The sequence below is a fragment of the Vidua macroura genome, chromosome 1 (genome assembly GCF_024509145.1).
Source record: "Vidua macroura isolate BioBank_ID:100142 chromosome 1, ASM2450914v1, whole genome shotgun sequence".
In the NCBI taxonomy this organism is placed as follows: domain Eukaryota; kingdom Metazoa; phylum Chordata; class Aves; order Passeriformes; family Viduidae; genus Vidua; species Vidua macroura.
The window spans coordinates 18,400,821-18,689,178 of NC_071571.1; the positions used below are offsets into that span (position 1 = coordinate 18,400,821).

Here is a 288,358-nt window from a genome sequence, read left to right on the forward strand (position 1 = left end):
AGGCATTATCCTTAGGAAGAAAAGGGGTGGTCCCTTAATAAGGTCTTTCCCCTAGACGTCTGCTATTCATTTGAGACACCGAAATCGCAGGCTCTTTAGCTATTCAGAATATGATCGCGTGAATCCTACTGGGCTTATGAAGCATGTTGGTCTTTCAGTGCTGTTAAAAACGCTAATAATACCTGCTTCACGCCTTGGGCCTTGGGTGCTACTGTCAATTAGTGTCAGAACAGAGATTTATTTAAACAAATTATTTCTGTATATGCTTCTTTGCCTTACACTTTGTGAAGTAGAGCGTCATGACCAAGTGGACCTGTTTCAGTAACACCTGTCTGCATGTGCGGGCAAATTTGGGGCACAGAAAGAAAATGCTATCCTTGCCTTCATAGCTCTCTATATCCTTCAGTTAAAGGAGCTGCCCTGCAGAGCCTACATACAGGATTAAAAACTGTTCTCTGATCCTCTAGCAATTTAAATGTCATGGCTGAGTCACAGGAAAAAATAATAATACTTCCCAGCAGGAGTAATTTTAGACAATGATGATAAATCCATGTGAAATCTTTTACTTTCCCCTCTACCTTTGTGTAAGAGTTTGCAATAGTGAGATTTAAATCGCCATCACCAGTCTCCCAACTCACCTGCCTGTGATGTCTCACATGTAGTTGCAGGCTCATAGAGAGGCCAAGCATTGCTGAATTTGATTATGTTTGTTTTATATTTTAAATCTTTCTCAGAAGGCGAGAGAGAACTGACTTGTATTTTAACTGATTTTTTTTATATTGAGGGGGCCTAATGGGACTTTAATTGAAGTGCTGGAGAAGGGGGAAGTACTCTTCATTACTCACTCATGACTTTGAAGAAGAAAACTAAATATTTCATTATTATGGAGGCACTTATAGCATTTTAATAGTATTTTCAGCATTTTCTTCCCAAATTTTAGTATGTATGTTTGGAGTACAGAACAATTTTAATGGAAACTAATTTAAACTAATCTCATAGTGTAGAATTTCTTAAAAATCCCTTTTGGAAATGTTCCATGCAGTATTAGGCCTTCTGTTCCAACAGTTTAAGGAGCAGAATAAAAATGAGTTTCAAATTTCTCACATTGTTAAAACCAATTGGAATAATTTAACTATGCTAACTTAAATTAAGAGATCTCTTAAATATGTATTTTAGATAATCATAATCCCATTAACATTAGTGCATTTTTTTCTCCTATTATTCTTTCCAAATTCACATTCCTCTTGACTAAAAGAAGCCATTATTTATCTGAAGAATTCTGAGGTACTTCTTTCAAAATAGCCATTATCTTATGTTGCTTATGGATCTTATGATAAGATCTTATCTTATCTTTACTCTGTGCTCTCAGAAGCAATGGTGCCACAAGCCACCTGCAATTTGTGATCAGTGTTAGGACAGGTTTCCCTGGTCTCAGTAGAATGGAATAAGTGACCTGGTTTTATCAGGTTTTTTGAAGGCTTTTTTTAACAATTTCAGCAAAAGCAGCCAGAGGAGGGTTTTGAAAGGAGTAATTTTTCGTAACAAATTCCAAATGCAGAAAAATAAGATCAAAATAACAAATGCTTCTCTTCAAGGTTCATCATCCCACTAGATCAACTTAACTAAGGAGGCTTAGAAGCTAATGAGGCAAGAGGAAGTAGATATGAAAAATACAGAACAAGTCAGAAGGAAAGGAGAATTTGGAAGTATTTGTTAAGGGGAATGAAATATCACTAATCTCACATTTTAAAAAGTCTTCCACCTGGTTTAAAAATAATGCTACCTTACTGAACTCTTTATTTGCCCCGGGTTTCTGAGGACACTTTGCATCTTTAAACTTTGTTCTACAACCTTATGAGTAGGTACTGTTTTGAATGCAAAGGCGGTATTTTTGTGCAATAAAGCTTGAGACTTGAAAGGAAGGATAATGTAAATAGAGCAACAAATTTACACTGTGGATACTGGCATGCAAAACAGAACAGATTAACAAAGTAAGGATGTGGGAAGAAACTTATCTATACCACATTCAGTTGCTCCAGCCAAACAAAGCAGCTGATAAATTACCTAGCCCATAACTTTACATTGTCATTCTCTAAAAAAGGACCTTTTTTCTGGCTTTGTGATTAAGTGGGAGGAACCTTTTTTAAGATTATAAGAATGAACAGTTAAGTGCACCTTTTTGTGAAGGCTAAGTTAAAAGGGTCTATATAAGACACTATTGGCTAAATTATAATTTCCTGACAAATGGGTTTAAGACTCTTTTCAGAAAGCAGAGCCGGAGGCAGAATTGTGATCCTAAAACCCCAGTGGGCATACATATGGGATATGGAAACATGAGTTTAAATATCAATCTAATTAATATTTAAATAGTTTATACAAAAGGGAACAGTTTCAATAGTAGAGAATACCTATGACTACTCTATGAGTTGGAAAATTGATAATGGTTATGTTGGTTCAACTCCTTACTCAGAACTGAGCAGAGTGTATTTTAAAGCCACATCCCGGTATTCCCATGGAGTATCCAAGGAAGCACTCTACTGTACAGTTATTCTGTAAATGGTAGCTAGCTCCTCTTAGGTGAATTCACGTGCAGATAAGATTGGCATTTGGGATTTTTTTTTCCCTTAAATTGCAAACCCTATTTTTAAAATTTTAGTTCATGGATATTTTTCAGATGAGTAAATCTCTCTTTTCTTAAAAATATTCCCAGAGTGAGTTATTAACCAGGCCTAGTTTCGAGAGAGATGAAACAGATGGGGTGTGCCGAGGAGTGTGCAAGTGCCAGAGCAAAGTGATTTAATGCTGATAATTCGTATTGTTCGGCCATTAAGTTTACATCTAATTTCTCATCTAGCGTCCCAGGTGAAACATTTCACATTAATTTAAGCAAGGAAAGAACGAAAGGTCCGGGGACAACACTTTAAAAATCGGGTTGATACTAACAACAGGGTGGAGCGATTTTAGGGTAAAATAGGTTATAGGAATCAAACACGCCCTTAAGGAGCTCACGAAGACAGAAAATCGAAAGACGATTTAGCGCGAGGGCCTCGCGGCCACCGCTGGCCCCGCAGACACCGGGGTTCCACGGCAGCCGCGAGGGACCGGACCCCTGCCGTGACCCCACAGCCCCGGGAGCGTCCCCGGGAGCGTCCCCGGCGTTCCCACCGCTCCCGGCGGGAAGGGCGCGGGACGGGGGAAGGGCGGGGCGGGGCGTCCGCGCGCACGCAGCTCGCGCCAGGAGCCGCTCGCGCCCTTCCCCCTTCGGCCTCTCCATTGCGCGAGCGCCGGCGGTTGCCGGGGTGCTTGACGTCACGAGCCGCGGAGGCGGTGATTGGCCGGGCGGGGAGCGCCCCCCCCACCCCTCCCCCGCCGTGGGACCGCCGCTACCGGGGCCGGGCCGGGCCTCGCGCGTCCCCTCAGTGCGGAGCGGCCGCCGCGGCGAGCGCGGCCTCCGCGGAGCGCCCCCCGGGCACGTCCCCGCTCCGCCAGCGCTCCGGTGCTGCCGCCGCCGCAGGCCGGGGTCATGGCCCGCCTGAGGCCGGCGCCGCGCCCTCGGCTGCTGCCGCTCCTGGCGCTGCTGGCGCTGCTTGCGCCCCGCGCCCGCGCCTGGGACAGCGGCGACCTGGAGCTCTTCGACCTGGTGGAGGAGGTGCCGCGGAACTTCTACGACTTCCTGGGGGTGCAGCAGGTGAGCGAGGGACCGAGCCCGCCCGCCGCCGCCCCGTGCCCTAGCCCGTTCCCATGGGCCCCGCGGGTCACTGCTGCCCCTGACCCCCAGCACAGCTGCCCGGCTCCCCTCGCCGGCCCCTCGCCCGCTCGCCTGGTGCTGTCACCCTCCTCCTGCCTTGGCCCCCCGCGCCCCGGCTCCCTGTCCCTTTCCAGCCTCTCCCCTCCCACTGCGGGGGCTCTGCTCTGCTTCAGGTACTGCTCTGTTGCTTCTCCTTCCTGCCCCACCATAAATCAGCCCTTCTTCTCTCACACCTTTGTGTGTTCCTACTGCCTGTTGCTTTTCTGAACATATCTCATTTTCTCCAAATGCATCTACAGCCAGACAAAAGTAGCTTCTGGGGTTTTCACACTTCCCATTCATATCGTCGGTATGGCAGTTTCTCACCTTTCCCTCGTTCTGCATAGCTGCTATGTCCTTATCTTAAGATTGTGCATCACCATGTGTTGCAGCTCATATTTTCTCTCACTCATGCCATGTGGTAGACTGTGACCCTTTGCTGTGTTAATGGCTTGTAGATGGTTATATTTGTTTACTTTCCATGTATCATGGTTATTGTGTGTGGTTTTCACCTCTCTCTGATAAGTAACACCTAACATTATCTTAAAGAATTTATTATGCACCTTCAGTTAATTTTTCATGCCAGTGAGGTCAAGACAGGAACTCCTGTTAAGAACACTTTTATCCCATGGTTCGAGTGTACATCTTGGATGTGGTTGCTGGTTTCACTGCCACTTGGCATCTTCAACTTGTATCACTTGTCTGGGCTCCCATGTGATGCCCTTTTTTTTCTCTAGATGCTCCACTATATGTGTGACCCTACTTAGCGTCTCTACATACATCTAAGCCACTTTTTTTACTTTCTTCCAATCAGTGTTCTTCTCCTCAGTCATGAAATACACAATTCTTTATATGCTGCTCCTTCACCCAGAATCCCCAAAAGACATTTTGCTCTTTCTCTGTCTCCTAGTGCATTCTGTACCCCTAGTACCTTCTCTTTCCAGTGCTATATTCTGGGGATTGATCCTATATAAATCCCTGCCAACCTTGAAATTTATTCTGATGTCATTCTTGTAGATTTTGAGGGTAATGACTGTATTTTCAGTGCATTTCACTAAGGCCGTGTCTAAAAAGAGAGGGAAGATGTCTGCAATATATGTGTCCAGTTTTGGAAGCTACTGACTGTGGTTGTTCTGACTCTGTTTCATCTCTTTATTTCCTTCAGTCCTTCTTAAGCATCCAGTGTTAAATACTATTGTATTCCATCATCTATACAACACAGCAAGGACTGCTATTCATGTTTCATTTTCAAGACCCTAAAAATCTAGGTGTTAATTCTCAAAGACAATTTTAGTGTTAGATAATGTAGGAATGTAAAACTTTGTTTCTGTTAGTGATGTTCAGGTCTGGTATGCAACTCTTTGTTAACATCTTCCACAGTCCTTTCTTCTAGGGCCAAATCTCTACCTTGCCCTGTATGTTTAGCAGAGTGTTACTTTTAACAAGCAAATATTCTTCTAGTTCACATTTCTACTCCTAGTCATAATGGCAAACTTGTATCACTTGCAGTGTAGAAGCAAGGAAAAGGTTGGTGGAAGTGCAACACAAATGAGATAGAGGTGGTGGTTTTTTTTGTTGGTTTTTTTTTTTTTTTTTTTTTTTTTTTGTTTTTGTTTTTTTGGTTTTTTTTAAAGTGTACTTTTGTTTAAAGTGGTCACTCATCTTGTCATTATAGCCGAGACTGGAAGTGTACATAGTGCTGATACTTGACACATGCAGCAGAATAGACCTGTGAGTGGAATAATGGAGTATGCAGTGTTGGGAGTTGAGCTTTGATAGGAATTCGTAAGTTTGGAAAATGCTGTGTGGATTTACAGGTTCTTTCACACTGTATCTTTTGTTCCTGCTGCTTGCTTCTCCAGCTCTGACCTATATCTGAAACTTCCAACAAGATCCTCATGTCATCCTGAAGGGATGTTGTCTTGCACTGCCTTGCTAGGCAGCCGCTGCTGTTCAAGGTACCTTATGAGAAGGGGAATTGTGACAGGATCAAGGGAAGTGCACAAATCTCAGGTGTGCTGTATCCTACCCAGGATGTCTCAACACAAAGCTGTCTTTTACCATAATGTCTCAATGTGATGTTTGCACATTTCTTCAGGTCTTCTGCTATTTTTTAATACTATGGTTTAATGGACCTTATTAGTTTTGTATGTCATTATTGTTTCAGTTGGGATGCTTTTTACTATAATACTGTAATTTCACTTTTTGTAGTTCTGATACTAGAGATTTTCTTCCCTGAGTTCAAGTGGTTTTCTTGTTAACAAGAGGTTGACTATGTGTGTGACAACAGACTTTATGGCCACACCTTTGAACTGTTTAATGATCTTCCATTCATCAAGGCTTCTTTTCCTTTCTCCCACCCATTCCTATTTCACTGCCTTGTGTCATGTCCTGATAATCACTTCTTCCGTCATGTGCTTCTGGGGAAGGGAATACTTCTCCATTATGCAGGATGTAACTTCTACATCTGAGATATGGATGCTCAACTGTATTAACAGTAGTGTGTCAGGGCTGCCAGATTTCTTCTAAACATGTCATGTTGTGTTTTGAAAAAAATGTGGGGAATTACTCCAATGCTTCCTTAAGGCATTAAAGCAGCTTAGGTTTTGATGAGAGAATTATGGCACTGATTGTTGAACTCGTACACGATGTCAGAAGCTGATGTTGACCTCAACTGACAAGATGCAGAAGGCATTGTGGGAAATGCTGTAGCTCTCAAACATGCTTTGGTGAAGCCTCTGCTGTGTGGATTTTTTCACTCAAATTGGAGAGAAATTATTAGGGTTTTGTTTTGTTACTGCTCTATGCTTGCAGGAATATGGGTTTTGTGTTTTGTCATTTTGAGGGCCTTGTGGAAGTCTCCTGGCATTGTCAGGTAACTTATCCAGCTCTGGTAAGGTGTTAAGTTTGAGCTGCTGTAGTGTTTTCTGATATCAGTGGTAAAGATAGAGGGTGATCTAAGCGAAGTGATTGTTGTGGTTCTGAATGTGGAATGACAAAGTAAGAGTAAGATTGTGACTGTCTTGGCTGGTAAATAATTGACCTTTGTTCCTGATTTCAAAGAGGGATGGCTGAGCAATCTACAAATGCTCATGGAATGGTTGAGGTTGGAAGGTCCCTTCTTGTCCAACCCCCAAGTGTTAGGGTGAGCACCTAGATTAAGAAGTAACTAATTTTTATACAAGGACACAATCTATCTATTTGCTTTTTTATCAGATCTAATAGTACTATGGCATGAGGAAGGCTTTCATTGTTGTGTTGTTGCTATTGCTGTTCTGACCAATGTGGGAATTGCTCTACCTTCTTTTTCTTTGGTGGTTCTTAAATTGATTATGTAATTAACTTAAATGACTCATTTAAAACATTTCTGGTTTCAAGAAGTTTCACCTAGCCAGAATGGGGGTGTAACCTTTGGCTTGAGACAAGGTTGCATTTCCTTATTCCCCAAGTGGTAACTGAAGAAAATATATCATAACCTCTTGACAAATCTGATGTAATAGTAATTTCATTAATCACTTCAATATGGCCAGTTTCAAACCAACAAAGGAATCAGGACCAAATATATTAATCTAAAAATTCAGATGAAGCAGCAGAATTAAACCAGAGGCTATGCAGACTCAGTAATATGATGACCAGTTACCTGAGAGTGAGAGCATAGAAATGCAATGTTAACATTTTGGATAAATTCCAGGAAGATCTGAGGAGCTACAAGCTTGTATGGTGGAAAAATGAATGGGTCAAGTTAGTGTTATCATCTCTTACAGATTTTAATAGTTGATACCTTCATGAATATGATATGCTTTGGATAAATGAACGTTGCATCACTTGAACCTGTGTCTCTCCTTCCCAAAATATGCTTTTGATTATAATTTGTTAATATGGCTTCAAGGGAATTACTTGTTCTTCCACTTTTTTTGGCTTGCAGCTAGGAAGGCACTACAAGCCTCTGAATGTCTTTTGAAATTTTGTCATACGTTTCTTGGATATAAAGGATCTGATAAAAAAAATTTTAGGTAATGTTGTTTGTGAAGATATATTAGAATGAATGAGCTTTATTGCTGGAATTGAGCTGTGTGGAGCCATGTGTTGTGTGTCAGGACCAAGGAAGGTCTGCATAATGCTTTGGCTTCCACTGGTAATTACATGAGGGAAGGGATTGGTGTTTCAGCCTAGCGGTTCTGCTAGGTCTGTTCATTGTAGGGAAACGAACACAGAAAGGTTCTCTGAGCACTCTTTGAGGTAGTGGAGGAGGCCCTGGGAGCTCAGGTTCTTGAGGGAGAGTTAACAAGTAGGACTTGCTGCCCAGCATGGTAGATAAATATATAACCTGAAAATTGTTGAGAGGGATATTTTCTTCAGTTGCTTTGTTAGCAACTCCAAAAAAGTGCATGACATGAAAACCAAGGAGTTGGATTTCTATGGCTGTGGGAAACCACAACCTCTCCAGATGAGCTGGTTATGTTAGGCTTATAGGCTTCTTTCAAGAATGCTGGAACAGATGAGCTGTTGTATACTGTGTCAAGTAGCAGGATTTGACAGGGTTATGTCTGTAGAGTGCAATGTTTGGTGCTACACAATTGATGTTCATACTGTTTGCATTTCAGGGATTTTTTTTTTTCCTTCTTGTTGAACTAATTCCAGGCTGTCTGCACGGACTCAATGCCTGTTTGTGTTGAAACACGCTGTTTGTGCTCTTGGTTTCACATCTTGTGGTTCAGTTCTCTCCGAAAGGAATCCTGTTCATCCACTCCAGGACTGCTTCATGATATGCAGTCAGTAGGTACAAAAGAGAAGTTTGATATACATTTGCACTCCTGGGCTGCACTAAAAGCATGAGGTAGCTGCACCTTTAAGACTATAGTTTCTAGTAAATTGCTGACACTGAATTGTGCCTCTTGGCGTTGCTCTGTAAGAAAAGGAACGAACACCACAACAAACTGTGTGGCTTTTATGGTATTATCAAGTCTGGAGGTGGAAGAAAACTCTCAGTAAAATGTTTCTATGTGGTCTGTTTTATGCAAATGCATTGACTGATGGCATGCAATGCATACATCACCCCAGTTCAGAAGCTGTGAATTTGTATCTTTTATAAGTAAAGTTCTTGGACATAGATTTAGTAACCTATTTTTCAGAAATAATGGCAATCTCGGAAGTTGTCAGTGTTGTTTTGTCTGGCCCTGCTGTAGTTCTGTTTTTGACTGGATTATTGTCCAGAAAAAAATCTACATTGAACTATCTTTCCTATAGAACTTCTGGGGAACTTTGAGTACATAGATTGGTCCCTTCAAGTGGGAAGAAACAGCCCTCCCCCATGTGTATCTGTCCAAGGAATACTGTTAAGCTCTCATCAAGGACAGCCTACCTGTATCCATGCACCACCCTGTCTTTCCTGACAGGCAAGTTGTGCATAACTAGAGCAAGGAAGGAGGGAAATAAGGAGGGGTAGCCCAGAAACTCAGCAGCCTGTTTGTTCTTCCCAGTGACAAGCTGGATTGCTCTCCATAGACATATTTTGGTTACTCTTCTACCACTTCAGACTGTTCTTCTCCCTGCTGCTTTTTAAGGTTAATGTATGTGGGTGCAGTGTTGATAAAATCATGAAGTGTGCATCATCTGCAAACATTTTAGCAAAAATCTAGTAGTTCAGTCTTCCAAGCTTTGGAAGTATTTGATCAAGTAAGACAAAACTTCACTTGCATGTGATTATAACATCACTTCTTCAGATGATTGTGTCAAAACTATGAGCTGTAAGCTATTCTTGCTTTGTTTTGTAAGATTACTTTATCTTGCATGACAAATAAAATATTTACTGTGACCTTCAGAAATGTTGTGCTGTGAAATGACATGGAGCCATGTAGCACCTTAGTGTCTTACTCATTTCTGACAAAGAAAAGTTGTTCAGCTAGTGATTAAACATCATATCTAATGTCTCAACCTGTTTTGAGATTGCTTTCTACTTCTTGTTCAAAGTGTGTGTTAAGGAGATCTAAATTGGAAGGCATTAGATTTTAATACACTGTCAATTGCAACATGAATTCTCAGTTCGAAATATGCAATGTTTCCATTTTCTTGCTCCAAGCTTTCAAAAATAATTAACTTCCATAATGTACAACTGGGTGATAGTAGTAGCAGACCTTTATTAGAACACTGAGGGATTTTAGTAATTCCTGAAGTTGTATTCTTTTAAGCCCATGAATATGCTGTCAGCATTGAGGCAGTAATCGTCCATTGCACTGGTCCAAACAAAAATATCATCAGAAAACCCAGTTTTGTTTCTAGCAGCTTTAGCTGTAATGTCAGTTCATTCTATAAAAGTAATTATGTGTTTTTTTCTTAGTGTGTTACTGGGACACAGTTTTGCATCCCTTTATGGTTAAAAACTTCCATTCTGAATATGTTACTTATAAATTATACATGGAACTGAGATTTTCAGCAGTTCAGGAAACTCTGCTTGTCCCAAAAGATGTAAATTATTAAGGTTGTGTGAAGTCATTGATATTATTCACTTGGATCCTATAGAACAAAGTTGTTTTGATTTTGAGTAGTTTAATGGCTTGTAAGAGACACCATAGAGAAGTGCTAATGATAACTGCAGCATTTGTAACTGGGGATGGTGCAGGGTACAGGTTTCTGTGTGTTTTGGGATTTTTTTTAAATTGCTGAATTTACAGGTAAATTGCTGATAGATAATGTATTCTATTCTGTAAGTGCCCTGCCCTTATCTTTTTGTTCAGTGTTGTTGCATATAAAAATGATTGAGACATCTAGACATGTAAAGCTTGTATTTTCCATAAAAATGGGTTTTCTGCATTGTTGCCTATTAAATTTGTGCTTGGATGTTGTCCAAGATTTTTTTTTCTTTCATTGTTGTCTCCTTTTTTCAAGATACAAAGTGCTTTGGAATCTACCAATTTAAGTAGTTTTAAAGACACTTACTCTTAACTTTCCCTGACAATTCATTCATGTAGTACTTTCCTGATTTCTTTCAGGTTATCTTTTTCTTTTTTCTTGCTGTTTAGAAGAACATACAGCAATAGGAAATTATTATGTTTGGGAACCCAAGGGAGCTGACAGTATTCAAAGTACAGTAAAAAGGATAAAATAAGCAGTCTTGAATTGGTTTGGTTTTGGTTTTTTTTCCTGTCTGCAGCAGCAATAATGTTTCAGCTCTTTCTCTCTATACTTCTTGTTTCACTAATCCTTTAAGGATGTATCCATAAGGATGTAGCCATAATAATAATTTTATCTTCAAATTGCAGAAATAAAAAATGTTTTGGTTTTTTTTTTTTTTTTCCCAAGTAGTTCTGTGTTTGATCTGTAATTCATTGAAGGGATTGACCCATTTCTTAGTGTAGAAGGGTGGGTGACCTGTGCTGGTGGCCTTTGGTGCTTACAAAAGGCTCTACATTTTATGGTTGTTCAAAATTAATCTCCTTTGCTGAAGTTCTAGGTATATGCCCATGTTGGTATCTGAAGCAGCTACGTAATTGTTCTAACATGGAATTTTGTAAACAGCTTCCCAGTGGGCCTTTTACTACTTGACTGCTGTGGATTGTAGTCATCATATTTGTCTGTAAAGCTATGTAAAAAAAAAAAAAAATCTTAGAGGCAGCCCTAATTTCATTCTGTTGAATGATAAAGCTTTTATGCTCCATCTACAGTCATTTTACAGTTAAGATTAACATGGTTTTCTAATCAGATCTACAGAAAACTGTAGCTTCAAGGGATATATTTAGAGGTATCTGTGGTGCTATTTTAACTTAAAGTATGTGGTGAAATTTAAAAAATAAAATGAGAATTCAGCATATAAGATGATCCTTAATTGGTTTGGTGCTTCTTGTGCTCTCAGCAGAGCCGGTAACAAAGAGTCTGTGGTGCTATTGTGCAGCTGAGCCAGTAAGAATGAGAGTATAAGTGATAACAGAGGGTTTTATTTTGTCTCTAAGAATGGGTCTGATAAACATTAATTTCCTCCTTTTATTCATTTTAATATCTGAAATGTTTTGGTTTTCCACAGAATCCTAGTGGGCTAACAAAATTCATGCAGCATATGAAAATCTGCAGTTTTGCTTTCGATTTGTTTCTTAGTCTTTGTGCTTTTGCTTAGCTAGCTGCTGTGCAGGTTAGAAGTTGGCTTCTCTTTTGGGTTTTTTCCCTTGCAGTGTAAAATTGTTGGGTTTCCCTAAATTATGAGGAGATTTGGGGTTTCTGGGTTTCTTTTGTTTATTGTTTGTATGTCAGTCTTGTTTGGATGTTACTAACTCTGTATACAAGTGATTTGTAAACAGTCTCAGGAATGTGGTAATGTGTTGTACACGTGGTATATGTTACAGTTATGCAAACAGTAACAGTTTAAAGCAGGATTGTGTATTCCTGGGCCTCTCATCTGAGGTTTTGCTTAAGTGCAGATTTCCTAAATGACCTGGTTGCAGGCCTTGCAAACTATTCTTACTGATGTCAAATGAGCAGTGGGGTGAGAAGTGAAGAAAGTTCATATGCAGTTTCTGATAGATCTGAAATTCTTCCTTATCACTGTTAATCTGGAAAATTTGTGGAAGAAACCAGACGATGCATAGGAGCTGTTGAAATAAAGTCACTTGGCAATCCTTGTATGACTGAAGAGAGAGGGAAGAACTAAAGGGGTCTTGCCACATGGGCTGTAATTATGAAATGCTGCTGTCTCCAATACTGTAAAGTACTTTCACTTGTTGAAGGAAGCGTTCAGTGCTGATGAGGATATGCGAAAAGTGTGAAATAGCCTTATTGTGCTGATTTGGGTTAAATAGCTTCTCCTTTAAGGGACAATGATTGCTTTTGCCTACTCCTAAAACTATTGCAAATGATTTTTTAGTGTGATTGATCAGTGCTTTATTACATTTTATTTATTTATTTAGCCAAAATCGGTTTTATCAAATTGATCAGTTTTAATTCAGTTTTATCAAACTGATTTAGGCTAGCTTTTATATTCTATAATCACCATTTCGAACTCAGTGATTTCTCTAGTGTTTTTCTGTGGGATATAAGTGCTGTGATGGGAGAGTAAGAGTTTGTATGCCATTTAACTTTGTGACGGTCTAAGTCATTAATTGATTTACTGGATGTTGTGTCTAACAGCGGCTGCTAAAATCTTGTACTACAAAAAAGTATGTAAAATTTAATCCTACATGGAAGCCTCTTCCCATTTCCTATTAAGATTTATTAAAAAATCGATTCAAATCATACATTTCTTTCAATTGATTAAAAACTTGAAATAGATGTGTTTTCCAGTCTGAGTCTACCTATCTATTGAATAAAAAGTATTTCTTCTGTCATGTTGCAACTTGTGTGGTTTGTAGTTTCTGTTCTACTTCAGAATTTTCTATTTCTACTTTAGTAGCTGTTCCACACTCCAAGCTAAGCCAGCAGCATTCAGAACAAAGCAAAAAAGTCAAATGTTGGCTTCTGTCTGTTGAGAACGGAGTTTTCATAGTTGAAATACAGATTGAGGGGATCAGCCAGTCAGTTGTTTTTTGCAGCTTACGATAGTGAAAGAACAAACTTCTTCTGTACATAAATTGTGTGCTGTGTTTGAAAATTAAATGTAGCTGACTTACATTTATTCTCACTCGCATAGTACAGAGTTCCCATGCTGGAGTGCACCATTACTTCATGTAGTAAATATTTTTGGTCTTTGTGTTTTCTGGCCAAGTAATATTAGATGCTTAATTGGAAAGCAGTTGCGTGAGTTTTTAGTTTTATTTTAAAGGAAATAAAAATGAAACTAGTTGTCTGCTGGAGAGATAGACTTAACCTATTACTGACTTAAGAATTTCATCAATCATGATGAGTTTGACCTTTGATACACTTACACTTACTTCTCTTACCTACAAACAGATGTGATCTGTAGACACCTTAATTTTCTGGAGGAGATGCAGATCTTTCTTTTGTGACCTTAGATTAAAGGACAATAGCTGTTGTATCAATTAAAAAATAATGTGATTTTTAATGCACTTGAGAGTACTAAACACATTTGCCTTATCTGGCAGTAGTCTGGAATTGTCTTGAGCAATGCATCCTGATGGTCTGTGAGAGCCTGTTTTCATTCCATAGTCTTCTTGGTCTCCATTTAGGGCATCCCTCCATGTCATCCATGAGCTCCTTGGATACCTTGAAGGAATGCTGAATGCTGTCAATGGGTTGTCTGGTTTCTGCTCTTGTTTCTTATTATTTATGCACTTCTGTATTATCCTTGCACTTCTTTCTTTAATAAAAGCAATAAAACCAGTGGCAATAGATGGTGTCACTGGGGAGCACAGTGAACATAACAGTATTTTGCAGTCCATTTGCCCCCCCATACCTTTCAGCTGCCACAGTTTTTGATTAACAATGTTCAGAGATGCATTCCTGGTGGTACCTTTCAGTCTGGTGCTGTATAGTGGATTTGTAGAACTGTCAGCAATGTTTTGGATCACTTAGTGATTTATACTTGCCAGCTGCAAGCTCTGCTCTTTGTAGGAAAGGTGTAGTTTAAGGCAACAGTCTTACCTACACTAAATCTCATCTCTCACTTTTTTGCTAGATCACTTGGTTTGGTATTCCCTTGCTGTGTCTGGTACCTACCCAAAACATTTAGCATCACTGCATGCTTGGCTCTTCAGGTTGTCTTTGAAAATGCTGAATGAAGCCAGTCCCAGCACCAATCCCCCAGCAGGAGACCTTTCAGCTGCCTTTTCTCTGCCCTGAAGACTGGCCACTAGACCTTGCTTTTTGTATCCTGTTCATTAATTTTCTTTTTGTAAGACTTTTTCCTCCCATCTTGTGTTAAGTTAGTCACTTTAATAGCCTTTGGTATGGAACCTTGTCAAAAGCTTTTTCAGAATTGTTGGGTCCCTGGTGGCATTTTCTTTGCAGCACTGGCTTATCTTCCTCACCTGCAGGTGTGCAGTTTTTTATATATATTTATTTCAGCAGTCTTAGGTGATAGCTCAGGTCCTGACTTATTAGCATCTAGTTTGTCTGTTTGGGGTAATATGTCTAATAATATTTCAAGTTGAATTCGCTTCTCTTGACCTGCAAAGAAAGCAATTGTTGTGGGAATCTCTTGAACATCTCCAACAGGGAAGATTCATTAAGTGAATTATGAAATTACTTATCTGTAGCTTTGTTCCTAAATGAAACTTTTCATAGTTTTGTCATCAAGCAGTCTCTAACATCTTGGTTTTGAATACATCTGAAGAAATAAAAGGGTTTTGAAAATAAAATAAATTGACACTCTAGTTTTCTTGGACAAATACAAAAGTCCTCAGTAACATGCTGGAAAGAAGTAGGCAACACATTTTCTTAGCTATGCATTCCATGAATTCTGATGGAACTAGCACAAAAATCCACCATGTTGCTGTTGTGGTTATTTATTGTTAGAAGGAAGAATAGCTACTGTTACGCTGTTTTTCCTGTTTGATTAACTGCTATGCATGAATGATTGAGCACATTTTCATAGGAACCCAGGCTTTTAACTGAGATCTCCATAGGGAGTTCAGGAACATATCATCTACTTCTGGTCACTTTGCTTTGGTTATTGGTCTCAACTCTGTTACATCAGTCATGGGCAGTAGTTCTCTTTTCAGGCAGCAAGATACAGGGTTTGGGCTTGTATTACTACTGGAGTTAAGACTTAAGCAGAGTTGGTTTGTGTCCTGTCATCCCTCCCCCTCCCTCCTTTTTGACTCACAGTTCCTTTATAGCATAGTAAATCTGTGGATTTATTAATTCTGCATCAAAATTCTTACTGTGATGTACTTAAGTATATAGTTTTGGAAACAATAAGATTATTTTAATCCAGTTATTGTAATTCTGATGGTACCAATTACTTTCTATGTCTTTGCTTATTCCTACTGGTTTAGGCAAGATTTTGGTATTGCATAAAGCACAGTGAAAATTTCAATTTTGTGTTTTCAATCGGGTGTTGGCATTGTGAGGAAAAACATGACAGGGTTTTATGAAATACCCTCACTTCTAGAAGTTTTTAAAAGGTAGACACTTGCTGAAATAACTTTTGCAGCAGGAAACTTGTTTGAAATAGAGGAGCTTTAATGGAACATACCAAAGCTAAAAGTTGTATCTGATAAAGGGTATTGAATTTCAAGTTTTCAGTACAGTTCTTTATTGTATAATCAATTTTCTTATTCTTCTAAGTAGAGTTGATCTGTTTATTGTTCAGGAACATAATAAAGTCATAGTTCTAGGTCCTATTTAAAGGAGTTAAGCCCTGTCTTTAGTCCTATGCTTTGCTTCCATGCTGTGCATGTACCTTGACTATCATCAAGAGATGAGAATTTAGGGTAGACCGTGCTGTTTGCTAGCATCCGCATGACTGATGTGGTACATTGAGAAGTCAAGTTTGAGAACAGAAAGAAACAGTATCTAGAAAAAATGTGGGGTAATGAAAGATGAAATCAGACTGTTTTCTGGGAACAATAGTTTTGTAGGTACAATGCACTGGGTGCAGAGTTTAGATGGAGAGCTTTGTAGCAGAGGTGTTGGTGGTAAATACTTTGTGTTTTGAGTTCCATTTGGGATTGTCTTTTTAAGGCTGCAGTTTGCTTAGTGTGACAGCAAATTGCAATATATAGTTAGCTTTATCTTGATTTTTAGGTAAAACTGTAATATTTAATTCTCTCAGTCTCTGAAGATGTATGTTTGAGTGGATTGTATTTACATCCAAAATGTTTAGGTAATACTATCTTCTCCAATAAAAAGGGATAGAGTTGGAGAGAAATGCATTTGAATTGAAAATCATGCCCTAAAAATAAAGTACTTTAATCTTGGTATTATATGTCCTATTTTAAATCATACTGTTTTAAAGTTTTCAGTACAAAACTTCTGTTAGTATTAATTTCATAATATCTGAAGTCTAAAAAGTAAATTGGGACATCTGTTTAAAAAGTGCTCTTTCATAGGTTGCCATTTTGTATTGCGGAAGGTTGACTTCCCTTGTAAATGTATTTGTGAAAATAAACACTGCTTAACATTGAATATGGATATCCACATTTTCTTTCTAAGAAACATTCTTTCATTTGTCTTCTGTGTGTTTGACTTCCTCAAAGTTCCGATTTTTAACACAAATTTTTTTTTTTTTTGGAAAAGAAAATATGATTGGTATTTAGACAACTGTTAGCAGGGGCATATCTCCTTAAACTTCTGACCGAAAGGAAGCAGAAGGCTGTAAAACGTGAGTGTCTTCACTTCTGGAATATGTAAGATGCATTCCTGCAGCTTCTGCGGTCTTTTCTAACAGATTAACTCAAAGACACTGTCATTGAATTAATGGTATCCCATTATTATCAGGGTATTGGTTATCCTGTCTGCTGTCATGAGATATAAGAGCCTTACATGACAGCTGGTTAGACGTGATTGGATTGATACTATGGCCAGGAAAGACAGTACTGGACCAGGTTGCTTTCTGAAATTGATTTCTCAGTCAAGACAGAATTGTATCTTGATCAAGTATTCAATATTTTGCAATTCAGCTAAGACAAATATACAAACTATTCCCCATTCCAGTTGCATGTGTAGAACTTGCAGTTGTCATACAACCAAACACCTTCCCCGCCCCCAACTTACGCCAGGGTTGCTTGTGTAGTCTGAGTGTTTGGCTGCAAGCTTGAAAGGGGTACATATATTGTAATCATTGCCATGCTTCACCTGAGTATGAGATTCACAGCATAGTTTAGTAAGATTATTTTTTAACTGTTCTTAAGGGGCAGCTTGCTCAACCAGAGGTTCCTCTTCGACTCTCCTCTGGCAAAGGGTGGATGGCAAAAAAGACTCACATATAAAAAAAAACTATCAGTGTTCCCTCTGACACTCCCCCCTCCCCCTCAATCTGTTAGTGGATTTAGGCATGAAGGTAAGAATGCCAAAAAAGATGGAATCTTGTATGAGTTGGCAAAGCTGAAAAATAACAAACTGTCATGATAAAAATCTATTTTTTGTCCAGTTAAATAGTGAAACCAGTTTTGCCAGCTAAAGATGAACTGGTATGAATCCTGAAGTGGTGGTAAAAGAAAAATTTAGACTCCATGAAGGACATTGATCTCTCAGATATTCTAAAAACATGGAAAAATCAGTGAAATTAACAGATCTTTCCCCCTCCTTCCCTGCTTAACTGTTGGGTTTTTTTCTTTTTGGTGGTGTTTGTTTGTTTTTTGGTGTGACTGAATTAATACAAAAGGCATTAGCTAGTGTGCTAGGCTATGGTAAATGTAATGCGGATAATTTTTCAGTCTAGAAAATGCTGTTCTGACTCTGAGCCCAAGGCTTGTGCTCTGGGATTTTGGTAGTAACAGATTCATATATTGGTAGTAGGCACCTTGAAAACAGGATTCGTTTTCACAAGGATTCTGTCTTGCAGTGACTTAGTTAAGGAAAAACATCATCACAAGAGGTGAAATAATACTCTAGATGAGCTATGCTAGTGTAAAATCTATCAGTTAACCTGATGCACAGTGCAGGGTAGCACTTTGCTGAGGCCCAACACTATGGCAAGAGGAAGGAGAGCAGAAGAATAGTGAGCCAGCATGTGCTTGGAATAGCAAGTTACTCCAGGGAAGTTTCTTATGGTCAGTCTTGCTGACTGCCTAGCAGGCTTGAGGTTTTCTGTATTACATTTTTAAGTTAAGTATCTAATTGGTGATTTTAGCAAGAATTGTTGCATGTGCTCTGGTATAACTGCTGTAAAATTGTGTTTCTTTTCAAGCAACCAAGCATCAGGAAAAGTGCTGCAGTTTCTAATATAGCCCAAGGAAGGGAGCTAATCTTCAGGAGATTCATTGCTGATCTTTTGATGACATTTTTAAGTTGCATCTTGCTTATTATGCTGTCCTTTGTTTTCTGTTTAAGTTGGACCTTGGTGGTTTTATTTGGATAAAGTATGAGCACCTATCCCATGTTCTGACAAAGCCTGGTTCAGGTGATATTTTGGGTGAATTGATCTTAAATTTCTAGGCCACAGCCTTTCTTCTAGAGTCCCAGTGATAGTCCCATCTTGACAGAGAAGAGCAAAGGCAGGTTTTATTCTGGTTATTGCTAGGATAACACCTGTGGCCCCAAAAAGGAAGATGATGCTTCCTTGTAGACTTCCTGTGTGTTTTGTTTTAGTTGAGCTTTGTTATATTCTTTACCCAGAAAAGATGCAAACAAAACTTAAAAATTACCTACACTGATAATTTTTTGTTTCTTGAATCTCTTCATTTCTCTCTGGACTTCATAACAGATCTGCCTACAAGGACTTCATTTTCTAGATTAATGTTTGGCAACAGGTTTACAGGTTTTGCTGCCATTAGCTTGCTGGACTTCCTGGTGGTGGTATTGTTGTTTTGATTTTTTTCCTTTTTTTTGCATAATTTTTCCCGCAAATGAAATCCCTTTCTTCAAACTGTTAATCCTAGAATAATGATGAAGTATGAGACAGTTAAGTAAATGGTTTCTTGTTCTTTGGTATGCCTACAGCTGGTTTTCATCCAGCCAGTACTGAGTGTTCCTTTAATGAGGGCAGTGTCCAAGGTCTCTTGTGGCCGCAGCTGAGAACTGCTGCACTGGTTGTGATGCTCGAGTGGTGGTACAGCTTTGTAAGTACATCCTAGTACAATGCAGTTCTAGAGCTAGAAATTGTTTTCTATTCTTTGACGGCATTTTCCATGGCTTCTGTGCTAGTTGTTTTTTGGTTTTCTTTCTGCTCTAATTTTTAGAGGCTGCAAGAATGAACAGTCTGATACTCCTCTCTGTTCTGTTTGGGTTATACTGTACTTTGCCTTCTGAGTTTGTTTCCCTTTTATATTTGTCCTCTCATTAATTAAGAACTAGAGTTATCAATCAGGGATACATTACAGGGATATCTGTAACTTTTGAAACGCCCTTTCTCTGGTTACTTTTCTTATCAATGTATTTGATTCTTCTGAGATATCTGCAATCAGTTCAGACTACACATAATCATGTTTGGGAGGAAAATCTAAGGGTTTTTAAATTTCTTGTTCATGTCCAATGTCTTCTGTTTGTCACTCCTAATCTTTAAGGTCATCTTTCCTCTTTATTGCGTGGTTGGTTGGTTTGTTTTTAAATGTATTCCTGCTGCCATCAGATTTTACTGTGGCTTTCACTGCTCATCATAAATTCAGTCTGCCCCTTCAGCTTGGGAGCTGAAGTGGTTGCATGGACCCTGGTTAACATGTATTTCAATTACTTCAGGAACACACTCTTTGTCTAATCCCTATGCTTTCTGTAACTAAAATGACTGTCTAAAATTGGTTTTGGCTTTTCAGTTGGACCTGGAGATGAATTGCCAAGCAACAGGCACTTAGTGTTGCTTTGATATTAAAGCTACATGTGGCTTTAGGCTGCATGTTACAGTTGCCCCATAAATTCCCTTTTTTTAATCCTGCCTTTTTTTAATCATCACATAGTTTGGCGTTGTTGGTGGTACTTTTTTATTTATTTGTTTTTTGTTTTTGCCAGTTCACTGATTTTTCGTTCAATTTTTAGTCTTTTCTCATGCATGTAATTCCTGAAGATCCGTTTTTACTTCTGCCTGCCAGTATCAGTTCTATTTTTTCTTTCCCAACATTGTAGAAGAAATAATTGTCCTAAGTTTCCCAATATATACTTTTATTGTTTGTGGCTTTTAAAAGTTATTCTCAAATAAATACTTGATGTGTTCTAAATTTCAATATGTAGGTGTTGTATCAATTATTATTTTGAAGGAGGATTTTTTACAATTGTGTTTAAAAATTTCTGGTCTAGAAATGAAATGTCTTTGGATGAGCAGGCTGGGTTCCAGGGACAAGCAGACACAGAAGTCAGATCTTTCAGATTGACCTCATCCAGCTGAAAAGTTTGACTGCCTGGAGGTCGCTTTTTAAATGGCAAAGTTTTAGCAGACTGCCTTGTGTGAGCCTCCTTTTCAGCAGAGCTCACTCTGCTCAGTTAGAAGTAGGTAAGTGGCCACCAGTGCTTACACAGATCAGGTTGAATCTGTGGACTGCTGGACAGAGGATTTGATAGAGGTACATCAATAGTTCTTTCTTTACCAATGTAGTAATGATAAGGCATAGAATATCTCTGCTATCAAAACTGTTGTTTTTGGGTTTTTTTCACTATTCCTTTTTCTGTTTTTAAATTTCTGTAACAAAAGTTAAATTCTTAAGCTCCATTGCATGTGCTGGTTGCTATTCTGTCTAACAGGACAACACCAAGAAGTCTTTGTACTTTATCTTCTGCTGTGGGCAAAACACCCAATTGGAATAACTGCTGAAAAGAAAATGTAGTGAAATAAGATTGTGTGCATGCAGGAGCACATAGAAGTTCTTAGTGCAGTGACACTGGGTGTGTGCTAGGAGGTTTATTGCAGTGGTATTCCTTGCTATTCCAACAAGGTCATGGTGGAGACCTTGTGGGCTTTCTGTAACTCAAAGCACTCTATGTAGGAGTGATGGGCAACCATGGGAATAGTTGTACCATAAGTCACTGAGGGGTTGAAATTGAAATAATCAAGATCTTGCAGCCTGGCTCCATTCTGCTGTTACTTTGTTAGTTCTTTTTCCTATTTATTTGATCTAGACAAACCCTCCCAGTTTTTTGGTGTGTTGTGTGCTTGTTTCCCAGTAGGTCACTTGTGACTGCAGAGCATGAAGGCTTCTCCTGACATAACAAATGTCCACAGTTGATTACAGCTGTGGAGCACAAAGAGACTGACATAGCTGCATACTTGCTGCATTAGACACTGCTGGAGAGATGAGCTGCTGTTTCGCTCTTTCTTTTGAGATACTGCCAATAGGCAACACAAAGTCTGAGGAGATGTTTATGCTGCTCCTTCTAATTATGTTATGAAATTCTTCCTAATTGCCAAATTAAATATTATTAGTGTTAAGCATTAAGTATATTATTCCTTTTAAATAAATTATTTTATTGTGATGCTTTTCTCTTTCTAAATCTAGTGTTGGGGAATATGGATGTAGATTTTTATTCTGTGCAGTTTGAAGTAAAAATAAAGCTTACAAAAAGTGATTTGAAACCATTGTTGAATTTATTGTGTGAGGCACTATAGTGCTCTGGAGTAGATATATCGGAACTTCAATGAGAAGAACCATAAAGATTGTCAGTATTTAGTAATTATAGTTATCTCTCTACCATACTGATCATTTAACCCGATGATTGAGATTTTACATTTTTAAGTTCAGTTTGGGTTTCTTACCACTTGATGGCAGTGAAGGAGCTAGTGTTGCCGGGCAAGGGTTCAGGGCAAGAACCATTATGAATAACAAAAGAGGAGGTACAAAGGAAGCCTCTGACATTTAATATTGTTCACATTTCTAGGTGATATTACATATACCACAAATGACAGTTCATGGAGAAAAGCCTCTAGATGGAGCTTCAGTACTTTCAATGGGGAGAGACTTTTATACTCAAGTGGTTTCCTCCTATTTATAATAATTGTTTCTAACAACAACTTTTCCATTTAGACCTGGAATGATACCAGACATTATCAATAAGTAATGTCAGTGCTTCTGCTGTTATAAGCATACTACTTGAAGAACATGCAATTCTGGCATTTTTGTCATACCTTCTGTTCAAATCCTACAACTTCTCAAGATTCTTAGGAATTCTCAGGTATTGTTAGAAATGTGTGTTGTACATTAAGGATCAACGTAATTTTTCAAGATTTTTAAAAAAGGAGATAGTTGGATTTCACTGGTGGCCAAAAAGAGAAACTTGAAAAATGCTGTTCACTGGAAACTATCCTGCAATATTTACTGCTGTGCGTGGTCTAGTCCCATTGAAGAAATGTTTGTTGTAACATTAAATATTACAATGCATGGATGTGTGTTTGAGGTGCTTTATTAGTGAAGGTTCTTTTGCACTTCCTACACCCATGTACACCTCTTGCCAAGCTGGTATGGGGAAATGAACCATATAATGGCCCTGCTGTAGTAATTGGCTCCACATGGGTGGACTCCAGTGCACAGACAAAACCTTATTTGAAGTAATTGGTGCTTTGTGTAGGTACAAGGGTCTGTACATGCAGATTTATTTTGGATCCTGGGTCAAACCTTGGCATTAGTAAAGGTTTCAATTTCTTGCAGTGTCTTTGACGTGTAAGTGATTTTGAATGAGTATCAAAAACATCCATGCAGATGCAACTTGATTGAACTTTTTTGTTGAAATACACATAGCTAATATTTTGCAGTTATATTTTTGATTGGATGATAAGTAAAGAACTCGGTTTGTTAAGTTTTCCATGTGTGCAGCCTGTTATTAATTTAAGAGAATGTCAAAAAGCAAACTCTAAATTTGCATAATTATTGAATGTTTAAATCCTTATCAGCAGTAGTTCTATACTTCTATAATATGTAAACTATGTAAACTCACAGTTCAAAATAAGTTAAAATTGCCAGAGCTATCAAATATTTATTTTGGTTTCAGATGCCATTCTTGTTTTTAAAAAGCATTAAAGAATGTTATTCTTTGTAATTAGTATTATTCCTCTTATTAGTGCTAGCAATTTGAATTGGTGGACTGCTCTGCTGGTTAAATGTAATGGCAGCCAGAGCAAACTTACTGGGGAAAATTCCAGTTTATTTTATCAAATAAGTATCAAATACAAATTCTGTCAAGTGGTAGAAAGAAAAGGTTAGAAGATGGAGTCAAAGATAGTGCAGTGTTGTTTAGAATGATGGTTTTAGTCAGGGGAGACTTGTTTGCTGGAAATGCCCTTGTGAGACTGTAGCATTTAATCTATGCCATTAGTCCGTTGTGTGGCATAAAGTGGTATTGGAATGGGATTCTTGTCAATGCTGTTTTCAGTAAGATTTGTTAGAAAATGATGTAATTTTACTTCATTACATGGTATGGCTGTGTTTTTTTAATGTCATTGGAAAATCTTAGCTACTGTGGTGCAATACAATTTTATGATAAGGTGGTGAAAGCTTTTCTAGCTGCTACTGTCCAATTTAGAAGAATTTGAAATTTGAAAGATGCAAGAAAATTATGGCAGCATTTGAAACATGAAATCTGTTTTAAGAAGTTAATGTTAATCTTACTGTGTTTTGCTTGCCAGGATGAATAGCATAAATGCCAAAAATCAGATATGGGAAGAATACATCTATTTGTGCAAAATAAATTTTATTTTTCTAGGTGATTGTTAAGAATTTTAGCAAATGTAACTTAGAAAAAAAAACTTGTTGGGTTGGTTTGGGTTTTTTTTTTTTTTTTTGTTCTAGAGATAAACTTATCTAGCTGATGGGCAACTTATTCAGGGTGCATGTTATATGATTACATACACTTGTTAAATATTGTGTGGAAGAAATCACATTTTATAAAAGGGGGAAAAAAGGCTGTGAGTATAATGCAACTCTCATGCTTCCTAGAGGGTAACTAGTCTGTGCTAAATAGTTTCTATATTAATCAGTGCAGTAGTAGCAATTCCCCAGAAGCAATGTGTTACTTTTATTTCTCCTTATCTGGTAAAGAGTTGCCAATAATAGTAAAGGTCTCAATTTCTAGGTTTTATCTCTGTGGAAGTCAGCAAATTCATATTGATCTTTTAAAAATCCTCTGGCCTTTTTCTTTCACTGTGCTAACACTTGGGATAAATTTTGCCCTGAAACTGTCTCTTAGTTATATCTTTATATTAACTTTATCATTAAAACTTTGAGGTTTGTTGATGACATTTTTATTTATCCTTGACTGCTAAATCCCAAATGGTCACTTCCTGAGTGGGCAGAACGAACAAGTCAGTTCTTGGAAAAGGCAAAAAATGGAACAAATTACCAACCAATATCTGGAGTTAATAGCCTTGAATATTCCTGTGTTTACTCTGATGTGTATTTTGAACAATGAATTAATTCCCTTTATGTAGGCTATACTTCACTTTGTAATTTATAAATAAAAATGCCTTACCAGAACTGACGACTATTGTGAAGTTCATTTTCACATTTACTTGCTTTTTAGTAGTGATAGAGGAGATTCACTATTCAAAGCTACTGAATTACTGAAAATAATCAGAAGTTTCCCTTCAATGAGTAGACCTTCTAAACAATTCTAATTTATATTAACAATTATAGAATTCAATAACAATTCTTTGTTATAATTGTAGAATAATAGAAAAAAGCTGATAAAACTGGTTATAGAAAACTATGTAATGATTAGCATTTCTTATAAATATGAAGAATTTAAAATTGCTCATATAATTAACTCTTTATGTTTTATTTTGCCATAAGAGAGCCTTTCAGAATTTGAACTTCTGTTACAACTTATTTATGTGGTGAACAGCAAGTTTTTTGTTTGTGTGCCCTTATTCAATACTCACCTATATTTCAGACCCAGCTAAAGCTTTCTGTAGACTCATTTCATAAAGCAGAATTTTTCAGTTTATAGATATGAGTCTGACTGGAGATCTGTAAATATTATTGAATTAAAGTTTAGCATGCTTGTCAGTTTGAGAGCATAATTCTATCAGTATTTAGGCAGCAGTAGCATTTGAGTCCCATGTAAGTATATGCATGAATCCTAGTATTCCTGAAAACTCATGTAGTTGGAAATTTCAGTATGTAAAATAATGTTGATTTAATTGCATGCAAGCTTGCATTGCCTCATGTGGGAATAGTATGGTTCTATATTTTAAGTTATTTTTTAATATAGTGCAGGGAAACTACATAAAATATAAAATACATGAAATATTGTTTCAAAAATATTACTACAATACTTAGAGTCCTGGGGCTGTTTTAAGGAAAATCTTGGATTAGTCATGTTTATTCAGCTTAATGGAATTTGTCTTCCAGGGTATATAAAGCTTTTCAACTCTTAGTCAAATGTCTTACATTTAATGTGATAGAGATAGAAGCGATATAAAGTATTGCATGTATGTTTTGTATTGATAAATGCTAACAATGCCATTCACATAAGAAAAATGGTTCTGGATTATTTATTACTTCTGAAAATGTGCCTCACAAATTATATTTCAGTAAGATGCCAAATAATTTGGTTAAAAATTGTTGCAGTTATTTGTGATCTAAAAGTAGACATCTCCTTCTTTTTTTTTGAGTAACCTCTCGCATAGGGAACTTCTGTTGAATTATTAAGGAAGAACTTTGTTGTACCATAAGAGAATTAGTAATTAAAACACTTTACCACTTTCTCATGTGGCTGCCATTATTTTTAGAATCTCATTACTTTCATTATACTTGAGAGATTTTGGAAGGTGCTGGGACTTGCGCTGCTTTGTCATAGGTGATAAAAATACATAAGCCTTGCAGAAAGTGCATGGTAAATACTTCTGGATCTTTTGAGACAAAAAGTACATTTTCCTGTAAGAGAATCATCAGTTGCACGGACATTGTGTTTCAGACCTGTCTGTCTACACCCAGGCTCATCTGCTTTAAATACATGCAGTTTCCTTTCCTTTCCTAATTGATGCACTTGCTTTACTGATTTCTCCAAACCCTTTTACAATGATATTCTGTGTCTGTGAAGGCACCAGTGCTACTGCCCATCTCACAGAAATGTTACACTTTTAAGGAAAAATCCATTTTATGTTCTATTTGTGTTAAGATCTGTAATTTGAAATACGCAAGTTGTTAACTAGCCAGATTGTTCCACAGTTTAGTGGATCCTGTTAGAATCAAACAGGGGTTTATTTAAAGGGAGGGGGAAAACACTGCTTGTGAGTTAGTATTATAGAGCAGGTCTGCATTGGGTATGCAAATTTTTATTCCTTTCCGAATCTGCTTGTTTCTCTGTCTTTTTGTACAGCAGCCATGTACCTTAATATCACTTTTAAAAGACTAGGAACAAATTTCTGGGGCTGCATACTCTAAAATTAGGGAATGTCAGTTTTCAGAATGTTTCAAATCTTAATTTGGTTTCTTTGTGCTTGTTCATTGTGATGATTTTTAATTCACTACATTATATTCTACAGGGTCTTTACTTATTCAGGCTCAGGGAGAGATCTGGCCCCAGTGCAGCTTCAGGCTTATGTATTGAAAGAGACTGTTGTCTGTAAAAACTGTTTAACCTGTAGATGTTGAGGGTATGTAGAGAGTGGGGGAGAAGATTGCGGGGGGGAAATGGTTTCATGGGTAAGCTAGTCAGACGAAAAGTGCCCTTGAGGATTGAATTCTGTTCCTCTCTGTGCCACAGAATTCCTGTGTGATGCTCGGCAAGTCGTTTAAAGGAAACTTTTCCCAAGTGGTGACTAATTGATTTGAGTGCTCTGCAATTCTGGTTGCATAATTTGAGGTACTAGGGCCTTATATGCAGAAATGCTGAGGGTTTGCAGCTGCAGCCGAAGTCGATTAAAGTCTGTGCCCTGAATGTATGAAATGCTGTTTGATACCGAGCACTTGGAAAAATCATATCTGAGATAAAATTAGCACCTGAGATACTGATGATTTTACCTTAATCTGTGCCTCATTTTATGATATATTAAAAAAGGTAAGTAATGTCCGCTTGTCTCTTAAGAGACTACAATGGTGAATAATACTGATGAGCTCTGATGCCATCAAGATGGGCTTCAAAACAAATAGCCACAGCTTCCAAACATGTTTGAACAGCATGCAGCTATGAGCTGAGGCCACACATGAATAAATGCGTGGAGAAAAATCCTGAATAGCTGCTCGCTGGGTAAGCAATCATCTTCTGCGTGTGGCATAAAGACAGAGTGGCAGGAGTAACGACAGATTGTAGTTCCTTTTCAGGGAATCACTGAGTTCTTCCCAAATCCCCTTTACTTGTTCGGAATATTCATTATTGTTTGTAGCATGTATTATTTTTATCATATTTCTGTTATCTACTAATTCTTAAATGGTAAGTTTACACTTTAGATGGAATGAAATTCAAATTAACCTCTTATCTTTTGGCAGTCTCATAATTTTTTTAACCATACCTTCTCTTGCTACTTATAAAGTTTCACCCTTACTCTTGATTCAAAGAACACAACCAGAATTTGACCAAATATTGTTATCCTTTAGGTCTGTTTGCTCTTTGTTGACATTGCCACAGGGTATTCAGCTTCCACTGCTGGCATCTGCTTAAAGTTGGCTCAGGGTTTGTGTGGTACTGATTGAAAGAGGGGAGCTAGATGAGGAAACAGATTAATTTTAATCCTTTCTTCCTGCTTCCTGGTTTCTTCACTTTGAAGTAAATATTTCTGTTATGTAATCCAGTGGTACTTAGTGGGACAGATTTTTTTCAGAATTAGTTTTGCAGTATTTCTGCCACTACTGTATTGTGTTTGGGTTTTCTTCCTTCCAAAAAAGACAAGTTATGAGAAGAAGAAATTGCATCTGATGGGAAAAAACTCTCCATGGATTAGATTCCATGGCTGGGATTATGACACAGAGGGAAATGCAGTTTTGGTGTATTATTGTTACTTGCAGGATTGTCAGTAACAGAATGCTTATTTCCATGTAGTAGCTGTGTACTTGCAGTCCTTTCCTCTCCCCCTGTGTGAAAAGTTACCTACTAATTATATTTTTGCTTGTACGATGATTTTTCTTTTAGTCTTGACTTCCTAACTTGAAAACTTGGATGAGAACCCATGTTAGGATTTATCCTTACTTCATTTGAATCTTATACATTTGAAATATTCTACATTTCCCAGTGTTTCTACTTGAGGCAGCAGAACCACAGTTTTATCTCCCAAGTTTTGCTGTTATCTTTGATGCTGATAATCCTGTAATCCCACGTTGAGAGGCAAGTAATGAATTGGTAGTAGCCACTATCTTCTGCAGTCAGTTGGCTGAAACAGATTCTGGTAGTTAATGGGATGTAACCTGTGCCAAGTTTTTACTGCTGCTCACTCAACTGCTGATTCTTCTTTTCCACAGGCATAGAAAAAGGCATACTTTCCCTCTTTATTTTGTGGTGGTTTTTTTGTTTGGGTGTTGTGTTTTTTTTTTTGTTTTTTTTTTTTTTTTTTTTTTTTTTTTCTTTTTTTCCTTTTGCAGTGTTTGTCTTGCTACCAGCTCTGCTCACCCAACTTTGTAGGTCCTGCAGTTGGCTATTGCTCCCTTTTCTGCTCTGAAATTCTTCCAGTCTTAGGAGGTATCTTTGAAATACAGGTATCAGTAGAAAATTCCTCTTATCTGTTACTTCTGCATATGATGGTAGGGAAATGAAAATGGAAATGGAGGAACCAAGAGATTTCTTTAGTAGTTCAGTTTCAACTCTGCTTTTGTAAACTGAGGGCAGGTCTCTGAGTGGACGACACGTGATGGAGGGCAAATACAATCCATACAGCTGCTACCTGTGAATATCAGTGGCTGAAAAACTGACCTTACATTAGCTCCTTTACTTGCTTTTCTCTCACGAGCAGGAAACATTTCTCAGTTTCAGTCATGACTTCAGGGCGAGTATTTAGTAAGGGCTGTTACTGTGCCTTTCTCAGTGCTCTGAGGGTGTCGATGAACTATCTAGCTAACTGGCACAAAAGGCTTGTTTTTTGCTGAATTATTTCTGTGCATAAGGAGAGAAACAGGGATGTACATGTGATTGATGCCCATTGCCTTTTGTAGTGGTGAGGCTGTTGGGTATTGCACTCAGCTGACTGAAGAACGCTTGGAGTAGGTCAGAAGTGTTTCCTTCGCTCATCTTCTCTACTTCTCTTCCTTGTGTAGACCTGTGCTCTGTCTCTTGTCTTGTCTGTGTTTCAGTGTCTGGTTCAGCTCTTGCAGGCCAAAAGAGGAGGCAGTTTATGGATCATCATTAATTACCCCCCTCCTTCCCTGATGCAAAAGATGCCTCCAAAATACTGGAAGAGAAGAGCAATAACTGCTTGTAGGGAGTGGCTTTATGAAAAGCAGGGAAGGGATCTTTCTGCCCCTTGCTTAGACCTGTGTGGTTCAGTTAAAACATTTTGATTTGAAAAACACAGAGGGCAATTCAGGGAACAGCATGCCACTGTGTGTAACAGTATCTGCCCACAGCTGCCATAAATCTTGAGAGGTAATTATCTTCCTTAAGGATTATTTGGCTCATTCTCACTAGAAATAATGTCAGATAAGCATTTTTAGAGACCATAATACCAGTTTTTTTTTTTTTTACAAAATTGCTACTGAATGGGAAAGGCTGTCTTCAAGCCAGTCCCATTGTAAGTCGTTGCATTTATGTAGCTTTTCACATATGTCCGCAAATTTTAAATTTTAATATTATTTAGGCTTCAGTTGCTTATAAATTAATTTTCTTTGTGAGATTTAATTGATGGTTTCTAATGCTAAACTTGATTTCTTTATCTGTGTACCTTTGGACATCAGCTGCCTAATTTATGACTCATACAGATTCTGGCAGATTTTGCCAATAGCCTTGTGTCCCCTTCCTCCAACCTGGCCCTTGATCAGATTTGCAATATTTTATGCCATCAAACTGTGAGCTGAAGTGGTCAGACAATGCTCATGATTTCAGCTCATTTTGTTAGGAGTGTGCAAACATTTAGCAACGTGGTGGGCTATACTTACAGTATAGCCTGTTATAGTATCTGTTATGCTTATTGGAGTTTAACTGAGATGCTTTTTGAGTTTTAGGATGGGATGTGTCTTACATGCAAAAATTTTGCTGATGCTGGCATCTGAACTAAAGACAGTGATGGAGGGCATTCCTACATTCTTTCAAGGAGGTTATGTACTAACTCAGCAATGAATTACTATATAGGTAGTGGCATGTTACAACCTCCCTGAGGTCTTCTGAGTCCCGAGGTAGTAATAGCTCATTAAAATGGTAGTTAATGAGTATAAAGGGATCATTATACGACTCTCCTACATGATGGGTAGGGCTAAATCCTAACTAGCTCAGTAGAAAGTATTCTGAATAAAGAAGGAAACAATTTGACAAATGCTGCTGGTAGTTCTTTATAAACCTAGCTATTTAAAGCAATATTTTTGAGAAAAATACTCATAGAAATAAATATTGAATAAATTAATACCTTTTAAAAATGTATTTTAGGGCTTTCAGAAGTATTAGTATCCTGTATAATCTCAAAGTTACCTTAACATAGTGTAGTGAAGCATCTTTGATTAAAAATATGTAACGTTTGCCACTTCTGGTCAGTTGGGTTTGAAGTTAAAAAATTATTTTACCTTGTAACTGCTTACATTTGATGGTTTTTTAAGATCACAGAATATTCTGAGTTGGAAGGGACCCTCAAGAATCAAGTCCAACTCTTAAATGAATGGACCGTAGCTCAGGATTTGTAGACATTTTCTGTTTTATATGCCAAAAATAAATAGTGAAACAATTTTGCCTTGTGGTAGGAGAGTGGCATTCCCTTAATATGGTTTTATTCATTATAAATATAGCCACCTCACACATGAGGTGGTACTTTCTACTTTTCTCATTTAACATTGGTTATTTTCTGGAAAAAGGTGCTAAGAATTTATTCAAACTGAACAATGTGGATTTTGCAGCAGTGAGATGAAAAAACTGCTTGATCTCAGTAAATGCTTCATATCTTCTTTCAGGCTCTAGGAGGATAAAAAAAAACGATGAAAGACTGTGGACTCAGGTACACCAGGATCTCACAGCTCAAGTTCAGTGGACAGAGCTATAAAATAACATTGCTTCTACAAAACGAGCCCTTCAGTAATATTATAGGAAAAGTAGAGTGGAAGCAAATATGAACTGTATTAAGTGAAAAATATATAAATATGTTGTAAACATACATAATATATATAAGATTTGGAGTGAGGTTCTCCTGCTTTCTGTCTTAAATGAAGAAATTATGCCTACTCTGCATGGATATGGTTTACTACAGCAGCTCTACCCTATCCTAATTTATGTGGCTTTGTTGCAGCATTTAAGGATGTATTTATAATAAACCAGATACAGAACATTTTTAAAGAAACAGTTAAATTTTTAAAAAAAGTTTTACTTGTAGAAATTTCTGCTTGTTTTCTTGTTCAGCTTAGTCCTTATTTTCATCTGACATTGTCAAAGAACTTTGCTTATCATATCTGTTCTCTATTACCATCTTTCAAGGTTAAAGCTGGTAATGGATGGGAAAGTATTCTAAACTCAAATTATATGGATGCCTTACTTGTGATCATCTGCTATGGGATGACTTTCTTAGTTTGGAGCAGCTGCTGTGTAACAGGACAAATAAGCCTAATGCCTAGTGGTGCAAGTCATGGAGTGGGGTCCCATGGGCTTTCATAGCAAAAAAGGTTTCCTGCCACCCCTTTTTATTTGCCACTCCTTTCGAAGCCCTTTTAGGTTCTGTGAAAATTTCATGGACTGTTCCGGCATGAACATCTGTCATCTTCAGTCTGACAAGAATATTGTCTTTCAGCTAGGACCTTTTAAACTGCATAAACAGATGCAGTAAATCCAGTTGGAATATTTTCAGAGTAATTATTAAATTGATCATCAAAAGGGTATTTAAATTCTAAAATATAAGACTGTTAGTGACCTACTGTATCCTGCTGTGACAGAGCTGGTTAAATTGAAGTCCCGCCTGATAAATGTATGCAAGACTTGCTTGTAAAGGAGATTTCAGCAGTCTGTTCAGTGATATGCTAGTGTTGCTTTTGGGATGTTTTCCTGGTACCCGACTTGAATCTTCCTGTGCTGCCAGCTGACTGATAGTGCTTAGCCCCGGGTAGATCAGACAAAGCAATAATGAAAGTTTTCCTTTAAAGCTACCTTTTGCATATTTAAATATGTTATTTCCTTGTGTCAGCTGCCTTTTCTGTAAGCTTAAGTCACTCTTGTCTTTTTGGTTTCTCTGAACAAGTCACTGTTCTATTATTTTAGACCACTTATTAGTAAGATTTCTTTGTTTATCATCTGAACATGTTCCTGGCTGTCTTTAATTGTATTGTTTGAACTGGATGCAGCAATCTGCTGAGGTCTTACAATTGCTGCGTGGCATTGTTGCCATACTGCTGCTGTCATAGTGCTGTGCGGCACAGAAAGGCAGCATCATGCCTCTGACTCGCACTCAGCTTGTGATTTACTGATCATTTCTGCATAGCTGCTTTTTTCTATCCTATGTTTTTGTAGTTGATGAATTCTTTCCTGATGTAGACCATTAGTCTTTCATTTAGGAAATAATGTCATTTTTTTTACAGCAATTCTTCTTTTTGTCCAGATCTTTTAAAACTCTAGTTCTCTTTGACTGCATTGTGTAGGTTTTTCAGGTTGGAGTTAAATTCCCGATTAATCATGATTCTGTAATTCACCTGCCAGTTAAAATACTGAGTATGGGCTTGGGACACAGGCTTCATAAAATCCTGTTTGATGCACTTTTTAATTTTTGACTGTTAGAGCCTTTAAATATTTAAGGTAGGATTTATTTTTATTTTCTTTCCATTTGGTTTTGTGCTTGCAAGAAGAAGCTTTATGATACCCATGTTTTTGTCATTTCTTTAAAATAAGGTTGTACATTAAAAGCATTACTAAAGTCAGCATACAAAAATGGTTGCACTGTTCTTTCCAAACTTGTTTAACTGTGTTCTTAAAATGTTTCATGAAGTTGAGCAACAATTACAAGTATAAATTAGAGCATTGTATAAACATTAAGGACTGCTGGGGCCGTAAGGTTGTTTACACCTGTTTTTAAACTATTATGTGTATATATGTGAAAATATATATGATGGATGTGTCTGGGTGTATGGCCATATAAATTGGTGTCCTTCACTGCTGATACGCTGAAGAAGTGGCTAATAAATAGTTAATGTTTATTCTAGAAATGAATGCCTGTGGGGATTATTCACCTTGTAAATGTTGTTGATGCATAAGATAATGGGTAGATTTTCGAAAACTTCTGTGTTGAAGGTAATTGTGCTCTATTCGCTTCTTGTGTGGCTTTATGTTATCAGTCATACCTCCTATATCCTGTCCCTCAAATGCTCTTTCTTCATTTTTGGCCATCAGAAGGAGGGTAATAAACACCTTACAAAAATATGAAAAGTTTTAGGAATTGAAGTTGTAGCCATAGAAGTGACAGTAACTGTTTAGGTGAGACAGGAAGGAATTCAGTAATTAGAAGCTCAAACAATTTCAGGGATTTTTTTTTGTTTGTTTGTTTGGTTTTTTTTTTTGGGGGGGGGGGTTTGTTTGTTTGGGGTTTTTTTAGGTATTTAGTTTTCATTAAGATAAGTCTGTAGTTGTTAGACACCTCCCTCCAAAAAATTACCCTTGAACTGAAATCAGGGAAGCGTTTTTTGAAAAGATGTCTAGGTGTGTCAGAGTGTATGGGTCAGTTCTGGTGGAAGGGTGTAATGAGAACAGGAATAGCTAAAGGAGGAAGAGGTAAAGGTGTGGTATGGATGTAGCCTTGCTGATTTTCTAATTTTCTTTAATTCCTTACCCTAAGAAAAGAAGCTGGCAACATTCTGAAGCAGAAATGTAGCAAGAAGACTATATAAACAAATAGCAAATAGTCAAATAGCAGCATATTTTTGGCATTACATCATGGGAAGGGTTGGAACTTGTCAGATTCAACACCCTAAAATCTTTGCTCATGCTCCACAGTGGTGAATGTGGACTGCATGCAGCTGTCCTTGGGTATAGTGTCACCTCTTGTCAATCAAGGGGCTGTGCTATCTGAGAGCAAAAGCATTGAGCATGAAATGCACTGCAGGAGACACCACATTTTGCTTTCCTTGCCAACCTGGGCTGCAAAAGCAGTAGTCTTTCTTTGTAGCAACTTAGTTCCTCTGAAAATGGAACATTTTGCAGGATCAGCAATTTTGTAGGTAATGTTTTTATGTGAGAGCTGTAGGCTGGAAATATCAGATATAAAAGGCAGATTTTTAAGAGAAGAAACTAGAAACAACTTTCTTTAGCTTATAAGGTATATGCACACACATATATAAAAATATATACAACTATCTAACTATAACAACTATATGCATAAATATATATAATTTATAATATATTTTGTATTATAAATTATATTTTAATATTTATAATTATTTATACATATTTTATATGTAAATAGAAGTATGTACAACTATATTATACAAATATGTAACACATGTAACTATGTATATAAACAATAAATAAAATATATCATATAGAGTAAAAATAAATATGTAATAGTGTTCCTGGAAGAGCATATGAAATAAGTAAATATCTACTAATTCCTTCCTTTTGAACTATCAGAATAGAAAACTAAATGCAAATAAAATATAGCGGTAAGAGGAATTTTTAATTAGTCAATATTGGCTTGAGTTGTCCTCAGTTGTTGTTTGGTAGCCTCTATTCAGTGTGAATTTGAAGAGGAATTCTAAAGCTGTTGAGAGTTGATGAGTGTTCTCTGCATCTCAGAGACAAAGTCTGTCTTAAAATATACACTTAGAGTTGTACATGACACTGTTCTCCTGGACTATCTATTTTTTCCTAAGTAATCAGTTTCTGAAGAAATGCAGAAGGTAAAGTAGTGGAAAGGAAGAAAAAAATTATATATAAATACTGTTGTTCATTAGAAAACCTAAGCCCATATAATTGTGCATGTATGCTGAGGAGAACACTTTTTTTGGTTTCTCAAGCATGAGGCAGCAGAATTTTCATTCATTTGGCATGCTAGGCTGAAAACAGAGTCTTCTTTCATTTGACACACTCCCCTGGAAACAAACATGTCAGTGAAGGGATTGTGCCAGTTATCAGAAGCTTACAGGAATACATTGTGCTGGTTTGTATTCATTTTCATTTCATGAATTGCTTTAAAATGTAGCAGCATAAAAAAGCATTAAAACACCTTTTTAGCATTATTTTTAGTTCCTATGTATTTTCCTGCTGTGCTGTCATTCAGTTTAAATCAATGGAATGTTGTGAGACACATGGCTGCATTTGCAGCAGAGCAGATCTCTTCTCCTGCCTGTGTATGCCCTGAGTATTCATCTGTAGACAAGCAGCAAATTTGAGTTTAACTCATTTTACGTCCTTGGAAAAGATGAGTGTCTTAGAAAGAAGTTCAGTAAAAATAAAAGGTAATTGAACAAAGGTTATGCAGCGAGAAATTTAAGCCAAAACTCAGCTGGTATCTATTAACTATGAAAGTTCACAGATAATGCTTGGTCTTCTGGGAGACACTTGTTTTCCTTTCTTAGAGTGATATTCTTCAGGATTGCCAGCAGGTCCTTCCCACCTCTGGAATTTTCTACAAGATTCTATTTCCCTCATAAATGTTTTTCCACATGCAGACTTGGCAAATTCAGGTGTACTTCTTGGAACTAATCTGGTCACGGGAGCTTAAATTAGGACCAGGTTGCTGTGAGTATGTGTGAAGGAAATCTGGGAGTGGTATTGAGGGTCTATGTCAGCCTGTGCTAAGCCAAAGGCGGGGTAAAGAATAAGGAAAAAGGGTCTTAGCTATATGGTTTCCATCCTAAGAGTTACCTAGAGAGGGGTTGTGGAGTCACAGCTGTCACTCTTCTGTCTCCATATGATAATGAGACACTAAGGAGGCAATCACCCTGAGTTCCTTGATGCTGCTTAAGGAATGAGGACAGTGGATATTTAATCGTTGACCTACAGTCACATTTGTTTGTGCTCTGACACTTAGGGATATTAGTTTTCTGTGGACTTCACTGGAGACAAACAAATAGATAGTATCAGTGTTGACACAACGTTTAATAGACGCTGGTAGCTTCTGTCCAATTATCTGTGCCTGCTTGTTTGTGAGTTTTGTGGGACAGGCTGTAGATCCTGCAGTTTGAAATCATAGTAGAAAAACAGGTGATTGTAAATTTACAAAGCTTACTTTGTTTCCTACCATTCTGCTTCAGTTTTTATGGCTGATGCTCACTAAAAGGAAAGTAGTGACTTTTACCCTCTCTTCTGCACAGAAGTACTGAATAAAATATTTTTATCAAAGAAACCCAATACATTTGGGTTTCTAGAATAAAAGATAGAAAATTAGAAAATCCAAGCACATAAGTTTCATAGGTTTGGTTTATAGTTTGGGAAGGCTAACAAAAGGCCTCATGAAAGCTTGCCTGCACTGATGTTACTAAACAAGTTCAGACTTGAAACACAGTCAGCTGGCGCTCTATACAGTTGTCACTTTTTGCCATATAGCTTCAGTAACATGGGTGTGGAAAATTCTACACAGTCATTCAGCAGCACTGCAGTGAAGTAGATACACTGATGTCATTTTCCTTTCACCCATTAACTAGTGATTGGACAAACTGCAAGTGAATAGAAACGTGATTCCTATCTGCATAGTTGGTTCCGGGACCATGTGCCTCCCCATTGCTAATAAAGATATTGCCACCTATTTGAAGACATTGGCAGACATATTTAAAACCCAAGATGAATTGAGCACATTTACTGCCTTAGAAGCTGTTGCTAAATTGTGAGTAACTAAGTCTTGTTTTATAACTGCATTGCACTCAAGGGAACAATTTAGGTTTTGAATTGTGTATGTTGGTAAGTGAAAACTATGTAGACATTGATTATTTTTTCCCCTTGACCTAATCATTGTTTGCCTATGGCAATATCTGATATGTTATGTGTTCACCAAGAATTGTCTTGGGAACACAATGAGGCTTTTTTTTAGCTTCATTAGTAATCATAGTTACATTAGGAATGGAAGGCAATGGAGTAATATGCTTGTACTGTGTACTACACCAGTTGTTTGATTTATTGTAGAGGTGGACATGAACTCTCTGGGACTCTGAATTTGTATAGGCAGAGGAGGAGACCAGACTTAAAACTTCGTGCATTTTGAGCAGGAGTTTAATTTTAAAAGAATGAAATGCAAATGTGCATTTGTATATTTTATTTATTTTTTGCTGTGAAAAATTCCTTTCTGCGTTCCTACTTACATGTTTGTAGTATGAGAAAACTTTCCTTGGTAATACTAGAGAATATAGAAATGATGCTGAGCAAAATGAAATTTAGTAATGTGTTTTTCATTGTCAGAATTCAACCAGCTGCCAAAAGTATATCATAAATAGAGAGAAGAATGTTTCTTCTTCTATCCCAATCTTTGAATCTGACATGTATTGCCCTTTAGACAAAAATCTGAAAGTCCAGCAGAGAACCCTAAGAAATGTGTTTAACTTCTGACATTCTATTGATTCCTGCAAATGTTAATTTTGTTTCTATGCTAAAATACTTGCTTGAAATATAAAGGATTATAAAAAAAAAAATGTACAAGATTTAAGTTCTGCCTAGAGGTCATGTAACTAGGCACATGGACACTGTGTTTGATGAAGTGCTGGGCATTAGAAAAGGAATACTTGCATATTTCTATGCATGAGAAGCCAGACTATGGCCTACCTAAGTTTTGTGTTTCTGAGAACCAATTCTAGCACAAAACAAAGAGATATTCAACCTTGGAAGTATGATGGGACAGTATTGCTTTTGAAGGAAATTTATCAGGAAATAAGGTGATACTCTTGATGTTTGTATCCACCCGAGAGTGACGGTGTGACAGGTTATTTGCAACAATTGATGGCAAAACTTGCAAACCTGAAGCATTGTTGGAGAAATCATGAATCAGCAGCACTTGCTGTCTGTAACATTACCAGCTCCTTTTGCTACTGAGATGCCTATACAGGTTTTACTTTCCCCTCCTTAGATGTAATTGAGATTGAGATTTCTCTAGTAAACAAAGCAATCTAACATGTTGTTCCTTTAAAACAAGCAAAACGTTAGTGTTGTCATGGCTTTCTCTAGTCTATAGACTTACACTGTAATATGTAAAATAATGTCTTAGTCTACAGAAAGCACCAGCTCTTAACTCTGTGTTTAAAGGTCTTGGCTTTTATGGAAGTGTTACTGAAGGTGGCCAGCAGAGTCAGGTCTCTTAGAGTAGCTGACATCAATGTGGGAGGTGTTTCTTTATTGGTTGGAAAGAATCATTCTTTATAGCTTATATAGAATCATATACTGGTAGGAAGTTCTGTAGAGATGAGAGTCTTCTCAAAAACCAACGACTTGTTCAGTGCAGGTCCTAGAGGATATGGAACACTGCCTGAAGATGCCTAACAGTGCCTATAGGTAGCATTAATTGGCAAAATGTTTGGAATGTACAACAGTCCTCTGTTGTGTTTGAGGGTGTTGTGGAGAATGGGTTAGCAGGCAGACTTACTGCTTTAGAAATTAACTTGTGCCAATTGTAATTAAATAATTGACAATAATATCCCATTATTTAGTTATTTGTTGATATTATAATACACTCTTCAACATTTTAAAGACTTAATTACAATAAGCTGATATGTTGATAAAGATCACATCCATTGTTTAGATAAAACCATGGCCAGTAAACTATTTCCTGTTTTTTATTTGCTATAGTAGTGTTTAAATAATTGTATTTTGTTTGAAGACAAGCAAACCATGTTGTTTATGAAGTAGCTGGGTTGGTAGATGAGGGGAAACAAAACAATCTCTACATTATTTCTGGTAACTAAGATGAACAATCTGGTTTTGTAATAACATTTTTATTTCAACTTCTCAAGGTTAAACAACATAAATGTTTAAGCAACTTTATCATTTCAGAGTTGTCTTGGGATCTTTTCCTTTGCTTAAGCATGGAACAGATAAACTACCTTTTTGTCTTGATCTCTTACACAAATAATCCTGCTGCTCCCAAATAAAACTAAAGTTTCAATTCTTCAGATACAACTGGAAACACTGTAACTTCTTTTTTGCTTGTTTTTTGTTTGAAGTAATTGGAAGAATATTGCCTAACAGCTTTTACTATGTTTTATTAGGTTTTTAACTGATAAAACACAATCATGACTTGTTAATCATGAGTGCTCCAAAAATAATACCCAGTACATGTGTCGTAGAGAAGGAATAAGTTCTAGTTTATCCAAAATACAAATCTAGAGGTACTCATTTGTCAAGGTTATCATAGTCTCAGTCCCTAATTTTTAAAAGATATTTTTACATCTCATTTTCATGTGTATTTTATATAATTCTATTAAGTCAATGTCTCAAGGATTTAATGTTTCTTTGAGCTTAGAATAGATATTTAGTCACTGTCTCTTCCTTCCCCTTAGCTGAGAGTTAAAAATAAACCTATGAAACAATGGCAATATGAACCAACTCATTGGCAGTAATCAAGCTGGAAGCAAGCTGCTGTTTGAGCAGAGGAATTCTGCTTCGGTGTGCACATGCCTTAGAAGTAGCTGTTGAAAATGGAAAAATTTAAAAATGGATGTGTGGTATTTTCAGGAGAAATCTTCTTTCAGTAGTAGAAACATTTTCTTTGACAGAGAAGAGACCACGGAAACTTCCGTCGTTTATTATGGGAAAGTACGAACTTCCTTAAAAGATAGTTTCCATGCTGTATTTTCACAAATTCTGCACTTTCCCCTGCTTTTCTCCTTCCCCTGGTTCAGTCTTTTTCTATTATTCACTCTGGGCTCAAACTTGTACACAGCATTTTAATAGCTTTATGTTATAAAACTAAACATTTTAAAATTAAAGTAATGATATATAATAAAAAGCCTAGCAGACTAATTACAGTATTGCATTAATTATTATCTTATTTCACTCTGTTCTATAGGTAATTCAGTTCTGGGTTTTTAATTTCTGTTTACACTGTAATTTCGAGAGAGAAAATATACTTAGGAATAGTATATATAAAATCAAGAAATAAAAATTGTTGAATAAGTAGTTGATTTCTAAAGTGTTGCCTTGGGCATGTTAGCAGTAAAATGCAAGTATTTTTGTTTAAATGTTGTGCTTTGTGTATCTTCTGGTGAGGATAACACCTATATGACATAGAATGCAACTCTTGATATCTTCATTTCTGGATATCTTTACAGCATGTACTAAATAGCAGGCATTATTCAGAAATTTGCATTTGTGCAGCTTAGTTGGTCCATAATTTTGTGTTTAGTTTCATTTTTTCTCCCAAAATGTGTGCAATTCTTATAATGGTTAAGGTATAGATTGATGTCAGTGCTACAGTAGTGCTCCAAGGCTGCAATTTGAAGCTACTTTAGAAAAATACAATTCTTTAGACATGGTGAAGCTGAAGTTGAATGGAAGTCCTATTAGGAGTGAATTGCATGTAAATATTAATAAGGGAAGAGTTCCTAGCAAGTCCTGAGTTTGGGAAATTGAGCATGATAATTTGCTGAAATTATGTCTGTCTTGAAGATATGCAGATGCAATAATTTTCAGTTTTCAGTTGAACTTTTAAATGGTGCAGAAGGTGCCTGGGCTAGGTTTTAAGCAAGAAAGTGTTTGCAAGTATTGGCAAATGTCGTCGTAATAGATGTTATGGTAATGAAAGGAGTTAAGATGAAGGATGAATTGGGCTGAATGGCTGTTAAGTCATTTAGGCTGGGCTGGTTGCAGGTTTGGTTGTTAGATGTCTCCAATTACATTGCCTTAGTTCCTACACTTGGTTGGCTGTCCACAGATCTTCAGAAAGTTCAGGGAATTGGTTTCTCACAATTTGCTTTGTTTTTCTCTTTTTCAGGATGCTTCGTCTGCAGACATTCGGAAAGCATATCGAAAGCTTTCTCTAATTTTACACCCAGACAAGAATAAAGATGAAAATGCAGAAATGCAGTTTAGGCAAGTAAGTACAATGTGTGGCAATAAAACTTTTAGGGGAAAACAGAATCTTTATCTCGATGTTGTTTTAGTAAGAATAGTGGTACACCTTTGAAATTAGTAAGTTAAACATTGAATTACATTTTTGTATCTACATTGATGTAGCTAGACTAAAACCAAGTACACATTTTTGGAATTAACTTGTTTGATAACTTGTATTTTTTATTTACCTCTATATTAAAAATAATTTGAACGTAATAATTATACTCTTAGGAGGTAAATATGTTTTGCACTTCCAAAAGCAGTGGGGAAAATTTCTGATCAGTTCTCAACACAAGTTCTAGACAGGTATAATTTAATGAAAATAATTCATTTTAGTTGTTGAATATTTATAGAGTGAAATAACATGACGTTGTAATTAGCTCTACCTTTAAAAATGTACCTCAGGCTAAATTCAGCTTACTTAATTTTGGTAAGATCTTCAGGGTGAAATAAGGGATACCTACCTGAGACAAGACTCAGTTTGACAGATGTGAGGATGGGAAGAAAGTCTTGTATAAGAGTCGCTTGTTTGTGTCTTATTACATTTGTATATGAATATATTACTGTTTCTTTTGCATGTTGAGTTTGCTACTTAGTAGTGTGGGGAAAAATGAAAACTAGCTAAGTTCATATGTTGGCAAATGTAAATATCATACTACTGTTCAAAATTTATAAATTCAGTCATGAAGTAAAATCTTTGTGTTTTCTTTTTTGGTGTTTTGTTTTGTTTGTTTTAGTTGGTGGCCATCTATGAGGTTTTAAAGGATGAAGAAAGGAGGCAGAGGTGAGTAAAATTGCACAGGTTTTTAAATAAAGCATTCATACTAGTGCTATATTCAAGCCCTATTTGACTTAGTTGTAACACTTCAGATTATTTTTTTTGCATAATTTCAGTTAGTAAAATCTATGTAATTGTTTAATTAAAGATTATATATGGCTTAAAGGGCAAATTGGTATTTTTGCATGACATATTGTTTTTTCTCCTTTAAAATTAGTACTTGAAAGAACTTTGAAAGCTAGCTGTTATTTCAAGCAATTTTTAAAAAAACTTAACCACTATATCAGCTTTTTTGCTGAGATGTCAATTTTCAAAAACTGTGATTAAAAAATATTGGCCACTTTTTCAAATGCCAGTAATACCTCCCTGTATTAGTAAAAGGCTTGTTGTATGATGCTTAGGGATTATTTCCATTGTATGTTGTCTTCAGCATTGTTTTCTGTTGCTTAGTTCATAGGGGTTTTCTTCTTTCAGATGTGTTATCTCTAATCGTGGAATCTTTAAAATATTTTTTTTAATAAATGCTAGTTGTCTTTGCTACTTTAGGAGCAGTTCCAGCAGTACCTGAAGGGTAGCATACAGAACTGGAAACCTGGGGCTAATTTGCTTTCTGGAAGATTATTTTGAACTTTTTTTTCTGTTTTTAAACAAATGGGAATTTCAACCAATGATTATCAGAAAAACTAAGACACTGAAAGACTTTTGCTTTTGGGTTGGTGTTTTAGTAGATCATCTTTCAGCTTACAAGTCTTTAAATGGGCTTTTATGAGACATTTCTTGAAAGGATTTTGGCTTTGTAGATGTCTTGGCAGGAGTCCAGGGTTTATAGTACAGATTATCTACTTTATTGATAATCCCTTTTTCAAGTGTCATGAAAATGTACTTCATAGAAGCACTTTTGGAAATTTGTGAGGTTTTTTATTTCATCCTTCTAAAGAGAATTTAATTGTGAAGTTACACTTAACAAAAGTTAAAAAAAAAGTTAGCTAAATTATTTCAGGCCACTTAAAGTGAGTTATCTCCCAGATGTTCCCAACTTTTTGTTAATAGCATTGTTTGCATACACTTCAGATTGTTGCTTCTCTGGAACTTAGTTCCATCATGGAACTTGTAGGAATTTCCTTGCACCTGTAATAGAAGCTTTTTGCATGAAACTGTGATGCAGTAGCTTACAAAAACTGTGGTTTAAGCCTTGCATACATTTCAAATGTGACTAACTTACTCAAATACTGTTGATTAGTGCATCGGTGATTAAATGAGAAGTTAAAGCAGCAGTAGATTGTTCTTAGATTGATTTACTTGCCACTAACTTCTTTTGTACATAGATAATGTCATCTTTTTCTTGCACAATGTGGACGTATGGTTGATACTGATTTTATAGTTGAATTAATAGAAATGTAGTGGATTAAACAGTCTTTACTTTCAGAGAATTTTCTGGAAATAATATGCAGAGTTTAGAAATAACCTGTAGAGCAGAGCTATATGGTCTCATTGCTTTGAAAATCCCTGTATTGATCAGGTTTATTGCACAGTGTAATGATAATCTCTCAGCTGAGCTCGTAAATGGAGGGTGGCCTGTAAGGTGTTGTTGCAGCACGTTTCTAATACAAGTCTTCAGTAAGTGTGATAGGAGATGCTCTCCCTGTTATATTGGTTCTGTTGTAAGGTAACTCGAGCCTTGCAACTGTACAGCAAAGGAAAGGGTGGGAGTTGTTACTTTTTGGAATCTTTCTACTTTAAATGTTGATATTTGGCTTTGAATTGTATGATGAGATGGACAAAGGAATAGGCTCAAAGCTGACTCCATGCCCTGCACTGGGGAGAAACCACTGCAGCCTTACGCTGGCAGTGGAGTGGGAATCCCTTCACAACACCTGAATGGTTTGGGGCAGGGGTTTATACCACTGAGAGTAGAGCAAGCTGCAGCCTTCTACTTCTGTGCAGTGAAGTCAGCTGTAGCTGGCTCTTACTGTTCCTCTCAAAAGTGATGTGATCATTCTTGGTGTGTGTACAGAGAGTGGAGCCAGCAAAGGCAGGAATAAGGTCCTGCACTATACGAGAGAGTGATGAACTCATTTTGAAACAATAAAACCCCTTCTCCGTGAATGTCATTCTTGGTGAATGTCAGAGCTGTTGTTCATTTGTGTGAGTATAGAAACAGCGTTTTAAAAAGGCAGATCTGTTGGCCAGCTACACGTAATTATTTTTCTGAATCCTTTGCATTTTCTTATTTATCAGTGAATTTTTACTTTATCTGATGGCAGAAGCCTTTTAAAAAATATTACAGTTACTCTACTGACAGTGATACAACTGAGCTTTAAAACATGGTTTTCTTTTTTGAAAAAGTTATATAGTTACTCATGAAGTATACCAGTATCATTAGTAGTACTACATATGGTAATACTACCATGTTAGGACTTCTCTCCTACACACTCTTGAGTGAAACATGATCAAAGCATTCAAATATTCTGACAATAAACATACATGCAGCATCATTAAATGTAGCACTGTTTAACATTAAATATACGTGCAGCAGAACACAATATTTTCTGTTCTGTAGACATAGTCCAGTGTGGAATTCTACAGAAAATTTTATCTTTAGGGTATGTAGAGATGGGTGTGTTTCCTGCTGTACACTTCACCTTTAGGGCATTTGTTGGTAAATAAATTTGATGGTGATAAATTTTATTAGCCTTGATTATCTTTATGAAAAATAATTTTATGCACTTCTGTTAATTGTAATTAGATGTAAAAGAAATCTTAATTTCATTGTTTGTTACCTTTTTAAGGAGCTTTTTTTATCTACCAGGCCTATCCTCTGTAACAATGTTGGCTTGATTACAGGAAACAAAACATTTGCAAAGGAATCAAAATACACTTGTGTAGAGTAAGAAGGGTGTCTATCTTAGTACTCATTAATAAATAAATGTCTGTATTCATAGGTATAAATTGTTCTGGTTGATATTGTGCCGGATGTCTTTGACAGCTTGAGGAAAATAGGCCTCCCAAAGTAAAAACCACCAGTGCAATCTTTCCATAGTTCAGAATAGTCCTCATTAATTCAAGGTTATAGTATATAAACTGTATCAGATCTCTGAAATTATTTGAAATATGAAATGCAGTGGTTCTCTTAAAGGGAAAAATAAATTATAATTATATTGAGATTGATGATACTGTATTTAGTTACTACAGTTAATTTTTTATTTGCAATGTAATTGATTCACAAAGAACTCTAAAAACTATTTTATGAAATAAAATAGAAAAAAAGAAATGTTCATAACCTTGCAATTTGTTACTTTTAGTATAGGACTACCAAGTCCTTTTTAGATTGCTGAGTTCTAAAATAAATACGCAGTGTAGTTTTAAATGAGGAATGGTTCTGGCTTTCTATTTCTGTACTGGTGCTTTGGGGTTTTTGTAGCTTGTTGACTACTATATTTCAAAGACAACTAGTAGGCATACACATATGTGAAAAATTTGCTGTATTCTGTGTGCATGTGTTTGTGAAAGAAACCCTGCAGATGTATGTTTTCTTTTCGGCTTGTTTTTTTTCCTGCATAGAGTTAACAATTAATATAGGTTGCCAAAAAAAATGCTTTGTAATTAAATTCCAAATGTAGCTCTTGATGCACACGGATTAACTGTCTTTCATAGTTAATATAAGTGTCTATACAGGAATTCTTTAATGAGAAACTTGCTTTTAATTAAATTACATTCTAAATTTGAAAATTAAAATTTAAAAATTATGGGAGCTTCTGAGTTTCAGTAGGATCATTTTCCAGTTGAAAACCTAAAAATCACTGATATCTTTATTTTTCAAATACAGAGCTTAATTACTATTGAAACCAGTGATTTATCTTTTAACAGTATATATTCTAAAAAGTGGGTTATAATAGAAGCTATCTTCCCTTAAAATGGCCAGTCGTGTGAGCCATAATGCTCATTGATAGTAAAATCAATAGAGCATTGATTCTGAGACTTAATCCGTGGAGACTGTTGTTCAGAACAGCGGACACAGCCTGGTAAATACCGAGTGCTGCTTAAAGCACTTAATGCAAGAGGCTCTGCTGTCTTAATTTATTTTTTCTCAACAGATAATTGATAATAGAACATGGTTGCCAAATGTTAGTTTGAAATCTTGGTTTACATATTACTATATGGTTACCATCAGCATATATGGACTTTATTTAATCAGTAGCCACTTTTTCAGTGCACCAATTAACAACCCTCAGTATACAAGAAGGCAACTGCTTAATAAATGTATATTAAATTAGATTGTACATGTATTTCTCTGAAGATTTCAGACGAAGAACATGTTATGTAAAACCTTGTTATCAACCTAATTTGTTTTAAAATGCTTCTGTTTCTAAAATATTCTCTTCTATTATCACTAGAATCTTGTAAAGGTCTTAGTATTTTTAAAGACTAAAAATTCTATTTATTTCTTAAACAAAAGTTAAGTAGAAATTTTAATTTTAAAATAACATCATAAGAAACTTTTCTGAACAGAGTTTGTATTAAGGTATAAGTAGTTAATTTGTTCTGACTTACTGGGAAAGGAAAAAAGTTAGTAGTTCAAATTTTACAGTAATAGATGTTAACCTTAGTATTCTCATAGTTGTAATGGGAGATAGAATTTTGTAATATGAATTTTACTTCTGGTATCATTCAGAACACAGCAGAATCCTGAGGTGTTAAATCTTTTATGCAGACGTAATGGTGCCAACTTAAACAAATGTTTTATCAGAAGTTAGCTTTTCAGATATGCACTATATTAAGGTATATTTTAAAATTGAAAACCACTGCTTCTTTTTCTGCTTAAAATGAATTTGCTTGTGGAAATATTTTTTTTAGTGCATCTCCAAGGTATCAATTTAATAACTATCAGAGTAGCTAGTGCAGTTGTTGCATTTAAATTGATTTACATGTCAAGACTGGCAGTTTAGCAGCTGCGCTATTATTCCTGGATTGGTCAATTTACTTGAGAAAAACCTACTACTGAGTTCTACTGACCTGCATGACAATATAGGCCCTATTTCTATTCCTGTAATTAGGCCTGCGACTAACTCAGAATATTTTTAATTAAAATATTTTGGTCAATGTGTTGCACCAAATTAGGCCTTTCAGTGCAGATTTAATTCTGGAAATGGTGTGATTAGAATATGTAATGAGTTGTGTTCAATTTAAGATTAACAGGTTGTGCATCTTGAACATACAGATTTTTGAGTTTACTGTAGAGATTTTTGTTTGAAACTTTACTCTGAAAAGTTAATTTTATAAAATCTGGTTTGCATGTCTGTGGTTTGTTTATTTTTAAATTGTTCAAATATTGTAAATAAAAGACATTTCAAGATACTTCAAGACATTTGTGTGAAGGAAAAGGATTTGTCATAAAATAGTTTCTGTACAGTTGGCAGGATTAGTAATTAAACAGTTTTAAAATAGATTGTTTTTGAAGACAGTGTTTCAAATAGAAAATCAAAAACTGGTGAACTTCATTTTCAAACATCCATATCAAGCCTCTAATTTAAGCTCTTATCTTACAAAGAAATTATGATCATTCTGACATGCTTTACCTAATGGATTTTGTGGTACTAAAGGACAAAAACAAAAAGCAGAGATACCTCTCCCCTCCCCCCAGCACTTCTGTATTTAATTTGTAAAAGAAAAAAGGGTTTCTAGTGTTTGAGACATTTGTTCTTGGCTACCTATTTAGTTGTTTAGTGGGTTGTTACTTACTTCGATCATGGAGACCTGCCCACTGATTACGGAGCCCATAGAACACATTTCTGGAAGTCTCTTACTTCAAAAGTGAATGAACTTGGAAGGGGAGGGGGGCAAGTGTTGCAGGAACATTTGAATTTTTTTTTCCCTGCCCCAGTGTTTGGAGCCTGTTTGTTTCCACATGCAAGCCTATCTGCTGACAAAACAAGGCATTACTCTCTAAAAAAAAAATTACTAAATGATCTTTTGTGTGTGTATTATTCAAGCACTCTGTGGATTATCTTTTGTTTTATAATTGGATGGTTTGGCTTATTTCATTTTTAGCTCTCCATGAAAGCCTGTTATGTTTGCTACTGTAGGTATGATGATATTCTGATCAATGGACTACCAGATTGGCGACAGCCTGTGTTCTACTACAGGCGGGTGAGAAAAATGAGCAATGCTGAGCTGGCATTACTCTTGTTCATTATACTCACAGTGGGTCATTATGCTGTGGTTTGGTCAATCTACCTGGAAAAACAGCTGGTAAGTATTGGTAATAAATCAAACTTGCTTCAAATATTAGTACTGAATTTCCTGTAGAAGTTTGTGTATTAAAGATACCTCTACCACTTCCCCTGCTTTGAATTAGGATTTTTCGTACTTTTAAAATATTCTATTTTAAATGATGATAGTTACAGAATGAGATATTCAGCATCTCCAAAATAGTAATCTAAAAACAACTTAATTTTTCTAGAATTGGTAATAAATTGCAAGAGCTGGTCCTGGGTTTTTATCTGGAAGGAAGAAGAGAAAAAGTCTGTCATTTGTTGATGAAGAATCATATGCTACTGTAGTCATATTTAAGGTTTAAAAATGAACAGTTTTATTTGTTTAAAAGTCATACTTGATTTGCCTTTGTTGTAAGCTAAATGCTTTTTTGTTTTGGGTTTTTCTTAACAGGATGGGAATTGGTAAGCAGTATAAATCACATTATTTTTTGATAATTTTATTTTTTGTCATATAAAAGTCTGTTGCACTTAGTAGACTGAGAAAAAAAACTAAGCATAACTTGAAAAATATTCATACATTAGCATCTATTTACTTTTTTATTTTTCACTGCATTATTGAAGTTGATGAATGAGAAAGGAGGCAAGTTGAATGCTTTCACCTCTTAGAAAACTTTGATTGCTATGGAGATACACATGAGTGACAGAACTGGACTTCATGTGTGTTTAAAGACTGGATACCATGGCAACAGTTATTGTTAAGATAGATCATTTTACTTAATCATGTAGGACCCCAGATACATTTGCATAAATGCTACTCTAGTGTTTACCCTTCACAGAAGAGTCCCAGTAACATTTGTGGTTTACATGCTAATGATAACCTGTAACCGTAGTTCTTTCTACATCAAGGATGAACTGCTTAGCAGAAAAAAGAGGGAAAAGAAGAAAAAAACAGGCAGCAAGAGTACAGATGAAGCCAAACTTGCTGCTCTAGACAAAAATGAAAGGTGGGAAAGAACTCTCTTATTTTCTGCATTTTAAAACATTCTGTCAGCTACTGATTTGGTTCTCTCATTTTCTTTTTGCATCTTTGAAATACTCTGTGAGAAAAACAACTGTATTTGTAATAACAGCCATTGCTGATATAAAGTGTGCTAGTGTAGATGTGTTTTCAGGTTTGGATTTGTAAATAAACACGTGGTGTTTATTCAGCAGATCAATAATCATTGAAAGATTAAGGCTGAATTAAAGGCTTCTGTCTTATAAAAGGGTGGTGTTTTTTCAAGTTGATTTTAGGAGGTTTTAGAACTTTTTCCATCTTTAAGGGTTTTTGCCTTTGATTACAGTTAGCAAACTTCAATTTATTTGAGCTTCAGTTTATTCCTTTTCCAAGCAGGGAATTCTTATGGGTTTTAATGCTTGTCTGATTAAATGCTTTTTATCTGATTAACTTAAAAATGAATGTATTGGTAAAGGCTTGTAACACGTTGTTTGTCAAGGAACACATAGGGAAATAGTGACTTTCAGGACACTCCAAAAGATACGACTATTTCTTTTATTGATTCATAGAAAGAAATAAAGGGTTTAAATAGTTCACACAGCAGGGGCATGAACTGGATCAATGAGGGATGGAGATCAGAGACCATTCTGCCTGTCGTCTTTCTTGATGACATCACTGAGTAATGCTCCAGTGAACTGCAAATGACATTAATTTTTATGTATTGTTTTGTTTATGCTACAGTCTTCATATCTGGTTGTCAGCACTTGTGAACACTTGGTTGAAGCTTGAGTGGTTTTTTGGTTTGGTTTTTTATTTAAACTAAAGTGATTATGTGGCTTATGAATTTATTTTCTTGAAGAAAAGGCCTTTTAGAAGATCAAAATACAGAAATTATTAGAAGTTAGCTGTTAGATATTTCGAATTAAATGTTTAAAATGTATATTTATTATTATGTAGTCAGACATTTTTATAGGAGCTGACGAGTGCTAATCATCTTAAAGGATAATGGTAAAGTTCTGGCTTTGAGATTGTGTGGCAATAATGAAAAACCAATTTTATTTGACTGCAGGGTACTGGACAAACCACAATGGCATGACTTACTTCCATGCAAGCTGGGAATATGGTTCTGTCTCACAGTGAAAGCTTTACCTCAGTTATTCCAGGTAACAGTAATGATGTTAAATTGTGTTACTTAATTTTTCTTGATGGTGTTATTATGCATAATCAGATGTGTAGCACTTGTTCTTAATATTTTGGCTCAAACACATAGCATATATATATATACATACATACACACATATATATATATATATATATAAAGAAAATACTCTTTGGAGGCAAATTTGATATCAAAAGTTCATGGAAATATGAATGTATTTTAAATGCATATTAATCTTAACGAGCTAGGGAAGCAGTTTCTGTTAGGCAAAACTACAAGAATAAATGATGGGAGAGGGGTGGGGGAGATGGATATATATATCCGTCTAATTAGGAATACCAGTGTTTTTTAAGTGATGTTAACAAAAGTACTTTAATCTCAAATCAGCAAATGTTGTACTTTCATAGCAAATTTTAATATGCCATTTAAATTTGGGGGTAACAGTGAAATTACTTTTTATGATGCAGTTTCTTTCTTTAATTCACTGGATAATGATACTAATTGATACCTGAAATTGCTGAAGTAAAATAACAAAGGTATGGTTGTAATTTATAAACATCAGTGTGGCAGGCGTGCTCATAGTTATTGTGTTTTAATCTGATACTATCAACTATAAAATCTAGCTGGCATTCAGCCAATGGAAGTATTGTCAGATTAGTTACCAGAATAACTGTTTTAATATCACCTGCTCTTTCTTTGCATCTTCCTTAAATGCAGTATTTTGTTTTTAATACCTTTGTCACTGGTAATATGGATCAGGCAATGTGAGATGGATTTTTTTTTGGTTTACAGAAATATTGAGTATTGTTTTGGAAGTATAAGTAGTACAAATGGCATCAGTGTTTGGGTTTTGTCTGTGTTCAAGCTAGAAAAAGACTATAGTTATAATTCCTACTCTCTTGTTTAAACCCTTGTAAAAGTTATAAACACAATAATGCTTAGTCTTCTAGCATCCATTTTTATAGCCTTTAACTTTTCCTACAAACAGAGGCAAAAGTTAATCTCTCTCTCTCTTTAAATTTTCATCGGAACTTTGGGGCTGTTTTATTTAAAAAAAAACTTTATTTTTACAAGTTTGTAAAGCAAGTTGATTACACTTAATCATCTGTTGTGTCCAAATTAAACTTTGATGTTCATTCCTCATCAAGGTGAGTCAGATAGAAAATAATTAGGGTCAGGAAACTTTGTTGCTGCATTTTTGAAACTTTATTCATAGTTATAGTACTTTCCCTTTTGCTTTAATTGCAAAATTTAAAAAAATCACACAATATAGTAAGATCGGTGAATAATTGAAAATTAGGACTTCTTATGTCATCTTATAATTTTTATGATATTAAGATAGTGTTATGTCAGTATAGCAGGTTTCAGGTCTGTTGTTCAAAAAGCAGCTCCTGTGCCTGTCAGAATTGGCAGAAAAAAATAAAACAAAATGATGTTTTATGCTTTGTAGAGCTTAGCCTTTGTTTGGATTCCTATTCCATTAAATTAATAGTACTGGGAAAAAAAGCTGTCCAGTAACTCCTGGAATACTGGAGACCATCCAGTAGGGGTTTGGTGGCAGGGGAAGGATGTTGTAGAGTAATTCAGAGCAGGAAGGCTTTGACGCAAAGAGGAAGGAAAGAGATAGAGGTTCTAGAGTAAAATGGCCCATATGTAAATGACACTACTGTTTAACTGCAGCGTTTGTTTTGTTGTTGAATGTGACCCACTAGTTATGTGAGTTCAAATGCACTAAACCATAAATAGTCTTCAATGTTAAAACTATTCAGGACTTCAGGTGACTGAAATAAATTATCTGGCTTATTATTTATTAGGTAAAAATACTTATAGAAGTATCACCTCTTCTGAAGAGCATAAAAGCAGTTGGAGTTTTGTTTTGATACCTGGTATGTTGTAACTACCTTGACAGAGAGACCTCTGGGTTCTTTTTGATTTTGATGTATATTTAACATTTTGGCAAGATGTGGCTTAATGACCAACATAGAGCAAAAAGTTATCTGTTCTTGTAAAATTATACCCTGGTACAGAGGTCCTGTTTTAAATCTGAGTGTTTTTTATTTCAGTAATACACAGGCTTGAGATTTCAGGTTACTTAATGCTTTTAATAAAAGTAAAATCACTAAGGCAGAAGATGAAGGATCCTACAGAAACTGAGTAGTGTTACGTGTCATATTGCAAATGTTTGACATCAGGATGGATGCTACAGATTTCAGTTGTTTATTGTTTTAATCTAAATGATTTCTCCAGTCATTTAAGAGCCAACAAATTGTTTTCAAAATCTGTTGTTCATCTGCAACTAATCCAATTGTAGATGAACTTTTAAAAATGTATCCATTTTAATGGAACCATATTTAGGACAGGAAAGGGGAAGAGTTAGCAATGCTTTTAACTGAATGTTGCTCTGCCACTGAGTTTTTCAAAGCCCTACCAGTTAAACAGCTGAACTATTTCCTCAAACTAACAAAACAGAAGCACCTGCCTGTAATAGACACAAGTTCTTCCTCCGAGGAGACTTCATTAAAAAAAAACCCAAAACTAATCAAACATAACAACAATAGCAACAAATAAAACTTTTTAGCCCTTCTTGTATTGATTTTTTTTTTTTTTACCTAGCATCCATCTCTCCCCCTATTAATTAATGTGAATATTCTTCTTGCAACAGCTGTGTCTGAGGATTCAGGTTGCTGAGCTTCTGCTCATGCCTGGCTCTCATTTATCCAATTGAGTGTCTTTCTCCTACTTCCCTTCCTCCTTCAAAATGTCAGATTTCAGAAGGAGGCACTTAAAATAATTAAGGTGGGCCTTCACTGAAGAAAAATGCTTTGTTTGCATGCCCTTGTGGTGGCCTATGCCATTTTATTGTAGCCTACATTTTATGTCAAAAAATTGGAAGAAAAATGTGTGAGGGGAAGATGAGAGAAACTAAGAAAATGAACAGGTTTTTTTAACTGTTGACAATTGTATTTTGAGAGAAACTACATAGATTTTTATATCCACACATTGAATTTAGTTAAATTTAGGAGTGAAAACAGAATTTTTAAGTTTGTTTGAAGAAGCAAAGGGAGAAAAATACATAAAATGTATCATAAATCAAATATGTGTGCTGTGAAGGAAACATTAAGTGGAGTGTAGATTACATTGCCTATTACCAAGTTTAATTCTTATAATGTAGGATAAGAAAAAAAAAAAAGAAAATTGTTTCTAAGGCCATTTTAGTTAATGCTTTCATGAGAACAACCTGGAAAAAGGCAACGTATTTTTTAAAAAAAGGGGAGTAAAGAACTTCCAAAAACTCAATTAAAATGCTTACCAAAACTGAAATTTCTTCTTAGAATGAAATAAACTAGCTACATGTAGTGTGCAAGAATTTCAGTTCAAACTGTGTATGTAATACAGAGCAGTCAGTTATGTTAAGTGTACTTATGTTTTGAGGGAGAGCTGCCATAAGTAAATTGCAGTTTCTTCCAAAAGCACCTGACTAGAGGGTGGTTTTTTGCATATCTGGACATATAACTTAAGAAAAGTTAAGACATATAACTTAAGAAAAGAAAAACATTTTTGAAAAATGTTTTTAATTTTTCTTCACAAAATTTTGCCTTCAGATAACAGAAGATAGGCATGTTTCTTAGTGGTCCTGTCAACTTTACCTCCACACTGATGTGGTGAAGTTTAGCAGTGAATGTCTTTATTTTTACACCGACTGAATCAGTGAGCCTGCTGTTGTTCTGAGGGTAATGGAGCAGAAAGCATTTTTGTTTGTTTCGACAGAAATGATTTCTTGTTAAGAAAAGAAAGTTTCCTTCTTCTGTTGTAATCCTGTTGGCGTAGAGCACACACCCTTGCAGTGAGCTGTTGGGAGAACTGGTGGCTCACCAGTAATGAGAAGCCAGTTCGAGCTCAGTACATAGTTGCACTGGGTATAACCTAGTGAGATTATCAACAAAGCTTTCAACTGCAATTGAAACTTGTGTTTATAAAGACCTTTGTGTAGCACAAAGTGAATTAAAACAAAAAAGCCAGTAATTTATTTTTATGTAGACTACCAGATGGTAATTACTGTAGTAGATTTAGTAGTCTGGAAATGATTCAAACTAGTGACCCAGAGGTGTTTAATTTCTTGGCATTTTTTCCTCAGGTTTTCTTTTAATCCATGATCACAATTCAACACCTGTTTAGAGATGGTTCAGCTTTGGCCTTAAACGGATTGGCAATGTGTCATTAAACTCAAGAGGCTTTGCCAGCAGGGCATCTCCTTTGGCAAGTTAGCTTCCAAGCAAGATTTGATTAGGTCAGCAAATGTATTTGAGTTGTTTCTGTCTTCGCATGTGACTTTATATGAAATTGTGTGAGATTAAAACAAAATTTATTGCATTTAATAACATATGCCTTAAAAAAAAATCAAGTCAGTAAGGTTAAATATCTCTCTATTTCCCAGCTTTACAAGGTTTTGAAGGTTTTGACATATTCCAATTTACTGTACAGCTCCACTGTTGGTATAATTTGTGGGGGGCGAGCAATTGCAGGATGTGTGGCACAAGTGATTGCCCATTTGCTCTGTTTCTTGCTATTTCACAGCTGTTGGGAGAACCAAAGTAAGGATGAAGCTCTTGACCCTGAGGTCAATTAGAAGCTTAGAAGCAGGTCAGAGGAGAGTGGATGGTAAAACAAGTATTCTGGGTGTATGCAAGTGAGCAAAAATAATTTGTGTCTAACAGGGTACTGCTTGAGGCTCTGGAGGAAAAATGTGCTGCAAAAATACTAAAAGTTTTAAATAAATGTAAGACAGTAAAGAAATCTGCTTTTATTTGCCTGCAGTGCTGTGGCAGCTTCTTTGTATCACTGTTAAGTCTACATGTCCTACCACATGAGTGTGAGTAGCTCGTGTGTACGAGGCAATACTGGCTCTCAATTATTGCTACTGGTCTGCTGTGGTATGAGGCTTCATGGGGTGTGAAATGGGTCCCAGAGAGGCCTTGCAGCACTGACCTCTGTTTCCCCTTCTGGCTGCCTTTGTCTCACCACTGGGCACATGTAATTCCCAGCAGAGACTGCAGTGGCACAGCCAGCTGCTGGTCACATGGTGCACCGGGGCTTGGGAACCACACCACAACTGCCCACGGCTGTACACAGCTGAAGGGCCTCCCCACACCTGGGATTATTCTACAGGCAAAGCATGATTTTTTGATTATAAAGGAGGAAGTAATGCAATTCCTATTTGTTTACTAGATTGCCTTTGGGCAAAAAGGTAAAAATGCCAAAGAAAAGTATAAATCATAATGTTCAACTCTTTTTAAAACATTATTTCTTACCATAACACATTGATATCACTAGTACAGAATCCTCTCCAATGAGTATTTTTGCTTTGGTGAAATAGCTGGAATTTGTATTGCATAGAAGTAGCAAATTGAAGGTGGGCTGGAGGAGTAAATTTAATTTAACTCTTTTTTTCTCTCTTTTTACTATAAATTGCATGTAATAATACTGTGCTCAAAAAGACAAAAAAATGGTTCAATAGCTCCATGAAAGTATTTTTTTAATGTAACAGAAAATAGTCCAAAGAAAATTATTTCAGTATACTGACTTTAAGTATGCTTGTGAGAAAGTGTTAAGTGTGAATTTTGTTTGTATCAGTCCCTTAGCCAAAGAACTAAAATGTGAGCTGTTGCTATGACAAAATCTGAAATTAAGATTCTCATACAGCAAGTTGTTTTAGGTTGTTTGCTTTCTTTCTCCTAATCTCCAGTTTCTTTTAAGGTAGGCCAGATAGCCGGGAGGATTTAATATTTACTGGACGGGAAAATACCCAATCAACAAAAACCCAAAAACCACAAGGCAAACAAATGAACAAAGCCTCATCACTCTCCCCAAAAATCAAGGAGAAACCAAAATTATGAAGTCTTACTCAGAATGGAAGTTTTTACTTCTAGAATTAGTAGAGTTTGAATAAATGCTGTATCTCTTGATTTAAAAGCAACAAACACACAAAAACAAACAAACAAACAAACCTAAAACCCCAATCAAGCTCTCAAACCCTAAAACAAATAAGTGAAAGAAACCCTTGCAAGTTCAGTCTCAGGAATTTCTGTATTTCTGCATAACTCAGGCTCAGCTTTGTCTGGGCAATATCAATTTAATAACATCAGATGATACTGATATAAAGAGAGAAACTATATTTTCAAGAATTTTACAGTATTCTTCATTCTTATTTATGATTAAATATGATGGTAATCGCAGGACTTTCCTATATATGGCAGTTTAAATATAATTTGGAAATACTAATAGCAGAATTTTGCATTTCAAATACATTCCTTTTTTCATTTTATTCCTTTTTGGAAAGTATATATTTGAATTGATAATATAATAAACCAGCATATATAAGCCCTCTTCTTTATTCTTTATTCTTTATACTTAACTAATTACATGTTATGCTGCTTTATTGGTGGGAAGAAATAATGTATTTGTTTTGATGTTTTTTTTCGAAAACGTCTTAAATTCTTGCAAATGAGAACATATTTCTGATTAGATAAGGTGGAGTTTTAGTTAGAACTGTTCCAAGCTTTGTATTTATGTCTCTTTTCTCTGTATCTTTCCACCCCAGAAGTACGAAAATATTAGTTTTCTTATGTCTATTGTGTCTTGAAGGTGAAGTATGCATTAAGTATAAAATGTTGATGTTTTGAGATATAAAATTGTTACTGAATCATGGAGAAGGAACATTAGATTGGAAGAGACTGTATGTGTATTGCCAGTGTCTTTAAAATGCTTGTATTGAGACAAAGTGACTGCTTAAATTTATCACTTCAGAAAAGTAAAAAATCTGAGCATAAACCTATTTTGAAATACTTACACTACCAAAACTGAATATTCTTGAAAACAAATATTCCTGTTTAGACTGATTGAAAGCTAATGAAGAGTGAATTGAAAGGGGGTTGTTTACATTAAGGTAGAACTTTTCATCAAGGAACTTCCCAGGTTAAATGGTTTTCCAGTGGTTTTTCAGTTTGATCTATAAGGTCTAATTCGCATAAAATTTGTGTCTGTGGTTAAAGTCTTTGCTCAGGTATGCCTTTTAATTTTCCTTTACAACCTGTAGAGCCATTCTTCTTTTTTTGTGGGAAGAATTTGATTTTCAAATCTTCAAAATCCATTTTGAGTTAAGCTTTTTGGTTTTTTTTTTCCTCTGCTTTTCTTTATATGTATGCTTCAAAATGTGCAGTTTCCCTTTTTTTTTGTTATTATGGTACTAGCCATAATAATCTTACTGATAAGATAAGACAGATGCTGCCTTTGTTACCTGCATATTATTCCATTTGTAGTGATAATACATTCTACATCCATAAAGCAACAATACTACCATATTTCATTTACGTGCTTCTGACTAGTTTTCTTTGTTGTTCAGCTATTGTGTCTCATTTTCATCTGAGCCACATTTCCAATTGTTCTGTGATTGACGTGCTGGAGAGATTGACAGTTACCCCCTAGTGCCTGCTGTCTGGAGATCCCACAAGCAATAATGGATTTTACACCAGAATTTAGCATCAAATATTGGCTTTCAGTGTCAAATGGGTTAAGTTTAAATGCCAGTTAATTGTAGCTATTTTGAAATCATAGCCTTAAACAAAAGTGGTTTTTGGATATCCATAAGTCTGAGTCCTGTGTATACCACACAGCCCAAATGCCTCAAACTCAACAGAAAAGAACTATTGCATTTATGGCTGTTTCTGTTTCTTAATTTTTCAAGTAGGCCAAACCTCGATACAAGGAAAGTTTCCAGTGTGGTAGGGAATTTTTCTTTCAGGTAAACCAAAAAGAGAAGCAGTGCTGATACTTATTTTGTAATTCAAATATGTCTTCTCAAAGCCTACATATCTGCTGTTAATGGTAGTCCTCCTGTAACTACACTTTTTCCTGATCATAAAAGTATTAACATGTGAGATGGTCTCTTCTGTTATGTTCCAGAAGCAAAAAGTTATGTAAACCCTTTAAAATTACTTTTGTGTGCAGAGATTTCCTACATAAAACTGGTAAAAAACCCCCAGAACTTTCTATTTCCTGTACCCAGGGAAAAAAAAAAAAAAAAAAAAAGTAAGAAGAGGTATTTTGGAAGGAGGTAGAACTTTACTGATCTTTTGTGGGAATTTGTCAGAGTTGTTCTTCAAGCATCCTGACCTTACCAGTGAGATGTCTCCAAACCACTACAAAGTTCTCCTCAGAGCTTGGTCATGATTCCTGACATGTGCTTTCCAGTCTCCTTCAAGTACCTTTAAAAGTACAGCTTTAACATGCAGCTGTAACATGAAGAACAACTGGTTTATCTTTGCAGGGAGAATGGGATGATTTCTACCATTAGAGTCAGCAATAGACTGTTTAGCTCAGATTTTTCTTTTCAAGATTTCCTAAAATGTCTTATTTCATGTTGATGATACCAGGTTTTGTTTAAATATAGTTGAAATTATAAAAAAATTAATTTACTACCATTTTACAACACATTCTGCATTCAAATTTAAGTTACACTTTATCTGTAAAAAGCGGTACTGTTAGTGTAATAAGACCAAAAAGTATTTTTGGGTAAAAAGATCTAAGATTAAGTCTATCTAATACTATAATTAATTTTTGTGTAATACAATAGACATTCTGCATGCTTGATAAAGATAAATAACAATTTCTCTATTTCAGCATTTCTATTATGGATTCTTTGTTTTTGAATGAGTATAGAAATCTCTTAAACTGGTGAGAGTAAGAAAACTCTCTATTTTTCCTACTTCAGCAATCTGGTTGTTCATATTGGAAAGCTTTCAACAGAAATCCATAATTATTCATCGGATTTTGGAAAGATGTACCTTATTGTGGTGCATGTGTGACAGGACTTCTAGTTGTATGTGTACATTTGCTTTATAGATTTCAGATTAGAATCTAATCCTTGGAGAAAAAAAAAGTGTATTTTCAACACTTTAATAGAAGAGTAGAAGTTGGTTTAAAAAATAAAGGGGGAACAAGTTGGCACATGCGGTTAGTGTTACCTTAATGAGTTCACATTAAGGTGATTGCTGCCTAGCAGTTGCCTTTGTTTGTCCCTGTGCACACTACTCTAATTAAAAACATCTCTTTCTCCCTTGAACTTCCAGATTGCTGATTTGAGCTAAGTGGGTGCATGGTCTCTGCAAAGCTGTAGGTAGTTTCTCTAACCATTTTGCTTTTCAGATTGTCAATGAGCATCATAGTCTAAAATATCAAAGCTATTACATTTGAGCCTTTATTACACAAATTCTATGTTTTAGACTGAAAATTGCTGTAACTCAAGGAAACAAATATATCTTAATTTTTTTTTTTTTGTGAGGCTAAGTGAGAACTTAAAACAGAGCCATTGCAATTACTTGTTTGTATAAGGATGCTAATGCCATTGCAACATTTTCTTAAAGGATGCCAGACAATTATATGTAGAATATAAAGAAACAAAAATGAAGGCGAAAGAAGATGCCCTGGCTAAGGCTGAACTTGAAACACTTCAGAGTGAGTTTTTACCACTGTCTTAATAAACAAAGATGTAATACAATATAGCTTCTACATTGGATGTATATGAACAAACACTTTTCTAACCTTCTAAAATACATGCTTTATATATTTCTCTACTGCTGTTAAATTTAAATAAGCTTTTAATTTTGGGGCTAATTTTGCAGTAGACTGCTGGTTTGCTCCTATAGAAACATACAACTCAGGTGATAGTTAGATTATAGCAAGAAGAACATACCTTGCTAGAAATGTTGCTTTATGGGAGGGGAAGATCTCAAATGTACTGTACATTTTTAGAAGTGACCCTTGGGTTTTTGAGCATTTTTGTATTGTCGTTGTTTGTAAATATTTTTTTAATAATGTGTTTAATAATTCTTTTATGCATATTGAGTTGATTTTTGTGATAGAAAGTGACAATAATTTGAATTTCCAAAAGGATGGATGCAGACTTCAGAGGTGGATTTGTGCTATTGTTCAAATAAATGCTTTAAAGTTTTTATACTCTTATAAAAGACCAGAGAAAGCAATTAACATTTCCTTTAATAAAGCATTCAGAATAATTATAGGTGACTTTTCCTATTCTTCTTTCAGTTATTTGCTTTTGACAATGATTAAACCTACCCTCTTCTGAAGACAGTTTTAACAGTTTTTTGTCCGTCTTTGTATGTGCATGCTTGCTTTATTTACTGTACTTAAGTGCATGCTTTTAAGTTCTTTTATTCGGACAAGTGCATTGAGTGCTTTGTGATAATTTAGTAGCTTGGAGTGAGCGTAAGCCTTTAGGTACTTAAAATACAGCTGCATTATTTATATTTACAAAATAGCTTACTTTTGTAAAATCAGTGAAGAGATCCAGTTCCAGCAATAATTCCCAACTTATCAGTAGCTGAATCTATTTTGGGAAAATGGATAACATTCAGCATCCCAGTGAGCATTATGGACCCACGCCAAATCTAGCAAAATAGTGCATTTAATGCTTGTTAGGAAGGCCTGCCATTATGTTCGAGATACCTACCACAAAATGGGTCCTTGAAAAGGGTCTTGACTTGGGTTATTAAAAACTTGTTAAATTGTCAGATAGTAATGTATTACCATTGTTCAAAATAGCGGGCATGCATTCCTTATTGAAACCTGTGAACTACTGTGAGTTTTAAAAGGACTAGTTTTTGAAAACAGAAGGGCAAATGAAAGTGTAAAGTTGTTAACATCATATTGTGCACGTTCCTGTGTGTCACTGAAAGGCCACATGTGAAGTTTTAAGTATTTCCCTGCTGCCAGGTGTGTTGTGAGAGTCACTTTTTTTGTGCCCACCCCTGAGAGGCACAAGTATGGCCTTCTAAGTCACCCTTGACCTCTCTTAGAAGCACCACCCTGTCCCCTGTCACGCTGCTGGGTGCACCATGGCGTGATTGCCATGTCTGCCAGGTGACCCAGTGTCACTTGTGTGAGCAGGGGCCAGTCCTCACCAGTCTCACTGCCTGGCATCCTGCCCTCCCCTCGTAGGCTTGCTGGCAGGGAGCAAGGAGGATTGAGAATCACCACCTGTAATTAGCAGAGTTTGAGATTTGGCGTGGAATTATTTGGTCAGCCATAACAGTGCTATAGCTGGGCAGCAGAATGAGCTGTCAGTTACCTTTTTTTCTAATAAGTAAGACTCCCAAGAGAGAAACAAGAGATGCGTCCATGTTACTGTAGGCAAAAAAAATGCTATCATATTTAACTGAAGCTTGCATGCAAAGCATCTGCTAAATTTGCTTATTTCATTATGTTGCTCTGCATTGTCACATCACAATTAGCATAGAAAGGTTATAAATCACCAAATGTGCATTTTGTTTGCCTCCATTCTTCTTAATTTTAGATACTGTCTCTGGGACGCAAGGTCATAATAAAGGTTCTGTCTATTTAATTGAGTAAACACATATCTCATGCTGATTAGCAATAGGTGTTTTACAGTGCTTGTTTTTTTCATGCCCTAATTGCTAGTTTGCCCCCTTGTCTGTCTGCTTTCCTGCTGAAATTGTTCAGTATTCTGTAGGCAGCTTGAACAAAAACCAGAGTAAGGTACTGGAGGAGGAAAATGTAGTTTGCTAAACAGGAGAGGACAGTATTGAGATGTCATTAAAGTTCTGTTTTTGGGAAGAAGTGTGAAAAAATAATTTCTTGGTAAGTTAATATTACGCACTTTTGATTTATTTTTCTGGCACTTTTGCGGTGTTTCTTATCACTTCTCAACCCATCCAAAACTGTCGTTACTACGTTAATAAATTATAGCAACTTTGCTTTACAAAAATGGAGCAATTTATAACACAGTCTTAGGTTTCTAGGAAATAGGGTTTTGTAGGAATTACAGAGAGCTGTGTATTTTAGGCACAAAAGTAGAAATTTGTGTTACATTTTCTGATGCATTTTTCACATTTAAATGTAAGAACACAAAGTTTTGTTTTTAAATGGAAGTGCTTTAATTAATAAACTTTCTTCCAACTTCTCCCTCTTCTGTCTGTCACGTGTGTGATCCCTGCATCAGGGACTGATTCTTGCCCACTGGATAGCCCTGTTCCTCGTAGTCATGGGATGTAAAGTACAGTAGGTATTAGCTGCACTGAATAGGCATTATTAAACTAAGATGACCTAGGCATATAATCAGGACAGATCACTCCATTTTTAAATTTAAATTGCAAGGTTTGAGTAGTTATCAGGACAAATTCTAGCAGCTCTCAAGCTGTTTTTGCATGGGGTACTTCTTCCAATGATGTCCATTTCGGGGGGGGAACATATCTATTTTTCTTTCTTTATACTTAGCCTTGGCGGTTCTCTTACTTTCCATTCTTCTTAGTTTGTTTTCCCTGACATTTGGTATGAAAACTTAAATATTTTTTTAAAATATGCCTTTTTAAAAAAAGAGTGCCTGCTAAGAATTGCAGGTGAACTCTTCACTGGCATCCCAGTTACGAAATGTATTTGCATTGTAAATCCAGAATTCTTGCCATGATGTACAAGGCATCTGGAACAATCTGTGGCAGGAAACTGATTTTTTTCTAGCTATAAACCATGTTGAATAGTATGTGGGGGTTTGTGCTTTTTCCTTACCCCCATCTTTCAAGCTTTAACTAAAGTACAAAATTACGAGCCCTGTGGCTGCTTGATGAGCTGCCTTTCTGTGTCGGGCTTTTATGATGTGATATTTATGTCTCTCCACAGGGTCTTACAGCACTCTTACCCAAATGCCTGCCACCAAACATCCAGAGCTGTAGTGAAACCTTTAATGCATTTGATCAGGTTTGGTTAGGCTTGGTTGGTTGCCCTTTCCTGACAGCTTGGAATACAGCATGCTGCTTACATAGCTTTTTATATAGTTTCATGAATAGAGGTAGGAGATAGATTAGGTCATTTAGTACAATGGGTTTATTTCAGACTCTTACAGGTGAAAATCAGTAGAAAATACTGATTCACCTGACTTGTCTTACTTGACATGTACCAGTGGTGCACTTAAGTTTTGCGCTTCCTTGTTACTCAAGATACAACATTGATCAGTAAACCTTGAGATGCCTTCTGTTCTTCATGGTTTGTTCAGATAATTAATTTTGCTATTGTATAGTTATATCCTAATTTCAGTATGAATTTCTCCAGGTTCGGCTTTCAGTTGTTCTTTATTAGCATGTCTGTGCCTAAAAAAAATTCTATTTATCTGCAGGTTTTCTTAATACAAAGCCTTTCTTGATCCCTTAATTTCTGTGGCTCTTCTGTACTTGATTTAGTTTTGCAATGTATCTAGAAGAATTGGGCCCTGGGTTTGTATATAATGTTCCAAAGTTTGTTATCTTCTGATTATGAAATCATGTTTCTTCTGTGGTTATTACAGAATCACAGGTTACATTAGTTCCCCCTGCTCTGATAGCTCATTTTGGATTATTTGTCCACCATAACTGCAAGCCCTGATATCGAAGGTCCAAAGTCCTTGTCCAAAGTCCCTTCTAAGTGCAGATGTGCCATAAGGCCCTTAACTGTGTAATTTTCAAAAGCACATTTGATTGGTCCCAGACTACCAGCCAGTCCATGTTCCCACTTCTTCTTGTGCTTCCTCTTCACTGTAAACCATTTGAACTAAATTTATAGAATCTAGCACTCTGCTGAAGGTTACTTTCCTTCCAAATAATTGATAAATATATTGGGTAATTGTGTTTATTATTAATCTCTGCCAGAATGCAGTGTTGATATGGCTGCTCAGTAATGACTTTTTGACAGGCGGGTTCAGAGAAAATTAATTTATGCAATGCACGCTTTTTTTGGTTGGTGTGGGTGTGAATGTTCTGATCACTTAATTGTTACCTCTGAAGCCTAATTATGGCAAACTATATATCATTCATTTCACTGATTTTTTTTGGCAGACCTGCTGAAAGAATTTTGAACTTTCAAGCTTGTGTATTTTTCCCAGTTGTTTCAACCAGGCTTGTATGATACCTCTCCCCACAAAACTTGCTTTAGACTTTCTGGAAAATATTCTGCAAAAATACAGTGCATGAGGCTCATTTGAGACAGGCAAGCATGCTTCATTATATGTTTGTTGGAATGCAAATTAATGCTCAAATATCGGAGCCTTGTTTCTAACCCTTTTGTATTTTGGGAGAGTTGGAAGTTTTAGGAAGGGTAGATCTTCAGAAAAAAAGATGAAAGTCATCAAAAGCTGTAGCTTGTGAAAAGTTTTTTGTAGCTGAGGATGCATTTATCCCTGAGCATGTCTTTAGTCAGTTTGCTCAAAAATAAACTAGCTTGTATGTCCCAGTATAGAAGATATATACATCTATCTCAAATTCTTGATATATTCATATAATCCCATTGACTTTGAGTATAGAAATGTGTACCTTTTTTTAAGCATATGTGTGTTTGTCCCATATTTGCATTGATATTGAGCATAATTTGCTCCATTTTCTCAATAGACTGTCAAAACCTTAGTACAATTTTTTTTCCAGACTTCTGAGTTCTTTGTGTTCTGTCTGTACGTGTAAGTGAATTTTTCTCTTGTCATGTTTTCAACAAATTTTAATGCTACAAATGCTTTGGTTGTCTTTCATAGTTACATAAGTTAAGTGAACTGTGTTGAAAAAAGAGATATCAGTGCAGTATCTTACTGGTATGCCCAAAGATGTTTGCTGACTACCTTTTTGTGTGGTCATATTTCTTGCTTACTAATGCATGAGCTATCAGGCAATTTGTCACTTTCATTTTCAAGATATCACTGTCTTTTTTTGACTGTATTTGAACATGTAAAATCATTATAAATTTTTCTGAAAACTTCAAAATGCAGGACCTCTGGTATTTGTTATGGGAAAAGAATCACTGTTTTATTACATGGCACTTGATCTATAAAGTCTAGCAGATTCCTTATCTGACAGTATCTTAATGCATGCTGTATCTTAAAGCAAATAACCATTAGCTAGATATTATAATTCTGCCAGTGATAAAATTAATGTAGTAACAAGGTGGAAGAACTATGAGGAAATGTCTGATTATGTGCAAGTAATTAATTAGACTTCAAAACTCACACCATGGCACCATAAATTAGTAAAATGTAGAGCCAGTAGAAGAATAGTATTGGAGGCCTTTAGAAATATAAAATTTTGCACTTCAGGGGAGTTAGCTAATTGTTATCTGTAACATCTGAGCATCCCAGTGATAGGTGTGTTTATATGCTATTCAAACATAGGGAATGTAACTGCATCTCTCCTTTTTTAACTCTTAAGTTGTTAAATACACAGTCAATTTTATTTTTTTGATAAAGAACTTGATAGTTCTAAAGGTGGAAAATACTTTTAGAAAATTAGTATTTTTGCAGTATGAATTCAGAAAATGATAAAACTAAATCCCTTCTTCTAAAAAAGACTAGAACTCTCTAGAAGTTATGAGTCATGTAAAATACTGATCAGTTGACATTGGACTGGTAGATATCAAACAATTTCCATTGTGCTTATGATCTTGGATTCCATATGCACAAAAATCAAATTCCATTTGTTTTTTTAATTCTATTTAATAGACTAAAGAAGTTACTACACTGTAATTTGGCAATTAAAGTACATTGTCTTCCCAGAAAATAGTAATGAGAGTAAGCTTTTAATTTACCCTGTTGAAGTCAGGCTCTGTTTTACCAAGACTTTTTTCTCTCCCTGTGTTTAGTTGTATGAGTGCCAGTACCTCTGGTTATAGTGAAGGTTTTCTGAATATTGGTGCCCACACAGGGCACTGTGGTCCGACTGGGTCTCCAGCAGATACTGAGCTCACTTGTCACAGAACTGAGAGGAACCTAGGAAATCATTACTGTATGTTTTTCCTGCATTTTAGTTAGGTTTGTGTGCAACAATATTAAAACAATATTTGAGACTGGATGAGAAAAATGTCTTTTTAAAGTCTGTTCTGTTACAGTAGATGTCCTAAACCAGTACCATTAGAAAATGACACTAAATATTAAGGGAACACTTGTGTTTCAAAACTCTGAATCACAGCTGCAGTTGTCACTACTGTCAGCACGATCAAACACATCCTTGCTTTAGGTCATGGTGGTGGGCAGCTGCTCCAACTTCCTGGCTGTCTGTCAAGCCTTAGCAGATACAGGATTCAGCTGTCTAGGCATCATCTAGTATTTGGAAAACCTGATCCATATTCTCTTCAGGGCAAAGTGACTGGTCAGGTCGCAAGTGTCTTTTAGGCTGCCAGTTTAATTGCTGGTAGTGAAAAGATAACATGAAGGAGGGAGGTTTTCTTCCTCAGTATCTCCTGTGGACTTCTGTTGTTTGGGTGAAGTAGTTCCATTGGTCTATTTTGCTTTCTCCGTATTTATCTGAAAGAGCACCAGTGCTTGGCTGCCTTAATTTGAGGCTTCCTACCACTAAACATAACTTCTGTACTTCCTTTAAAATACTTTAAGATGTTACCATTAAACTGCTTTTATGGGCTTTCCTGTTCTAAAAAGTGGCTTTGAAAATTCTGAGGTGAAACTGTTCTTGATGGGTTATTGGGAGCCCTGTGTCAAAGGTGCTGTGACTTCAATTCTATTTATTTTTTTTTTAATTCAATATGACAGCTGTTGTGGTATAAAGAATTATGCTGAACTCCTTCATCTTTTTGTATACTCATGGGAGACAGTAGAGATAAGGTTTTTTTTAATTCTGGTTGAGTGCTTGTTTGAGGTTGTACAGCCATCTTCTCTAGGTGGGATTTCTTGTTCCTTTGATAGTCAGCAAACAGCAGACTGTCTTATCTATGTTAGGTCTTTCTCTGTCACTTAACTCCCTGAAGAAAGCCTAGATACTGTGTTTGATACCCCATTTTAAAGTGGAGCACAGTGTCCTCTGGAAATGGTTACAGAATTACTTCCAAAACTACAGCAAGAGCCTAGATGACCTATTCCAGGCTATGCTCTTAATTTTTAAATGTTGGTTAGAAGCATTCAGGCTTCTAACCTGAATGCTATCCCTATTTGCATATTTTGAGTGTGAAAATTAATAAGCAGTAGCTGATGGGGTGCAAGATTCAGGAAAAGCCAACTGTCATGGGGTGTCTCCACTGTTAAGTAATTCCAAGTGAACACACAGAGTATGCTTGATTATTTTGAGAGATTGAAATAAGGTGGTGAAAATTGTCACTGAAGTTAACTTCCTAGAATATTTTTGCTGGTATCAGTGTTTACAATTAAGACCTGGTAAAATTATTGTTACTTATCCATACAAATCTTAACAGATTCTAGAAGCTGTTATACATGGCAGTTTTGGAGTAAAATGAGATAATATTTACTATATGTGATTTGATTATAAAATTTACCTTTTGAAATAAACAAAGAAAAAATTCTTTACTAATATCTGCATAGTGAGACAAATGCTGGTATCACACTTTTGGATTTTCACTTAATTTTGAGGAGTACCTGTTCTTTCATTGTATTTTCTACACATCCCTACAGAAGGATGCTAAAAAAAATCCAAATACAAATTTTAACTTAATATTTCATTTACTGAAATTTGACAGGTAAAGTTAAAGATTCTATATAAAAACAGGTCTCTGAACAATGTGCAATGAAATTCTGAACAGTGAACAGTTTAAAAGCTTATTCGTCATCCTGTTAGCTTTCAAGATCTCTATGACTTTTCTGTTCATTTTGGACTTGGAACAGTTCTCTATCCCTTTATTGTTTTCTTAAATACTCAGTTCCTAGGGTTTGTCAAATCTGCGGAGTCTTTTCACTGTGCTGTTTCTGCACATATACTATTAGGAAAAGAAATTCTGCTTCAGAGTCTGTAGGGAGCAGTCCTCTGTCTTCTTTAGGAATTTTTTAAAGGTTTCCATGAAAAACAGATTTTTTTCTCCTCTGAAGAATTAGGGCGTGGTTGCAAAGGCAGATAAGCTGATCAGACAAGTGTGGTTCTACATTTCCTTGCCCACCACCTTTAAATGACTTGGATTTTTTTTTTCTATTCGAGTATTAAGAGGAGTTTTCTACTTGCTTAGTAAATTGTAGTTTGCTGAATGATTGGGTGATTGTAGAAACACAATAGGAGGGAGAGGAGCACAAAGATATGCAGTGGAGAGTGAAAAGGTGGAGTCAAATGTAGAACTTCCCTCTTGGTTGCGGTGGTGTATTAGATCAGCTCTTTCAGTTTAGGAACATTTAGTCATTGTGAATACAGCATATTTTGAAATCAAGAGGCAAAACCAGAAGAGTCCCCTGGACACACCTGAGGTTTCTGGATGCTTTGAGTGTTCAAGTGTGTCTCTCTGCTCCTCATGTTGTTTTTCCTAAAGTTCTGTCAATTGTCCATTTTAAATCTTGCTTTTGAGATCATCTTATATAGTGGAGGCATTTTTAGGTACTGGGGCTTCGATTGTGATCTTTCCTTCCTTTCTTTCCCATGAGTTTGCAGCTCCCATTTAATACCATTTGAAGGGCAGAGAGAGCAGAAACCAGTAATCCGTGTTAGAAATGAGGTCCAACATTTAAATCTTCCTAAATGTGTAAGTGCTAGAACAGAGCTATTTGTGGTTGGAGAAATCTGAGAATAGAGAAGCCATCTGTTGACTCAGAAGCTTCTATTTAGCATAGCTGACCATAAAGTAGTACAGAATTGTCTAAAATTCACCTTTCTACCGTTGCCAATTTCTCTGAAGCTGGCTGGACTTCAGAATCTTTTAACAGCTCCTGTGCTTTTGCCTGTACTAATCTTTGCCAAGTAGTGTAGCAGTAACAAGAGCTAACTCATCTGCCCCTTTCCAGCATAGTTCAGATGGAAGAGGGCTTAAGTGGGTGCATTGCTATTTACTTCTAATAAAAATAAAATTATTATGCAAAACTCTGATTCTCTTTTTTAACAAAGAAATTGAAGGCACTTCCACAGTGGAAATTTTAAGATAGGAGTAAGAGATGGGGAGCTAAACCTGCTTCTGAATTATGCATGCCTGCAATACTAGTAGCATTACTTTTTCTTCTTTTTTACTTTTGTATAGAAGAGAAGAAGCCTAAAGTCAAGAAACCAAAATTAGAATTCCCTGTGTACGCAGCTCTGGAATCAAGTGTGTATATACCATCTTATGATCATGGAGCTTCAATCGAAGAGATTGAGGAACAGATGGATGATTGGTTGGGAGGCAGGAACAGAACCCAGAAAAAGAAGGTAGGTTCAAAATCTTTCATGTTATATATTTTAAATGTTGATTCATTTGCTTGCCTCTCAGGAAAACAGAATATTGTGTGTATACCACCACAATATTCATACACCATTAAAGTGTAGAGACATATTAATTGTCTGACAGAGATATAACAGAAAAAATTATATTAATGTTCAGTGTAATTTGTGTAATGATACTGGAAATGCTGTTATAAGAGGATGTTGTTGATTAAGCCACATGAAAGCTCTCTATGGTTTCTACTGTAAATACTATTCTTGTTCACTAGAAATCAGTAGAATATAATGCTGTCAAGTTGTATGAGGTTTGGTTCTTTCTCTTAATTGCAGTTAATAACATTTTGCTTGCAAGAATAGATTCTTCTCTGTTAAAAGAAAAGCAAAGGAAAAAGAGGAAACCTTCTCTTTGTAATATGCAGATGTATTGTCTTTAGATTGTAGAACCGATTACGTACTTTGTGAATTTTATCTGATGCATGGAACAGTTCTAACAATTCAATTTAGGCCTATTGTTAAGGTTCTTTCTACTCAGAGATAAGGGTTCTTAGTGGTAGTTAGTATAATTGTGTTCTGGTAAATTTTAATAAATCATACTAACTTGAAAATGTATAATCTTCACATTGGAACTAAGAATAAACATTGTAAATTAGTCTGCTGTCTTGAAGATCTGCCTTCCTTGGAAAACAGATAAGAAGGGTGTGTTTGAAGTGAAGTTGGGTTGGTTGCATGCTTGATCATCTAGACCCCCAAATTCATCTTCCCCTCTGACAGAAATTGAGTCTGTCTTTGAATTTCCATGAAAATGCAGAAATTGAATAAGACTGGGCCTATTCCATCTATAGATTTATACCTCCTCACAAAATATATAGAAGTTGTGTCTTCAGAGACACTGCTGGGAGAAATGGGTGTAGGTCTTTTCAGATGTCTTCAACAAAACTAACTTGGTTTTCTACACTTTCACCTGGATGTTCAGTATTGCATCTCATTGCTTTGATAAATTAGTGTCTTTTAAAAATCGTTCTGTTAGAAAAGGGACAACCAGGGAGTTTGTAGGTATGCTGTCTGGGTAAAGTGTTTGACCTAGACAAACGGTGATGAGTTCTGCTTCCTTTGCTTGACAGACATGTTAACGCGATGCAACATCAACATTTAATACAGTTGTGGAGGAAAACAGATTTATAAACTGCAAAAAGAAATGGAGAATATATGTCACTGGCTCCAGAAGCCTACAGGAGCCATTTGTATCTAACAGGAGAAGGGCTGTGTCATATGATTTGTAATAAGCTCACTGGGGAAATGATTGTACCACAAGTGAATTGTTCCTAACTGTCATTTGACACATTTTCCATTTTATAAATACATATTTTTCATCACATCTGCCTCTAGCACGGACGTGAAACCAAGTGGTGTGTAACGTCCACCTCTCAGTTCTGCTTGTTTTAGGAAAAAGTTAGCCTGTCATAAGTCATTTTCCTATCAGACCTTTTCTTGGGATTGTCATTCTTCATTCATAAGGATGCCTGTTAGCTTCTTTTCTCCCTTGTCTTCTGTGGTAGCTCAGGGAAGTGTACTATGTACCAGACAACATCAAAGTAGCTTGATAAAGTAGTACATTACTTTGTCATCCTTCCAGGAGTAAGAAGTGGAGTTGCTTTCCCTGCTATTGGCATCCCAAGTGTAGACGATTACAATAATTTAATATTATTCATCAGCTGCTTTGAACTGTTGATAGTTATACTTTAGAGGTGCCTATAATCCATGAACTAGTGTTTTGGAAATGCTGTAGTGTGCAAAGTGCCTAATTTGATAGAAAGATTAGATTATGTTCAGTTCTTAGGTTGATTTATTCTTTTTGAATACTTTGAGTTCTTTTTTTCCTTGTGATTTATTCTTTTTGATTACTGCTTCCATAGGATTTAAGTATTGAAGTAGATAAAGAATAGGCTGTAGAGAAGAAAATAGCTTCCTTCTTAGGCATTGTAAAATGATCTACCAAGGGAAAGAAAAATGTTTTCCCTTTTTTCTTTCGTAAGGTTACATAGCTGGATGAAAACATGCTTATAGCATTGTAAAGTTATTCTTCTGCCCAAATTTGAGAATGCACTGAGCTTATGTCCATAAAGAGCTAATCTTGCCATGTTGTTAGCCTTTAGTTAGAACTGAAAATTAAACAAAATAATAAAAGAAAGCAAGCTGTTGGGAGATAGATAATACCAGTATTGCAGAACAGAGAGGTAATTTTTCTGTATTTCTGTGTGGCAGTAATCCATCTACCTTTATGACCTTTTTTGTATAGTTTTAATTGTACTTAAAGAAAAAAAAAGAATACTTAACAGAAAGACTAGGTCAACAGTAAAAATAAATTTAGAAAATTATATTTATGAGAGAAGGTTAAATAGTTGGAATTTGAGACCACAAAAAAGGGAGGCTGTGTAGGAATAATGGGATACAATGCTTTTCCAGTCCATTCCAATTTTGTTTTAGGTAAAATTATAATAATTTTTTATGACTTACTACCTCTCATAAATTCAGAGAGAAAGAAATACTCATTTTGCTTTGCAGCCAGGGTGCTTGAATTCGTATTTGGGAACACATGTACGTGGAGGCACATACCAAGAGCATGTTACCTATATCATTTATAAAACCTTTCCATCTATCCTGTTCTTGAACTTGCTCTGTTGGAAATAGTGTGAGCTGACTCAGTTGTATTTGAGAGCATGGAAATGAAGTAATGGGACTCTAGAGACAGGGTTTTTTTGCTATATAGGAAATCATATACTTACCTAGGACTAAATTGCATATTCATGTAGTGCTGGCTATACTATTCATGCAAACTTCATATGACTAAGAACCTGGGAGGAGTTGCTAAAAGCTTCTTCTCATGCTGATCAACAAAACTCTTCGAAGCAATCGAAGAAAAAGTTTATTTCTAAGATTCTTTTTGTTTTGTCACTGAATGTTGCTGCTCTGTTTCTGAAAAGGAGAAGATCTGCAAGATCTTACAGGTTGTTGAGATCTTAATTTACTTAGCTCAAGTTTCTGATTTTTTTTCCCTGTATCTCACTAAAAGGTAACTGGAAAACTTGTTCTATGTATGCTTATTAGTAATTAAGGGAAATTTAGAGGGAATGGACTTCCTTTGAGATGTAGTATTTTGTTGCCTGAATATGTTGTTTAGCCACTATTGCATTAGTTAGTAACCATTTAACCCTATACTTCCCTGATGAGCAACCTATTATGTGGAGCTGGAAGAAAGAAAAGGAACTTCTTAGAGGACATATTTTGTTACATCTGATATTTTTCAGTCATTTCTTCAAATATTCATGCAACAATGTGTCTTCACTGTTTTTGGAATCATGCTATCGATGAATCATTTCTCTCAGAGGGATTTTCCTCATACTTTGTTCTGATTTGATGTGATTTGTAACACATGTTGTTTTCATGAGAGTTCATTGCTTATGTGAAGAATATTGTTGTTGCATGAAAATGTTGGCCCTTAAGAAATCATTGGGAGATTTATCATTGTCCTCAGTGGGACCAGGATTATAATTCCTTTTGGTTTGCAGATTCCTCATCATCTCCACTGGAATCTCCATTTCATATCATTATTTCACTCATTCATCTATGAAGATAGAGTTCCAAGTTTTGTCTCAATGACTGGTGAATACTTTTGACCTTTTGATATTTGCTTGCTCTGTAAAGAGGAGATAAAGGTGGAGAAAGACAGTTCCTGATCCCTTCCAGCTGGACCAGATGTATGGATAGCAAATGATGTTTCTCATTATTTTTGTTTTTCATGTTATCTGCAGCACTTCTTGGCATTTGGGCATTTTTGATATTGCAGGAGCACCTGGCTTGATTTTACTAAAGCAGGAATAGTAAAAACTTTTTGTGCACAGAGCATGGGAAACTTAGCATGCATCACTTACATTTGATATACTGTTAACCTTTAAATTAAGATTATTAAAAATACTGTGAAATAGAAGTATACATAAGTATACAATTATTAAGTATACTTTTATATAATATATAAGTATACTTTTATACATAAGCATTGTTTTTACACAGGTTATTGTAGATGCTAGAAACATGGTAGTTACCATTTTTTCTTAATTATTGTACTGTAGACTGATCACTCTGGTGCTGAGCTCCTTTCTGGTTAAAATGCATTTTGTGCTTTTGTTTTTCTCAGCCTGGGCCATTAAAGCACTGTGTTTCAGATACAGGGTATTGATAACTGAGTGAGCTTTTTAATCATGCAGGTTTTATTTGAAAGCTGGCTGTGGAATGGCAATATAACTTTAAATGTACAGAAGAGATCTCTCTGCTTTCTAACATTAAAAGGCAAAATGCTATACAAATACTAAATTACTATTTTGTTAGCTTAAAATGTATAGATTTGACAGTTAAGTCTTAGTCATTCTATAACCTTGTACATTTTGTAATTGCCAGCTAGCCTGCCACCTGCTCTCTTCTGCCTTGGATCTTCCCACATCTGTGCTGCTTTGAAATTTGAGTATGCTTTTTCATTAGTAGCAAATAATGTGGTTCTTGTTCTAATCAGATGTCATATGACAGATTACCTGAATACAGTTTCCAGGCTTTTAAAAAATGTTAATTTCTTAAGCAAGCAGTTTGTATCTTAGCAGGATTAAGGTGCTGTGTAAACCAGATGTTTTAATGAATTGGTCTTTGAGGGGAAGGGTTATTCTGTTCTGGTGTGCAGCCTGAGGTCATGTAGTTTTGAAATAATTTATTTTCTCTTTCTAAGCAGTGAAGCAAATACGCTACTTGAAAAGTGTGTCTGGGTTCTAATGCTCTTTTATTCTTGGGACAGGTACAAATAAGCAGTTGAGAAGTCTGAGATTCCTCATAGTGCAAGCTACTGGGCCTTAATCCTGACTCAGAAGGATTGCTGTAGGTCCAGAAAGTAAATCTCTCTGTGTTCCCAGTGAATTTAAGGCTCTGTGTTGAGACTGCCAGCAACCATACATGTTAGTGTCAGTTATGAAGCTATTCACTGGAGTAGACTAAGTTCATAATACATTTTAACCTGAGCTCCAAATTCTCATCAAATGGTGATGACTTTGAGTCACTATTGATCTGGGGCATATTGAATTTAGTAACCCTGAGGTGAAGATCTCACTATTCTATTACCAAACTCTTCAAAATGTAGCGTTACTGAAAAAATGCTTCATTAAAAACAAAAAAAAATCTGCATTAGAGTGTTACTAAAAGTGTTAAGAGTTCAGACTTTCCTGGAGTTTTTTATGCTTAGTGTCACTGCAAATATTGCAGACTTAGCCTGAGCAGAAAATTGGGGTTTGCATGTTAAAAAAAAACTCTGTTTATGTTACATAGGATACTCCTGCAGTTGGCATATTTACATTAGCATTATTACTATTAATGAAAAATTATATACATGCTTTTGAAAAGAATTGTTTAAATCTACCTGTTTTCTTTGGCTCCTGTCTGAGGTTGGTGGACAAGTATGGAACAATGTATTTTTCTTCTGTGCAACAATATTCTAGTGATGAAATACTGATAAGTTAGAATGATAGAATCATTGAGGTTTGAAAAGACCTCTCAAAATCATCACGTGCATCTCAGCACCACCATGTTCACCACTAAGCCACATCTAAGTGCCACATCTGTGAGTCTTTAGAAAACTTTCAAGACCACTGATTACACTGCTTCCCTGGATAGCCTGTTCCAATACTTGACCAGTCTTTTAGTGAAGAAATTTTTCCTAGTATCCAATCTAAAACTTCCTCTGGTGCAATTTGAGGCCATTTTCTCTTGTCCCAGTGCTTGTTATCTCATCTACCCTGTCCAGGCTAAACATCCCCAGCTCCCTCAACTGCTTCTCATCAGATTTGTGCTCCAGACCTTTCCCAGCTCAATTTCCCTTCTCTGGACATTCTCCAGCACCTCAATGTCCTTCTTGTAGTGAGGAGCCCAGAACTGAACCCAGGATTTGAGGTGTGGCCTCACCAGTGCTGAGTACAGGGTTATGGTCACTGCCCTGGTGCTGCTGGCCACGCTGGTGCTGATCCAGGCCAGGATGCCATTGGCCTTTTGGCCACCTGGGCACTCTCTGGCTCATGTTCAGCTGCTCTTGACCAGCACCCCCAGGACCTTTTCCTCCAGGCATCTTTCGTGCCACTCTGCCCCAGCCTGTAGCTGCAGGGGTTGTTGTGACCCAAGGGCAGGAGCAGGCCCAGCACTTGGCCTTGCTGAACCTCAGAGCTCTGGCCTCTCCCCATCAGTGCAGCCTGTCCAGTTCCCCCTGCAGAGCCTTCAGCAGCTCAACACTCCCACCCAGCTCGGTGTGTCTGCAGACTGACTGAGGGTGCCCTGGATCCCCTCATGTGGGTCATTGATAAAGATTTAAACAGAGCTGGTGCCAGCCCTGAGCCCTGGGGAGCTCTGCTGGATGTGATTCCATTCACCAACACCCTCTGGGCCCGGCCATGCCAACGGGTTCCTACGCATCCAACAGAGCATCCGGCCGAGCCACGAGCAGCCAGTTCCTGCAGGAGATGCTGTGGGAAACGGTGCCAAAGGCTTTCCTGAGGTCCAGGTAGGCACATCCACAGCCTTTCACCCACCCACTAAGTGGGTCATCTTATCATAGAAAGGAGATCAGGTCAGTCAAGCAGGACCTGCCTTTCACAAACCTGCGCTGGCTGGGCCTGATCCCCTGGTGGTCCTGTACCTGCCGTGTGATGGCACTCAAGAGGATCTGCTCCGTGACCTTCCCTGGCACCCAGGGAGAGTGTGGAGAAGGCATCCTTTTGTTACACATTATGTTGGTGATGTAGGGAACAGGATATACCAATAAAATAGCTTGACACCTTGGTTATTCTAAAATGTTTATGTAATTACTTATTAGTGATTCTATTCCTCTTCCTTTTCCTCTTTTCTAGCCACCAACTCAGTCAGCCTAATGAACAGAAGAAAACCAGAAAGATTTTTTCAATTTTTCAAGCATTATAGCTGACAGCCAAGTTTTTGTTGGTTTTCTGGGTAATTTGTTTGTTTCTTAATGTGGCCGTGGTACCAGAGCAGTCTATTTCTAGGAAATTAGTGTATTTAGCATATTTCTATCCAGTTGGTGTAGTTTTTTTTTTAGAAACAATAAATTTATTTACTTTTATATACTCCTTGAGTCATCTTTCCTTAAGTGCAGACAATAACCTTCTTTTCAGACTTCTATCTTAAGTATTTAAGCCTCTAAGTACTTTACTTTGGACTTGAATAGCTTTAAGGATAGAATAATTGTGATTCTGAAAAAATATAATTTTTAATTATTGAGTTTTCCTTGGAGAGGATGACCCATATATTTAAATCTAGAATAAGGCTTGTCTGCTTTTGAGCTGTGAAAATCATTAGGGTCAGGAATCTAATTTAATCTGCAGTATTAAACATGTAAGCTTTTTAGTCCTCAGGTTTTCTTAAGGGAGAATAAAATGATAGGATGATGATATATTCTTTAACTAGCATCTCAGGTTGGTGATGTCAATGTTATGGCAAATATACATCAAAGAGCAAATTATATTTGTAAGCACATAATGAAGCAATTAATTTCTCCTAGCATTGGATTCAGAGAAAATAGTTTTTATGACTGAGATAAATGTTGCAAGTAGTAAGCATTAAACCAAGAGTTAGAGAGTTTTGCCTGAAATAGGTCATGAATATGTAAAGACTGTGAATAAGCAAAACTGAATAGCTGCAATGTAAGTATGTGTAATTTATGTATTTTCTTTTTTTGCCTTTCTCTCTTTGACTTTTAGTTAGGTTAGGCTAACAAAGCATAGGAAACTTTGTTTCTTTATTTATTTTTGTATTTATAGAAAGAAATTGTGTGTTATTAGAATATAGATAATTCAATAATATCCTGCTTTCAAATATACCATGCTCATGCTAACTAGTACTGCAAGCAAGAAAGTCATGCTATGAACATTTGAAGATAATATTAAAATTTATCTAAGTGCTATAGAGAAATCATTTTATATGACAGCCAGAAAAAGAAGGGGGTTTGGAAATGGTATGTTTCACAGCACAACCAAAATTCAGTCTAGATTGCAAAGGAAACAAAGAGCCAAAATATATATTTCCCTAAGGACATTTCCTAAAGATAGTAACAATGTGTTATATAAACACTTATGCACTAGTTAAAAACATAAATCAGCCATGCATATGTGTTGAATTAAGACCATACAGTTGACATTTGCCTGATATTTCCTGATTTTGATTGAGTTTTTAAACTTTCCTTCTAATTAAATATAGTAGCATGAGTTCTTGTCTTGTACAGACAAGAAGAGTAATACACTGATTTCAACACCATGCTATAGATGTTGTGGTGTCAAATTTTAGCTTTCAGTAGTTTTCCAACTGAATCTATGTTCCAGAAGAAGTGATTGATGTGACTTGCTGCAATGATTCAATATGACTAGTTTCACACATGTACTTTCTGTATGTAGTCCTCAGTTTTTTTGAGTCTCTCAGTTGAAAACTACCAAAGAGCTCCAGTTAATTGTGCAAAGTATTAACCTGTGGGGAAAAACACACAGTGTTTTTAAAATGCAGCTCTGCATTCTGCACTGGACAGTACTATAATCTCAGTTCAGGCACCTGCCTGGGTCCAGATTAGAGCTTTTTACATTAACTTTTTTAGCTCAGGCTGGACTTGTTCATTTACCTCAGGTCTCGAGTCCTGTTGCACTTCTGAGATTGACATAGTAGTTGTCTATCACAAGAAAACATGGTAATTGACAGAAGAGAAACCTCATTCCTGTGAGGAGAAACTGGAAATTAATCTTTCCCAGTCAATCCTTGAAGATCTGACTTTAATCATTGTCCGTGTCTCTTCTGTCCTGAAGGTCATATCCATTTTACATAAATGTGCAAGAAATTGTACAATAGTTTTTGTTGCACTGGTTTTGTTTTCCTCTCAGCCTGGGAGAGATTTAGAAAAACATCTGAGGGGATTGCTCTGATTTAGCCCAGTTGGAATCAGGGAGTGCTGGACATCCGAGTTTCCTAGGCAGAGTTGTCTCACTCAATTCCCAAAACAAAGTCACTCCTATCTCAACTACAAAAGGAAGAGTAAAGAAGCAGAAGGGAGTAATTGCACATATCAGGAGTAGGAGCTGGAAGAAGATGTGAAAGCTGTTTAATCACTGTGACCTTGCCCCATTTGCCTGCCTATCCAAGAGAAGGGAGAGAACAATTCAGCAATCCCTGTATCATCACAGTTTTGGCAGCAAATGAGAGGCAAGGATGTTAAATATCCCTGAAATGGGATTTTCACAGGATCCACAACTTAGGGATCAGAAAGAATTTTCAGTTTATAGCACTGACTTCTGTAGTTCAATTCATTGCTGCTCTTTTTGGCTCTTTAACATGAATTTGAAAAGTGCAAACTGTTGCAAAATACTTACTTTTCTTCGTATGATTTTAGCTATCTTTAAGTTGGAGAAGGAAGTCAGCTTCAAATAAATCCAGTTTTAATTTATAAGTGTAAATCCATAGTGATGTTTCTATATCATGTTTTCCAGACAAACCAATTAAAGTCTGGTTCGATTCAGCATCTTACCTTCTTTCACAGTGTATAGTGCTGCTGCTTTCCTTTCCTTTTCTTCCTGGAGCTATGACTATAGTGAGGTTTGGTCAAATTTATTTAAAGAAATTACCCAGAAACTATAATCTATGGTAAACTCCAATTACTAAAAATAAACTGAACAGTGTGAAAGATGTTTGGCTTTTGTTGTTGTAGTAAAGATAAGTATGTAATCCTGCCTTGCTAAAGAAGAATTTAACACTTCTTACATAAGCTTTTTGTCACTTCAGAATTTTCAGAGAATCTCAATCCAGTTAATTAGCCATTTTCTGTATAGGTTTTGTCAGGCAGGATGCAGTCTTGAAAAGATCACCTTTTCTCTTCAAACTCTCAGTTCAGCACACTTGAGCATGCAATTGCATTCCATTTAAAGGAATAGAAGTTGTGTTCATAACCACTCTTATAAAAAGCTACTGGATAATATATTTTTTACTCAAACCTGCAAAACAGTAGAGCACTCTTAAAGTTGGCACAGTATGAGGAATGGTACATTGTAGTGAGGTTAGTTTATGATATTGATGGCACTTTCTATAATTTCCAAAATGCAGAATTTTTTTAATACAGTGACTTGAAATGCAAATTGTGAAGGAGTGGATGTTCTTGCATCATTTGCAATTGAGTACTATGAAAAACTGGTGGTTTTTTGCAGTACTCAGACTTTCACAAAGTAAGCATGCATTTACAGTGTGCATTTACCTGATGTGTTGTATAGCATCAGATTTTTTTACACGAACCTCTTTAGAGAACATCAGCATTCTGACCATCCAAAGTTCTCTTAGTGGTCTTCTTTTTAAGCATAAAATAAACTGTGTGCCTGGGCTTGGTTTTTTTAAGAAACATGCAAACATGAACATGGAAAACATAATACTTCCGGTTTTACTATTTACTCAGTGATATTTTAATTCACATTGGAAATCTGGTTTGGAATAGGTCTAGAAAGAAAATATATCAATAGAGGATCTAGGTTTGTAACTTCTAGTGTATGAGTGTGTTTTGGGTTTTTTTAATGATACTGGTCTCAATGACTGGATATATATACCAGTACCTGCAATATGTCACTGCCTTGGATGTTTCTTTATTGTCCTTTGTTGGAAAACTTGCCTGGTAATGAGAAAGTGAGCACAGGAAGAATAAGACTGACGTTAATGGTACATTTTCAAGTGGCCACAAATTATGGGAAGGAAAATCTCTACGTATGAAAAAAAAGGCTACCTTTGATTTTTAATTAGCCCAAACTTCATGGTTATATTTGGGAATTTGACAGGCGGGTTCACTGTTTATATATTTTAACTAGGTTTACTACTGTTGTCCTTATTTTCAATTACATGTATTTCATGACAATTAACAATTTTGAATTTTGTTTTTTTTTGGCAGTGCTCTGCTTGAGGTTGTCATCACAGATACTTGAATATCTTGTCCCTTTGTAGAAGGGCGCTGAATTTTTGCTTTGGGTTTTAGCATATTGATAGACCTGAGTCATACTTATATAGTACTGGATTCACAGTATATCTACACACTTTGGGGATGCAAAGTACCTCCTGCATTTCAGTTAAAAATTAAGAGATTGGAATATTCAGGCTGGTTTAGGGCATTAGAACAAGATAGCACTGCTAGTTAAAGAATTTAGTTGCATTTGATGTGAAAGGAAGAACATTATTTAGACATTTTCTGTGGTGGTGAAATACTTCAGAGGGAGACAGTTAAAACTATATTTGAAGGAAGTCAAGGGATGCAAAAAGCCCCCTGATTCTGGAAAAGCTATTTAAGATGAATGAAGGTAGGAGAAATATGTTGCCAGCCACAGAGCAATCTAAAAAGAACAGAAAACCAAATAAATCCAAATGTTATTGTGGTAAGATCTCTATGTTATGATAAATTGTGCCAGGAAGCCTGACAGAAAAGTGGACAAAGCATAGAAGAGGGAGAAGAGGACAGCACTGCAGAGCAGTCAGCAGGATTAGCTGTGTAATAGTATCTTGTTCATTGTGACACCATCACAAGACGGTTTAGTGTATTGAATGGTATTTAAAACCATATTTTTCTGAAAACCATAATGTTTTCAGAATCCCCATAACATGCCATGTTGTACTGAACTTGATTAAAAAAAGAGTATACAGCCTGATGCTGTAGAATTTGACACTTTAATGAGTCAAATAATAACCTTGCAAGGAAAAACACTCCTTATTAGTACGGACTAATCATATGCTTTAATGTATGTGCATGCCCTTTGACTTGTCTTCTCCAGTGAATTTAGCATGGCTAAAGATTTTTAATGTGTCAAGTAATTATGAAATAAGTTGCCACATGCAATCTGTTGAGACTTATTACCGTATGCACTTACTGAAGTTTATGAAATTTACAAAATTCTCCTGAAGAATTCATTGACCTATGTACTATAGAAGATTTTCAATTTCATGTTTTCTATGAAATGGAAATACTTTTCAAACTGCATTTAAGAATCCAAATAGAGTGGTGTTTGAGAGAGAATGAAATGAAAAACATTCATTCCCTTTCTTTCAGAATTTGTCTCCACATTAATGTATCACAGGCCAAACCTAATTACCTATTCAACCTGTATTTTATTTGATCTATATGCCTGAGTGTCCTACAATCAAATATACTGAAAAGCTTCTCACTTTTCTTCTGCATTAAAACAATTGCCTTGAAGCAGCTAACAATTAAAAAATAAATGAGTTAACACTTTCTGCTAAGTGCTACCATTTAAGTTGTAATATGCAATTAAAAACTACATTTTAATTTCTGTTCAATTACATTTACTTAAATAGTAATTTTAGTGTTATACTTATGAACCATTTAATTGTGACATTTTTCCTCTGGCATGTGTGATGCAAACGTAGACTTGATTTTGAGAATGTGGCAAGAAGTAACCTTTTCCCCCTCATAGTTTGCTGTAATGACAAAAAGACAGAATTACCTGGGCATTGTGTAAATATGATGGAACAATTTAATTTCAAAAGCCATAAAAATATGTTGGAATTCAAATTATTTTTCATGTTTTTCAAAGCTATATAATAGAAGGAATATTCAGATTGCTTTATGGTAGTATAGATGGGTATTTGAAACATCCGTGTATGTACTTGGCCATGTTCACAGCTTTAGGTTAGAGAAAGCTTTGTGTTAAGTCTAAACCCAAAGCCTAGTAGAACCTGAAGTGTAAAAAATTACATTGTAGAGCAGTGGCCTTTTTCAGGTGTGTATTGCTAGAGACAGATACTTTACTTCTTTGGCTTTAGCTCCTTTTAAAAAGAAAACTGTTTATGAGTTGATGCACCGCGAACAGCTAGTTAACACTCTTTTATGTTAATGCTAGAGAGAACTTGCTATGGAACAAGGTCTTTACCAGAATGGATTAGGATTTTCTTTTCCCCTCTGAACCCTCCAGGTCCTTGTAGCATGCCGAAAATCACACTGAAGCATTTTCTAATGTCCAGAATAAACTTCTGGTAAATAATAAGCCAAGTGCTTATGTCCCTCTTCTGTGATGTGTTACTGTGTTCTGTTCAGGTTAATGGCTGTAGGGGTGTGAACATAATCAGAAAACTCTGATTAAGCAAAACAAAACCTGGTGTAAAAAGATGTTTTATTTTCTCAGGTGAGATTCTGTGTCTCTGGAAGGACCTTATTTCATCCATTTGGTAGTATCTTTTGTGGTTTTGATCTCTGAATAATGGTGGAAGTTTATAGTGACCCTTCTACCATTAAACCTGGTTCTATATCACTTGCAGTTGATGAGTTTCCAGTTTATGTATAAATTTAAAGTATCATGCACTTTATTTAATGCTATCCCAATATATTACCAGATTTATAAAGTTCTTAAGATATGCTGATCTTTGCAAAGAACTAGAATTTTAGAATTTTTTCTGTTGTTCAATCCTGTTTCATGAAATGTTGTAGATGTTGGTGAACTCAATGGGAAGAATGATGATGTTTAACTCCATTTCAGAAGGTTGAATGATTTCTTTTTTATAATTATAATACATTAATATACTATATAAAAGAAGTTACTAAATACTACATGCTAGTTTCTCTAACTATCATCTCTAACTCACAACGCGTGACCTTGTTTTTTAGAGTGTAGATACAGGTAGATCTGATTGGCTATCAAGCTCAATCAATCTACTATGATCTAACTAAACACTCACTCTAAGTAAACAATTCTCTAAACACATTTTACAAGAGAAAAACAAAGAGTAAAAATAAAAATTGTTTTCTCTTTCATTTCTCTCTGTGTACTTCAGTAAAAATCTTAAAGAGAAATTTGCTTACCACAATGGAACATTGTATCTTAGGACTGAAATGAACCTTATCTAGTTGTATTTCTTTCTGTTACACAAGTCCAGGTATTGCCATGAACTGTGCCTCAATTAGATGCTGTGATGAGGACACAGCAGCTTCACTACCAAAAAGGGCCCTTAGTATCATTTAAAGAGCCTGCTGCTGGAGAGGGTATTACAGAACAGTGCTGTGCATTTGGAATCCTGTTTCCCAATTTAGGGTTCTCAATGAAGCACTCCAAACCATGTGGTGCTACTTGATCACTCTCCCTCTCCCTGTGATGGGCTGCAGAGGAGAATTGGAGGCACAAAAGATAAAGATCGTGGGATGAGATAGGAACAATTTACTGGAAACAACAATGAGGTAAGAAAGAACAGCAACAATAGTAATGACAGTTTACAGGAAAAGGTGAGCGATACACATGTCATTGCTCAACTCCCACAGAAACCCCCTGACAATACCTAACCTCTGCCCCTGCCACCCATAAGGGAGCCCCTCCCCAGTGCCTAGAAGATGACATGAGGTGGTATAGAATAACTTCTGGGTCCTAACCCTGCTTCCTTCTGGCTACTGCAAAAATTAACCCTGTTCTGGGCAGAACCAGAACAGTCTTTCAGTCCCAGTCCCAGCCTCATAACTTAGTGTCCTCAAACAGCAGTGTCATCACAACTGGTAGATCTGCTTAAGAAAGGAGAAAGAGTACAATGTAAGAAAACTCTATAGAATTTTAAGTAGAACTTTGAAAAACACTTTATTTTTCTTAACAATTTCCTGATGGATAAATAACTTGCACCTTCACCCAAATTCAACTGTTCTAAGGGCTTTGTGGCTCAGGATACAAGAGTGCTTGCAAATGGGAGTGTCTTTCTGAACATCAGGAATGCTCTCTTATTGTGAGAGTGGCAGACGACTGGCACAGGTAGCCCAGAGAGGTTGTGGAGTCTCCCTCCTTTTGGAGACAGATATTAAAAAACTGTCTGGTCATGATCCATTGCAGCTGACTCCAGTGGACCATCTGGAGCCAAGTGTTGGACCAGATGACTTCCAACCTCGGCTGCTTTGCAGTTCTGTACTAAGTGGTGTATATTTACTCATGGATTTTAATCCTAGTCTCAAACAGTTCCAGGATAATGCCAGTTTTAATTGACTGTAAGAAAGTATTCTGAGAGAAACATCTTATTCCTCAGATATAAGTGATATCTTGTATCTTCCTGATCAAGTAAAACTGAAATAGAAGTGATTCTTCCAAACACCTCTAGTTAAAGAAAACCAGGGGTAGAAAGTTCATTAATTTATTTAGGCTTCTGATGCTATTTGAGGACTGTGTAGGGAGTAGGGCATAATTGTTCTCTAAGTCACAACATTTATGGTCTAACAACCTCTTTTTTGGTTGTGTGTCCTTTTCATATGTGCTCATTTTATCTGTATTTTATAGAATTGTAATTTTTATCTGTAATCTCTTTGAACCTTTGTGATCATGAAAGGGCTTCAGAATTTTAGTGAAGTAAACCAGTATGTTCTGCCACTTAAAAGGAGTGACAATAACATTTTTAGGATGTAGATATCTATGGAAGATTTTACTTTTTTATAAGACAGTAAAAAAAAAGGCAAAAAAGTGAATATTTTTCCAGAAGTACCTAAATCACTGAGGGAGTAATTTTTTATTAAAATTATCGTTAGTTGGTATAGGAAATTCAACCAGTTTGTTAGGTTATATCAATAAGTAATACATTTTTAATATTTATTTCTTACAGAGGTAGATCTGCAGACTGTTTTATTACTAGGGGAGTTTTACTTAAAATCTGGTATTTGTGCTGTTGCAACTAACAGCAGCAATTGTGGATGCTGGTAATCTCCTGTAGTTTTAAGGGGATATCACCAAAACCTTTTTCTCCAGAGCTTCTCCTAGATACAAACTATTTATTTTGGGATTTCATAATTCTTCAGTGGGTGTTTTGAGGCCAGCTGCCAGGTCCTTACCCAGCCACTCTTTCACTCCTTATTCTCAATACAGCTGACTGAGAAAATAAGATTAAAAAGCTCATGGGTTGAGGTAAAGGTATGGAGATCAAGTAATCCATTGGTGGCACAGACAAAATAGACTTGACTTGGGAAAAATTTAATTTATTGCCAGGTAAAATAGAGTTGGATTGTGAGAAATCAAGACAAAACCTAGAACACCTTTCTCCCACTCTCCTTGAAGTCAAAGGCTCAACTTCACTCCTTTCCCAGTTTTTCTCTCTCCTGCCTGCTTCCAGTGTCCCAGAGGGTTGGAGTAGGGAGCATTTGATCAATCTGTTACAGTTCCTCACTGCCACTCCTTCCTTCTCACACTTTTTCCTGCTCCAGTGTGGGTCCTCCACATGCTGCAGCATGGTGCTTTCCACAGGTTGCCAGGGAGTCTCTGCTCTCCTCTGACCTTGGTGCCTGCAGGGCTGTTCCTCACACTTCCCCTCATCTGCTTGGCAGCATTTTGCCCATTCCTAAATACAGTGCCACCAGATGTTTCCAGAGGTGCCACCAGCTTGGCTCATGGGCTCAGCTGTGTCCTGCAGTGGGTCTTCAGTGCCCATCACAGTGCAGCCCCTCACCTCATTTCAGAGAAGCTGCCTTGACTATCAAAATTCTGCCTACATTCAGCTGATTTAAAAAGTGTCACTTATTCTGTCATATTTCTAGAGATTTTTACAATGAAATACTACGTGTTTTCATTCTTTTACATCCCCAGTTTTTCCAAGGCAGTGTAGTTTTAACCAGATTACTTCATATCAATGACTAGGCATTAACAAGTTATTGGTTTTGAGCACTTTCAGCTCTATTGACAGGAAAATATTTTTATTAAAGTAATATAAAGTTGGTTTTGAGGTACTCTTGTTCTGCAAAACCTAAGAATTACTGCTTAGCTGTGCCTTCCTCTGCACATTATTGATGAAGAACTGGAGCATTTTTAAAGTCAGTATTAAAAACTTCTCTTGGCTTTGAATTCTTGAAGTAGGAAAGGGGAAGGAAAACCAACTCTGAACGTTTTTTTTGTCATTTAGAGATTTACATTAAAAAAAGGTGTAAAATAGATATAAAGAAAATCTAGGTATTACTGAAGGGTTGGAAATGGTGTCTACTGATACTTGGAGAGAGACCTTTATGGGAGAAAATACTTGTTATTAAAGGTTTGCTTGGTCTGGGAGGATGACAGAGAAAGGCCAGTGGCTAGAAGTGAAAGGCAAAGATGTTGGAATGAATGTGGAATAATAGCACTCATCTTGTGAGTATACAGCACATCTCGTGCTTCTTTTTCAAGTCTCAGTTTGCCACCTTTTCTGTAACATGACTAATTAATATGGTTTTTCAAGTATCTGCAGCTTTCTGAATATAGTCATAAATTTTAAAAATGTAATTCTCATCCTCCTTCCCTGATTTTTGTCTGTCTTTTTGAAAATAAATTCTTCAGTCTTAAGGTATGGCTTATTCCAAATCTAGGAATACCCTGGCAGCACCAAATAATACTGCTGAAGGTGGTGATGGGAGAATCTCTTATTCATTACAGCTTACTGCTGAGGTTAAGTAAGATACATATGGAGAGATAGATATATATAAATATATAAAAAAATATATATATATATATGTATATATATATATAGAGAGAGAGAGAGAGAGGCAAATCTTAGGAATGAGAGCTGAATAGTAATTACTTTTTGACCTGCATTAGCTGTGAAATGTACTTGTGAATAAATACTTCAGTTGTGGTTTCTGAATAGACTGTAACTGGTTTTGTTTTCCCAAAAATGTATGGGATCTGTTGTATTGGCATTATATATTTATGGATATATTTACATTTTGGTTTGTAATATGCTTAAACTCTCAGAGCTGAATTTTGGTTTTGTTTTTTTGGATGGGGGGGATTGGTTGTTTTGTTTTGTTTGTTTCAGTTCTTACATATCATCTGTTGACGTGCCATTAGGATGGGTTAACGTATAGCTTGAAGGTAAAACAAAATTGTCAAAATTGTGAATAATTAATATGGTAGCCAGAGGAGGAATCACAAATACAACCATTTTACTGGAATTAAGTTATTCTTGTCTCAGACTTAAAAGTGAAGATTGCTGCTTTGGGGGGATCAGTGTGGTGAGGAGCTTCAAAGAGGGAAAGACTTATTCAAATCCAGAAAAAGGTAAGCCCAAGAACAAAAAATTACAACTTTTTTTTTCCCCCAAGAAATAGAGAAAGGAACACTGTCAAGGATTTAGATGAAATACTGGATGATCAAAATATAAAGCAGTTTCTAGAAGATGCTAGAGCCAGAAGTCCTTTTCACTCATGTTTACTACAAGGAAGTTTTAGAGACTTTTGACATCATGTATTGAAGACAAGTGAGAAGGGAATGTTTTAGATTGAAGTGTTCATCTGAGGATGATAAATAACAAATTGCTTGGAACAATGGTCTTCACCATTCGTTGACCTGAAAATAACTCTAATATCAAATCCATTTAATACTGCTGTTAATATTTTAGCAATTACTTAAATGAGCCTTGAAATGAAAGATAGAAATAGGTTACCAATTTTTGAGCTTGCTTGAGGATTCTGGGAAGTACAGACTGGTTAGCATGAATTCCATACTGGGTAATTCTTTGAAGTTATGAAATGAAATGAATTAGAAGTGCCAATTTAAAAATAATAGTAAGAAGTCAGTATGAATCTAAAGAAAAGTTATGTCTTACTATTAGAGCTTTACAATGCACTTAGATTTTATAAAGGTTTTGACAGGTTCTGTCAGCAAGACTTCTTATAGTTACAAAGTAATGGTAAGATGGAAAGGAAAATCTTTAGAGTAATGCTTGTCAAGAACAGGAAACAGATACATTTTTGTTATTGCAAAATGTCACTAGAGGAGTTTCATATAAATCTGCAAGGATCTGTTCAGTGCTGGAAATTATCTATAGTGGAGTGAATTGCAAGGGGTAACAGACTTATTCAGGGCACCACTAATCGAAATGTCTGTGAAATCCTCATGCTCAAACAGGCAAGATCTTAAAAAAAAACTCTCCAAGGAATACTCTCTTTTCCTAGGGACTTCCTTCAGCTTTGGGTTTAGAAAGTAAATGGCTTCCTGGTAGTAGGGGTTTTGGTGGATTTTATTTTTTAATGTGGGGTTTTTTTTCCTTTTCCCTCCTATATTATATCTGAAGCTGTAGAGCAAAGCAGAAATATATGGGACAGAGAAATGAAAAGGCAGCAGGGTATGGTAAGAAGTGAGAAACTGAATGTGTAGAAAGCCAGCTTATGATGTTGGTTTAGAGCAAATATGGGATGATGAGAGTGGATAGGTTCATCATTGACTTTGTAACCAAAATGGATTCAACATCATGCTTAGGAAATTGCTAATCTGTGTTGGGGACAGCTGTGAGGAAGGAAAGAATCTCTTCCTAAAGCATTTGTTTCTGCATGTGGTAGAAGACCTGACAATGAGGCAGATGAAACTTCATGCTTCTGTTCTTAGGTTCTTGCTCTTCTCTAAGAGCTGTTGTCTACTTCTGTATATTGTTTAATATTTTAATGCTTTTAATGTCAAAGGCATTCCTGTTTGAGGAGTAGTATGAACAAAAAAATGGTTATGATTAGGTTATTATTTTGATAACTTTGTAAGAGAAGACAGTTACTTATATCTTCATGTTTACATGTAGGTGCTTTGAAAATTCTAAAATTAATGTTCTTTTAAACCTCTGTAATATATTGTTTAAGATTAAATTAAGTTACTGGGACCAGAGGATGTGCAACACAGAGTTCAAAGAAAATTTAAGGATTAAATAATTCAAGTAACTGTTTCTATTTGTGGGTGCCAAGGGACTGAAATGGCAAATGTATCATTCTGCATATTTATTAAGTTGTCAGTGGAATTCAGGGACCTTTAAAGGCCTATACTTTCAATAACTCGTTAGAGAAAACTAACAAAACACTGATACGAAAAGAAGAATTTGTGAGCATCAGGTAAATATGACCTGCAGGGAGTCCTGAACATTTCTATAATGGGAAGTCCTGCCTTAAACCGTTTGTGCTTCATAGAAAGATTAACAAATATGCAGGGAGAAGGTGATCTGATTGATAATCTCTGCTTGACTTTCCAGAAGGGTTTAACAAGGCTCATAGGTTCTAAGGAAAGAAAACAGTCATGGAATAAGAGAAGGGGTATTTCCCAGACAAATAATTAATTAAAAGATGGGAAATGGAGGGTAGAAATAAATACCTCTTTCAATAGAGCAAGGTTAGCAGTGCAGTTTGGCTGAATTTTTGCTAGGAGTTTTGCTGTTCAATGTATTCATATAGTGAAGATGGTAATATGGTAAAAAGATGATTCTTGAGGTGAGAGGGTTTAGTATTGTGTGGAACAGTGAGCATGAGAACAAACATTGAAGAACTGCAGAGTGATCTTAGGAGTTTGGCTGCTTGGGCAATAAAGCAGCAGAAAAGTTTCCCAGTGTATAAATACAAAGTGATGCAAAGATTGATACAGTGGATGACTGTCCAAACTTCATGCAGAAGATAATGAGCTCTGAGCTGACCTTGATCCTTGAGGAGTTATCAGTGCTGGCTTCATTGAGAATATCAGCTCAGGATCATACCAAAGACCAATTCAAATTGTTAGAAATTATTAAGAAAAGAATAGAGAGCAAAACAGAAGAATCCTTATTCCACTGTATAACTTAGGATTAATCCTGCTCTGTGCAGTTTAGTACCTCATTTCAAAGAGGTTGGTTACAATGGAATTGCAGGTGGTTTAGAAAAAGGCATTGTGGGAAGTATTATGTGTAACGTGGCTTTACAGCTAAGTAGATCAGAACTCTTTAGCCAGAAAGAGAAAACTTACAGAGGAATACTCTTGAGGGGTATTTTGAACAAATTTCTAAGTGACATGTTAGTCAGTAGATGCAGACTGTTTGGAGGTGACTCTCTGAAAGCCAAGAGCCAGATGTCATCAAAGCTAGTGGGAGCCAGGTTCGAACATAAAATAAGCTGAATTCTTGTATAGTGAGTAGCAGATATGTACAGCTCCTCATGAACATGATGTTGCAAATCCAGAAAGTTTACATAGTTTCACAGGAAACTGGAAAAAACAGAAAAACAGATTGAGATAAATAAATCTAAATAGATAAAATATATCAGGCTAGAGAAATTGCTTGAGATGAAAATAATTGGAGTTGGGAGAATATTAGGGGCACAGTAGGTAACCTATATGCTTGCCTTCATCTAACTCCTGTATGTGCATATGGTGCCTGTTTTTTCAGAGCAGGGTGGGACTGAAAAGAATGAATGATAAACATAATCTTTCTCGTTATCACACAGTTCTCTGCTGCTGCACTCCCTGAGCACAAATGATGTGCTTACTGACCTGCTCTGACCATTGCTCTGAAACAGCATAGCTATCTTTGTTTTTGTTGGCTCACCTAATAAAAACAGTACTAGTGAAAGTTGGATGTGAGTAAGAGCTTTGAAGGACCAAAGGGTTATATATGAACATGTGGCTTTGAATATGAGTTCAGATGATTAATACCCTTTAGCTGATCTTGAGAGCTTCACATCAGATCTTTAGAACTGGAGCAAGACCCTTTGTGTTCAGCAACAGCAAGATCACAATGCCAAATGTGTATTAGACCAGATAAAACAAGACTGACTTCAGACTTCTTGTAGGTAAAGCAAGAGATTGTAACAATAGAGAAGATTATTGTAATAAAAATAAGACATTATGAGCAAAAAATTAAATCGGAAAACTTTCACATTCTGTTCCTTAGTTACTGGACCAAAACACCACCATCTTCTAGGTTAAATGTTTTCTGATTTGCAGAATTGTCAAGTTTTACTAGGACCCTTGGTCTAAAAATATTTGTACAGGTATTTTTAAACAGATGCTGCCTCACACTTTATTTGCATGATCACGGACTAGATATGCGCAAAATCAATGAATCACCAAAGTTAAGTGAAGTGTAGCACAAAGTTCTAAATAGATTGAAATGTCAGCCAAACTTCCCTACAGTGAATTTAATTATACAGTATATATAATATATTTAACTCTACAGAATAGATAGTATATTGATGACAGGAAGAAATTATCTAAAGCTAAAATTTAATATAGAAAAATCAAATTATTTCAGTGTCAGGGTACTGTAAGTGACTCTGAAAGTTTCCTTAAAAACTCTCAAATACCAGCCACTTTCCCATTTTATCAACAAAAGCATATATAGTTTTATGCTTATTAACAGTATTAAGTGAGTCAGACTTATCTTGACAAGAAATGCTTTGTTGTCTAAAAACTTGCTTTTAATGTAATTGAAAATAGTGTTGCTCATATTTTAAAAAATCCTAATACTGTAAAGCTGTCATGCTGAAAGAGGTGGGATGGAATTGCCAAGTGCAGATGCACATGTAAGAGTGATACTGAACAATAAACCGCATTCATATTTCTTTTCTATAGAAAGTGCATGGCGGTTTGGGTGAACTAATCCCTCAATATTGCCAGCTATGTACGGTAAATCATGCTAAAGGATTATTATTTATAGGAATGCTATGAATTTTTTTGTATCTGCACTTGTAGCTTATTTTCATTTTAAAGACTTTAGACCATAACTCTGTACTTTTAATTTTGTATTCAGTATGGGGAATTAATCCCAGAATGGGGCTTTTTGGATGCAAAATCTGAATGCTTGTGTAGTAACAACAGCTGTCCCCTCACCATGTGGTGTCTTCCATTGCTTTACTGTAGAGATGAATTTTGGCCCAGTGTTTCAGTAATATTGGACACACATGGTTTTAGGTGACAAAGCAGTATGTTTATGCATTCATTTGACTCTTGCAGTTACAGTTGGCTACAGATTAGAACAGGGAGAATACATTCACACCATGACCACCCTCGTAGCTGCTTGTAGTACTTGGATCACAGTAGGCGCTGTTGCATCTAAAGACACAATTAACTGTTGCTGAGGAATTGCAAATTCACAAAAGCTCATTTACAGCTTTTGCTGTTGAGAGTGGATTTTCTTTAAAAAAAAAAAAAAAACCACAAACTTTTCAGAGGTTTTCCAAATTTATAAATGTTTTACATCTTCACATTCTAAAATTATTGTCAGCTTGAAATAAGATTAAGAAGTTGATATTTTAATGTAGTTAATGAATTTGTGTGCCCTGAATTAGCTGTGTAACTAACTACAGATCTACAGAATTATTGTAGTTTTGTCCATTATTTAGGAAAATAACCTCAAGAGTTCTGTAATATTTACAAGTGGTTAGTAAAACTGTGAGCACAAATCTAAGTGTGCAAAAAAGTCTGAAAATAAAGCTTATCAGAAAGCTTCCGACATCTGTATATCACTGAAAAGATCATCTTGATTTCCATGTGTAATTGCTTAGATATGCTTTGGATATGGTAAGAGAGACTAGCTCTGAATGTAGCTGTTGAATCTATTTTTAAAAACCCCACAAACAAACAAACCACCAAGTTTTAATACAAATTAAATAGAAAATTACAGTAAACCACATATTAACCCTAATTTTGAAGTATGAAATTTGATTTTTAAACAAAAGGCTTTAACCAGAACTCTTTAGAAGTATTCATTATTTAAATTACAGTGATAAAAATTTTTATAAGTAGAACATTCAGCTCTGGAAATCTTTCTTTACAGAAATCCCTGAGAAATATTTTAATATAAAATACCTATATGGAGTATAATGCAATAAGGGTATATAGTATATTAACTTGTTTGAACCAGTAAAAGTAATAAGGCTATTTTGCAGTGTGGAGATTTTTCTATGTATGTCATTTCTTCTGTAGACTAGGGTGTAATTGTATAATGCAAGCAATTTATGTGTGAGATCTCTCACATAACACACGTGTTACTTAAGCGTCTTGTGTTTGAATCATCAGAGATAATTCATTTTATTCCTGTATTAAAAAGTATGAATGTCTGAGGCTTTCAGCATTGAATAAAAGACTACATGGATCCAAACCAGGACGATTGATAAAATCCTTGCTACTATTGGCTATTATTTACTGTCTTTTAAGTGGCAGGTTGTATTTATGCCAATTTATCTGCTTCAGGGAACACTCTTGATAGCAGAACAAAGTGAATAAAAGTAGTTTGCTTTGCAAATGAATGCAAATGGTGAAGCCTTTCGGGAAGCCCTTTAACGGGAGCAATGCACTTTGATTATGAGTGAAGCTGCCATTTGGACATGGTGAAAAGAGCACGCTTGAACCATTGATTGGGGGAGACAGTAAAAAGTCAGGAAGGGCCCCGTTAAGCTTGCAGTGCAGCGGGCGGATGTCAGTGTGGTTAGAGCACAGTGGGAGAATGACAGGCAGGATTAGTGTCAGGGAGAAGCTTTGCTGTAGTTGTGGAGATGGTCCCTGGGGTCACTCACCTCTGACTGTTGTTCTGTGCTGATGGCTCTGTAATGCAAACCACTTGATATGTGCCTGTTCATTATCGGAAATGGTGATTAGAAGAAGTATGTCATAAAGAATTCCTTAAAAATACATAAAATGGCAAACTACTGGTGATAACAAAGATTTGGCTCTGCAGTCGTTGCCAAAGATGCTGCAAAGATGCTGCAAACGTCAAAGACGGTTACTGCGTTTTGCCTTCAGAGGCAAACGCGATTTCATGCCTTAAACTGCTGTAATTGTGTGTTCCTTGCTTTGTTCACTTTTATTTGGCCGTTATGAAGACAGTCATTGTTAACAGCTTGGCATGTAGTTAGAGTAAAACATTTTTTTATCTTTTGGTTATTGAGTAGTGGAAGCATCCAGTCTGGTTTTGTGGCATAACTGCATTTTAGGGAGGGGGGAGGGGGTGTTGTTTAATCGTCTTGATGGAATATTAGAGTCAAGAGATTTCATTCCTGGTTTAGCTAAAGTGCTAATACACAGGATGGTAACAGTGACAAGAAGCTAAGATGACTGTTCTGTTTCATTTAGAGGCTTTTTTAATATGTCAAAATGGAGATATTTTCTGTGTCTTTGCTGAAAAGATATTAGATAAGCAATTAAGTAAATGTGTTAAGCTGTGATTTAATCATGGAATAATTTAGGTTGGTAAAGGCCATTCAGATCATTGATTCTAATCATTAATTCAGTTCTGTGAAGCCCACCAAGTCTTTTAAATACCTCCAGGGATGGCGATTCCACCACTTCCCTGGGCAGCCTGTTACAATGCTCAAGAAATTGGGGAAGAAACTTTTCCTAATATGTAATCTAAAGCTCCTCTGGCACAACTTGAGGCCATTTCCTCTTGTCCTAGATCTTATTACCTGGGAAAGAGGTCAGTCCCCACCTCACCACAGCTTCCTATCTCAGGTAGTTTTAGAGAGCAGTAAGGTCTCCTCTGAGCCTCCTTTTCTTCAGGCTAAACATCCCCAGCTCCCTCAGCTGCTACTCATCAGACTTGTGCTCCAGACCTTTCCCAGCTCCATTTCCCTTCTCTGGACATTCTCCAGCACCTCAATGTCCTTCTTGTAGTGAGGGGCCCAGAATTGAACACAGAATTCAAGGTGTGGCCTCACCAGTGCTGAGTGAGGATGATCAGGGGGATGATCTCTGCCCTGGTGCTGCTGGCCACGCTGGTGCTGATCCAGGCCAGGATGCCATTGGCCTTTTGGCCACCTGGGCACTCTCTGGCTCATGTTCAGCTGCTCTTGACCAGCACCCCCAGGACCTTTTCCTCCAGGCATCTTTTGTGCCACTCTGCCCCAGCCTGTAGCTGCAGGGGTTGTTGTGACCCAAGGGCAGGAGCAGGCCCAGCACTTGGCCTTGCTGAACCTCAGAGCTCTGGCCTCTCCCCATCAGTGCAGCCTGTCCAGTTCCCCCTGCAGAGCCTTCAGCAGCTCAACACTCCCACCCAGCTCGGTGTGTCTGCAGACTGACTGAGGGTGCCCTGGATCCCCTCATGTGGGTCATTGATAAAGATTTAAACAGAGCTGGTGCCAGCCCTGAGCCCTGGGGAGCTCTGCTGGATGTGATTCCATTCACCAACGCCCTCTGGGCCCGGCCATGCCAACGGGTTCCTACGCATCCAACAGAGCACCCGGCCGAGCCACGAGCAGCCAGTTCCTGCAGGAGATGCTGTGGGAAACGGTGCCAAAGGCTTTCCTGAGGTCCAGGTAGGCACATCCACAGCCTTTCACCCACCCACTAAGTGGGTCATCTTATCATAGAAAGGAGATCAGGTCAGTCAAGCAGGACCTGCCTTTCACAAACCTGCGCTGGCTGGGCCTGATCCCCTGGTGGTCCTGTACCTGCCGTGTGATGGCACTCAAGAGGATCTGCTCCGTGACCTTCCCTGGCACCAAGGTCAGACTGACAGACCTGTAGTTCCCTGGATCTTCCTTCTAACTCTTCTCTATGGGTATTGCATTTGGAAACCTCTTGTGAACTTGAGACCTCCTCAGTCAGCTTGGTGTGCTGGTAAATGTTTGAAAGGGACTCGGTGAGCACTTCATTCAGCTCCCTTAGTTCCCATGGGTGGATCCTATCCAGCCCCATGGATTGTCTGTGTCAGGTCACTGTCCATTTTTGCTTGGATTATGGGGCCTTCACTGTGTTCTGTCTTCCAGGTCAGGAACTGGGTACATGGAGACCAATGGATCTTTCCATTAAAGGCTGAGGCAAAGGGGAGATATGAAGTACCTCAGCCTTTTCCTCATTGTGTGTCACTGTTTCTGCCTGCATCTAGTAAAAGATGGAGATTCTCCTTAGCTGTTCTTTTGTTGCTTATGGATTTGCAGAAACATTTTTTATTGTTTTTTATGGCAGTAGTCAGATTAAGTTCTTACTGGACTTGGGATCATCTAATTTTTGCACAACCCCATAATTTAATAAAAGTATTGTTGAATATTATTTTTACTGCATTTTGTAGTGTTGTGTTATGTATGTTGTATTAAAGTTAATAGAAATTAAATGTGTTAGTCTACGTAACAGACAAAGTGCAGTTTTTGAGTGTTAAGGATTTTTAGTGTCTTACTATTGGTCTCTTGTTTTTATCCATTTTCAGCAACAAGACACAGAGCAGATACCCAGATTTTTTTTTACATTATTAGATTAATTTGCTTAAAGATTTTTTTTTTTTTGTTCGTATATTACCTTGCAAATAAATGTCCAATATTCCAGTGTAATGAATGTTTTACAAATGTTTTACAGGCACCTGAATGGACAGAGGAGGACCTGAGCCAGCTGACAAGAAGTATGGTTAAGTTCCCAGGGGGGACCCCCGGTCGATGGGAAAAGATTGCTCACGAATTGGGTCGATCAGTGGCAGATGTGAGTGCACTCAGATTTGCATTGTGTAGAGGATGACAAACCAGAACAAGACAGGCAGTGTAGAAGGCAGATATGGGGGCTGACATTGTCTTTTGAGAGAAGCTACAATCCTTTTAGGACCTGGAAGTGAACCATTAACTAACTATGCAAGAAGCAGATGTCAGCCAGTATCTCCCTCCACAATTAACAGCTGTAACTGATCAGCTGGATGGGGGATTCTGGTGCTTACAAACTTCAGCTACTGTAACCCAATAACAGAAAAACAATGAACTGCAGGTTTTGTAGCAACCTCCTTTCACTGCAAGTGAATGTTTGTGTGACTTGGTTAAAGATTACATCTCTGTTTCAAGCCAGTCCTTAAAAAATGCATATGAGCTAATGGTGTTTTGACAGGTGGTTTCCATTAATTAAGCAGAAATATCTTTACAAATTTTAAAACTAACAATATGTATGATACTATTTCACTGCCTTTTTCAGTATTATAGCATGCTTAAAAATTATATTTTGTAAAATAATGTCCTTGTTAATTCATATTTTATAGTATATACCAGATACCAAGGCTTGTACTTATGTTTTTTAAGTGTTATGATCTTAAAACCCTTAGGGGCTAGGCTGTAAAAGACTTCTCCTTTTCAAGCAATAGATCACTAGAACATGGTGTAGTGTCTGCTGAGGACCATTTGAAAGCCCTTTCAGCTGACCCTATTTTATAGGCTCTGTAGGGGTTAATGAGAATAACATTTAAATCTGTTCATGTACATTTTGAGATTAGATGTTCTTTATTTATCATATTTCAGGAATTATCTTAAATAATGGGAAACAAAGCCACTGACTACAGTGAAATATTATAGCCCTCTGGGAAATTTGTGTGCTTCTTAAATTTTTTTTTCATTGTTGATATAATAACGAAAAGATATTTTTAGAACTTATTTTTAAAGTTTTAATGAACCTATACTGTTCTGATATATATGTTAAAAAAAAAGTCTTTTGCATTATTATAATTTTAGAACAATACATTATTTGCAAAATAGTATATGTCAACAAAAAGTTACTAACCTACTAATCAAATGAAATTAGGGTTTTTAAGGTTTATTGTGTTCATACTTGAAGTATTCATACTACTGAACTGGACTAAACTGAATAATACTAATACTAAACTTTAATAATAATAATAAACTTTATAATAATAATACTAATACTGAACTTTATTAAAAAGATGCTGTGTTTTACTGATCTTAATAGCAAAAATATTTCACATATGTTGGTAGTAGTGTTCGTGGCAAAGAGCTTTTGAGATTGGTTTGGAAAATTTGATAATCTTGATACAGATAGTACAGACATGTGGAATGGTTCTACATACATCCATCACAAAAATAACACTATCCTCAGATTGCCTTTTGCACCCACTGTCTGCTTTATTCCTTGACTTGGGTGTATTAAGAATCCTTTTCCATAATATATTTGGCCATTGTATTTGCACACATCCAGTACTAGAAAGAAAAAAACCAAACTCACTTGTTTCTTCCATTAGATGAGAGGTCCTCAGCAACTTGCTGTTTTGTTTCAGTGAGTAGCAAAGAGAAATGAAAGACATGTGATTGTTCTAAGTGCTGTCATTTTCTTGTATGAAAAAAAGGAATTTCCAGGATTTTTATGTGTGGGGAAAGGTCAGAGTGTAATCCTTTTTACTTCTAGTAACCTCCAGCTATATGATTAATGTAATTACTTTCCACACAAGTTTTTGCTTCTCTAAAAATTTTCAACTGCTGCTAATGCTAGGTCACAAACTAATTATTAGAGGTCCTGCTACTTTTATCACTGCATTACACAGAATTGCAGCAATTAGGTATTATGAGGAAACAGAAACGAGTATTTTACAAAATGAATGTTTTAAACAAAAGCTTCATGGGAACTTATTTGGGTCTCAGATTGTTACTGCAACGGTACTAGAAATGGTGAAACTGGAAACTGCTTCAGATATATCCATTCAGTAAGATTTCATTATTCAATAAGATGTACAACTTATCCTGTATATTTCTTGAAGATAACATAGAATCTAAATTTACAGCAAGGACTCTTGTTTTGTTTGGGCATTACCATAATTAGATAAGAAATGTTATGGTAAAGCTGCAGGAGAAACTTCTGGGTTGTTAAGTTTGTCTGCAGCAAAAAAGGTGTTTGCATGTGCATGCAGCATTTGCTGCCCAAACAGCTGTTCCCTCTTTCTGCTGGGAGCAGGGCAAGGAGATAAGTTCTGGTGTACAAGGTGCTGCTTTGAAACAGCTTGTGTAGGTAGCTGGTAGGTAGGTGTTGGGAATGCCTTGCTTACAGCTGGTTTAACAGGAGTCAAGCCAGAGAAGCTTTGAAGTATGTATTATCTAGCAAATGTACTACGTCTTGAAAAAGAAAAACATTCAAGGACGGATTTGAATTTGGTTTTCTAACATTTTCTAGTATAGGAAATACTTTGTAAGAACTTGAGATTAGTGTCTGCTTCTTTCTTTTCCTGCAAAGCATCAAGAGCAGTAAGGCTTGGTTTTCCTTTCATAGTTAGAGAATTATGATAGAAGGGATCGATAAGGTACAGTGTGCTTGCTTCTAAGTGATTTTATGGATTCAGACCTTATTTAATAGTAGATTAGCTAAATAGGTATTCATAAAAATAGCTCAGAGTAATCCAGTCCAAAATGCTGTCTCCATTGTTGCTTCTGTCTCAAAGCTTTCTTCCTCAGAAAAAAAAAGTTAGAAAAAAACCTCAAATTTTTTTAAAGAATAAACTGAAACCATTCATATATATCAGAAGAGCCTCAATGAAATTCACCCCCTCTAACTACCCCAAAGAAATTCTGTCTTAAATTTATTCTTCTTTTTTTAAAGAAATAAATTCCTACTACGTCCAATTGTGTTTCCACTTGCAATTTTTAGGCAGTGTGAAGCAGTGACTTGGGAGTGTTCTGATGTTGTTTTAACTTACTGCATCTTTAGTTTGTGTCTAGTTTTCAGTATTGCACTTAAACATGTGGTTTGATAGAAAGAGTCCAGATAAGAATAATAGGTCCCTAAAATGTTATCTACAAGGGAAGATTGTGAAGGAATTCATATTGTTGAACTAAAAAAAACCCCAAAAACAAAACAAAACAAAAAAAAAAAAAAAAAAAAAAAAACCAAAACAAAACAAAAAAACCTCTGAGAATATAGGAAGTATTCAGCTACATAAAAAGAAAACCATAATGAGGAAGGGTCTTGTCCACTGTATTAGTCTTACAGGGCAAGAAGTTTTTGCCTCAAATTTAATCAGAGGCTGCAGAATTAGACATTGAAGGATGAAGAATTAGAATGGAGATGATAAAGCAGTGGAATAAACTGCTGTGGAGTCTCTGCATTTGTGGGCCTTTAAGAACAGATTACACAAACATCTGCAAGAAACATCAGTATAGTGGTTCTGCCTGAGGTTAGGTCCTTCTCTTCATATGGTCTGTGATTACACTAGCAAGTGCAAGCTATCTGGGAGGGAAAGGGGAGGAAAAAAACTTTCCCTACAATTGGAAGCATGTGTGAATTCACTTTTAAAAATGTAGAATTAAAGCCAGATAGTCACCACAGTTGGTCAGTAATCACTGAATATACCTTAGCTTGACTTCTTAAATTCAGTAATTCCTAATAGTGTTCCTTCAGTGTTTTTCTTGTCTACTACTTTTCAAGTTCATGTTTTGTAGACATTTAGTTTATTAATTATTTCCCAAAGCACAAATAAGGATTCCCAAATCAAATAAGGATTACTGCAAGGCCCATTATATGGGTATGTCTAGCAGATTCCCTGTCCAAACAAGTACATCCACCTGGTGTGATGCAGGCTGCTGGGAAAGTGCCAGCCAAAATCCAGCAATGAACAACTACATCCATGCTGTAGTGCCCCTGAGCTAATTCAGCTCTACTGTTTTTATTTATGCTGCCTCATGTGATACTAGCATAAATATCTTTGCAGCATATTCCTGTGCTTTTCACCTCAGAGCAAGGGTAAGCTTGTAGCTCTGGTGCAGACATACTGGAGGAAGGGTTACTACTTTAACTTCTGTCATGGTAAATGTTTATCTTGTCTCTCTTTGGGAAGACATCTTTTAACAGCCAATGAATAATCGACCCAAAATAGATGAGGTTAAGTTGTGCTCACTTTATCAGTATGTTTAATTATTTGAATTATTTAAATTGCTAATTGTCACTTCAATATGTGCATATAGGGAATTTAGCAATCTTTTCCTATAAAGATGGTTTTCAGCTGGCTTAGTATAATGAAATCTTACTGCTTTCACAACTGAAAGCTTCTGCAGCTTTTAAAGTAATTTTTATTGCAATTGGCTGTTATTGTAAATTAGGTTTTCAAGCATTTTGATTATGAAAGGGAAATGGAGTTCAGTTAACTCTAATCAGGATTCCTGCCTGCTGACCTGGTTACCTGTACCACTGCTCTCTGTCATCCTCCGAACATCTGTTCTTTGACCCATTTTCCTTGCTGAATTTGTTGCTCCAGGGTTAGTTCTCATTCCTGTCTGCCAATACTTAAGGAAATAATTGACCTTTTAAAACAAAATAAAAAAGTTATGTTTGAATTTCCTAAGCACTGTGAACACTCTACAACATAGTATAAATAATGAATGGAGTGGAGTTGCAATACTATTATTTCTGCAAAAATGATATTGTTTGATTTGACAAATGCTAAGCCTTATGAAGATTTATAGTAATGATTGTCAGCTTTTGCTGAATTCAAAAATTGAGAAAAAGCACTTAGATGTGAAATTATAAAAGTATATTGTACTTGACAATACCAACCTTTATAGATAAAAAGTTTTAAAAAAATATTTGCTGAAAGGCATAAATTAATTTCAGTAACTACAAAGGACGTTCAAATTGTAAAAATAATAGAGGAAGTAAAAGCTGTCTGGCATGCCAAACAGACTTTAATGTGATTATTAGGTACAGGTTTTTTAAATTAAAGGCAAAGAGATCTCAGATTTCATACTTGTGAAGTAATATCATTCACTTGTCTTACAGGATTTAAACTGATTCTGTTTGCTCCTGCAGTCACTAATCTCATGCATTTGTGTTGCAAAAACAGACTGATTGGGATTTGCTGCTTGTATAGAAGAACACTGAGGTAGACAGCAAAACAATAGCCAGGTGGCAGACATTCTGAATTACCATGAAAACCTGAAAGCATAAGGTTTGGGGGCGTGGGTGCATATTTTGTGATATCTCTTGTATGCCCGAGCAACAGTTTTAGCCTGGAAGTCTGACTGAGTTCATACTCATTACGGTTCATATGCCATTGTAAAATAGATTTCTTATTTTTGACAAATGCAAGCTCATTACTTTGCCAACAAAAAAAAACATCTATATGAGAAATGGTCCATATGTTAAAGGTCATTAATTTATTAGGTCTTTTGCTTCTGGAGATGAACTGTTTTCCTAAGACTGTTCTACATTTCATTTTGTGTACTGTGTCTGTGTTAACTCAGAGTGCAATCCAGTTGTGGATATTCTGAAACACTCACCCTTAGCAGTTTGCATTTTTATGTAATCAGTAGCTCTCCCAGCTGTTTATTGAAGTATAAAGGCCTAGATCGAGGTCCAGGAGAGGTTATGAATATCTGAGATGGGGTTTAGATAATATATAGGTCATGTAGACCCCTCAATCTGACAGTGAAGGCTTCAAAACACGTGTCTAATCCCACAGACACACCAGAGTGATTCTGTTGATACTTGGAGGGAGGAAGAGGTGGTTGCTGTTCACAGCACTCTCACTGTACAGTTTTATCCTGTGCACTTCTACAGTTGTCCCTGCCGTTTTTACAAGATTGGCAGAACAATGCCTCTTACAAACAAAATTAATTTTCATCTCATAAAGCATGACCAGAGCATTCTTTTCACTTAAAGGAAAAAGTTCTTTTTACAGAAGGCAGTGGAACAGCAATTTTTGGTCCAAATAGATGGCTTGTGAAGGGGTTAAGCCAATGATGCTCCAACTTTTTATAGAGTGGCATAAATTAATGTAATGTCTCACAAAGCTCACGGTGAGCTGGGTTTGAATTTCATTGCAGAATTCAAATTTCTGACTGTCAAAAAGGGTAATGCATTTTGCATCATCAATAACAAAATAAGATGTCCAAGTAGTTGTTGCAGTGGGCATTAGGGTCAAACTCCTTTCCTGCATGAGTGCCCATAGGATAGAGCTAAAAATGCTCTCATGGATTGTAACTGACAAAAAAAAAAAAAGCACAGTATGAAGCCTCCAGCATTATCACAAGTCTAATTGCAAAGTTCTTCCTGTTGTGACCTGAAGAAAGGAGCAATTTTTTTGCTGCTTTGAATTAACTGTTTGGGGACTTAAACTGGAGAAAGTTCTACATCTGCTGATTTAGGTAAAATTTGCCTTTTTTGCAGGCCACATCTTAAACTGCCTCGTAATAAAACTTTTGGCTGTTTTGGGGATTTCTGTTGCAGTAGCAAAGTTCAGAATCATGGCTTCTAAGTCCATAAGTATAATAAAATTGTATTGTTGCTGGCTGCAACTGGTGGTTCTAAGCAAATTCAGTAAAGTTCATAACATGTTTTGTAGTTCTTTCAAGAATATTGTCCTTAAAATACTCATTAGCTGTATTAGTATCAAATTTAACCTACACAGTGGCTTGAGATTTGTCACATTACCAACTTTTGGGAAAGTTTGTAACACTCTACTAAGCTAACTGTTACAAGCAGTGCGAAAACAAAGATATGTCTGATTTGAAATACTTACTTCAAGTGGTCTTGTAAGTTGCAAATGAGGATACTTGGAAAATGGAGAATGATTTGGCTCAATGTGTCAGGATTTGAAGTTTCCACAATCTGGTAAAACTGAAAGACCATTTTAGAAGCTCTTTTAATGTCTAAAATGGAAGTCAGTGTATAAAGCAACAAATTTTGAGTCACATGGAAATAAAAGAATGGGTCATTATCATTGTCCAACTTGAGTCAAACAGTGCTTGATACAGTTGTAGCCATTTTTCCTGTTAGTAACAGGTTTTTTTTCTGTTAGTTTTTTTCTGTTAGTAACAGAAAAAAAGCTGTTTAGGTCTAGATTGGAAGAAAATTCAGCGCAGCAGGTAGTATTTTGGTTATAAGAAGAGAACTTTAAATTTGGCAAGTTATTCTGTGTGGTTCTGGAAGGTTAGATCTGTAAAAACCTACTACTTTGACAAAGCCACAAAGGCATTAAAATCCTTCTGTATCTGGCTTTCCCTTGTAGGAAAAAACGTGATTACAACTCAAATTAGCCTTAAAGATTCAAGAAATGTCTTACTGCTTTATAGTAACCTCAAGTATTGACAGGCTGTCCCCACAATGTTTTTTTCCATAATTCCACACATCTTGGCATTTTTTTCATGACATAACTAGATGGGGAGCATGCAGGAAGAGAACAGCTGGGTGCAGTAGACTGCTACTGGCAGAGCAAATTTCTGATAGTTAATGCTGAGAAACCATTACATCTTTAGGAAATACTTAGAGAACTTCTGCTCAGGAAGATGTTGAGAGTAACAAAAAATGTTACCAGACTATGCGGTGTTCAGTAGCACCAATAACGTCATCCTCCTTTGCAAGAAGAGATTTAGAAAGCCAAGAGATGTAGATTTTCTTCCTCTACAAATCCCACATTATTTTCTTAAAATATCATTAGAACCCAAGAGGTTTGTACTTCTGTGACTATCTGCTGCAATGCTAATCAAAATGCTATCCTAGAGAAGGATAGAAGGTAGGTTGTTGCCCACAGAAGATTCCCAGGAGACAGCGAATGGTGAAGGCTTTGGTGGCACATTGGCGGAGCTGGGCTGGGGGCAGTGCTGGAGGGCTCAGCTGAGCTGCTGGGCCAGTGGCTGCTGCTATGAGAATGGGGAATTGCTCTTCATCTTCTGCAAAAGGGTTCTGTCTCTCTGTTTAGCACCAGTAGGATCACTGTACCTGACTTTACACACTTTCCCCTCTAGGTGTGTCATAGTTCTGTGCTTTTTTTATGTCTGCCTTCCCTGCAGGGTGAAAAGTACCCTCTCATTCATGTGATAGCAAAATTTGCTTTTGCCTATGCATCTGAGAGTTTTTAAAGCTGATTCAGATTTTTTTCCCCTATATATCTCTGAAGTATCAATTGTCCCATCAGAAAGAGGTGGCAGGTGTCCAGGGTAATAGGAGAGTTAACATCTGGATGGTCATGATGAGGAATGCTTTTACTGCTAGGTGTCTTGTTAAGTAGCAACTAGTCTTTGTGATCTGGACTAATTGTTAGCAGTACAGGAGGAAACCAACTCTGTCTGGCTTTCATCACATAAAATCATCCCACTAATCCCACTTGCTTTTGATAGAATCTTTTTATAGCTGAAGAGCTATTGAAACTGAGTTCAGAAGGGAGTTCTCAGAAGCAAATTGTTCCTGTGGTTTCTTTCTGTAGGTCCCATAGTAAAGTAGTTTGATTTCTACTCCAGCAATTTGATTGCTTGCATCCAGGTTTTTTTGTCATCTTTATCTGTCTAAGGAAATCTGTTTCACTGTGCATGATATTACCTGACTTTATTTGTGACTTCTGTTATCCCTGGTGGACTACAACATTTAAAGTTGATTCCTATAAAATAATGCAGTGTGTCTGTTCAGCAGTACAAATACTTGCAGGAATATGAGATCTTCTGTCTTCTGTTTTAAATCAATTTCACAGACTTGATCCATATTATTTAAGGTGTCCCCAGACCCAGGATTTCTTAAGGGGGTTGGCTAATACTCTGGTGAAAGCTGTTGTCAGTAACAGCAGGCTTTTAGCACACCTTCTCACAGTCAGGATAAAACTCATAATTTAATATACATGAAAACTGTAATCTTAAAGCATTATGCAGGAACAAATAGCAGTAATAACTAAAAGAGAGTATTCTACAACTGCTTCATACTTTGAAAAAGTTTTTCCAAGTATGTTATCTGTTAACTAATGAAAAAGAAATAATATCATATAAGCAAGCTTTGATAAGTAATTGAGTAGAGAAAGCAATGGAGCAACTTATGTTGCATAACTTAGTCAATTTTTTATGAATCAATTAGGAACTAGCTAGTAAGTAACACTATTCACACCTGGAGAGGAAATTTAAGTTGGCATTAAGGATGTCAAAAAGCATGAAGGAATGGGCAACAGAAGAGTCTGCAGATTTGAGTGGCAAGAACAATGATTAAACTCCAACAGATCAAATCGAAATACAATTTCAGATGTTCCATAGGCTGGATTCCTAATAATCCTCAGCAGTTTAATACTGACATGTTAACGATTCTTGCCCTGTGTCAGCATGTGGAATGACAATGACAGTTGAGGCTGATGGACACATAAATCTGAAGGCTAAATAAGTGATACCAGAACTCTCAGTGAAAAGAGCTGGAGTAAACATGAACTGTACATACCTGGAAAAGGACTTCTGTGTGAAGAAGAAAGCTGACAAAAATAATAATAGACAAATAATCTTCCCCTGTAACCTGTAAATGATGATAGTAAAGCTGTGGGAAGCTTGATGAGTTGTCAAACTTACATCAACTGAACGTGCTTGTTCGATGTTTGAAATAGTAGATTTTCAGTATCTAAACCATACACATAGTTGTTATTTCCAGCTTACCTGGTGAATGTTCAAATTGAAAGTCCATCAAAATATGAACAAATATACTAAAGCCTTCAAAAGATAAAGTCTTGGAATTATTAGATGTGATGAATGGAGTAACTTAATACTTGGTTTCACCAAGCTATAGTGAGTGAAGTTGGCTAACATAAGATAACCTATGGAAAGACTGTTACTCCTGAATTTTCTGCATGTAAGGGGAAATACTAAATGCAGTCAGGATCTGGGAATAAGCCAAAATCCTTCACTGGTCAAATGGAGAGGTATGGTTTAGATTCCAGTCCAAATAGATGTAATATGCAGCAAAATTTATATCTATGATGGGATACATACACTAACTGAATTTGGGGACACCTGTCTTCCAAAGCAAAGTTTGTGTTGCACGTGTAGTGTCAGCTTGAAAGAATAAAATGGTAATTGCTGACCTCTGAAAACATCAGAGGTTCAAAAGAGAGAAAACTGAACTCAGTTGGCACTGAGGCAGCAGCTCATGGTACCTGTCTTTGCTGGCAATTCATTCTGTTCTGTTTTATTCAGGGAATCTTTTCGGCGCTCTTTTTCTTGCCTTCATGTCCTTATGAGCAGGCTGTAAATCTCTGAAAGACCTACTTTAAAGATAGCAAAATGGTTTAGAGACAGCTTTCTTGGACTACACAAAGATAGATAGGGCCTTGTCATATTTACAATGAATCCACTGCATCATTGCAGGAAGCTCTAAAAGCTACTTGTTTGCATGGCAAATTCTTCTCCTCTTTTGAAAATAATCTATTATAATCCAGTTTATATAACATGATTTCTATTTAAGAGATGCATAGCAGGACACCACTAAGGATCCATTCTGTTCAGCAGTCAAGAATGGCTTCTGTTCCTCTCCACCTTTTAAATCATTAGTACTGTAGAGACACTGCTAAAAGATGGAACACAAACATTTTAATTGTGATTATTTTAGAATATAATTGTTTTAAGGAAAGTAATTTCTATTAATGGATCTTGGTTTTCAAGGAAGATCCCTTCTATTGTTCCAAAATTGGGATCACAGAGTCCCAGAACTGTTAGTGCCACTTAAAATATCTGTTCATATTACAGTATTCTGACATTTTTCTTTGAACAATTAAAACTTTATTTTACTGCAACAGTAGAAACTGGAGTTTTCTGTGCCAGATGTCTACCTCTGGATAAAGGTTTTGGTTAATTAGAGTTGGGATTTCATTGTTCACAGAGTTTTCATTTGAACTTAATCATCCCAGAAAATGAGGCTTAATTTGTAGGGAAAATAGACCACTTTGCCTTGTTAAGTCTTGCTGTCATTTCCTTAAGGAGATCCAGCACCAGCCTATTTTTACAGCAAACTGCTGCAATTCTGTGGGCAGAAAGGTGGGTGGGAGGAACCAAACAGACCAGACTAGAAGCAGATGGTACCAAGGTATTTTAACTATTGAGGTGCTCACTTATGAATCTTGTCATAGAACAAAAATCCTGAATCTTAATCTTTAAGTCTTCTCACAGCAAATGGCTTTACAACCCTCTGGCAGGTTTGCTCTCTAGTGCTGCTCTGAGTAGGGATAATTGTTGTTGTTAACATTAGGTAGCTAAAATAGCAGAAGTTTGTGCTGTGGCTCAGGAGGCCTAAATGACACCTATTGTGGCTAAATCCCACACAGAGGAATTCCTGACTTTGTAAGTGATGTATTTTTTATTCTTGGTCTGAGCAGCACACTACCACACACCTTACACTAATGGACATTAAGATCTGAGGTCCCAGGTTCAGAGAGCAGGGAACACAGGGAACCCATCCTATGTAGTATCAAGTTCGATTCAGTGTCTCGCCTGTTCATGTTTTAAGTTTGATTTGAGTGGTTCAGACTACTTGATTTCAATTTCTGGCTTCTTAATAAAGTCCTCACATTCAAAAAGAAAAAAAAGACATTTTTATCTGGTATTTATAAAACATCTTCAGCAATTAAAAAGATTGTATAATTCTTTGAGTACTATATTTTAAGATTTTTTTGTTGTTGTTTTTTTTGTGGTACCTGAGTTTGAGGCTGTAGGCTGCTATCTAAAAGGAGCTACAGAGAGCTGGAGGGGGACTTTTTGCAAGTGCCTGTAGTGATCAGACAAGAGGCAATGGCTTTAACTGACAGGAAGTTCGTTTAGATGAGCTATTAGGAAGAAATTTTTTTTCTGTGAGGGTGGTGGTGTACTGGAAAAGGTTGCCCAGAGAAGTCATGGATGCCTGGAAGTATTCAAGGTTTAGTTGGTCCAGTGGAAGGTGTCTTCATGGCAGGAGGGTTGGAACCACATGATCCTTAAGGTCCCTTTCAACCCAAGCCATTCTATAATTCTGTGGTCATTTTATATAACAAGGATGCTAAATAATTAAAGAATCTTAAGTGAAGCCTGGCTTATTATCTGAAGTCTAGAAATTTGGGATGAGGAAGCTCCTTGTTCTGGGTGGGGAGAAAGGCTGTTTGTTTGCTTACAAACAGAACAAATTTTGAAACAATCACTTTTTACTCTAAAAAAATCCAAAAATGCTAAAATTAGTGTTATTTTTCTCCCAGGACAGAGATTTCTGTATACACAGAGAGGCTGAATCAAGCAGTTCTCTATCCTCTGGACTATCAGTAATAACTTTTGCTGCAGTACCAGGACTTAGGAGGTGTCTTTACTGATCTTTGGCAGTCAAACTGTTACCTTTCATTTGGGGACTGTCTACTTGTGTGCTCCATCATCCGGACCTATGCGGGTCACGCTGTTGTTTTATTCAGTATTGAGAAACTAATATATAGAAGATAACTCATTTGGTTCTTTTCCCCCATCCTTGTGGTATTTTTAGGCCAGAAAATTAAGGTTTAACAAGAAAAGAAAATACAATTTGAGTATCAAATGTAGTGTATTATGGTGATAGTAATAGAAATGTATAGCATCACTTATATTATTTTAATAAGCCAGGAATGATTTAGAACGAAAAAATCTAGAAGGTTAGTTTAAGCCAGTTTGAACTCCACATATGAGCAAAGGCAGCCAAAGAACCACAGCCTCACCATACTTATTGTGTCTTCAATGTAGGTGTTTGTGGTAAGCTAATAATGAATTCTTCAATAGCTCCAATGACTAAATTTTTTAATAGTCCTTCATTTTTGTTGTTTTCTTGCAGGTTACCCTGAAAGCCAAACAGGTGAAGGATTCTGTTACATATACACCAGGTGTGTGCTTCTGAAAATGACTGGGTTTGGGTGATAGCTGTGCCTTTCAGAGTCTGCTCTGCAGAGATTTTTGCAACCTTGCCTTGCTTTGAGAAAAAAGAACTGCTGGGTATTCTGAGGGAACAGTTCCTTTAGATACATCCTGCCGGGCTTTCTTATTCTATTTAGTGTGGGGTTTGGTCATTTGTTCAGGTTGAACTCTTTTGTTCATATGAGTGTGGGAATTCAGTAGCATTTCCTGTAGGTCAGATAAGCTCCTAATTGGCAAAGTTCATCACCTTGATGATCAAATGAATGCCTTGATTTCTCAGTTTTGTTTTTCTTAAGCTGTCAGTCCAGAAGAGCTTTTTGTCCACTCTGCACTATTCTGAGAACCTTTAATTTGTGGGCAGTTCTCTGCTTGTTTGTGAGGTGTTTTACTATTTCAGAAGTGTAACAGCAGTGCTTCTAACAGGTATCATTAGGCTCTCGGAGCTTAAAACGCTGGCACACAATTCCAAAAATTTCAAAGTCAACATGAATCTGCCGGATCACATAATCACCCAGCGAGAAAGGGAGGAGGAGGTGGAGGAGGAGGGGAACTACAATCTTATATCAGAGCAGATGGATACCCAGACAGATCCAAAGGAGACCATAGCAAGTGAAACTAGACACCGAAGACGAAAAATTGTCAAAGCACCTGAAATGGCTCTGCTGGCAACAAAAGAGGTACCAGAAGAGAAGGGCAGAGGGAGACGTCAGAAAGATTTTGATAGCACTGAGCGAGAGGAAGAGAGTGATGATGAAAGCAGAAGAAGGGAGAAAAGCCGTGCACCAGAAGAACCGTGGACTCAAAATCAACAGAAACTTCTTGAAATGGCCTTGCAGCAGTATCCAAAGGGAACATCAGATCGCTGGGATAAAATAGCAAAATGTGTTCCTGGAAAAAGCAAGGTATGACTTGTTTTGATTGAACTATAGTATCAATTGAGGGGAAACATATTTGCTACCAATTTATGATTACTTTAAGAATGAGGGTCCACATAGAAAGGTGAGGCCTTTACTTGGCCTCTCAGTCCAGACTCAGGTGACCTAAAGAGCGTCACTGTCACATTTGTTGCTTTATTTAAAACATTTTTTCATTTATGTCAGCTAACAAGCTGACACAGAAAATCTAACACAGAAAATATTGAAATAACTCCTGCTTCATTTGAAATACCTGCCTCTCCTCTGCCTTTCAGATCTTCAGTTGCAGGACAAAATTAAATTTTAAGACAAATTTTGATTCAAAGTTAGTAACCAAATGTTGATGAGCTGCTTTGCTTACACTTTCACAATATCTTTCTCAACCCCTCTCAATGAACAAACAAAATAACTAATCCATCTGCAAGTATTAAATGCTCAGTAATCTATCTAATGTTCTTTTTGTAAGTATAACTTTTAAAAATAGCATTAATTGTCATTGATACAGATGGTGTGTACTAGATTTCCTAATAGTTGTGATAGCTTAGTTTGCTTGCTTCAGCCATTGTAGCTGCAGAAAAGCCCTGTAATATTTGTGCCAAAAACAGTGAAGGAGCAGGAAGTGCATGGGGAAGGATTTGGGTGTCTCTCTGGCTCAGAAGCTGTTCTGCAGTTTCTGGTGCCACATTAGTGAACTTGAAGGCTCAGCTTAACCTGCCTGCAGTGTGGCTCACGCCATAGTAACTGTTCTAAGTAGACACTGCAATTCAGCTGTTCCATAATTGCTCTTGCAGTCATTGTCAAGAAGTACTGGCAACTGTTTCTTGGGTTTGTGCGCTCTTCAAACAGATAAATGAGCCACTAAGAAATATAAATTGCAAGTTCATTTTTCTAATCCTCTCTTCACTAGATGTAGATTCCCCTTCTCAAATTCAGTGTGCAACTTCAAAACAACAAGAAAACAACCAACCAAGAAAAAACCCAACAAAAACCCCACAACAAAAAAACCCTACAAACAAAACCAGACCCAAACAAACAAAAACCCCTACACAACCCCCGGAACACAGCTCTACTTCTAGAATAAAGTAGCATGTATAGAGTTAAAGCGGTTCTAAAATATCAATCTTTGAATAACACTTTTGTGTTTCCTTTCAGGAGGACTGTATAGCAAGATACAAGTTGCTTGTTGAACTGGTACAAAAGAAAAAAATGGCTAAAAGCTGAATGTTGTGAGCAAGAAGAGATGTAGTTCATCTTTGTCAAAATGGGGTTTTAAATCTCATATGCAGGAAACTGCATTTTTGTACCTCAGTATTTCTATATGTCATGTGCCTTAGTAAAAGAAAATATTAATAAATCTTATACCATCTTACCTGGTTTGTGTGTTGAAGAATTGTGTGTTTGTATTGAAGAGCTGCTTGTGTAGATGTGTGATAACAGTGTCTAAAAGTGAGCAGAGCTTCAGGAAAACCTCCTGTGATAATCACATACTGAATCTGGTAGGTTTGCAGCCAGTGGATATACAAATAACTTACATTTGTTTTGGAAGATAGAATTAAGCAAGCACGAGAGTAATGAAACACTGTACTAAAAATACATTTTTCTTTCTTGCACCTCTAAATCCAAGACCCTGTGCTTATAAATACCTTATTCTTATAAGCATCTAGTAATATTTTAAATTAAGTAGTATTTCTAATATTAACTTCCACATATATTTATATGCACCTGCAATATAATACCTTTTTTTCGCCAACCCTGCAGTGATATTTGATAGCATGGTTGATTCATTAAAGTCGAAATGGGTAAAAACACTAAAGGCTTTCATGTTTTAATTAGAAATTAAGAGATAAGGTACTTCAGGACCATGTTTTAAGTACAGTATGGCTAACATTCTTGGGCTAAGAGTTCTCATTTTGGGGATGGTTGTATACCCTGGATTCAATTTGAATAATAGGTAATTAGGGTTATATTATTCCATACTTGTAATTTTATTTTGTATAACTTTTCCAGAATTGTTAACAGCTTAAAATGCTGGAACAAAGGGTACTAAATGGGCTGTAAATGACAGCAATAAATCAGAGCAATGATGAGAGTCTATTACAAGAAACATTAAGGACTTGCATTTTTAAAGCATTATTTACCATTCAAATTGTGATTTAATACCAGGATTCTAAAAAATTTTTGAGCTTTAATCAAAATGAAAACTCAGAAAATCATGTATCTGAACTCCAAATCAAAACTTGGTGGCTGAAAGTCTCTTGTTAACTTCCTGTCATTTTCCACTGCTGATTTCCCCAGTAACTGCCAATTGTGCTCATTCTGTCAGATCAGCACTTCACAATATTTCATCCCATTCCCATAAAACTTTAAAGGCCAAGTATTTAGGGAATATAACAGTGTTCCATACGCGTTCCTTTTCCAATTGGAGCTTTTTTTTTTTTTTGTCTCATATTAAAAAAATCTTAGTTGGTAGAAGTAATGATATGGAAAGAGAGCCAGATACAAAATAATGCATTGAATTTTTTTTTTTTCACAGAGCACTTCACAGCGTAACTGCACTGGAAGTTAAAGATATTTAGAAGCTGTGATCTGGGTGCTAATCAATGGAACAGGAGTTCTGTGCTACTTTGAAGGAAGAATCTTAGTGAGATCAAGTGAGGTATTTTCCAGAGACATCAGGAAAACTTAGCTTTCAAAAGCTTTTAGTCATCCAGAACACTCAGTGAGAGATGATGAGATGTAAAGCAAGGTAGTTGAAATGGCTGCAAAGAAAAGCTGCTAAAATGGCAAAGTGAATTGGTGAAAATTAATGGGTGGAGCTGGGGTAGCATATGAGAAAATGGAGATGTACTGTTCATGAAAAAAATAGACTGGTAATGGGATAATTTCTGCAGTTTCTAAAAGAGAAAGCAAATAATGGAAGAGTTTAAGGAGGAGAAGAGGATCATCTTTCTTTTCCACTCTGGATTTATAAGACTTTGCCTCGGATGGTGTTCCTGGTTCATTGTATCACACTTTGAGATGTAGAGCATCCAGAAGAGAGCAGAGAGCATGATCCAGTGTTTGCATTGCCCGATTTGCTAGGAAGGTATTGTTGATATTTGCTCTAGACTAGAGGGAGAGAAAAATCTTCCAGGTATGTAAAAGAGAGCTGTGCAGTTGCATGATCTGTTTCCCTGATGTGATCCATATGGAACGGTAAGGTATCTGCTGTGGCTGTGAAGAATAACAATGTGCTCAGTTTGGAGTGAGAAATAGCTTAGTTAGGTGTCAGGGCTAAAAAATCCATGGCAACTGTAACAAGGACTTGGGATGACTCTTGACACCTTTATTGCTGGAGGTGAGCACCTGCTCAAGACTGCCCACATCCCAGCGGTGTGTGGCAATAGTCACACGCTGCCTCCCAACACCTTCCGCTTCCCTCCACCACAGCCTTTCTGCACAGGGGTCAAAGGAAGAAGGAGAAGCACTGCTGACTGGTAAGAATTTTTAAGAATTTTTTGGTCTGTTTGTTTGTAAAACCATTCACACCGAGAAACTTAAAACACTGCTCCTGACAAATCCAGTTTACCTAAAGATGTTTAAGGATGGGCAAAGGTTGAACATGCCATGCTGTCATACCTGTCGGATTGAATACCTGAAGAGGTGGATGTCTGTCTAATCACAGGTGTTGCTTATGCCTGGATGGAAAGGAATTGGATGGATTGCATCCTTGCTGCTTGAAGACTGAGCCTTCCTGAAAGCAGAGGCAGGCAAGAGGAATGCGCTGGCCTCTTGCACAGTGGTACTGCACCGGGGATTGGTGACAGGCCCAACTGTCTCAGCATGAAGTACTGGGAAGGTTTTGCATAGCACTGCTGGGTCCTTTGGAACTGAAGGTCTGGGATGGGGAATGTGCATCAGCGCCCTATAGCAGTGGATCTGAGCTCTGCAGCCAGATGCTCAGATCCCCATCTGGGAGCCATCCCTCATGGAGCGGGGTAGTGAAGGCTTCGTCCAGGGTGCATCCAGTGAATGTTCATGTTCAGTTTTTCAAGGGCCAAAGGAGCTGGCCCACCTCTAGTTTTAGCTTTAGTGTTTGGCAGTAGGGAGGAAGGAGGCCTGGGTAAGAGTCCAAGACCTTCAGAGCCTCTCAGGGTCCTCTCTGGGTTGCCAGGTGTTTTGTGGATGATGACACAGCCAGTTTATCAGTATCTTTAGTCTGTGGTGACTGAGGTCAGACATGGTGCTCACCAGAGAAGTAGAAGAATGTAGCCAGGCTTTGTTTTCTCATGGGTCTGTTACCCACTACCAGAGCTTGTTTTTTTAAAACTTTCTGTCCCTGAAAATCAAGGTCACTCAAGACTTGGGATTTAAGCAACTTCTTCCAACTTTTGTTCTAGCACAGAATCTAGCAGATTTCCTGTAAGTAATGTTAATATTTGCCTGCTAGCAAAATACATTTTCTTTCCTGGGCAGTTTTGAGCTGTAGCTCAGCAGTGCTTTTGCACTGTAATTTTGTGTTCAGTCCTAGAGACAGTCTGTGCTGTAGGTTCTACACTCTGACTTGCACTTGAATGTGCCTGATTTAAACCTACTTTCAGCATCTTTGTTCATCTTTGCTGATGGCATGGGCAGAACACTATGGAAAGGAGTTGTTTGAAGCAGATGAGACAGGGAGGGCAATATTCCCTTACCATGCTGAGGATAAAATCCAATGCCAAGCTAGAGGATCCTGACAACCATACACAAGTGAGTAAGTAGAGTATGATTGAGATGCTGTGAAGTGCTCTCATTTAGTCTGTTAAGTTCTATAGGAAAGACTAGCGGATGCTCTTCTGCAGTGTCCTTTTGTAAATGTAGATGTTTGGACTATAGTAATCTCAACTTTACAGTTCTCAGTGTTTGAACTAATTTAAAAAAAAAAGATGGAAGATGTTTCTGGAAAGATTTTGCAATGTGACCTCTTTGTAAGATTATGGGACCTACATGAAGACAACAGGAACAGTGAAGACTTCTCCTTTAGGCAAACCCAACAGTAAGATTTTAGTGCAGCTTATGAAAAACAGGCATCAGAAAACTGGTCAGTTTAAATGTCACAGCAGTGCTACTGCTGAATGAATTGTGCCTGCTAACACAGCTTCAATGGGTAAAGTTGATAAAAGCAGGTTTTCAGATGTAGGTGATCCAGAATTAGTTGGCTTCTGTAAGCCATAAGTTTTGTTGTCATTGTTGCGAGTAAAGTGGGGTTTTGGTAAAAAAATCTTCTGAACGCAGCACCTTTAGTCTGTGCCTGCTTTCATGACACTGAGCCCAGAACAGTTCCCAACACACTTGGAGAGCTCAGCAGCTTGGCTGCCAGGGACCTGTGGAGGGGCCTGGGCTGCTTTGTCATCCAAGGCATTCCACAGGGACAGCACTGTGAACTTTACTGAACTGGTGCCAAATCAGCCACAGGCCATCACCTTTAATGTCAGGACCTGAAAAATCATTGAAACAAGGTTGGTTTTCACTGCATCTGGCCCTCATGTGAACTTGGCTTTGATGTGGTCTCTTTCTTTGAAGGGCTGGTGAATTGAATTTTTGTTTGGATGTCAGAATTGTCCTTTTCATTATTTCCTTGCCGTTGCTGTTGGCGCACCAGGACCGTGGTACTGTAAACTACCCATTGCTATCCTGGGCTCCTGGCACCAATCTCTTTTGACAATTTCACAAGTATTTCTAACTTTGCCCCTTTCACACTTGTCTTGGCAGGAGACAGGTACCAGAGTTTAGGCTGTCCCTCCGATAGGAGAAATACACAAGGAAAGGCGGGACGTAGCAATTGTACTGATTCCTATGGTATGCTCCAATTGGAGCAAGGCGACTTATATTGCCTAAGCATTTTTGGCTTTGGTTTAGGTCCATGAATAAATCAGCAGTCCATGGCTCCAGGAGAAGTGGAACTCAGGATTCCCTAGAGGCCTTGTGCTAGGAGCAGGGGCAGATTGGGTTTTTCTTCCCCCTCCTCTCCAGGTCTGGCAGTACCAAGTGTAACTTTGGGGCCTGGCCTTCTGTAGTCTCCCTTCTCAGCATTGACCAGCTCTGGCCCTTGTACAGGTTTAATCAGTAGAAATGCTGAAGTCTCCCAAACCTCTTCACCTCAAAGCATAAAAGATTCATCAACTACCCCCAAAATGTCAGGAGGTTTTTCTAGTCCTGGGCAGGGTGGGAGCAAGTGATGCCCCTTTGCTGTGCCACATGATGTTTCACATTTCCTTACTGTTAGTTCTGAGCTTGTTCATTTACCAGTCTTCTTTCAGGACTCCAGTTGTCCCCATTGGAAAATACAACTATTCAATACATGGGCTTTGAGCAGATGGAACAGCATTCAAATAGCACAGGCAGCAGCAACACCATCTTCCTGCTGCTTGTCCCAGACGCTGCCCTGAGCCTCAGGCTGCCCCTGACTAGAGAGGAGCTAAAAACTGAGGAAGCCATAATGCATCTTTTGTCTGTCACCCCCTGACAAGCACAACCCCTCACATTTTATCTTCAAGTGACCATACAGGAAGGGTCACGCTCTCTTTGCTTCCTGGGAAATAAAAAACCAGGAGTTTAGCTATTTGCCAGCCTTCCCATGGACAGTGAACAAAATTCATGGAAAAAAGCACTATGCTGGTTTTATAGAAAGTACAGTTCAAAGGTTACAGCAACAACCTCAGCCTCCTCCCCTCACCCCGGCACAGTGAGGATAAGGAACCCTCCCTTCCTCACGGAGCTCTCGCCAAGTTACACCAGAACAAACTGGAGCCATGGGACAACAGCCACTGCTCCTATGATTCCAGTCATTCCTCTGAAAGGTGAAAGCAAAATCTGACATCAGACCCAGGGCTACGATAGGCATTTCTGTCCAGTGAGCAGAAATACCTCTGGACAGTTTTTCAGCTACATCACTGTCACTTGAAAGCAAAAATTTACATGAAAAATAGTTTTTGAAATTTCTTGTAATAAAATTTAGTAGCCATGTGCAAATCAAACCCTTCCTCTCACGTGATGTTAACAGAAATATTCCTTTCTTCTACAGGATTCACATTCACACAAGTGATATATACAATGATAAACATTATTAAAGTTTATTAACAAAAGCTTTGTACATATCTTTTCATACACTTGGAATTTTACATCTAGTCAAAATAACAGCACATTTCCATCTTACCTTTTGTACAAATTGTTACAGAATATCCACCAGTGGGGCAAGTAAGTAAAATAAACCACTGGTTTACTTTTGTAAAGTATCTACAAAAGTGATTTGTGACATTTTTTAAAAATTCCCCAGAACATATAAAAATAAATTATTTTTTACTTTTTCAATTAAATCTACTAATTAGAAATATTACAAATCAAAATATCAATGTTTTCTTATGAATTCTTCACAATACAAAACAGATTCACAAAACCTTATTTACAGAAATGAGGTAAGAACTGTGCAATGTTTAACTAAGAAACATATTGCAGAATTAACATGTTCTTCCAAGTAAGTACACAGTGGAGGTCTAATTACAGCTGGGTCTTTTCTGCTAATAATTCCCACCTCACTCTTGATTAGTGGTCATTACCCCCATTTAAACTGTCCTTCACCACCCTGCATAGACTCACCACGAGATCAGCAACTGCCGGAAGTGTTGTAACACAAGTTCACCCGTTTCACCCACTGGGAAATTTTAGTGGGAAATGGTAACTCACTTTTTTGGTAATTTATTAGTGAAAAGTGACCCAGGTAACAATCTGCCTGAGCTCTCTACAGTGGTATAAACACCTCTAGGAAAGGCAGAACAAGGCTGCTGGTGCAAGACAGAGTATTCCCGCTGCTAACAAGGACACGTCTAGTGCATGATCAGCTGTTTGCAGCCATTTCAACAAAATGGAGGTAGCAACAGGCACTTGGTTTAGGCCAAACACTACACAAACTTCTTCCAGTGTGGCCTTCTCATCTGGTAAGAAAACTTTGTCACTGGAACCAAACTGGTTCCTTTAAAAACCTCAAAACTCTAAAACCTACACCAAAATTAATAAACTTTGGATTCAATACCATAATTCTTATTCAAGAAAAACTCCCAACTGTACAACAATAGGAATTTAAAGGAATAAAAAGTTCAGAAGTCAATTCCCTTTTGAGTCAGGTTCCAAAACAGGTGTGTAAAAAAAGAAACTATGAACAGCAAGTCCCAGCTGCCATTACAAGCTCAGTCTAAAAGGATCTAGTCTAACTGCAGCAGCAGTTCAGATAGGCTGGGGTTGGGCTGTTAAAACTACTGCTCTGAAACCAAAGCAGTGCATCACTGCAAACAGTTTATAGCCTTTAAATCTGTGAGATTAGGACTGAAGAGTAATGCATATGCTCTTTCATGGCTGAATTTGTACTTAGTACCATCATATTGACAAAATAATTATGATTTACAGAATTTTATCTACTTCACAGTCTGAGACATTAAAAAGGATATCCATTTTAGTGCAACAAGAAAGCAAATGAAAGCCTACCAAAAATATCCTTATGAAAATTATTAACCTCTTGCTGTGCAGTTAAGAGTTCCTTGTTGCTCTTTTTCAATCTGCAGAAAGGGAATCCAGGGTTTGCAGCCACATGAAGTGCTAGAACAGCAGGACGTGCAGGGCTCAAGTGTCATTCAAATGTCAACTCTTCTCTGACGCAACTGGTCCAGTTTTATCACTGAGCCTCTGTGTAAGAGAAAATACTTCTAAAAATCAGATTATAACATACAGAGCTAAGTAAAATTCAATTAATAAAGATGACAAAGCAGTTGAGGTACATTCACTAGAGCCATCTAAATAGTAACTTCTGCATTGTAAAAAAATAACCATGTGCTATAGAATGAAAAGTGGGAAAGGATAGAGTAATTAAAGGAGCAGTCCTGTACTGAAGCAGCTAATGCTAAGGTCATGACAGGCAGCATTAGAAAACACCAACTCCTTCTACTTTCCTTCCAACAAGACTGGCTGTTCCTGGCTGTGGGTCTCTCTGAAACTACAAGATGGTCAAGAGAAACACCAGGTGACCTCTGCTACATTTGCCCATTGGAGAGGGCTGAAATCTACACTTCTCCATCAGAACAAATATAATTTCCAATCTGCCCCATAACAATTCTTTCTTTCATATATTGCTACAAAGACATTTCCTGCAAGTATGGAACAGGACTGAGCAAAAATCTCATCTCATTCACTGAGCATTCAGAAATTTCTGAAAACCTGTTTTAACTGCAAATGAGATTAAAACAGTTGAACTTTGGCGAATAGATAATTTGTTTGTTAAAAACACTTCAATAATCTTTGCAACTTGTCTCAATTCTAGCCTTAAAAATATAAAATCAATTTCAAAAGAAATTTTTGGTAAGGGCTTTTGTTCAAAAGATGTTCTGAGATTTCTTGGAATTATTTATAGATAATGGTTAACATAAAAACTGTAATGGCACATTTGTAAAAATACACTGCACTGTACAGACCTAGTAATGGCCATTTTAAAAAATCAAAATAAGATCACAGAGTATTTTGCTTGGATGTACACGAAATAGAGGGTCTCAATTCCATTCACTACTAATTTTTGGAAAATGAGGGGAGATCAGTTTTAAACATATTTGAACATTTCTGAATGAAGGCAAGGCCAGGAGGCAAGCCCTGTGCCAGCATGTTTGCTGTGACAATCAGTGACTGTTCACAGCTGCGATGTCACAACTGCCCAAAGCACAAAGCTGAACAAAAATAAGTGCTCACAATTTTGAATGGAAGGGAGCTATTTCCAGCAAAAATCATTTTGAAAACTCATCATTTATGTGGCTTGTGTCTGGAAGTGTGTACTACCTGGAAGTAGCCTGAGCTACAAAGAAGCCCAGCCCAAGTCCTCCACCACAGTGCTCCCAAAGTAGCTGGAGGATTTGGGAGTGGGGAGCACACAGGGGACTCATACTTAACCCAAACTCTCCCCACCTGCTCTTGCAGACAAGCTGCTCTTTCTTCTCTACCACTACCACTTGCTGTCTTCTCCAAGGAATGCTGAAACTTTATGTCTTCCTGCTCTATTCATCCTTTGTTTTTCCAAGTTTCATATGCTCCTTCCTTTATCCTCTTAATTGTAGGACCCTTAAAGAATAAAGCCTGTTCTCCGACTTCTTGAAGAAAGAATTCTTGTCTTGGGGATGGAGATTACGGGCAAATACTGAAGATAATGGAACATCTTAGCCAGAAAAATGTGTCTTGTTTCTTTATCTGTCCAGGAAAGGTTTTATTACTCTATGAAGCAGAAAAGCCTCTCAGCCTCCCAATGCACAGCCTCATTTTCCCAGGCCAGCACCAAGATGCACATAGCACCTTCTCCTAAGACAAGATTCCACCTTCCCAGCAATGGGCTCCTTACCTCTCAAGTCATCAGCTAAACCCCACAGCTCCAGAGGGCCTGAGGTCTGGCCAAGGCAAACTCACCAAGAAGGTGGTAAAAGGAATAATCCACAAAACACTGGACACAATACCGGGGAAGAAGTAGAGTAAGGAGGACTAGGGCTGCAGTTGTAATTACAAGAGGAAGGCAAGGGTCACTAGATTGGTGTCCTGATCCAGGGAAGCAACAGTGTGCAGCAGACATGTTTGGTGTGACTACAAGTTCACAGAGTTCTGAGTCTCATTTAAGTGCAGTCCAAGGCTCAAGATAAATAAAATAAAGACAAAAAAATCCACCATCTTTGATTCGTGAATACAGGCACATAACCTGCTTCTTATCTTTTAGTTACCTCCTGGAGGTACTGCATGGAAAGTGAGGTGAGAAGTATACTTACTGTCACCTTCTGAGCTGCATTATCTCCATGAATTGTAAGGAATGGGTTGGTACCAGCTGCATTAAGTGGTGAGGCCTGTGTGCCTGAAAGTAAGTTGTTTATGGGTATCTGTGCTCCTCCAGTAATCTGCAATTGCTGTACTTCAGACTGATGGTGTTGGTGATGGTGATGTTGTTGCTGTACTAATTGATACAAAAGGGCCTGATGCTGTTCCTTGAGTAATATGGGGAGAGGGAGGAAGAAGGAAAAAAAAGTCAATAATTAGTTCCTGAAAAATAGCTCCTCCCTGGGTTCCTGCTTATTCAGATCTTCAGTCAGTGCAACCCTTAAACTAACCCCAGCTAATTTAGGTTACACTAATGAAGTTCCATGAGACTGTGGGAAGGAAAGCTCCTGTCAGACTTCCTGAAATCAGTAGCTCAGCAGAAGTTCAGCTAAGCTTGCTGGCTTCATCAGGCCTCTGTCAGAACAAACATACCTGAGAAGACTGTGTACTAAAACTATACAATTAATAAAAATAGTTAAACCAGTTACCTAATGCCCTATATGAATACTGCATGCAGAGCAAAGACAGCTCCTGAGATGATATCCAAAAGTCTTTTGCTAGTGTTCCAGTGGAATCAAAGACAGGTCACAGTACTGTTAGAATCCACACATGCCCCCAAGCTCTGCTACCCACAGCTGATGCTGAGAGAGACAAACCTCCATGTCCACAGAGGACAAAATGGAAATCAAGGCACTATGGAATTATTGTTCTAGCCATACACACAGCCCAATAATACCAGAACATTTTACGTGACTATCATCCAAAAAGGCTGAAGCAACTGAAAGATTAAAATATTATCAAAGCCTTTAATATCAAGTAGAATAGAATGCATTACTACCATTTATATTAAGCTGAGGAGTTTATCCATGCCTTAATATACAACAGAGGAATAAATCATAATTAACTTAAAAACTTACTGATGTGAGTTGCTGGGTACTTAGTAATTGCTGAAATTGCTGGTGCTGTTGATGGAGTAATAGTTGTCTCTGTTGGTCAGAAAGCAATCCTAGTCCCGAGGCACTGTAGGGTTTGACAGGGTAATACTGTGGTTTATATGGAAGTATGGGAACTTCTTACTTCAGCTTTCCATTGAAGAAAAGATGTATATAAACAGACAGACCCTACTTAGCATTTGATTTCATACTGCAAATATTGTCCAACTGGCCACTTGCAATATCTGACACCATCCCCAAGTCTCATTTATGCTGAGCAACAGCAACATCTTGCCTGTAACATGTCTACTCCATGGACGTTATTTGAAACTCAGATAATAATTACAATTTTAAAGTACTTTTCAAACACTTTATACAGAAAGGCCAGATTTTATATTACAAGACAACTCTTAATGAACTTTAACACCTAGTTACCAAGCATTTACTTTACCCTGGTTTCCTTTTAATTCCCATCTTTTGTGTCATTCAAACTACTCTTATTGCCCACACCTTGTCTGTAATTCAGCAAACACCTTCAGCCTTGCAAAGGGCCAAGGGATGCTGCCACAGAATGTAGCTGCCTCTGCTCCAACTACTTCACTCCCAGTCTCTGCTGACATACCTACATAAAACTGTCTGCAAATATTTAGGAAACTGGGCAGGGAATAGATCCAGCTGACAACTAGGCTGTAAATAAAGAGTTTCTTCAGTTTACTGAAGAATATACCAGTATACCAGTTTACTGCAAGACCAACAGCATGAACAAGGGTGTGCTGGGAATATAAGACCAGGAAGACAGCTGGATTTCCTCTTTCAGTACAGTCTTAGCTTTTACTAGTTTTAAACACCCATTAAAATATTAAGGTGTTGTTTCATGATAGGTTTATCCTGCTGTTGAAAAATTAAGTATTTCCCTTTCAACTGTACAACTTCTGTCCCCTCCCCTCATACTGGGTCTTTCACAATGGGCTGCAACCTGTGGGAACTGAGCTTTAACCAATACAGAAGACACTGACAGATTCTCTATTAATGTAGATGAGGTCGCTGTGTGATGCAGAAGTTCTAGTAAGAAGGTGTGCACAGGATTGCTTGTTGGGATTGGTAGTAAGGAATTACCTAAATCAGTCACAAATCCACATCATTAGCCTACAATCATGTAGCTCCTCAGGGCATAATATTTAACTTGCATTTTTAAAGCAGCCAGCAAAGTGTAGCCCAACTCTGCTCTAATCTGACTTTGTATTAACTAGCCAATATGAAGGTACCCAAAGCACCACCATTCTCTCCTAGTGGGATAGGGCAAGCCACCTATAAACTTTGTCTCATACTTTGTTGCAAGGTCTCAGCACTATGGGACACACCTCCGCTCTTATGATTTCCTACGAGGAAAAGGAAGCCTGTGCCAATTTTAAGTTTATGGGGTTGGATGGAATCCACCCAAGGCTACTGAGGGAGCCGATGGAAGTGCACACAGAGACACTTTCAACCATGTTCCAGCAGCTCTGGCTGACTGGGATCTCGAGATCCCAGCTAACTACAAGATAGCAAATGTGGTGCCTGTCTAGAAGAAGGGCTGGAAGGAGGATCTCAGCATCAGGCCTTGGCAGTTTGACCTTGGTGCCAGGGAGGGTCATGCAGTAGATCCTCTTGAGTGCTATCATATGTGCAGGACAATCAGGGGATAAGGCCCAGCCAGCACAGGTTTGTGAAAGGCAGGTCCTGCTTAACTGACCTGAACTCCTGTGACAAGATGAACTGTTTGGTGGGTGAGGGAAAGGAAAATGCTTTCACCTGGATTTAGGTAAAGCCTTTCACACTTACTTCCCACAGTATTCTGACTAATATTACTATTATTTCCTTCTCCTTTTTTTACCTCACTTTTTCTGTATTCTTCTATACTGGAATGAATCTTCTCTGCTGTTTTTGTTCATTCTTTTATCCCATTCTCTCTTTTTCCCAGATCATGTTTTACCTTTGCACTTCTTTTTTCTGCTGTTGTTCTCCCTTCTCTTTAATCACTCTGCCTGCCTCTCTTGCTCTGCATTGGCACTTGAAAGAAAATACCCTCAGTCAGCAGCTGAGATCTCAGTGTCTAGAAACAAAACTGAACTGCAGAGGACAAAATGCTGTGGCTCCCAAGCTTCCCAGAAGAGACAGTTCACTGGATTTCACCGAGCCAGCTTTCACAGAGCTTTCTTTAAACCAGATCAGCCCGGAATGTAAATTCAATCCTTTCTAGCTTCTCATTAAAAGGTACATGATCAGTCTGAAACTCTCCATCCTACACTCTTCTCTGGCTGCGAGAATGTAAAGAAACAATCCTATCTCTTTCCTCGAATCACTTAATCTCCCACTTGCTGGCAATCTGTACTAAGCCATCTTTTTTCCCAGAAAAGGATCAAGTATTTTCCTCTGCCAAATGTATGTGGGTTCTTTTACCTACAACTTAAAACTCTCCAACAGTGTGCAAATCAGTGTTTTCTCACCTTGTGCGCCACAGTTAAGAGTGTTCATATAAGGACAACATGCATACAGATTCTTCATGTGTTGGTGAACACTCTCCCTATTTTTCACATTAAACTGTTGGAACAGATTCTGAAGCTGGGGATGTTACTATAACAAGGAATTTCCAGGAACATCTGGCAAGTCTTTTAAAATTATAGGACAATACCCTGAAGTTAGAAAGCAGGGCTGAATTCTCATGTAGCTTTCCGACATGTTGCTAATACTGATTTAAACCACCTCCAACCCTGCCGGCAGCACACAGTCCAACCAGGGTCAGAGAGCTCACATCACCACAGCACCAAACCTTTGAGCCTGCCTGTGCTTGGTACCATACAACCTTCCCACCAGGGCAATTCAAAGAGCAGGGGTACCCTGGGAAATTTAACATTAAAGAAATAGTCAACCAATTGTCACTGAAGCAGCACCAAACTCCAGCCTGGCAGGTGTCCCATAGAGTTCCAGAACCAAAAATTTCAACCAGTAGAAAGTATTTTTTGTCTAATTTTTTTCCTTCCTTCAAAATCATCCCAGAGCCTCTTTGCAACTTAGTTCCCATAACAAAATGTTTTTTCATGTATTTCACTAAAGCATTTGTAATGGGCCAATGAGGAATGCACATGTCATTACCAGAATCGTATTAGCACTAACATTATGGAACTTTTCACTTCTAAACATACAGCCAGAAATACTGAAAAGTCACAGAAAATGAGGTTAATTGTGAAACACCTCAGAAGGAAGAGGGCCTGGGAAATAATGTGGATAAGCTCAAATAAAGCAGAGAACTGCATGGAAAATGCACTTTTAAATTTAATATAAACATTAATTTTAAATTAGTATTATTGAGGAAGCAGTGCAGAAAGAGATCATGCCATAATAGAAACAGAGAAGTGGAAGTGCTGACAGACTTGCACCACATAAGCTTGTTGTAGCAGAAAATAGGGACTATTCCAGACTCTGCTAAAGGTTAGAATGAAAGCTTAAAAACAGGATACTGGCTACAGTATTTTGCATGAATTTGAACATTCTACTACTGGGCTACACAATGAAGAGTTACAGCACTTAAAATGGATATTTGAAAAGAAACAAATGAACTTCTGCAATACAAAGAGAAACAAATCATCTGTGTATAAACAAAATCATTTGAGAAAACAGTGGCGTGACTGATATTTAGCATAACTGATATATTCTGGCAGTACCTGAAAGTGGAAGCAGCATGCAACTGGTTAATATGATTGATCTTGTCTAGTATTTCTCACTCTTTCTCACACTTTTGGGGAGAGAATGCAAAATTTTTGTGGTTCTCACAAACCTCTGATCCTCAAGAAAGACAAAAACTTTTCAGGAACAAAATGTCTTTTGTTTATCCTATGAAACTTCATGTTCACAAAGGATATAAACTATGAAAAATACAGGCTCCTCAGGAAAAATGTAGCGACACATGCAAACAACAGGATAGAGTTGAAAGTATCAGATTTTATGAGCCTACTGAAGCAATACCACACAATGATACAGTACACAAATATTCAGGAGCTGCCAAACCAACAGGAAGCAAAGAAACTGGAAAAAGAAGCTAGGAAATTAGGGATCCCTTGCATAATTTACAATCTCATATGTCTTTTTTGATGGATAATCCACCATAATCTCCAAAAATAAACTCTACTTAAAGACAAGTAATCCACTCCCTATTTACAGGCACTTCTTTCTACATAGAACTGTAGTTCTCCTTCCTAAGGGAAGGACAGGACAAGGAGTGTGGGGAAGGGGAGCAGGGAGAAAGAGTTGGCCCAGTCTCTGCTCTATCCCAAAATACTTCCAGACCAACAAGTCCATTCCTCCACCCAGAAAGCAGCTGTCTCCTTTTGTTACCCATTTGCTTTGCAGCTCAAGCAGCAGCAGTTTATGCTACTGAGGGTACCTGGCTTTGGTGAAAGACTGTTAGGAATACTCACAAATTAATCTTTTTATAAGAACATTGCTTGAAAAGCTAATTTTGTTGGGTTTGGAGTCAGTGCGGGCAACTGAAAACCATGAACTGTATTACAACTCTGGTTAGTTATGCCTATTACATCTTGAATTACATGACCATATTACCCTTCTCCCCCTCCCCCCTTCTTACTGCAACAAATGGTAGTTTTTCCAGTGCTCCTTTAATCCTGTAAGAAAAACTGGCAGGACTAAGAATATTGTTTTCTGAACTAAAAAAAGGAGCTGAAGCACATTTACATAATTACATTTGTTTTGGAATGTGACTTGATTAAAAAACAGGAATTCACTAGGATTCCCAAAAGCTCTAGAGAAAACATCTTTTCTTTAATTTGACTATTTGTGCTTCCATTAAATGCCTCCTCACTTTCAATCACAGGCCAGGAGTAGAAGTTACTTTGACAATTACAGGAGAAGGAATAAACAGTGTATTTGGAGTAAGACAAAAAACCCCAGCTAACCCAAAGAACAGTAGGCACTATGAGGAAAAACATAAAATCAACAAATTCTTACCTGTTATTTAGTGTGGTTGGCAGAGGATGTGTTGCATTGGGTGGCACGGTTGCATGAGTGAGAGAAGGGTTCTGTGATATTGTTGCTGGGGTCTGAATTACCCCATTTAAAGCCCCTACAATTCCATTGATTGCCAGCTGGCTGGCTGGCAGTGCTCCAATTATTCCACCGACAGCCGGCACTGCAGGAATGGTGGAGGTTACAGTCTGCATACCACTAGCCAGTGCCCCCACTGTCACACCATTGACCTGCTGAACTCCGGGGACTCCCGAGCCTTGCTGGGCCGGACTCTGCCCAGCAGGTGGTGGAGTGGAAAGCGCTGATGAACTGCTGGTGCTTTGTCCGCTGGAGGTTATCTCCTGGTGTCAAAACAAACAACAAAGCCCCCTCAGCTGCATAAAATTTCACCTAACACCACAATGCAAGGACTGGGATGAGTTAACTTGTAACAAGTTTAGGTTTAGAAGAATGAAATAAAAATTACCTGATTTAATACAGGAAGAGAATTGTCCGGTAAAAAACTGTTTCCCAGATGAGGGCTTTTACTGCTGTTCAAGGAATCAGTGCTAGGTGCTAAAGTAATTATTTCAAAAAACACACAGTGGTTAAACTTCTGGAACATGTAAAAAGATTCAGAATAATTATTTCAAGATTATGACAAAGCTAAACATAGAAAATGTAAAGTCAACTTTAAAATCATTGCTGAATAGCAGAAATTGCTGAATAGTAGAATATTAACTAAGTAATTGGTGAATCAATAGATTCAAACAGATGTGCTCCAAACTGAAGTAAAAGAGAAACTGCACTGAAGTAGTAACAGTTCAGAAAAATAAACCAATAGATGTTTAAACATTTAACACATCAGCAAATACTTGGTCTGTATTCATCCTACATTTATATTCATCTCATCAACGGCATGCATGGATGAAATAGATATTTCATATAAATACGTGTTCAAATTACTTTGACACTTTAATAATCCCCTCTACTTACGTGCTTGTACTGGAAAGGCATGTACTTGATGAGAAGGGCTGGGGTTTGAAGTTATTGTTGGAAAGGGCACCGAAAGCTGTGCATTGAGAAGCTGCAGTCGCTCCTTCTTTGCAGTCAGATTCTTTATCTGTTCTTCCAACCGCCTATTTTCAACTTGAAGTTGGTGTAATGATTTAAGCATTCCTAAAACTAAGATAAAAATGCACACATTACATTCCACAACCACAAATAACACCTTCATTCAGCTTTAAATTCTGCATTACATTACGACTAGCATATATGTGAAAATATAAAATTATTACAGATGTCTGAAGTTTAGTGGAAAGATTTAAGATTCATTTTGAATAATTTAAATTGCAGAAAAAAGTTCACAATGTGTTGTGGTAGTAATTTTGGAATACCTCTACACCCTGGCTTAAATACTGATAGAGTAGCATCATTAGGGCCAGCACACATTTTAAGCAAACAGCAGTATGTGATAACTTAGCCCCAGATCAGAATATGAAACTAGTAGTATTTTAGTAGCACAGGTTAACTGCATAGCTGGGATAAATCCATCTCAGCTGCAGTATTAGGAATTGCAAACCTTATAAAACAGAGAAGACAGACAAGAATATGCTCATATTCAACTAACAGCACAGGCAACCAACAACGTTTATAGAAAAATAACCCAGTTCACGAAAAGGGAGTTTTTCTGATTTAATGACTTGTCCAGTGAATCATAAATGAATAGGAACAATGAAAAAACCAGAAGTCCTCCGAGGTGAAGTTGTCCCAGCACACCTTGGCGGGAGCTGCGAGCGGCGATCTCGGAATCCCCCAGCAGGGAGCACTCTGTGAGCACCGCACTTTACCCCCCGCGTTTCCATAACGAGGGCATCACCTTCTCCACTGACCTGAATTTTACCAAGCACACTTTTCTCAAACTCCCATTTAGTTTCAGAACTTGGATTTCCCAACCAGTACTACAGTGTGACTGTAAGACTGTAAAGCCACAGGGATAGCCTCCTTTTTTTAATTTTCTTTCCTTTTTTTTTTTTTTTTTTTTTTTTTTAATTCTAAATTGTATTTGTTTAACGTGACCTCTGGAGCTACTACAGACATAAGTCTACTGGTATAGGCACATCTGGTCATTTCCCAAGGATTTAGCTTTTATCCCTTCTCTTCAAGAACATACAAAGGAACCCTCAGTGAGCTCAAATGAGATGCAATAAGACTTAGCTAAACCTGTCCTCCAGCTATCATGTTTAAAGGATTATCCCTGCATGAATTTCCTCACAATTAGCATTTTTGTCAGGATACCATTCATAAAAATACTAACTAGATACGTCTTTACACTACCAATGAGAAGAATCATGTGTTCAATAAAATATAACACAGACCATAACCTGGAATAAAATAATATTTTTTAACATATTCAGTGATTGTCTTTGATACTGATACATTGCTGAATATGGAGATCCACGTGATCTACTGATCACTTTTGCTTTTAACATGTTCGTTCTTGGACTATTCCACCCTATTAAACATAACTTGAGAAAATAATAATTTGCTTGCTTTAGGAACTCACAAGAAAGGCAGAACATAATAAAGACATGAAAACCCAGTAGTACATCTGCCTAACATTTGTAAATATTTTCTTTTCAGACAGCAATAGAAGTAGAAAAGCCAGGTTTAAAAATAAAAAATAGAACAATAAAAAATTATAATGCCAATTTATATCACACAGTATAAAGAAAAATGGGGAACTGTACTGCAATATTTACAGTAGTGGATCTAAGAGTTCAGAATTCTTTCCCAAACTCTGCAACTGGACCTGCAAGTTACTTCCTCTTGCATGACATAATTTCCCCATCTATAAAAATACAGATAATTACAGAGAAGTCTTTTGTAATCTACTGATGCCATGCACTAAGAACTATGGTACAATTGTACACCACAGTCATATTTCAATTCACAGCAGAAAATAAATTTTATTAAAATTCTTGGACAAGCACAGAATAGCAGTTCTGAGTAACAACTGACAAAAGTCATAATAAACATATTGTGAGTACTTACTGTCACTGGGGGTGCCTTGCTCTAATAAAAACTGTTGTCCTTCACTCCACTGCCTCTCGAGAAGCTGTTCTATGCTGGCTGCTACTGGGGGCAAATTTTCCCCACAACCGTTCCCTGACTGATCATAGCGAATCTGCAAGCTGCTCACAGGGGATCTGTTGAAAATATTGCAATTTATTGTTTAAAGAAAAGGATGAAAGGAAATGTATTAGAAAAAGGCTGTTGAAATTTCGTATGTTATATCAGCTCTTAGCACCTACATATCTTATGCCTCCAAGACTAAGTTAATTCATCAAAATCACTAAGAACTCCTGGTTCTCACTGCCAGGGCTTTAATAAAAGAAAGACATATTATTACAGTGTGAGAATTTATACTGAGAAAGCACATAACCTCTTCTTGCATACAGACTAACAAGACAGTAACTGACAAACAGCATCGAATTAAATTACACAACACACACTTCTACAGCAGGAAACCATTATAATATGGATACACAGGGCACTGACTTCGGGGGCAAAAAAAACAACCCAGACCGAACTTCAAACCTTTCCCTGAGATAACTGGGAAAAATAAAACCCATTTATTAAAATCATCACATAGAAAGGCTATATATAATTCCACTGACTAACTTGTTCTAAAAACAGTCATGTAAATCTGGATTTTTGAAGGACTACATAAAAGTATTATTTCACAAGAATTAGAAGTTATTCTCTGCCTGTACTGTGAACACTTAATACACCTCCTTTTTTGCTCATGAACACACACAGTTCCAAGAATAATCCCCTTGCCACATGTCTTTTCTCATTCAGGAGAAAATTAAATATTCAGCACAAAGAAAGCTGGCTACCTCTCTCAGGCCCTAGGAGAAGGCTTCTTTTGCGTAGGATGGGGCACAATTTAACTTGTGAGCAAAGACAGATGTTCTTTCTGACTCAGGTTTCTGGTCTCGTGTATGCAAGGTCCTATTCCTCCTACAGGACCAACACCAAAGCCCACTAAAAGCTGGTTCTTGGTTTTGTTGTTGGCTGCTAGGTGGGGGGAAAGGGCTGGGGCATGGTTTTATTCAATTCCAGTGAGCTCAGATTCTCAGATACTAGTTATTACTGCATGCAGTTGGTGCCATCATGGGATCACAGAGGTATTGTTCCACCCCTAGTGCAAACCTACCAACAAGACCACCACAGTCCCAGTACAGGACAACACAGAGAACTCAGGAAATCAGTGTGTTAATTATGATTACCGTAATAAGCAGTGGCCACAGCACATTAGCTACCTAATGACTGTTGAGAGCAAAGCGATTTTTACGAGAAAAGGTGACTTAAGAGCTCTGTTAAGTATTTATAAATAGTTCCTCTTTTGCATACAGGAAGAAAGGAAAGGACTTGTTAAAACAAAAAGCCCTGATGAATGGATAACCAAAGTAGTGTTTTTTGACAAGAGATGACAAATCAACAGCATGTAACAGTTCAGCACAGAGACAGCAAAAGCAGTCTTAAAATGCACTGTTTACACGATGTGCTGAAGCAGTAAGAAGGAAAGTTTATGCAGAAACATTCTACACAGAGGTACTAAACTTACACTTCACACAAACAACCCACTTTAAAAAAACAAAACAAAACAAAAAACCCCAGAAAACAAATACATAAAACCACTGAACAACTCCTCCAGAAACTTCTCTCTCTTTCTGCATGTTCCTCAGCAGCACATAATGGTGCCCTAACAGATTCTGCCTTTTGAATTATAAATCACCAACAAAGTTCTTGTTGGGCTTTGGACTGCTTCCTATCAATTCTGAAAAGGCAGAAACAAAGCAGTACATGATGGTATAACCTCTGCAATCCTTCATTGGAAGTCTGTAGAAGAGAAGGATAAAAAATATTAAAATCTAGATCTCTGTGTATTGCAACATTACTCAATCTCTCCTCTTCCAACTGTTCATCCTTTAGACAGGATAGGGCTCCTGCATACTAGGGTTGAATCCTTATTCCAAACAGTATTTGATCAGAATTTCCAAGAGGATTATAAATGTGCTGTCTGGACTGGTCCAATCCTGCCATGGAGATGAGAACCCTGTTTCACAGCTTGCCTGCTTTCACAATTGTTTTTTGATTAAGTTTGGTACAGTTATCCATACTATAGAGCATTAATTAGAAGCAATACTTCATTTAGATATAAGCATGCATACAGATTTCACTGCAAGCATTACATAACACTTTTTTAAATCTAAGGTTAAGTATGAGGTAAAAAAAAGTTTAATTGCTACCTTGGGAAAAGCAGCAATTCCTTTGCAAAATGGAAACAGCTCACATATACCAGGTATATTTATATTTCTCATATATGTATTAAAAGTTAAAATACGACAGCTTAAACATCAAACGCTGTGGTTATATTGGGGTACAAAGATATAACAATATGAATTGGAAATGACCATACAAGCTCATGAGTCACATATGTCTTCTCCGAAGAGCTGCAATCAGCTGCGTCATCAACAGCAAACAAATGTTCTGCAAGTGTTTTTATTTTAAGCAACTCGCTGAAAATCACATGGTCCTTTTGGAGTACTGTGTTATTTATGTATCTCATAAGCTTCAAAGAGAACAGAGTCAGAACTTGCAGCTAAATAATTTTAATAGATAAAGCAGGTTAACATTTGGAGTTGCTAAGTTTCCAGAGAGCAGATTTTTTTAAGTTAGCTTTTTATTCACCATATAAACCATAAACCGTATTTTAAGCAACCAGGTAGCCAGAGTTATTTATTTACTGAAGCGGGGAAGGTGGGGAGTTACCTGCACATTTTAGAACCTCGACATACGTGTAACCTCTTTTGTCACGCAAAGGGGTGAAATTCGCTGACTAGTAAACTTAACTGAACGAGTAGGTTTTCCAAATTTTTTCCGTGCTAGGTATTTCAGACTAAATTTTTCCATCTTTCAATTCTGTTACTACAGCACTGATTTCTCCCCCTTGCTTTCTCTCACACCACCCCCACCTCCCCCACCCTTTTTGGCTTGTTTTTGAACAACTCTGCCAAGCAAAATCTCTCTCCTCTTTGCAAAGTGCTACAGCTTCCGTACACTGCAGGAAGCTTTTCAGTTGTGGACTGAGGTGGCCTTTGTATCATCCAGTATTCCTTTAGCATCCCCATCACAACCAGTTGGTATTTTACCATGCTGCAAGTACTGCACTGCATATACCCTGAACATACACACTATGTAGAAGCATCGTATTTAAAAAGTTTACCTTCCCAAGTATTTGACCAGAAGACAGACTGAACACAGCTACGACCGATGCAAATCATGCAAAGATCAGGTCTTTGCATATTAACTAAGAAGGCATTAGAACTTGTAATTACCACAACATGTATGCATAAGAGGACTACTTAATATAAAATCAAAAGTTCTGTAATTTCCTAATTGTTGAGCATTTCCCTTTGCAAAATTCTCTGAAATTCCTTGTCTGTACAGATCAATTTATATGCTAATATCAGTATACATATTTATGCCAAGAATACCATCTAATTTGTAAATTCTCTATTTATTATTTTAGAAGCAACACATACTGGAAAACTTAAAAACAAGTTCATGACTAGGTGGTAACACCTAAGTATTATAATGGATAATCTCATCCCATCCAACAAGATGCCTTTTGATTAATTAAGGAATATAATACAAGATCAACAATGCAAGGCATGTACATTAAATTACCTAATTTGGAAATATTTGTTATAAATTACCATAATAAACACATGCTATAGCAATAAAATTCATTATTATAATGCTATTTCTGTGTAACTGGCATTTCTTTAGCTATCCTAAATTTTTTTTCAGGATAAATCTATTTTTCAGATAGATCTTTTTCATGGTTAGTCCCTAAGTAAAAAACACGGTAATAACACCATAAAATCTAACTCGGATCCAGTACGGAAAATAAAGCCCTCTCAAACAAAGATTTGCTTAAAATATACAGAAAATATTACTAAAATATTTAAAACACAATATTGGAATTTTATCAGCAAATATTTTAAAACAAAATAACATATACAATTTCATCAGAATTCTTATCTCAAAGTTTTCTAGCAACTGTGAATTGCAGCAGAACAAAAAAATACTTTTTTTCTACAGAAAATTGCTACAAATTTTGAAGTTGTGAGGGAAAAGGAAGAAAATATTTGCTTGAAATTTTTACTGATATTTAACATTTCTTATTCTTGTGATCATTGTTAAGTATATGGGATTCTGGAATTTTGGCAAATATTACTAAAAAGGATTGTGGTAACAAATCTGAGGAGATAAGTGGTACATATGGATTAAATGATAGATAAATCCCTCTAAAGCAAGACTCCATTTCTTAAGTAAGGGAGTAAACTAACTTACCTACAAACCTTAATTTGTAAACCTAATTTCAGTTGATACAAAAGTAAACTTCAGCACAATTTTAGCTCTCTGGATGTATTAGGGATTTCTTAGAAGGATATATAAATACAAAAATACATGTATTTATACACTTGTGTTTATATTTTTATATATATATAGGCTTTTAAACCACTTTGGTATTGCTGGTAAAAAGACAGTGAAGTTTGCAAATCTTAAAACATTTCCTCTGCTTGCACTCTCCAATGTAAATAACACTTACCGTGGTGAGAGACTTCCTCTGGGTGATCCTCCTCTGCCAACAAGGCTTCGGCTGTTATCTCCGAGATCTTGATCTGCAGTGTAAATATTTCACAGCTGATAAATCGCCTTTTCTTAGATAAGAGTTTTAATATCTGATGTAGATATTTTTAAAATACCTTCAATCTCAACTTCTATCTGTAGTTACTGCTGAAGAGTGAATAAGTAACTAGTTTAAGATTGCTGAACTGTAGCATGTAAGGTGTTGTCCTTACACATTTCTGAGGCTGTACCAGGCCATGGATTATGTTCACTTCTTTCATTCCTTTCAGTTTTACAGCACAGAAGCGTGGTTTGCATTTGCAGTACCCTCCCCTCAGCCACTTTTAATTTGTACGGTGAAAGTAATGAATCACAGCTGTGGACAGCTAATCTGTATGCTTATCACAGCAAATCCTGATGCTCTGTATTTTTTAACACTTTGCATCCCAAAACAACTCATAAAATATATAACGTATTAAACTTACTGTTGCCATCTAACAAGCACACATTATTCTGCAAATTTACTGAAAACTTTATGAAAGCGTATAATTCACTAATTCCTATTTATAAGCAAAGCATAGGAAAGCCCCTTGCTAAAAAGGTAGTAAAACAAACAAAAAAGGCCTCATTAAATATACGAAAACGTTTTGCTTGGAAGGACTCAAAAGGGTTATTTTCCCTATGGCCTCTCAATAAAATAACCCTATCTGCCCCCTTCAAGGTTGCCCTCCCCCTATTCTGAGTCAAGCGACCTCCGACCCCTTGCAGGGCAAAGACATGACTGATCCATTCTTGGTAAACTGCTAAACTCATTCCCTTCCCCCAAACAGGCATGACTACTACGACATGTCAACAAATCCTTACGGAGGGAATGAAACAAAGCAAAGCCAGCGGCTCATTAAAACCGCAGCGGAGAGCCCCCGGTACCAAATGCCAATCGGTAAATATTCACAAGATTATTAAATGCTGCACAAGTTCTCTAACGGGATCTCTTTCACACGAACTTGTATGTAATGCAATTTCATGAATTATGCAAATAAAGGTTTCAACTATTCACGACAAAACCCAGAGCTGTGTCACTCCGGCTGCAAAGAGCTGGGAACTGAGCGCATCAATCACAGGAGTCACAAGAGACACTGGTGCATTCCTGCCTGCTGATGGCTCTGCTTAAACATTTACATTTCACACACCAAGGGAAAAAAAGGGGGAAGAAAACCCGTGCTGTTCCACAGAACCGAGAATTTACTTCCAACACAGAACAACTTCGTACCGACATTTAATAACCAAAAGTTGAACAGGAATCAGAAATACAATTTAACAACCTTTTTAAAAACAAGGAGTTCTGTGAAGCTGCACATTTGCATCGGCAGAGGAAGCTTACCTGCTTGGCTGTTTTCAGACTGAGCTATAAGTGCTGCCATGGCTGAATTTGGATTCAGCCTATTGCCGTACATGTGGGATGGAGGCAGACTGAGAGAAGATCCAGGTAGGGTGTTCGCCTGCAAGAAACCAAATAAAACTTGAATTCTTTTTTAAAATGGGGAGAAATGCTAAATGTATTTTAAAGAAGCCTTCTTAATGCACTTTAATTATTTTTGTAAGTTGAATGCTTTTTAAAACAATGTATTTCAAAGAAAAAAATATTTTCCATTTGTGGGTATAGAAATAGAATGGCAGTACTTCGGAAAACAGATCAGGTTTTAAAGTGTGTTGTATTTGTGGTTGGCAAGATCTTCTAATTAAAGAAAACCCTTCTAATAAAAAAGTACTGTACAAAATATTAAAAATACCTAAAGTGCATTTTAAAACTACCACAGTTTGGAGGACGGGCAGATCTCCTTGTGATCCTGAAGTATGCGCTCAATGCTAGGACTCAGTAGCATGGCGACCATGTGGTTATCCTACTAATTATTTAATCTTATTAAACCATTTACAAAATAAGGGCAGGTAGACAACAGATGTCTCACAAATGCTTGGGTTCCTTACATCACAAGCCGGCTGTGGAGGTCAAAAGGTCCAACTTTCAGCTCTATAGTTTAACTACACAGAGCCATATTTCCTTTGCTCGACTCCGTCATTAGTAAAACTTGCACAGTATTTTGTTACTTCCTATTTTGATAGACTTGGAAGCCTGGTGTTTTTTTGTTTTGTTTTGTTTTTATTTTAAAGAACGCAAACAGCCATTACAAGTATGTTTTCTATACAATAGGGGGCTCCGGGAACCACAGCTTTGCCCTGACCCCATATAAGGAACTGTATTTTTGGCAGTTGGCCAGCTCTACTTATTGAAGAGCTCCCAAAGTTTGTGTTCATTCATGTTGCTAACCACAATTCTGAAGGTCTCTGCTGGGACTTGTGCCAAACAAGCGAAAATGAACCCTTAAACAGATGAAGCTAAGGAGGCTGGCCAAAATCTTGCATAATCCAACGCAATAAAAATACCTTCTTCCTTGGATGCTTATGCTTTTTCCCTTTCGAAGAAAAAAATATTTGTGTCAAATGCTAAGTTGCAGAGACAGGCAATCAAAGAAATAAAAGCATGGCTGCTTATTTTAAAGGCATTTTCCTACCTGATAAAATAATTATTTCATTATTTATTCATTATTAGAACAAAGAAAGTATTGGGGGGGTTTAGAATAAAATATACACAAACCTGTGTGATCACTGGTTTTTAAAATTAATCTTCTAAGAAAATGTAAACAACCTTTACAAATGAAACTTTTTTTGAAAAACAAAAAAAAGAAGGTGAACAGTAAGGAACTCAATTTGTGGGACATTTTGACATGCATAACTGCACACAAGAGACAGGGGAAACATACTGGTTATTACAGCAAAATATTACAGAGTATAAACTATGTCTCTGGAAAGAATCACGCACTACCATTAACTTTTGGCTTTCTGCCAACATACTAAACTTGATGAATGGACTTTTATGAATTCACACAACTGTTTTCAATGATGCTTTATTTACTATATACTGGTGAGAAATTGTGCCTGATATTTACATTCTTCTACTGTCACAAAGTTAGAAAAAGCCACAAGTAATTGCTTACAATGATCAGGGGTTCATTCACTTTTCAGTTTATAGGTACATGCAAGGTTGCTAGACATGGAACCACAGTGTCGCTTCAAATCTGTGAAGCGGTTACTTCTTCTGGTTGCTTGTTGGGGTTTTTTTGAAGAATTCTGTATCTTTAGTAGAATTTATCTGAATTATTTTTAAGTCTTAAAAATAATGGAGGCATTTCCACCTACCCAGGTACAACAGCTTCCAAAATACAATACGTATTAGTACTGTGACACTGACTAAGGCAGCAATACTGCACAGCTCCTGCTTTTTTCCTTTAAAAAAATGCCCATAGGCCAGTTTCAACTTAACTATTGCTGTTCCTAGCAACCTTCAACTGTTTTCCCCTCAAAACCAAACAAACTTCAGTCAAATCCTTTTACTGATAAAAACTTACAGAATGGACTATTAAGAGATTCAACCAGTATTATCATTCAACCATATCTAAAAGGTCAGACTAGGAAAACAGAAGTTTATATGATGGTATGAGCTCTATTCATAGTTTCGGGAGTTGTGTGGGAGCAGGTTTTAAACTTCAAACACCAGGTCCTCATTCTGTTTAGTTTTAGCATATTTCCCTAAAATGTTTCATTTTATTCCAGTAAGTGCATGTACTGCTCACATTTTACACAGAAAGCTCCTATTCTTAGCTCTCAGTCCATGTAATTCACTGCAAGGCTGCTTAAAACTGTGCAATAGCAGCTATATAGTGATTTATGATGGCATGGTAGCTATAATCAGCAAAGGGAATACACATTTATTTGACTGAAACTTGCACAAATAGCTTTAAGAATTTTCTGAAAGTACCTAAGTATCTTGAAGGGAGTTGCTAAAGTTTGTTGAGTTAACTATCACACGACAAAACAGAAGACATCAAAGGAATTAAAGGTTTGCTAAGTGGGTTGATATAACAGATCAAAAGACTTAGCAGGATTTAAACAGTATCTAAGAACTCGAGTTTTCTCACAAGTAGTGGTTTCACCCTAAGCATTACCTGTTTGCATTTTAAAATAATAGTAAAGGTGTCTTACAAGTTGGAACTACACAAGTTCCAATGCCATCCTGCATATGCAACTCTTAAAGCAAAAAAGACACAATAAAATTGTTCAAGTAAGTTGAAGGCAAATAAAAAACCTTTGAAAATACTTTTTTAAAACGGCAATGTAAAATGACAAGAATAACGATTTGTGAAGCTTTCTTATATATGTGACAACTTCATCTGACAAGGAAGTAGAGAAGGTGGAGGAGTGCTGCATTATTTAAAGGTGAAATAGGAGCTTCATGTTTCACTCATAGTCGAAACAAGCTGTAGCAAGCATTTATAAAAAATGCGCAATCATCCTGTCAATACATATTAAGGTCATAGGACTGACACATGTTCTAAAATGCAGAACTTTTAAGGCTGTATTATTCTTTATTTCAACTGTTTCTATTTAAACACTCAACACAATACCTGATCAAAATGTATGAAATAATAAAAACCCAAGGTTACTAAGCATTTCTTTTGAAAAGGCAGCAAACTTTCCTGAAAATATTTTAGCAGAAGGATTTAAGCCCATCTACGGGTACACAACACACTGCTTTCCTTTATGGTATGTTCAATAAATCAGTAAAGTCATAAGCAGCAGAGCAGCACAGAAGGGCAATGCATTGTAATTCAGAGAATGCCCATATGCAGTAAGAAATGATTGATATTTGACTGGTGTTTAAAAACACCTCTTCTACAGCAAGGAGAAAGTACAAGCATATTCTTCTAACTAAAGAACAAGACTTGCAAGTTAACTACATTTAACTCATATATATAAATGTCCTCCAATAGTTTTATATTTGTTTGTATGACTCCAGGACAGTATTTAACACCATGACTATAAAGTTTCCAGAGCATTCATATCTGAACATTTACTCCTATCTGAAATTTCCAGGGAAAGCAGTCCCTTCAATCAAAAGTTACATGTTCTTTCAGCAGAAAAAAACAAAGGGGAGAAAAATGAGACAATACTTAGCTGTATGCAATCAGATTGAGTCTCAAAACTTTGAGACTCTTTGAACATGCCTTTTCCCCCATTCCTTTCAAGTTTCATGCTATGAAATATTTTCTGATAACAGGCCTCATTTCTGTCTCTGCTCCACACCAGTAAGGTTTTAATACTCAGCGTGTGATGAGAGATGAAACCAAGTGTGAACAACTTTTGGGTCCCATGAGTAGGCTGACTGTTGAAGCTGTCAGGTTCAATTGCATCATTCCACATTATTCAATGCCCCAAACTGCTCCCTAATTGTTAGAGGCTTAACATATTCAAAACCATTGTTTAGGCTAATGCTGAAATGCCTACAGTTGAGTTTCCACAGAGAAAGGGGAGGGATTTAATTGTAGTTAAACCATTACTGAACTCTCTTCCTTTCTGATAGGGCAACAAGGATGGCCCGAACAACCAATTCCAAGACAGCTTCTTAATCAGTTTATATCCAATCAACAGCCCTTTACCCCCTCTGCTTTAAAAACTGTCATTGCTATATTGGAGCTTTGTGTTATATCATCACAATGCTTTACAATTAGTGACACATTACCTAATTACGTATTTCTGCCAATATTTATTTGTCAAAAATAATTTCAAAGGTTAATTTTATTTCTTGTTTACAATAAAAACATATCATTGTTCCTGTGATTGGGGTCACACCATTTACCAATCATACCAGGTTATTCACGACAGCATGATTCTGTGATATGAAGTGCAGAACTACCCCTTGCTCCTACTAATACAAAGTCAAGAAATAAAAAGCATCAGAGATACCACTAACAACTACTTATGGCCAACTCCTACCAAAATCATATAAAAAAATTTCAATGCAAATGAAATTTAAAGCTAAATTTTCTGCAAGCTGTTCTGCTACCCTTCTGAGATGTTGCAAACACTTTCCATGCACATCTAGCTTAATGAAACAGGGAAGGAAATTCAAGCACAGGACCAAGTGTTAGCATCAGTTTACTGCATCTAGAAGACATCTTAAGCTGATGCATTTTGGTCTGTGGCAAGCAACAGTTATCTGAACAATTAAATAGTTAAAATCTGCATTGAAATTAAATGAGATTAAACATGAATACATATTAATTCTAGACACATAATTACAATAAAAACTTTATCATGTGCATATGTAAAAATTATTTTATTTTCTTGAGAGGTGAAAAGAGCTGCCTATCAAGTGACACCAGCAGAAGCAACCTTGCCTTGTGTTTCCTACCTTAACTTGGGCAAGTGAAGAAATATTATTTTTATCCCTATAATTTTTAAGACATTTGCTTGGGTATTGAAGGCAATGGGAAGAATATGCTATTGCTTCCTTTTATTCTTTCAGTTCTTATGGTACAACCTCTAACTGCATTTAGGAGAGGTGAGGGACCCACCAATACCCATCATCAGTTGCCTCCTTTGAGTTGTCAGCTGCCCCTTGGGATGGCAAAGCATACCCACACAAGGGTGGTCACACCACAACTGATGGCAACACAGAGTCCTGCCACATGGACACCTTCTCATGCATCCCTTCCTGCAACACAACCCTTGAAGATTTTCAAATACAGAATTTTCTTAGAAATCTCAGAATGCTTATCATGACCTCGTTTCCAATGGAAAATCAAAAATCTAAATTCCTGTTTGTTTTCCTATATGCCAGGAAACATAGGTGGAAGTCAACACAGAAAATCCTTAATAAAATAAGAGTTCACATATTTCTTCTGAAAATGATCATCTGACTTTTCAAAACAACTAGCACAACACAAAATAGTATTAATCTGCAGTAGGATAATTATTATCCATATATTTTGATTAAACTGATACTTTGATTTACATATTTTTAATACATGTTTTGGCTGTCTTAAGTTGAATGTAACTAAATTTAAAGCAAACAGTATTGACCACTTGACTAAAATGACCTACAGCACTACTGATGACTGGAATCAGAGTGAATTTTTACAGCAAACCTCACCTCACTTGCTATCACAATCACCCATGCAAATCAAACCCACTGTCATTTTTTACACATCCACTCTATGAAAGAAACACTGAGATTGAAAAGATAGCCCTCCCATACTGCCACCATTACCATCCAAGCACTCTGAAGCCCTTAAAGTTTGGGAATTTTTTAAAACAGATAATTCAAGGTCCAACTGCACAAAAAATGTTTTCACCACCTAGCCAAAATAAAAGAATTTACTGTAAAGTATAATTAGGAGGTTGGAAACATTAAAATAAAATCAGGAAAAGGGTTTATGGTGTCTTAGAAGAGCAACTTTTCATTCAAAAAGAAAAAAACATTAATTACAAGTGTACAGACTATCATAATTTAAATCTGTCAGGGAAACTATTTGTGACATCATTCTGTGGATACAATAGTCACAATACTAGTACTTTTTCTCTCCGCAGCAAAAATAAATCCTTTGAACTTCTAGCTGTAATGAAGACTCTAGCTTATGAACAAGCTAATAATCAAATACTATCTTTCAGAATCAATTGTTTTGATTAAACATACAAATAAATCCTTCAATTAAATGAAACCATCTAACCTTCAAACACCAGCAGTCAAGTATTTTCCAAGAAAGGCAGGAATTAATACAACTGGGAAACACAGTGGGATTTGAAAGGCAAAATGAAAAATTAATGGCACACCTGCAGAATCTAATTTATACCTTTACCCGGTGTACAACAAGGGCACATAAAGTCATTAAAAACCACATGGATAGAAGGCCTATCTTCCAGTAATGTGAAAACACTATAACCTCAACTGTACTACCACTTTGCTCCTCTCATGTTAACTAACTAGATATTATATAAATTTTTAAGCAATTAAGATCTATTTATTTATATACCAGACATAAAGAAGAGACGTAAGAAAACTTACTAGAATGCTACTACATTAAGAGGTCTTTTTTGTTTTGTTAGGTTTGGTTTTGGTTGGGGTTGGGGGGGTGTTTTGTTTCAGGTTCTAGTTTGTTTTTTAAAGGAGGCTGTGTAGAGATAAGAGCCTGGGGTTCCTCCACAAACCTAACTGAAAACAGAGCCATCATTGCAACACAAAGCCCTTTCACCTTCAGCTGGTTGCTCTATCGTTTCTATCTACCTCTGTCTTCAGAGCACTTAAACTGGATGTGCTCTACCACGGACATGGAAGCAGTATCTTGCCCAAGAATCTGTTTTACTTAAGAACTTTAATCTATATATGAGGAATCTCAATTTCACTCACACTGACTAGCAGAAAAATGACTTCCTTAGGAAACAAACTCAGTATACCCATAGAGGAATCTATTTTCTTCCTATCAGCATTCCAAAAAAAGCCAGACACGTGCAATATGGCAAATAATAGATCCAAGAGAAAAGTAACTACTTTCTAGACAATCTATAATTTCAAAAAGAGCAATAATAAAGAATCAGCTACTTATTCACAAGCATGAACTTTTTAACTATCTAAATATCAACAGTCTTTGCTATTTAAGTGATGAAACAAACACCTTCAGTAGCAGAATTGCTGCTGTGCAAAAATGCTTGCAAGAGTCCCAACATTTACACAAGGCCTATAAGGCCACTGCCTCAGCAACCAACTCTGCAGCTTGCAACAAACACGCACCATGCATAATTTTTCAAGTAAGACCTAAACATTGTTTCTTCTAAATAGTTTTATTATTTCCATTGCATACAAACTAGAATATTTCACAGTTTTTACATTCAACACCATTATTATTGTCTCAGGCAGCTAAATTGTAGTCGTGCTACACTCAGTTCAACGAAGAGGTCAATGTGCCTCAGTTGCCTGGAGACTGATGGTTGCTACAGCAGCACCAGATAAGCCAAGCTAAATAAGCTTCAGCTTGAAGACAGAAAACATTTATTGCTAGAGCGAAATGTTGATGCAGTTGTCTCAGCATGCGGCACCATGCAAAACCTCCCAACTGCCTTTCAGACCACCTCTACACTGCACAAGTCTACAAGAAGACAAGCTTTCTGAAGCAAGAGGAAAACAAGATTTTCATTGGGCTAAATACTAGATTACTTGCAACTATGATTCCTTTGTTCTTCTACTTGAGTCACATGTTAGAAGGAATTTTCCCTCTGGCTGTAAATTCTTCCTCCTTGCTACTCTCCTCCTCCCCCACCCCAAAAAATCCTCAGCTAGACTGCATGAAAATAAAATTAGCTTTTTACCCATTTTGCCCAGAAGTAGCTAAAAATTAAAACAGCTTTTAAGTGAGAAACAAGACAATTTTGGTGGAAAAACTTTTACTAGTACAGTTCTTTCACATTTTCATTTTGCAAGACTGGAATTTAAGTGGCTGTGACACAAATATGATTTAGTAGGTTTGAAAGGAAAGCCTCTGTTTTGCACTGACATCCTACACCACAATATCAAACCCCTCTGTCTACAACATACTGAAGGATGCATTTAGCACACTTTCCAAATCTAGAAGCACTGGCGATTTCCCGTGGCAGTGAGTCCCAAAGACGAGCAACATGCTCTGTTAAGAATTATTTCTTTTTGTTTTGGATGTGTTGAAATTTCCTTTTGTATCTTTTTGTTAAGTTATAAGATAAGGAAGACCAAATAATTTCAGCATCCTAACAGTCTGTGATCCATGTTGATATTTTACCTTTGACCTAGTGGGTAGAAGCCTCTTTCAAGAGACTTTATCATAAAGAAGTGTTTTGATAGTAACATAAAATATGTTAATTGGTTTTCATGTATCCAGCATTTCTATTGATTAGAGAATACTAGTACCACAGTAAGGATCTAATTTCCTTTTTTCTGGAAGCATGCTACTTAAACCATGCAACATCATTATCTCCAGATGTTTTATTAGTCTCTTTTTAATTATCACTCATATTAAAAGTAATACAAACAAACAAACAAACAAAAAAAACCACACACCACACCAAACCCCAACAAACAACACCCCTTCCCCAAAACCAAACCAACAACATACACTGTATGGCAATGTATAAACTGAACGTAATAAATTAATTAGCTTACTTATTTTGGAGAAATTTGGGAATATATCAACATATGGTCATAATTGCTGTCTATGCTATGCTTTACCTTAATGACTAATTACTAAGAGGTGAGAAGTTTCCCAACAAGGCACCCACCAAATATACAGTAGAAATCTATACTATCTGCACTCTGGACTTCCTAAGAGCTCTTATGGCATTCAGTATCTCAATGATTTCTATGTTAACAGACTTCAGAAAGTGTCCTGAAAAATATGTTAAAAGAGAGTAAAGTTCTTCTTAAGTTCTGGAAATCATCTCTGATTACATGTCTAATAATGTAATTATGCGAAGTTACTTTGCACTGCAGAAAAAAAGGATTATTGCTTAAATTAGTTTGTTGATGTTGTGTCAAAGTCTCTAGTTTTAGGATGTTCTGATCCAAAGGTGACTACAGGAGTGAGTATTACACCAACTCTTAATTTACACATGGTTGAGATGTGTATCTTTGGGAGCAGAGCAGGAAACTCAAACAGCCAACCATCTAATGCAGGTCACATCTGTCACACCTTAAAGTCCTAGAACTGAAGGCAGTTTGGCTTTTTTTTCCATGTATTTATTCTACTCACCAAAGAAAATTTGATTAAACACTGATAGCTGATAGACCTGCCATTTTCTAGAGTATCCACAGGCAGGATGGCCCAGAACCGTCCCTTAAAACAATGCAGGTCTGCCCAGCTCTAGCAAACTCCAGATGCTTAACCTGAAACTTTCATTCTTTCCTTCCTCATGTTTACTTTGTGCTGAATATTAAATTTTAAAAAAAACCCCACAAATCTAAACCAACAGGAAACAAACTATGTACCTCTGAACAAGAACGGGAAACAGAAGTGGACAAAGGATTATCTTCCTTGGCCATACTGAATTTAAGAATGTAGCATCCATAATTTGAGGTTACAAAATGTAAACTGCAAGCAATATCAATCAGGTAGGTGCATTTTACTGTCCCATGAAAATGCTCAAACCCCCCTCCTGCAGACTTGCAAAAACCCCTCTCAACTTGAATTTTCAGCAAAGGAACATTTACTTGTTTAAGATGTACTATTAAGTTCATAATTCCACTCCTGTTGTGGAAGGTATAAATAAGATTGGTCCCAATACTGTTCCTAACTTCTCTGTTGAAAGGAACAAAAACTAAGAATAGAGTTCTTATTTCCTGTCTTTTCACTTATTTTCCCATGAGTGCCAGAATATAAAATAAAAAGATCAAGAAAGTTCCCTTGATAGCACGCAAAATGATGAGCAGACTTAAACTATGACAAGGAAAAAACCCACTAAAAAAGGAAGCCAAAAATAGTGTAGACTAGTAATTTGGAGAAAGAGCAGGGGAATACAGAGATCCAAAATTAGGGACTAGATTAATTCAGAAAATGAGAAAATAAAAACCACAGGACAGATGCATCTGAAACATCACATGCCCTACATTCAGAAAAGATCTCAGATTCCTTAGCTTTCACATTCCTGTGTTGTTAACAAATAACTCCAAATCTACCAAAAAAGAAAAAATGTCTTATCTCCCCCTAGAAGCTGGATCAAAGAAGGATAACCACCTCCATTCCTTCATTTATATGAATGCTAAAGAAAACCTTAGGGGCTTTTGTTCTGCTCCTAATGGAAGTAAAGCCAAAGGAACTTTGGAAGAGACAATGGAAGTGATAAAAATGTTCTATGGGAACATATTTTTCCCAAGACCTTCTCTTTAGAATTTTTTAACACCCTTTAAAAAAAGAGACATGCAAAAAAATCCTTCAAAAATTGACAAATTTATGATATCCCCAAAATCATAATTACAAATGCCCAACAGAGATCTAAAAAACCAGCTGAAATCTTACAGGATGCACCTTAGGAGCACATCTTTGAGGCTATTCCAAGAGCCCATCTGTTAACAAGACCGAATAAGTGAGCAGACAAGATTTGGTCATACTTGCTCTCTTAACTAATAGTTTAAGTAACACCTACTTTTTAACTATTATTTTTTACCTGCTATAGAGGTACAAACTTACCTTAGCTTATAACCCAGGATGATGGTTTTCTTTAATCAGAACACTAGACAAGAAACATATTAGCACACTCTTATTTGAAGACTTCCATGGTCAAGAGGTGGGTAAACATTGAGAATACATCCACAAGAGCCCAGTAAGCAGAAAGCACTCTGATGAACTTTGCAGAAGTAAGTAGGTAAACCCTAACCCCTGACATATAATCAGTCATTTATGCTAAATGGGAAGCAGATGAGGGGTAGGGGAAGAGATTAAATTAAAATAAATAAATAAATAAAAAGGTTGCTTCAAGTGGAGAACAACTGCATGGTAAACTAGGGTCTCCTGACTGAATCTCTCCAAGGTAGTACAAACCTTATTCACTGAAAGAAGACTCACTGAAGCAGTGGAGGACTTTGTTAATTCAAATACAGGAGCTCACCTTTATGGCTGTCAACCAAAACTCACAATTTCAATCTCCCTATATATCTCAAACTCAAGATTCTTTAAATGGTAGTACCTCTGAATAAGATCCTGACGAGTAAATCTATGACCACTTGAAAACAAGTTTGGTAGTGAGGTAAGATTCACAACTCCTTTGCTTCTTTGGGGATTAAAAAAAAAAAGCCCCCAAGGCAACTCTCAAGAAACAAAGGCAAAGGAAGGACAGGAATTTTAAGCAGTTAACCTATGGAGGGCTCTCTAGTTCAGCTAAACAGTAAGAGAAGGTCCATCTTCTAGGGTATACTTCTCTTTTTTTGTGACAACATGAGGGAAATAATACTATGGTATTTCTCTTCCTGATTCATAAAATAAAGGTTTTGTTCAACTGCTTTTTCAATCTGTTTTACTTCTGACAGAGGTTAAGAACAGAAGTGATGGTGCACAACTCTTCACTATTTAACTTCTCCATGTCAGTTGATTTTACAGACCTTTGTCATATCCCATCTCAGTGTCTCCTTTTGAGGCCACGAGTACCTCACTATTTACTCACTCCTTATAAAATTGTTCTTTGCCATTGTTCACTGCCATGGCTCTTCTTGTACCTCTCTTGGCATGTACCATATCTGTTTTGAATAGAAACTGTCCTTTCCCTTTAACACTGATTTTATTTGCCATCTTACCACCTTGTCAACATAGGCTGGTGTGGTCTTTCAGCAATTTGTGACAGCTGATCTTCATAATGGCTCACTGCATAACCCAGCATAATCACCAAACTTGGTGTGTGTTCCTCCTCCTCCTCCTTTCCCCAGATTATTTATGAATGCATTGAGTTGTACAAAAGGCCAAGTCTGTCCAAGAGTCTTATGGAAAACCTCTCCTCTGTGAAAACTGAGCACTGACTTATTTGGGTTTTTTTAAAAACTTTTAACCTGCTACTAAACTATGACACAACCCTTCCCCCAAACCCCAAACTGTTCAGTTTAAGTGTTGCCAGTGAGTTGAGAGTGTGTAATGATCTTGGGAAATGGAAAAAAAGGGAGAACATCTGAAGTACCAAATTTTTAATTAATTTCTTTAAAGTAGTTTCTATCCATTTGTGCAAAAGAGGTACCACTCAATTTTGGGTGAAACCACCTTACTTCTTTAGAAAACCAGTCCAGAAGAATGATGTAAAAATATGAGCTGCCACCTATAAGAACAAATTGCTATTTGATACTGAAATGTAATCTCTGTTGGTCTTCACATAGCATTTCTGCTATCCATGCACTACACACACCTGCTTGTGCACACATAAAGCTTGATTTTTCCATGTTTATATCCACTATCTTAGATCACTGTAGATAAATTATAAGTTCATTCCTTAAAAGCACACAAAAATATATATATTTGATACATTCATTGTAAGACAGATTCCCATCAGAAAATGAAATATGCAAGAAATAAGGAGTATAAAATCATCATGTACATTGTAGTATTCCTTCGTACTTCAACAATAATCATGGTGACTTCCTGCAACTATAACTTCATATTCTCTTATCTTGATAAATGTAATTTTGTCCAACTCAAATTCATACAAAAAGCTATCATAAAGGTATTTTTTCTGGTTCATTACTTCAACTATGTCACCCTTCTGCATTTCTCCCATGCCTCCCTTATTCCTTCACCATCAAACATGAACTATTGATCTTCATTTGCATGACTTTGCAAATACAAAATTATAATATATATGTCAACATTCATTTGTTACCAAGATGTCAGCCTTGGCCATCTCTTTGCCAGGCCTAGCCGAGTTGCCATTTGTTAAATCTCCCAAACAAACCACTCTTTTAACTGATACCATCATTTTTGCATAAAAAAAGGAAAACTTTACAAATTTCACTTTTTAAAATCCTTTCTTATGTTCTGATTAAACATTGGTTAGAACACTGATGAACTGCAACCAGCATTTATGCTACTAGTCATAATATAGTTGTTATTAATAAGCACTTCCTCAGACTACATTTTAAAAAATCTATGTGCTCTACAAATTAATACCGTGCGATACCACGGGGAACTTCCAGCCACTACAACATTTCACAACAAATATAATGTTTGTTAACCTATTTTCCAAACAAATTACAGTTTCTTTTAACATTGAAATTAAGCAGGTCAGTAACATGGTTTTCTGTCTTGTGATAGTTTACCTGAGTTGCAGCAACAACAGTAGTTATAGAAGGCGCAGTTGAAGGTGATAGAGCTCCCACTTGCTGCAAGTGGCCTGAAGCCTGCTGAGGTAAATGAGAACTGGAAACGGGAGTGCTAGATCCTGAGCCAGATACTGCATTTGGAAATGATACTGCTACATCATTGCTGCTAAAAATACCTGAAAAAAATTACAAAAACGATTACATGCATCTCTCTCTCTCCCCCTCCCTCTGTTTACTAGTAACCATGTAAATATGCAGTAGAAAATTAATCAAGACAAACAAGATCACTTAATACGTAATGCAGAAAGCTCCTGTGTAGAAATTCTAGCCATGCTGATTAACAAAAGTGCTCTCGTCATTTAACATTCTACAGTTCAGGGAACACAGATTGATTCACTTTTAAGTTTTTGTAAAACATGTGTGATAAATATTTATGTGCATTACAAACTGCTCAAGTATTAACAGTGGCAGAATTTTTGGCTAAAATGCCTGCCTTCAACTGAATCTGCTATCAGAGTTTGTTCTTTCAATGTATTACTGTTAACTAAAAAATGAAGTATTGGGCTATATAACTGAACACACACCATACAAATGGAGAAATACTTTTTAACTTTAAAGTAAATATTACTAAACAACATACATTTGTTCAAAACTGTAATTTTGGCAACTAAGGATTGCTTGTGCTTTTTCAGAAAAATATTGACAGCAAGTCTGAGGACAAGGTACTCAGATTTGCCAATAGAACTGGTGGTATTTCATTTATTCACGAACTATAATTCCATCCATGATCTATACAAATGCTTGACTAACATTTCTGCTAGAACAGCCAACAAATAAACTACTAAACACGTTAACATTAGTCAGAGTTGTAAGTTAGCAATTTAAATAGGAAGAGTTCACACCCCTCTGTGAAGCCATTACTTCTGTTCATCTACATGCAGGGTAAAGTTCATTATAGAGGTTGGGAAAAAAAACCCTACTGACCAGAAGCCCAGGACAAGAAGTAGTACCTGTCTATGAAACCGTTAGGCTCCACGTGCATTAGATAAGTGAGCTGTCAGCTGGCCAAGGAATATCAAGCATGGTAGCACTGAACTGCAGTTAGAGGAAGAGTGCCACAGGGAGTAAACAGAAGTAGAATGAACATGGTTAGATCAAAAAAAGCAACAGAACTGAAATGCCAGTTAGAAGGCAAAGGGTGGAGCTAGTTTGTCACTCATACAAATAATGATTTGAAGAAGGCAGTGACAATAAGAAGATACGCAACGTTAAAACACCACTCGCCACCCAGATATCCCTCTGAGCACAGGCAGTCAAGGGAGACTAACATCATCCAAACCCCCACATAATATGCGAACACTGATGAATCTTAAATTCCCTGACTCTATAAACTGTCAAGAAAAATGGAAGAGAAAATCAGCCAGACCCACTAGAGAAAGAAGATACGAAAAAGCACCTGAAGACACATCGCAACAACACTTCTTTCCTGCCTAACCAAGGTTAGTGACTTAGCTTCTCCCCAGTCTCTTCATCATAGAGAAATTCCATACCTGCTCTGCTTTCCTACTGACCTTCATATCTTTTTCCATTTACCACCTCCCCCTCTCCTTGGCTTTTTTTGGTCACCATCCCCAAAACCTACAGTTACAGCCTTATTACCAGTTAAGATCCTTAAAGTGCTCCCTTTGCTACAATCCTTTTCCAGTTCTAGCTGGATCATCTAACTAGACAGCACATTTTATGGATCCTGCTCTAATTCTTCCCTACACACCACCAAAATGAGCATGATTAACAAACAGCCTTGCTACTGAGTCTACTCTTAAGTGTGACATAACTACAACCACAAAAACTGAAATATAAGCCAGGTCCTCAAAAGATTTTTCAATTTGCTTTTCATCAGTAATTTCAAGTTAATAAAGAGAATGAGATTTGACCTTTTGTTTTTGAATGCAGTAAAACAATTAAATATACAAACCTTCTTGAAAATATGAGATTCTCATGAATTATCAGGCTTCAGGAACCGTAAAATTTAAGAATAAAAATAATGAAATATCACAGCACCTTTGAGTAAACCGTAAGAGCTCATCACCACAAACACTATCACTCTCATAAAACATCAACAGCAATGAGAGGAGAAAACAAAATTTTTGGTGTGAGACAAGTACTAAAAATGGAGGCTATTTTACCAGAAAGGGACAACAACTCCAAAATTTTAAAGCTATTATAGATTTTTTTATTCTTACTTTTTAAAAATCTTACATATTTAATAACTGCAGAGCTTCTGCTGCTTTTATTTTAATGATAAGGTTTATTCTTCCTCTTAAAAATAAAATTCAGAAATACAAGCAGATAGTTATGAAATCACAGGCAAAAGAATATTTCAAAAGAAAGAAAAGCAGCAAACTAGTTTGCCAGTGGAATGAGGTAAGCTATTATTTGTTGCCAGTTGTTGTAGTAATATTAAAAACACTATTTGTTGCAGTTGCAAAATACAGGACAAAGATGACCTATCAACACAGTCTTTTTGGACTAAGTATTTCCATTTAGCAATCCCTTAATTAAAACATAAAGTACATGCACCTTCTGAAACTAGTCATGCAACCAAGATACTACTCCATGCAGCATTCAAATAAGACCTGTATGCTGAACAATCAAATAAATTATTGATTTTCACACCATTTCAAAAACACCTGTGTAAAAACTATGTGAATATCCTATTAGAAAGCCAAGACAATACACATTTGAAATGTCTCTAACATACTGAGTTGTCCTTTGGAGTTTGGGGAGAGATAAATCACTTTCTGGATCAGGAAGGAATGATAATGAAAACCTGAGCAAATCTCTGTAAACTACATTCATGTTTAAAACAAACAAACCAACTTGAAGTCCTTCCCATATTACTGAAAAGCCAAAGAGCTGTAACTTGTGACGAATGGCATTGTGTAATTTGCCAGCAGCATAAGTAGCATGGTCAAATACAATCTTCAGCACTAACCAGAACACAGTTCTTCAGCTCCAGGTGGAAACGGACATGTAACAGTGCTCAGGTAAAGCCTGACTGTGCATCACACCATTAACACAGCTGCAGAACACGGACTGCAGGTTCTAACAGATAAAATGCACATATAGCCTACACTGCTGGCTTGAAAGGCTTAACAAAAGGCAACTGCAAAAAAAAAGTATCTCTGGCCAACAAATAACTGCCTGCTTAGCACAAAAAGGTAGTATTATAGAGGAGGGAACATATCAGATAATGCAGACTGGAAAAAAAAAGCATTCTTTATGCACCATCAATAACAAATTCAGTAAGAGAGGATATTAAAGCACTTTAAGAATAGTGAAAAACAAAACAGCCTCAAATCAAAACTAGCAATATATACCAGGTGGTATACAGAACAATTTTACTGGTTTTATTCAAAATCTCAAAAGTAAGTAGCTCCATAAGCAGAGGAGTTAACAAAACTGATTAAATCCTGGATTTCCACAGTGTTGCATCTCACAGATGACATCAATACACCAAGTTTTCCCACCACAATTTCTGTATCTAGCTATGAAATCCACACTTCTTATTTTCTAGTACTACAGCCTCCTCCATTATCCAGCTCTCTTACACTCCCCTGCTTATGCTGGTGACTGCCTAGTTCAGTAAGAGAAAAAACAGGCAGTAGTTGGCTAGTTTTGTCCCATATACCATCCATTCCTATTACAGGAACATACATGTTTTAGACTTTTTTCTGTAAACTGGACAAAAGACTGAGAGCTTACTGTGGGCCGAAATCAAGAGAGATTTAGACATCTAGACTGCTTCCTTAGGAAGCTCGGAAAATGGTCTCCCTAAAGCTGCATTTTCTTTTGTAGGTCAGAAATTTGAAATTATTGCAACAATTCTGAAAAGAGGAAGTTATCTGAGATATCTTTCATAAGTAGCTCATCTTAGCATTTTGTCAAAAATTCAAGAATAAGAAGAATATGGCCAAGGAGGCAATTTTTTCAAATGTAAACTTGCAGGCCCACAGAAGTTGCAAAGAATGACAAAACCTTCCTACCTGGGGGAGGACAGATGGGCATGGGATTAGGACAACACCCTCAAGGGAACTCACAGTTGAAATTGCAGAAATAAAAGGAAATTTTGAGTTTTAAGAATAATAACTTCACTACACAAACTGAAGCTATAAACATATTTTCAATACCTTCACTTTGAATGGTAATCTCAAAAAGTCTCCCCTAAACCTATGGCAACTTCCTATACTGTTCAAAATGAAAAAGTATCTTTGCATGAAGCAGTCCATTCATTAGTAACTAAGGATGTACAAAAAACTGATAAAGTTCCATTACACAAGAAAAACATGTTCTGTTCCAGTACAATGTTAAGAGTGGAAGAAGTACCCCACTATGTTATTTTGTAATATGATCATAAACTGAAGTGAATTTAATGCAAAACAGAAGCAAATAAAAACACATTATTTTTTACAGTTGTCAAAGGAGAAGAAAGTTGCACTTCAACTGCCAAGGCAGCAACAATACTCACTTAAATTTATGAGCTAATGAACTTGGAGGCTAGGGCCAATCTGTTTCCTTCATTAAGAAATCTGAAATCTATGAATCACATAATTACACTATTTTCCTGCTGGTGATGAGGAAAGTGGTAGAGTTCACTTTCAGGTTTCTACAAGACTCTGCAGTAACAGTTCAAGAGGTACACAGAAATGAAAGTTACTGATCTGCAGCTGGGTAACAAGCTACACTTCCCTCCCTTTCAGTGACTGGGCATCCTTTTTTGATGGAGGCACAGCAGCCTCACAGATAACAGTCAATGGTTTCTTTTTACAAAGGGCATTCTGAGTACTCTCCAGAACTGAGGGAGAAGTTCAAAAACCCCACAGACTCCAAATACCCAAAGAATGCACACTGCTGGGGTTGGAGGGGGAGGAGGGAAGATACAAAGTACAAAGTGTACATGTTTTCAAAAACTGGTTTTCTAACTGTTTTGAAACAGTTGCTCCAGTTTCATACCTATTGATAGAAGGCAGACTGCCACAACTATTCCCTTTGAGAATACTCTGTAGAGTGGATTTATAGTCAAAGACCAAAATACTTGATGAGAACCTTGACACAACTGAGGAACACAATCCAGCATGGCAGTATGACATATATATGCTGAATCCATGATCATATAACCTACATATACAGCAAAGACCTGAAGTTTGCTATCAAACTCCATTACAATTAACCCCAAATCCTTGGCAGCTTAGCCAGCAAAAGATATTCAGGTAATCTCTTCTGTCTACTCCTGTCCCTTATGGTCAAACCCCTGACTGTACAACTGTCTATAATGAATCAGAAATGTGTTCAACAACAGACTGGGGGTGAAGGATCAGAAGCAATCCATGTGCTACTGAAATGGTCTACTGTGTTCAGCTAGTACCATCTGCTAGAGAGAACAGTGGTATTTTACACTTGATTCTATGTCCATTGACAGCCACTCTTGTCAACAAATTTGAATTAATTTAGGCTGATACAGGTCTTACACTGCAGCCCTCCACTGCAGAAGGGCTCAAACCCGCATTTTTCATAGCCCAGCCAAGATAAATGTTCTCTCTGAGAGAAAAGGTCTCAATGTGACATGAGGAGACAGATGAATGATATGGGAGAACTGTACTGTTTTACTAGCTCACTATATCTCTATCTGTATCACCATCTCTAACAGTGAACAGCCACACAAGGAAAAGTAAAAAAAGAGGGCAAGCATGTAGTAATAGTTTCCTCAAATGTTATCTAGAAATCTATAATGTATGAATTTTGAGTGTAAGGAACAGTCTTTGTCATTATTAGCCTTAAATATCCTTCCACCCTTGCCCCAGTGAATATCTTACAATCCTTTTGAACAGCTGAAGCTTTTCATAATGTATCTCATGGCAAAGCTACACCTTAGTTAAACTGTGCAGTCTTCTTTTGGGGTGGAAGATGGCCGACACAGGGACCAAAACTCCTTTAACTTGTTTCCTCCAGATGTTCTGACTTCTCACAAAAACCTGTGAAACGCTTTATAAATGCCTGTTTACATTTCACAATTAACTCAGCTTTATGAAATAGGACATGCTAAGAACTTCATGCTTGTTCTATCATGAGTCAAAAAGTTTTCAAGGAATCTTCTAGAATAGAATACTAAGATAAAGAGCTCTGTGATTATATCTGAGACACATATGCTCATAACCACAAAAAAGACCTGTACTTCAAATGTGCCACTGCACAAAAAGATCTTTGTAAAAGAAAAAAGTTAAACAGATAAGTAAGAACAATTGATAAAGACCTTAACTTTTTAACGTTTAAAAGTTTAAAATGTTCACTTTTATAACAGTGAGCCAACACATACAAGCATAAGTTACATAAATACAGCAAACTAAAACCAAAGCAGTTTTAGGCTCACTTAATGAGTATTCATGAACAGGAGCATGACTTGCAATCTACATGATCGCAATGATTTCAGAAAATCATTTAATGATTTTCTTAATGATTTCAGAAAAATTTACTGTTTGCTTAAGATCTCTGAAAACATAGCATAGCTTCAAACCATTCCAACAGCAATTTACCTCAGTGCTGAATGGTGAGTCACTGGAAGCACTAGAACATAATCAAGTCTTTTATGGGAATTTCTCCCTTTTGGATTCCAGTGATCTGAGGCTGGTATCTTAGAAGGGAGGGGGCAGGGGGAAGATGGGATACCTTTTGCTCAAATTTCTGAAGATCTACAAATGGCTTATCATTAGCAACAGTTACAGCTTTCAAGTGGTCTTCTAGAACCTCGTGGTCAGATTCTGACAACCAAACAGTAATTACTCAGTATTCCAAAATGGGCATAACAGATTCAGGCTTTTTAATTCACCCTTCTCTTGGTCTTTGTTTTTATCAATTTAGATGGTTTAGCTGAGCACTACTGTCTCCATGCTTCACTACAGGCAGATGCCTTTCTATCAACACTGAAAAGCTCTGCCCAAGTGGGGCTAAATTCAAAAATTTCAACTCATGCTCAGTATAGATTCTGTTTAGTTTAGGTTATCTTGTTAAAAAAATCATACCATAAATACTGAATTTTGCCTGCATTGATGGAAAGGCCAAGGCTACAGAACTGAAGTTTCTTTGGAAACATGTTGTCTTCTAAAAATAATCAAGCACTGAGACTGCCACAATGGATGTCTGTTCTGTATTATGACTATCCTCAATGCAACTCAAAAATCAGCATAAGACAGAACAATCAATAACAAGACCTAAAAACAGCAACAGGAGTATGAAATAAGACAGAAGACAGAAAAAGCAAGAACTGAAGTTACCACAGAAAGCAAACATTACAATTTACAGCTATTTCTAACATAAAATAATCAGGTCATTGCTTCTCCTAGTCTTTTTTTTAACATATGCACTAAAACTGCCAAGAGATATGAATGCTCTATATGCATATATATGTATCCATAGATATGTGTATCCTTCTTGCAGCTTTTCAGTGGTAGACTCATTGAGGAAGAGGTGAGACTACAAGGTCAAGTCAAGAAAGTTTGACTGTAAGATCCAGAGTATGATTTGGAAGGACAAAGCATGTTGTTATCACATAGTGAATAGCAGTGACAACTTTACATCTCTCAGCTGCAAATTTTGTGGTTTTTAGAAAAAGGTTTTGAAAAAAGCAAAGATATAAGAAGTTGACTATACAAGTGCAAAACATAGCACTGAGTATACCATGTCTCTTACTGGCAAAACTGCAGTGTGCCACTGTCTGCCCTGAAGTGTCTTGACTCCTTTCTATTAAGGCAGGCATCTTAATGGAACAGCTTTCATGATCCCATTTTCTAGTCCTCTTCCTTAGGACTAGATTCTTTGAAACCAGTTCAGTATTTCAGCTATTATCTTTCCTCCTTCAGAGTTTGTCAGCACCAAATTTCAACTGACAGGGTTTGGCCACCTTTATAGCAAAACTATAAATAATAAAACCTCTCTGCTCCAAACTTGTATTTGTTTCTACTCAAACTAAAACTCACAGGTTTTCTTTTTGGTACTTTTATTGCTAATGTGCAGCCAGCTTTCACTCAGTGTAATGAAAAAACAAGCTACTCACACAGACTCCATCAAAACTCTTACTGACAGTGACATTTACAATCTTCAGCATTACCTGACACATGATCTGAATATGCTGTTGGAGTAAATTATCTTCCTTTATTTAAATATTTATCTCAAGTTTTAATTCTTTCTTTTCATCCTATATAAACACACATGATAAGATCTCTTCTTGCTGTTCTTATTATCAAAATTTCTACCTACCCTCACTGATTTCACCCAGATACATGCTTCTCACAAAACAAGAGCCCTACAGTACCAGAATGGGGGGAGGGAGGGAAGGAGAGAAAGGCAATACTGGGGAAAAAAGCAACCACCTTAACCTCAGAGGGTATAATGAAACATCACCACCACCACCCCACCACCCCAAAATAAGGTAATTAGATGAAAAATCCTGCCCAAACACCATTCTAAAACAAACATGTAGCCATCATTATGCTGTTCCACAACAGTAAGTTACATAAAGCATTACTGTTGTTTGGCAATATATGCCCTTCCAACCATCTGTGCCACTAATTTAAAAAACAAAAAGTGCAATGTGGAAAGAAGTCACAAATGGCATTCCATCAATTTCTATTCTGCACCTTCTTGTGAATCTGTACCTCTTCAAAATTAAACAGCAAAAAGGCTCTGCTTATAAAACAGCAGAAACTCACCAAGTCCAAATTCAGCACACTTTGTCAGATACCCTTCAGATGTTTTATTTTTGTTCAGAAAAATGGTGAGCTTGCTTTCCTTCATCTCAAAGCTGGTTCAGATCATTGTATACCTGGGAGAGTGAGAGGGAAACCCTATATCAAAAGGAAAAAATCTAAACCTATTTTACTAAAGCAAAGCAAATCTATAGAAATTTCAGTATTTATCATCACACGTAGACTATGAAACATAAAGTAAATGTAAAACTAAAATTTTTATTATTTAAGAGACCCACCACGCCAGACATCTGCCTAACAGGTGTAATTAATTCATGGCTCTGACAGTGTGAAAAGCAAAAGTTCTATAAAACCATAATGACTGCCACCTTAAAATGCAAAAAAACTTGACCATGTAAAGTTTCAAACATTTTACTTCTTTTGCATACGCCGAATTTCAAGTCAATACAATTAGCAATGCATATAGCACTGCTCTTCTAATATATGCACACAGCAGTAAGAAAACTTCTGTTTGTGGCTGGGACAAATGGATTAAAATTTCCAATTTTTATTAACAGATCACCTGACATGAATTAAATATCACATTGAGAAATAAACTTGATAATCTTCAAAATTAGCCTCATGAGAGAGTTTTAAATCTTCCAGTAACTTGTGAATGCAGCTATAATTGTTTCCTACAAACTAACAATAGCCTTGAAAAAGTAAACCAAGTTCCAATTTAATAAGATGTTTCATTTCCACTAGCTATCACTGAATACAGAAACAGGGGTACAAAGCCAGTGCTGAATACTAAAAGGAAACAGCCATTAGATACATTAAAGATTCAATATTGCTCCCTCTGAAACTGATAGTTCTGTTATCAGTGACACAAATGAGCAGCATCAGGCTGTCAGAACAAAGAATGGACAAAACAAGGCTACCTTCACATGCATTACTTGTAGTAATTTAAGTAGACAGGAAGGGAAGTGGGAGAATGCCTGAGGTAGACATCACTATAACACACCTATGAATGGAGCACAGAAGAAGGACTAGAAAACACTATTCACAAAATTAAAGAAAAGAATCTTAGAACTGGAATAAAACTGTTATCATTTTACTTCACACATACAAAAAGATCATAAAAAGAGAACTGAGGAACTATTGACCTATCAGGCTCCTGCAGACAATCTACAAAGTTTTCACTCAAGTACTGAACAATTGACGCACTGCAGACCTGTATTTCACCCAATCCATAGAATATGCAGACCTTCAATCAGGCTTTTCCACAAAAGGCTACCCTTTGTGATAAATGAACCTCTGAAAAAGATTCTAATATAACTTACCATTATGTATGGCATTCATCAACTTCGTGAAAGCTTTTGAGTTAGGAGAAAAAGGGCTTCATGTTAAGATCATGTTTAACAGACACACAAAAGAATGTATGTATAGACAGGAATTTCAGTGAACAATAATATACCTGAATACATCTTTCTTGTATTAGAGCTCTGATCATTTACAGTAGCACAAATTGTAAAATGGATTTATTTCTATCCACCATAATGTTTTACTTATATTTCTTTTATCAGTGTTGGTTAGATATTAAATGTCAAGTATAAGAACATTCCAGCACATCCCAATTAGCTACATTTTAAAGCTAGTATTACAAATAAAAATTCAAATTCCTTCCCGTGGCAATCAGCCCTCCAAGAAAAGACTGATTTTAATTTCATTGTCTGCAACAAATTTAGAAACTCAAACGGAAGTTGCCTTGCTAATTTTAATCACAAGGCATCTGTTTTGCTTCACTGATAGTTTGAGATGAACTCAAGTAATCAAGTCTAACAGAAAACGGTTGTGTCTCCTGGACTTTAGAGAGCTCAGTTCAAGAACAACTCAAATACATGGAAAGAACGCACAACTAGGGTACACCAAAGGAGATGCTCACATGAACTTCCTTTCCTTCACGGATTGGGGTGTTCAGAGAGTATTGATTTCTGATCCTGAAGTGTCAGAACACATTCACATCCTCTGCCGTGCAGCTTAAGTCTCCAATGCAGCCACCACAGCACTGTACTGTAATGCCCAGTTGCAGAGTGGTGGCAGTCATGCAGATGCCAGCCCTCTTCCACTTAACCCACCAGCTTAGGGTAATGACCTCATGACTACAGAATTATTTTCATTTCAGTTTGCTCATTCACTCTGTCACACTGCTAAGGAACAAAGCCCTCAGTTTACACATCTGGTTTGACAAGGTAATCAAGTGAATGATTATACAGGCCAGAGTGGGGCGAACACCTCTGTCATATTCCCATGGGGGAATTCTCTACCTGCATCAGCCTCTGAGATCTGACTGCAGTAACTATTTGGGATTCAACAAGGCAATTACTTTTAATGCTTTATTTTTCTCTTCTTTACTCTTGCCACAACTGGAAGCTACAAAACATTGCTGTCATAAGCCGTTTTTTAACTTTTCTGAAGGCTCTTCTGAACATCATAATTTCAAAAAAATGAATGAAGACATCTTAAACTTCTGTCATTCATACTCAAAGATTACAAAACTAACTAAAAAGCAATTTTAAAAAAATTAAAAGCTTTTACTTTTACCTGCTGACTAAAACTGAATACCTAGCCAAAGGTACGTCAATGGAAATGCTTCTAAATTTTGAATATTTTAATTAAAGCATTACATACAAAGTGTGTTCTCTAAAAAACATAAACACTAATGTTCAGGGATTTAAATTTTGTGGTACAGAAAAAACATACAATGTACAAAATTTGTATGATTTTTGACAGAAGTACATAAATCTGAAATAAACAAAACTGGTAATTTTAAATAACTTTCTTAACAGTTTTCAGAGAACTAACAAAATACAAAAATACACTCATCATTTACAAGGAAAGAAAAATTACTAAAATGCAGAGAGCTGATATGACTGGAATCACATTATACTATACAGACAAATTCTTTCTCAGGTGCAGAGGACACAATGCAACTGCAACTGCAGTCTGCCCTCTTAAGTGCAGAATCATTTCACTCAACACCTACTCTCCACAGCCTTTATTTGATTATAATTGTATCCATTCTCTCCAGTTATGCTCGATTTTTTGTGCACAAGAAATAGCAGCCATTTTGATCCATCATTGCTTTCAACACTAAAGAAAGTCCCTTTCAAATGTAAGGAATCATTGGGTAGGTTTGGAAGGAAGCTTGGAGTGGTGGTGGGTTTTTTTCTTTCTTCTTCTTTTCTATTGTATTCTAATAAGCTCAGCCCTAGACTGCTGAAGCTATACCTTTTGCTTTTGCTTTTTAAAACTGTACCAAACACGAGCCACCACTAATCCAAGCAATCACATACAATGCATTCCCAAACATCACTCAAGAGGTATGAGAAAATTTCAAAGCAAAATAGACTAGATATGTCATAATGTAAAATTCACTACTCCAAGATAACACTTCATAGATAAATGAGGAAGAGATGCAGTTAAAGAGCTAACAAAACACTAGCTGTTCTAACACAGACCTCATCCAATTACACAAGGAAGGGCCAACACTAGATCAGTCCTGCTTGTGACTGATGGAGCTAATTCTAGACTCCCCCCCAAGACTCTCCACAGAACAGAAGGAGAACTGTTCCCCTACCACCACTCCCTTCCACACTCCATAAATTAGTAGAAGGCAGATGAAAAAAGGTGTTTTATTCTGGAAGGAAAAAAGAGCTACTGTCTTGGTTCCTGTATAACTGCCTTTATTGGCAGCTAGGTCTTTCCTGACTCCTGCACTGAAGTATCCCCTCCCAGCCACCCAGTTTTCTGCTACAATGTACAGCCAAATTGAAATTCAACATGCTAAGGTGTAAAGAAAGGTTAGGGACAGTGAATGGTAATTACATATATAAATATGCTGTAATAGCTGGACTTCACTTCTCATTATTTTCATTTATTTCCCATCTCTGGTGCCTCCTACACTTTCCTCTCAGTCCTGGCTAAATCTTTCCTCTCTTCATCCAATCCTTACAGCAGCTGCTATTGTTTGCTTTACTTAGAACCTTACAATTATTCCTCCTTAAAATCAATTCTGCTCAGAGAAAAACTTCAATGCTTCCAGCTCATTCATTTCAATTTCTGAAATGACTCAGTATTAATACCTACATCCAAACCATCCTCTAACTGTTCATTTCTTGTCTTTAAGGAAATTGCTTATGCATAAAAAACCTTAAGTTCCATTCTAAGCTTACCACTACTCCACAACAGCAAAAAAGCCTAGTGACTTCGTCCCTAGGAAGGATATTATTTGCTGTAACCAAGCCCTAAATCCATCAGATTAGGCATTTGTCCGTGACAGTTATCACGCTTTAAAAAAAAGAGTGAAAAAACCCAAACAAAACAAATTCCAACAATTTGCATTTGACATTCTTATGTGAAAGCTAACTATATTGACAGCTTATAAGCCACTTTTTCGTTTGAAGGAATGAGGAGTGTCTTTGGTTTTTTGTTTATTTGCTGGGAGGGGGTTCTGTTGAAGTTTTTTTAATTTATTTGCAATCTCTAGTCATTCTTATCTCACAGATGTTCAAAATAAACAAACAGTGGGAAACAGAAATAAACCAAGTCAGTATGTAGGATCTAACAGGATTACTCATGCAGAAGTCCCAGTCACATGTTCGTATTCTTCAGTTCCATTACCAGTTTCCATGAATCCCTTCTCAACTCAGGTTTCTAGAGCTATACTGGTCCAAAGAACATACATGTTCACTCACTTTTTTTAAAACCAAAATTTTCAATTTTTTCCTGTTTCTTAGGCTAATGAGGACCCTTTTCTGAACCTTCTACCACTGCATGTAATTCCCTCTCACAAAAACATATGCAGCAAGCTAGATCACTGTCAAAATGAACAGTTTTCTTCCTGTTTTACTTATGACCTTCTCACCTATCTACCAAATCTGACACTGAAAGATGAAGACGTCTATTTAAAAGTTGAATAAAAAGTATATAAAGAGCAATATGAAGCAATGAGTTTGCATCTAAACTAAGTGTTAAATCCCAGTTTGGTTCAAATGGACAAAAAAAAATGGCTTTACATTCAGGATCAGATAGAAGTAGCTTTTCTAACAACAGAAAATAGTTTATTTCACTTACTATTTCCTGCATTACCACCACAAAAGCTCTTGCAAGAACCATCCTGCTAAGAATTTTAACAGCACACTTTGTGTATATGGTATATCTGTATATCAATTTCCTACAACAGCTTTTCAGGTATGCCTAATATTCTTGAAAGAGAGTTTTATTTGAGTAACCTCCTGGAAATACATTGTTGGCTTACTGCTGCCAATTTTCTGCATTTCAATCATGTTGGGGAGATATATCAAAAATGAACTCACATTCAGATGGATCTACATGCAGATTGTACAGGCACAGGTAATGTTTGTACAGTATCAGGAACGGTGTACAGTGCAAAGGCAGTGGGACACACTGCCACTTACTGTCCATAAGGCACATCTTTATGCACATGGAGCTACCAGGGGATCACCTGGCTGCACATCCTCCACTACAGAGCCAGAACTGCGGGGGTGCGTGTGCTGCAGCACTGTGCACGCTACAGTACCACAGGGGACCTGGAGCTTCAGAAAGCTGCTGTTCTTAGTCCTATCACACCCATATAACCTGCTTAAGGAAGAAAAACAAATCATATGAAGGTAGCATAGGGACTTGATAATCAGACACTTAGCCCTACTATATTTGTTTTAAAAAGCAGTATAGCTCCTATACTAACGTGAGTGTCACATGAATCTCTCCATTCTAAGTCTTAATGGATTTGTCCCTGAGCAACATCTTTCACTGAAAAGCTGAATTATTTTAAGGTAACTAGTCTTTTTTTATGCCACTGTACTATGTTAGCATTTCTATTTAATTTTTTTTTTCTTCTTTTTGAAACTTTACAAGGGAATTGCAGAAATTATTATGATAATCAACAACAGCTCTAGACATCACAGTCTCTCCCCAGGTAAATCCTGAGACAACCTTCAGTTAGTTCAACTTCTGGTACTGCAGCTCTTCACATCAAATAAATGGAAAATTTAAATGCTAAGTACACTTCCTTCTGATTTTAAAACTTGACTGTAGTGTTGTCACCTCTGACTGACAACAACAAAAAAATTTTACCATATGAATTGGACAGTCTTCAGAAGGACAAAAATGTTTCAAGAACTATCAACACATACACATCACTTATTTTTCAGATATATTTGATTTCTGAAAGACTTGAAAGTCTTTAAGATCTGAAAAGGACAATTTTAAAGGAAGGGTAAAAAAACCTACTGCTCCTTTTATAGTCAAACCTCTTCTCTACCCTCCCCCACACACACTTTTTTATGTTCCCATGTCACCTTTAACAGATTTTATGGAGTTAAAAGACTGATTGCTATCTCACATTTGACTTACAAAGAATGCCATACTCTAGTAATTGACTGCAGATGCTGAAAAATGTTCACATTCAAGAAGATGAATGTTTAATTTTTAAATATATATATATATATATATACACAAAAAAAACTCTTAATTTGACACCATTTTGAAAGTCCTTTTTTTTTTTTTTTAAGTTAAGCCATTTTAAAGGAGGATCTGGGAACTAAACAGTTACAAGTAAGCAAACACTTTAATCTCACTTTATTTTCCAAGCAGCAATAGAACTAAGGAATACATCCTTGATCTTCAGAAAAGGGATACACCTCTAAACCAAATATAAAGTTCTGCAACAAAGACACCCGATAGCATAGAAATCTTAATTGCTTCACAGAGTCTCCTTATTCCCCTGCTGGATTTAAAATTGCAATTTTAGTTTTATAGTAAGAGTTACAGAATTAACATAATCTAAGGACAAAACTGGAAGTTTCAGCACATTTTCTCTTTCTGCCCTTATTTTTTTAATGTAATAATGACAATACCACATACTTTTACTCCATGTATCTGCAAAGACCATCAGCCACTGGAAAAGCAAGCAATTCATTTTCTTCACTATGCAGACAATAGTAGCAAAGCTGTCAGCCTGATCTCGTTCATGCAACGTAGTTTATGCAGATTACCCAGGACTAAAGTAAGTTAGTTTTTATCAGGAGTTCAAACCTAACAGCAAATATATACAAGGCACTTTGTAGCCTTATGAGTCAAATATAATATAAAACCAGCAAGTTTACAAAAAGGTCATGAACTTCTCTGAAAACCTTCCCTTACCAAACAAAACAGATTTATAGCTAAATTTGGAAAGTAGTAAGTACAGAAACTTAAGTAGCCTTTAAGCCCTTCCATTTTCTTCTCTGATAGTATAGATACAACTAATAAACAGTCAGTGTAATCATAAAGATACTTATTATGTTTCAAGAAGTTTGTATTTAGATGCCAATTCCACAAATAATTCTGTATGGGCAAAAATCTAGACCTGCAGAATTTCTTGTATTTGTTACTAAATTAATATTTGGGTAGAAGACTCACAAAGCTTGAATAAAAACAGTATTTCAAACAGTTTAGAAAAATTTACATCTTTTTGCTAAGCTGTTTAAAATTATGTCTTTCTCCCGAAAGTAGTAACTACCAAAGTTTTTATTATTTTGTTATTAAATGAAAGACCTAAAAGAGAAGTCAAGAAAATACACATTCCCTTTCCTTATTGATTTTTTTGCTTTGTTGTGGTTTTTTTTAGCATCTGAAATGTATTGCAAGTTCATAACTTAAACATACTATTTGCTGTTGACTGTCAAGAGCATAATAAATAAATAAATAATGACATCTTTTGCAATTTAAATAGAAGCTGATACCCAGACTCACCATAATTTGGGAATCTAGTTAAAAGATATAATCTTCAAATGTTCTATTTTAACCCAACAGACACATTCTCATACAACAATTAACTAGTCATGTAATTTCCACAGCTGCCAAGACCTTCTCTGAAACTAGCAGGCCTTAGCAGCTTGACATGAAGCTCTATCCTAGTTATTAGAGCTTCCCTTCCCTGGGCCATTATTATTTCACTTCAGAAAGCCCTCCCATCTGTTTTCACTCAAAACCAAAAACTTTACAATTTTTTGAGAAAGGAAAACTTTGCCTTGTTTTAAATCAAGTTTTGTTTCAAAGAGATGTTCCAAGAGCTTCTGGTCTTGCAACACTCACAGGGAGGCTGATTTGCATCTCATGCACAAAACACTGCTTCCGTGGAAAGTCAGGCACCACTAGTCAAGAGTGGAACAAGCTGAACATTTCTTGTTTTCAGCAGCCCATACAATTAAGCACTATACTGTACTTTCTATTAGGTAAAAAAAAAAAAAAAAAAAAAACAAAAAACCCAAACCAAAACCCCAAGAAACCAGAAAACAGCAACTACCAGTACACAGTACACAATTACCAAAAAGATATTGACCAGGAATAGCAGTTCTTTTTGTAGAATAATTACAATCATGCTTCTAAACATTTTTGTGAACTGAAATATTCTCAAAGATATTCCAGGCTAGCAAAGAGCTTCAGACTCTTTGAAAAGCATCTTTTAAAAATATCAATCATTGTATGCCTCTTCTCAATTTTCACATTCATGGTGATATTTTAGGAGGAAATTAGCATCATAAATAAATATAGTACTTTGCTACCTGCAACATGTATGGAGTAATTTCAATTAATTGTGGTGAAACTTTTCTCCTCCTTTTTGAAATGAGTGTCACAGTGATGATAATAGCCTTTTTTTCCCCTAAAGTAAAATCATGTTCTGCTCTCCATCATTATTCAGAAGTCTCAAAACATGTCTCTGTTAGAAGGTTCATTGTTCACTATTTTTTTATCACAGCCTTCTTAATCAAGGAATTCTTATTCATTACATCCAAGCACATTTTTTACAACATACATTTTTAGAAACCACCCTGAGCCCTCAGAGCAAGCAGCAAAGACTATTTAACTTCTCAATCTCTGATAAAAGCATAGAACATACTATGCTGGGAACTAATTCTAGCAGACCCATGCTGCCTGAAATTTTACTACTAACTACTGTATTTTGAAATGCATTATTTGCCCAAACTATTTTATATGCTAAACTGATGCACCATGCTACATTTTCTTCTAAAAATCAAAGAGATAATATAGCACCAAACAAGAATCTTTGCAAGCACATTGACTTCTTAGCTCTAGAACTTCCTGCACCTGCAAATCAAATAAATATGTTTGACTAAACTGTATCTTCTAGAAAATACATTTTCAGAACTGAGATTTGTTCAACTATTACTTTCTCTTACTTGATCATGTTTTATTTTTTTGTTAGGTTAAGGGTCATTGTACCAGTTTTCCATTTCCTCATATGATATCCATAGTCTGATAAACTCACGCCTTAGCTATTCTCCAATTATGTGCTTTTTTCCAGTCACTGAATCCTTCTGATAGCTCTTTTCTTTACACAGAGCAAATCACAGAACCATTCAAAGACCAGACACAGTCTGCATGTGGAGCTGCCTTTCTCATTAGCTTGCTGTTTATGCATTAAAACATTTTTAAACACAGCTCAGCACTTGAAACTCAGACACAACTGATTAATCACCTTTATCCTTTTTCTCTACAGTCCTCCTTTCCCCAGAAGGCCATCCTTATCCTGCAAGTATACATCCATCTTTTTAAGATAATCTTCTACTTTAGCTCTACGAACATAACTCTTAGTTTGTACTGCTGACCAAGAGACTCATTTTACCCTGTCCTCATAACCAGACTTTTTCAAAAATTGCAGCATTTTCCAATAGATTTCACAGACTATTCTGAATTGGAAGGGACCCACAAAGATTGCTGAGTCCAACCCTTTGGTGAATTGATGATCAAAGCTGTGACCTTGGTGTTATGAGCACCATGCTCTGACCAACTGAAAATAAGGGGAAATAACAAAATGAAATAAACATTGGGTTAATAATTCTGTAAACAAAATAAAATTGAAACTTACCTATTAATTACAGTTATTGGAAGGATTTGCTGACTTCCTAGCATTACAAGTCTTTATTTAAAATGTCATGCTGTATCAAGTGAAATGTAGACACCAACTATGCCACTTCTATTAAAAAATTAGGAAATAAAATTAGTCCAGTAAGTTATTTTCCATAACTCTCAATATCCACCACTAATCATTACACCTTTGTATGTCTTAAAATCTTCCCTTCTTCTGTCAGACACATCCTAATTGCATAACATTAACTACTTGTCAGTCTCTCTTGTAACTTCACGAGTTTTAAAGACTTACTGAAATTTAACACTGACAGTCTAAAAGCATGGAAGTACGAGGTATTCATCATCAGGAAATGTCAATACTTCTGGCTGTAGCTGCTGATAACAACTGTTTTACTTAAGAACTTTGATGCATTTCATGATAATCCCCATTTGCATAAGCTACTTCCTTCATGTGATTTCCTCCCTGTTACCTGATGAACATCTCCCTGTTTTCTACACCAACAATCATCAATTTTAACATTTTAATCTTGTACACCATTCACCAATCTCAACACCACTTCTGTTCAGCCTCAAATATGAAGAATTAAATTCTCCACGCATTGATTTTGCCTTGTATGTTTTCTATACCATTTGCTTAGTCCTTAAAGGCCATTATTATCTATTAGTATCAATTTCTTCTTTATATTCTATCTTCTCTGAATACAAACTGGCTTTTTAACACAGCAAGACTTCTGCTTTGGCGCACTTTGCAGATAAACATAATAGCACAAACTGTTTCAGAATAATTTTTCCTAAACTCTTTCTCCCAGCAGATTAAGCTACTAATTCAAACTTTAAACACAACATCATGAAGATTTGACATCAGTTGTAAGGGACTTCATATCTCAATGAGAATAATTTCAAGTTACTCTTCTACTTTGGAACTCAAGAGTTCCCTTATGTCAGCAATGCAACAATGAGCTTAACAGTACAATGATCTTGCACAGCATAACGTGTGTAACATTGACAAAGGTTTCAGCACTGCTTGAATCAGATGTGAAAGGAGAAAAAAAATGCATGGAACTAATCTGAAGCATTTAGCAAACTCGTATATAAAGCTGAAACTTGACTGCACAAGACAAGATCAACTCAGAGGGACCAGTGCCAAAAACATTAACAATTTCTCAGAATTTGAAATACTGCTTTAATAAAATACAATACTGGGTTTGGAGGAGTCTTTTATTCCAAAAAGTGTCTAGTGTTACCAACCAGAGCATACTGAAGATTTGCTAAGGGCAGAAGATATACGGTGCAGAGATAAAAATGTAGAAAGACAAATTCTAATTTCACCTCTGTCAGGACAAAGGAATTCCAGAAGACGGACACAGTAAGGGTGCTGAAACAATGGGCTAACCGTTTCGAGGCCCAATTGGTAATTTAATCTTTTCCAGGCTTCTTAAAGAAAAAAAATTGTATAAACTTTTTTTAGGGTTTACAGTACACATAACGGCAAAAAATCAATTTTACAAAAATTAAAATATTGAAGCAAATAATCCCCTGAAGTCCCTAGCTACTGAAGTTGATACTATACAATTTGTTGCATATTTGAAAACAAGAGCAGAACTGGAAAGACAGAGAAGTGCCTGAAGCACTGTAAGAATTCCAGCAGCAAGTATCCATGCTGAACTTGGAAGACAATTGCACAAGAACTTTATCTACCACGAAAGAGAAACTTCTGATAGTTGATTCTTTCCATTTTACATTTTTCCAGAGAAGTCAGAAGGTACTGTACAACACATAAGATGTTCTTTTTCCTGTTGCCGAGGGACACAAGCTTTCAATGCTTTACAGCACTAGACTAGACATTTTTAAATACTATTCCTTAGAAGGATGCTGAGAATGAACTTAATCTTGAGAATACAGTTTGGACAGCTTTGACTTGGAAAGTTAGATAGCTCTGCAAAATAGTTCAGTTCAGATGAAATCAACACACACCTTCCCCTATTAAAAGATTTGTATCCTGAAATCACTGAAAGACCAACCCTATTTGGGGTGAACCATTATCAGCTTTATATAACTCCTCCAATAACTTAGGCCTTCTTAGACAATAAACTTAAAATGCTTGTGAATTCTCAAAAAAAAGATAAGTATGGTTTGTAAATGAGTGATATTTACAGAACTTTGGTGGGGTTTTTTAAAGAGGGTACTAGTAAAATGTTATTTTACTGCAAAAATTCCATATCACCCTAACAATTTAAATTTTATTTCATTTTCTTAACAGTTATTTTTTTTTCCTTTGAATACAGTGTTAAAGTAATGCATAAAGTGTTTCCTGTCAGGTTATAAATATATATAAATATATATATATATTATATATATATATAAATATATATATATTCTGAAATATATATTTCAGAAAAAATAATAGAGAGCATAAAGATTGAACATTTAAGTTTAACCTTGAACACATCAGACCTGTTGCATGGCAAACACAATCTGAGTGTATGTGTTGTAACAGCTTCTAATAACACATCCTTATACCACACCAATATTCATGGTACATCTCTGTTATTAAGAAGGAAAAGAGATTCCCCTTTGGACTGGATAAGTTTGGAAATGACAGATTTTTCTACAAAATTAGCTGAATATACTTACTCTGAATAAAACTTTTTAAGAAGACATCTAATTATGTATAAATAGCACATGATGAATCTGTGTTACCTTTTAAAATAAGCTTCCCTTCACACTTCACCTCATTTGAACATTAATTATGAGCACAATTATCATACATCTGTGAAGTCATGTTTTTCATAATTTTTCTGGATCTCAACAAGTACTCTTCAGAAAGCTGAAAGAGAATGATAGCTTCAGACAGCTGCTGTTAGGAAGATTATTTTAAAAAAAGAGGAGGAGATTCTTGCAAAAGCGCCTTGGAAGCTTTGTTTAGCATGGTCTAGCTCATTCCTGATCCAGCTTCTTTGAGGTATCAAGGTAATTCCAAGTAAAAGGCAATAAAAACCTTTTGACTTGAATACTCTGTGTTTTCATTCACTACATTTACATGCACAAAATCTTATCTGGGGGCTTGGATCAAATACTTTAGATTCACTTGTCGGATCTTGTTATTCAACAATGTAGTAAGCACATTGAAAAGAGAAATATTAGCATATTATATTTGAGAAAATACATGTTTCTGATAATACTGGTAGTACTCCTATGTCCTTCTTCATTGTAACACAAAACTTTGTTGTAGATTGGGTAATTGGGTTGGTAAACCAACAAATGCTTATGATGAAGAAAGGAGAGCACACTACAGCTGTAAGAAAAAGGAGATGAGGGAGAAGAGTACATTACAAAAATACGCTGTGATTCAAGCAGAAGTTTCTGGACAAATTTAGAGCTTGTGCTCAATGACATACCATTTCTTTTTCTTCTCTGGATTTTCTTGGTTTTGTTGGGGTAATTTTGTTTACGAATTTTGTTTGTTCATTTATTCATATCCATGTTCTTTGGCAGCCTCAGAGAATACCACTGTTTTAGAGGACAGGTCTAATTCTGGCCCCAAGAATCTTAAATATACTTAACAGATGTGAAACTATAGGCTGAATATCATTATAAAAGTAATAAAACAGACACGGTATTTCCATCCATGTGTTTATTTACAAAGAGTTTAACATTATCACTGGCATTTTCTAGACAGAAGAGATGCAATGGAGAGGACAAAGGAAGCAAGAATGGACCTGAACAGGGAAATGTCTGTTCAAGGAGCTGACGAGAACAGAATATTCTATGACAAATATAAGAGAGGAAACATGGGTCATTCACTTCAAACCAAGACCTTGTACTTCTATCTCCTACCCCAACTACAACAACAGATAATCCACCTCAAAGAGATCATAAAGGAATAAGAAAGCTCATACAAAATAATCAGAACAGATATAAATCCGTTAGATGCTCACTGTTCATAAAAGAGGTAAACATGTTCTTAAAACTGTCTTTTAAAAAGAAAGTGAACTATGAAGTTTTGTCATATGCTATTTCTCTCCATTGATTTTAATATAGGAAAAGGATTTTTTAATGTAGTTGCTACTGCTATTGCCATTATTACCCATAATAAAAATGATCATTTGTCTGTATCTAACTGCTTTAAAACAACGTGGCTATGACATCAAGTTTTTAAGTACCTGCCTTGTTCTGAAAGAAATACAGGGTTTTTTTCTTTGAACTATGTATATTTTAAAAATATCTCTTGCTTATATAGTGGAAGTATACAAGAAGCTCCATTTCTCTCTTCCCCCAAAACAGAAAAAATAAGGGAAAAAAAAACCCAAAAAACAACAACAAAAAAAACCACTATAACAAAAAGGACAAAATTTTGAAGTTTCAAAAGTGAAGTAAGTTGTTATCTTTTACATCACAAAAGCTTTGAAAGAAACTTCAGAGCAACAAAGACTTTGGTAGATAATAGTATCCTGCCAGGCCATTCCACACACAGGTTTACTGGAAACAGAAAGCCTCTCACAGCCCCAGATGCGCATAAACATTCAGAACAGAGGAAGAACAAACCAGCCAATTTCAATTGCTAAATAGCACACGAGAATATAAAAATGTCATCCAGCTGCACAGGAGTCCAGACTCAGAATATAATTTTACATGTTTAAACTGGTCATTCTGCATGTAGACATTTTGATTTTCAGTTAAGCTAAACTGGGAAAATGGAACTGAGGGACACATTCAGCAAAGCTGACATACCTGAGTACCAATTTTGTTTTCTCTGTGTAACAGAACACACAGACAAAGTCCATACTAACTATCACCTTTTTTTTAATCTAAACCTGTCACATGTAATTTTCAAAGAACCTATTTACATGCAATTTTTCCCCCTACAGCTTCAAAGCCTGCATTTATATAGGCTCTAGGTCAATACACAGGTCCATCTACTATAGCCACCTACAGCACAGTGGCACCTATACATGGAACAAAACTTACTTTTCCAACAGTCCTTTTTCCCCCAGTGTGATTTTCATGATACTTTAATGATACTATGTTCCTGAAAAGCATACTCAGAATTATAGCTAAAATAATAAAAACTTATTTTGAGGTAAAAAAACAAATCCAATAAATGCCTACCTGAACCCACCGGAGATGAACCAACACTAAGACTTTGTAAACTTCCATTCCTGAGCAAAGTTGGAGATTTTTGAAGACCAGAGCTTGTCACACTTCCTGCAGCAGATGCCACAGATGAAGTTGGGGAAGCAGAAGAAACTGAAAGATGGGAAAGACCTTCTTGACTTTTATTTCCTTTAGGTCTACCAGGCCCATGTTTACTTTGCTTATTTCCTTTCCGTTTCTTCTCTGTTACAGTTTCTTCTTCTAGTCCAGAAGTTTGAGCTCGTTTGTATGCTGTAGAAGTAAGGCTTGGATTACTTATGTCTCCAGGTGAGCTGTCAAAGTTTTTAGATTGGGGAACAGCTGCTGACGATGAAGGGAGACCAATTAAGGAACTGAAACAATTTACTCCTCCCTCTTGGCTCCCAGCCTCTCCTTTATGTACATCTTTGGTTGATGAAGCCTGTTGAGAATGTGTGAAACTGTCACTTCGCAGATCTGTGTCTGTAAAACTCAAAAAATCTTGGGGAGACTGAACTGAACTTCCAGAAGATGACTTTATGCTCCCAGGAGTGCCCAAAAAGCTTCCTAAAAAAAGAAAGAAGTACAATTACAGTTTTCCCTGTAGTTGATGAAAACCGATGGGAAGTATTATGATCTTAGAAGAAAAAACTTTAATGTGAAAGAACTTTATGAAAAGCTTTACAAAGAGCTAAAGAACTCTTTAAATAAACTCATTGGATTGGTTCTCCTGCTGATCCTCACTTTTCTGTATATGACTCTCAGATTCCTGTCTGAGATTCAGATTTGCATCTGGGGCACGAACAAGGTGAAAATGAATAAAAGAAGAATAAAACCATTGGTACTATTCCATCATGTTTTGAAACCATAGCAAACACTTGGTGCAAATTGGAGTAGTTTTTTTTTTTTTTGAACATACAGATATATAGAAAGAAAGCTGATAGAAATGTGCTATGATCACATATACACTATGCCTGCAATCTCCCTTACCATTCTACCTAAAATTAAGGGTCTGACACAGGTCAAGGGAACAACAATTGGCTTAATTCTCCCCAGCTGAGGAGGAGTTCCACAGAAGACATATTCTTCAAAAGTACAAGAGAGAAAATGAAAAACAGTGTATGGAATTTGCATTTAAAGACTTCTTTAGCACTGTCACAGAACCATGAAGATCTTTTGTGTAATAGAACTACATTCCTTCTTCAGTATTTGGAATGGAGTAATTTCATCACTGTATTACTGCATTCAAGGCAGAAAATGAAGCACTCTTGGGAAATACAAATATCTACTTGCACTGAAATTCACTGATTTTATACAGGTGGGTGTCTGTGGGTGCTGTTTCACAGAATTCAGACTGATGTCAACATCAAGAAAATATTCCTAACTATGATATTAGGTGTAAAAACCCCATGTGCTTTTAAAATTACTGTTTTCTCATTAGTACTCCACTAAATTTTGTTAAGAATTCCATTAAAAATAAAATGTACATAAATACAGCTATTTTTAGAAAATTAAAATATCATTGTTTTGTATTTTCAATAAGTTATATCAACTTCAGTTAATGCACAGTCCAAAAGAAAATACATGCACATAATAAAGATCTATTCTGCAATCTGCAGTAAGATTTTTCTTTAAATGAGGAATTCCAGAACTTTTCAACTTTCAAAGTTTTGAGAATTTAAACAAAAAAACTTCCTCTCCTTTCAAGTAAAAAACCTGAAATATTGAAAGAGCTCTAGACAAATTTACAAGTGTTCACTGCATAAATAATCTCAAAAGGAAAATCACCTTCACAAAGCATAAACAACAGTCAGCTACTAGACACTACAGTGAAAATTACTAAAAATTACTTTACACAAGAACTAGTTTGTTGTGTTTCCAAATAATGTTTTAATAATTAATGAATTATAAAAATCCTTTTTATTTTTTTTAAATAATTCTTCAACTCTGATGAAGATGCCATAATAAGATTTGCTTTTAAGCAGTGTTCATAGTGGATGTAGTTGGTTTTAGCAAGCTCAAAAAGTAACAGATTTTGTACTACCTAAGGTAAATAAACCTCACATACTTTTTACATACTCACCTTCTGTTCATATATTTCAATGACAAAACTATTAAGTAGAAAGGTCTTTCACTCTGAAGAAAATAGTATACTTTAGATATTTGCATTTTTAAAAACAACTGAGGGGCCAATGCATCCTATGCATTAGGTAGTCCAGTTCTGTTCTTTAGCCAGTGCTCTGAGTAAAAAACATGAGTATTACTCCCTTAAAGAGCTAAGACCTCTAGACTCAAATTCATATTAAAGTTTACCCCAGACTAACTTTCTGGCATGTAAAGACATTTCTGTGTGCAGCTAAAGAGAAAACCTAAACAGTCTGAACAAAAGCATCAGTTCTGCCTTTTAAAAATGTACAACCTTATTTTTCATGTTATAGCAACAAACATTTTTACCCTGAAAAAAGTTCGGTTTTTCCCTAAATTGAAATAACATTCTCAGTATTGAGGATAAAAGTTTAACTACTTTTCAAGTTCTGCATACATAAAATATCTAATTCATGTCAAAGCAGAAGTTGTGTTACTGCTTAACAATCAGTACCTTGCTGAAAAGGGCTAGCTGCAGTCACAGTTGTTCCTGGATTTCTTCCAGCACCAGGCTTTCTTCCCCTCTGACCTGAGCTGTGACCTGCAGATTTCTTCCCTTTGCTCTCTGACCCTCTAGCCTCTGAAGAATCTTTTCCACTTGAAACATGTGTAGGAACTTCCTGGAAATTTGCATTTGTAAATCGAGCTGAGGTATCTTCCAACCGCTTCAAGGAGCCTGACATGGAGTTGTTGCTAGTGCTTGTGTACGTCTGGCATTTTAAAAGAGAGAAGAAATTAAAGAAACAAGTCACACAAAAAACTCTAACAACTGTTTAAAGGACCTCATTCTTTCAAATGAACACAGAAGTGTTCAAATACTACTGTAACTAGAAACAGCAGGAATTACAGCAGCGGAACTCTGAAGATTCTCAGCAAACAACTGAAATATATAAAACATTTTGTGCAAAAAAATGCATAATGGCTTTGGTTGAAATTTTTACTTCACTGAGGTAAATGGAAAAATCTCATGGATATTGTCTTTATACCCTATTTAAATAGGATATTGTTATTTTATGCTTAAAATTAAAAATTAGAAAATAAACTTTTAATGCTTTTATTAACATACAATTTTATGTTTTTTTTGTTAAACTGGAAATGTTGTTCCATCAGCAGTGGAACTGTTCAAGGTGTCAAAACCTAAGAACTTGGATTTTTAAGACCTTATAGCCTCAACACCAAACCAAAATCAGCTCCCTGGCATGTGAACCATCCCCCATTCATCCAATTCCTTAAGAATCACCGAGTAAAGAAGACACATGAGACAGATGACCGAGACACACTTACTTCAAACCCGCTCTCTGACAGGTACAAAAACACTCTTGAGCTCCCAATGCAACCCCTATCTAGATTTCTAGCCCTTTTCCTACACTCAAACACTCTCCACAAGGCTTTAAAAATTTCATCTTTAGGTCCACTATTTGACTGTTAAATTTTGCCAGAATTGTTCCTATTGGTGAACAATAGTCAAAAGAGGTTTCACAGAAAGTAATTAGGTGGGCAGGGAAACTGCATGCACAACATTAGGAAACCATACAAGGGAATATTACTCTTCTCATGACTGGAAAAAATGTGGAGTTGTGCTAACAGAATTTTAATAACATAAGAAAGAAAATGAAAGCAAAATCAGGAAAAAGCAAAAAAATTCTACTGTTATTTATACTCAAGACACCCAGTAAAATAACTTCATTAAAAAATATGGATCAAACCTAGAAACTACTCATCTGTTCAAAATGAGCTTGTCTGTTTTTCAGTTCTTTACAGAATAGAATTTAAAATAGTATCTACAGTTATCTCCATTGAAGACCACACAAACACATGCCTCTTAAAATTAAGCACACACATTTTCCCTGCCCCAAATGGAATGCTTGCTGATTTTAAACCTACAACAGAATGTTTCTTCATCTTTTCTGCAAAGCTTTGTATAGCAGCTGTACAAAGTTTTCCATGTTTTACTAAAATAGCTAAGACATTTACATAAACCTTACTTTTCAGTTGCAAATGACAGAAGACAATTAAATATACAAGCTTTGAGGAAAGCAAATACTTCAATCCATTTACATACCAGGCCAGGCAATGACAAGAAAGCATTAATTTGCCAACACGGTGCTGTAACTTAGTTTGACTGCAAGTCTGAATCCCACTCCTGGTAGATTTTGAAGAATATGCATGTACAACACAGTTCTGCCTTGGAAAATTTTGCTCCCACAGCTATTCGCATTTCAGAAGGTGCTATAAGGTGTACTGAAATCTACATGCTTACTCAAAGAATCATAAACACTAACATGATGAAATATACCCTAAGCACAGAGAGCTACTGTCATTTTTACACTCTCCATCTATCACTCCCTGATAGATCTCCTCCATCCATCTGCAGCAAGTCTTAAAACTTCTGGGGATTTATGGTAAACATAGAGTAATCAGTCTTGGTACACATAGTACGTGCCAAGGTTTGAGTGGCCTTTAGCCCTGTGCAGATGTATAAGACAGTACACCTTTGCACAGAGAGGGGAAGGACCACAGCAGGTAATTCTCCACAAAAATGCCAGATGGTAAGAGCAGAGTCCAAGCAAAAATCAACCAACCCAAAAAACCCCAAAACCAACACTGGGTTTGCATGGCCAGGTTTTGGTAGAGGTGGGGCTACGGGGGGGAGGGGGGGGGGGGGGGGGGGGGGGAGGGTGTCTTCTGTGAGAAGCTGCCAGAGGCATCCTCCCTGTCCAGGAGAGTCAATTCCAGGTGGCTTCAGGACCAACCCAACGCTGGCCAGGGCTGAGCCCATCAGAAATGGTGACAACATAATAAAGAAGGAAAACCAAAGAAGGGTTATTGGGCAGATGGAATTGCAGCCAGAGAAGGACTGAGAACATGTGAAAGAATCAACTCTGCAGATACCAACGTCAGTGAAGAAAGAGGAGGAGGAGGTGCTCCAGGCACCACAGCTGAGATTCCCCTGCATCCCATGAAGACCATGGTGAGGCTGCTGTGCCCCTGTAGCTTATCGAGATCCACAGGGATGCAGAGATCGACCTGCAGCCCATGGAAGAAACCCACACAGAGCAAGTGGATGCCTGAGAGGAGGCTGTGACCCTGAGGAGCAGGCTCCTGGCAGGACCTGGAGACCGGTGGAGAAAGGATCCCATGCTGGAGCGGGTTTACTCATAGGACTTGTGACCCTGTGGGGGATCCACACTGAAGGCAGGTTGTGCCTGAAGGACTGCACCCTGTGGAGAAGTGATCCATGTTGCAGCTCTGTGGAGAAGCGTAGCCCATGGGATGGACTCGCGATGGAGAAGTTTGTGAAGGACTGTCTCCCATGGGAGGGATGCTGGACCTGGGGGAGGACTCTTCTCCTTAAGCAGCTTCAGGAGCAACCAGTGATGAACTAACCATAACCTCACTCCCCATCTCCCCACACTGCTGGAGGGACCCGAAGCTCAAAACGTGAAACAGAAATTTTCTACCAGGAGTAAATATGGGGCTGATGGCTCCTCCCAACTAAGAAGGCAGGCAGAAGAAGAGGCAGCAAAGAATTCAAATTCCTAAGTCACTGTAGTTCCTTCTTAAAACATTCTATATCTATGTCCCAAAAGTGAAAAAATGTAGTGCTACTGAATTAATCAAAGAGTAGTCAGGCATTTCTTATTTCTAACTTTTTCCACCTTAACTGATTCAGACTGAACAACATTTGCTGTGGCATTACAGGGATGCACAAAAGTGCCTCTCAAAATAGCAGAGGCTGGAATCTCAGTAAAATTTCTTGGAATTAAATTCTGCAGAACCAAGAGGCAATTCAACTATACTAAAGAAAGTAAATTCAGTTTATCATGCAGCCTTTCATAATTCTATCTAAAGAAACCACTCATCGAGATAAAAACATGTTTTAAGACATCACCTGCATAAATGGTCATTACCACTGGACTTACAAAGGTTTAACATCTTTAAAAAGGAAAAACAAATTTCATTTCAAATTTCAGTTTCCCCCACAGGAACATTATAGTAGCAGAAGTGATTATATATCACGATAAAGTCATGCATTCAATACAAAGACAGACTGTTGTGAAACAGAGATCAGGTTCAAATCAATTCTAGCAACTCCATGTAAAAGGACTCATAAAAGTAATACATTAATGCAATATTCTGAACCAAATATTCATCTTAGAAGAAAATAAAGCTTGTTTCATTACTAAAATTTCAAAGTTTTGAGGAACGCATTAAGAGTTTATAACCTAGAAAAGCAAATTTATGTAAATGGTGTTAAAAGGACTTAGGAAAAAAAATTAACTGAAGGAACTAGCTAAAGCAAAAAAAAAACAGTCACTTCCATATGTAGATACTTTTTAAAAAAACATAATCACACTTAGGAACTTCTGAACACCAATTTTCCAATAAAAACACCAATAAAAAGCTGAACACCAATTTTCCTGATGATTTGAAGCACTGTAAAAAAAAGTCAATAAATGAAGCAAACATGTTAGGTAAAGAAAACCCACATGCAAAATAGTAAATAAAAAACTAAATGGGCATGATGATATTTAAATTCCAGAATTAATATTCTGGTTTAGTTTAATTAAGTTATAATTTAAGTTCTAAAATTAGAGATTTTCTGTTCACTTTAGTGTTTGCTCTAGCTCATCCTTGTGACTATCCATAGGAATAAATTTTGTAATTAGGAAAAGGATAGGGAGGACAAAGTAATTAAAAGTAAGCTTAGCAGAAAAGCTGGATCCAGCTGTGTCTTCGGCATTAAAAGCATATTCCCATAGGCCAAAAATATTCAATATTTCCATATATTTCACTTTTACAGAAATATACAGTAATATCACTTCTTGTAAAAACTTATGATGATTGGATAATCAAAGTACAAGAGGGATATAATTTAAGAAAGGTAACGTCATACGTAAGATCATACACAGTATAAAAACTAAACAGAGGTTGTAAAGTTTAAAGAAGTTTCCATACAAGTTCCCACAAAGCTTCTCTTACAGGATATGAATTTTAGAAGTTGTCTCAGACTCAAAAAGAGTATGTTTTGGGCAAATTAATAAATTGAAATAACCAATCATGTGGACCAGTTGATACTACAACCTAATTCCAATAAAAGCTGTCACACTCACTGATTGCAATCTCTAATTGCTCTTAAATCAAACCAGCGAAGTGATCAATTGACTCTACTTTTTGTTCTGTTTATTTTTTTAATAGAGTTATTGAGAGTTTCAGAAAACCACTGACTACTAAGTCTCATTTGACACAACAGCATCAAAGAGAACACAGCAGAACAAGAAACAAGACTCTTAACAGAAGTGTGAGCTACAAATCATGGGATGTTAGCAGGTATGAATTCTCAAGTTAATCTTACTATTGAGAATAAAGAAATATGCAAAGCATACTAAAAATCTAACTTTCTTGGAGACTATTCTTGAAATTGATACCACTAGTTGAGAGAATACTTTCAGAGATGAGAGAAAGCTGGTATTTCAATTGCTTCACCCCGTCCTGATGAGGTCTTGGTGTACCATATGCAAACACACATTTGTTGAATATAACACCTCAGCAACCAAACCACACACAGTTAACACAAGCCTCAACACTTTACATGATGATCTGTGTATACTAAGCACAGTTCAACTCAAGCAGTGATTCCCTGACTCTGATGTCAAACATCACCATGTGAATGGGACACAATGTTTTTTTCCAACTTTGAAATCAGAAAACCCATTTCTCAATAGTACTGCCCACTCTGTAGCACCAACATTAGTGTCATTTTATTGGTGGATAGCAAAAGTGTACTCTTGCTGAGTACAATGAGAACTGTCATTATTTAACCCTGTATGTTGCTGGTGGAATTAGGTATTTTCTAACACATCAACAGAAAAGAAAGTCAGAGAACCTAACAGAACAACCTGCTAATAAGGCAAATTATAAGTATATGAACCTTGAGCTGTAATTCCATAACTACCAGTTTTAAATGCTTACAGGTTCAGTGTCAGCTGAACATACACAAGTGAATTTTGAAGTAAAGACTTTCTAAAACTTCTCAAGCTATTAAATATACCTCAATTAAGGAAAATTTACTGGAGTATCACTGGCACCCAACTCAAAATATAAGTACAAAACTCTAAGCCTTTCTCCATATGATAAACCTCCAAGTATTTTAGATTTTACATTACAGGAAAAAATATCAAGAGTCCTTGATAATTATAGAATTTATACTATTATAAAGCTCCTGTATATATAGTGCAACCATTACATCATGAAATTTTGACATAAATAACTGAAGTCAAAGAGGAGAAAAAACACATTGACTTACTTTTTCTGTAGTTACAGTAAGAGATGGAACCAAAGATGGTGAGGACTCCGACTGCTTCTTATATTTTTGCTTGTGTTTATCTTTCTCTTTATACTTCTATAAGTTGTAAAAGACAATAAAAACTAAGTTTAGCTTCACTTTAAACATAATCCAATCTATACTGTATCAAGTAGTGTCAAAATTGAAGAGATATGGCAATAATGTCCTGTGCTATTAGGAAAACAAAATAATGTTTTGAATGTTTTATAATATAATTTTATAAAGCAAATCAAGTATTTATATTTGTTTTAAAAGTGCACAAACCGAAATTCTTCAATTATAACCAGCATTTATGAATGCACTGTTAATATAACCCATCTTTACAATAATCACTTAACAAAAGAAACTGGACTAAAGACAGAAACATGGCTTCTGTTTCAAAGATTTTCATTCACCAAAGATTTCTATCTAGCTGCATCTCTGCACCTGCACAGTATTTTTTGTTGGGATACTAACGTAAATTAATGCAAGGTTTTAGCTTTGGCTCCCCTACTGACATCTCCATGCGTAAGAATATGAAATCTGATTTAGATTTCATTTCCAAAAAAGGGACATCTATTTTTCAGACTAAATAAGTATCTTCCATGGAAAACTGAATAAAATATCAAAGCTATACAAATCAAATGTGCTTCCTAAAAGACCTGAGAATGTAATCAGTTTTTAAATTTTTATTTCTTAAATATGAATGAAGCATTGGCACTGTGAACAAGATTGTGCCAACGGAGAGAAAATAACTTCTTATCCCAGAGCCTTTATAGTATAACAGAAGTCTTTCATACTGGCAGAAATCAATTTTTGGAGGATTACAGAATCAGACCCAAACTGTATTTGTTTGAATCGTTTAGACAAATACTTTACAAAAATAGCAAGTCTGACAAAACTAACAATTAAACTTAGAACGCAGAAGTTCAGTATTTTTTCCAGTCTAATCATAAAGAACTCATTTTTTCCTTAGCAATGCAATATGGTTTACTTAGACAGTCGGTGTCAGAAGATGCAAAGAAACTGCAGCTGTGAGAGGAAGTTTCTTACAAGCTAGTGGCACTCGAGTATTTTATTTCTTTAATTACATATTTGTGGAATTTTTGTGAACTAACAGCAAACTCTGCAGAACATCACAATGTACAGCTATTTGTTCAGACTGCTTCTACAGAGAGCTAGCAACCATATGGATCAACACAAGGGATTTAAAAATCCCATTGAGCAGCTTGAAAAGATGTGCAAGTCTAAATAGCCAAATGAAAACTCAGTAACTGTTCTGAATCTTAAAAACTACCCATGCTGATCTTTCTCTAACTATCAAAATGACTGTCCAAACTTTCAAAAGAACATCATTTGTTCAACAGCAACTGCACAACCACTCTCATCAAGCACCAGAACGAGATGCAATAACACACACACTCTATTCAGGTATGACCAAGTGCCACCTTTCTATTTCTGTCACAATGAAAGAAATATCAGAAACTTATTTCACGGAATCAGCCTGAGAGAGTAACAGAAATTTGTATTAAATTCTCAAATTCTCCAGTAAAGTAAAATTGGTTAACTGACAACCTAGATGCAAAACTGAAAGCAAAACACTTTTATCTCTACCTTTATGAACCGTAAATACCAGGTGACTGACTTAAGAGATCACCTTGTCTCTAACCAGCCCAAATCCATTTAATTAAACTAATTTTGCCAGGAATGAAATACAGTTTAAATAAGAAAGCTCATAAATCAAGTAAAAAAGCTATCACACCAAAATATTATGTAAAACTATACTTGCTAGATACAATATATAAAGTCCTTTTAATCCTTGTACACTTCTTGTAACTCAAAGACAGGTACACTTTAAAAAGTTGACGGGGATTTCTAGGTCTGGGGTTTTACACACTCAAGTGAACTTGGGGGTTTTTTCCCACTCTGCCACATGGATAGAAGTATGGAGTTTTTCCCTTCATAATAAAGTAAGCAGATGTCATAATTACAATGACATACACCACAGGGTAGGTTTTAAATTTTTAAAATCTAATATAGGCTTGTTGAAAGAGCTTTAGATCAGGGAGGTTGTGTTTGTTTTCTTTTGTGTTCTTCTCAAGGAGAGATTGCTTGTTTGTCTCTTTTTAGACCTGGAAAACACATTAGAAAGAAAAAAAACTACTATAGAGAGGAAGGATTCAAATGCACTGCACAGTCTTTTCAATAACATCTCAAATGTAACAGTCCCCAAAGTGCTACACATACTAACAGAAAAGCAAGCAGGAATCAGGGTAAAACAGAAGCAGCTACACCAAAACTGCCACGTTATCCATCGATTCTGTTGATAAAAAAAGACTTTCACCAGTGTGAAGCTACCAAACTGCGTCATCAGTGGATGCGTTTAGAAAAACTTGAGTAACAATTTCACTGAACCCCAGACAAGCTTCAAGAAGGAAGCTATGGAATGGCTAACCACTGCCTGAGTTTCTTTGGCTTTCTCTATTCTACTGGGAAATTCAAATCATCCTAAAGAATTTTTTTTATTTATAATTTTGGAGCCAAGGTGCATTGACTTTTATACACTGTAGGATGAAACTTCACAACAATAACAGTAAACAATAAGAAAACTGAATGAACAGGTTTTACAGTATTTTCTGTTGACTTTCTAGTGTTCTTTTACTTCCAGTGTTAATTTCATCTAAAAGGCAAAGAAACATAAAATTCTAACCAAAGGAACACTTAGGAGGACTTCAAATTACGTTTTGTAATGTACTGAAATCAACAGTAGTCTCTACACATAAGGAGGTGTCAGGAAGGACAAGAGACACAAGAATAGCAGGAAGGAAGAGGGCATAAACAACTCAGTGTCTGGAAAGAATATACTTGATTTTTGTGAAGTGAAGCAGCAACAGCTGCATCAAATTTGTCCCCCAGATCCAAACTACCAGGACAAAGTTTGCTAGGACAGTTTACCAAGATTACAGCTTTCCACTGAAAGCCACTGCAAGGGTAACCCATCCAAAGGCCTTCTGCATACAAATATCTCATTCACAAGACATCTGCTGTCCTTAACTCTGCAATTCCTCCTCCTTTTAGATTATACCTCCTCTCACCATTTTTCCTTTTTTTTTTTTTTTTAATTATCTTTTTTCTTCCCAAGGAAAGTTGAGAAGCGTTACTTCTGAATGTGAATTGACTTCAAATGCATACAACATCAAAGAACTGGAGAACACTGTAGGAAAATCTCTGAAAGAAATGCTCAAGAATACACTGATAAGAATAAAAATTTCAACAACAAGCTACTGAGACTGCTGAAGAGATGTAGTTCCCACAAAATGACTTCTTGCAGTTGCAGCCTCTTCTACCACGAAGATGCATAAAAGTATAAGAGTTCTGAAATATCCCCTTTGGAATTCAGAACAGGATTAACAGAGGGACATGAATCCCTACAATATTTAACAAATATGACAGCTTCCAATCAAGTCTGTCTCAAAGGCCACACAAACTAGCTATCTTCCCTACTGCCAAAAAAACAACAAACTGTTAGCTCCTAATGGACAACTCTGCATGCTTCACTTTTGTAAGATCTCTGTTCAGTCACAGTTCTTAAAAAAGTCCAAAAAAACAGCAACAGCTCACCAAGACAAACATTCATCCATAAAATCACATGGGAACCCCCCATTCTAAGAAAGGTAATGATATCAAATGTCTGATCTTTTGCAAGCTTTACTGTCAGGAAAATAAAGGACAGAAATTACTCTTAACAAGGACTGAAAATAATATTGCCAGTGAGTGAAAGCTGAAGGAGCATTAATAGCAGGCAGAATGGACAAATCCCATTTATATACTTAGGAATGAGTTCAGATATTCCAAACTCCTGTGCAGAGCTGATAAATTCAATCTGTACATTCCGTAAAACCAAGATTTAGCAGAAGACACAATTCCAAGGAAGAATATATTAAAAAAATAAAGGGCAAACAACAAAATTGCCAAAGGAGACTTTAAATCCTGGTTCACAAGACCAGATCCAGGCAGCTCCTGAAATCTTTCTTACTGTAAGAAAAATAAGGCATGATTGCCATGCAGCCTGTAACAATATTGGTCCTGAACAACTTGAAGAGCCCAGATTTATGGTGCAGCTAAATACCAATACAAAAGGCTTCGAGTTTGTGCATCACGATTAATAAGAAAGATTTATTTCTCACTAGGGATCTCATTTTTGGCTTTTGTTTCTTACCTAAAGAATTATGTAATCCCATCTTAACTCCAACTACACGTTGCTAGATGACAAAACAAACATGGTGCAAGATTGCTGGAATTCTACAGTGCCATCTGTGCATTGCTGTCTTGTAGAGCAGGGGGTAGGGGAATGAAGAAGGGGATGGAAATACATTCTGATTGCTTCTATTTCTCACACAAAGATTCAATCTACAAAATTATTACATAATATGACTTCACAAATACACTTTGGTTCCAATTCTTCATTTTTTAGCTCATTTACTTGTTTACTTACTCTAAAGATCAGTACTTGATCATTCATTTTAACTTACTTTCAGAGAAGCATTTGTCAGACCAGCATAGAGGACCAGCATGTCATCAAAATATCAAATTAAGGATACATGTGTAACTGCATTTTAGCTCTGATCTGTTATCAGCAGAAGAGATGTTATAAAATACATCTTTTCAAACTTTGGACTTTGAAGTTTGGAAAAAATGAATAATATAAGTGAACAATAGTTCACTTCTAATGACATAGAATTTCTTCTATTACAGAAGAAATTAATGAGTTCAGCTTTTCTCTTAAATGGCATTCATAATTAATAACATTTCCACATGGAAGTATCATTTAACTTGTTGAACGTATTTACACCTATTTGCAATTCATTTTTGTCTCAGGAATGCATAGCTCTCTTGAAAGGGGTTTCTACAGGAGTTTATTTGATTAAATACATTCCAAAGTTCAGCATTTAACCATTCACTGTTACAAAAGAAGAAAAAGGTTTTCTGACCCCACTCTCATCTTTCTCAGAGTGCTTAGCTTATCAGACATCCCCTGTGCCCACTCAAACTGCTGAGCAGCAGCAACAAAAAACCAAGTGGAGAGTTTTCTGTTATTTTAGCGAGCTCTATTAGTTCTGTGAAGGAACATGAAAGATGACAGTAATAGGTACAAGAGACAGATGCAGAACAGAGAAGCAAGAGCTCATGAGTTCAGGGAACAGGACACTAACTACTGTTTTGGAAGAATTAAAACACATGTCACAATCAGTAACCACCAGTGCTGAGTCCTTCAAGACCAAACTGTTTGGGTTGACCTTGAATTACTGCATTTTTATGCCTTCTCTATTACAAAAATCCTTATCCTCCACTACCTTTGGCTGTTCCAAGTTTTTAAACATCAATAGCATTTTAAAATCTACTTTCCATATTGAATATTGTAAGCAAAATCATCTGAATGCCTAAATCCCTCATTTTTCAGCTTCCATTATTTGACTTCCTCAAATAATTTCAATGTATCAGAATGTTCTATTAGTACAGAGTACTCATATCTGTTCTTTTGTCATTTATAGATTTTCTGCACTTTGTGTCACAAAACAACGTAAATCCTGAGCTGTCACATCACAACTAGCATCCTCAATATAAAGCTGTGCCTAGTTCTTGCTTGTCCCAAATAAAAGGCCAGATCTTGGCCTCTTATTTGGGACTAGTAGCTATTAGTAATATAACTATAATAGTAATTGCAGAATGAAAGATGATCACAATTCCCAAGTTTCAAACTCAAATCCTAATATATCTTATTTTTATAAAAACAGCCCTCTTTCACACATTCATCTAGCTAGCATTTTAAACAGTAGAACCCACAGCAGAAAAATTCAGTACAGCAGCTATGCTGCTACAGTCACAGTAATAAAAGGATACAGGCAAGAGATAGTTTATGGGGAGAGGTAGGACACTACTGCCAGTATGATTCATATACTTACGGCTCTAAGCATAACATTTGTTCTTAAGTTCTTGATTCAATTACTTAAATACTCAAAAGCCTCACTTAAATACAGGAATAATGGTCATAACTTTAAATATGAATGGTAAAAAGTCTCAAGAATCAATGACAAAAATGCCATCCAAAGCTTCTATGAGGTGCAAGACTACCAACTCTTATTCAGAATGAGCTATTCCTTTTATATTCAACACTAAAATACACTGCTTCTGTTATCTGCAATTTAATATTAATTGTTAGTAATGACTATGCAGTGCCAAGACTTGAGTAGCACTTTATAACTTCCAGAATGGTGCAAGATTAACTAAATCAATACAACTATGTATTGTCACTGCTCACCTTTATTCATTCCTATAAAAATTACAAGTTTAAATTACATATTATGTTACATTCTGTGAAATGCTCCACTGTCTGCAAGGTAACTTAAAGACACCTGTCACATATATATCATGAAATAGGTGAGCAGAATGGCATACAGAAGGAATCCATTCAATTTTCCTGTCTCAGTTAGCTTAACATTGTAGATCATCTTTAACTGCATATGGTCTACCAGAACCCAAACATGGTATAGGTGAAATAACCAACTTCATAAAAAAGTATCCACATCACCTACAAACTGTTACAAAGTCAAAGTACTAGTAATCTTGTATTAATCCAGAATCCAAAACCAAGAAAAAGAAATCTCAAAGCACCTTTTACTTCTGCATTTCTCAAAGTAATAGCCATAGAACTGAAATCATGCTGGTTATGAATGGGATATAGCTAATTTACTTCACCTAGTTGGTGTGGGGCTGTGTTTTGGATTTGTGCTGAAAACAGTGCTGATAACACAGGAATGTTTTCATTTTTGCTGAGTAGCCCTTATACAGGGCCAAGGCTTTTTCTGCTTCTCATCCCACCAGCGTGTGGGGCTGGAGGTGCACCAGAACCTGGGAAGGGACACAGCCAGGACAGCTGACCTTAAATGACCAAAGATATCCCATGTTATACAGCATCATGCTCAGTATTTAAAAGCCAGGGAAGAGAAGAAAGGTGGGATGTTCAGAGTGATAGCGTTTGTCTTACCAAGTAACAGTTACAAGTGATGGAGCCCTGCATTCCTGAGGATGCCTGAACACCTGTCTGCCCATGGGAAGTGGTGAATGAATTCCTTGTTTTGCTTTGCTTGCATTCACATTTCTGCTTTACCTATTAAACTGTCTTTATGTCAACCCTCAAGTTTTTTCACTTCTTCTCTTCTGATTCTCTCCCCCATCCCATAAGGGAGGAGAATGAGCAAGTGGCTGTGTGAGGGTGAGCTGCTGGCTAGGGGTTTTATTTTCTTTCATAGTAAAAGTCAAAGACTAAAATGTGTACTTTGAGATGGAAAAAGACAGTTGCAGCCTTACAGAATTCTACATCTTGCAGAGTAGTTTTTAAGTATAACTGAGGTGGTATGTTAGTAATTTTGATTTTATAATAATTAACTAATTCCAGCTGACAAGCTTAGTACTACTGAGGTGTTTGCTGTGCGAATGTACACTGAAAGCATTACTCTTTCTCCAGTAATATATATAATGTGTTACTGTAAGGTTAAAAAAATATAAGGTCGTCAAATCAGTAATTCCATGATAATCTTGATATTTGAGACACGAAGTTCCTACTTTTTCTCTTACTAAAATAAAAGAAAATACAAATTAAAATGAGCTTATATTCTGATGTATTTTTTCTTGACCTCCACAAGAGATCACTGTGCTGGTGCCAGCTCCAGTAAACGTCATGCAGTTGATTATCAGGATGACAATTTATCCACAGAAAACAGCATAAGTTAACAGAGAATTGTAGTGAGCAACAAGTCAAACCAGATTGTCACCTTACCTCTTAATCCTGCAGATAAAAGTATCTATTACTAAATATACTCAGATAAAGTAGCTTTCTAAGAAAATTTTGTTTACACAGCCACATGCTGTCAGTACTCCCACATAGGAAGACTTTCAACAGAATTTGACATGAAGAGATGAATTAGAAAAGAAAAATCTACACTCCTACAAGTCAGTGCAGAACAGGTCCAGAAAGAAACGCTATTCATTGGCAACAACAGTAAAGACTGAAGGAGAAAGACATCCCTCTTTTTGAACCAATGGAACCCACACAGAAATTGAGTTTTAGGAAACAGGAACTGGGTTCTGCATCTTAGATAGATATTTGTGTATCTATATACTGAAATATACGTGGTTTATATTTACTGACCAGCTTTTAGAGGTGTTTCAGTAGCATGATTCTTTCTCTCAGACTGAATAGAATTTGGAGTAAGTTAAGACAGATAAGCATCACCATTAGCATCTATACCACACAGTTCTTATTCAAATAGTATTTATCTAGTATTACTTCAATTACTAAAATTGAAATAATTTCAAAGTGGTTGCAAACCACTTTTCTTCTAGTTATCTTTAGCATTCTTACAATTTTGCTTCAGACATCAAAAGCAGCTGAAAGGATCAAACGGTCAAATATATTAAACTGATTAACAGAACTGACAAATTTAATAAAAATGCAATGGGTACTGCATTACTGAGATGAGTTTGGAGCTTTTTTCCCTAAAAAGTTACGTAAAATCCCCAGTGTTCAAGTAGCATCACTTAGTTTATTAAATGAGGCAATTCATAGAGGAATGACACAATTAGAATCATCTTTAAAACACTCTATACAGCACTATAAAGTGACTCCTTGGGACTAAAACAGATTTTTTTGTTGTTTTTCAAGAGAAAAAAGAAACTACTGCTTATGCACTGAATGATAACCCGAAACCCTGCAATCTGATCCTATTTTTACCAAAGAATCTTCTGTGATGCATAGCAGGTCCATTTTACCTTTTCCCAGTCAGTTGTTCAGACAGTGAGGAAATACCCCGGGAACACTTCATCTGAGTGCTTACAATGCACCTTGTAAAAGCTTACACAGCGCATTAAACTCATTAAAAAGCATCAAACACCTTTCTCCCAAATGAAATTCATTGTCCTGACCCATGAGCACAGGCTCCTGCACAACATATTGGCGATGTCTGGGCAGTTCCAAACACAGTTCCAAACAAACACACAGCCTATGAAAACTCTCAATGCAGAGACATGCTTTAAATCTTCCCTTCCCATGGGCGTAACAACCAAATTCCCAGCTACAGCAGAAAGCAGGGAGAGTGTGATGTACTGCCACAACCTGTTCTTAGGTGTTCAAGTTTCTACCCACAGAATCAGAAAAGCTGTAATGTTTCTTTAAGAACAAGACAAGCAGCAAAAAGATGCCCACAATGCAATAGTAGCTCAGTGTTTAGGACACTTACCCTGGCTCCTGCATTTTAGATTCTCCTCTGATGCTCTCCAACTTCTGTGATAGTGACAAGAGGCCCTTTGTCACTATTTTATACTTTTTTGCCTCTTCAATCACTTCTTAGACGTCTTCAGTCACAAGCCCATTTTTGTTCAATTGACATTATATGAGCCACTGCAGCACAGTTCTAAATTCTCCCTTCCTGCTCAGCTCAGACCAAAGCACTTCTAGTAGAAAAGTCACCTGTGTAATTCAGCTGCTATACAGTAGTTACTTACTACATAATATATTCACATTTTTCAGAAGTCACAAACATATAAAGTGAGTAACGTTGCCTAATTTTCATGTTAGCGGCAAAAAAAGACTTTTATTATACAAAGGTCAATTCCAGATATGTTTAGTTCCTTCTTTAGACCTTCCAAATATAGGACTGCCACTAACATTAAAGAAAGGCATTCTTCCACAGCCTCACGGTGGCCTAAGTTTTCCCAAGAAAGCCTGAATAAGTACCTGGGCCCTGAAGGAAAGGGATATTATAATGGAATGTCAAGTGACATACTACCAATCCTCTTTATAAGGGACACAGCCTCATCACTAAATCATTTCTAAATAGCATCTCTGCCACAGAAACTAACAATGCTTAGGCAGTAGTAATCAGAATATAATGAAGCTATTTATTCTGTAGCATCAACATCATCATGAAAATTAAATCATACCTAAGGTTTGGTTAGAATTGTTCAGGGTTTTTTTTATTATTATACCCTTACATATTAGTTAACAATTTTGTTGGCAGTGTGCCCAGAAGAGACTAAATGCATACTATAGAAGGGAAACATGGGCTTTCAGCTGAGCCTGTTTGTAAAAATGACAGTTGCCTATATTACCATTTTCAGACCAACCACTTCTTACTGCAGTGTAATATTTCACATGCACAAATGGATAGCTTTTGAGGTCTTAGCAAGAAAAGTAGTTCCAAACCACAACTCATACAGCTACTGCCTGGCAAAACAGAAAGCTTTAATGATGCCTACACACCAGATTATCCGAATTTCCAAAGAATGAAGATGAAAGATACTGCAGAAACTACAGTGGTCTTGAGGGGGATGTGGGTGCCACACACACACAAACACTACTGTATCTATGAAGAAAGATATAAATATTTACTATAATATGAAAAAATCTAGATTCTCACGTGATTTACAAAAGAGGAAATAAGGAAAGTCACCCTAAAAACTGCCCTACTCCTCTCCAAGGTATTTAATACAGTATATCAAATACACAGCATAAGCTGAAAAAATAGCTGACACCATTGACTGAACACACTCAGTTTGAAAGTCCCTCCAAATGTACATGGTAGATTTCTCAGGTATGTCCTAGGAAGCGTAGTATCTTCAGTAAAATTAATTTAAGAAAAACAAAAAGTAAAACCCAAAATAAAACAAAAAAAACCACAAACCCACCAGCTTACAAGTTTTGTCAATGTGAGTAAAAATCCATGCATGTACTTTGATAAAACATGACCTAAAATATTATAGTAGTGAAAAACTAAGAAAAAAAAATATGGCAAATATTAGTAAGGGTTTACCGTGCAGCTAATTCTGTAGTCTGAAATTCAAAATTGTTTTTGCTACCAACGTGTTGCTAAGAAAAAAAAGTCTGCCAAAACCCCCCAGTTTTATTATTTTAGCCCTAAATTTAGATTTAGAGGTACAACAGCGTCACAGTGCACACTCTTTTCTGCATTACCAGATAAAGATGGCATGATTCACCTACACCATTAAACAAGTCTAAAGATTAGACTTTTTAGAAGATTATCCAAGAACAACTGGCAATCAATATCCATCCAAAATGGAAGGGATCTTAAAATCCAAATCAAATATTAAGGAGACTAAGAGTCTAAAGACTGACATTCACTATTCAATTTCCTGTTTCTATAAATATAGCTCCTTTGTATAATACACATATGGTCAAAAGATTCAATTCCAATTTTTATGTAATGATTTTTAATAATGTAAAACTAAGTTTACCCACATCCACACAAAATCCTATTAAGCTATTTGTACAGGATGTGTGCTAGTGAGCAGTTTTGTATATATTCTTAGAGGCCTAAAAAAATGCCAAAGCATATTTGCATTATTATGTCTGTTATCACCCTCTGTTGAATTTAGATTACAAATTTCCTACAGACTACTGTTAATGTTGTAGTAATAAAAACCTAAAAATAGCAATCATAGATTTGAAATTATTTTTTAATAATATGCAAAGTCAGATCATTAAAAGAATATGGCAACATTAGAAATCAGCAGTTATGTTCTTTCTATCTTCACAGCAAGATTTCCCAGGTGAGTAACAAGGCATTTTGCCAGCACAGTGGGCTTGACCACTGGTACCAGTAAAATGTGTCAAGAGACACTTGATGAGAGGAAGATATAACAGGTTGAAACATAAGGAATTAGATGCACATGTTTAGCCACACAGTTGTTAAAATGTCTACTGGTGGTTTTCCTCCCCATGTAGTATACAAAGGATAAGTATACAAGAAAAGCTCTAACAGAAAATTAAAGTAAAAGAAGTTGCATGGAACAGCCTTCCCAATGGATATGTTTCAGTATCACAAAACTGAATACAAACAGAAATAGAGAAGTGCATATACAAATGCACCTGAAGAGATTTCCTCATTGGATGCCAGTACCTATGGTTTATCACGTGTTATTTATTATTCAGTGCTTCAGAACAAGATTTTCTTCACGCTTTTCAGCCAAAATTAAATTTATCAGAAAGGGTTACTTTTAAGCAGATGTGCCACATAATTAGCAACGACAAATCCACTTACTTTTTTCTCCTTCTCATGATGTTTATCCTGAGAGTGAGAGGAAGAATCACTTAAACTTTGATCATATGACCTATTAGATCCCCGTTTGCTCTTTTTCTAAAAAGAGAAAATATATTTATGGACAGAGAAAAGGAACCATTTGAATAAATAAAAAGTATAAAGCACTTCTACTGACAAGATGCCTTACTGCTTGAGGAAAAAAACTTCAGTGCTTCAGTTACTGCAAAGCTGACTGACACTAAAATTCACAAGACTACTGAATATATATCAGGAAAAAAGCCTGTCCCTGTATCAACTTTTACACCTCCCACAAATTTGCAAGATATGCTTTCCACAGAGAAATGAAATATGCCACTTTTTAAAGGTTAAAAGATGCTAGACACATTTTCAAGTTTTCATAACATAAAACAGAAAAGATGCTGCTCAAATGAGTATCACATGAAACTACAGTGATGCCCTGACACATGCTTGAAATGCATTGTAAGGTGACTTCATTACTTATTTATTATTCAAGCGATCTGTCGGGTATATTTTCATCAAAATGGATTAAACACTAGGATAAAGAATGCTACAGTCATGTCTGTGATTGTAAGTGGCAGATGTAATTGCTTGTATTGCTGTAATGTCTGAGAACCTACTTCAGGACTGCAAATACTTTATGCTGGGCCAGTGTTCTAAATGTTGGTTTTCTCATAACTGAGGAAGCATTTAAAGACATTTCAGGCTACTCTTTTGTCAACCAGTTTTCAGTGGAATAGTAAATGCAGAACACCCACCATCTTCAGCAGTAAATATTAAGCACCTGTATCTACCAGGCATTAACAGTCACAACAATCCTAAAGAAAAACTGAAACACTTAATCTTGCCAGTCTTTACTGTTCTTACCACTACAGCTTTGTAATGGAAAGCTAACTAACTGTATGTCAAATATAGAGTTAGGTCTTTATCATTAAACTTGGGTTTTAAATAAACATACCTGTTCTCAATCATAGCAGCACTGCTACATTCAAATCAAAGGCATAACAATGTAAGGGTTTGCCTTCACCACTAGAGACCATTTTCACTCTTTTTGTAAATAGTTAGCTCAAGATAGTAAAAAAAAAAATAATCTTAGCTTAGTAAGGGCCTAGAAAACCCTGACTTATCTTCATTATGAAGCAAATTCAGCAGTATTCACAAAAGCACAAAACTAACTTCGCCGAGCTTATCTTCTAGAAACTAAACTGTTGACTGGTCCTGTGTTTTTACCCCACTGCAACCTAAACGTTACACCAAGTATTCAACTTTTTTAGCAGTGAAAAGTAATCTGCAAGTTAAACTATACTTACAACAGTATTTGAACATAAATCTGCATATTTTAGTATTAATAAATAGCATTTTTTAAACATCAGTAAGCCCCTCAAGTCCACACACTCGCACATGTACATAGAAACAGATATCTGGAACTGCCGAACTGTTAAGAAGTGAAAGGAAAGACTCCAGAGGTCTGATCCAAAACCTACTGCATTAACTGAGAAATTTCCATTTTTTTTCTTTTCTTGTTTGTTTTTTAAAAATCAAACCTCAAGTCATTCCTTAAGGTTGTGTTTCAGAGAACTTACAAGGAAGGAATATTCACTGGCTACACAGTGAGAGATAGAACAAAAGAGGTTGGGCAGAAGAGTAACAGAAGCAGAAAGATATGAAGTGCTTCTTTTTTCTCTAGAAGTAGTATTTTCTAGTTTATTCTAAAATTGACTGAATTCCTAGAAGGCATCTAAACAAATAGCAAAATAAAACATTCCAGGAACTCAATGGGAAAAAAGCACTAAATGTGCATGCTATTTCTAGCAGAGGGGGGAAACCCACACATCTATAAAGTAACCACTTATAAAAACATTTCCAGCTAGTACTTCTGTAACTGTGATTAAAACATTGTTTTAATGAAATACAATCTACTTTTTGAACTACATGAAAATATTATTTCTAGTGCTAATGGCAACTCAGAATAAAAAGTAAGTCAGTAACATTTATTTATAGAATTTAATAAATACATACCAGTTTATTAAAATGGTATTTACAGTAGCCGCAGTATTGGACGTTATCTGCACCATTGCCTTCCTCTTCACAAAGAAGTCCTGCAAACTGTGCACTAAAAATAAACCAAACAACATTCAAGGAAAGCCATTTTATACCAGTTTGTACCACAATATCACAGCTGATAACATATGGATGCTAATATCTGCAATTAGTAAGAGATTTCCACACAAATAACTTTCAGTGGCATGTGAACACATAATGAACTTTTGTAGCCCAGGGAAAAACATGTATAATTCATGTTTTGGCTTGTTGCCTTTTTTCAGAATCTTTAAGCCACTCACACAAGCTTACAACTAGCAAATATACATTTACTATGCAGCTACTTGCACAAATAAATAAATAAAGCAATCTACAATGACTCTTAGCTCAAATTCAAGCAAAAAATTATCTAAGGAAAGAACAGCTTTTAACAAAATCATACTGTAGTTCCAAAGACGAGTTTTTTCAGAACTTGCATATATGCTTCTCTGATTTGCCATGAAAATTACTGGGTTTTTTTAATCTAACCTGAATCACATAGTAAACCAAACTGTATTTACTATTTTAAAATACTGTGGCAGGCTCTTTTAAAAAGATCAACACAAGTTGCATTGACTGGACTAATTATTACCTTATTCTACTAGAATTTTTTTCAAAACAATTCGGTTCTTCACCATTTGTAATGCTGATATGTTCTCTTTATCAAAACCAACTTAGATATTGACAAACCAAATATTGCTACATTTTTTCCATATAATTTTCATTCCCAAATGTCAGGGTTTAGGATTTTTCCTTTTGTTTCTTTCTCTTAGGGAATCTTCTCCGGTATGTTGCTAGGAGACAACAACGACTGGGTACTTAAGAGAGAAAAAAATAGTTGCCAAACTCAGGGGAGGAGGGCACCTGGCTGCACTTGTCTTATCTGCGGGCTTCTCTCGGACGGGCAGAGATACCAGAGAATGGGGCTGGGAAAAGGGTGGCTGGGGCAGCTGCTAGCTCTCTTGAGCTCTCGGCACTGGGATGGGACAGAGGCTGCAGTCGCTGTGGCGAGAATTTGTCACCATTGCGGGATTCAGTCTCCCGCTACCTTTCTTCTACTGCTCACCGGGCCCTTATTGGCATCCCACCTCACCAAACAGGGGACCCTTCACAGCTGCTTCAGGGGAAACCCCGGGACTCTCGTGCCCCATCCCTCCCCCAGGGCAGTCGCTCGCTGCCCAGTTCGGGAGGCCGGCTGCCACTGTCCTGCCTTCTTCCCTGCCACTACTCCTCGTTTTTTGCTACACTGTAACCCCAGAGCCCCTGCCTGCCCAGACATCCCTGCGGTTCCAGCGGCGGAGTTTCTGATACATCTCATGTACCACTCCGGGGTTGTGCTCGTCCCTGCCGTTCCAGCCAGCCGCTCCCGAGGTCCCGCTGGGCACCAGGATCGACTGCCCCCAGGGGTCTGTAAAGCAAAGCCTCTCTTCCATCGCTTCCCGTCTCGGCCGAGCCGCCATTACCACGTGCTCCCCGAGCTCACGCCACAGCGCCCCCCAGCCAGGAGCCAGCAGCGCCCCTGTCGGCCGCGACCAGAACTGCATCTAAGGGGAAATGGTCGAAAGAGCGAGAAGCGGCTGCTCCTTGGGGTGTCCGGTTGGTCTTTCCTTTATGTTTGTTGTTGCTGCCATTGTTTTTGTTTGTTTGTTATACACATACATACTAATAAAGAACTGTTATTCCTTTTCACATATCTTTGCCTGAAAGACCCTTAATTCCAAAGTTACAATAATTCGGAGGGAGGGGGTCATACTCTCCACTCTAAGGGAGGCTCCTGCCTTCCTCGGCAGACACCCTAATAATGCAATGTTACAGTCAAAATGATACACGGGAGTATTTAAACGAAAGAAGACTATATAATGTTGTTCATTTCACAGATTTTTAAAAATATGTTATTGGAAAACCCAGAAATACTAAATACATGCACATCTACAGCTGGTATCAACTAAGAAAAAAAATTAAGAGGATGTCTTTAAGCAAAGACTAATTGTTTCTAAGCTTCTCTTACAAAAAACATGCACTCAAGCTCATTTTTCATCAGACAATCATTCTGAAAATCCCAATTTGATACACTTTGACCCGGATTTCTGCTGGTCTTCAGACTTTTCTTCAATTTTTTAAAATATTACAGAAGCCTCTACATATCTCCAGCCATACTACTCTCTAGCTAGATATCATTTGTTAGTATAGACCATGTTTTTGAACCAGAAGATTCTAAAAAGTGGCAAGATAGCTGTTTCAATTTTCTACTTAAAGTCTCATGCTCTTCACAGTATTCACTGAAAACAGGGTTTTGGAATAAAGTAAAAAGATGAAAAGGACTCTTATATGTACCCAAGTGTTTGAAAGGAAAGAGACCTTTTCATACAAGTGCTTGGATGTACACATTTTTTCACATCTGTAAGTAATATGTAGCTATACAGCCTTTACATGGTATGCATGCTTTGAAGAACACAATCCATTTTCACCATAAAAAGAAAGTTGACATTTCACATCCAATGAAAAATTAGATGCTCATGAAAGAATAAAACCTGCAAAGTCAAGCAATTAAAAAAAATAAGAGTTGCCAAGATTATCGGCACCAAAACAATAGAATTAAACCCTTCAAGATCTCAACAAGACATACAAATTATCACTTGGGTATACTGAAGAAAATACATCTCAGTGATTTAAGCTGATGTGCAAATAGCATTTCCCTGACTAAACTGGTCATGAAGCAGCATATTGGGGCAGTCATAAAACAGACTGGTAAATCCACAGATTATGCAGCTAGACAGCCTATATAAATCTGCCCGCTACTGTAAAATAACTCCAGCTGAAATTGAAAAAACTAGCAATGCCTGCAAATTTTGGAGTGGAACTCTTTTTGCTTCCTTTTACCTGTTGACATGTGGTTTAATCTAATTATCCAGCCTCTTTTAGAAGTCCATGAAGTGAAACAAGCATCTCCCGAATGCAAGGAAAACTAAATATCTTAAAGTGGAATGAATCAGATGGTGGAGGACACAGCTTTTTTTTCTCCAGCAGTAACACGTGAAATCTGAATAGTTCAGGATGATCTCTACCATTTAGATAAAACCACTGAAGTGAGCTACTCCGAAATGTTTGGAAATCCATACTGGAAAGGCTGACTCTAAGACATTTTTACATACAGGTCAGTAATTTTCCCACTGATTTACCAAAAGTAAACATCAAAATCAGTTAGCAGGCAATGCTAACAAACGATGTCTTCATACTCCCATATCCTATTAAACATCCTCTAAGAAAAATAACCTAAGACCAAGAAAAAAACCCAAACTACCCTATACTTATTCACAGGAGCACACACCATTTACTACCACCCAAGGGAGTATTATCAGACAGTTTTTGCACCTCACAGCAAAATCTATGCTGCCACTGCCATATTGTTAGTAAAACAAATCACTTTACAGTATTTCTTTACTCAAAAGATGTACTAAATAAGGAGCTTATTCATTAAACTGTGTGTATTGGTTCTTTCTGGAACATCAGAGATATTAAATAATAAAATATACTTACCATGTTACGTGAAAAGCTTGTCGACATCCATGTTTATTACATGTCATACAAGCACCAGTGGCTGCTTTACTTTCTCTGCCTTGTTCATCACAAATATAGCACGTCTATCAAAGAGAAAATACTTAATTTGATAAGAAGTATACAAATAAATTCTGTGCTACAGGAGACCCTAGGCTGAGAACTACTGGATTTTGCAGCTAAGCTGGTGTAAGAACTTCTTTATGAATGTCTAATCATGCTTGTTAGCAAAAGGAGATCACCTGGTAGACTCTTGGGGTTTGTGTAACACTTCACCAATGTTAAGGCAGTACAAACACTAATTTGCTTACATTTCATACCACTGTCAACCAGCCAAAGGTTGGTTGACAGCCAAAAGGGTTAAACTGCCAAGGGTTAATAGCACTAATTTCCCAACTGCCCTTGCTTTCAAATTTGCCTTTATGTCCTTTTAAGTCTCAATCATTTTCATATTTATTTAACATAACCTGTATTTGTGGAATTCAGAAACATCAGACTGAGTGCTTAATAGTACAATATGCCATATGGTATACATATATATATCTACACAATTACATACAAAAAACGTGCAAACTTAGAATTTTATTTGTACATTTGGTGCAAAGAATTTTCAAAGTGTCATAGCATGTTTCAATATTCATATGATGGTCAGCTACTTCTAATTAAATTGGTGTTTAACAGAACTCTGGATGACTATTTCAGTAGGAATTGGACAGCCCCATAAACATCTTGTAAATTAATCAATCAAGAACCTCCTGTAAAAAAGCCTGAATGAGTATGCCAAACACATTTCAACCTCCAAAACAAGCTAAAATGAAAATAACCTATTTAGTACCTGGAAATCGTTTCATACCATTTCTGTCAATTTATTTCTTTTACTGGAATGCCATGGCAATTTTTAATCTTTTCAAAAACATTCTTAGTAAAACAGAAGAAAGAAATTAAGCCAAAAAATCCAAATTCTTCCTCACTATTCAATACTTTTTCTTTTTTTTAACAAGTGGCCGATAGATATGGACCCATACTCTATGGAAGCTCACTGCAATACTAGGCGTCACTACAATCTCTCACCAGCATTCCAGGGAGAAACATCAGGCAAAACTAATTCTCTTTTCACTTTTTCCTGTCCTAATTACTGAAAGAGCATTTAGAGAGATTTTATATCATATCACATTCATGTGTAAAATTTAACAATTTAAGAAGAGATTCTTAATGAAAGTATCGTCCAGCACTGAAGTGGATTAAGTGTTTGTTTTTATATGAGAGAACTTCACTGAGTATTATTACTTCACTCCTACCTTTATAGAAACCCCACTATAAGATCCTTAATGAGAAAAGAGCAACTTCTTTATGCCAAAAAGTAAAATTGTCTCTATTTTGACTGACTAACAATTTTATCACAACCTCCTTTCAGTAGAATAATAAATACAAATAACATCAACCATAGGTAGCAGAAAACATGGGGGGAGGGGGCAGGGAACGGACCAGGAGACCACTGAAATTTTAAGGAAAATTATATAATGCAAAACCAGTCTTAGACAGAAAAATGAGTGAAATTCTGAGACCAGAATAGCCTGTTACAGAGGTTTTTAGAACAACATTTAACAGGAGGTGTCAGCTAACTAAAGCATTTTTGTTAATATGCAAGACTTGAAGGTAGGAGAGTTATTCTTGTACAGTTTCCATACCACTTTAAAAAGCTAATATATCCTAAAATCATACCCTATAATCTAGTATTTAAAAGATCAGAAAGGGGATAATCCTACTTAATTCTTTGCCTTGCTTCTTTTGTACATCAAGGTGGTGAACACTGATAATTCAGTTGTTTGACAGGGTCTGAGACTGGCTGCTTTTTACTTTTCCATACCATGACCTGACACATTTAGATTTTAGGAATGAACAAGGTCATGATCCATCAACCTCATCTGAGTCACTATATTAAGTGTAAGTAACTTCAAAGTAAGACACCTCTATAAAAAGAGTTCAATAAACCCCATAAAACTCAATCTCCAGTTACTTTCTGTTTTTTTCAGAGTTTTGTTTCAAGTTCTCGAAGTTTTTTCCTCACTGAAGCTCAGAAAGAAAAGCAATACAAGCATTCCACTTAGTAGAAATGTAGACTCAATTTTTCAGCATTTACCCTACATGTAGGGTCTCTGTTTTGGGACTTCTTAGAGCAATTTACAGTAAAATGACTGAAAAATGACTACAAGCTACACTATTAACAAGTTTAAATGCAACGTGGTGGACTGACTACTCACTTTAAGAACCTCAAAGAACTTTCCTACAATAGTCATGAGAAGCATTAAACCTATTTCCTAGTATTCCATATGAAACAGGGACAAAGAAAGTTCCAATAGACAGTTAAGTTCTCTACAGGTGAGCTTCTCATATTTGTACCTTCTCTTAGACACACAAACAATTCCAGAAGCCTGAAAACCTTTGTCTTTCTTTCACAAAGGAAGACTTGCATGTATTTGCAAATCCATACAAATGCTACACCTCTGAAACCTCTGAAATGTGGAAGTTTAAAACTGTGTCCTACCACCTACAGCTGTGCTCTTCTTCAAAGCTCTTAAGGGAAGAGAGTACTCTCCCAAATTCACTGGAAAAGAAGCAAAAGCTTTTGATTCAGCAAGGAAATTTTACTCAAAAACATAACAAATGTCTTACTTTCTTTAAAGGCAAAATATGTATTTTGCACTGCTGTCTTTATGTTACTGTCAGTATTTTTCCTTCAAAGTGTAAACCTTCTTTGCAAAAGTAAAGACAGAAGGGAAGTTGAGACCAAAAAAAAAATTGTAAGGCAAAAAGCAATTTCAGAAATAGTTTACTCAATAGCTTTACTCAAGCTACCCAATGGCATTCTCTGATCACAAACCTAAGAATTGTACAGAAATTTCTCATTGCTGCATCAAGAACTGAAAGAGTTTGCCAGCTGCATTCACTACGAGGCAAATCAAGAAACTCCAAATGCACTTATCTTTTAAACAGTTCTTAAAAGACATTCCTAAAAGCAGTAATTATATAAAATTATCACTTAGTTTCAAATGAACCTGAAAGTGACAAAAAAAGCTGACATAAAATAAATATATATTATCCATGCATAACCATCCAAGGAATAAGAAACACCTACTTCTGAAAAGAAGAGCAACGAATAGTCCATTTCATTTTTGGAAGCAACTGTGTAAGAAGAGCTTTCCTGATAGCTAACTCATTAATCAAATCATTCAGTGGATTCATTCTGTAATGTGATGGTTTTTATCCATGAAGCAGGCAAACTTCAGGGAAATAGCAGCCAAATATCTCTATACTGACAAACCCCATGCTTTGGTATCTACAGCATTTCTTTTTCTTCCTGCATTTAAGATTATTGTACTAGGTAATACTGCATATTTTGCAGTGATTAGTTAAGAAACAAGTGCATGGAGAAAAACCCCAACCATTAAATTAAGTACTATGTCCTGGCAGAACTTTAAAAATATTTCCTTCAAAGACTACAGTATAATTTCTCCCTATGATAATTTTCTTTGGCCTCTATTTTCCCCCAATTCCATATGCTAGTGTTCTATATGTATCCAGCCATGCCCAGAGAATTATTTAGAACTTCACAGGAAATAATATCTTATTTAAAATCTCCTATTTCAACCTGAGCTGACAAACAGAATGAAATTATCACTAAGCCTCTCTAAAAAAAAGAATCAGCCCCAGTAATTTTTCCTAATTACATGTTTACATTTGCTCTCAATGTGCAACAAATGTTTCAAGAACTGTTTGTCATACCTATTTCTCAAAAAAACAGCTTTTCTTTCCACTTTTACACAAATTAAAAAAAGTCAGAGTGAAATGCTTTACAAAATTTCTGATCTAAAAAAATTATCATGTAAATAAACATAATTTATCTTGAATAGCAATAGGAGTAGAAGGTGAAATAATTGCAGGCTGCATGTAAAGGGAGCTAATAGTTTTATTGGGTTTGGGGGAATGGCTCAAGAATAGCCTACTTGGGAACCTATGGCAGTTTAACCACAGCAGTTCTAAACTCAGCACCAGCTACAGGCTTAGCAAGAGTTGAGAGCTCCCTGTCAGCCAATACTTCTTTAAATTCAGTACTGTTACAACTAGACTGCTGCTAGCAGTGCAGTTGGATTGGTTTCAGGTTTGCTGCAGCAACTGCAGTATAGCCATTTCTTGGATTCCCCTGAAATCCACAGCTGCTGTCTCTCTGACCCAAGAAGACCAAATAATGATAGCGAAATGTGAGTTCTGTAAAAAGAGAGAACAAAAATAATAATTTGCAGGCTAGGGGTGTGACTCCAAACTTTGGCATTTCTGACACCGATCTCATTGTACTTCACAATAAACTAGTGAAAGTAGTTTTAGGCTGACTGCTAACATGGAAAATAGACCTCAAACAGAACACCTGCCCAGAGCACAGAGAGCTAAGAGCTGGAGAACACCAGAAGCTCTCTCTACATTAAGTGTATGGTGCTAGTGAGAAAAAAACCCACAGTAAGTACAGACCAACAAAAATAGAAACTAGAATTTTAGTAGCAAACACAACTGTATTGTCATATATTTAGAACAAAAACTGTTTGAGAAAAGAAATTTTAATTATGATGAAAAGGACTTAAAGACTAAAGACAGAGACAAACAATGGATTTTGTCAACAAGTAATTATAAAAGAAACAGAGCACATTTTCTGAAGTTACAGGGATTTATTAATCCAATATCCAATTACCATCAATGGAAATGGTGCAAGATAAAACAAAATCTGAAGTGTTCCATGAAATTTTTGAAGGACATTAAGGGAGAACCACTACCAATTTAAGAAAAAAAAATATGACTGACTACTACTCAAGGAAAAAGAAAAGAGATTTTCTGTTTCCTCAGAGTTGAGGAGAGAGATTAAATAAACTAATCTGTTATAGCAAATTTTTACTGTTTTGTGTCCAAGCAGAAACGTTTAATCAGCTGTGTACTGAATCTCACTGTTGCATGTTCTTGCCAATGTAGAAGGAAGTAAATAGGGAGATGCCAATAAAGAAGCTCAGGTAGTAATGAGAAAGCTTGAGAAAAACCTAGACTTTGATTCCTGGTTTTTCAGCTATACTGGTAAATAAGATGGACAAAATGTATTGACAGCAACTGGAGAAAGTGAAACAGAAAAGACCAAAGAAAGAAAAAAGGAAAAAGGCTAGAAAAATGGAGGGGCAGCCCATAAATCAAAGATGGAAACTTGGAAAGGGGATGTGGGGGGTGCGGGAAGTCACAGAGGCAATATGAACAGGGACTGGTCTCCCTGTAGGAAGAACACAAGAGGAGATGTATGCCTTTTTCTTCTTTCTCTGTTTTATAACACAGTTTATTCCTACTTTAATCCAGTGTCCACAAACTACCATAAAATAAAGTTTAAAATAAAGATTAAAAAAAAAAAAAACCAAACTAGAAGTTAAAAGAACAACACAAGAAAAATACGTAACACAACTAATCAGAAATTCAGACTGTTTGCATCTGCAGAAGGGAACATAAAAAGACCAATGTAGTTAAGTGAGGAGAAAGTAACAGAAGTTAAATAAGAAAAATGTAACTAACAATAAAGAACACTAATAACCTACTGGTTTATTGCTCTGCCTTTTTGGGCTTTTTTTATTTGAAGTCTCACCACACTTTATAAAAAATTCTATCTCACTGACTATTATTTAGGAGCAGTTCTCCTATAAGCAAATAATGCCACTAAAGTGAATGTTGTTTACAAAGGCAAGCATTTGCCTTAATATAGTAACATACCTTTCTGTCCTAAAAAAAATGTTTATAAACACATTTATGTTAATAGCAACACTTAAAACAGTAGGACGTTGTAGTAATTAATAATATCTCATTTAAGCTGCAATAGTATTTTAACCTATGGAAAATATTTCAGATTCCTTTCAAAATAAACTGTTACTCAAAGAGCACAGTATTTTTAATTAACAAAACAGCCCCTAATCTGTAAAAGACTAATAAGATATAGCAGATAACCCTACAGCTTAATTCTTCAATAATACAGCTTTCTTAATTCTTCAATTTACCATAAAGACATTGCAGAAAACTTACAGTATTACTGCAGACATTTAGGAATTTTATATAAAGTGCATTCTAAGAAGTATAGTTTTGTATTATTATATCTCAGAAGTTTTAAAATAAATACATTAGATATAAAAAGACATATAATTATACCTTATTGTAACGATCATGAGGAACAGACTGCAACACGATAGGCTCCATTGTAGAAACATTTGCAAACTGCACCTCGGGAATGTACAGAGCACAAACCACATGAGCCCAACCTACAAAAAGTTATAATTGTATTTAATGTTTTCTAGAAGCTTCAAGGACATTTCAATGTAGTACAATTATAGTACAAAGAACCTTTTACAACACTTTTTTTTTCCACAGAGTATTTTAACTGTTTAGCACATTAAGGACATAAATTACCCTTAAGTCACGTTTACATTTAATTTCTGTTATCCAAAGTTTAAATGATCAGTAAACATTTTTTAATGTAGTGAGAGATAATTTATATGAGTAACACTCCAGAACATTCAAATGCTAATGATTTATACAAACAGTGACACGCAAACAGAAAAACTGCTATTTTTTAAAATTTCTTGGATTAATACAGTCATTACATAAAAGCTACTCCAAGTCCTGCAAAAAGGAAGCAGCATCTGACCAAACTGGCATTCTTACAAGCATAGCATCATAGAAGACTTCTGTGTATATTTTTTTTTTTTAAATGTAATTCTGATTTGAATAGACTCCTGTTTGTTTCTGTAGAAAGAAAGGGCAACTCATATGCACACCCTCACATCCCCTCTATGAAATCTTTTGTTTTTCCATTTATAAAGTTATGGCCAACTCGTTTTTTCACAGGAATACAAATACCTATACCCAGTCCTATTCTAATTCATTAACTTGGAATCATCAATAAATGGTTAGTTACTTACCAGACTGTGCTTCAACAACATTTTAAGAAAGAGAACATTCTTAGTTGTCTGAATTTGGCTGGATGGAGGTGGAGGAAACACCACAAGTGTTCTGACACCAAGTCAAAAACAAACCTACGAATTGGAAGCCTTTTTCCAACACAGAGGTCCTGAGAGGTGGTGGTTTGTTTCAGTGAAGGACCGTATGCCATAACTGTAAATTTAGCAGAAGCTGCTACATAGCTAATTCAACATATTGCTACACTGACATTAATAATAGAATTATTAAAACTATTATCATCTCATCTAAAAGTGAATTTGGTGCAGCTAACCACTTGGTGCAAATTCTGTTCTTCCCCAAGTGGAAAACTGAAGTCTCTCGTCAGAAGACCCTCAGTGTACTTTAAAAAAAATTCTGCTTTCCTCCTACCCAGGCTTACTTGTATGTAAACATTAAGGACATAAAATGACAGACTTACATAATGAAATAATCTAGTAGATTATTACATTAGGCAAGCAAAGTAAATTATCATTGTGCAAATGCATGCTATAATCAAAATAAAAACAACAACAGGAATACTAATAAACCCCCCAAAAAAACAGGAAAAAAAATTAAACAAAAACCCCACCATATACTGTCTCACTGCAGACCTTTCTGAGCTTTCATCTTGTGTTTTCTCTTTTCAACTACTCTACAGAATATAGAAGTTCTTAATTTCTTCACTGAACTGTACTCTGACTCTTAGACTGAGCTAAACACAAAGTTGTGCTTGCATGAGCTGTGCTTGCTCAGTATTGTTGAGACTCTGGAATGGTATTTAGAATAAAAACCACATACGAAATTCCAGATACTTTTCTTAAAGCACAAATATTCTCCAGTTTCTGCCAACAGATCTGGTGTCTCCCCTCTCCATTTACTAAATTGGTAGTTAAATTTCTATTAAAAACAAGAAGTGCATACACACACAACAGTTACAGTCAGCACCACACATATCCTTTTAGTATTTCAACTACAACTAAATACAGCATCTGTGCTGCTCCGTAATTTTATTCACAGTCTTTAGAATTATTCTGTACAGAAAAGGCACGAGACTAATAAACGTGTAGGGTAAAAACAAGTATAAACTGCCGACTTGAGCTGCTTTTAAAACCTGTTTCAAGAGACCATTTTAAAATTATCATTAACAGACAGACTGAAAAAAAAAAAAAACTATAAAAACCACAACCTTTTTTGTTCACTTGTCTACTTGAAATATCTTGAGGGAAAGAGTGTTTATAACGGCTTTTCTAAGAATTGCAAACTGCCTTAAGCCAGAATCATCTTACTAAAGATAAATAATTGTTAATATGGTGTTAATGGTGAATATTTATCTTTAAATATTCTCTCAAAAAACTAATTCAAATAGAAACACCATTTATCTAATAAAGCCATTAAACCAATTAAAAAGTGATACTGAAATTTTGAAAAAAAATAAACCTTCTTCAATTGGCTACATATAATCAGATGGCAAAAGCTTTTACCCCATATGCAATTAAGCCTGTACTCTAGTTACACTTACATATAATGGAAAATTATTAGGTAAATATACAAAATATACCAGAGACATTAGGGGAATAAAAATCACTTACTAAGTGAACTGAAATTTAGGTAGGTAACAAATTTTTACTATAAGGAACCAGTTTCAGGAGTAACTTTAACTGAATAGTGCTCCACCACTATCCAAAAAAAAAAAAAAAAAAAAGCAACCACAAACCACTACAATATATTCCTATTTACAAATACGACATACACATCCAAGACAGCTGTGGCCAGTAAATGGCTTATAACTTTCATGAGACCAAACCCAGGATCTATATAATGAAACAAATAGAGCACCACAGCACTAAAACACTTTTTGAACATAGGTTAGTAAGTGCTGATGGAATTGAGGACAAAGGACATTTTCCACTGGTTTCCACCTGGCACCTTCAGATGTCAGATAATCTGGCCTTGTTGGAAAATCACAATAATATAAAATAACAATAATGTCCAACAGTAATTTAACCAGAGGGGTGGTTGCAGCACCCTTATGTTACCAGTCTCAAATGCCTACACCAAAAAAGAAACCTAACTCCATCACAAGCATCCACTTGTGTACACCCTGTACAAAAGTTCTTAAATATTCTTTTGTCCAAAGTTTAACTGGTGAAAAAATACAGACTTGTCAGAGAGCAACACCCAGCTGACTTGGAAGTGTCAAGGACAGTACCCTTCAGGAAGAGTAAGGAAGACACTTTTCCCTAAGAAACGTGGTTAAGAAGCAGTTGTCTATAAAGTTGCTGTGCAATCTCCACCTTCTGAGAACTCAAGGTCTGTAGACTCCTCCACAAAACTTTTATAGTTAAGGGAGGTCAAGAAGATTCCATTTTGCCATATAAGAACCAGACAGTAGGAGGAAAACAGAAAAAATGCAAACAAGAATCATTTTCCTAGGCATCAAGAGGCTAGTCACTATTGCTACAAAGCATAAGCATGGAAGTAAGGACACCTATAGCCAAAGTGGGATAGATGTGTTTGGTTCTGCTGATGAGAGAACAAACTACTAACCTATGAACAGTTTTACTTGTTATGTTTTGTTCAACTGAGAGTGTTCCTGACTATACAACACAGAGCAAAAACTGCTGACATTTCCTTCTCTTTCAGACAACTACTCAGGGTGAGCACAGGGCTCAGAGTGCCAGCAGAATAAAGGACCTATTGCCACATTCGAAGTTGAATGCTTTTGTCTGCTGTTTCCTACTGGATGGTAACTGCCTCCTTTGTTGCAGGGATAATGAAACATTCTAAAGATACCCATCCAAACTGTACACAGAAGCCTGTTTGAGAAGCAAGTGTTTAAAAGGAAGGATGTGTGGTATTGAAAACTACCTTAAAATACATATTTTTCCATTTACTCCATCTAAGCCATAAAGTTTGCACTATAAACTTCCCATTAAAAATCACTTACTACATTATTCTAGGGCAATTAAAATTTCATTAGCAACTATACATCTTTTCCCTCCTTCTCACCCAGGAATAAAAATTCACTAAATCCAGTACTTTTAAGCTTTACCAATGTTTATGTGTGAAAAATACCATTGTACACCCATGTTTTAGATTATAAAATAAAAACCTCCAACAGCACTGTTCTACGCATTCAAAAATATTCAAAACATTCTCCCCAATTTCTGTTGCAACTGAAATTATTTTATCAGCTCTCCTCTTCACCGAAACGTTGTACAAAAATAACAGTAAGATATTCCTATTTTTTCTTAACTGTTTTTAGCCAGATTTAGCCAAATTTAGCCAGGAACCCATGCAATTTTTGAGATCACTTTTGTTCCAAATAAGTTCATTAAACTCATCTCTATAAACCATGTAATTTACTCTTTAAATCAATTATAAGCTTCCATTCACTTTAGTTGTGTATGGTTTGAACCCAGACAAATGGCCACAGATATATTATTTGCTTTTAAATTTTACTTATGAAACTTGCAGTAATTGCTAACAAACTCTTACTTTCCCCACTGTTATATCCAATTTACTTTTGCTTTCATCTCACTTTCAGGACAACTTTAACTGGAAGATACGGCAGGACAGATGTTCTTGCAAATAGAGATACTGGCAGCTTGCAAAATGTTCTTAAAATTTTCCCCTATACACAGATTTTTTAATATTTCTTTTATTTTTCAATCTTCAAGACAGTGGCCTTTTGACGTATGTGTCTTCTCAATAATAGCATTTTTACCAGATTATATTGCTTGCCTTGTTTATTTTAAAATGAACTTAATTTCTTGTTTTTAAACTAGAAGGCCTAAGAAACATATCATAAGGATTCAAATTAGCCATCAAGTTTGCTTGTTTCTGTGCACTCTTACTAGAATTGTTTTCTCTGAAACTTCTGAAGAAAACACCTCAGGCTATGACAGGCTGACAGATTCAATGCCTCTTCTGCTTCCAAAAAACCAAATATTCTACAATAACCAGTGTCTCCATCCAGAAATTGTAAAATATAATTTTTAATTTTTACTTATTGGTGATAGACAAAGTTTAAAATACTTCAACTGCAATTTCAAGATCAGGAACTTTGGTAAATGCTGCTTACCTTTTTAAAAATCTAGCTTTCTAAGAAAACATCACACAAATATAACTTAGACATTTTCCTTTGCAAAGATCTTAGAAAACAAATTCTATCAACTTTCAAACAATGCAAAAAACCACATAAAGCAACTCCAAGATCTGCTTTGATAACAATAATGAAATCAATTTTTTCCAATATCAAAAATTGGAAATTCATGCTGAAAAGTCTTCAAAGTTTAAATACACCATATGAGACTTGCAGCATTTCACTTAAATGAATTTTTACTTTTTATCTCTTAGAAAGACACACTATTGAGTATTACCACTTTTTTTTCATTCTAGTTCACAAAATGTTTAATTACCACCATAGAATCTATTCGAATGTTACCAATCTTTACTGAAATTTTTATTTTTGGTGCATTACTCATTTTTAACTCAGTGCAAACCTAGCAGTACATACTTAGTAGGTAGAATTTTAATGTACATTGTTCACTAACATTCAGCGTAACAAATCTCAGACTTCAGACCCCTAGCTGAAAATAAATAGTTGATCTGTTATCCCAATGTGACAGAGAAAAGTAATTCCTAGCAATTCCACCATCAGCAAACACAAGACTGTTGCTAGCAAAGAGATCTGTAATTAGAAGTAAACTCTACCAAAGCAAATTAACAAAGAAAACCCAGGAAGATAAACAGTACGTTACCCATCAAACTAAATTTTTGCCTTTACAACTACTGCTTAATTGCCCAAAATTTGATTCACAAGCACCTTCCCCTTAAATAAACTTATAGTACTTTTTAATTGCCTTCCAGTGCAAGTTTTCAAGCCTTGCTTTCATTGTCTTTGACTTCATAATAAAATAACAGCAACAAACATATAATCCATCCTACAATCCACAACAAGGGACGCCCCTGTCATGCTTATGAACTAAGACGCACAGAGTGGGGACTCCACTGCAACCCACAGTCAGCGCTGAAGCAGCAGAGCACTAAGGCACTGTAGAGACCAGAATCGTGAAGCCATACTGAATTCCAGCCACAGGACCAGCCTGGTAGCACAAGACTTCTGTGATATTATCACCATCCCTAACCACGCATCAATGTCAGAGCAAAATTTGTTTAGGCATTCTAAGTTCCGAAGGAGTCCATTATATTTCATTAAAGAAGTCTTACCTTGTTTCTAACCAAGAGAATGTATTTATTATTCTAGCATGGAAAAATCTTTATATTGAAATGTTACGTTTCTTATGAGGGTTGTTTTAACTTGTCAGTTAAGGATATACCTCAATCCATTTCAGCTGCAGACTGTCATTGAAAAGCAGGATCTCGCCTTACTGTTTGCTTTCAACTGTACATCCCCGTCCTCTCTTTGCAATGTGAGTTTGCTTTGTAGCAGGGCAAATAATTTTTTTTCTTTCATCTCATTACTAAATTTGTGGGAAACTTAATAGTTTACCTTTGAGCAAGGTCAATGGTTTGAAGCAATCCACACTGAGGTCACATGGTTATTACCATATACAAAACCATCAGTGCAGAAACACCCAGTCAGGGCAAAACCACAGTCCCCTCCTTTCAGCAGAGGTCAACAGCTGTCCTAGATTACATGAAATTGCACCCTCCGTTTCCACAACTATCAGATCTGCTGACTGACCCAAAGGCTGAGCTCTATCTGACTCTGCTGGATTCACCTTTCAAACATGTACTTAAGACCATTACTGTTACTCTTTGCCAAAGGGAAAGATTAAGTACTATTTTAAACCTTTAGTTAAGTGTCTCCTCATTAAGACATTCCATATACTTTTAACCCCAATCTTCCTTTCCTGTAAAAACAAGAAAACTTGCAGATAAGAAATCTGTAGGCTGAAGTTACTGTCTTTTCCTTACTCTGTTAAATAAAGATTTAGAGTTTGCTATAGTTAATACAGCATTATTAATATTATATTGTTTGATCCACTCTTTGAAGAGGGGTAAAAAGAAGGTGCCACACTAATCACTACAGCTCTCACTGTTGTGGTTAGTAGCCAACCCCATCATTGGTATAGAATTGATAATTTGTTAAAAAGGTAAAATAAATACTATTTGTCTATGAAGAAAAAGGCTTCAACCTACAAAGTCCTACTACTGAATTTCACAAAATATTCAATTTAGAAAAATCTGGACCTCAAGTAAAGAATTGATTCGTTCTGAATCATCACTGCAGCACAACAAATAGTTTGTTCTTGAAACAGCTACAGATAAAATTCCATTAGTCTACTGAGTAAGCTAATAGCTTTAATAATTTTATCTGGCATGCTATGGAATTACTGAGTTTCTTCCACCTCTCTCAAGAAATCCTTTCACACAACAAAAGGAAGAAATGTGTAAATAAGCACCTAGAACTCTAAAAAAAAATGTCTACATATAAACTGTGATTATCGGTAATATAAATCATAAATACACAATACTTTATATAGTAATACATTCATTTCTACTACTGCAGTATTTTAAATTTATTATCTTTCTCTTTCCCAGTAAAAAAAATACACACACTGCTGTAAATCTGATCCAAAAGGCCAGAACATTTGTAGGTAAGCACTTGCAAAATGCATACATCTCAGGGTGTACATATACCATTATACCATCCACATTCTTAGACATTAACACCAAGAAAACTCATCAGAACAGTAAACCAGGCAGTGAGATTCTAATAATAACAACAGCAACGGGAAAGCCTAGCATATAAAGTTTCTATAGACTTGGGGGATCCTGTCGCTAACCCAGGGGGTGGGAAGAGGGTCTGGACCATGACATAAAACCACCACATTGTTAGCTGGCCTTTCCCCAAGCAGCTGCATGAGAGAAGTCTTGGTGAAAAGTCATACAAAGAATGCTGTTACACAGCATTCCTGATCATCATCCACTGGAATCAGATTTCAAAGTAACAACTTGTATAGCAAAATCAAACTTTTTAACCTTAGAGCAAATTGTGGAAAAAGATTACTGCAAGAAAACTATTTAAATGTGAGATGCACTATATCAGATCCAAGTGAAGAATTTGCTTAAAAAACAGAAAGCATACTCAGTACTATGAGAAGACAAAAATTTGGATTCAAAAAGCTATAATCAGTCCAAATGGTCATGACTTTATTTTCTCCTTGCTGAGTGTCAAAAATCCAAAGGAAATTACTGCAATAGTTAAAGAAATATTACTGAACTGAAAGACCCAAAACTGTCAAATGCCAACAGTTCTCAAGTATCTTCAAACAAATGCTCACTTGTTACTTCTCCGTTTTTCAAAAAACGTGCTTATATTTTATCCAACTACCAACCACTTACCAATCCACCAAGCTAAAGGAAAATTCATCTTTCAGTAGCCTTCTTACATGTAAGACAGCAAATCAACAAGCAACTCATATACGTATCAGGTTTTCTCATTTTAAAAAATTTTTATATTCAGTCATGTTTAAAACCACAATGGTTGCTCTAAATGAACATTAATACCAAATTTATCGAGGAATTCTGTCAACAGATATATTCAGAGAGAAAAGTTCTTTTTCAATTCAATCTTCCTTTTCTACTTTTAGTATCAATAAGAAAAGAATAAATATAAAAAAAAAAAAAAAGAAAAAGAAAAAAAAAAAAAAAAACAACCAGGTAATAGCCTAATGGAGTTTATACAGTTCCAGTCTCTGAACACTGGAAAAGTCCTAATGTTTATGTAAAAACAAAGTCCACATGCAGGAAGGATTATTTTTTGTTCACAAAACTTAACCATAGCCCTAAGACAGTCATAGATATTAGGCAGACAAAATATTAAAACTTAATTCAAAGCTAATTCCTAAAATTTCTTACAAATACCCTGCTCATAACTGTGCAAAGTCCTATTACTCTTAAAAATTAATTAAATCAAATGTGTAGCTAAATACATTCAACTCTAAACAATCCTAAGGATAGATAAACCCACTGACAGATAAACCACACCACAGATACTAGTCCAGACTCCACCTGGCTAAATCTAAGAGTATTTTTTCTAAGATCTGTGTAAGTGCAGAAGCAGAACAGCCATTCTCACACAGTGCAGAGACTGAACAAGCACATGCAAACAGACCTTAGCTGCTCCTGCTCAAGGTCAGCTTAAGTCTCTGACAATGGAAAGCACAGGAGGGACACTGAAGCAGTCTAGGACATATTCCACACAAATGCAGACTGAATTATCTCTCTGGGCTCACTTCAGGTTCTGATTACTGCACAAGTAGCCACCATCACCAAGCCAAGAACAGGCAGGCATCTGTGTACTCTCCAGTGTACCCAAAAAGGTTACAGGAAGAGATACTGGAAAGGTGAGCACAGAATAGCTGACCTTTGCCACCCCCGTTTGCAAATACCAAGTGGCATCACAAAAAACCATGAGGTAGCAGGTTCAAAGGAAACCCACAGACACATCATACTAATCAACTGCAAAATGCCTTGCCACACATGGACACTAAACCTTACACAGAAGAGAACACTTCAATAGTGTGATGGACTTGTCTTCCATTAAACACAAAAATACCGTGTCTGGAGCAAGCAGTCCCAAAGCATGAATGCTTATAGGCTGGGAAACTGTTCTGAGAAGGCACACAAGACCCTTCTCAAGAATCTAGTTCATGATGACAAAAAGAGCAGGACAAATGTTGTTTGGCCTCCATGATATGCTCCCCTCCTATTACTGTATCAGGCTGTCACTTTTTAGTTCTCTATAAAATCTATGACAGTACTGTTCCAATAATGCCGTATCACTGAAAATTATAATTCTTTATTTGCCATAGATGACACTAGAGGACCCACATTAACCTCATAAGCACAACTAAGGCAGAGTCAAACTCCAAACAGAAATATAAAATCTAGAAAGCAAATCTAAAAAAATTGTGATGTCTAAAAGGTCAGATAAGCAGCAACAGGCCAGTAAAAGGAGGGGGAGCAGGAGGAGGAATGCACAGAAAGAACCTTGCACTGTGTGGGGGGGTGGGAGGGAGGGACAAAAAACTCACAAAATACCAACACAACCACACCATATGCTACCATAATATATAGTCAATTGATTCTATTTTCAGTCAGTTAACAATACTTATAACACAAGTTTGATTCATAGACTACTGCCATACATGTAGTGCCCCAAAGTTCTTAAAGGCTAGATAACACTGTTATCACGGTGTTAGGCTCAAGAAGAGCCCTAAGATTAGGCTGCCTTCAGTTACAGTTGTGCAACTGACTTAAGACAGTTCATGTACAGGTTGCTGCTACAAGAATACTCCTGGCCATTCTTTCTATCAGCATTAGCGTGGGCAGCTAGGTCAGGGAAGTTTTCATGTGGCTGAAAAGGAATGCAGGGCACAAAAAAAGGAGAAGTTTTAAAAGCTAGTACCGTCACAGAGGAGGAAACAATGTACAGCAAGGACCCTCACTGCAGTAACAGCATCTTACTGCAGGTTAAGAAAATCATGGAACACTATAGTAAAAGCTCAGTAGCACATTGATCTTCCAAACATAAAAGAAAATATGGTACCTTCAATGCCCAAAACACAGTCCTTCACCTTATTATAAAGCAAATACTCAGAAGACTGTTAAAAAAAAAACTACAGGAGCAGGAGGCCATGTATGGGCTAAGCTATCTGCATATTCAAAACAAAAAGCACAATGGTTTTTTATGGCTACAAAATGAAGTTAATTCGTTGCCAGAAGGCAGAAAGAAGAAAAACCTTCTATCACTGACTTAAAGTCAGCAATTTCTTCTCTTGTTCTGCAAACCTAAGACCATTTAATTATTTCTATACTTCGAGAAAGACTGCATAATTATAAGTTTATAAAGCTAGATCCTTTCAAGGTTTTACCAGAAATGTTTGTTTCCAAGTTTCTTCTCAAATACCTGCATCTTCTTATGACTCGCTTGGCAGAAGGTGTAACAGCATTTAAAAAAATTAACCTAATGAAAATGCCATTTCAACTGGCAAGCCCATTATGTGATCTTCAACAGTGTTTCTTTAAGTCTAAAAATCTTCTGGCACAATCTCTTGTTAGGAAACTGTATGAAAGGAAAGCTTCAGGTAAGAATGCAGATTTCTGAAATGCAACACCAGTCAAAGTATTTTCCAAGGTGCATATCCTTCTGTAAAGTTATTATTTAAAGAACATTTGGTCCACAAAGTAGAATTTGCTCTTTTCAACACATGGACAAGATCTGTTACAGAGGCTGGGTCTTTTCAGAAGAAAATATAAATTCCTATACCTCTCAGCTATGAAATATTCAGTATGAAGTTTTCACTGATGAAAACACTTGGGTATGAAAATTATAGCACAGTGTTATATCTTTGCTATTGAAACTTAAAGCATTTCAATCTTATAGAGTAATTCACTTTCAGACAAGAACTTATAATTACAATTAATAGAGCCATAGGAGAGATAACTAATAGGATGCTCACATCTTTGATGCACACTATCAAAGTAAGTTCTCAAGACTTCATGCTAAAAAAAAGTTTCAATACCACCACAGCATAATAGCAAAGCATTCCCAAATACTACTTTACTACTACACTACTAAGTATAAAACCAGAACACACTTCAGCTACTTCATACTTCACGAATTTTCCTGTATATTTCAAGACATTTGAGGCTTTCTTATTACTATTTCCTAAAAATAAAGTGTCCAGCTGCCATTTCTAAAGAAATTAATTCAACATTGCATGTATCAACATGAAAGGAATAATAAAGAAGAGGAATAAGACTTAAGTACTGGGTATTAAGTTCAGTGATGTGTTTGAGTCAGTTGACACTAAAATGGTAAACCTAGAGCATAGATATATATATATATGAACAGAGCAGTCAAAGGTACACAAGGGAAAGGACAGATCAGCACAACATAAGCCGGCTGTGTTCTTGCAACAGAAATAGCAAAGCTGCATCAACACTAAGCTAAGATACAAATTAGCTAGAATATCATGTACACAGCATAGAATCTGCAGAATACAATTTACAAAGACTGTCCAAGTGAATTCCAGAATACAGATCATACTTTCTCTTCTCACAAGAGAAAGGGCTCAATATCAAAATGACCAGGCTATTTACAGATAGATGATGGATGGGAATTTAGAAGTATCTACTAGAGAGAGAAGGCAGCATTCCAAAAGTGATTCAAAAGTTAATTGAAATTTTACACTCATATCACCCAGCTATTAGTATAAACATAATCAAGCCAGAATATTCAGTGGAGACTTTCTCTAACAGTTCTACTCAGCAGGAGCAGAACTGATGATAACCTGAACAGTGAAATTAGAAAGATGCAAGGGAAAGGTAATCACTACTGCAACTTTCCAACTCTAACTTCTTTGTTACAGAACCTATTAGTAAATCAGGCATGGAAGAGTCAACCTTTGAAAATGCACTGGTGCATTCAGTCTAGGCTATAGACATAAAAATTCCACTTTCCTCCATGAATGGTGCACTTTCAACAGCTTTCTGTAAGTGCTCAGGCTCCAACTAAATACACATAAAATTAATCCATTTTACCCATTAAATCTTATGTTAAAATGCAGTTTTTCTATTGTAACTTTTTTCCCTAAAAATGAAACTAAGAATTAATTATAGAGGTCCTCCAAGTAAATTGAACCTGAAGTGGACAAATAAGGGTTACTGTAAAACAGTTAACTATTTCCAAGGCAGCCAGTGTTTTCTTTTATGTTTAGGATCCCTATAATTTTTTTTCCACAGATTTATTTCCCTCATACAAAATAAGAGAGTTCACAAAAAGCAAGAATCAAACTTACCCCCATTATCTGTTCTCTTTAAAGCACCATCCTTATGAGGGCATAATTCACATCTCTAGGAAAAAAAGCAAAAATAAAATAAAAAAATGGAATGATCATAGAAGCATTGAAAAAGAAACCACACACATTAAAACTGTTATCTGATATTAAGGAAGCAACCATTCTTTAAAAGTGAATGGGTGTGTTTTCCCTTAACCTTTACTTGAATATTAATGTTATTTTGTGAAAAATAAAGCTTTCTCTCCAGATCTTCAAACTATGACACACACTAAAGCTACTTGTAGTTCTCCCTCCAAGATTTCCTTCCTGGGTTTCACACTCTGGAATTTTGGAGACAAGCCTCCAAAAACTATAGCACAGGGTGGACTTAAATGCCAAGAAGCTTGGACACAGTCCAAAACTCCCTACTGTATTTCCTTGTCCTGGCCTCTCTGTATTGACCAAGATGGTCAATCACGAGTAAGTGCTGTGGATATGATCAGCACAGGTGCACATAGCTATGGCTGGCCACACAGTCTCTGCTGACTACCACTTACAAAAACCAACCTCACTTTCTGTCTCAGAAAAAGGAGGTCAGAAGTTGACAACTGTAGCAAAACCACATGTCTGGAAATAAGCAGTCTGATCACAAAATGACAGAATAAGCTGAGTTGCAAGGGACCCACAAGGTTCATCAAGGCCCAACCCTTAACCCTGCACATCACCACCCCAAGAGTCATCCCAATGTGCCCAAGGGTATCGTCCAAACGCTTCTGGAATTTTGTCAGCACTCTTGGTGCTGTGACCACTTCCCTGGGGAGCCTATTAAGTGTGCAACCACACTCAGGGTGAAGAACATTTATCTAATATCCAACCTAAACTTCCCCTGACACGACACAACCTCAGGCCATTCCCTCGGGTTCTGTCACTGGTCACCACAAAGAAGAGATCAGTGCCTGACCCTTCTCTTCCCCTCATGAGGAAGGTGTAGACTCCAATGATGTTTTCCCTCAGTCTCCTCGAAGGTGAACAACCCAAGTGACCTCAGCAGCTCCTCACACGGCTTCCCCTCAATGCCCTTCACCATCCTCACGGCCCTCCTTTGGACACTCTAACAGTTTAATCTCTTTTTTATATTGTAGCACCCAGAACTGCCCCCAGCACTTGATGTGAGGCCACCCCGGTGCAGAGCAGAGCAGCACAATCCCCTCCCTTGCCCTGCAGGCCATGTTGTGCCTGATGCCCCCCAGGAAAGGGCTGGCCCTCCTGGCTGCCAGGGCACTGCTGGCTCAGGTTCAGCTTGTCATTGACCAGGACCCCCAGGTCCCTTTCCACAGGGCTGGCTCTCCAGCCTCTCCATCTTCCCTGGATGTCTGTACATCCAGGGTTGCCTCATCCCAGGTCTGGCATTTGCCCTTCTTAAACTTCATACTGTTGGTGATTGCCCAGTGCTCTAATTTATTAAGTTCTCTCTGCAGGGCCTCCCTGCCTTCAAGGGATTCAACAGCTCCTGCCAGTTTTGTATCATCTGCAAATTTGTTTAGTGTCCCTTCCACTCCTGGTTCAAAGTCATCTATGTTGTAATATTCTTCCAACATACACCAGGATCACAACAGAACAGTTTTTCTGCTATCACTGCCTCCTATCAAGTTCCTAATATCATGTTTATCTCTAAGTGTAGATATACATGCTCTAGAGAGCATGCAAACCAATTCCAAACCAGAGATGACAGAAATTACAAGATTTGATACACGTTCCACTTCAAGTGCTTCACACTACAAGCATAGGAACAACCATAGGGAATCCTACACCTAGGAATCACCTAGTAATAAACATTACTATGTTTATATATTTCCAGATTAGGGACAACTCAAAGCACAGAAACCTAATAATCTTCTTAAGCAAATCAAGATCATCAGATGCAAACTTAACACCATATCCTTCAAACAGAGTGGGACACCTCTTCTCCCTGTTCCCTGCACAGAGCTATTCTCCTTTACCAGCTAACTAATAAGACAGTAGATAAAGGAGCATGTGATGCCAGAAGTGCCTCAGAAACAGACTGTGCAAACTTATTTGAGGCACTGGAAATTCTATTCCTGAAATTCATAAGGCTAAAGTATATCTCGAGGACTATCGTAACCGGTAAGAAATTTGTAGTACTATCTTTCTTAACCTCTAAAAAAATTTGTATTAGCAGCAAAGAGGCTCTCATGGAGGGTAAAATAGAAAAAACTTATTTTTTCTCAGTGCACTAGTATAGAGAGCTGCACACTGAAAGAAGAATCTTTAGGATTGTAGCCTTCTGTCTTTTGCTTCACTCATCTCTCTCACACACTCACAAAAATGATCGGCAATTTATTGAAAGTCAGCATTAAGTCTACGGTGAAATTTAGATACAAAAGTGGCTGAAAACATCTTAATCATTCTGCAAGTTGCCTGCAGACTTGGATTATTACTTTTTTTTTTTAGTCAAGACACTGAAATGAACTGATCAGTACATTTTAAACAAAACCCTATATATTCAATATATTTGTGAGCTGTATCTTAACACTTCAGCTCTCCAAATATTAAATACTAAAGTGCTGAGAGACAACAGTTGCATTTCAGTGAATTTCTCATACACCGAACCAGATTTCTAAAGAAAGAAACCTGGTATGTACTGATAGTCACAGCACAATGAAGTTAGCTCCCACCCCAAAGCTATGAGCTGGCAGCTTAAAGCCAATGAGATGAGATCATGTAACAGAGAAGCTGTTAAGAGCTTCTACTTTGCCCCACCTCTGCAAGCCTCTGGAGGTCTGACATACATTTTCACTAGTGGCAAAACCAGTTTAGGAGGTTCTCTTCTTCCCTTCACCTCCCCCTCATTAATTTCTCCCTCCATCACTCCCTCAGCTACTGACACAACTATCTGTTGGGCTGCCCCTTAGAACAGATAAGTGAAATAAAATGAAATAAACTTTTAAACATTTTTAATTCAGGTCATATCAGTCATGCAATTTAAATATAATTCCACAAATGGTTGCAATCAGCAAAACTGAAGGCAGGGAGCCACAGCACTGCAGCACCAGTAATTAAAGAATTAGCAAGCTTCTTGTGCAAACTTTACCACAAAATAAATCAAAATGATCACAGGGCACTAAGATACAATAACCTGAGCCAGTCCTTTATGCAGAAGAGTTAAGCATGCTCCATTCAGTCTCATCAGATTCACCTGATTTATTTGTCCTTGTCTACAAGGACTCGGGTCCCTCATTAATCCTCTACAGTTCTGGCTGCAACCAGTCAGAGAAGATGCAAGACAGAAAACTGAAGTGGAGGTGGAAGTTTTGACAGTGGAAGAAAACTTGAGGGCAGAATTGCACTCAGCAATGGTGCTGAGAACGGGTAACTCTGCAGAGGTATTTGCACTTCGATGACACAGAGCACTTCTGGTGTTATGAAATCTGCCTACAATCTGCAATAAAGTAGCACCCTAGTAAGCTAACAGAGCAGACAGCTACCCCGAGCCCTTCTATTCCCCTTCTCTGCATTAGGAACCTAACTCTTTCCCAGTCTCCACACTCTCAGATCCTGTCACCCATTTCTGCTCTGCCAAGTTTCTATACACACCATGTAGTAAAACCAGGAGCTTTGCCAGGTGCAACAGTGAATGTCATGCTCTGAGACAAGTATCTCGCAGAGAATTTTTTTTTTCTTTAAACTAACACTTTATTACTAGTTCTAAAATGGATGGAATAATACTTTGATCTTTTATCACGCATGTTGATGATGCAACATAGTATATAGAATAATCTGATGATCCATACAGATGGTCTCTAGTATTTGAGCACAAGGACCATGACAGGGCTCTTTTCTCCAGTTGTGTGTTATAAGTCTTATCTCTGGCAAAGATTTCTGACACAGATTTATTGTCCAAGTATTCAGAAACACGGGGAGACTTCTAAACCAGCTGTGCAGAGCAGAGGGAGTAGGTAGCAGGGGCAGATACAACACCTACAAAACACCACAGCACAAATAGGGCAAGCTGGAATGACTGATCAACAATTCAGACAAACATCATCAGGTTAAGCAGCACAAATATGAACACTACAGAGGCTGATTGTAACCCTAGAGAATAGCCATGTCCTTTGGTGTGCTAAAGGGCACTAGTCCAATACAGGGAGGTGCAGCAGTGCATGTGGTGCTGTAGGTACAAGCAGCTGAATTAGATCTGAAGAGAATGAAGAGACAAATACTGGCTGAAGGAACACAATGAAGTTGTAGAAAATGACATCATCCTTTTCCTTCCTGTCCTTAGAGAGTGTAAGAACATCTCATTTTTGCAGCTCTTTGGTGGAAGAGACGAAGCTCATGGATCTAGCTTCTGTCCGTGCAGAATTGGGGTGAACTCTCAGCAGGAATGGCTTTAGACTATGAGGTCTCCTGTAGAGGACTAAAGTGAAACCAATCTCAGAGCTGTGAAGCTGGAAGAGTCTGACAGCGTGACTGTCACAACTCACTTCTGAGCTACATAAACAGCAACTTAATTAAGTAAACAAAGACTGATCCCATACCTTTAGCATTCAGGCGAACTGAGATTGCCTGGGTCTGATGAAAAACCCACTGCCTCCTGAGGAGTCCAGACTTTAAAACATCACCCAACAGAGAACTAAAATCAGAAGCATGCAAGATCCATGCAGAAAAAGAAACTTTTTATCCCCTCAAAATTATTAAAAAAGGAAAAATAACCAAGAAGAAATAAAGAACTGAAATATTTTCTTAAAAAATTAAAAAAAAAAAAAAAAAAAACAGAGGCGTCCACTAAAGATATCCATCAGAATAAAGTCGCAAGAATGGAATACCAAAGTAAAAGAAGGAGCTAAATAATTCCAGCTTCCCATACTGAATCAGTTACAGTCCAACTTGGCTCCACTGCATTGTGGTATAAAGTGTTCTTCCTCTATTCTAGATAAATATGCCTTTCCATTTTAACCAGGACTAAGAGCTATCTCAACCATCATTAGGCAACATTATACAAATATAATTTTTCAAGTCTTTTTGGTAAACCTAGCTCTACCAATTTTTCAACTGAAAAGGCATAGAGAAACTGATTCAATCCAAGAGACGACCTTATTCATTTTGAAATTAAGGGGAAAAGAAAAAAGCACATGGTAAATAGCAAGATAAAGAGAGACAGGGACAAGACTATTCATGCAGGAGAGAAGAAAAATAGTAATAGGAATATAACATTGTTCTTCCCTCAGGGTTCTGAAAATTTGGAGCACATTCATAAAGCATCATCTGCAGACACCCATTATATGCTGTGTCTTGTTATAAGAAAACAAAGGTCAAAGAATTCTTTGCACATAATTTACTGAATTGTGGCCCAAGCTAGGCCATTGGAACCATTCACCTGAATAATGACTGTCAACCAAGTAAAATCCTGCAGGACTGAATTCCCAGCATTGCAATGAGGCAATAAAACCTTTCTTTCAATGTGACCTGTTAACCTAAATAACACAAGATCTACAGCAGATTAAACAGACCACAGTTCCTTAAAGCTAGCCAAGACACCAGGCTGCAGTTCCAGCTGACTTTACTGGAGGCTCACTTTAAGGTAGCATAATTGCACTGTGCTGCCAGAAGAAGATCACTGACCATCCCCTGCTGTGTCCTTTCTACTGTCTTCCTTGATCTGGGAAAAGCATTCCACTGACTATATGGAAATCCTAACCAGTAACCTAAAAATATTTTTTTTCAGTCAGATCACTTCTTTGAGCCACCTTTCCATATATGACCAATGTCAGACAACAAATGTTATCTGACAATATGGACAGGTGGTCAGGAAAGGATATAAAGGATATAACTACCTTATCTGGGAAGTGGCATTATCTACACTGGCTACAAATCAGAGTGGAAGTCCAACTGAAGGCCTTACTTTCCAAAGGACAGAAGGAAGGACGGAAGGAAGGAAAGCATACACTTGAAACAGACTAATTTTATGTTGGAAGTAATACAGGCAGATTTCTTGCTCAATTTTATTTTGATATTTCCCTGACATTCATGTATTCCAAGATTTTCAACAGACATCAGCCATATATGCAAAATGTTGCATTTCGATGCTTAAATTTCCTGTCAAGGTGCATATACCCAGCACGACAGACTTCCAGAGCAGTTTTTATTCTCCAAAATACATTTTGATCACAGAATTACTGTTTCATACTGCTTGACAACAGGAGAAGAAAAAAAAAAAAAACAAAAAACAAAACCCCAAGCCCCAATAGCATTTAACTGAAAGAAACAACTGTGAGACTGCGATGCATAATCCATGAAGTTACAAATGACAAAATAGTGAGTTACATACAATCAGCATAACAGTTTGTGAAACCCAACACTCAACCTCTTTGAATTTTTTTCCTCAACAGGAGTTAAAAGTTAGCAGACAAAACATTTTATTCTGCTGCTTCTGTTAATCATTAAACAAACAGAAGAATAGTCAAATCCACTTCTTGTTTCAATTTTAGCTCACAACATGAGCTGGAAGACAGAAGCAGAGAACAAAATGGAGTCCCCACAATCCAGGAGGAAAAGTGTCAGTGACCTGCCATGCCATTTAAAAAGCCACAAGTCTGTGGGGCTGGATGGGATCTACCCAAGGGTACTGAGGGAGCTGGCAGAAGAGCTTGCCAGTTCACTTTCCACCATTTACCAGCAGCCCTGGCTAACCAAGGAGATCTCAGTTGACTGGAGATTAGCAACTGAGACACCTATCTAGAAGGAAGGCTGAAAGGAAGATCCAGGGAATTGCAGAACTATCATCCTGACCCCAGGGCTGGAGAGGTCATGGAGCAGATCCTCTTGAGTGCCATGACAGGGCGTATGCTGAACAACCAGGGAAATCAGGCTCAGCCAGCACAGGTTTGTGAAAGGCAGGTCCTGCTTGACTGACCTGATCTCCTTTCTATGATAAGATGACCCACTTAGTGGGTGGGTGAAAGGCTGCGGATGTGCCTACCTGGACCTCAGGAAAGCCTTTGGCACCATTTCCCACAGCATCTCCTGCAGGAACTGGCTGCTCGTGGCTCGGCCGGGTGCTCTGTTGGATGCGTAGGAACCCGTTGGCATGGCCGGGCCCAGAGGGTGTTGGTGAATGGAATCACATCCAGCAGAGCTCCCCAGGGCTCAGGGCTGGCACCAGCTCTGTTTAAATCTTTATCAATGACCCACATGAGGGGATCCAGGGCACCCTCAGTCAGTCTGCAGACACACCGAGCTGGGTGGGAGTGTTGAGCTGCTGAAGGCTCTGCAGGGGGAACTGGACAGGCTGCACTGATGGGGAGAGGCCAGAGCTCTGAGGTTCAAGCAAGTCCAAGTGCTGGGCCTGCTCCTGCCCTTGGGTCACAACAACCCCTGCAGCTACAGGCTGGGGCAGAGTGGCACGAAAGATGCCTGGAGGAAAAGGTCCTGGGGGTGCTGGTCAAGAGCAGCTGAACATGAGCCAGAGAGTGCCCAGGTGGCCAAAAGGCCAATGGCATCCTGGCCTGGATCAGCACCAGCGTGGCCAGCAGCACCAGGGCATTGACCATAACCCTGTACTCAGCACTGGTGAGGCCACACGTCAAATCCTGGGTTCAATTCTGGGCCCCTCAATTCTAAAAGGACATTGAGGTGCTGGAGAGAGTCCAGAGAAGGGCAATGGAGCTGGGGAAGGGTCTGGAGCACAAAACTGATGAGGAGCAGCTGAGGGAACTGGGGTTGTTTAGCCTGGAGGAGGCTCAGGGAATAGCTTATCTACAACTCCACATCTCTGTGCTCTCTGAAAAAGGGTGTAGCAAGATGAGTGTCAGTCTCTTCTCCTAGGTAGCAAGTGACAGGACAAGAGGAAATGACCTCAAGTTGCACCAGAGGAAGTTTATATTGCATATTAGGAAAAATTTCTTCACTGAAAGGGCGATCAGGCTGATCGGAACAGGCTGCCCAGAGAAGTGGCAAAATCACCATCCCTGAAGTGTTCAAAAGGCACGTGGATGTGGCACTTAGAGACACAATTTAGTGGTGAATACGGTGGTGCTGAGTTAACAGCTGGATTTGATGATCACAGAATTTTTCTCCAACCTTAACCATTAGATGATTCTATGAATCCTTCAAATTCTTGACTTTTTAAAAAATTAACCTAGGAGGAAAGAATCAATTGCCAAGACTTTTATTGCTTTACTTCTGAATTTGCTTTCAAATACATCTATTTTACAGCATGCCATGCTACTAGGTATTTCTGTGCATAACAACATGCACTAATTCAACACACTTTCCCAAAGCACATGGACAGATTTACAAAGGTAAGCAAAGCAGCTGATCAGAAGGTTAGTTTCTAATCAATGGCTTTCCAACTGGCAGCCAATTATGCTCTTAGCAGCCCCAATGCCCAATTATCAGTAGCTGCAGAAGCTTGCAGCACAACTGACTGTGTCCAAGTACTCATATCCCAAGTTCTGTGATACAGTTTCACCTGCCTTCACCAATATTCCATAACATTTTGTCTCATTCTTGGGTGTTAACAGACAAAAAGACACCTCTAGAAGTCATCTATAATATTCTTTATTATATGTAAGATGATCTTTCCCAATCCTACAGACTTCAAATATGCTAGGTAGACTTAAATACTACTACTTCAAATAACACTTTAATAATAATACTCTAATAATATCTTCATATGGATTTAAAAACTGGTTTAGAAGGGTAAAGATCTAGATATGGGTAGTTATTTTAGTTAAAGCAAAACAATTATTGCTGGCAGACACATATCTATTGCTGTCAAAAATGTAAATATTCTGAGAAAAAAAAGACTATTTAGAAAATTGCTCTGAACACAAAGTTTATTAAAAATCAATCTAGAGTTTCAGTTATGCCAATGCTGTACATATGTCATCCAACCTATACATAACTATTGGAAGTTTATTCAATTCTTTCAATGAAAAATTATCTTCTAAGCTCAAAATGTTCTTGCTATTTATTTTCCTTCTCCCCTAAAGGATCTGAAATTAGTATTTAATTTTCTTCACGGGAAAGAATCCTGTATTTTCTAATTTCCTTTTATACTTTCCATGTTCCTCTTACCCTAGTATGTTTTCTTCAATAGGAAAAAAATTGAAGTAAAAATGTAACACATGTACATTGGAATGAAAACACTGAAGACAGGAAAAAATCCTCTTTTCCCCTAATAAACCTGGAAAATTTTGGGATAATTAGTGTTAGATTCAGAAAAATATAGTACTGAACAACCAATGTAAACACAACTCCATCTATAAAGATACACCATATTCTAAAGACACTTCAATGAAAGTGTGCTAATTGAAATTGAGAACCACAGACAACTAGATTATAGTTAACAGCAAACCTAACTCAAATCCAGCTAATCAGAGGCTATCTACAGAAAAACAAGTATCTTAGAGCCTACAAAGGAACAGCTTTTGCAAGACTAAACAACAAAAAGAAAAGCCCACAGACAATTTGCAGAGTAGTGCAAACCAATATACTGCTGCCAAGATATTTCATCTAGAAATTTATATCTTCCCATAACTTCTATCAACAGATGCAAATTTACAGGCAGTTAGCACAAGAACAAACCCAGCAACAAGATATGCACCAGACTGACCACATCTACATCTGCTGGCAACAGTTCACCCCCACCCTCAGCAGTGACATCTCATTTCTCAATTCCCTGCTTCAAGCCATCTTCAATGAAGCAAGATCACTACTGCCAACATACAAAGACTAACCAGGGAAGATCAACATCTCAGCCCTTAAAGCCTCCAGAAAAACTCCAGTAAAAAGTCCAGTAAAACTCACAAGCATTTCCAGCAGCAGCTGAAAATTACTGAACCTCTACTCACACCAAACTTAGGCTATCTATTCCTACCAAATGTTTTTACTCTGATATTTTGCTGATAATTTCTTGTGTGCTTTTTTTTTTTTTCTAACCAATTGGGTACTATGAAAATTTCTGTTAGAGTTTCTTTCTATTTTAACATCCATACTTTGTAATACTTGCCAAAGTCAGAAACTCATTTTTCCCCTGCTCAATGCAGCAAAAATGATGAGTTGTTTTAGGAACACATGGCCCAGCCAAAGAAGAGATTTCTATCTACAAAACCAAATACACACTTCTTTATCAGTTTCTAAACTACAGTGGCATAGCAATATACTTTATCAATATTCTCAACCTACGGTATCTTCAGACCTTATAAACCCTATATAAACCTTATAAACTCACAAAACACCCACCTTCACTATTTTGATCTAAATGACTCTGCAAATGATAGCTTAAAACCACGCCAGGATTTGAAGCAGAAGTCAGCAAGGAGCTAACTACACAATTTTTCAAATATCCAAAAAGAGGCAAATTAAAGTTGCAATGTTTCACTGTGATTCACACCAGACTCCAGTGTTCATAAACCACAACGAAGAACCAACAGGCATCGAAGTATCTTCTGCCACATCCAAGAATCCCCAACTGGCTGACATCACTAATAGAGCAAACGAATGCATGCTGTCAGCACTTCTCTTCCGAAGTGCTATGTTCTGCAACTTGACAACTTAAGAAATTAAGTCATCTCCATCTTCAAATAACCATTTCTTGATGCTGACAAATTTGCCAAATCTCTGCCCCATCTCTATTCAGTCATCTCTCCCAGGAGAAAGAAAGAACTTTTTTTTAAAGCAGACAGTTGACAGCTAAAAGAAAAACAGACTGACTACCTGAAGCATTTTGGGGTTTATACTTGGATAAATTAAAGAGACTCAACCTAGTTCTTTTTATCAAGGCATCATATAAAAATATATGCAGATTCAGTTAGCCCTGTCAAAAACATCTACTACAGATAATAAATTTGTAGACTATGACAAGAAGATAAGAAGCACTCAACAAGGAAATCAGCATTCTTCCAAGACCATCTACTCAGTAAGTACTACAGGTCATACTTAGTCATACTTTCACTCATGTGTATGGAACTGAGATAATGTATAATACAATGTAACATAGTGATGACATACAAGGTGTATCATGATCTGCCTTCTCCAACTTTGGAAGTCCAAAACCATAAATCTTCTACCATATACTTAGGACTAGTAAGCCCTGTTAGATGTTGCACAAATCCAAATTATAAACGTACATAAAGTTTAAGATTCACACACTGATCTTCAAGATAAAGCATCAGAAGGCTATGAGAAATGCCTGTCACATTTGGCTGCAGTTTAGTCCAACTAAACATCCTATTTTTTAATCTGCTTGGAAGTATGCAACTGCCCCAATTCAATCTACATGAAGAAAATACAATACGCAATGGTTCATTTCAATGTTCTTCTGCAACATCACAGCTTTATCCTAAAAATTCCTAGCTATAAAATGTTAGCATCAATTCTAAGCAAGGCTTCTTACAAGTTGAGGAACTCCTTGCTTACTTTAGAGACGACTTCTGCCAGTGAATACAATGAAACAAACAAACAGAAAACATTTCCACATAAGGATTATGCAATTCCTGTAAGGGAAAATGTTTTGTTCTAGCCTCACTTTGGTTAGTAATTTTGCCAAAGAACCTTCAGACTATTTACTGAAGTACCTGTTATATTGACATCTGTGCTAAAAAATTTTCGATCAAGTAGTACTTGAGTGATGTAACACTGTTTTAAAGCTTGAATACTCTATGTAACCATGATTTGCATAATGTAATTATAAACTACTGCACATATTACATGTACATTTCAGTAAACTGCAGCTAATCAAAAGAAAATGTAGCAGACCTTTTCTCTGCTGCGGGAAAGTGCTTCAGATAAGTTTATGAACTCATCTCTGTATTTACAAACCAAGTAACAAGTACGCATAAAAGTAGGGAAAAATACAGCACACACAAAAAAAAAAAAAAAAAAAAAAAAAAAAAAACAAACCAAAAAAAAAAACAAGGAAGCACAATCAGAAATGGCATTAATATTCCCACTTCCATAGGTTGGAGAAGTACACAGAAACTACAATGCACTTCTGCAGCACCTTCTGCACGTCTTGTACTGCTAACCTTAAAGACCACACACTATAATGCTAAACAATTCTGTCATCTTTAGAGCTGCACTACAACAAGGTTTTAGGTCTGTATTCACTATATACACCAACAAAATGTGAACAGGAAAAAATATTTTCTTGTACTCATGAAATGCAAAGCAAACAACACTCACCCATCTATGTAACGGACAAGAAATACACATCAATCCATAGTATTTCAAAGTAAAAATTTTCACCTTCACCACAATCAGAACAACACAAAGTTTCCACAATCATTCTGCTTTTCTCTCTTATTCTGTTCAGTCCGATTTTGCCTGCTACCTCCCCAGTTACTTTCCTTATCCTGACTTCCTTATGCCCCACCTGTGGCACCATGACATACCACGGTGAGTTGAACCTGGCTGGATACTAGGTGCTCACCAACACACTCTGTCACTCCCCTCCTCAGTTGGACAGTGGACAGAAATTGAAAAAAAGGCTCCTAGGTCAAGATAAAGACAGGGAGAGATCACTCACTAGTTACCATCATGGGTACAGCAAATTCAATTTGGGGGAAAAATGAACTTATTACCAAGCAAGTCAGAGTAGGATAATGAGAAAATAAAAACGGAATCTTAAAATACCGTCTCCCCACCCTTCCCTTCTTCCCAGGCTCAACTTCATTCCCCATTTCCACTACCTCCTCTCACCCAACACCACAGGGGAATGGGGGCTGTGGTAAGTTCATCACATGCCTTTTCCTCTTCTTTCTCAGGGGTAGAAATCCTCACATTCTTCCCCAGCCACAGCATGGAGTCCCTCCCACAAGAGACAGTCCTCTACCAACTTCTCCAACGTAAGTCTTTCTCAAGGACTCCATTTCTTCATAAGCTGCTCCAGCATGTCTCCCCTTCCGTGGGGAGCAGTCCCATAGGAAAACTGCCTCAGTACAGAACTCCAATAGGTCCCAAGTCCTGCCAGCAAACCTGCTCCAGCATGGCCTCTCTCTACACAAGTCCTGCCAGGAGCGTGCTCTAGCATCGGCTTCCCATGTGGTCAAAACCTTCTTCAGGTGCATCTACCTGCTCCAGCATGGGAGTCCTCCACATGTTGCAGGTGGGTTTCTGCTCCCTGGTTGCCTTCCATGGACTGCAGGAGGACAGTCTGCCTTCCCACAGTCACCACCATCAGCTGCAAGGGAATCACCACTCCAGCACCTGGAGCACATCCACCCCCTCCTTCTTCACCAACCTTGGTGTCTGCAGAGTTGTCTCTCTCACACATTCTCACTCCTCTCTCCAGCTGCAGTTTCTATTCAGCAGGGTTTTTCATCTGTTCTTAAATATGTTATTTCAGTGGCACTGCCACAGTTGCTGACTGGCTCAGCCTTGGCCAGCAGCAGATCTGTCTTGGAATTGGGCAGGCACTGGCTCTATCAGACACAGGATGTTTCTGGCAGCTTCTCAGAGAAAGCCCCCTTATTAACAAAACTTTGTCACACAAACCCAATACAATATGTTCTCCCTAACTATCCTTAGGCAGGCTTTTTATTCAAGATATCCAGCTAAAAATTCATATTCAATGTCTTCTAGACTGTACAGTCATTCATAAAAGCCAGACAAGTAACAAAAGCACACAGATCAATTTTTCTGTAGTGCGCGCAAAACTAAAGAAATTCTTCTAGTAATATTTGTTACAATATTCTTCAAGTAGCTGTAGTGATATTCTTACATACAGTGTCCTTTAAGGAAAAATATGGATTCACAGTAAAGAAACATTTATTTCAACATTACTTTAAGAATTATTTCAAGGGATATCTTCAAAAAAACTACATGGTATATTAGTCCTCATCAATGGACAGTATTCAAATTGAAAAAAAAAAAAGCAAGTTTTCTTCTTCTAAAATAAAGTTAATAAAGTTTCATTCACCTGTATTGTGATGATATTTTGTCTAGTTTAGACTTACATTCAGTCTAGTTAACAGATAGAGATGTTAATAAATACAGATCCCACTCCCCTGAAGGCAGCCTGTTGAGCCAGAGGTGTCAGAGCTCTGATCAAAAATGTGTCTGCATATTTAAAGACTGAATTCCTAGTTTCTCCTTCTTTGCCTCTTTCTGTTTAGGCAAAAGGCAAGTAATACTGCACCTATGCTTATTTTATACTACATAAATGCTGAGGGTGAGGTGTAAAAATATGGATACATCAAGCAATTCTTATGAGCAAGTCTACAAAAAAAAACTTGTAGATGAATGTGATGAAATTATAAAAATATAATTTGGAGAGAGCTCAAACTCTTGTTATATTAACAATTTTTTTTAAAAAATTAAAATTTAAGTGCTCAGACTCTGGATCATCTGTGCAGCAGATGCAGGTGCAGCTCAGGTCTCGTAGGATAACCAGCAGGAACCTACTGATATGAGCACACAGCATACCTGAACTGGGTAAACAGTACAGCGGCACTTCTACGGCTCTGAACCCTTAACTACTGACTACTGCATGGTCTAAACATACTCTGCAATGACAATTGTTCTGTCTCCACACCAAGTTCCAAGAAACACATGTGCAAACACAGAGACTCTGGTTATGCCAGACTGAGCTGAGATCCAGATGGATGCTATCTCAAGTCTTATGTGGCTAGCTCCACAGGGAGTCACAGCCCCCTAAACACATTTCCCAGGACTAAGCCATCCAGGTGGCTTATTAGACAAGCTGTAGAGTCACACAAACATGCTGACTCAATTCTGGATCACAACTGCACTTAACTTCATAAGCCACCCCACCAAGAAAAAAAACACATAGAAATGCCAAGCAAAAAAAAACCACCACTGTTACAACATTAGATTAATTTGTACCACGTCCAAACTGATTCTTCCAGATGCAAGCACAGGATTACAATATTCATATTCCTGTGAAACAGATCAACAGCATAGTGATACACCTGCAATGCAAGCAATCTGACCTCACATTTAGCATCTGAGCTACACTTTGAGGTAGTAAAACTTCATAGAATTCTTAATGCTTAGGTTCAGTACAGAGATCTCCTGGTCTCTTTGAATCAAGCTGGATCCAGAAGAACAGCACCTACACATAGCTAAAAAGCCCAACCAAGCTACCTGCACAAATGGTGAACTCCTGCCTGGTATCTCTATCACACACATTACTGCAGCTTCATGATGAGTATGAAGAGTAATAGCTGGTAGTAAACCATAAATACATTATCTATTTGTACCCCACTATATACTATGTTTAAATTACTCTTAACGGGATCATCAAGGAAGATGTTTGACACATAACAGGATTATGGGCTAAAAAAGTCTTTTCAAACAACAGTTGTGCTATAAATCCTAAACTTTGTTCTCCAGTCTTTCTCTGGGTACCTCTTTCTTTCTTTGGGTGCCCTCTAACAGACATGCACCATCCAATTTCTTAAGCCAAGATCCAAAGTCCCTTATGTAGAAGTCCATATATATACAACTTCACATAGACCTCAAAATTATTTTTTTCTACATCAATATGTACTTGCCCTGCTTTTTGACTCAGAAGTTCAGGTACATCTGAAGACACCAAAAGGGCCCACTATGCAGGGTAGTAGCAGCTGGTGCTGACACACGCAAAGCTGGGAGCAGTCGCCACCCATCTTGAAGAGACCTGAATTTCAAGCTCACCATAGATCAGCTAAGATAAATTAGCTGATTTAGAGAAAACTTAAGACTTTTCAAGCAATAGTTAAAAACTTACACATTGATGTAAAAAGTGTGTACTGGGATTACAATCTTCAATTATGTACTACATAAGCATGATTAAAAAGTAAGCCAAATAAATTACCAGCCACCTCAATATATCCATTATCCAAACAGCTCAGGTTTATAAAAAGGCACACTTTCTCTCACACACAGAGAAAAACATGACCCTGCTGGAACCAAAATTCAGTATGACTTGTCCAGCATGGAGCAGTGCTTTCCCAACTAGTACCTGACCATTCAGCAGCCAAGACACTGGCTCCCAGCTGACCAACAAAAACACAGAAGTCAACCAGCCACCACTTTGTCTCCTTCATTGTTAAAGCAAGACTAACTTTAGTGTGAGCAATTAGCTGCAGTTGCTTACCAAAATGAATTTATTTGCCCAGCAACTGAAGCTTAAAAAAGAAAAGCAACCAAGAAACGCACCCCAAAAACACACAACACAGCATCAGCATGGAAAAATATGCCTTAAGTGCAATACTGAGGTCTTTTTAAAGATTTAAAGTAAGCATGCATAACCATAGTCAATGTAATATGGTTAATTTAATTCTGGTTTTGTTTATAGGCAAAAAGGCCAAGAGAAAAACTAAGCTTCAGTCTCATACAGTGATGATAAGGATATTTGCTTTTCTAAGTAAGTGTGTTAAAACTTCTGGGTTTGGTAAACTGCTTACTGTAAAGCTCTGGTTTCCATACTGAGATCAGGGCTTGAGTTTAGTTTCTGAATGTCAAGAGTTGCTCCAAGACACCTCAGACATAGCCACCACGTTTTCTAACTCACTAACATACAAATAGTTGTTAAAACTTCAGCTGTTATACCTCACATGCCATCGGTTTCACCTGAGAACCACTTAAACCTACACTACATTACAAATGGGATTTCTTTTTTCAAAACAAAATCAGAATCAAACACTGTTTCGTGGAAACAAGAACAGAATACACCAGGCAGAAAATTCAGTTATCACTATTCCTTCTTCACTTCAAACAGCTAAGTAGTCTATCAAAGCTATTCTCTTGGTAAACTCAAGAAATTATCATAATGTAGTGAGACACTGTTTATTATAGAACTCTGGACAGTTCTCTTTCACTCCTTGTGTCACAAGAAGCCAGGATTAACTATATCCCAAACCACAAGAATTCCCTACCATACTCTTGGAAAACCCTCTTGTAGTCACCAGCTGTCTTTCTCTCTCCTCTGTATTTTTAACTTTGCTATCAACCTGTACATATCAAACTCAGCAACACTAAAAAATGGTACCCTTAAAATTTTACACAGCTGATAGTCTCCCCATGAAACAAAACAGCCTTTCTTTAGAAAGGGTTTTCATTTTCCATTGACAAATACTTGAAGAGCATAGAAAAGTCAATCCCTTCTTGCTCCCGCCAACAGGTCTGTTTTGGAAGAACTAAGACAATCTCGATTACCCTGAGCATTATGAACACATTAGTGGCAAAAAGCAGGAAAAAGCAGAGGAATGAGATTCTTTAGACCTGTGCCAAAAACTCATTCAACAGTAAGTGTTGCCACTGTTTCTATAGCACTTTATATTAGAAAAGGAAATAGGTACAGCAAACAGGTCATGTAAACACACTGATAGTCACTGACAGTAACTGAAAATTTGGTCTCTGACTCCTCATTTATTAGATACAAACGTTAGAAGCAGTTTACACACTGCTCTAAGATACTAAACCACGTTCTCTTCCAATGAAATTTTCTTCAGAGGCAAAGGAACAACTTAGTCTTTCTAAATACTCTCACTTCTCTCAGTTTGTCTTTTGCAGGAAGACAAATAAGAAGTGCCAAGTAGGGAGAAATGAGATTCTCTTTTTCTAAAGATGCCTGACATCACCCAGTTTCATCTAACAAACGTACATGTCTGACCAAAACAAAACTTCATGTAACCATGGTAAAAAAGAAAAGCATTATCTGAATCCCCAATATCTACCACAAAAGAATTAGAAAAAACATAAATAAAATAATTCTTCAATTCTAAGTACTGCATTTCAAGTAAGCCTTAGTTTTTGAAATTAACAACACTACTTATTGGGAGTGTTCCTAGACTGAAGCTTTTAACTGGCAACCTAAGGTTGCTGTAAAAGAAAATTAGACATAGATTTTATTTACTTCCTGTACCTGACTATGTAAGTGTCAAACTGACAAAATTAACCAAAACCTACACCACAGACAAAAAAAAAAAAAAAAAAAAAAAAAAAAAAAAAAAAAAAAAAAAAAAAAAAAAAGATAAAAACCAACCAAACTAAAAAAAACCCCACCACCTAAAAAACAAAAACCCCACACCCTGACACTGTCAGAATACTTCAGAGACAGTTACATATTTCCACTTTAAAAAAATAAGAAGGTAAACGGTCTTTCTGAAAAGCATTTAGATGAATTACAACAGAAAGCAAAGTTCTCTTCTGTTATTACCGTAATACTTGGGTAAACATTATCCACACAAGGATTATAACTAGCACTACTTAATAAACAAAACACATACCACTCTGGCTGCTCTTTCCTGAGATTCACACTTTCTGCAAAACCACGGTCCAGTGGGTACTTGAACAATCCCATAGCAAGCTGTTTTGAACAAGACAAAACATTTCAGCAAACATAAACAACACTACAATACTAATAATATGTTCTAAAAGAAGCTTACTATTAGTTTATCTCACATAATTTTAATTATCAAGAAAGCCAAACTGACATCTATACATTGCACATTAAATCATATTACAGAATTATAAGAAATTACGTACAACAAGCTTGGATTTTAAAAATTATGCAGAATTTGTTAAATTAAAAAAGAACAAATTAGCCTGAAAAGTAACAAAAGCAGCAACGTTTCATATGTGACCTGTTTTGCTATTTATTTACCTGCAAAACAGGTGAGACACTTCACTGTAAATGATGGATGCTTGTTATTATGAGGTCTTTTCTTAAGAAAAAACTAAAAGCAACTAACAAACCTGAGCTCTTCCTAAGGCATTTATTCATATACTTACTATCCAGCTCTCTTACTCTTATAAGAATATTAACTGGTCTTAAGCAGACAATCCATAGTGAACTGAACAAAGGCAAAATTTGATTTTTTTACCCCAGAAAATTCAGAGCTGTAAATACAAACTGAACTGAGCATCAGGACTTAGATTAGTTGCAACTTGAGCCAGGCTACGACATAAACCCTTAGGAAAGAGATTTTCAGACAGGCAGATTTATCTGCAAGACAGTCATCTTTTTTTTACAGTATATAAAAGCAACCCCAAGAGTTTGTTACAAAATTCCACAGAAAAAAAGAGTTTAGCAATTTGCTCATGCTTGAAATGCACACATCAAGCAACCTTAAGAACTACAGAGGGAATTAAAATACAAGAACACAAGTGCTGTGAGTATACTCTTATTTGTATGGGTGTAGCAAATGACAAAGAACCAAAAAGCCAAATATTTTGTTCAAAGATAATCCCAAAGTATTAAAGATAAGTCAGACTCAATTCTCAACAATCATATGTTAATTCAAAACAAAAATCAGTTTAAGTGTGTAAGTAGAAAAAAATATGATTAATTTAAAGTTACGAAAAAAGCTGAGATTAAATTAGTAACTTGTAGATATACTGTACAAATATATTGATTTTGTGATAGCTCAGAGATGAAAAATAGTAATGCAACAGTAATATAAAAACATCTGGCTAATATACCTTCATTTCCATGAAGGAAAGTCAATGAAATCATTTCCTATTATATACATACATGTAGTCATATTAAGATCCATTGCCACGTTTTCAAATACTTTATTCAAATATCTACAGGCCAAACTATTCTGGTAAACCCTTTCTACTGTACAAAAAAATTCTTTAACATGAGAAAAAAAACCCATCTTGTTTTTGTTGCATCTATAATAACCATAGGTGTAGGGACTCTGAATGTCTCTTTAGCTATTAAGAGGGAGATTTTAAATGTGCAATCATGCATTTAGGTTAGAAAGTGACAGTGCAGAATAGGAAACAAGTATAAAACGCAACTCAGAGACAAGGTTGGCAAGTAGATCCAAAGGCAACATGAGTTAGGCAAAAACCAAAGTTGAAGTGAAGTATTTCTACACCTGCCAGGGTAACAGAGCACACCTGGAGCCCGGAAGAGTCCATCACACATTGTGCTCTGATAGACCATGATACCATTTACAGAGTTTTGTTTACACTTCCACTACCATGCAAAGCTTCTTTAAACACATGAAGAGATCTTGTCTTTCACAACTTACCAATGACTTAACAAGTGAAGTTTCCTCTGAACTAAGAATAATTATAATAACAAAACCAAAGCAGTTAATAAAGCTTTATGGATAATACTGCTGTTTGTACTTCAAATACAGACCATCAGCTTTGACCACGAAGACTACTGCATGTACTACAGAGAGGATTGGACATGCCTCCTCTACCACCTTTGTTCACATGACATATCAAATCCAAAATGTAAAGCATCAGTGATACAGTAAATCAAAACATGGAGTTCTTCTTTTATTAAGATCTATATAACAGCTTCTGGATTTAGACCAAGCAGTACTTTGCGTAAGTCCTGACAGATTCCAACTTAGGGTTAGATATGACTTAAAAAAAAAAAAAAAAAGTTCATTTTCTTGTACCTGCTGAAGTGTGTCTCTCTACATTAGGAATACTTTTCTGTAATTGACTTTTGTTCCTGCTATTTCAGGTCTAACTGCTGCTATCATCCAATTCTTTCATTGAAAATATCAGCAAGGCTTTAGATACAAAGGAAAATGTCCAAGATAATGCAAAAGGAATAGCTGTTTCAGGCATGACTTCTGGCAGCATTCATGTTTTAGTGTTCTTCTTCATGATCCTAAGATCCTACATGAGCAGTCAACCTACTGGTTAACATTACTCAGCTCTTAAGATGACAGAAAACCAATTCAAAACCAGATTAACTTCAGAGATCCTGTCAGCTCCCTTCTGTGTTCAATCAAATGTTAACAAAAATAACTTAATTATTTTGTATAGCTGGTCAAATTACTACTATTCCTCACTATATGTCAACTTCCATGGAAACACATACTTGGAAGAACCAACTACTATATTACATCATCTCCACAACAATTTAAGACCAAGCATGAGACACACATTAGTAGCATTTTCACATGCATTAGGCATTCAGATTAATGAACTGGATTTAGGATTTTCTGTCTCCTCCAATTTGTCCACCACCTGTAAGTAGCCAAAAAGCCAGTCATTGAGTTCATGTGACTGCTTAGGAGTTGGTACAGAAAAACTACCCTCTTATTCCTTATTTCTCCTACCATAAAGGAAAAGTTATGATGACTTCCTTTCTTACAATGTAAGCAGCAGAATCGCCTCTTCCTCTGCTCTCACACGAAGGGTCAACCCACTGACAGAAAAAAAACAATCACACAGAGGGAACATGCCAGCTCCTGAACTGAGCTGGAAACCAACCAACCAGCCTCCACTAAGCCAAACAAATCCAGCATCAGCCATTCCAAAGAGCACCCTCCCCTTGCAGAACCACAACAGGAAGTCTCTTCACCTACCAGGAAACATCAGCCAAATGACATTCAAGGAAAGGCAGGCAGAGATAGAAATCACATGACAGCTAAGTCTTTCCTACGCACCCCTCTCTTGCAATCCTAAACCCTCCTGGTCTCCTGGCTGCCGCTCAAATAAATTTTTCAAACTTGGGAAAAGCAGGGACAACAGGGATCACATAGGGGAAAAAGAAATACAACAATAATAACAGAACAGAGTAACAAGTTCTGCAAAGACAGAAAGCAATTTTAGAAAGTCTTTAAAACGTTGCAGCTGAGGTTGTTAACAGGGTGCAGAGGCAGACTGGGAAGCATAGATACAGAAAAACATGCAAGATAAGAGGAAAGCGTAAAAAAAATGGAAAGGGGAGTTTTTCCTTTCTTACAGGCATAATGCAGGAGAACATACTGTATACTAAGTCTCACGTGAGGAGAAAAGAGAGACAGACGGGAAGGAGAGAAGATGACAGAGCAAGTGAAACCAGAAAGCACGTGGCCTTAGAAACAGGGAAACAGGCTTCATGGGTAAAAAGAAGGAGCTGGGAGGGGGAGGGAAAAATGGGGGGAAAAACGGCCGGGGGGTGGGGAGGAGAAGGAAGCAGGCCCAAGGGAAGAAGACAGGGAGCACCAAGAAGGAAGTGGCGAGGCTGAAGGCCGGAGCGGGTGCGCTGCCCTCGCCTGCCCGCTCACCTTGATGCACTGCGACATTGCAGCCGTGCCCGTCGCAGTAGACGAGCGGGTTCTCGGCCCAGCCCCGCTCGTCGGAGCACACGCAGCAGCCGCCGATCATCTCCTTCATGCTACTGGAGAACTCACCCTCCAGTGACACCGGCAGCAGCAGCGGCTCGCTGGAAACCATCTAAGGGTTAAAAACACCGTCGTCAACACCGCGCACGCCACACGCGCCTCGCCCTCCGCCTGCCCCCTCCCCCGGCGGGGTCTCCCCTCAGTCACTCAGCCGCAGCCGCCGCCACCGCCGCCGCGGCAGCGCTTCGGAACCCATGACCGCCGGCTGAGCGCCTCGTCTCGCCCCCGCCCGACCAACCGGCCAGGCTGTGTCGGTCGGGCCGCGGCGGCTCCTGAGGCGGACGCTGCTCCGCGGGCGGGCACGGCAGCGGCGCCGGCGCGCAGGCGCACTGCGCGCGCGCCCGCGGGGCGGGCAGGCCTCGGCCCGGGGCCTCCTCGCGAGGGTTCGCGCGCCGCCCGCGGAACGTGAGCGCCGCCGCGGCGCCCCGAGCGCGCGCCCCCTCCGCCCCCCGCCGCCGCCGCCCCCTCCGAGAGAGCGCGCGCGGGAGCGCGCGCGGCGCCCCGCCGGCCTCGCCCGCGCGCACCTGACGGCCCGCGCGCGCACCCACCTCGGCGCGCGGCCACGGCCCGTCCCCCGCGCGGGACATGGCGGGGCCCCCCCCGCGCGCCGGGGCCGCGGGACAGCCCGCGCGGCGCCGCGTCCCGCCCGGCCCTCCCCGCCCCCGCGAGCGCCGCACGCGCTGCCCCCCGCCCGCCCCTCGGCCGCGGGGGCGGGGAGGCGGCGGACATGCGCCCCGCTCCCACCCGCGCTGCCGCTCGGCGGGCCCCCTTCGGGAAGGCCGCAGGAAGCGCCCCATGCTCGCCCCTCCCCACCCCCCCCCGAAATAATTTTTACTATCTTGTTTATTTTCCCCCTGATGTGACTGCAGGACTAATGCATTCCCGCTCCCAACTTTTATTATCCTGTTTATATCCCCTCGGTGTGCCTGCAGGACTAATGCGTTCTCGCTATTACGCCACTTGCCTGCCTTCACCGCAACTTTTACTATTTTGTTTATTTTCCCTGCGATGGGGCTGCAAAGCTAATGCATTATTAATCCCGCTTTTTCCTCTTCCCTCAAAACTCATGGCGTGGATGCAGCGCTGCCTGGCCATTCCTGCCACGGCAGCGAAAGTGATGCTGAACGGGAGATGTGACAAATAGAGAAACCAGGGAGGCTGCAGACACACAAAAACAAACATGTTCTTCAACACAGCTGCTCTCTACTTTTACTCATAGGACACGTCTTTCTAGAAGTTGGGCGATTGGGGTTTTTTTTTAGTAAAATAACACTGTAATTCTGTTGTCTCTCTACATTAAAGCGGGGGGGGGGGGGGGGCAAAAGGAGCTGAGGTAGTCAGCAGAGAGGAAAATCTCAGGCTATTCAATTCTCCATTGTAAGCAGGTATGCCTGTAGCAGAAGGAACTAATTGTGGTGATTGTTAGGAACATAAAGAAATTAAATGCAGTCTTGCAAAATCCTGGTCACTCACTTGCCCCTGGCCTAGCATTTCTTTATTTGTTTGTTTATTTATTTCATGTTGTGTTGGGCAAGGAAGATACCATTGTTTCATCTTCATTATCATGCTAAAAGGCAGAGAAGCAGAATTTGTGTGTGGGCTGTGTTTTTCGATGATTCTGCAAGGGCAGCTTAGCTGGTATCTGTACAAATCACTACTGAATTATGTACATTCCTGGACACAGCACTGCCTAGACCCACACATATGCAGATTGTATTTTATACACTGTCATAGTCCTGTACACAAGTGCAGATGTTTTATTAGTTAACAAACTGCTGCATGGAAGAGAGAGGTGGGATGTGCACAACTCTACCCCCTGCAGACATACGAGTCTGCAGTTTGTATTCAGGATATCTTAGGTCAAGCTCTTTTCTCTCCTTCAAATTTTAAGTGAAATTATTTTGATAGAGGAAGAATAGCAGGCAGGCAAAAAAGAATCATGGAGGTAGCTTCCTACATGCCAGGCCCAACCAAACATGAGATTATTGCAGCCATTTCGGTCACATTCTAAGCATTTCTCTGTAAATATATGCTCCAAATAGCCGTAAGAGTTTAGAAATTTTTAAGATACGTGAAAAATTGGAGGGGGAGGAGACTGGAATGTAGTATGTTTCAGTTGTGTAAAATCAAAGACTGCTCTCAAAACAAAAAAACACCCTGCACCAAATGTCCCATCAACACTGAAGAATACAAATTTGAACATAAAATTATTTGTTATTAAACATACTTAAAACACTATTTTTATTACTTTAAAAGCTCATAAAAATATCCTGAAAATTGCAGGTGCAAGCAATTACTTTGTAAGAAAACAAAGCAATTAATATATCCTTGTGTTTTTAAAAAACGCAAATTATTTGAAGCTGATAGATACAGTGTCACAGCCCTTCTTCATTCTTGTCAAGAAAATGACATCTAATTTAAAAAGCATTCTCAATGATTCTGCTAACCCTAACCAAAAAAAAAAAAAAAAAGGAATGATACAGCAGCAAATCTATCCTTTATTTCCCTGACAGATAAATTAAAATAAATATAATTTTAGAATAAGAACATATTAAATATATTTTGTTGGATGAATGTATACATTTAGTAAAATGTGTATTGTAACAAACAATTGTAAATTTTTCTCACCACTTTTTTTTTTTTGAGGTCTTCCTGCAATTTCTTCTCTGAAAAGCAACTAGTACAATCAATTCCCAAGCATTTTTATGTTAGCTATTTTAAAGCTAAATCTTTAGTTTTATAAAGAAGCATCACCAAAGAAAAAACTAATTACTTTGCAACAATTTGATTAAAGCTGCACCATAGCAACAGAAGTATATTCATGAAGAACCTACTGTATAGTTTTCAAATAAAAATATTCTAATCTCACACCATGTAACACACCAACCCAGTATTGAACATCCCAAAATTTTGCTTTGGTTAAAATTCAGTCAAGCCTAATACATTCAATTATTTAATGAAACATTTGTTGTCTTCCTATATATTTCTATTTAATTCTTTCTACAGAAAGAGTGTACATGGACTGGAAGAAACTCCATGACTACCACTTTATGGTATTGTGTAATATTTGATTGAAAAATTTAGATAACCTCTTGATAGTTCTGTAAAACAATCATTTAGAGAAGACCTTTGAAATGCAAAATAGGAAAAGAAATGTATTACCATTAAATAAATACTGCAAACACTAAGCCTATAACAGCTATGGAATCAGAACATAAAATCTTGTAGCATATATGTTCTTATGATTGTAGTATTTAATAAGCACTGACATGACACAGAAGGCCAATTTTCTTTTTCTAAAAAAGGAAGCCTGTCCTTCTTATAGTGATATATAAGAGATTAAAATAATTAGAGAAAAATATAATTCAGTGAGTAATAATTTTATTGTTAATCTAAATGCAAGGAGAAAATCCAATTTGCTTAAAGGAACATGCAAAATCTAGGAGCTAAACAAGTCAGAATATAAGAAACTTATAAGAAGATTTTCTGTTTCAATTTTTCTTACTTGCACAAACAGAACGAATGTGTAAGTAAAAGAAAATTACACTCTCCAATTGCAAGTTGTTTTAAAAAGTTTAAGGCATTCAAGAAAATATTAGTATATATGAGTGAATAGCACTTCAGTTTCATAAACAAAAATAAAGACGTACTCACAAATTTTTACTACAAAATAATCAGTTGCAACAGTAAAACTAAGAATTTTGAATGTTTGGTTTAAATGTCACCTTTTCTCCTTAAAATGTGCAAAATCATATTGTAATTTTAGTGAATAAAACAAAGCATTGAACAAGAAAAAGTCTTTAATTTACAAAGTCACATTACCAGTTGAATATAATCATCAGAAGAATCTTCCAAAAATAACAGAAAAAGCATAGACTTGATATAAAATGCATACTATATTAGAAAACATAAATTTATATTGGGACTTGGGAGCTGTAGAGCAGGAAAACTCACTTCCTTCCAGAAAGCAAACTTCTCACAGTAATTTTTACTCCATTTTCAGATTGGGTCTTGGTTGAGAAAGCTGTGATCTTTACTTATGTGCAAAAAGACACATACTGCAGCTAAACAGATGCAACTGAAAACAGAAAAATTGCAGTAGCTTAGTGATGTTCAATAGGTAGAATGATCTCTCTCTTGATTATCCATTTAAAATACATTGATGCTTGTTTGCCTTTTGTTTATGTGGTTTTAAATCATTAACAGCATTAACTGAAATACTTTCTAATCGTGGGTATTGGCTTCATTTCTGGGAAGGCAGCAGTGAAACAGTCACTTTACACAAAATAAAATGCAACTCTTACATGTTGACCCTTGCACGCAGTGCATTTTAAATGGCACTCTGCCTTAGATCCAAGAAATTCTTTCTATCTTTGTTCAGTTATGAAGGATATAGCATGTCGTCTCAACAGAACCCACATTAATAAAGTAAATATATCTTTACATGCTTACTCTTAAATTGTATTGAGAAAGAGTATAGTTTTCTTTTTCTTCTACCTCTTCTTTAATATACTGCTAAAATCTGTATTTAACACCTATCCAGATGCAATGTACTGAATAATTTAGACATCTCAACATTTAACATGTAGTCACTTGGTGATGAGGAATTTGCATTGCTCTGTATATTTACATGCCATGCAAGTACAGGTAGCAGCGTTGGAGGTCATGTCAGTGCATCTCCTGGACACCATGCCTCTTCATATGTTGTGCTATTTTCTTTTATGCGAACATATTTACAAATTTTGTAATTATTTAGACTGCAAAAAAAAAGGGGGAAAATAATTCCACCAACTATTGCATACATTTTCTTGCTTTTAATTGTAATATCACTTTTCGAGAGTTTGGTGAATTCCACTCAGCTAGCAGCAATGGATAAAACTGGTGGTTTTCAAGTACTGCTTCTGTTATTAGTGTTGGCATTTAAATGTTAATTTCAGACTGAGGTTTACAGTAAACATGAAACAAGGGATTTTCTTTGAATGAACATCTCAAACCAAAATTCTAAATAAGGGAAACCTAGCACAAGATGTTTTTAAGTGCAGAGATTATTTCCTTTTAAAGATTTAACATTCCCTAAGTGATAGAAGTTAAAAAAGTTAAATGTGACAGTTAATTTATAATAATCTACATTAAAAAGGCATTTAAATGCTAACCACATTTTTATATGAATTAAGTCAAAGTAATGATAATTACAGTATGATACAAAAAAAACTGAAATAAACTTCTAGCAAACCGTATTGAATATTAATACCGTATTAAGCCCTGAGAAGCTGGGTTAGTAAACTCTGGAATGTAGATTATATGTAATTTAAATATAGCACAGGGCTTTTCTTCAAAGCAGAATTCTTCATTTCAAAGTTTGGATTTTTATGAGGTATGTATTAATTCATTGGATTTATATTAAATACATGTACATAGCATCACTCCATGACCATGCCTCGGATTACTTCTATTGGCATATTTCTATGTAGGATTTGCTAAATTAACATTCCATATAAATTAATAGCCTTCTTTTCATGTTTGTTGTGTTACAATCAGCATTGTGATACTGTGTTGTGTCACAGGTCACATTTATTTCATTTCAATTCAGGAATGGTATCTAGACTATATATTACATATGAGAAACAACATGCTGAATTTCCCATCAAATCTCTTAAATGCAGAGCTATTTTAAATGGGTTTGTATAAACAAAACACATATATCTAATATAAGCGTGGGAAAGGAAAAGCTGGTTTGTCATATGCTAAAGCAAATTGAAGTAAATCAACCGCATCCATGGGCTGGATAAGCAATACTACTCTGCTTTTCCCACTACCATTTGGACAAGACAATGTTACTTTTTTATTTAAAGTGTTTTCTTCTCAACAAGGGGCCACCACTTCCCAATCTCAAAAACACGCCCCAGAATATGTTAATTAATTGTATTGTGTCTCTCAAAGAAAGAGGTTGCCAAATGCAATAAAAAAAAATAAAAGGTCTTTCGATCAGTGAGCTGCATTCCCACTGCTTGTTACTATCTCATTTCAATTCCATATAGATATACATGGATACATTTCCTCCAGGTACAACTTTGACCATTAAAAGCTGTTTAAGAGCGAAACTCTAACTTGACCACATAGGGTGTATATGGGAAGCTTAACATTCCTGGTGAATTAAGCGCACAAGCCTCGGATCACTTTTTGTCAATCCTACTACGGTAATTCAGAGTCGGGAATGTGGGTAATTTCTATAACACGGTACTTCCCAATTAAAAGTAACAACAATGCTCCTCTGTGCAAAAAAATTAATATATAAAATATGCCAACATATTCAACACAAATATAAAATAAAGAGTAATGAAGAATGGCAACAAAAGATCTCTTCCTATTTTTTTTAAATCTTCCATTTCAATGAGATAGTTTTCAAATAGAGATATACTGTTTTAGCAAATACAACAGTATTAAATGTCCTTTTGAATGACGCCTTCTAAATTTGTAGTAACTCTCTGAAAATTCCCAAGCAGCAATCAAGAGCAAATGCATCTCCGGAATACTCAAGCAGGACAAGTAAAACAAAACAAAAATCTTTCTTTCCTCGATCTTAGAGCTAATGCCTTTAAATATTACCAGGGTGGTGTTTTCTATATATTAATGCATCTTAGCTTTTGAATTATATGCATGCTTTTAACCATCTAAACTGAACGGAGTTTTTATTTGGAGGAGTCCAACAAAAGACTGCAAGTTTTCCAAGACTGAAAGAAAAGTCCCAAACGGTATTCTCTTCAACAATGACTGCAAGCATGCAACTTCCCAAGTGCGCATGGGGGAAGAAAAGTCACTTCAGAATTATTTTCAGCTAGGTGATATCCATAAACATGAACCTTTAATTTCTTTTTCTTACTCATCACCATCTATGATAAATGTTAATTTTTTTTGCATATATTGATTTTTTTTTAAAGTCTAGGCACCACTTCTAATATTTTAAAATAAATTCATAAGCACTCAGCGATAACTTGCTAAAAACAATCACAATTCTCCTAGGAAGGATTTTCTTAAAATAACCAGTTCTCTAGAAATTCTTTCGTCATCACAAATAGGAGTCCCCTCACATTTTAATTTTATCTTCCAGAAATACTGTGCAAATACGTTGGTTTTTTGGTGGGTTTTTTTTTTTTTTCTTAGATGATTAAGGGCACTTGTTGGGAATTTTCTTGAACATCAAGTTAGTTAATTCTTCCCCTATGGAAATACACGAGAAAGTTCAGTCTGAAATGGTGTACTGGAAAAAAAATTAATTTCTAATTATTTTCAGGGGGAAAAATGCAACAAACACTTTTCCTATAAACCAAATATTTTAAAATCTCAAACCAACATAAAACAATCACTTGGGGGGGGGGGGGGGGAATCCATCATGGTGCTTATATGAAGAACAGGACAAGATTAATCTTCGTTTTTATAGACAAACTTAAGAATAGTTGCTTCCAAAATTCTCTTTGGCTGCATTTATTAATCCAAATCCAGTGGGTCGGAGCAGTTATTCCCAATTTCTTTAACAAGTCCTGCTCTAAAATCCACCCAGAAACAGATGTTACTTTATGTACAATTCCGCTGCGGTAGTTGGGGGTTTTTACCTTTCAAGTAACACGTGAGCTACAGCCTCACGGAGCTCCCTCAGTGGATGGCTCCTCTCTACTCATGAACCCGATTTCCCGGCGGGTCCCCCCACGCCGCTGCGGCCGAGCACACAGCGTGCGGAGCCCGGGGCTCTCCCGCCTCCCCGCCGGCGGAAAGCGGCGCGAAAAGAGGCGGCCGGGGAACAATGGGGAGCGCCGGGAGCAGGGGGAGCCCCGGCCGCGCTTCCTCCGGCCCCGCCGCCGCTTCCTGCGGGCTCGCGCGCCGCTCCGTTCCCTAGGGCGGCCTGCCCGGAGCCCGCCCCGCTGACGGGAGACCCCCCGCTCACCCTTGGAATCCCCCGTGCCCGCGCCGCGCTGCCGAGGGCACCCACGAGTTTACTCTCGCAGCCACTCGCTCGCCCCCGAGCTCTCCCGCCCCCGCACGGCGAGCGGGGCTGCCCGGCTGGCGCGGCGCCAGCCCCGCTCCTGAGCCTATCCCGGGGTCGGGCGGGCGGCCTATGGGAGCCCTGATCCCACTGCCCCGGGCTCCTGCCCCGCATGCCGCGAGCACTGCCCGCAGGAGAACGACAGCACTACAGAGGCGCCGTGGCCCCGCTGCACTGCGCGCTCCCTCCCTTCAGGGGACGGTGCTGCGCACAAAGGGCGGCTCAGCATTGTTCTCCTCCCTGACCCCCAAATCCCCTCTTCCCCGCCGGGAGAGGCGAACGGGAAGGGCCGGGACGAAGGGCAAAGACGGGGAGAGGCCAACTGCCCGCGGCGCCGGCCGCTTCCCAGCGTACCCTGCCTGCCCTGCCATCTTCGCCTTTCCCCAAACTTGCCTTCGTGCTGTGCCTGCCGTCGAAGCCTGCCTGCTCACCGTCCCTCGTTCCCTCATCGCAATGTCATGGGTCTTCCACATGTCACCTCGCCTAAAAATCCCACTGAGGCGGCAAAGGACCCTCTGCCCCCATCTCAGCCACCCAAGCATCCTAGTCGAGCTTGTGCACGGGATCACCTGTTTCACATACGCACAGGGGAGGAAAAAAACCCTCAACTGTACCAATGCAAGGTATTATTTGAGGATTTTGTCCTCAAATTCACAAAAACGTCCTTCTTCTTAACCTTGATGGGCCTGGTTAGATGACCAGAAGATATTTAAACTACAGTCCTTTGCCACCTGCAGCCCAATGCATTCCCGTCCCCACGCTCAGAACTCCATGGAGCAGACACCAAGACAACGGGATGCAGCAGAAAACTCAAAGCTTGTGAGGAAATGAGCGGGAGCTACAACATGACACTGAGGAAAAACCACTGCTCGATTTAAATAATTGCATAATATTAGGATTTAACTTATAAATGTTTACATTTGTGTGATTTGATTAATGTCACGTTTGATTTCCTTAAAGCCACTGACAAGGTACTTTAAAACACGAGATTAACGTCTACCAGCGATGAAATTCAACAGGCAAATCCTCTTCCCAGCGCCCCGGCTCCCCCAGCACGCGAGCAGGAAGGGACCTCAGACCCCCTTTCTGCCCCGTGCATCCCTCGGCCAAGGGAGCTCCCCGCACCTCCCGTGGTCACCTCGCCCCGCAGGTGACAGGATTCCCGGCCGCTCCGTGCCCCGGCACCGCGCTGCGGTGCGCGGGGCTCCGCCGGCGCTCCCGTTCAAACGCGGCCGAGCCCGCCTCTGCCCCGCCCCCACCCGGCCGTTACCGCCGCCGCCACAGGGACACCCCGATCCCGCCCCGGCGCTTCCCGAGGGAGGCGCCGCCGCTCCCGGGTTTTCCCGGAATGCCGGGGGGAACGGAGAGGGGGGAGGGGGAGCAGTGGCGGGAGGCTCGAGCGCGGCACGAGCGCGGCCGGCGCGGGGGATTGTGGGTAGGAAGGTGGTCGGGGCAGCAAAGGAAGCGGCGGGCGGGGGTGGGGGGGTGAAAGGTCAGCGGCCGAGAGCCCCCGCGCCAATGGCGGGCGGGCCGGGCCGGTCCTGCTCGGGGAGTCGGCGTCGTGCCGCTCTCCTCGGCTGTAAACACCGAGTGTGTCTATCCGCGCGTGTCCGTGCGTCTGTCCGTGCGTGTCTGTGTGTCCCGGGCCGTCGCCGCCGCCCCTTGTAACGGTCCGCGCGAGGCCCCGCGCGCGCGGTATTTGTTCCCCCCCTGCCCCTCCCCCACCGCTCTTCCGCGCGATTTATGGGATTTGCAAATAATTCCAGGGGGGTTTACTCCCTCCACACCCCCTCCTACCCCGGCTCCTAACCTCCGCTTCCTCTCCCGCCGCCTCGGCAGTCACCGGGGAGCTCCGTCGTCGCCGGCAGCGCGGGGCCGGGCAGACCCCGCACACAAAGGTCCCGGCCCCAATCCCTCTCCCGCCGGCCGCGGCTCGCGGGGACTGTCCGGTGAGTCCAGAGCCATGAAATCTGCAACGCCGGCTCGCGGCGGGCTCCGGCGACGAACGGGGGGTGACTTGAACTGTCCCGCAACTTTCTCCCCGTTCCCCGCACCCCCGACCCGCCGCCAAAGGTAAAGCTGGAGCGAGTCCCCTCGCCAGCCCATCACAGTGAGGCTCAAACGGAGGAGGAAAATGGGAAATGTTCACACGGAGAAGTGGTTCCCTTTGTTCTTTCATTGTTTCTACCCGAACTGGCTGATACAAGGGATAAACACTTACCTTCTCTCCTTTTTGCTCCAAAACACACACGTTCCCATCAGCTTTAAAATGCACGGTCCACTTTGGAAGCGACTACAAATGTCGGAAGAGTTTGTATTCCATTCTTTTACGCTCTGCTCTTTTTAGTGGAAGATTAAGTTGCCGAGCACGTTGTTGCAAGCCCCCCGCCTTAGTGAATGGTCACGTTTAGGACCCTCCAAGTCCATCCTAATTCTGCCAGTAGAATTGAGGGTATTGGAGGTCTAAACTTTCAAAAGGAAAAGGGCCTGCATCTATCGAGCAGACCTGAAAATGCACTTAGTTCCTCACTCACTTCCACAAAATGGATATAAACACCTCACCCCAGACAACTCAATGAAATACACATTTTAAAGCTTGAATGTAGAAAAGCTGTTGCCTCGGCTGAGATAAGCTAAAAGCAAATTGGCATGAAAAATCTACCTCAGTGTATTCCACAGCGGGAATAGTCTCTGTAGTTTAAAACAAGTAAATAAGAGCATCATATAGAAATGCTAAGCATAAAGTTAAAAGGAAAACAACCTCTGAGAGGAATATGCTACCCGGGGTGGAATGGGGAGAATTGCAATTTTTTAAAGTGTCCCTTTTTCTCAAAAATTACTGTTTTTCTTTTTTTCTCCCCATGCATCCAAGGCGGGGGGGAAGGGAACCCATTTTCTGCTCTCTTTGTAGTCCAGTCGGCATTTTGCACCCAGAAACACAGGCAGTTCCTCCCCAAACCTTGTTTTAATCTGATTATGATGAGATTTGCTGATACAATGAATATTTGAAATGATCCTTGTGTCTTAGTGAGTGGGAAGCATTTCCAGGCTCCCGTTTCCAAGGCTCCCTGCTTCAGAGGGAAGAGGAGCGGTGGGAAGACCCCGCTCCCCGAGGCCCCGGTGGGGTGGCAGCCAGGGGTGAGGGGGACAACCCCCTCCTCCAGTGCCCAAGGGCGCTGGATTAATTTAGCCCAACTCCCTCAGCCGGTGGTTGGAGCAGGATCTATAAGTGCCTTTTCCCCCTGCATCATCACGCCTTTACCAATTGAAAAATAAACAAATAATAGCAAAATAAATTTTAAAAAAGAGAGAGGATGCAGGCGACCCAGAGTAATTGTGGGACCGGGAGTGCATGTTGTCTCACACCCCCTCTCCTCCTCTTCCTCCCACTCCTCCCTATGCGGCCTTAATGGCAAACTGGAAGGCCGGTTTATTTCATAGGGCCATATTACAACCAACAAGGTAAATAGGGAGTCGTGGGGGAGAGGGAGGGAGGGGGGAGGGAGCAAAAGGGGCTTTTCTTTGATAGCATTTAATTGGAATTGAAACATTCTGGGGCTGTAAACATTCTTTATTTATTCAGCACACATAAGCGAGCATTGTTTTATCACCATCATAATTACGGTGTCCTTTAAACTGACTGATAGCAAAGGAGATAAGGGAATGCGCCTGTAGCTCCAGATCAAATCGCTGGCTCGCCCCTCTCCCCGGGTCACCGGGATCCACACGGTCCTTGGAGATGAGGAGCGCCGGAAGATTGTGGCCTGGCTATCCCTTACGTCATGAAAGTGATTTGTACCACATTGCTAATTTGGTGCAATTCATAACCTCCTGATCTCCTTCGTTTGCAACTGCTTTTCAGTTTGCAGGGTACAATTTTTAAGATGTAGTTTCCCACCGTAGGAATTAAGAGTGATCACCTATGTGCAAGAGAGGATCTTTTTACCCAATGTTTGTTGCTTTACCTTTGTCTAATTAAAAATGCAAACTTTTAAGATCCTTTCAGAACAAAGCCTCACCAAATCCCCTTTACGTCCAAGGATTTGCAAATTTATAAAGGCTGCATTGAATTCAGCATGGGTCAAGGGGCAAAAAAAGGGTAGAAGGTCACTGCATTTTGATTATGGGTCAGTAAACAACATGGCATGTAGTATGTGTCCAGAAACTCCTGCTAAAAAGTACTTTAAAACTACCATGAGTATTAAATTCAAGAAATAGTGTTAGCCCATGGTGATTATAAATTGCACAAAATTCTAGTGTGCACTAAACACTCCAGCTCCCATGAAAAAAATAAAACAAAAACCCCACAAATTTAAAAAGCACTCAGTAGAACTCTGCATTGCATCTCTGTTTATAAAAAAAAAAAAAACAAAAAAAAAACCAAACAAACAACTTCTTCTAGGTATAAGAGTGCTAGCCAGATTATTTTTTTTTCTCCGACTGATGGCTGGTATTTCTTTGTCCCACACATTTAGGAGATTTACTTATACATTCTGATACGTTGTCTGATTAGAATTTAGGGCAAATTTTAGTTACTGCAGTCACATTTTGCTGACTTTAAAATAGCAGAAGGATCCTATTATACTATTCTTTGACCCTATTATATTTACATTACTGGACGCTTTGTGATAACCTCTAGCTTCTTTCTATCTGTGTCCTCCTCAAGCAAAATATGCCCAACAGTAACTAGAAGCAGAGTGTAGTGTTAGAAATCAAGTTCTCATGTGAAATATGTATTTCCGCACAGCATCATGAAAGCAAAAGGTTTATTTAATACTTGTCAATACCTGAAGACATAGTCCAGCATTAACAAATAATAATAAATAATAGTAATACTCTAATAATGTGGCAATCCTATTGTGAAAATGCACATGACCCTTAGGTTTTCCTGAAGATTTTCAGAATTCTCTTCATTAGTACAACCGGTGGTGGACATTGCTGTTGCATTTCCCAATGAAACGTTTAAAAGACTGTAAATGGTGTGTGCATTACTACCTTGCAGAAGGAAGAGGTCAGGCTAAATTGCACTGGTATTTAAACATAATCATACTATGAAAATAAATCAAAACATCACGTAAAAGGAGTATTTTAAATGTTATACACGTCTTCTTTGTGAAATGACATGGCTAAGCAGTTCCCTGTGTGCATATATATTTTAACACAAGTTTACAAAAATAAAAGTATATGATTTTCAACAAATGGGAATAGGTCTACAGCGAAGTATTACGAATATTATTTTGCTCTTTCTTTCCTAATGAGGTTTATCCTTCAGCCAGACAGTTTTAAGACTGAAATACTACTGGCTATAGAGTGTAGATTGCAAATTGCACGCTACTCAACGTGAAAAGGAGCACGTTTGATTGATCGCCGCTGTGTATGTATGTGCCCATACACACAACTCTCTGTAGTTGCATGTGTATGTATTTGGCAAAACCGGGCATCTCTGGGCGTCCTTATCTTAAGAAATGTGAGACAAACATCCATTCCTTTAATCATGTTCATCTTTGATCACCAGTGAGGGTGACACAGTCCACAAAATTAACAAAGAAATTCCCTTGCTTTTGAGACAGCTACATGTACATCTGGGTCTGCACACACATGCACATGGACCCACAAACACACAGGCATACATCCCAGTAAGTAAATTATGGCATAACTTTTTATGTAATTGACACCAGACACCTTTAATTTTTCATTTTCATTCTTTTGACCAGCTTTCACATTAACAATCTAAGCCATAAATGTTGGTGGCTATTGATCGCAATCCCCTGTGTGCGTGCAAATCCATTTTCAAGTCCCCTGCCTTTAATGTGCGTGTGCGTGTGCGTGTGCAAGGGGCCTCTGACGGCTGTTTATCAGGATCTCCCCCAGCCTGCTTCAAGACGACCCCGGATACACAACGTGTGCTGATGGCCAAGGGAAAGGGCGCACACACACATGCACACACACACACACACACACACACACATACAAAAAGAACCAAACCAAATGATGGAGAAGTAAAGAAACAAAGCTCTCTTGTGTGAGATGCGAAGATATGCAACCGAAAGTGTGTGTAAGTATACAGTGGGGATGTGTAGGTTGGGTGCCTGACATTTCCCAAGACTTCTCGTGGGTTTCTTCCTGCAGACATCTGGCGCTGCCTCGACCCCAGTGCTCATGGCCACACCTTTCGGGAACCCGAGGTTTGCCGAAAAGCCGTCACTAGTTTTAAACATTTGGTAGCACTGGAATTAAAAAAAAAAAAAAAAAGAAAAAAAAAAGAAAAATAAAAAAAAAAAAAAAAAGGACCTTTTTAATACAGTTGCCGAATCCCACTGCCAGGCTATCACCGGCAGCGTGTGGGTGCAGGTCTGGATGCCCGTGGCTCCCTGCATGCAAACGCACGCGTGGATTTACACGGGAATCCGACCCAGCTGAACTACCTGACAAATAAAGGACTTTTCAGCCCATCGGGCTTTTGGGTAACGTCTTCTGAGCAGCTTTCTCGGAGTTTACTGTTCCTTTACTGTTGACTCCATAGCCTTAACCTTAAAGCAGGGGGAGGAGAGCAGTAGGGAGGGGGTGGGGGTGTTCGCAGCATATAAGTACATCAGGAGGAATTTTTAAACGACCTTATTGTCTCTAGCTCTAGAAAGACCGCGATGATTTCTCTTTAGCGCCAGCAGCTGTTTTCTTTCGAAACTTTGCTTTTTTTGCCTCACACGAGCGAGCAGGAGAAAGGCAAGGCTGGGAGATCCAGATGCAAGGAGAGGGAAGGAGAACTCCGCGGATGGTCTGAGCTGTGCCGAGGCATTGTTCACTGCTGCCTCTCGGTTACGTTTAAAGGCTGAAATATCACGAGATCCACTCAATGATCCTTTTCTAATTCGAGGGACAAAATGTAATTTGCTGTAGCTCTGCTTTCTCGGATGGGAATGCTATCCCTAGGTTTCAGAGGGAAAAACTAGGCATCGCGGTTCGCACACACATGGATTAAGTTGAACAGCGGCGATTACATCTGCGCTGAGAGCAACAGTAGTCCAGGGCTGACTTTTCAAATCTCAGCTCTCCGAGTTAGAGGCTCCCTTGAATAGACTTCCTCCATTCCCGGATGCACTTCTCCAAATTCCCACTTCTCTCTCGAATTCCTGGGAAATTGGGGGCTTGCCTGCATTTCGCCTTGTCATGCAAAACGGCGTTTTCACAGAGTGATTATCGCTTTCTTTTAGCTGTACCTGACGGGGTAACACGAACTCCACGCACCATATTGCCAACACGCGGAGTGGATATTGACGTTTGCGATTGAAGATTTTTTTTTCCTCCGTCGATTTTTTTGCCAAGTCACAGCAGTATGAGATGTCTCATTAATCTCGCGGATGTGTCTAATTCTGGATGTGCAGTGATACATAAAAGTGCTGGTGTTTGTATCCAGCGGAACACTGGATGCACGGCAGAGATTGGTGATTTTTTTTTTTTTCGCAGCGCCTAACGTGCAAACAGCAAGCATCACTTTAACGTGACAAGGGAGAGGCATGCAGCTATCGCAACATTTGCGAAATCCTCGTTCTTGACACTCGAATAATTTAACGTTCCTAAGAAGAGGTTAAACCTTCATGCTGCTTCTTCAAATTGATTTTAAGGGGCTGCTATAAATGGAGCATCAAAAAGCTTCGGCAGGGCTACTCCGAGCGGAATATGCAAACTGAGAGCTAGAAGCATCCTAGCCCGATGCAATATCGTACATTGTGTGTTCCAGCACTTTTTTGTTATTACGTAAAGGCTCCTGGAAACACCTTGGATATTTTACATTCTCCTTTCTCTGCTGGAAGCAATCAGCACGCAGGAATCCTGACGTGGGCTCTGGGACTATAGGACATTCCAGCTCGTGATCCAGCACGGTTAATCGTGAAAAGTGTATACATTTCTGGCTTATCTATGCTTTGTTATGGGTCTGACGTGAGCTCACGTCCTCCTCCCCCCTCCTGCAATATTACAGGCAGAATTTCAGTTAAAAGTGTTATAGTATCACGGTGCGGGAACCCGTGATATTCAGACAGCAAAAATAACCTTAGTACCCGGCTATAAAAAGCTAATTAAGCAGAAGAGGAAAATCAAGAGAAACTCGAAAATGTAAGTACTCCCTCTCGTTAACAGCCGAACATTTAACTTTGGAGCCTCAGAAGGGGAAATACCAAGCTGTTCTGCACGTTTTCGCTAAGCTTCATTTTCCACACAATGCAGAATAAAACGCTAGTTTAAAGCGGCTACGTTACCGAAGGATTTTCCATCGCTACGATCAGACTTATGTCCTTTAAATTCACGGCATGCACAAAAGAGCAACGTTTGTCCAAAACAGGCTGAAAATATACGGAACGATAGGGGGAAAAAGCATACAAATCCTTCCTCCGAAGCTAGCGACGAGGAAGTCTGAGAGGGCTGAGTGTGTTTGAGCTCGGATTGTTTAATAGAAAGATTTATATACTAACTGTATTATTTACTTTGGGAGGGGAGGTGGCAGTATAAGGGTATGCTAATTAGTGGGAGATTTTTTGGGGGAAGGGGTGGAATATCAATTTTTATTGCATCACCTGTCAGGAGTGTCCAATCAGCGTTGGCTTTAGGGGAATTAATTGATGAAGGTGTCTCCGGACGAGCTCACTTCACTCTGTCATTTTATTTGTAGCTAAAGCAGCGGCGGGAATAGCAGCTGCATTTCTTTTCTCTTCCTCCCTTCACATTCCATTATCATAGTTTCCAATGGAAAAGCAGGGAATGAAAGGGAACAGGTACTGATCTTCAGCAGCAACTCAGAGAAACACTTTGGCAAACCTGATTTTTAAGATTATATATTGATTGTAGTCTCACGGTATTTTTTAATTTATTTTTTTTTAATTTTGTCTAAAGTTTGGCACTTCATTCACCAGGAATAACAGCCTTTGTTATATTTTATTAGCAGGATGCCTTGAGACAAATACAGCATCTGGCTGAGGATTGTGTGTGTGTGGCTTTTTTTTTTTTTTTTTTTTTTTTTTTTTTTTTTTTTTTCATATCTCTCTCTCTCTGCAAATGCTGGGAATAATTTAATTCACGAAATGGGAGACCTGAAGTCGGGTTTTGAAGAGGTGGATGGCGTGAGGCTCGGCTACCTCATCATTAAAGGAAAGCAAATGTTTGCACTCTCCCAGGTTTTTACAGACCTGCTCAAAAACATCCCGCGAACTACCGTGCACAAGCGAATGGATCATTTAAAAGTAAAAAAACATCACTGCGACTTGGAGGAGTTGAGGAAACTCAAAGCCATCAACTCCATCGCTTTCCACGCCGCCAAATGCACCCTGATCTCCAGAGAGGACGTGGAAGCCCTGTACACATCCTGCAAAACCGAACGGGTTCTTAAAACGAAACGGAGGAAACTAAGCCGGGCGCTGTCTGCTACCGATCTCCGGCCGGAGCTCGCTCCCCCCGACCCCTTCTCCGGCTTCTGGAAGGAGAACAAACTTTGGCTGGGTCTGAGCGACTCTCCTCGGCCGCTGCTGCCCGTCCGGAGGAAAGCTCTGCGCCCGGGGGACACAGCCTTGCTACCGGCCGCTCATCTACCTCACATTTTTAGTAAATACACTGGCCACAGCTACCCAGAAATCGCTCGGGCGCCTTGCAAATCCCCCGTAAACTATGAAACGGCGCCGGCGGTGGGCGGCTGCGTGCCCCTGCGTTCTCGTCGCCCGCTCGCCGCCGCGGCGCGGCCCCGGCTCCCGACCGCCGGTCCCCCGCCCCTGCCCGCCCGCTGCCGCCGCCGCCGCCACGGGGCGGCCGCCGCCGCCGTCACGCTGGGCCCCCCCGGCGGCGCCCGCCGGCCCCTGGCCCTGCCCCGGCCCTGTCGGCCCCGTGGCGCCCCGCGGCTGCCGCTGCCTCTGCCCCGCGGCTTCGGGCCGCCCGCCTTCCCCGAGAGCGGTAGCAGCGACTCGGAGTCCAGCTGCTGCTCGGGCCGCGCCGCCCACGACTCGGACTGCGGCTCCAGCCTCTCCAGCTCCAGCGAGGGCAGCTCGGAGGAGGAGGACGAGGAGGAGGAGGAGGACGAGGAGGGCAGCGGCGCCTCGGACTCTAGCGAGGGCAGCTCGGAGGAGGAGGAGGAGGAGGAGGAAGAGGAGGAGGAAGAGGAGGAGGAGGAGGACAGCACCTCGGACTCCGACTCCAGCTCGGTCTCCAGCCAGGTTTCGGTGCAGAGCATCCGCTTCAGGCGCACCAGCTTTTGCAGCCCGCCCGGCGTGGTCCACGCCAACTTCTTGTACCATCTGGCGGCCGCCGCCGCCTCCCGGCCCCCGGCCCCGGCGGAGCCCGGCGGGCTGCCCGCCCTCCGCGGCGCTCCCGGCGGAGTCAAGCCGGAGCTGCCGGAGGAGTGGGGCTGCCCCGGCTGGGCTCCCGCCGCCCCGGCGCTGCGCTGCTCCGGCGGCCTGGGGAGCTGCTTCGCGGAGATAAGAGATGATAGGGTATCCGAACTCACATTCCCACACTCTGAATTTTCCAATAATGCCAAGAGTACTGACCTAACAATTAACTGTGTTGCAAAGGGGGCCTCTTCACCTAGCCCAAAGACAAACAATGCATTTCCACAACAAAGAATACTCAGAGAGGCAAGGAAATGCCTTCAAGCAACTACTACACACCGTGCAGATAACAATACAATAGCTGCTAGGTTCTTAAATAATGATTCTTCATCAGCGGCAGCAAATTCAGAGAAAGATTCCAAAATCCCTCATTGTATTGAATTTGCCACGGATTTGCCCTCTTTACAAACTGATCCTGCGGAGGATGCTGCTTCTCCAGGGGCAGCAGCAGCAGCTGAGCTCCAGTGCACTGATACAGGCAATAAGGCATTGCCATTCCTGCACAGCATTAAAATCAAAATAGAGGACAGCAGTGCGAACGACGAGTATGAGCCTGATCTTACAACACATAAGCTAAAGTGTGAGTGCAATGATACTAAGGATGAGTTGTACGGTGTGACTGAGAGTAATAACCAGGACGTTTTATTAACAGCCAAGGAAGATTCTGCATGCACTGAGAAAGAAACCACTTCCTTAAACCCACTGACTCAGAGTCAGGTCCTCTCATGCACTTTAGGTACTCCAAAACCTGAGGATGGGGAGTATAAATTTGGAGCAAGGGTGAGAAAAAATTACAGGACACTGGTTTTGGGAAAGCGACCTGTACTGCAGACTCCTCCAGTCAAACCAAATTTGAAATCAGCTCGAAGCCCACGTCCTACAGGTAAAATTGAGACACATGAAGGAACACTGGATGATTTTACAGTTAACAATAGACGCAAAAGGGTAGCCAGCAATGTAGCATCAGCAGTGAAAAGGCCATTTAATTTCATGGCAAATTTTCCCTGTCCACCATCACTAATTATTGGCAATGATGGGGATTTGTTGCCAGCTTATTCCTTAAACACCACTAAGGATTCCCAACCACCTCACAAGGCCCATCCTGTATGGAAATGGCAGCTGGGCGGTTCTGCAATACCTCTTCCACCTAGCCACAAATTCAGGAAATTTAATTAATAAAGTAGTTTGGAAAATATTTTCTGGAACAACCTTTAACTTTCTTACTTTTTTTTTTAAACTCTGCAGCATGGTTTGTACAAACCCATTAATGCTATACACTATTGGAATCCTGTTTTATCACATTGTGAAGACAGAATCTGGATTACTATTTTATTTACCATTACAACAGTGGGGGGTTTTTCCTTATTTTGGGATCTTGGTGGGTTTTGGTTTGTTTTTTTTTTTGTTCTTGGTTTTGTTTTTTTGGTTTTTTTTTTAATTTGTTTGTTTGTTTGTTCTGTTGCATTGTTTTTGGTTTTGTTTTTGTTTTTGGGGTTTTTTTATTATGTTACATTCCACAGCGTACTTCAGGCTAAAGACTCAAGTTAAACTCAGTTATTATGGTAGAGCTGGAACACTTTACTGTTTAAATGCTAATAATGCACCAGTACCTCAATTCAACTGCTGCAAATAAATGTCAAAAGGTTGAATAATAAATATTAGAATGAGCCATTAAATTTATGCACTAGATTTTGAAAATGGAAGTCTAACTGTTAATTCAGTTAAACTTTGTTAAGTTACATGGTTGCACAGTAAGGGTTCACTATAATTCAATGTGGCAGCAGTATACTTTTCGGGAGCTTTGTTTTCGGGTGCAGGGGTGTCTTTTTCGAAGGGCAGTTGCACTTACTCCTTCTTCTCTGGTTTGGCAAAGACTGGGGTCCGCCTGCGACCCCAGCACTGGGAAAAGCTGCCTCATTTTAAACCAGTAAATAAATGTGGAATTCTATTTTTGGTAAAAGGGTGTCTTTTTACTTGTACAGCCACTCTTTGCAATTGGGAAGCCTTTTTGTTTCACCTAGAGGTCTTAAATAAGGTTACTGTTATCCACTAATGTCATACTTAAGTTGTGGTCTGAACATGCCCCTTACAAACTTGCAAAGCAACTAAAATATTTGCCTGGCCAGCAGTACAATTTATGGTCTAGCCCCTCATGCTGGCTGGAGGAAATAGCAAAGCAGTAAATACAACACAGAAAGTGAAATGAGAGGCCATAAGTGGAAAGATTACACAAAATTAGAAGACCATGTTATTAATAGCTTTTTGGCAACAAAACTCAGGTGATTCAACCATGTTACACTTCCCAGTTCTATCTTCATCTCTTGAAATTGTCTGTTGTGGTTTTTTTTTTTTTTTTTTGCCATGCCATCCTCTCTATGTAGCAGAAATATTTTTACTGCACGTGACAATCAGAGGCAATTATCTATATTTGCACTTAATATCAAAATAGTCAAACAGGCAGACTTCTAGAGTCTAGCCCTCGGTAAGACATGCTGGTATAATATATTGTGATGATGGAAGCAGTAAATCAAAATTATGGAAATTTGCACTGTTGAAAAGCATGCTTTAGCTTTATTTTCAATTAAAAACACTGTTTAAAAAAAATCCTGATTCCAAACACTTTGAATTATTGCAGAGTTATCCGTGGTTTCCTCTCCATTTGTAAGTTCACTGTTTTTATTTGGAGGAAATACGCTTCAAGAGGTTAACTGTTTCACTCCCTCCCTCCCCCCCAGCCTCTGCAAAAGAAAGGGAAGGAGGAAAAAAAAAAAAAAAAAGAAAGGCTGGAGGCCGAGTTGGAGGCAGAGCTGAGGACGGGGGAAGGTATCTCTTGCGGGGGGGAGGACGGATACAGCAACTCTGAAAACAGCCTGAAAAGTTTGCAGCTTGAGAAAGGCAATAATAATTGAGTTGCTGAATCAGCAGAGTTTAGGATGAATAATTGCTGGTTTCTTTCTTTGGATTAGCATTTTATTTATACTAGATCATTCACAAATTAAATTTTAAGGATTCCACTCATCGATCAATCCCGGGAGAATAATTTATCGCAAATCAAAAAAGGAAAACAAAGCAACAATGTAATGTTTACTGTGTGACTCAAAGTCAACATTTCTGCTGGCAATCCACTGCCTGGGTTTCAGTTTTTTAATTCCTGCCTTTTGTGATGCCCTGTCCCAACCCCTCGTGTCTCCAAATATTCCAAGCAGTCACTGATTTCAGCTCTGTTTACTATATCCACACCGGAGTTTTCCCCTCATTGTAAAAGGCCTAGTCTAAGAATACCTGCAGCCAAATATATTTAGAAAGAGTAAACAATTGCCTTTCAGTGGAGTTACCCTTCCCCCCTGCATGCACACGCTCACACACATGCACACACATCACTTTAAGCTGCCAATTGCAAAAGGTGCATTGCATACTTAACTGCTCTGCTGAAATTACGATGGTCATGAAAAAATCTGCTTACTGAAGTTGTTCTGAGATGAATGTTTACATTTGTGTGTTTAGAGCTGCACAGATTACAGCCTTATTTCCAGAGAACTGTAAGTACGTACAAAATGTACTGCTCAGGAAAGCCCCCCCACTCTGTTAGAAACTGTGACTCCCTGACAAAGGTCTTCCCTTGACCAAAAATATTAAAAAAAAAAGAAAAAAATTTAAAAAGAACCAAAAGACGCAAAAGTGCAATATGCAAACTTGAAACCTAAAATTTCGCCTTGTCAGTTAAACAACATATCACTTACAAAGTAACTCTGTCCCCTGACCCTGTTTACTTCCAATTAGAGATATGCTGATTTGGCCAGGAATTGTAAATTACAGAGGTGCCTTTTCAGGTTCTGAAATAATCCGGGGTGAGGGGCTGGGGGTTGGAGGGGGAGGTATAAGCATAAATTTATACCAAATAGGCTCTGCAGAGTTGAGGACGTGAAATATGGCGCCCAGCCTTGCCAGCGGCCCGGGAGCTCCAGGCACCCCCGGGCATCCCCGGCAGGCTGCTCCGCTGCACTCCCCTCCAGCCAGGCAGCAGCAAACGGCAAGGAGTTAAACAGCCAAATAATTTTCACACGTGCACACCTCAGTTTAGTACAAGTCACTAGCAGGGACATTCGTGGTTTTACTACCGCTGGAGAAATTAGCCAGGTACAATAACTCACCAGGAGAAAAAAAAAAAAAAAAAAAAGGGGGGGGGAGGGGTATGGTATTCTGTCCAATTCTGATAGTTTGGTAACTGTTTCTGACGACATTGTAATTATTATTACTATCAGAGTTCATTATAATTTCAGCCTGAAACATGTAAAGTCTTATCATTGAATTACATAAAAATAACCAAATTTCTCCCATAAAGGTAAGTTCTAATAATGAGGAAAGCCCAAGATTTTCCAAGGGAGACAGGCTACCATTTTGTTGCGATGTTTACATGAGATAAAACTTAAAATGTCTTAGTAATTGCCACCATTTTCCAATTCCTGGTGTACACAAAAATCAACAGAATTTTCTAGAGGAAAAAGCAATTGAGGAAGTGCATGTACTGCAAGGACTATACTCTGTAGGTATTTGCCACAAATAGAGTTCACTGGGAAATTTATTGTGAATATTTCTGCTGCCAGATGGAAGACAAAAGAAAGTTTTGGACTCTGTTTAATTCTCTAGAACATTAAAAAGGGAACATGTGTAATGCCTTCAGCAATGAGGTATATTGCCTTAAAAGATGTAACTTGCCGTTTACAGCAATTTACTTTAAGAAGTGATTGTTCTATAAGTTACATTTACTTGACTACAGTGGGATAATCTCTTTACTGGTTGTTTATTTAAAAAGCCACTACTAGCAATAATGCAAAATAGTGGTAGCTGTTGTATGAAGTTTACTGTTTAATCAATTCATATGGTGATTTTTTACATGGTCTCTGATCCCTTTTACTCTAACAGACTTAGTTGCCAATAAATTAAAGTTTCTGCAGAAATGAGAGCAATGTGACCATGTTTGTGTTTGTCACTGTTCACACGTGCGAGTGGTTGAGACAGAAAAGGGTAAAAAAAGTGGCATTTTTGACACACGGCGGTAATCTGGAGGAAAATATTCTACATATGCAGTATGTTAGAGAACATGAAACACGGATAACCTTGTTAATTGTGGTTTTTATGGTTAAGAGGATTGCTGGGAAGAATATGTAATGGTTCATCCTGAGATCTATTTGGTCAGCTTGGAAGCACAAAAGGAGGGCGAGCGCCGGAAAATGAAAAGCCCTGGCTAGCAAAATCAGGAGGGAGGCTTTGGGATCTACCTCCCTGAAGACACGCTTGCAGACATTACCCATTCCCTCGCTCCTTGGCCCTTCAAGCCGCCGTCTAACAGCTCCGGCCTGACCAAAAATCTTTCGGGAAGGGACAGCGAGCCGGGTTTAGGCCTTACACGTTGCATTTTTTCACTGCGCTGATATAATTATTTCCCGTGCCCTAGGCCCCTCTCTCTCCCCCTCTCCCTTTCTCTCCGAGGCGGCCTCACAAGCCCCCGCTTTAAAAGGCCCGAGATGTTTTGCATGAGGCGCTCACAATAGGGGTTGAGGGAATTGACAGTTTCAAAAACAAGGCGCCCTGTCCTTTCCAGATGCCGAGGACCCCTCTCCCGCACCATCTCTCGTTTGCTCCTCGCTGCTGGTGGCTTTACCCCTACCATTGCAAATACACGGCAACAGCTGTGTTTGTAAACAGGGGGGAGTACGGTGGGAGCGCCGCCGGCCCCCCTCCCGCACGGCGCTCCCGCCGCCTGGAAATCACAAAAAGAAAAAAAAGAAAAAAAAAAAATTAAAAAAGAGAGAAGGGAGGTCAAAAAAATACGGGAGCGTAGCCGGGGCCCCCGAGCGGCGGGGCTGCCCAAGCGCGGCGGGCCCGGGGCATAGCGCTCCTCGGGCCGCCATCTTGCCCAGCTCGGCGGATTCTCCTCGGCTCCCTGGCCCAGCTCCACGGGCCGGCTCCCTCGCTCCCGGCCAGGGTCCCTGGCCCGGCTTCCCCGCTCCCGGAGCGGCTCCCGCGGGCGGCGGGGCCGGCGCGGCTGTCCCCGGGGGTCGTCCCGCTCTCCAAAGCGGGGCCGTGGCTCCCACCCCACTCCCCCTCCGGCTCATCCGCCGGGGCGTCCATCTTCCCGGGCTCTCCCGTGGCGCGGCCCCGCCGCCTCCCGCCCTGCCCGCTCCGTGCTGGGGGCGAGCCAAGGGGCAAGCCCGTGGTGGTTCCGCGGGGCCCTCGGGGCAGATGCCGGGCTCCGGGCCAGGAAGCGGCCGGGGGAGGCCCGCGGCTCTGGGCTCGGTCGTTCGCCGCCCGCCCCCGCGGAGTCGGCCCGGGAGGGGACGGGGAGCGAGGTCAGCGCAGAAGGTCCAACAGGGCTGTTTGCTCTTGCGTCTAAAATGTAGCCGGGGCTGTAAAGCGTGTGAAATTACGCACCGGTCTCTTAAAGAGTGGCTAATTTATAGTAAATAGCGAGGGCTTTGTAAATGGATTTATTATGTTGTTTCTTGTTAATTGTTGAGAAAATCCCCATTGTTGAGTGTGAATGGCTTTATGGGCTAACCCAGGCTGCGCTGCAATCCCGGGGCAGTAAATGGCCGCTCCGCTAATGTGGCCCGTAGCGAGAAGCCGGACCAGCCGCGGTGACCTTTGGGCGGTGGGGCCGGACATGAATGTCCCTCAGGGAGACCCTGGTGCAGCCGCGTCCCTCGCCGAGGGACGCGCCGGGTCGCCGGCCCGGAGTGAGCCCTTCTCCCTGCCCGACAGCCCAGGGAGCAGCGGCGCGGCCGGACCCTCCCTGTGCACGGCCGAGGCCGCCGGCCCCGCCGCGGCAGTGCACACGTGCAGGAGCCGCTCCCGTCCTTTGTTCGCGGCCGCGCTGCCCCGGGTGCCGCTGCCCGCCTGCCCCGCATCGCCCCGGCCCGCAGGCCGGCTGTCCCTGCCCGCAGGCCGGGTGTCCCTGCCCGCTGAACCGCACGTCCGCATGGCGAGGGGGGCTCTGAGGCGGCCCTCGGCCTCCCACGCCGCCGTTCCCCTCAGACAAATAAACAGGAGCCAGCACCTCCTGTCCCTTCTCCCTCGTTTCAGAGGGGCGGGGGAGGGGATGGCAATAGGGGTATCGCAATGAACTTCCCCAAACTCCACACCGTGGCTCCCCTTCCCGGCCGCGGGTAGACGCACGCCGATGCTCTCGGCGGTCAGAAGGACCGGGACGCGGGGACTCCCCGCCGCTGTCACCCAAACCCCTCCCGCGTGCACGTGTCTGCATATTGTAACATACAAATCACGATGAAATGTAAATTCTACTCTAGAAACTTATATTGGGCTATTCTCTTTCCTGAAATCTCTCCCCCTCTGATTTCGCTATTAGGAGAAATCCCCGTGGGTTTAGAGCACTTGTTTCACGGATTTCTGTACAGCCCACATCTGTTGCCTTCCCCTCTGCGGCTCAGGGCTCTGCCCCTGCTGCAGGCAGAGGAAGGAGCGGGTGTCCCGGCGGGCCGAGCCGCAGAGGGGCCTGCATAGCCCGGCTCTGCCTCTCAGAGATCAGCGATTTTCTAAACTGCCTTTCAGGATCGGGATTGAATTGCAATCGTGTCAGATGCACGGCTCCCTCTTCCCTGAGACGTGTGCTCGCACAGCTTTTCCATTCTGATCAGTAGTGTCGGAGCTGCTAGATAGGGCTGTACAGTCCATTTCCCTCAAAACAGGATGTTTCCATCAACCTGCGTTTGGTTTTCCCCGAAGAGCAGCGGAGAGTTTAGCTGGGAAACACGTCCCAGCTAAGACCTCGTCTTCAGCCGCCATTCGGGTCACTTCACATCTCTGTATTATATTTCATCTTGTCATTCCCCTTTCCCTACCTTCCTGGGAAAAAAAATAAATAAACTAACAAACAAACAGCCTTGGAAAAGCAGCTGGTGATGGTGAAGTGCGGGGACAGCGCACCGGCAGCGCCCGGCGGAGCGGCAGGGCTGGCCACCAGCCCCTCTCCGAGGCCGAGGCACGGCTCTGTCCCGGACACACCCTCTCCGACCTCCCGGTTGTTTGTTGTAGATTTGTGTTGCTCCCGGAGCAAAAAAACCCTGTTCTTCTGGACCACCTCTCGCCTGGCTGCCCCAGGAGCAACGCTTTTGCTGGGATTTCCAGGGTCTTTGTGCATTTGTGGAGATGCGTGTGAATGGGGCTGCGAGTGTTAAAGCTGCCACATAACCTGTGCGAACATATGTTTTATATTTACCCGCGATGCTTTTGTCTTCCCGAGATTCAAGGGTAAACTGCCCGGGATAATCACAAACGTAGAATTATTATCTAGTAAAGTGCATGGGGGAAAATAGTATTAAATAAAAAAGAATTATAATAATAACAAAATACCATACAAAAAAACAAAAAACAAAAAAACCCAAAAAACAAACAAACAAACAAAAAAAACCCACCAAAAAAAAAAAAAAAAAAAAAAAAAAAAAAAAAAACACAACCAAAAACACCCACCACCAAACAACAACAAAAGCAAAAAGAGTTTGTTCTCTTTTGGAAAAGCTCATTTCCATTTTCGTGGACATGACGTTTTGGTAAAGGTAGATAGCAATAACGTGCTATTCCTTGCACAGTTTTCCAGACCGTTTGAAAAACTTTACTGTGTCTGTTGGGGATGTTTGAAGTAGCACATTATAACCAGAAGAAGGATTTTTAGGTTGTTTCTCGCTATGACATAATCGTCCCCTTCAAAATCTGGCTAAGTTCGCCTGAGGGAAAAAGATGTTCATGCTAAATGATGTAGCAGAAGAAAAGAGCAAACGGCGTTTAATACGCCATATAAAATAATGTCAGATCTCCCCGGCTGTGATCTCGCAGTCTCTCTCACATTTTAGAGTAAGTTTATAAATGGTTACCTGGGGTTTACAAATTTTTGCTAATAAAATCTCACTAATTCCATTATAATTTCTGTATCCTTCTCCCGTAAAGGGGCCTGTAAAGCATAGCCATTCTACACAAGCCCTGCCATTCATCAGCGTGAACATTCGTATTTCCCCATCTAGCTGCGTAGAGGCCGATAAATAGAAAGGCTCTCCAGATAATCGCTGATATCTCTTGCCCTCCACGGAGAGTACTTGGCGGTGTTTGTTCCGTCCCGGAAACCCGGGCTTCAGAAACAGGCTTGAACTTCTTAAAACACACGTGAAAGTTGGGAATCTTTATATACGTGTTTGCATTGCTCGTGGGGCAAAAAGGAGTATACCCGGCAGCAATTCCTCATCAGCGGACTTAAAAGAGTCTCCTGCCTTTCCCGAGGCCTTTCTGCCTCCCTCTCTCCCTCCCCTCTGTAAACACCCGCGCACAGATGCGGCGAGGCTTCCCGGGAATGCTCCAGCCCGGAGCCCTGCTCCTCTGCCAGCTCCTGCCGTGCTGCTGCATTTGTTCCTCCCGTTTTTCGCAGGAGACGGATGACATCGGGTTTAGGAAAAAGCTCCAGAGGGCAAATGAGAGTTCAGCGGCTCCCAGCCCCAACGCCGGCACAAAAATACAGGATGACTTTGCTGTGGCTTCGTGCGAGCTGGTCCGTCTTCACAAAACCTGCGAGCCGGAGCCGCCCTCCACGCGGAATGTACTGGTTGTGTTTGGTTTATCAACACCGATGGCGTCTCATCATTAAGAAAGACGAACTGCATAAACATCTGATAGTTTGTATTAGAATCATGCACAGTGACAATTGCACATAACTGGTTTTAATTTTATTCTAAAGTGTTTACATATCGACATATGGTGAATTTGTCTTCGCTCGGAAAGTTAAGAATCAATAGCGCTAATAGCTTTGCATAGGTATGATAGTCATTAACATTTTTTTGCTTCCACCAGCCCTAGGTTTCTGAAGAGGAGCGCTTGCGTGCTGAAAGAAAAGGAGTTTTCCAATGAGACTAACTGGCTCTGTCTGCTAAGATGCTCATGATTTCCTCGCAGGCATCACCGAATTCATCAGGACTCGCTCTGTCTCCATTCACGGACATGGAGAAGCAGCAGCCTCCTTGCTCCGTGTTTATCTCTGTTTTGCAACGACTTCGCTCGCCAATACCTGCAAAGCTCAGCCTGAAAAAACAACTCGCTGATTCCCGCGAGGAGAGCTTGTCCATGATAAAGGGCTGGAGCCTAGTTCCCCCGAACTCCGGCTGTTATGACAGCGTTTTCTAAGAGCCTCTCTCGCTCCCGGGGAAGCGGGAAAAGCAAAGTTCCCGAGCCCGCTCCCTATTCCACACTTTCTATCAAGGTGCTGCAGATCCTTTGGCAAACTCCTTGGTTTACCCAAGGGCAGTCCAACGACATCCAGTCATAGCAAACTGTGTAGGCAAAAGTTTGGTTGTGCCGAGACATATGCTATAAATGAGGATGTGGTCTCAAAGAGATCATTAAACTATGTATTTGTGTGTACTGAAAAAAAGAAAACTCATACTCGAGAGTCATTGACATTTACAAACGCTTCTAATGGAACAATTTTCCCAAACGTCGAAGGACTATTATTTTTACTTTTCAGGTGTTGTTTTACAAAGATCATGAAATCACGTAGAAACTTTAAGCCTAACCCAATCCACAGATGTCTATGCACGTCTCTAAGTCAAACAGGTCAAATATTTTTTAAAGACGCATTTACCAAGAGAAAAAAAAAAAGGCATCTAAGCTGGAAACCTGTGGGGGCATAACAAAAGGAAAGAGGCCACAAAGAAATATCCCACAGTGGATTACAAGGTTATGGGACAGGTCACTACAGGAAAGTTAAACAAAAAAATGAAGGGTACATTATATAAACCTCACATAATTAAATAATAGTTAGTTCCAATGTTGTAGTTTTACCTTCAGATATTTGTTGAGTTTGTTGTTCAAGTGCCTGTGAATTTACTGGGAGATTATTCTGTTAATATACCTTTATTTACCCGGCGTTTGCTTTTCCACATAATTAGAAAACTGACCGCAGCCTTTAATGACTGTGTATTTAATGAAGGCTACGATTATTTTACACCGCAGACAGATGTTCCGAATGTGCTATTATAGGAGGGGACATAGTCAGACAAGAAATAAACCCAGCCTTACAGAGAGAGAGAACTCTAAGACAGTAATATATTAAATATTGCACCGATCGATTTCAATACCCTGAGTGGACACGGAAATAAAGATTCACCCCCAAGATGAAATGATTAGGAATTCTTTGTTGTGCGGGGAAAAAAAAAAAACAAAAAAAAACCAAAAAAAAAAAAGAAGAAGAAAAAAAAAAGCAAAAAAAAAAAGCGCGATTTTTTTCCCCAGATCCTTTTTGTTCAGGTTAGAAGAGGGCCGGGCAAGCATCTTTCAAGCTCTTAAGTCGCAGTTTGGGATATAACCCTGGAGGTTAGCCGCATCTCAGTGGCGTTTCTCCATAGTAAAAAGATGGGTCTTTGTCCGCAGAGAGACGGATTAAATATCAAGCTCGGCTCCGGTGCGCGGGACCTGAGCGGCCCCCCGGCAGCGGCTGCCACCCGCGGCAGGGCTGCGCCCCGGGGCGCCTGGCGGGGGACGGCGAGGGGGTCCTGCAGCCGGGAGCCCGGGACTGGCACGGATGGGGCGGGCGGCGGGAGGGGAGCGGGTCCGGGCGGCCCCGCCGCAGCCCCTCTGTGGCCAGGCCAATTAAGGCGGCACACAAAGCTGCGCTCCAACCACCGTCCGCTCCCAGCGCTGCCCCCAGCCCGCTCTTGCCTTTCTTTCCTGCATACCTTCTCCCTCCCCTCACCAGCCACAGCCCTTCTCGGCTTTAATTAATAATTAAAAGGCGGAATGAAAATTAAAGAGGGGGCAAAGGAGGAGCGAGAGCCCGCGGGAGCCCGCCTGAGCACTGGGCTTGGGAGAGAAGGTGGCCGGGCGTCATGCGGGGGTGCCAGGCGGGGGTCCTCCCACACCTTCCAGGCCACCTCCTCCCCCCTATTCCAGCGGGATGCCGGCCGGGGTGGCCGCCCGGCACAAGGCTGTTTGCGGTAGCTGGGTCTGAGGTTTGGCAGGGCAGTGGCCGCGGGCTCGGGTTTGCTCCGCTGCCGTTCGGCTGCAGGGAACAGGAATTACATCGCAGAAAATGCGAACCTGTTGACTGCCACGTCCCGAGTGAAAAGGCCGGTAGTCTTTTACATTTCCAAACCTACGAAGCTGGGACGCCATCGCTGGGCCCCTGGATTCACCTGTCACTGCAATCACTGCCCCGGAGCACTGACAAATATTCACAATAAAAGAGTGAAAGGGTCTCTTAAGGTTCACTGATTTGTGTGTAGAACTTTGGAAAACTGCAAACAAGCGAGAAAAATTGTCCATTCTTGTGAAGGGAAATACAAGTTTGCACTTAACCGTTCAGCGACAAAACCCAAGGACTGGCCAAAGAGCCGGTGACATACACTGTAATCTCCATAACAATTTCATTTCCTCTCTTCCCTTTCCCTCTCTTTACTGGTTACTAAAGGGGAAAATCTAAGGGTTTAATCCAAAGGAAGGCTTTCCATTTATTCCCACTACAGGGAGAAGGGAATATTGAGAAAAACCAACAGATCCCGAACAAAATGGAGAGGGAAGTCCTCAGGCTCCGCGCTGGGAGAGGCGGGTTGGGAGCATCCAGCCAGAGGACACATACGAGTCAGAGTGAAATAGAAACTGGAGCTATTAAATTTCCTTTTAAGTGTGCCTTTGGATTAGTTGTACACGGAATCTAATAATTAAGGCCCTTCTCTTTAGAGAAAACCTTTTCGGTTTCGTATTCCAGTGTCGGGCGTGATTGCTGCGTGCTCGAGAGAAAAAACATAAAGAACTAGTTTTTCCTTTGAGTGCAAAAAAGTTGCTGCCACATAAGTGGTTTTTACTAAAGACGACATTAAATTGTAGGGTATTAGCAGTTATCACCGAGGGATCTGTTTTGTGCCGTTTCAGGCCTCAGAATCTGCTGTTCCCGTCTTGCTGGGACCGGGGAAAAGCGCTTCCCGATTAAATTCTGCATTAATAGAACTTGGCAACCGGCAACAAAAACCTTGCTTAAGTGAAATGAAGAGACAAAAGGCACTTTAAATGCTGAGGTTGGGGGCTGGGGAGCTTATGCCACTAATTTTAAATGAAGACGACGTTCACGCCTTGCGGCCAGCGGTGAGCCCGTGCTCGGGCTGGGTGAGGGATAGCACTAATTCTCCTCCGTGGGCTCGCTGCGAGGCTCCGGGCAGGTCTCGCCGCCCTCCGCGTCCTCCCTCGCCTGCCGAGGACACCGTTGGGATCGAGAACTGGGAGATCCGCAAAAGCAACGCCGTCGTCTCCCCTCTTAGGAGGGACCTCAGCTCTGCCGGCAGGGGGGGAGCGCCGGGGCTGGCGGGAGGTGGCTGGGAGATATCCCCACGCACTGCGGAAGCGTCCGAAATGGGGCATTTCCACGCTCTGCTCTAGGGAAGGTTGTTTCACCCTCATTTGAGAGAGGATGGCGTTTCCCACGGGGACACGCGACCTCAGAAGCCCCTTCCCGATGTCCATGAGCTCTGTGCTGCGGTGCGGTGGGCTGGGGGCAGCTCCCACGCGTGTCCGGCGTGGCGAGACGCCCGGCCCCTCGGTGGGGAGACGGAACCCGCTCCTGCGGGGACTGCGCGGAGCGTGGAGCGGGGCCGCAGCCCGTGCCGGGGCCGGCTCTGAGCGCGGAAATAGAAATGTAACATCTCTTCAGACAAATTAATTTTTGACGGATTTATGGCACGGTTTGCTTTCAGGATATTCATTGGCTCCTCCGAGCTGTAATAAAGTCCAGGGTGCAGAAGTATAAACACGCACCGTCTGCTCGGCGGAAACCCTCCAGCAGTATCTGCCAGCCAAAGATCAAGACACTTTGTGCATTTTCCACAGATAATGCCCATATTCCGAATGAGTGATCAGAGAACTCCGGTATTGTTAAGTAAAATGAGAGGAAGGCGAGTGACGTAGGAGTCGAACAATGGCATTTCTGAATCAGTTTGGTTGATTGACATTTGGGGGCTTCATGACCCGAGGGAATAGGACTCATTACCGTGAATACACCAAAACATCAACCGAGATTAGAACTCTGGATCTTTTAAAAATCCCATTTTATTCTAAATTATAGTGGGAAAATACCAATTCTAAGAAAAAAAGCAGGAGAGAGGGAAGAAATTACTCCTTTATGCCCCTTTAATTGCTCAAACCCCCCAAATAGAGTAAGAAATAGCGTAAAGATTTTAGGTAGCGTTTAAGAAGAGAAAATTATCTTTACAGACTAAAAGTCTGGCCGCTGACGGAACACCGATTACGAGAAAATAGGTATTTTTAGGACCTGCAGATCTTGCGCCGAGCCGAGGTGGGAATGGGTGCACAGTGCACGAATAACTTAATAGGAAATATATTTGACAGATTGGTATGAATAACTAATTAGATATTATTCCATTCTCCTTTGCTACGCGTTTTATATCTCAAATTCTCAGGAAAAGTAACGTAAGGCTGAGATTAAAAAAAAAGGGGACAAGTAAAAGGGTAAGGAAAAATGTGTTACAGTCAGCCTGGAGAGTCAGGAGAGGGGTCTGAATATGGGGAGTCAGGATACGGGAGCCTGTTCGGAAGGAAGACCGACTGTTTCTGGGCAAAGTCTCACAAAATTGGGAGAAAAAGGAAAAGTAGGCAGGATATGTGGCAGAGTAGGGCAAAGTCTCTGAGAGCCGGTGACCGACTTTTCCCGGCGGAGCAGCCTTAGCATGAGTCGGTGGCCATCACAATTTGACCATCCTCAAACCCATCTCCGTGTCCTGACACCGAAAACACAATCCCCGGGACCAGCACAGGGCCAGCGTGCCTTAGAGCTGTGTTGGCTCCTTCCTATCCTTGAGAAAATAAATGCTCACGGGGTTGCGATACAGGATGAGACAATTTACCAATGCCACTCTCAATGTGGCTGCAAGGGGAGGCTACCCTGTTATCAATTTTTCGACCAGTTATCAAAGTTGTGGATTGTCGAGGAGGTATTGCTTTGCACAATAGGACGGATTTATTTATTTATTCGCTGACCAGAAATACAAATAATTAGGACCCTGGCAATCCCGCCAAATGAACATAATGCTTTCAGGTTAAAACACAGACACACAAGCAAACTCAATGATTATCTAAATGTTCAATTATACATTTGCTAATATGGCCAGTGATTCGCAGCCTCCGCACATCCAGATATCTTCTTTATACGGAGACATTTTGGCTGTAATTAATGACTGCTTTATTTTCACTATTTTTGAGGAAAAAAAGGTGTCACGTCACATTAAAATTAGGATTATTTTAATTTATTTATGCTCCTAAGCAAAAATGTAATTTGTATTTGAAATTGTGTTTCACTCTAATTGTATTTCGAATTACGAGGGAGAGGCGATTGAACTGTTCGGGGGGTCCGAACAAAGGCAGAGCGCCGGTAACGTGCAACGCCGAGCCGGGGCCGGGGGAGCCTCCCCACTTCTCCCGTGTCCTCCTTCGGTGCTCCCCGGCGGGAGGAGCAGGACGGAGCGCCCGGGAGGCCCCACGGAGCCGCAAACCCGGGCCCGACCGAGCCCCGCGTGTTGCTGCAGATCGGCCGGGAGAAGGGAAACCCGAGGCGCTCCCGTCCGCCCGCGCATCCCCGGGCACGGCGGGGACAGACCGGGGCTGCGGGGCAGCGGGGACGCGGAGGGCACACTGTGCTCGGCCGGGAGACGGCGGCGGTCCCGGCCCCGCACCTACGCGCGGGCTCCGGGGGAGCTCCCGGTGCAGCGCAGCGTCCCCGGCCGCCGAGGGAACAAAGGCGGCGGCGAGGGGCGGCCGGGGGTGCCGGGCGGGCCGGGCCGCGGGGCCGCGGGGCCGGGATGGGCCGCCCCGCCGAGCCCGGGCCTCGGCCCCACCAAACGCGGGCCGGCAGCGCCCCCTGCAGGGCCACGGCGGCGCGGCGGCGCCTCGGCGGCGGCACCGCCCTTTAAAGGGGCAGGAGCTCTTAAGGTGGAACGGGGGTGGTGGCGGCGGCGGCCCCTCCGCGCAGGGAGCCCCGTCCCGCCCGACGGACTACCCCTGGCCACGTCCGGAAACAGCCTCGGTGCTGCCGCCGTGTCAGTCTGTGGCTCCCGCTCCCGTGAAGGCACCGCTGTGTTTACAGCGCGTGTCAGCAAAGTGCGCAGTGCTCCCGAGGCCGCGATTTTCCGTGCCAGACACGCGGCCCGGACCGCGCTGAGTGGATTTACCGGGGGCAGCGGTGTCGGGGCATCCTCGAAAGAGGTACGGGTGGATCTACCCGGGCCAAACCGGCCTCCCTGACGGCCGCGGCGCTGCTAACGGGCCGAGCCTCGGTCGCCACGGACCCCGGCGCTTCGTGCTTTACTTGCTGGCGAGGAGCACCCCGCTCCTCCCGGGGTACTGACGGGCTTCGCTGCCCACGCATCATCCCACGGGACCGGCGGCTGCACGGATGGGTTCCCCATCCGCCTGGGACCACTGGCCCCGAGTGAAGGTCGGAGAAAAAAAAAAGGGTAAAGAGGGAAAAGAAAAGTAGCGCCCCTTCAAATGGTCCTGCCCTGCTGGTGAGACGTTCAGAGTTCCTGCCAACCTCCAGCAGTTTTAGCGAAGGATTTCCCGGCTGCCAGGGCAGATGTTCTCCCAAGGCTCCCAAGGCTCCCCGCGTGCACACGGGCAGGGCGGCAGCTCCATTGCGTGGGAGGTGGAGTGGAGCTGAGCGGGGCGCCGGACGGGAGGTTCGCGGCAAGCTGTTGCCGTGGAGCATCCTCTCCATGCCCTAAGACTCTCGTCCTTGGAGCAAACCAAATAATAATAATAATAATAATAATAATAATAATAATAATAATAATAATAATAATAATAAAAGCAGCAGCAAAAAAGCGCAGGGGTGTCAATTCTCCCTTCTTCTCCCTTTACACGGTGTTTTGCAGCTCCCCAAAAGACTCTGCGGCTCCGTCTCGCCACCCCCGGAGCAGCGGGGATGGAGGCGCCAGCATGCGCGCTTCTCTGTGGACCCCTCCCCATCCACAAGTCTCATCGAGCAATGATTTTGCTCTGGCTCGTGAGGTTAGCGAGAAGCGCGGTAACAGCGCGGAGAGTCCTCCCAGAGGAGCGTCGGCGCTGAGCCCCCGAGGGGCCGCACCGCGCAGGGCGCGGTGCCCGCGGCGGGGCCGGCCGGGCCTCGCAGCTCCCCTTCGGCTTCGCGGACGCGGCGGTGGGACGAGGGACCCCGGCGAACCTCTCCGGGGACCCCCATCCAAACCTCTGTTACCACCCGAAATTAAGCCTAAAAGGCACAGGGGGTGCCGGGGATGCCTCTTGGTTGCGTGAGAGCGCGATCGTTCTGCTGAAAATTCAGGGCTGAATTACTCAGTTTCCAGACGGAGATGGGTTTTTTGGGGGGTTGGTGGTGATGGAAACTAATGAAGACAAATCTGCACTAGAGCTACTCCGCACAGACCATTAAGCACGACGAGGTTTCCCTCTCGTGTTTTTTAAGCGGTGATTTGTGAGCTCCGCGCACGGCGGTAGCGGCGGGGTGGCTCCACCGCACAGCTTCCGCGACCTCACGGTGGCTGTAGACACCGAGCCTACACCGAACCGGCTGGAATAGCAGTGAAATGTTTTCAAAATCAAATCAGCTTCCTGCACCCCCCTTCCCTCCCCGCTCCCCGCGCAGACGAGCTGAGGGGTGGCGGCTGGCGGCTGGCGATGTGCCCCGCCGGCTGCTCGGAGCGCGCTAGCCCAGCCGAGCTCTGAAACAAGGCGAGGAAGGGACTGTCATGTCCTCCACGCTTCGCCGCCTGAGTTTTTGTTTTTGCGCTTGAAGTTTCCGTGGACTAGCCACGGGGCTCGCTCGGCCAGAGAAGATCCCCAAAATTTAGCATTTATATGTTTAGCTTGTTGGAGGCAAAAATCTACACTCCGCGAAATTACCCTAGACAATCAAATGCTGGAGGGGGGAAGCGATATTTCACCCCATGGTTCACACACAACTGAATCAAAAATAGTACACGGCGAGTTATTGATCAATCTAATGTTGCAGCGGGTGGCTGTAAAATCCTGAACGGGTAAGATGTACCATGAGAAAGCAACAGTCCCATGGACTTTAGCGGACCGTGTCGCAATAAGCCATAATAACCGCGATTAAAGCGGCAGCAGCAAATCAGGTACCTTATCTCACCTTTTTGTCTAAAGCATCAGCATATTCTGTCTTCCCTTGACAAAGAAGCCCTCATCCAAAGCATTTTGTCCCCCTTTACAGAATGAAGCACATTTTCCTCCCCAAAGTAAACATAATGCATGTGACTAACACACTGGCAGGGCCAACAGCAGGAAATTTAACTTTTAAAGAAACCGATCTCTGCCCGTGATTGATGCTGTGTCGCTCTGACAACAGAGAGTGTGTAGCTAATTGCCTCTATAAACGAAAAAGATATTGCCCTCATTTTATCAAACACATTCTTTGTCCGGGGCTAAAACAAGTGTCACAGTAAATGGACATGACTGTAGAGATTAATAGTTTCCCAGCAGTGAAATCTGAATAAGAACCACAAGCTGGCAACCAATGTCTGGTTTAAACTGGGAAGGAGGTTTACATTAATTTTTCAGGTGCAATTCCCCTACCTATGGAGCTACGATCACTTGGGTGCTGCTGAGTAGGTTAACCCACAGCTCCCACAGGTTAATCCACGGTCACCAGGATCTCGAGGAAATCCTGGAGGCCCCTCCAGTCCTGGGGATCTCTCTGTCCTTTGGAAATTCTCAGGGCACAGCTTTGACCAGAGATGCCCAGGGCAGGCTGGTCTACAGGATGTAGCTCTCCCACCCACCATCCACAAGACATCACAGAGAAGGGTCTGCAATAGGTTTCTTTTGTGTCTCACTAAATGACAGGGCACTCCTGACTTTTTTGCAAAGGGACTTCAGAAATTTTCTTTGCTCTTTAAGAATATTTTCTTTACATCTTGAAAGCCAGTATTAGGAAGAAAATAAAAAAGCTTTACAGCAGTATTTATTCAAAGAGGTAACAACAAATTCTGTGTGAGCATCCAACAAAATAAAACTTCATCTTCAGTCAACAGACTTCTGGGATCTTTCTCTCACAGCTGCTCAGTTTATACTTTTACTCCTATTTTTTCCATACAAGCTATTCCCTCAACTTTACATCCAGACAAAATAACAATGTCCTATTGCACTTTCATTTTTCAAGGAGTATTGAAATTTTGAAGAACATGGAAAAGAAACCATCCCCTCCCAGCCTTATGGTTTGAAAACCAAAAATGTTGTACAAGATGATCTTGGAGCATATAATTTCTTAAGGGACTGGATTACAGCAGGAAATACCCACAAGAGGTGGAAATATGAAGTGTAGAAGCTCTCTTTAACCTACCGGGTAAAGGAATAGTCTAAACAAATAACTAAAAACTGGAGCAAGACAAATTCATGTGTGAGGAAAGCATACATTTGTAGGATGCTGCCCAGGGAAATGGCTAATTCACTGTTATTGCAGGTTTTAAGCCTTCCTGGGAATTATGCTTTGGTCAGACACAAGATCTTGGGTGAAATCTAATGGCCAATCTTAAACAAAATGTATTTTTGTAGATTAACAGAATTTAACACTGAGGGTCACAGTTTCTTCTGCTTAGTCCCAACTCAGTGACAGGTCAAGAAGCACGTGAAGCAAGAAGCATGGGTACCTTCCCCTGAGGCTGCTGCTGAGTTTTTTATTTTCCTTCAGTGTATCTGGAGTTACTGACAAAGTACCTCTGGAGTAAAGCATTTTTGCATTATTAGTTACATTCAGGTTTGAAGTCTCAAATCCTTTTTTTTTTTTTTTTTTTTTTTCCTTGAAGAGTTTGCCCCTTATTCGTGGAATAACAAGCACGTTCTTGGTGCTGATATTTTCCCTGCTGAACCTGCCTTACAGATAGCATGAAGAGTGCAGTTATGCCTATTAGTCACAGTGCTCGGCCTTGGTGTTAGACTAATTTGGAAAGACTTCCTGCATAGCAAGAAACAGCAGGATTTGATCATAGTCAGAGATGCATTACAACATGCAGCAAGGCTCTTTAAGGACCCCTTATCACCTGGGACATTTAAAAATTGTGCTCATGAGACATCAGTAAAAAACACAGAAAGAAACAGTACACTCAAAGGAAGTATGATTGCTCAATCTGCTGGATCTTTTCCATCACTGAATTCTAGGACAGTCATTTGATTAAACAGTAATAATAAAAAAAAATCTGGCAAAACAGGGGGAGAACGGACAGCAAATATTGACTCTTTAACTGCACTGTTTTGTGGAATATTAAATTAATGTTCCCACATGATGTCCAGGCATCAATCCTGATCTCCCTTGAGTCAATGGTGACATTTCTATTGCCTCCCGTGGAAGAGGACTGTTTATCTGAGGGCATCTTGATTAAAATAAACACAATGAAATAGATTGTACTAAAAAATATTTTGAGCTTCCTTTTGCTTGATTTGAACAATTGCTTTGGTCCTAGGTTATTAAATCTAGACTTTACCCCAAGAGAGGTTGCCGCTGTATTGCTATCCTCTTTCCTTTTGCTGCAGGGATAATCAAACATTTCAATAGCTTTCTGTTGAGTGTGAGACTATAGTTACTTTTAACCCTTTATCAGCCTAGTAAAAAACAAACACACAAACAAAAAAAAAACAAACAAAAAACAAAACCCCCCCTACCCCCCAAAAAAAACAAAAAAAACCAAAAAACCCCCCAAAAATACAAAAAAAAAACAAACCCAAAAAAACCCCTCCAACATCTCCAGACCACTATTGGTCAATCTAAATATCAGTTAGACTTTAAAAAACCCTAATGCTCTAGGTACCCCCCAGGTATTTTACAGAGAGGGAAATATATTGATGCACTTTGTACTGAAAAGAAAATCACCTTGTGAAATTTGAGTGCCAGTACCTGACAAATACACAGATCATATCTTCTGTTTTAAAATGCCACCCTGAAGCTCACAGATCACATGTTGGGCTCACAGCAACTAACATCTCCTTTTTTAAGAAATGAAACATACTGATTTTCAAATGAGGACTACAGGGGGAAAAAAGTGTTTCTCCTCTGATTTACATGGGACAGTTTTTTTCCTCTGCCTTCTTGTAATCCTTTTTGGTTCTGCCCCATGAAAACATCCCCACAGTAAGATTCACAGCTGTTTATGTGAACGTCTAACTCTACTAGCTGCAAAGGGAGACAACTCTACACTTATCCAGTTATTCTTTCATTTTAACTGGTGTAGCTGTCACTGAATTTTTCCTTTAGTTCCTAGGACAAAAGTAAGTGGTACTGGGAAAATGTGGTTGATTTTTCAAATGTCTTTTTGTAGGATCCTGTAAATAATAGTAGTTAAAGGGATGCAACGTGTGAGTCCTGTTATATTATGAGACCTCTCAGGTATTAATGATGCGCATTTATATGCTCTTGTTTAGGCAGTCAAGTTACCAGTCAATACAGATCAACACAACAAATTCAGAGCAAGATTTTTTCATCTGTGTCTTAGTATAAAAACCCTTCCCCAATGAGTGGATAATTTACTTTCCTCATTCAGCGGTATAACTAAGCTGGGCAATTAGAGGCCCTGGTATTTTTTTAAAGTTTCCAGGGGTGGAGAAGGCAGGGAAGGGTTAAACCGCCCGCCTCCCAACCTCTTCCGAGGGGTGGGTGCAGGGGAAGGAGCCGTGGCCTTTCTCTAAGCCGAGAGGGGTGCGAAGGGAAAGCCCACTGGCTGTGTCGACTGTTTGGTCAGAGGAAAAAGCTTTGTTTGGTGTTACTTTGTGTATTAATGAACCATGCCTTAAGGGAAGGGCCTACAAGAGATTTGGGAGTTTCTCGGGCAGGCAGAAGTCTCCCCGGGCTGCGAGGGAGCCCGGCACTCCGGAGGGATGCTGAGACCCCCGCGGCACGCGGGCACAAAGCGGGCAGGACACGGTTCTGTAGCCGTCCTTCGGGAGCACAAGTTATCCCCTTGGACGCCCTCATACGTGTTCCTTCCCCAGAGCAGGCTCCTTACGAGCCCGCCCGCTGTGCCAGCTCCATCCCCGGCTCTCCCGGCCCCTGCCCAGCCCCTCGCGGGGCGACGGGTGCGGCAGCGGCTCTCCCTGTCCCGGGATAGCTTAGCCCCGGCTTTCGCCCGTCTCTCCCAGGAACACCGTGGCTTTACGGTTGCGGGTACCGTTTTCTGAGGGCGGAGCCGCCCACGCGTGGGAGCTCCGGGCAGCGGCGGGCGGCGCGGGAGCGCTTGGCTCCTCTCCTGCGGAAAACCGGGCTCGAACCGCAACCACCGGGTTCAAAGGTCGGAGAGGTTGCGGCGGCTCGGGGGACTCTCCTGCGGGGACCGCGCCGTCGGTTTGACCCACAGGCTTAAAAACACACATGCGGGAACTTTGCACCCCGTCCCCCCCTGTCCCCGAGCAGCCCGGGCTCCCGAAGAAGCTGCTTGCGGGCAGTCGTTTGGCTCTCCGGCAGGGGCTGGTGCAGGTCAGCTGCCCCCATCCGCTTTCCCTCTCTCGCTTTTCTGCAGACCCTCCCCAAACCCACCCTTCGCTCCCTCCACACATCCAGTGTCCCGAATGCACCGAATGAACCAGCAGTAGCGGGTTGTGGTATTCACCAGGAGTTCAGAAAACTCCTTTTGGGAAATTAAGGATGACAGAAAACTGGGAGTTACCTATCCACAGCTAAATCTAACCCGGAGTCTCAACGAGATAAATATTTCCCTAAAAAAACCCCAATTCATTACACACACCTCATTAATGCTTTAGTTGTTTAATGGCTACCGAATCAAGCCTTGTGGAAAAAGAAAAAAAAAAACCAGTCCAACAACCCAACAAGTCCTATTCGTGATTGTGCAATTAAAGACTGTCTTACAGGGTGTGCGCACAAACAACTGAATGAAAACCACACAAGCAGTTGTATTCCAGCATCCCGACTCTTCGGTACCTTTCATTTTAGGCTGGGTATTCTAAAGGTGAAAGCAATCTCCCTCTCTCTTTCTCTCTCTCTCTCTCCACCCCCCTCAAGAGGAATTCCCAGCGACGGCAGCAGCAGCATTCCTCGTTAGCAGGATCTGAAACCTGAACCTTTAGCCGGGCGCCACAGCTTGAGTTACAGGACGAACCGCGCGGTCCCACCCAGGAGCGCAGCGTTCTTTGGGGTGAGGAGAAGGGCTTCCCGGTGTCAGGCTGGGCTGCGCACCCCCTGTCATCCTCGCGGCTTGCCTTCACCGCCCGCACAGGGGGTGCTACAGCTGCTTCCATAAGAGTCTCTTGGCCTGGCCTTTGGTTGAAATGTGGAGTTTTTTTTTGGAGTGTCCCCACCATTTCTGTTAAGAATATGACTGATGTGAATGTTTGTAGCTTTGTATCTTGGCCAAATCGTAACATAAAGTCATGAGACTGAGTAATGTTTTTTTTTTTTTCTGGTTCTGAGTCTTTCCTTTTCCTAGAATTCGAAAATCTTTTGCAAGCAAGTTAAAGGTCTTATAAATTCCCTAAAATATCTTACAAAGCAAAGCGTTTGGCAGCTGAGGTGACCACTTAATTAGTTTACCAGTATTTTAATTTAATTGTATCAATTCCAAGGCACAATTGACTAGGTGTTTGCTGCTTATGGGCTCCATTCTTATTTTAAAATTTTTACCATTGAGAAAGGACTGATTTTATTATTGTTGTGTGTGTCTACATGTGAAAATCTACCCCTAGACTGATTCTTTTTAGAGAAGCAAATAGGGAAGATTGTTTCTATATGCTCTTTGCAAGAGGTCTACTTTTTCCTGACAGATTTCTGCAGGCTAGTGCTGATTTTACTAAAACTGAAATGCTTACTTTGACTTTGCATTGTGCATTATTTTAATGGCAGAAGATGGCATATAAACACCTTTTATCTACTTTCCCTCCTACTGAGCTTGCAACATCAAAGATAGTCCCATTCATCTTTGTTTCAAGGCGGGCTGTAAGTTTTCATCTGGCAGGGTTGTTGAAAATCAAACTGACTGTACTTGATCACAGTGGGATCTGCATGAAAATCTATCTGCAAGTTGAGCTGTAATACTTACCTGTCTAGGTCAATTTGAGAACAACAAGGATGATAAGCACATAAAACTGAAATACTGTTGTTTCACAGTAGGACTGTTCCACCACCAGTGTAGCAGAAAAGGTTTATTTAAGTAACTGTGGAGTCATGTGCAAAGCCACGTGATTTTATCACAGAGGTTCTTAGATACAATTCCTTGTGATAATTGGTCTTTCCACTTGTCCTGACTTTGTGTTCCATATTGCCTGGGAATTATCCCAGATAAGGAAGGAGGATTAATGTATGTGAAGGAATATTGTGGAAGTGTCAATAGAGGATTCTTTTAAGCAAGGGAAGAGGAAAAAAATCCATGCATGCGTCTTGGTGTCATGTGAGGAAAAACTGCTGGTTTCCAGTGGGGCTTAAATTGTCACTGGAAGGCTGATGGGTGTAGGGTACAGCTACCACAGGCACAAGCTGGAGGTTCAGCTTCAGCCTGTGGCCAGGGAGTCCTGTGTGAATTGATGTCTTATTGTTGGTTGTAGCAGCAAACCCAGCAGCAGAACATACATTTATTTACAACTTATTCTTCTATCAACTTATCATTTATATATATATTTATATTATAGATATCACATATACATTATATAATAAACACATATATATTTATATTTATATTTATATTTATATTTATATTTATATTTATATTTATATTTATATTTATATTTATATTTATATTTATATTTATCAACGTATCATTTATATATCCAGAACAGTGAAAAAATGAGAGAAATGCTCTCCCCTTTCAAAATGAAATGACAATATGCTATGATGTTTTGCCACTTTTGTGGAGCTTAATTTATCAAATAGCCTAAATATATGAAACAAACAAATAGGCACAACAATTCATTTTCCCCCCAAGAGTTAGCTGTGCTTTAAAAAATACATTTCATATGGCTTAGATATGCTGACACTGCATAGACATGAGTACTGCTAAAGAAACTACTCCCATGAGTAAGTTTTGGACATCATATATTTATTTGGAAATTCAGTCATTAGCTATGCATCTTCCATAATAGAGAAAGTTTGCCAGATATATGAGTGTTTATACATGTTTTAGTGGCTGAGCTAGTCTTATTGCCTATAACTTAAGCTTTCTGAATCTTTCCATTATGTGGCCATGCTTATACCTCAGCCAAACTTTAACAACTGGGACCGAAACTTTCCAAAGAATATTTAAGCCTGAAGCAGAATTTGTGATGGAAAACTTCAGCTAAAAGATTTCAGATCTCTCTAAAAAGAAGAGAAAGAAATTTGTTTGTTTGGTTCTGTTAAGAAGCAAAAAAAGAAAAAAAAATGTCCAAACCTTAAAAAAAAGCTGGTGTTTTTTCTGTAGCAGTGCCACCATCCAGTATTTGGGAGAACAACAGTATTGGGAAAGACACTTCTAGATGCTCCTGGGAAAATGTGTGGGAGTTTAGTTGAGCCATGATCCTCAGGGCAGTTACAGATTGTGTGTGCTTTTGTGCTCCAGTTTCCTGAGGATTTGACCTGATTGTAGTCCCTTTTCTTCCCAGCCTTAGAGAATGCCATGGAGCTGAGGTCTCTGGACAGGCTGGGACAGCACCCCAGAGCATTCCATGTTTTTGGGCCAGGTGGGTTGGGAGGAGAGGGGTTGTGGGATGCTGCCTATCCTTTTCAAGAAGGAAATTTCCATTAGGAAATTATATACAAAAATAAATGGAGGTTGTAAGTCAAGTGCTCAGGAATTAGGAAATGCCAGAGTGATGTTTCCTGTTCTATCTTCCCTCTTTGTCCCCTTTCTGTGTAACCGTTATGATGCAACTTTTGGGCACTCAAACTGCTTTTACAGGTTTCTTGTTTAAGTTCTGCTTAAATCCTTTTCTTCTGAAAATTAATAATAACTGAAAAAATTGTTTAGCAGCGATAGCCTGATGGCTGCGCATATTATGGAGTAAAAATTGATTTCTTTCCTTGAGCAAAATGTGGCTTTCAAAAATCAAGTTTTAATGCTTTTGAAATGGAGTGTCATGTGACCCTAATGAAAATAGAAGTCAGTAAAATGTACCGGATCTCTCAGAGCTGTTGTCTCTCTTCCTTTTCTTTTGTTGCTGTCCTGTCATTTTTGATTGGTCTTGGTCCTTATCTTAACGTTATAGCAAGGAGATCAGTGTTCAGCAAAACAAAAAAATGCTAGCTAAAATGGAGCAGTTTATGTTGCCCTAAAGAGGAAGGAAGGATGCCTCTTCCTGCCTAACCGATGGCGTGCTCTGCAAGGCGTTACTTATTGCTCTGCTTTCCCCTGTCTGTTTCCTGGAGGAGGTAGAAAGCAAATGATAAACGTCCTTGGCTGAAACTTGCACAAATTAGCTTACAGAGACAAATTACTCCCCAGATCTTCTTATTATACATCCTTGTCAGTTTTTCTAAAATTAAAAAATGGGAATTCTCTGTATTCCTGCTCAATTATTGCCTGCAAATATCTAAGTTGAACATATCAAAGCAGAATAGCTTTTAATTGTGTCAGAAACACAAGTCATACTTTTTTCCAAAAAGAAAGAAGTCTGAGTGAAGAAGATATAACAACAATGGTGAAGTTCCTACTTTCATAATGCATCTCCACAGATGGGCTGAAGCATAGCAACATGGATTTCATCAACGTGTCTGTAACAGTCTCAAATTCCTTTTCATGCTTCAGCAGCTCTGCTGTCACCTATTTTCAGACAAGTCATACACAAGAAAAGGGTAATTTCCAGATTTTTAAGTCCTTGAAATTAATCTCTATAAACTCCAGGTGGTTACTCTCTTGTACTATATTTGAACTGGGGTCCCTTTTGATGGACATTGTTGTACATAAGAAGTAAATAGGACCCCCAGGTCAGTCTTGTCCAGTGCAGGGAAACCAGAGGGAGCCTGTGCACACTTGTGTCCTGCAAACAGCAGTCACGTTTTCCTTTTGTTTTCTCTTGAGTTGAGAATGTTTATCCGGCTAGTTTGCGAATCCAACTCCATGGATGTTTTGCTAGGCTGTGCTTGATAAAGGGTTGCTACAGGCTGTTGTGAGCCTGTGTACACTGAATTCCTTATTGAGTAAATGTAAATGAGAGGATTTGAGGACTTCCACAACAATTGAACTCTTCAGTTCTGTAGCAACCCTCATTTAATCTGTGCGAAACTCATCAAAGAACACCTACTAGCCTCACCAGTTTTGGATGTCACCAGGAGATTTTGGGGCATTGCAAACTCCTGAAAATGGAGGGGTGCTTTTGGAAACCTGAACAAAACATTTCTCAGAAACTGTTCATTTGTTTTACTCATCAGCTTTTCTTCTTCCTTTTTTTAGCCTTCCACAGGCTAAGAATTTTTTTTTCTTAAATAACAAGATGGTGCTGTTGGTTTTGATAACGTGCTCAAAGGTTTTGTAGATGTGGTGTCTTCTGTGCTTGTGGTTTTGCTGGTTTCTTTCTTTGTTTTGTACTCTTTCTGGTGATGCTCTGAAACCCTTAGCTGGTCCTCACTGATTTTATGCTCAGAATACAGCTCCTTACAGGCTACTCTTTGTTTCTTGAGGTTTAAATCTTTAAAAGCTTAAAAATCTTTGCCATTATTGATATATCTTATGAAATATGTGACAGCTTTTTTAGTGCGCAGAAACAATACCTTGAATGGAACCTCCGTAGTTCTTTAATTTAAAAAACTCTTTAGATCCTTCAGTTGAGTTTAGATCCTAAATTGTGCCTGATTTGTTCCAGGTTCAGAAGGACTGAAGTGATCCTAAGTTGCAGTTTATTTTCTTGGTCCTTTGATTCCCTCCTCACCTGAGATTATCCAAATTAAAACTGTTGAAATGTCTTGCTCCTAGTATTTTATCCATGTGTTTGACTTGCCTGTACATTATATCTCATGGAGCCAATGCGTGTTTTTATGTCTCTTTTGGGCTTTTGAGGGGGTGGGTAGAGGTGTCCTAGGACTAGGCATGTAGTCCAGCCAAACTAACCTTGAGAACATCACTTCACTGTTAGCTGGTATTCAGGGAATTAAAACTGGAAACTGCCTGCCAGGAACTCTGCTTACTTTAACAGCAATCTGATGTTGCACTCTCTCATACCTTGGCAAGCTCCCCTTTATTCCCAGAGGGTTCGCTAGTGCGGCGTTGGTGTTATGGCAGCTGTGCTAACTGCTTCCTTTCACTACCTTGCACCGAGGCTTCTCTAGAGTCGATCTCTAGCTGTACTGGTCTGTACTGGCTGCTTCAACGCCTTCCTCCTCTGTTGCTGTCAGAGGTTTTGAGAGGCTGTCTCCACCGTCTGATTATTCGCTAGCTGCACCTCCTGCGCAGCCTTAGTGATGGCTCCTGCACACAGCTCATGTCTTGCTTCAGCCTCTAACATTCCAGTGCTGAACAGCAATCTTGTTCTTGTACAGGAACCCAGGTATCATCATGTTCAGAAAGAGCTCAATTTCCACTGTTGTCAGCACTGGGTGCTCAGCAATAGCCATTATTTTCATTTGTGTAATTCACTCTTTCTTTCCTTCCAGCACACCAGTGTATCCAAGAATTGGAGTAATTTCAGATGTCTGAGCCATCACTGGCATGCTGGCTACTGATGTCCCCAAATCCAAAGGAGCACACACATCTCTTTGCATGGATCCTACCAGAAGTTATTGGCAGTAGCTCTTGTCTACCAGCAGCTTTGCCTTTGGACAGTGCAAAATGTTTAGTGCTTGCCAAGCATGGCCTGTGGGCACAACCTGGTCTGGCACCTAGTGGGAAAAAGTTTATTTTACCCACTGTAGGTCACAGCTTCTGGCTCATTGCCCTCTGAAATAGGGTAATTGCTCCACTGGCCACTATTTCTCCAAGTGTATAAAAGTTTGACAAAGGAGCCCTCCTCTGGCAGAGAATTGACAATAAATCTCTCTAAAGCAACTGCATTTCTGTTTTTACACTTCTAATTCTCCAGCAATAACCTGGACCAGGATCTGTGGATGCAGTAAGTCAGCAATTGCCAGGGCACTAAACTACTGAAGACTTGCAAAATGG

The 288,358-nt window shown here is 38.4% G+C and overlaps 3 protein-coding genes across 5 annotated transcripts; 2 read left to right on the plus strand and 1 right to left on the minus strand.

The window, feature by feature from the left end:
- Positions 1-3,456: 3,456 nt before the first annotated feature.
- Positions 3,457-112,041, plus strand: DNAJC1 (DnaJ heat shock protein family (Hsp40) member C1). The gene is made up of 12 exons (XM_053995035.1): positions 3,457-3,688; positions 41,196-41,297; positions 42,052-42,098; positions 48,176-48,341; positions 49,214-49,311; positions 50,374-50,467; positions 59,883-59,973; positions 69,457-69,623; positions 96,734-96,853; positions 109,679-109,727; positions 110,182-110,660; positions 111,825-112,041. The coding sequence occupies exons 1-12, from the start codon at positions 3,524-3,526 to the stop codon at positions 111,891-111,893; spliced, it is 1,647 nt and encodes a 548-aa protein (XP_053851010.1). The 5' UTR covers positions 3,457-3,523; the 3' UTR covers positions 111,894-112,041.
- Positions 112,042-117,739: 5,698 nt separating this feature from the next.
- MLLT10 (MLLT10 histone lysine methyltransferase DOT1L cofactor) lies at positions 117,740-241,410 on the minus strand. Of its 3 annotated transcripts, none has more exons than XM_053971178.1 (21): positions 241,394-241,410; positions 240,729-240,897; positions 236,988-237,067; positions 218,752-218,806; positions 206,126-206,235; positions 199,889-199,992; positions 196,292-196,385; positions 194,255-194,350; positions 182,121-182,216; positions 176,268-176,523; positions 173,666-174,235; positions 149,859-150,037; positions 136,536-136,653; positions 135,135-135,207; positions 130,502-130,656; positions 128,444-128,632; positions 127,935-128,023; positions 127,451-127,809; positions 122,435-122,537; positions 121,472-121,684; positions 117,740-119,366 (listed from the first exon to the last, which is right to left on the minus strand). In XM_053971178.1, exons 2-21 carry the CDS (start codon positions 240,895-240,897, stop codon positions 119,322-119,324), a joined length of 3,153 nt encoding a protein of 1,050 aa, XP_053827153.1. In that variant the 5' UTR covers positions 241,394-241,410; the 3' UTR covers positions 117,740-119,321. The 3 variants fall into 3 exon arrangements, with proteins under 3 accessions (XP_053827153.1, XP_053827144.1, XP_053827161.1); XM_053971169.1 differs by having other exon boundaries at positions 117,740-119,383; XM_053971186.1 differs by lacking the exon at positions 194,255-194,350 and having other exon boundaries at positions 117,740-119,383.
- A 16,547-nt stretch (positions 241,411-257,957) lies between these two features.
- Positions 257,958-260,426, plus strand: SKIDA1 (SKI/DACH domain containing 1). Its single transcript, XM_053980655.1, has one exon. The coding sequence runs from the start codon at positions 257,958-257,960 to the stop codon at positions 260,424-260,426; it is 2,469 nt and encodes an 822-aa protein (XP_053836630.1).
- The last annotated feature ends 27,932 nt before the right edge of the window (positions 260,427-288,358 follow it).

Excerpts from the sequence above, each read along its gene's own strand:
- DNAJC1 (XM_053995035.1), top strand. The coding sequence starts at position 3,524 with ATGGCCCGCCTGAGGCCGGCGCCGCGCCCTCGGCTGCTGCCGCTCCTG. Across the intron at positions 49,312-50,373 it reads GCTCTAGACAAAAATGAAAG|GGTACTGGACAAACCACAAT; the intron begins GTGGGAAAGAAC and ends ATTTGACTGCAG. Across the intron at positions 59,974-69,456 it reads TGAACTTGAAACACTTCAGA|AAGAGAAGAAGCCTAAAGTC; the intron begins GTGAGTTTTTAC and ends ACTTTTGTATAG.
- MLLT10 (XM_053971169.1), bottom strand. The coding sequence starts at position 240,897 with ATGGTTTCCAGCGAGCCGCTGCTGCTGCCGGTGTCACTGGAGGGTGAG. Across the intron at positions 206,236-218,751 it reads AAAGAGAACAGATAATGGGG|GTTGGGCTCATGTGGTTTGT; the intron begins GTAAGTTTGATT and ends AACTTTTTGTAG. Across the intron at positions 127,810-127,934 it reads CTCTTCCTGTATTAAATCAG|GAGATAACCTCCAGCGGACA; the intron begins GTAATTTTTATT and ends TTTTGACACCAG.
- SKIDA1 (XM_053980655.1), top strand. The coding sequence starts at position 257,958 with ATGGGAGACCTGAAGTCGGGTTTTGAAGAGGTGGATGGCGTGAGGCTC.